Genomic DNA, 288,358 nt, shown 5'->3' on the forward strand with positions numbered 1-288,358 from the left:
TTAATCAATACAATTTTAGAGGAATTAGCAGGAGCTGCCTTATCAGACGCTAACTACTAGTCCTATGCCACCTGGCTAATATCCCCCTATGTGTGTATGGCTGCATGTGTGCTGGAGATGTAATGTGTTCTGTTTGAATGCTACAGCACAGATACCGCAACATCTACCCAAGACCAATTTAAACTCCACCTGGGTTGTTGGAGTTGTGTGAGCAGGAGAAAAACACTTTCTCTGAATATCCATGCGTACCACGACTTCGGAGATCGAACCCCGGCCGCCTGCATGGAAGGCTGGAGTGTGTTAACCACTCAACCAATCCGTCCATAGTAGTGCATGTTTCATTCTAAGACTGATCAGAAGAACAAAATGGCTGCAAGGCAGTAATGTTTGATTTTGAAGGGTTATCTTTATCATTTTATGTCATGGCACGGCGTGTGTCATTCGTCCGTCTGTCGTCGTCCATCAACTTTTCCTTTAAACAACCTCTTCTGAAGGAATTGACAGGCCTAGAGTCTTGATATTTGGCTGAAAGCTTTGTTGGCAAGAGCCCGACACAATTGGAAAACGACCTTGGCCAACTTTCAAGGTCACAGGGGTCAAATGTGTCAAACACTTTTAACAACTTCTTCTGAACTGAAAGGTATAGCATTTCATATTTTTACTTTCTTGGGATGGGGCCCGACAAAGTTTGAGAATAAATATGACCTTGACTTACTTTCAAGGTCTCTGGGGTCAAATATGTGAGACACTTTAAACATTTTCTGAAGAATAACTGAAATGTATAGAATTATAATATTTGGCTGGTAGCTTCCTGGGATGAAGCCTGACAAATTTTGCGAACGAAAATAACCTCAACCTACTTTAAAGGTCGCTGAGGACAACTACACTTCAAACGACCAGATAATCTCCAGCCCCTGAGATAAACACTTTAATCCATTCCCTTGTCATTTGCGCAATCCAATTCAACCAGATACACTGTTGAAGTATAAGAACATGTTTTATTAGCTCACCTACCCGAAGGGCTCAGATGAAGGGCTACCAAGTTTGACCTTGGTTGACCTTCATCCATTTTCAAGGTCACAGGGGTCAAATATGTTTAAAAAAAAACTTTAAACAACTTCTTCTCAATAACCAAGAGGCCAAGGATGATATTTGGCCAGTAGCATGCTGAGGTAAAGTGCAACCAAGTTTGTTCTAACGAATGACCTTGACATATATTCATTGTCGCAGGGGTCAAATATGTTTAAAACCTTTAAACGACTTACCAAGAGGCCTAGGGTTATGCTATTTTGCCAGTTAGATGCTGGGAAGAAGGGCTACCAAGTTTGTTCACATAAATGTTCTTCACCCATTTTCAAGGTCACAGGGATCGAATATGTTTAAATCTTTAAATGACTTGTTCTGAATAATCAAAAGGTCCAGGGTAATGATATTTGGCCAGAAGCATGCTGGGACGGAAGGTCACAGGCATCTTATGTTTAAATCATTTAATAGATTCTAATGAATCGAATACAGATATTTTGCCTGTAGCTTAGTCCACTTTTAAGATTACAAGTGTGAGATTAATACCAGGTGAGTGATTCAGGCCCATTGGGCCTCTTGTTGGTAGGAAACTGGTTTTGATATACGCGTACAGGGTTTGCGATGTGAGAGGAATTATTTAGTGATTAATCCAAACAGCATCAATCTTCAACTTTTCATTTTATTCCAGGATACAGGAAGTAAAACAACAAAACATAGAAACAAGACACGAGACGGAATACCATTATTCTCTTGATGGTTAATATAATATATATCATGTTAGTTGTATAACAAACGTATTGATAAACGAAGTATACTACTCACTTTTTGCTAAGGATCACTTTTATTTTTGGGCATATGTGAAAATAAATATTTTATTTGGTTTATACTGAGATTATTTTTGAAAAATTGATTGTTCTTTAAAATAAGAAGCATGCAAAAACTGCAGAGTGAGCCACAGGAAAGAGTTACCCTTAAAGTTGGTAACAACGAGGTATTCACTAAAAAACTGAAATTGAACAAAAGTCATCCTAAATAAACAGAAACCGTTTTAGTATAGAACGTTGTGAAGCCCATGAGCTTCACAACGTCTGCGCATGCTCCGAATGAGATCGCGTATCCGGTTTTGTGGGATAGCGTTCCACTCATGCAGCTACCAAAGCTGTTCCCAGTTCCTGGAGCGTTCTTGGCTGAACAATTCTGGCAGAGAGAGCTGTCTGCAGCATGTCCCACACATGCTCGATTGGGATTTAGATCCGGCGAGCGGGCTGGCCAATCCATTCGTTGAATAGTCTGTTGCTGTAGATACTGCTCAGTCACCCTTGCTCTATGTGGCCTAGCATTATCGTCCATAAGGATGAAGTTTTGAGGGCCGATAGCGCCAGCGTAGGGTCTGACATTGGCATCAAGGATTTCATCGCAGTAAATCCGGGCCTTAACGGTACCATTATGGAAGACATGGAGGTCAGTTTCCCCACGAAGGCTTATGCCTCCCCACACCATCACTGAACCTCCGCCATATCGGTCATGTTCCACAACGTTACCTGCATGGAACCTCTCCCCATGTTGTCTCTATACTCTAACGCGCCTGTCGGTGAAGTCGAATCAGAATCTGGACTCGTCAGTAAAAAGAACCGGTTCCCATTCCTGAAGAGTCCAAGTGCTGCGTGAGCTTGGGCCCAATCTAATCGGTCCCTAACATGGCAGGCAGTTAAGGGAAATCGTATTGCTGGTCTACGTGACCTTAAACCAGTAACATGAAGACGGTTCCTACCTGTCTGAGTGGCTACCCGGGTACGAGAAGGATTAAGGAGGTCATTTCGTAAAGCTGTGGCAGTCTGGAACCTGTGACGACGTGCCTTTATGAGCAAAAATCGGTCTTGGCGCTGCGTTGTACCTCTAGAACGACCACCAGCATGACATGTGGATGGGTTTCCGTTAGTTTGTAAACAATTCCACATTTTGCCACCACACTTTTAGACGCCCCAAGGTCTGCTGCAACCTGACGTTGAGACATGCTAACTTGCAGCATTCCGATTCATTTCACCGTCATTTAATCGTTGTCTGGTTTGTTAAAATAAAAACACACAAAGAATATTCATCAAATTGATTTCCTTAACAATTTGAACAACGCCTTACTTAGCTTTTGAAACGGGTGTACACGTGGAAAAGCGTGCAGTCGCTTTTATGGTTGACTGAACACACCCACACAGGACGATTTGGAAGGCTTACATATTCGCCCAAAACAGTACGGAAGGAAAATACAATATCCTTTCTAGCATTTTTATTTTTTATTTCAAATATAGGTCATCCTTAGCAAAATGTGAGTAGTATATATACTTATATTTACAGTCTTTCGACTACTCGGAGCGTGTTTCTACATTCGTATATGCAGTTATTTTCAGTAATAACTGAAAACTCAATATGACTCTAACATCCGTTTAATCAATTATTCATACAACACTTCAGATTTCAGATTTCAGATATCAGATTCTTGATTGGCCAAGAGCTAATACTGTTATGACACTATAATGCTTCAGGAACAGCCTATCAAATTACTGTACATCCTATAATATAAATTGTTAATACAGTATTACAATGGATATAGTTAAATTTCTCGTACGCTAAATTTAGCCTTGTGCCACATGTTGCACATTTCATGATTAAAACTTCTTTTTAAAATATTTCACGTATCCCTCTTAGTCTTTGACGATTTGGTGGTCACGTGTCCCTCTTAGTCTTTGACGATTTGGTGGTCACGTGTCCTTTTTGGTCGCACGTGCATGTCACGCCCATGATGATGCACGCGGACATGATCAGTGTTGAGATAGGAAGCATACTCATCGCAACAGCCATTGTAAACCAACCTAAAAAAATAGTTTCATTTAAATATTGATACTCATCGTTACAACAATTGTAAACCCACATACAGGACATATTAGTGTATGGTCCCTGTCCCACGACACTTAGGTTTACCGTATTTACCGTGATCTCCCATTAATTTCGTTTTGTATATAACTAGCAAAAGTTTGGCCAGGAGGCTTCAGCTTCCGTTGAACAGGTAGCCAAGTCGATTAGAACGTTAGTTTAACAATGGGGAATCCAGGGTTTGAATCCCAGTCTAGCCTCACTGATTTATTTTACACTCTGAACACTGGTGTTGATAATAATTTGCTTATTTCATCTGTGTTATTTTTCCATTAAATTCCAACATTGTATGGTTTCTCTTCGGAAATGATTTTATCAAAACTACAGTCTTGCTGAAAAAATAGTTTGTGTCAGCGGTGCGGGGATCCTTAAAATATTGGCACTGTAGTCATGGTAACAGTCAATAAAAGTCATTATTATATGACTGGTGCTAATTCCCCGCCCTGATTGGAGGAGCAACGTCATGTGACGAGTCTGTAAATATGTTACAAATCTCGTTCTATGAATAGAAAAGTGTTACAGACCTCGACCTATAAATAGAAAAGTGTTACAAACCACTACTAAAAATAGGCCTAGGTAATTTCCCAGCCAGTCTGTAATTCTGTTACCAGTCACACTTCTGAATTCAACTACAAATTAGTTATCTCATCAATGTGAATATTGATGATGTCGATTGTGCAAACAATATTTACTTGAAATTAAATATCACATGAATTGAATCTGAAATTCAATTTTCGTGTATGTTATTTTGTATTTGAAGTCCTTCACTCTTTGATTCCAAAATAGTCCATGCCATCCATAATCTCATTGTAAAATATCATGTAATAAAACAATTGTGGACTTCAGTTTCGGTCTATCCCTGATTTACGGACCTGCTCAGAACAATATTCACCTCGGCCTTCGGCTTCTGTGAATACTGTTTAGACCAGGTTCGTAAACCAGAGATAGACCTCACCTGAAGTCCATAATTTTATAATCCTCTGTTGTGTCTTTGTAATATTAGAACAGAACCGTACAATAGTCTAGTGTTTAAGTCAAACGACATAATTATACTATTTGTATCTTACTGACCAAACGAATTTTAGCGAACCAAATTATGTGTTGCAATATAGGTGCAACGTATAAAACATTTCATCATTTAACATATTTCATTATTTCACTTGTTCCTATGAGATAATACATTAATCAATTAATTATGCATTGCATAGAATATGTTCATTCAATTCGTCTTTCTTTCAAACATTTTTTATTTTGATACTCCTGTTCCAAATATTGGTTCACACCAAAATCGTCTTACGTACCTGGTGGCACATATGCCCTTTTCCTAGATGCTGCTTTGACCGCCACTTCCAGATAGTTTTGTGTGGCTATGAGTCCGTCAGAACAGCAGAGTGTCAGCTTGTAATGGTCGCTTATCAAACGATTGTCAAATCGGGATTCATTGGCAATCATCACACGAGGGTCTATAAGTATAATAAAACATTAATACATCTGTAACAAGTGACAACAGGCAAAAATACCACAGCGTCAACGCATAGGGACTAAAAAATGGGAACAAAAATTTAATACAAAAAAGCACAAGAAATTGTAGGGACATCGAAACAAAACGGAGTGCATCACGAACTCCATTTAACATGGAGGTGAAACGATTGGATCCAGTCGAAAGTCTAGTATATGAAAACTGAAGATATATTTCTTACGTTTATGCATTTATACTCAAAAGAGATTGAAGTCTAACTTTTTAACCTTTAATCCGCGCTCTAAAACCTAACTCTTAGCACTAACCCTAGAATGCCAGGCTTCACGTTGGTGACATATCAATTTCGAATCCATTTCAGATGCTTTGCAAATGTTAATCAATACTCAAATTGTCTGTATTATCGGGCAAAAATCCATCCTTACTTTTCAGATATTGCTGCTAAAATTGTCTTATTAGTTTGAACCACCGATGCTCTATGGAATCTTTCACAATTTTATCTGATTATATAACATATATTTATGTTTATATTCATTTTCAGTATTGTAAAATATTTATAAAAAATTAAAGTTTATATCTTCCGATATAACATTATAATGCAAACAATATATTTACTTACCGTTATTAGTCACATTGAGAAGGAAGTTGGAAGACGTAGGACTTACGCCGGAAATATGGCAGCAGACGGAATCGTTACTTTAATCCACAAGATTCAGATGGAAAATGGTTTCGCCAGCAGTTATATTATCAGTGATAAATATCACTGTTGGTAGATTCTCGAGGACGGGAGGCTAGGCGAGACAGGAATATGTAAGATAATCTTGAATATATCCAAAGAAATAGCAATGAGTTTAACTACCTTTTTGCATAAGTAACTCATTCACCCCTGAAGACACATTTGAATTCTTCCAATTCAATGGTTGGAATAGTTCATTATGAAATTTCAGGGGTGAATGAGTTAAACAAAGGCAGCATTTTGTCGTCTGACAAAGAGTTTTCTCACGAATAAGATTCGCTGAAACAATGCACGTGAGTTATCATACCGAGCAAAGAGAAAAAAGACTAATGCATTGATTTTGTTTATAAATGTGATTCTGTGACATTATTTTCACTTTGATGTCGTAAGATGAATATGTAAAACAGGAACTTGTATTATGTTATAACAAAAGTTGACATACTAATGCAAAAGCAAACAGTTTAACAAATATGTTACTGTGTTATTGTATCTAATATAAGTGATACATGTATATTGTTGTACATTTGTCTTGGTTGAAATTCCTTAGTAAATCATTTTGTGATAGCATGCATTTTTCAAACATTTTGTGTATTGTTGTGTTATGTAACATTTTCCTTATTATGAAATGACAACAGTAAATAGTGCCGACTAATTAGGAAATGATACACAACATGACAATGACTTTGTTCTCATAAACTGGTCAACGTGTAGAGAATTTACATAAAGACATTTCTAAATGCAACTGACATGTGTGTTACACTTACTGAATTGTAGGTAGTGATTACGACTGTTGTAGTTAATTGGTGCCGACACGAGTCTGTGGATAGAACGCTCATTGAGTACTTTGCATAGGAACGGGGTAGTACGGATTTTACTTTTATTTCACCTGAGAATAAAGACAAAACATAATAATTTCGGTAACAAATCGGTATACAAAACGTTTGTGATAGATGTATAGATGCATGCATGCATGGATGGATAGATTGATAGATCGGTGGGTGGGTGGATGGATGGATGGATGGATAGATCAATGGGTGGATGGATGGATGGATGGATTGATCAATGGGTGGATGGATGGATGGATAGATCAATGGGTGGATGGATGGATGGGTGGATGGAGAAACCCCATAGTGTTTATATATTTAACCTTGTTTTCCTATTATGCACGTGATTATTACATCTCTACTGCTATGCACTGTCCATACACAAACGTGTATTAAGAGAGCACTATTGGGAAGACCAAAAAAGAGATATCTTAGCACAAATGGTCTCTTTAAATATGTTCAGCTAACATAATGAAATAACTACAACGGGAAACATTGAACGTGGTCTCTTAAACAGGCACTCTCTTAATTGAAGTTGTCACATACGTAATTTTGACTGTATATCAAGTCAGACTACTGACCACTATGAACTGTCAGAAAGTACAACGTTGCAAGCATGCATTAAAAGGGATTGGTAAATAGGAACTGTCTGATCTGTATGACCCATTCATAAATATCGGAAAGGCCCGGATGGTATTCCTTTTAACAAATATGTACATGTATCGCTTATATTTGTTCAACAGTTTTATTCACGCAAAGAAGTAAGTTAAGTTTAACCTACCTGTAGAGGTATCAAAATAGAAGTACGTATGATTTAGGACATGCGTGAAGATCTCCGCTTTGTCTGGGTCTACTGGTGCATACGTCATCACAACGTCACCGACCGCGAGGTGGTCCGGGATCAGTGCTGTCGTCTGCTTCGTAGGTGATGGGGCAGTGTCTGCAAAATATATCTCAAGTTATTGAATATTTCGATCATTCACAAGAAAAAATATAATTCATATTTGTTATGATGTAGTCTAATACGGATTTGCACATTGTATTTACCGTTTATAATATACATATTGCTAAATATAAATCCAATCTTTCATTCTTGAACTGTTTATCATCATCTGATATTTTATGTTTTAAATACACACTGCTAACAGAAATTAAGTGGTGGGGGTTGGAAGCTGAAACCATGTAATGACAGTAGGATATAAAAAAAAAACTCATTGAAAAATCCATTAAAGATACACAAATTGATTATTTTAACTTGCGTAATTGTAAAATTAAACAGTTTCAGTGCGTAAACCACCACCTAAATCCACTACAATATCAATATCTTACATATTGCTACTCGATTCCGTGTTTTCGCGCACCGACATCACGAAAACACACTTATGATCAAAATTTATTTTTTAAATTTTTCGTAAAATAATACTAAAAGTGACCACGGGATATTGCAAAGACATTGTCTATATCCTACTGCTAGCTGATTCAAGTTATGAAGGTGAGTTTATAATTCTTTCTTTTTAGTAAGATGTATAAATAATGTTTTGTCCTGTCTTATTTAATTGTCTGATAATAATGGTCATCATCCAAACACATGCTATACAATTCGCATCGCATGATCGCTTAATCGTCCCTTTCCTTTTCCTTAGTAGTAAATAACACCACCTCATTTACATTTCGCAACCAACTGCCTATACTCTGCAGCAGTCTGTTAAGACATCAGAACTTCATTTAAGCAGGGTTTCTAGACCAGGGGAGACTACAATCTACGTTATTTTGATACTTCAGTGTCTATCATGAAAACCGATTTAAAATATATTTAATAAACATGTACTCTTTGTACATTCCCGGAGATGACGGAGACATCTTAGCGGGTTAGCCAAATGCAATACATTATTATTGCAAATGGTCTCTTCGTTTTCGTTTGATGTATTAAATGTAAGTTGATTTATTAACAGTCACCTCTATGAAATATTTTGAATAAGAACCCTTTTGGATTAATTTGTACAGGTCTTTTACACACGTGTGCTTACCGTTACCGATAAAATTACAAAAAAATACTCGTCACTGTTTATTAAAGGTAATATAAATGTACATCAGAACTTGCCTTCATATATAATAAGATTGCAAACTAAGCATGTTGTTTATGGATAAAGTTTTTTAAATCGTGATAAAACGAGAGTTGCGGAAACCATATCACCGCGAACACAACACATTACACGATAACACTTTAATTCCCAATATATGGCAGGCTATACATACTATTTGTTGCGTGTACTCGGAAATCATACACACGACCAGACACCGCCGATACACTGGAACCTCCCCAGTCTGACGTAATGCCGGGCTCAAGCAACGTCACAGTACTCCTTTGATATGACCCAGGACATGTGCTGGCATCCACACACAATGCGTAGGCCGGAATTACTGCACCGGTGCTGTACCTAATACAATTATATTATAATTTACCCTGGAATTTGTTTCTCTGCTAAATTCCTCTTGTTTTTTCCCCATATCAACAACGAGCTCCATTTTATTTTATTTTTCTTGAATAAACAATTCTTAGATATTTGATGACAAAACATTTGTGATGAACTTTTTTGAGATTATGTTGCTAATTTCTAAGATAGTGTTATGTCAAAATGTCGAGATACTAACTCAAATTTGACTTCAAAAGCTCGATTTATTAATTAACAATTTTGAGATTCTAACTTGGGATTTTGAGCAAGTTTCTCTAAATTTCGGATTAGTAATATGACGAAACGAAATTATTCTTTTTAATACTTTTCCGTATCCTTACTTGACTCTGATTAATATTATTTTATTTTATTTTCTTCTTTGAAATTGACATACCACCCAAACGTATCTCCATCTGTAATGATAATACGGCTTCCAACTGGAAAGGTGTAGTTGACAACGGTTCCAACTTGTGAATCTAAAACAGAAAACAAAAATACGAAAACAAGAGGCACATGGAAGCTGAATCGTTCACCTCTAATTCAAAGTGTTGACGAGTGACAATTTATAATGAAATTGACGAGTGACAATTTATAATGAAATGGTAGAGAGGCCTTTGAAGTTTTCAAGACATTAGCTAGTGAATATTAGACTAGTCATGTATATATGAATTAAATCAACAGTTCATCCCAGCCGTTGAGCTGTATGACAAATATAATGTCTTAGACGTTAAAGTTTATTATAAATAATGTATATCTTCATACATCTGATCCCTGACCTTGAATGAGTTGATAACCTACCTTAAATCAATCTGCATGATAATAAGTATACCTTTGGGCATACACATCCGGTACTTGATGTTGCTACCACTTGGGGTAACATGCAATATTTTGGGTTCACAAACATACATGTCTCCCCTAAATAAGGGCAATACATGCGTAGTAATCTTCCATGACTTTTAAAATTAGTTAGTGTACATTTATATGACTTATACCAAAGTATTGCGATTTGTAACATAACCCTTAACATTTGTGTTTCCATTCCAAAATAAGCTGGAAATTTCTAGTGACGAAGCCTATTCATTTTTCAAACCAGTCTTCTTTACTTTACTTTTATAATTAAAAATAACAAAAATGTGTGTATATAATTTCTTGTAAACTTCAAGTGAGGTCTACGAGTCGATCATGCAGACAAATATAATGACCGGCGATGTTACCTGTTATGATGACGTCACTTTTGCCTACAAGCCAGTACATGTGTCCGCCACTGCCATCACGTCTCCACACAATGAACTCCAGAGTACCTGATAGACTCGGCACAAACTCAACACCCGCCACAACCCCACAACAAGAAGGTATGTACATCTCGTCGGTCAGTAGGAAGGCCTGACCTGTAATTGATTGAATACTGCTGATCAAAGAATTACGCAGGTGTGTTTGTGGCTTAATCTCCTCCCAAAGCCAAGGTCATATAAAGACGGCTCCCTAGGGGGACACTGCCGAAACGAAATAGTAAGTAAACAAAAAAAGAGACAGATTCCAAATGTTGCAACCCAAATTGCAGCAACTGGTTGTTTTTGATTTATAAATGACAATAATAAATTAATTGATTAAAATAAATTTATGGTTTTAATATATAATTAAGATATACATTACCTGTAAATTTATCTGCATTGTTCACCGGATTTACTGGAGACTCATTGCCTATCACTTGCTCACCACAAACTATAGAATAACACATTATAAAGCAAGGTCAAGGTTGTTTAGAAAGTTGTCTTCAACATGATCACAAATACACGCCATAGGAAATCATCGCATTATTTATTATTTATTAAAAAAATAATTAATGTACTCATAATTTTACAGAAAGAATCAAGTCAAATGTGTCGGAAAAGTAGGCATATCCTACGTCATGGACGACACTCGCCGCCAGGGCATGTAACGTTCCCAAAGTGCGAACAGGGGTACTGACAAGGAAATAACAAGGTACATTATAATAAAAATCATCTATATTCAGATCACAAAAGGAGTTATAATATTTCCGAATGAGATCGAGATACCAAACTGAAAAATGTTGTCATTCTTTTTAAACATATATCCTATATGATTTGTTTGTCCATCAGCCTTCGACACACCTCAAATGGATCAACACAACAAATTAGCATTGATATAAAGGCAATTGGAACAAGAGAAACAATGGATACGAAACATATTTATTTAGTTTTCAGATACAAACAAGTTTTACCATTGAAAAATTAAAAAAAAGCGAATACAATGATAAGGAAAAATTACATTTTTATTATTTTGATATATATTTACTTACAGTAGTCACATGGAAAGGCATTGATAAGTTGGTCTACGATTCCATCTAGAGAATCATAATCGGGTGCTGTGAATACTTTGTTTGCGTCACCAGTTGCAGCGATAAGGTCACCGGGGTCATACCCGTCCACGCCAACAGCAAACAAAGTGAACCCTGCGTTTCTCGCAGCAATACCTGACGTCACAGTATCTGCAGAGTAGCCATCTGTTATCACGATGATGTAATCGTCGACCTCGGTGCGGTCACCATTGGCAACAGTGAACACTTGCTGCCGGGCGAAATCTATCCCCGCACCTATGGCAGTTCCTCCAGGAACGTATGACACGGACCCGATTGCCGTTAACAGAGACTCCTTGGTCTTGTGCTGATCTAACGTGAAGGCCAGTCTAGCTTTTGTATTAAAAGCAACAGCCCCGAACAACGTTCCCTGTTCTCCGATGGAAAATGCAGAGGCCACTTTCTGGAGAAATGCCAATTGCTTAATATAGTTTACATTCATGACGCTTCCTGACTCGTCTATGACGATGGCGATGTCTCTTTTTCCCGTCAAACATGCTGTAAGATATGAATATTAAATATTACAATAATAATTAATATCACATTGTGAAAATCATGATACCGTAAAGCTTCAAATATTTACATTTTTATCTAAATATCTTCACAAAAAAATGTGTGATTGTTTTTAACGGTGTGGGTCACGGAGATGATGAACCTGTACACTAATTCTCAGAAATTACATTTTACATGAAAGTTATATCAATACAGTATATGTCTTAAGTATCCCCGTAACACTGCCAAAACCTGTAACGGCATGACTATTATTTTGATATATCATTGCGGAAAGAAACCCATACCCGGTGGGACTTTTTTGACAAATAACATAGATGAAATAAACAAAATATAATCAACAACAGTGTTTTGATCGTGAAATAAAAGATCTGGACTAGACCAGGATTCGATACCTTGACCTCAGATTTATATACTACCACTCTAACCAATAGATCTAGACCTGGTCAATAGAAGGGTATTGGCATAACTGTGCTATAGTTATATCCAAACGGAAGTTAAGGGGATGTTACTGTATACATGCATATAGCAAACATCACAGTATAGTGGGACAGGGATCCTTAAAGAGTATTGATGGGTACATGCAATGTGTTGAATGAAGCCCATGGACCAGCATAGCTGGTACACAGATACGACAATAAGACAAGCTGTGTAAACGAGTACACAAGTATTCCTGTTTTTAGTGGCTCTCCGTTTAATACAACACATACACATTTCTCAATAGAGTGCGAATACTGTATATATTTCACTAATGATTTTTTTTATTGATTTTTATTCCTCTGCTGGATAACCGAACTACTCGGTAGTGAAGCGGACGTAAAATCTAATCAATCAATCAATCAATCAATCAATCAATCAATCAATCAATCAATCAATCATATATATCTTGCAGTCTGTCGCATGCGTGAAATATATAAACAAGTATATACTCTAAACGTTATGGGCTTCACGTAAATGTACTGAATGAATCACTTGAGATATACAACTTCAGTGTCTTAAACGTTGACATGGAAATCGTAAATTGGCAAATTGATCCATTAAAATAAAATAAAACCCAGCTACGTACGGAGGAGAAACGATAATTACATTTTATGTATTAACAACCCGAAAATATCACGATAACAGTACATTTTTGTACCATATACGTATGTTCTTGATATATACATTAAATGACCTATATAATGTGTGCATCATACCTCCCACGTTACGACATTAAGCAATCATATAGTTACTAAACTTAGGCTGTGCTTGTTTTGTACAATGATATTTATCACTGGAGTTGTTTTCACTTATGTGTAATCATATACGACAGGTATTTTGACAAAGGATAATGAGTGCTGTCAGCACACAATAGATGTAAAGTTCAGACTTGTTTATCTGTCACTACCAAAATATTAAAGTGCTATATATAACGTCTCGCGGTAACATTGTAATGTATGTGTTGCAAGCCAAAAGAAATAATTCATAATAGCAAAGGCATAAATATTGAAGTCTGGACATAAACCACGACCTTAAAGTTCACTCAGTATTGTACAAGGGATATTCATGACTTTTCGATGTCTATTATGTTGTTAAATATTTGTAATTATCAATACTTTAAGCGAACACAAATATGTAACATGATATATGATTAATTACGAACTTACCTCCGTCCAACATATTAAAAAATAGAAACAGTGCAAACACACATCTTTGTATTGCATTATTTCCCATACTGTTATCCCGAGTAAAGACAAAGTATTAAATGCCAGTTATACATATATGTCTACATATTACAACAAAAACGTATGAAACAGAATCAACGAGACCAAAAGGACTTTTGTTTATATCATTTGTACCTAATGCAATCTTCAGCTTCACTAAGCAATTATGGGTAAACAAGGAGAGCTTTCTTAATAAAAACATATCGACGGGTTTCACTTCCGTTCAAGTGCGTTAAGCCATTCAGGTAGCCTAATGTGAATGTTCCGCATCATGCATTTGTGTTTGTAATAGTACACGTATGTGTGTTTCTGTAATATACACATATCAACATACAGTTATTTAACTGTTTCCTTTGAATGGCTTTCTTGTGTTATATTTCTATATAAACAGAGTGCAGAGAAATCAGGGGCTTTTAACAACATTAGCAGTGAAAGAAAATTCTTAAAATAATTATCAAAATAATTAAAATAGTAAATAACTTTCGTTAAGCTAACATTTAGTTTTACACTTATCAAATGACACACTTTTTATGTAGATCGTTCGGATAACGTCAATATAATTTAGGGTTGCACAGTTATATGATGAATATACACGTTCAGGAAGGGTAAACACCGAGACAAATTATTTGAAAGTAGACCTGTCGACTACTACAGAAAGAGAATGAGTATCGCTGGTTAGCTTACAGTCCGTTAGGATGCTACTTCGAAGCGCGTACAAAAATGTAATAAGGTTGTTTCATATAGTACAGTAACTGTTCACATTCTTATAAGCTATTTTGGAGATATTCAGCAAGAAAAGCGTCATAATAAGGCTGAATTATTACGGATAATCTGCTGTATATATATATTCGCTAATCGGAAAAACCTTTTATTTGATAGAATATTTATTGTTATTTAACTGTGTTACCCGCTGCTCCATTTAAGACATTTTTCAGTTACAAAATATGATACAGTCTTTCAATAGGCAGATCAAACAGTAGAATATGTTTATTATCTGAATCGTAATGTTGGGGTTATTTACCTGGACATGATTTGCTATACGTCAGCTAATTTATAATGTAACAAGAGGGATAACTACTCTGGTTTTAAACGCTACATCGCGCTAGGTTTGGTTTGGATTTGACAACTAATTTCAAGAACCAACGGGATGATTTTAATCGATGCATTTTCAAAATTTTAACATCGTTATCACAAATGGTGATGAGCTAGTATCGAAAACTGCATGTATATGAAAAATGTGGAGTGTCTTACAGGGTCATTTGCACATATATATCTATATAAATTATAAGGCGGAAGGCAGATCACATGTTGATGTTCTTAAGCGTACCTGGTTTTGCTTAGAATGGTTTAGTCAGAACTACATGTATATACATAGATACAATGTATATATATACGTGCAGTCACACAGGTAAAAACGTAATTTGTTCTGAATAAAATTTTCTCTCTTGTGCTTTGCACGGTGGTGCACGGGATCGGCCCTCAACACCGTAGACTATATTTACATATGTAATATTCCATGTGTTCAGACAATTAATATTTGAACGCATTTTTTTTAGATACTGCAATTTATATGAAAACAACCAGAGAATTAAGAAATTTAGAGAAGGCAAGAAGGACAGATAAGGAGAAGAAAAAGACGAAAAGACACGAGAGAAAAGAAAAAAACCCAAGAAAAAATAGGAAAAGATGGAATTTCAGAAAATGAATGAAAACATAAAACATAAACGATATAAATTAGAAATCAAAATAATATCTAAAACGAAAGGAAATGTTAAAATATAGGTGATATATTTAAAATTGCACTCAACTGGGACGTTTTCAAAAGACCAAGATGAATTACATATGAAATACTATTTATAGACAGCGAATTACGTGATAAACAGTAGCTGCCATTTGCGCAACACTTAAGGAGGGGTTGGCATACTCTTTTGATTGTCACAATTAAAAAATGCAAATGTACCCCCTGAATACAGTATATAACGAAACTGAGAGAAACATGTAATCATACATATGTGTCTAATTCCGCAATAATTTTGTACTTTTGTGTTTTTTCTCTGGGTGTTGTCTTTATGTTTTATGTTTTATTTTTTGTTTGATAAATAATAGTTTATGCTGGTTCATAATGCACAATCAGTATGTCTGTTCTTTCGATGACTAGTACGACATGTACTCTGTCGTTCGGTTTTGGTTTGATTTTGTTTAAATTCCTATCAACAGATAACGTCATTTAAGGACGTACCTCCATGTGTGTAGTGTACATATGCATGCGTGCCTGATACAGTGTAGTTGGTGTTCTTGCCTCCTAAGCTTGTGATAGTGCGAATCTGACGCCGACTTTATAGTGCTATCTCACTGAAATACCAAGCTTTAGGCACCCAGAACAGCATATTATACTGATAACGGGTGAACCAGTTGTTGTCATTCCCCTAGATTTAATCTTGTTTTCATCAGACGAATGACCAATTAACATATGCATACTTAGATGTGAGATATATTCGACTTCACAATCGGTTCTCCACATTTTAACACCTAAGTGTACAAATGCTTCACTCGTTATTTTGTTATGACCCTGTCAAAGTATATACATATTTTTACCGTTTGTTTTACATAAACGTGTGGACAATACGTCACTGTTGGTTGTTTCTATTCAGTCAATGAATACATAGACTTGCGTATGCAATGATATTTCATAATGATCCTTTGATAGTGTATAAAAAGCAGCCTAAGTCATGTATGTGCATGCTAATGTCGCTTTGATTAAATAACATATTATATATTCCCTTTTTTTGAAGAGAATTATGAAATATCAGTTAACAACATTAATTCGTGAAATATTTATTTTATAGTTTGGACCACCCTGTCTCAACTTACGATCCCTAAACGATAAACTGTCACTTTATACATTTATCTTTCCGTAGTCTGTGTCCGTCATTCATATTTGCATGAAATTATATCATACTCATATTATCACTATGTTTGCCTGACGAAGGAAACAATATATTAATATATACGTCAACAGTTGACCTCTTGAATACACTTATATAAATATACATATATCTAAATTATGATATTTTTGTGCTTTATCATTCTCTATGTGCATTGTTAATTCACTAAATTTGATAAGTCTCATAAAGGATACTCAAGTTTGATGACTTTTATTTCATTTATGACTTATATTATCATTGGTATCGTTCAATATAATCCTATCTATCTAATGCATATGATTGTAAGTAAATAGAATAAATTATGCTGCTCAACGTAGTTCCTTTTATAACGTGTTTTTGACATTAATGTATGTTACCTAAGTGTCCTCTGTTTCAGTTGATGTCATTAACATAATTTTGTCCATACCAGAACGATCAGTGTGCAGATAATATTTAAGGACGTCGTTGGTCAGATCCAGATTCCTGTAAGTGTGGACATGGTTTATGCATTTTCCTATTGACAAAGGTAAGATTTATTTCAATGATTTATTAATGCTCTGAATTAACATTGGCTGGTTATCGACTTTTGTGAAAGATGAAACGTCATAGTGATTAGAAAATTTAATCACTTGCAACTCCCTATACTTAATCAAAAGAAAAGGCTAACCACTATGGAAAGTTTGTGAGCGACGATCCTACTCAATAGAAATCAGACAAGGCAGGGATAGCTTTGGCACCACGTGGCGTGATTGTCTGATGTAGGTGTTATAATACAAGTCTTGCTGTCAATGACGTACATAAAAAATAGCAGGTGCATTTGCTTTAAGTATGTGTTTTTGAAGCGTAGATTCACTTAATTAAACACATATGGTGAGGGTTTAACCATATTTTACTGAAGTAGACTTTGTTGTTTCAAGAATGCTCACTCTTGCAGAAGATAACAGTTAGTGGTCTATTTCTTTTAAATCAACGGGACATTAATTGTGTTATGATTTACTGTGAAATCATAGTAAAACTAGAAAATATACGAATTGCATGAGTGACAAAATACCCTTTTGTTCCTTGTATATTGAAAATTTTCTGATTTCCTCAAACCAATAAATTGAAGTATGCAGGTATAACATACTTGTATTCATAGTAAGATATTAGGTTTAAGTAGCGTTAAACTAATTTCTTGAAAAATAGTTTTATTTTCGAGCCTTTTTTCTTTTAATATGCAAAAAAATATATATGCAATTCAATATCATGTATTTTTTAAACTAAAGTTTCTGAGTGATATTAATCTGTAATTTAGATATACACATTTCTTTTTACCTAATTATAATCAATGAGGTAATTTGTGCCTAAAGATAGTTATAATTATTACTTATCCATTTATGCAGTTATTGTTCATATGCAAGTATTTACTTATAGTGAAAATGCAAACTGATTTTTGACAGTATGTTCATGATACTGTAGTTGTGAAGATCAATATGATTTGATTATAATCAGACAATTGAAACAATTCATTGCACTAATAAAATGAGAGTATAACTTAACACTTTAAGTATTGAACATAAAAAATATGTACATGAATTAAATTTCGTCCCATGATAAATGAAATTGCTATTGCTCAATTTATATGATATTGGAATAAATAACATAAAGTAGTGAAAAATACAATTGTCTGTGTAAGGACCGGTTTCCAAAACGGCCCCTTCTCAGATTCAAATTTCCTGTTGGTGGTGCATTGCCCATGCCGTTGTGGTCACAAATCTATAAAGTATAAAGATTTAGGTCACTTGGTTTGTTTTTTATGGCTCCTCAAAGTTGTACCTTTCAGAAGCTGTCTAAGTGTTGATAAAATGTGCATGTTATGTAAAATATTAATGAAAATCTAATCAAATGATGGTCACCGTAAAGAATACATTCATGGCATGATTGTGACAAAAAATCATGTTTCCATCGCGCCATTTGGCTGTTTTATGGAAGAAACAATCTCAAAAATGCCATTTTCGTTGATAACATTTTAGACACAAAAACTGTGTTTTTTTTAGAGAATACACCCTTTTATGGGCGTTGTATGCAAACCAATTTTTATCCTATTATACAGTACGTAATATGCTATTGATGAGAGGAAAAATCATCAAGATGTAAGTGGTGGAACATTTTCAAATGTTGGGTTGAATTAGCCTATGGTTGAATTGCCGATTTTCGACTTTCTTTAGATAATTAACAAAAAAACGAGAGTATTTGCTCGGTATGTTGAGAATATGTACACAGATATGAAAAAAAGTGAGAGAAACACTTTTTCATAAAAAAAATCCAAGATGGCTACTTCACAAGTCCCCGTGGTTGAAGACATTGGCTGACAAATAGACAGAACAACAAACAAAACGTGTTCCTTATGATTTTGGTTGGTTTTCGCATTTACGGGAGTGTTCATAGCTACGGGCGATTGTATAATACCTATATTTATAAGTTTGGTTAGTCACATGGTAACGGGGATCTTTCATATCGAGCCCCAAACATACTTTCGACATATGCACTCCGTTGCCGCATGGAAAACTATTTCAAGTTTTGTCGGAATTTCTTTACCTGTGGTTGTAATGGTCGAGGGTTTTCCAGCGTCCTGTAATACCCAAGGTAGTACAAGATACTGGAGATGTGCGCACACATTCCCATCGTTCTCTCTCCAACTGGGCACTGGCAGTAGTAGTCCTTTATTGGGGCCTCAACATCGGGTGAAACGGTGAACCGTATCCAAACGTTATATTTCGTTTGGCTTTTGTGTCGAGAATGTATTTGACATCGGAGAAGGTCTGGGGAGTGCTGGTAAAGCCACACCTCATAGTCTCCGTCATCACTTAAATGTTCGGCGATGTAACCAGGAGCCAGAGATATCTGATACGTTCCACACGTAATGGTTCTCAAGTAATCAAGATCGAGACGGGGAAACAGTACGGAAGATGCATCCATCTTGACAAACTCGGACCTTGCCCGTCTAGATAGATCCGGATCTGTCTTGACTCTCTGAGCTAAACCATTCGGTGTTGTCAAACGGTCCTTCATACGTTCAGCCATTAGCCTATCTTTGGCATCTCTCTCTGGAGATCTCTGGTAGATCGGTCCTCTAATACCATTCAGACAGGCTGTGACGGTTCGAAGCAAAGCCTCGATGACATTGATAAAGCTGTTAGACACCAATTGCGTTCGGAAGAACGTCCAGTGTTTCAGACGACCATGATAGGATTCCACAATCCACCTCGATTTGGTGATAGTTCTGTCAAGATTTGCTTGGACGTCAGAATGTTGACTTTGACCGGGTTTCAGGTATGACGGCATGCTAGCATTGAGGCCAGAGGCTTCGAGAACTGGTAGGACATCTCTAAAACCTCGGTCAACGACAACGTTGTCGTCTGGTTGTAGCCAAGTAACTAGCTTGTCCATGACTTTTTTTGTAATTGTAGCATCATTTTCGCTGCCAGTGAATGGTCCTACTGTGTCCAGAATGTAGCCATCTGGTAAGGCGATGCTCATGAATTTGAGATAGTTTCTCTTCTTCTGGCCACAGTAGGACATTCTCTGGAGCTTGTGGTCGGAGCTTTTCTGGATATAAATATAGGTGCCATCTAATATGGCAGTGGCTTTATCTCCAAAAAATGCTTCTGAAAAGACAGTATTGTGCCCGAGCAACTGTTCTCTTGTCAAGTGATCCGGACCTAGAAATTGTGGGACTATCGATGTGTCTAATGCCTGTACTATGGAGTGGAAAGTTTTGGACACACTTGACTTGGAAATTCCAAAAAGAGAAGAACACTGACTCCAGGAAATGTCGGTTTTCAGTTTTACCCAGAACAGTAATAGAGCATCGTGTGTAGTCTTGGTATATATACCAGATGAAAGATATGGGGAACAGTGCGAGTGGATTTCGAGGAACTGATCTTTGGACCAACCTGTCCAGGCCATGCATGCCGAGTCATCAAGAGAAGAAAAGCTTATTGTAAACGCAGACTGGTTCTGTGAAAGGACGTGCGACACCTCTAGGAGGTCATTAATGATTTCGGACGATTTTGATGGTAACTGAGATTCCAAGGAACCTCTACCATCAAGGACAACCTCTGTAGACGGATCTAAGTCGTTACCAATAAGGTGAATGGAGCAGACGCGGGATGAGGTGGGACACCACAGTTTGTGTGAATAGATCAGGTGATGTCTTGCACGTTTTGGTAAGACTGATGATTTTGTTCCATTTCTTGCAAAGGTAACAAGACAGAGACAGCATTTTTTGTGTGAAGATGATCCATTCAAAAGATCATGAAGGGTCAGCAACGGCAGGATATGGGACGGGGAGTCGTCTTCTTCCTCTATTTCCTGGTTCTGCTCGGGTTCAGGTTCAGGCTGATTTTTGTTCCGAAGATACTTCATGTAGCACTTCTGGCAAATAAGTGCTTGTTCCTTTGCTGACATCAATCCTTGTTGCACCAGCGTATCTAGGAGCCATTTATATTGTGGACTATTTACATTGCGTGCACTTCTGTTCTTATTGCCACTACGTTTCTTGAAGTATACTTGACACCCTTCTCCAACACATTTACCCTCCATCTTGAAACAATAACGATTGGTTTATGAAGCGTCGATAAAGTAACAAAATAGCAAGCCACCGATGATTGCTGTAAACAGCTAATACTTAGTAGTTTGGTACAATTATGCGAAAATGTGTGATAAATAACGAACAACTAATTACACAAAATAACAAGACAATATAATAAATCACATTCAATACCTCCAAGAAGCGCAGAATTGATTGATTACTTAGAACAAAATAAAGTATTTCATATGGATAATCTATCTATTCGATGTGGCGTGGTCGGCAGGCACAAAGAAAGTGAGACAAGTCAGGGTCCCAACCCTGACAGAGCCACAACGCTTTGGAGATGGGACAATAAAACAAGGAAAGTGAGACAAGAATAGCTAGCGTCGAGTCAATGATTCCGTAAACGTATAGACAAAGACAAGAAGATACGGATAAATGTACAAGGCCACACGATCAGAAAATTCAGAAGAGGACAACTTGAGATAGAACAGTATTCATGTATCAGGGTGTCCTCAGTGTAAATCTTTATATCGATACTGTTTATTTAGTCGTTACACATCATAAAACTGTCATGAAAATATCCGCTCTGATATTCAATATAAAAGTTTGTATATAATAAGCTATATAATAGGGTTTCAGACAAGGTTGTTACTCATTTCCCCTTTTCTTTCAATTTACAACCACATTCAGGCGGCGATATGAGAACGTTCCACCACATGGAATTAGCTGATTTTTGGTACACATATGAAACAAGTAAAGCTCTATCCGATTTTCTGATGGAAATTTGCATCCAAAACTATATAACGGGAGAAAATTGCAATTTTATGGCATTTTTCTTCATAATTGTGTCTCTGCAAGTGCATTTTCATCCGAGAATTTTTTTTTTTATGTTTTATGAATAAACACGATGTTTTGGAAATATTTATCAAAAGAAATTTATACTATGTTGCGAATTACAATTTCGAGATAACCTTCTTTTATTTACGAACTTATGTCTTTGATGCTGAAATTGACAACTTTATAAAAATACATTTTCACTGAAATTATGAAATCTGGGTGTCGGAAAGGTGTAAAATTATTCTTCGGAAAAGAAAAAAACAGTAGTTGAGCTAGATAAGAAATTATACGGGCGCAGGCTCCTATGGAGATTTAACATTACTGGAAAGAGGCCCTTTGTCGGAAACAACCAATTTACGATTCGTCTTAATGTAAAAATGTGAAACACTTTCATATTGCGTAATCACAGCAAACGTGATGTGAATTTAAAACAAAAAATCATTTTTTTTTTAATATTCAAAGTATGAAACCTTATTTATTGATACATTGGCAATTCATTTACACTAGAAATAAGAAAGTGAAAAGTAGGTAATCACCTATTAAGATGTTAGTTATTCCCCGTAAAAAACACTCAATATGAATGAAACTGTATATAGATAAACTATGTGATCTCAACATCAACTCAACTTTGTCCTGACGAGAAACATTAAAACATTACATTCTTTAACATTATACAAAAGAGTAAGTTTATAAAAAACCCTGAAACGATGTAATAATTAGTTCGCAGTATGCATTATTGGTTTAATAATCTCAAGTTTATGAACCATTTCATAACATGAGAACACATATATGATACCTGTACAGGGATTTAGACAATTCATGATCGTAGCAATAAAACATAAAAATACAAAATTTTCTGAACCAGCATTGAATGGTCAGGTCAAAGAAATTTTTCGGAGATGTTTTGACGTCAAAATGTTTCATAAAAGTCACATCTTAAGTATATGCTATTAACTGATGGTAAACATTTTTCTGAATCAAATGTTGCTATTTGGAAGCTGTCTACGCGTCATTTGGAGTGTATTGAGTAAAGAAAACACTAAAATAGTTATTAAAACAAACTTTGGTATTTGCCAAAGCATGATGGTAAGGACTCAATGTGTTAAAATAAATGCTCACAATTTTATGACAATAGATATGTAAAACGCTCTTATTTTTCTTTAAAAAATAATAAAAAAAATTGAATTGAAATATCAGAACATGCTCTATATATAGACTTGCATGTAATCTTCATATCCGGTAAATTTTATATCGGAGAGGCTCCACAATCAGAACGGAATCGGAGGGGTCGTCATTAGGGAAACTTTTAAACTATGGAGGCATATATATATATATGTTGCAAGATATCATCGTTGACATGTATGCTTTTTCTGATATGATAGCCAATATTATGGCAGGTGCCACATCTGGTGCAAAGAGGAAATTATTCTGGCATGGGTTTATTTTGTTTTTCCTAATGTTTTGATGTCTATTCAGTCCCTGTTAGTGTTGTTTTGCATCGCGTTGAACTTATGTTTTTTTTCCTTTCGTGTTGGCGCTGCGGTACATTGTGTGTATATTAGTTTTTCTAATCAATTAAATCAATAATGAATTTCATAGATCAAGCAAAGGTGACGTTGTTACGTTTTGTGAGCAAATATTTTTACACATATTTAAAATCTGAATATTTCAAATAATCCTAGTATATCTTTCGTCTGTATTTAGAAAAAAAGAATCTCTTAGTTTTAAAGCTCACTACTTTTTACACTAAACGACATGTGCATTCTGTGTTAAACTATCGTTAAACCTACCATGATCCGAGCCAGTTAGCCCTGTTATCAATGAACAGATTGTATTGTGAGTGATTCAGAAGCCGAATGACAAACGGAAAAAAAATACCAAGTACGATATTTGGTAAATTAAACGAAGTTTATTGACATTGGTTTTTAGCTTATTTATTTTTGAAGACCGCGGATCATTGTACATCGCCGTAATAAGGTGTTTCGATTATTGGGAATGTCATTTTATGCACTGTCAAACGTAGTAATGTAATTTACAGTAAAGTTATCAGAAGTTATCATATATAAGGGTTTCCGGCTCGTGTCAACCAATCATTTCACATACACTGTATAACATCACACAGGTTTTTCATATTTCTGACGTTAAAATGTTATTTCAGCACTTGTGGTGTTCGGTAACGTTGTTTGTATGGCATGCATAGCTAAATGAATATTCAAAAAAGAAATTGTTTCATTAAAGTATGACACGAGCATTTATTTAATCATATGTTATGTGCTGTCAAATTAATGTCATTTAGTAAGGGCATATTTTAGGAACATGTCCACAGCTCTCTGTTGCTCATCTGTGACGCAAAGCATTTCAGTTTGTTTGAATTTTCCCCTTTTTTGAGTTGCTTGTCCATTTACTATAGCAAGGACTTATTTTCGAAAGAAATATGTTTTTTTTAAATTTCCTATTTAACACACAACTCACCGTTGCAAGGAACATTCGATCCCCAGAACTTTCAAATGTTAAGGAGGGGCTTTAAGCGTCTCTACTATTCTACCGGTCATCCATAGTAGCATTTTTTGTTATTGTACTTTTCTGCAACATTAAGTATAATGTTAAAAAGTCTTTTTTTAAAAAATCCGAAGCTGTCCTTTTTTAAAGAGCAAAGGAAAATATCATAAATTTGACAAAAAAATTACCTTTCATCGCCCCTGTTATGTTGAAAAATGGCTGGACTCTCTACTTTAGAACATACAGTGCGACAGTGTATACGTTGAGTCCTTTACCAGATATGACTGGTAGAGCGACAGGCATAATAATATATAAATGAATTTAACATTAAAACCTCGTTAGACATTGACATCAACTGTCTAGCATTGCATGCCTTATTTAAAACAGATATCCATGTACATTTTGTAAATTATATTAATAAACATATGTAATATTATACTGTTCACGAAATCAGTTCATTATCTTTTAAACACCAATGAAAATCGAGTGCATTTATGTATCGTTTCCCTTGTTCAAAACCTACGTTTGTAAAAACCAGGAACTTGAATATATCCTATGTTGTATTAAATACGAACTGTGAATCTTTAAAATAAAACCGTCAATTATTACAAATTAAATGATAATATGTCTGGTTAAATTTCCGTAAATGTTCGTACAATGTCAAATTAACTAGAGAACAAGTCTATATTACTAACTCTAAATGCAATTGTACATGCTCATGTATTATATAATCTTGTCTTCTGACAGATTCCAAATACCGTAGATGCTTATTATTCGTGTACACTGAATTTCGCGAACTAATTGATCTGGACTTATTCATGAGTATGTTGATTACCGTTTCATTTCATGAGATTATTTCAAGTTATGCACATATTTTGTGTCGTGAAATATTAGTGCGTAAAGCGGTCAATAACTTGAAAATAATCAAGAACATATCACGCGAAATATATGTTATCCACAGCAGATATTTGTACATGGACGGTTAATTTAATGATATAATATTTGTAACATCTTTTAAAAGATCATTTTCACTTAATGTTAACAAAGTATGATCAATAAAGGTATTCAAATATATTTAGATACATTTTTATTAAAAGAAACAAGGTTATAAAGATACGTCAGGGATTTATATCAATGCACTATTGGTTTCGTTTTATGATTTTGAAATAAATAAATAAGTAAGCATTTTATTTGTCCATGTATTTGCATTGTGATTGAATCAATTATTGATAGTAATGTAACAAATCTATTGTAAAAGAAAAAGATTCACAAGAAACAAAGCTTAAAATATAAATTTCTTTTTTCAAAATTTTCTATATATTAACAGAAACACGATATAAAAATGCAAAAAGCATATATATATATGTTTTTCTAATCCTTACTTTTTTTTTTATTTCTGTAGCCCAGTGGATTATGTCCTAGTTTGTGTGTTATTTTATGTACTAATGGGATATATTTCATAAAATGCTTATATACAAATAAGTTATACATGAAAATCATTTCAGTCTGACAACTGTCTTGCCGCTTGATAATGTTATCAACTGCCTGTTTTGAAATATAACATGACACTACTTTCGTCTGTTTGCATATTAATATAATTTATTACTTGTTGCTGGTTGGTACAATATTTTCAGACAATGTCCCGTAAAAAATCACAGGGAGTCGGAGACAGGATTGTGATATCACAGCATACGATTAGTTTTATTATATCTTTGAAAAGTAGTCCCATTAATTATCGACATAATTTTAATTACCTTTTCTTAAGCCTCTACATTCCATAGTCTTTGTACACAAAGACCAATATCCGTGTGAATAAAATAGTACTAATGAAAACGAACAACAAATTCAATTTTTAATTTCATATGTACTGATGGGTTATCGGCAGGGTATGTTTGTATATATGGCTTCTTGTGATAGCGCGAATCTGACGCCGACTTTATAGTGGTATCTCACTGAAATACCATGCCTTAGGCACCCAGCACAGTATTCTACCCGGTCACATTATACTGAAAACGGGTAAACCGACGATAAGTAGAAGAAAACAACTACCTTTTTTAATGACTTTAGTATGTCCCGGTCTGGGAACAGAACTAATTGCCGTTCTTACCTGAGCGAACGTTCATCGTTTACGACAAAAGTGAGGTATTGCCAAGCAAGGCGCTAGGCAATAAAACGTAGTAGAGAGAAATACAAAACCCCCAAATATTACAATGGGTGTAGCAGATTTATTTTGGTTGCTTTTGTCTCTCTAAGAAGAGTGCACGAATGCGAATTCTGCAGGCGGTCACGCATTAGTCGCCTCTTACGAAGCAGCAGGTGTGTTTGTTTCTTATAAAGATAAAAAAAATCACAGGCCAACTGCCCAACAACTGCTTTCAATCAGCCATGCCAATGAATATAGCGCAACGGGACGGACATGGATAATACTATATGCTCCCTCCCCTCCTTTTGTAATGGAAAAAGTTAATCGATGTATTGTTCTGCTGAAATCTGAAATTAATGCTATGACAGTCAATTGAATCAGGATTCATTTTCTTTACAGAGAACCATGAACGAGGTCATTTTATTAATACTACTTGTAGCAGTATGTATGGTGAAGTCTCAAACAGAAACACCAGCAGAAAATAAACCGATATCTACACAGCCCCCGGGAGGAGTCAGGCCCTGGGGATTTTCCCGAAGAGCACAGCCCATGAGACAATATGATAGTAATAGTAATGTCATAAGTTTTATAAATATATACTTATTTTCCAAGATAGATATTTTCTATTGTAATGTATTTAGAAAATGACCAATAGACTATAAGGTTAAATGTTGTAGGACTATACAAAATAAGCTGAAAAAATTATCTGATTTGAGACATGGTTTGACAGATAAATAGAATTGTAAAGCTGTATCTGTGCTGTAGCATTCAAACTACAAACAGAACACACTACACATCTAGTACATACGCAGGCATACACACATATGGAGATATTAGCCAGGTGGCATAGGACTAGTAGATAGTGCCTGATAAGGAAGCTCCTGCACATTCCTCAAAAAATGTATTGATTAATGTATATGCTAATTGTATTGATTATCTATGTACTGTTAACGCTTTAGAGTGGCTTATTCCAGCTAATTAGGGTGATATAGTAATATTATGTTGTGTTCATGTTAGATGTGTTTACAAAATAGTTTAACACTACAAAAACTGTAAAGTATATGTTGTTCAAGGTTATTTCAAAGGGTACAGCACACATATTTGTGGATAGATAACACGGCGTTGAGATAGCGCATATTCAACTTATCAACGTTAGGTCAAACACAGATGAGATTTACGATAAGTCGGGATGGCTATGTAATACCACACATGTCTCCGACCTCGTTCGACTTTGGCAATCTTGCCATCGGCACGTCATACATATACCACTTAGGAACGTAAGAGTAAATGCACAAGCTTGTTAAGGTCTTGCACGGATCTTTTCAGTCACCAGATGATAACGGCAACGACATACGTCTGTAAAGGTGTATGTGTGATTTTACATTTGTTATTAATATATATTGTTCTTTAGGTATACAAAACATTTAACGTTTGTTTCCTGTTTCAATATTCCTAAAGTGTCAAAAAGAAACTAAGAAAAACCCTTCACTATCATATAAAAAGCAACTACAAATGCAAAACAAGAGTAGTGTAAATGCTGTATGTAATTAAAGAGACCAATTCTCGAAATGCCTTTGTGATAAAAACGTATATAGCGTTTCCACTACTTTTGTACGATAGTCAGAAATATACACTCCATAGTGTTGTATCTACCGTTTTCACCCTACATAAGCCAATTCGTGGTGATCATCATGTCATCTAAGTGTCGCTTTCAATGATTCCACAGGTTATTACTACGACTATTATGGTATGAATAGAGGGTGCACTTGTACGCCGTTCCCATGCCGTCGCAGATTTGGATTGAGAGGGCGCTGTAGAACCTCTAGATTTCAACGGCCAGGTTTCCGTTGCTGCTATTTTGGATTCCGAAATGGATATGGAGATTATGATTTTGATCTATATGACTAAATTCGTGATATGCATACAAACGCCAGCCTGTTGTGGAAGATGAACTACATAATTTGTAAAACAAACCTCACATTACGGAAAAAATATTACATAGCACGTATGAAAAATATTGAATAATGTCATTATGTGGGATAGTTATATACTAAGAGATAATGTATTGGACAATCAGTCGGGGATTCAAATTTATTGCAAATTAGTTTTTTAAATGAGTTTCATTGTTACATAGTAGACTGTTGCACTCTCGCGAAAATTATCCTTTCTTGAAACGAAACTCGCAAAAAACAAAAATTAAGCGACTAACATTATACTCACTTGCCTGTAAATCGAATAAATAGTTTAATCTATAAATTTACTATGCAAACCACAGTGCAAATTGTTTATAATAAGTGTTGTCTGTTATTTGTATGCTGACATGTTAAAAACAAATGTATACAACAGAAAATAAAAAATATCAAACTATTTACCTTGCTTGATTTATTCTGACAATAACGGTCTTTATAAATATTACATATAATTGTTTTTTTAAAGATATGTAACAACCGTTTTCTATAAACCTTCCCCTCGTCAATTATTCTCTTATCACCGGTAAAGTAGTTGTTCGGCTAGCGTATATTTTGCTCGTTACATGTAATTCATATAGAGGGTATATTTTGTCCTAAAATTCGCTGTCGTGATAAATTCGCCTTAGTTGCGGTGACCGAAATAGGCGAAAAAGTCCAGGCACACAGGAATTGTACCGATCAATGGTAATACTCGCTTATGCATTACAAATGCATATTTGAATGCTGATACTTATATTCAAGTTCATGTTTCACTGTAAAATGAAATGCTGACAATACACATGGATGGATTACAGGCTATAGCTTCTTACTAGGACAGTGATAGCACAAGACTTACAAAAGTATAATACATGAACAAGTTGATGATTACTGTTATAGAAATAGAAAAGGTCCATGCCCCCCCCCCCCCCCCCCCCCCCCCCGCTATAAATATAAGTACTTACATACTGTATGTTTGGGTATTACAACTTGAGTGCCATATTATGAAATCTTTGATTAGCCAACACGATATTTGGAGTTATATTTCTCGGCTAATTACTTTGATAGTCCACAGAAAAAGTATACGTCCGAAAATAAAGGCACATATCTGAGATTAAGTTTTACACCTGCTCTCAATTTCCACTTTAGATTAACACAAATATCTGTGTATTTGTAAGTTAAAAAAGAAAATATAACAGGTAAGAAACTTTCTCGTTCGTTTGTTTGTTGTATTGTATTATTATTTATTATAATTTTGGAATTTTGTGACACAGCTGAGAGCAAAACATTAATACGAAAATGTTCAAGGAGCCAATTCCTGAAGACGCTTGTAGATAAAAATAGAGATAGAATTTCACCGATAAAGGTTTTATTGGAGTATTACGATATCAAATTTACTATTCATGATACAAGTGTCATCAAATAGCGTATGATGAATAAAATATGCATGGGAATATTATATTACGAGGAGATATATACATACCACCCTATTTTTTTTCAATTTGATTTTTATATGAAGGATATATTTCTCATTTAAAAAACGCCGCTATCACAATTGTACCACAAAATCAAAATGTGCTACAGCAATATGCATGTTCAACATGAATCATATAGATATATATGACCATGTATCAGGTATGTACGCAAAGCAATATTGCAGGCGTTTGCTTTCTGTATTATACAGACAAGACAGTTATATCAATAACTCCGTAGCAGAATCAGATATGTAAGATATAATTATAAACTTTATTTGTTTTACAACAATTATGAAACAAGGAGATATTTAAGATATATAAGATTTTTCGCTATAATACATATACATAAACCATCCTCTGGCTTGCGGTTTTTACATTCTTGGAATACTGATTGTGAACCAATGTTGCGTTATTATTCTATTTCCACTTTAAGGTTGTCAAATAATTGATATTAGACTTAGATTTACCTGAAGCAGAAGACGTGAACCTTTATAACCTTTGTTATGTTTCAAAGATTTGAAGTTGTAAGTATTCATGTTAATAACATTGACTTTTCTTCAAGAGTATAGTTCTGTTTTAACAGGCGGTCCCAAAGGTAAAATTGGGAGCGTCATCAAAATATGAAAATGTAAAGAACAAAATACATGGCGTTATCAATAGAGAGCCTAAGCAAATAGTACTATGAACAGTACACGACAGTGAGTAGTGTGTGATAATGTAACGTCCTATATTTAGGCCTGATATTATCAGCTTCATAACACACGTGTGATACGCTATAAACTTCCAGATGTTCACCATTTAACTACTATTGTATACAATGTAAATAAATCAATATATATATATAAATACATTTTCGCTTTCATATGCTTGTATTATGTGTTTAAATTTATTCTAAGCTGTAATATACGTCCTTTTGTCTATAGATGTAACAACAATGCAAGAGGACAATTTATCATACCATCTCCTGGTTGAAACATGTGTATACATATTTAATCACATACAATCTCGTTTACCGAGCGGCCTTTAGCTATAGTTTCATAACCAATAACTCGACAAGATGGCCGGTACAGCGACACCCAACCGAACACCCGAAATCAAGTACACACAGGTAAATATTGATGTTTATAAGATATTTAAGCTTTTCTGCAAAATAAATATAACTCATTCGAGCTTCTAATAGTCTATGACTTACTAGCATTATCGTCTGGCTGTGATGGGGAGTAAGATATTTTCTCTTGTGTGATGTAATCATATATGATACCTAACCCATTTCAGCGGCATTCAATCTCAAACCATATTACATTGCAACGTACAACAAAACTATTTATATTTAAATGCAAATATTAAACTGAAAAAACCCTGAAAGTTTGAGGTTTAACATTCGTTTTAATTATCAGATGAACAATTTATTAATATTAATGATAATAATATACAACATTTATATAGCGCCCTATATAATTGGTAAAATTACTTTAAGGCGCTTTACAATATATGGATAATAGTAATATTTAAAATTGTGAAAACAAACAACAAAGGCTTGCAATCATATATTTAACAAGCAAAGTGCACATAATTGAACAAATAAAAGGGTGGTATTTACATGACGTCTTTGCAAAGATTTTAAAATGCAGACGTGAAGAGGTGAGTTTTTATGTCCCTCTTGAACTTGGCCAGGGTATTTGACTTCCTAATAGCAGATGGTAAGCTATTCCACAACGTAGCTGTTACAATATAATATTTATGTCAATAGTAACGCAAATAACCAGAGCTGCATAACACTAAGTGGATTTAAAATATCCTAGCGTTTGTGTAAATATTTTTTCTAATCATATTTCAATGGAGCTGTGGGAACAGCTCTTATTTAAAAGGATACCAAAGATGCCTTATTGGGTTTTACCTTCATTTTCCTCTCTTTAACGATGAGGGTCACAGAATGTAATAATTTTATATGTTGTTCTCCCAGATTTTTATAAACAATGAGTTTGTTAACTCCGTAAGCGGAAAGACGTTTCCAACATTGGACCCCTGTACTGAAGAGAAGATTGCAGACATACAGGAAGGAGATAAGGTAACAATTACCCTTTTTATCCTAATCTTCTTTTCAATAATTATGAAAATACCTTAATAAATAAGTTTTTTCAAATTATATGAACCGCTCTATTGCTGGTCAGCATAGGTTCACACCGGGACTTTTTGTGGGTGGAATCAAGAGTAACCTCATTTGATTTGATTATACTGGGTTTAGTGTCCTTCTTTCATTTGAAGTGAGTTACGTCGGTTTTCATTCACATTGGGTTTAGCGTCCTATTAACAACTAATTCATTCACTGTGGCCTTAGTGTCCTATACACGGCTAAAGAAATTCACATTTGGTTTAGCGTCCTATACACAGCTAAAGTCACTCACATCGGTTTTATCTTCCTATAAACAACTTAAGTCACTCAAAAAGGTTTAAGCGTCCAATAAACAACTTAAGGCACTTACATTGGTGTTAGCGTCCAATAAACAACTTAAGTCACTCTCATTGGGTTTAGTGTCCTATAGACAACTTAGGTCACTCACATTATGTTTATGGTTTTATAAACAACTTAAGTCACTCACATTGAGTTTAGTGTCCTAAACACAGATTTAGTCACTCAAAAAAGTTTAAGCGTCCAATAAACAACTTAAGTCACTTACATTGGGTTAAGTGTCCTATACACAACTTAAGTCACTCACATCGGATTTAGCGTCCTATAAACAACTTAAGTCACTCACATTGGGTTTAGTGTCTTATAAACAACTTAAGTCACTCTTATTGGGTAAAATGTCCTATACGCAACTGAAGTCACCCACATTGGGTTTAGCATCATATTAATAACTCACATTGGGTTTAGCGTTCTATATACAACTTAAGTCACTCACATTGGGTTAAGTGTCCTATACACAACTTAAGTCACTTACATCGGTTTTAGCGTCCTATAAACAACTAAAGTCACTAACATTGGGTTTAGTGTCCTATAAACAACTTAAGTCACTCTTATTGGGTTAAATGTCCTATACACAACTTAGGTCACTCACATTGGGTTTAGTGTCCTATAAACAACTTAAGTCACTCTCATTGTGTTTAGTGTCCTATAAACATCTTAAGTCACTTACATCGGGTGTAGTGTCCTATAAATAACATAAGTCAATTTCATTGAGTTTAGTGTCCTAAAAACAACTTCAGTCACACACATCGGTTTTAGTGTCCTATAAACAACTTAAGTCAATCTCATTGAGTTTAGTGTCCTATAAACAACTTAAGTCACCCACATCGGTTTTAGTGTCCTATAAACAACTTTAGTCACTCACATTGGTTTTAGCGTCCTATAGACAACCTGAGTCACTCATATTAGGTTTTTGGTCATATAAACAATTAAGTCACTTATTTTTGGTTTAGTGTCCTATAGACAACTTAATTCACTTATATAGGGTTTAGTGTCCTATAAACGTTAGTCACTCACTTTGGCTTAATAGTCTTATAAACAACTTAAGTCACTTACATTGGGTGGAGCGTCCTATAGACAACTTAAGTCACTCTCATTATGTTTATGGTTTTATAAAAAAACTTAAGTTATTGATATTGGGTTTAGCATCATATTAACAACACAAAGTTAGTCACATTGGGTTTAGCATCATTTTAACAACTTAAGTCACTCACATCGTTTTTAGCGTCCTATTAACAACTTAAGTCACTCACATCGGTTTTAGCGTCCTATTAACTACCTAAGTCACTCGAATTGGGTTTAGTGTCATATAAACAACTTAAGTCACTATAATTGGGTTTAGCGTCCTATAAACAACTTAAGTCACCCTCATCGGTTTTAGTCTCCTATAAACAACTTAAGTCACTGACATTGGGTTTAGTGTCCTATAAACGTAAGTCACTCACATTGGGTTTAGCGTCCTATAGACAACAGGAGTCACTCATATTATGTTTATGGTCATATAAATAACTTACTTACATTGGGTTTAGTGTCCTATATACAACTTAAGTCACCCACATTGGGTTAAGTGTCCTATAGACAACAACTCACATTGGGTTTAGTGTCCTATAGACAACTTAATTCACTAACTTTGGGTTTAGTGTCCTATAAACAACTTAAGTCACTCACATTGGGTTTAGTGTCATATAAACAACTTAAGTCACTCACTTTGGGTTTAGTGTCCTATAAGCAACTTAAGTCACTCACATTGGGTTTAGTGTCCTATTACCAGCAAGGTCGTCTACGGACGTGTCGTCACATGTGTAAAGTATGAGTGTATCTGTGCATGTTTTTTGGAGGCGGTATGGTTGTTGCATATGTGATTGTAACTTAGAATATCAAAAGTGTCGTATAGTGGTACCTTAATTTAAATACATTGTGCCACGTCAAAGGCAAGTATCTGATAAAACAGTTGTTACAACTTCCATTTTAAAGACTTTGGTATGTCTCCGCCTGGCTACCGAACTATGTTTCATGAAATTATACAGCTGTAAGGTCCAGTGTCATTTGCTTTCTTGCATCCAATATCACACATTGTTAAAAGTGCCATCAACTTCGCGTGCCTTACATCAGTTATTCACGGTCACGGTAAAATGTGGTTTATGTTCTACTTATTTGATTCTTACAGTTAGTTGATTCTTACAGTTAGTTGATTCTTACAGTTAGTTGATTCTTACAGTTAGTTGATTCTTACAGTTAGTTGATTCGTTCTGAAAAGATTTCAGTTTAATTGATTCTTAGGCGGATATTGAGAAGGCAGTTGAAGCAGCAAAAGAGGCGTTCAAAATTGGGTCACCATGGAGACGACTTGACGCTAGCAAACGTGGAGCATTGTTGGACAAACTAACCGGACTGATTTTGCGAGATGCGGATTATCTTGCGGTAGGTTTGTCATACGCTGACCTAGATTTTGTATATTTGCGATTCATAGGACTTTGCGGTTGTTTTTGATATTTTGTTCAAGGCTGAATTGATAAAATAATGTTTAAACAACACAACTCGTAAGTGAATATACAAACTAATAAATAAATTAATAAAATAATCATAGCCGTTGTATAGGCTCCTTCCCAGTAGCCTTCTCTATTTTGTAATGTACATCAATGATCATACCGGGATAAGCACAAAACGATCTCAAGGACTGTTGGTTTGGTTAGTTTGGTTTAGTTTAGTATTGTTTTACGTCCTATCAACAGCTATGGTCATTTACTAACGGCCTCCTCTGTGTGCAAGATGCATGCATGTAGTGTATGTGTGAGTGTTTTGGGAGGCTGCAATATGTTCGTGTTTGTCTCCTTGTGATAGCGCGGAACTGATGCCGATTTTATAGTGCTTCCTCACTGAAACATACTGCCGAAGACACCCAGCAGTACAGCCCACCCGGTCACATTATACTGACAACGGGCGAACCAGTCGTCCAAGTCCTTAATTGCTGAGCGTTAAGCAGGGGTAGAATTACCATTTTTACAGACTCTGGTATATCTCGGCCAGTAGACAGAGCCCAAAGCATTCCTCAAAGGGGCGAACGCTCAACTAAAGGCCAAAAGTGAGTAATTGTCAAGAGTGACATTAGTAAGAAAACATTTTTTTAGAAAGAAAAGAAAAGATAAGATCCTTTTAGTCGCCTCTTACGATCATGCCACGGGGGCAACAGGTACAATTATTACGCCCTACCTGCATGGACCTGAAGTACTGTTAATATACCAAGTAAGTAAAATGAAAGTGAAAGCACCGTATGGAACATGTTTTATGTTTGGTTACAGAGCCTGGAGACCATCGACGGTGGGAAGCCATACAAGGACTCATACGCTTGCGTTGTTGGTTCTGCTAATAGCATCAAGTATTTTGCTGGTTGGGCGGATAAGGTCCAAGGCAGAACTATTCCTATTGGTGAGAGTTGGTTCTAGAATGCAAATGTGATGTGAATAATAAGGGCGAGATATATGATGAAAGTCACAATTTTCAAGATAAACACCTTATAACGTAAATATCCTTAACTTCAAACAATAAAAGATAGATAAAATCTTCATTTTAAGTTTCATTATGACAAAGTCTAAAAACTTTCTTTTTGTTTTCAGATGGAGATTACTTCTGTTACACCAAACACGAGCCTGTTGGAATATGCGGTCAAATAATACCGGTCAGCTTTTAAACTATTTGTCACTGAATCGATTCAATAATGCACCGTCCTCATTTTATAGCTTTACACAGGTTTGAAATAGTTTTTAGAGGATGACAGAATTAGTTTTTGTTGATCTTCTCTATTTCACTCTTTTACATGTATACATTTGTTTGTTCGTTCAGTGGAACTTTCCCATAATCATGGCTGCTTGGAAGTTGGCCCCAGCTCTAGCCACTGGCAATGTTGTGGTGCTCAAACCTGCGGAACAAACACCTCTGACAGCTCTGTACCTTGCTGCGTTAGTCAAGGAGGTACGTTACATATAGCTAAAATGTAGGTACAATGTTCTACGGTATATTGATAAAAATAGTTGGTTAAAACGTGCGGTTCTACACCGTAATAATATAGTTACACAATAAATGCGTGGTTAGACCGAGTGCAATGTAGCAGGCAGTACTATGAATGCTGCTTATCTGTGTTATACAATTATCTTAACACTTACAATGTTTGTTATTGTCTATGTGTATTACATCGTAGGCAGGATTCCCCCCCGGGGTGGTGAATGTGGTCCCGGGTTACGGGGAAACTGCGGGAGCTGCCCTATCCAGTAGCATGGACGTCGACAAGGTCTCTTTCACAGGCTCCACCGAGGTATGTTCCAGATAGCCGTTGAGGTTGCGGTAGTTTTGTATATGTGATTGGAAATGGTAGTTGGGGGAAGGTGCAGGTTGCCGATTGAATAATTAAAGTACATACCAGATGGATTAGTATGCAAATTCCGGAGTCTACATCTACTTTTTATAAATATGATAATTGCATGTTCTCTAATGGATGATTGTCCCAACTCAACATTAAACTTATCTAGAATATATGAGTGACAACAAGAAGATAAACGTTCCTGGCATATAGACCTAATTCACATACGTGTCGTTTTCATCGCATATATGTTTTCCTGTTGAAGATATTATCAATCTAAACATTAGTTTGTTTCGATTCACAGGTAGGACAGCTGATAATGAAGGCCGCGGCCGAATCTAACTTGAAGCGTCCAACACTCGAACTAGGAGGGAAAAGTCCAAACGTAGTCTTTGCTGATGCTGACAGTGAGTTTTTGGTCCCAGTGTCGTTAAATATGCTGCGTCCAAGTGACAGATACGGCACGTTGTACAGGAAATGCTTACAATTCCAGTAAATGTGGTTTCTGGGTTGATTGTATTTTTTTTATCCCTTCACAATGAATTTTTGTTAATTCCTATTGTGGTCTAATTGTATCTGATAATCTTATCACCTTACATTTTGCAATATAGAACTATGACAATTGTACACAATTAAAAAATAATTATGATCAATATACAAAAGATAATCCGCAAACCCCAATGTCACGGATGATACCATAGTTAATTCCTCATGCCTTTTATTCAAGAACACGTTTAACAGGACAACAGTACCATTTTGATTCCAATATTTTATTATTGTTGTATATCATACAATATCATGTATCATAATTCTAAAAGACGAAAATCATGGAAGCGCATTAACGCAGATGGATAAAATAGCATTATGGAAACCATACTAAAATGTTTTAGTCAGTTGCTCTTCGCACAACAGAGCTATATATATTCTCTCAATCGATTATTTTGATATATTTCTATCGTAAGCGTCCTCATAAAGTAAATTGTATCTATCAAATATATTAGATTACTTAGATCCTACCACAGTAAGGAAAACAGTGCAAATGACATCGTAAAGCGCTTAAGAGTGGCTTATGCTGGCTAGATAGGGCGCTTTATCAAATGTTGTATATTCTTATTATTATTTTCGTTTTGTAAAGTGGCGAGTGCCGTGGTGTGGGCACATGAGGCAGTGATGTACAATTCCGGTCAGATATGCACGGCCGGAAGTCGTACCTTCGTCCAGGAGGATATCTACGATGCCTTCATTCAGAAGAGTGTTGAAATGGCCAAGGCCAGAGCTGTAGGGGATCCGTTCGATCCGGCAACTAGAAACGGTCCGCAGGTACTGTGAATTTATGTTGTTTTTTTTATCAGGATATCATTCAACTAATTTTATTGAAAATCTTAGTTATTTGTGAATGATTTATAAAAGTAAAAAGGATGCGCAATAGTTCTATAATTTCATTCTTTCAATTCAAATTCTATTTATTTAATAAATATGGATCAAAAGGAAATGCATTTCCAGTCATTGTGCTGTACAGGTACTATATGCCATGCTTTTATCAAGAATTATAATTGTGTACTTGAAGTTTTGACATAATCAGACACTTACACATATATTAAATAAAATAAAAGAATAATCAACATGTGTGCGTAAAGAATAGTGGAATGCATAACGAGTGAGAAAAAAATAATGTTTGAAACTCGACTTATAGTATTAGTTGTCTTTGGGCAAGGAGGGGTCTACGGGCTTATGGACCTCCGAGCCGAAGGCGAGGGGTCTATAAAGCCCACCGGGTCTATTAGCCAGTAGGCCCCTCCTAACCAAGAGATAACTACTTTGTCACCCTGACAAACTTTCATTACTTTTCTGCAAAATTATAAGTCCCTTTGTGAGTTTGAGTTGTACTTGACTGCGACCAAAATAGCCCCTAGCGGACACCTTTTCGACAATATTTCGGACAATACATAACCATCTATGTAATTACCACTCTAGCGGCCCCCTCATTGCCTGTTTTGTTGAATTTGCCGCGCTTTAAATTGTTTGTAGGCTATTTCAACATGTGAAGGATTGGCAGAGCGGGGTCTATATAAATATAGACCCCAGCAGGATATCCAATCAGAGAGAGTGTTACAAATTAGAAGGGTGATACATTTATGTATTCCAACAAATTTTACATAGGACGATTGTGAAGTAAAATGTTATAAAAGTGACCTTTCTCGTCTATGTCAGTGCGCATTCGCCTATATTATGCAAAGTGTTCTAGAGAATCCAATTATCTAATTTAGGTTGTACATTTGCGCATGCAAATAATTATCATGTGATACCTCATATAACAAGCTGCGTTTCTGTATCATTTTCGATGTTTAGGGCAGTTGTCCTGTTTTGCATGTTTAATATAGTTACATTGGTCTGGGTACTATATGACTAATATATTATTGATTGCGTTGTCGTAAATATAAGAGAAAAATAAGAAAGAAAAAAGATGCATCGGACAGGTGGTTTGAAATGAAATAAACACATGTAAAATTGTCATATCTTTTTAAATCAAATGTACAATTCTGTGAAATTGAAAATCAGTGAGATAAACACACACGTTAGTAAGTGTTCAAGTACTACAGGATTAATTTGCACAGAAATGATACATTTTTTAATGTAAACACATGAATTGTACAGGTTTCAGAATTATACGTGTTGATATTACAATATATAATAGATAAATAAAAGCACGATTAACAGTACATAACTGATTAATGGATTAATGTAAGCTCTGGGCCCGTATTCATGAAACCGTTCCAATGCGAAAGCATTAATTTTGTGCTCAAACAAACTTTCTTTAAACTCTTTTTATTCATGTCAAATGATCAAAACAGTATTTTGCCTTACTTTTGAAACGTAAATTCCTGGCTTGAACACAAAATCCATACTTAAGCATGAGAAAGGTTTCATTAATACGGGTCCAGATTACAATGTTTAGCAGATGTTCCAACTTAAACCTCTTTAAACAAAACAGTAGATGTAAATAAAGCGGAAAAGAGGCAGGAGGGTTGATTACCGGTAAAATATCCTTTACATTATAGATAGACGACGTCCAGCTGCGGCGAGTCATGGAACTGATTGACTCTGGGAAGAAGGAGGGAGCCACATTGGAGTGTGGAGGGGGGAGACATGGAGAAAAGGGTTACTTCGTCAAACCAACCGTGTTCTCAGGGGTCCAAGACGACATGCGCATAGCTAAAGAAGAGGTACTACACATTATTGTGTTCTTGCAAAAAACTTATTTTTGCAATTACTAACAAGGGGTTAATTATTAGCCTAAGAAATATACAGAACATTTTATACATTCGAAATTGTATATGATAAATTGGTTTAGAGTTTGCGAAGTGCTAATTTTGAGTTAAATTTTTATAAAATAAACATAAAAATACAAGATAAAATAAAATACAAATTGATGAGAGATTTCCTGAGCATAAAAAGGAATTATATGAATTATCTCTTACGACATCAACAAATGCACAAAATGCAATATCAAAATTGCACAGTCGTATTTTGTCACAAAAATGCAAAAATAACAACTGCATCCTGTAAGATTTACATTATGATGCCTGTTTAAAATTTGTTTTTGCAGCAATCATTGTTTTTTTCTTTCCCTAGATTTTCGGTCCTGTCCAGCAAATCATCAAATTTAAAACAATGGATGAGGTGATCGAACGGGCGAACAAGACCCATTATGGCCTGGGTGCTGCTATCTTCACAAAGGACATTGACAAAGCAATGACATTCTCACAGGCGGTCAAGGCCGGAACAGTCTGGTGATTATAGAGAGAACAACTTATAACATTTACTATTTGATATTTAAATAAGTTTTGATAATAAATCTTTCTATAATCAAGCAAAAATCTTACGTGAGTACGTCTTTAAATGATAAAATTTGCTGAATTCTCGTTTTTATGTTATAGAAATATAGAAGTTTTCGTTAATATCAACTTTCAACTTTGTGTTCAAATAGAGTATTTTTTTCTCCATTTAAATCCATCGATTTAAGTCATTCAACATATACATTACGTTGTTAAAGAACACATGTATAAACAGTAGCTTGATACATGCATTTGTGACAGACCTTCCCAAGGTTTATAGTTTGGATATGTTGAATGGTTTATGAGGTAAAGCCCCACTTTCCAGAACTACAACATACGTACATTATATATTATAGAAATGTACCAGAGGTAAAAATGGATTATATTTTTGTAAGACGGTCATTATTTAAGTATGCAAACAAATTTGACTAAATATTGAACATGTTGACCCCATTGTTGTGCAAACTGTCATAAGTTCTGACGGAAATTATCACAAATCCTTCATTTAAGATATTATCTATGATTTCATCTGACATAATTGTTGCTGTTTGGCTCATATCTTTGTCACTGATATTTCATTTACCGACACGTTCATTCAACGTGCATACAGATTGATATTAAATTTGGTTTAAGTTCATTTTTGTTGAATTCAGTAACAAATACTATACACAAAAAAAGTCCAATGTATATGTCTCATGTAGACTTTAGGTTCATAGAGATGCTAGCAGATACATTACTCATAGTTATGTAAAGAGTGATCTCCCTTTGAGGCGTTTTTCTCATTTTAGACAGGAGAAGTCATAATGAAGAAGTAAATATCCTTAAACGGAAATAACATTGTTTATGAAGCATATTTTTGTAACAATATTTCCTATTGTGCTCCCGTTGCCAGGGTCAACTGTTACAACATCATTAGTCCCATGGCGCCATTTGGTGGATTTAAGATGTCCGGACTTGGGCGTGAACTGTAAGTCATCGATCATTTGATTACTTTTCAAGTGATTTGGCCTGTTCACAATTGAACTAACACATCCTTGCATATTATCGTTGCATGGTTGTGTTTTGAAAAAAACCCGATTGAAAACGTTTCAGCATTCAGATCATTGAACAGGTTCAATTTATTACTTAAAGCCTATTCTGAGGACTTTACTATAGGAAACGACAATATTCATTAAAACTCAGAGTTACAAAACCCGTTCACCATAGCATATCATAACACTTAGATAAGAGTCGAGACACCGGGTATTTACAATCTTTTCTTACCAAGAAAACATACGTCTTCAAAATACATTCAATTACTGTTTGTATTCATAACACATTTAACTTAAAAGATGTTTTAAAATAAAAACAAAACTCCGTATTCAACAAATAAGAAATTCTAATCTTTTTCAAATTGTTCATGAAGAGACACAGACCTGTGTTTCAAAACTGAAAAAAAGAAAGTTTGTATAAGAAATTTTTAGACTACAACTGGAGCTTAATGCTTTTATTAGAAAATTCTCCAACTAAAAGTTATATTTCATTCATTCATGATTTGATTATAATTGTTTGATGAATATATTGTTATATTCGTTTTACAGAGGGGAGTATGGACTTCAACAATATACAGAGGTGAAAAACGTGAGTAGATAATTTACTGTTCTGTATTTCTGGGAAATATGGTATGTTTAGTGGTCGCTGTTTTGTGATCAGAATGGTATTTTATGCTCACAATTCTCAAAACATATCAGCTGTCGAAACGATTCAACAGTTGTGCTCCATTAGCATCCCAAAGTGAAGTGTCAAGGGGTCTAGCAACATCACCTACTAAATTGGAAATTTACTTAACTGTGTCATTGAGCTTAAAATCACTGATACTACTAATGGCAGTGCAAGTGTTTTGTAAAATCTACGTCACCACAAAATGCTTGTACAATTAGTTGAATAATACCAGATTAATTTTATATAATATGCATATACCATATACACCCAGTGCAATTCTCAACTAATCAATGAACCCGATATATTTATACTATTTGTATAATAACAAACGTAATCTCTTAGTATACTTACGTAAATACATATAAGAGGTCAACCAGTGTATATGTAAAATGTTACCAATTCTGTGTGAATACAAATACTATCTTGTTTTTACGTAGGTCGTTGTGAAGATTCCGCAGAAGAACTCGTAACGGCATTGCTTGTTAAAGTTACAGGAGATGATATGTCCCGGAAATCTACTGAAATACGAACATTTATGAAATATTGATGTGTGTCAAAAGCTTAACGAACGTGTGTTATAACCAGTATAGATAAGTGTTATAACTTATTAGTGTGTATTACACTTTAACCTTATACGTTTTACTTTCCGACAGAAAAAAACATGTAACAGTGATAATTTCAATCCAAGAAAAGTATTATCAACATGTTGTATTTGTCCATTCAAGTGTTTTTCTTTTCTTTTTAAAATAAAAAAATAATGATTTAAAAATACCTTGTACATGTTGTTTTTTTACATCTAAATTAACAATCATAATATCAACTATATCCGTTTTGTTTATTCGGTGTACCTTTTACTATTGTACGTTGGCATCTTTCGTTGTGTTTAGACTAATTATTAAGCGTTAAATACATTTCTATGTGGAGGTGCAATATTTTGGAATCGATTTCCGATGTTACACAGTACAAATGTATATTTGTTCGGGATTATTGATAAACTTAAGGATCCCTGTCTCGCTGTAGGCACTTCCACTGTCGTATTCCAAAGAGTGGGACGACTGGTTCGCCCGTTGTCAGTATAATGTGACCGGGGGGGGCGTCCTGCTGGGTGTCTTCGGCAGTATGTTTCAGTGAGGTAGCACTATAAAGTCGGCATCAGTTCTGCGCTATTACAAGGAGACAAACACGAACATATCGCAGCCTCCCAAAAAACACACACATACACCACACGCATAATTCTTGCACAAAGGGGAGGCCGTCCTTAAATGACCTTAGCTGTTAATAGGACGTTAAACAACATTAAACAAACAAACAAAGAGCTACCTCCCCATAACTTCGTTTTGGAAATAATTGAAGAGAAACTGAGCTACGTGATTATCGGTCTATATGAACATTCAGCTGGTTAAAGCGACCGCATTGTAATGGATGTCCAGGTTTTGAATCCCGGTCTTGCTTTGTTGTATAACTTTTCTTAGAACACTGTTTTATTTCGTATATTTTCAATATGGGATTCTTTTAAGAAACTATATTTTAAAGTTATTTTCGAAAAGAAAGGTTCAAATTCATAGTTTCAGATTACGGGGATCTGTAGCTGAAAGGAAAACGCTTACATCTGTAGAGCTTTCCGTATACTTTTGGTCACAATTGTAACACATGCGATTTGAACGCCCTAACGACGTTATTAACGAAAACAAAATGGAAGTAATTAAAGAAGCATGTCTTGAAGGGGACGCATTACATGCCACCACTTCATTTTCTGTTTCATACAAACACACTATGAAGTCATAACATTCGGTAGACATTGGACTCATAGAGCTGTACATCAGTTCAATATAACGACACTTAGGTTTATTAAAATATGTAAAGCTTTAGGTTGACAGGACGCGTGCACATTGGGTAACGATACCGGTATTATGTAAGTATTGAGCTTATAAAATACCGATGCATATTTTGCAATATAAATGTATTAAAACATAAAAAAAAAAATGCAATAGATAATATTCAAGAAATAATCATGTACCCTATGAATATTAATTAATATTCAACAAATAATTACTCAATAAATATTCAAAAGATACTTAGATGTACCCTATGAATATTAACCATAATTTTACAAGTCATACCTCATTTTGCTATTTCAGTAATTGAGAATTAAGACCCCATTATGTTTCGTTATTTACTATGTACCCTAAACAAAGTCGGCAAAACATACGATTTCGTATACGTCATCTTTGTAGACATAGTAAACAAAAGTTCTGTTAAATGAGTGGTTTGTTTCAAAGTATTCCGTTATCTGGTTTGTATGTGTTTCCTTGAGCAAACGGAGAAATAAGAGAAGGCAAGAATTTTGCCGGAAATAGAAAAACCTATATTGTCATATTTGTGTACGTTTTGCGTACTACCACTTCCAACTCCCCAATATTTGTAACAAGATAATTCTGAAAGGTTTTTATGTTATCTTCTTTCTCATTTCATATACATTTGTTGAAGACTATTCACACACCGAATTGTCCATCGAAATACATTAAACCATTTCGACTGATAATCCAATTTGTGTACAGTAATTCACCACAGCACATTTCAACCCTTATTGCTGTATATACATTACACCGCTCTTGATGAAAGATGTCTATATCTTATCTAGTACCCTCTGTTTGCCGGGGGTTAGACTATGTGGGGGCTACAAGTTGAGCAGGTGAACGGCATACCACAGAGAGAAATCAATCGGATTCGGTACCACCAGCTGTCCAAGTAATGCAAATACAGTATTTAGATAAATAACTTCCCCGTGTGTAGATTTCAAAAATAAATACAATTTAGGAATATTTTCATGTTAAGAATGATAAGAAGTATATCAGCTTCTGTGTTTCTATCTATCGCATTCATTCAGTTGTTTTGCTCGTAATATAGTAAGCCAATTACTGACAGTTTTGCTATGAGTAAGCCATACTTAAAATATGACGTCATTATGACAAATCTTCACAATCAAATAGTTTGTTCAAGCATCAGACTGGAGAATCATCTACTTAACAGTATAGTGGTGTTTTATCTTAGTTTCAACTCTAATACATAGGTTTTTCCCCCCATATCATTTATGACGTCATAATAGCTAAAACATAAATATGTTGGTTTTATTTTAGCATTTCTATTTGGCCTGCGCCAAAAAAATTGATCTTAATTACAATTTAATGTCAAGAGATATTAACAAAATTCGTTATAACGTTTTATGATAGCTGTTCGTTCATCCTACATATTCAAGTGCACAACATGAAGCCCTATTCAGCACAATGATTCATTCAGAAACTATGCATAGTTATCATTTGAACGTAAATCGAAATATTAATGGGAAACGTTTCATGTATTTGAAAGACATTAACCAGTATACACTCGACAATAACACACAATTGAAATTCTGAATTTTACGCATTATTTCTGTCACTTGCCAAGTTGAGCGCTCGATTGTGATGATCGTTTAATTCGGTTCATGTGTTTATACACTTATAGACATATGTGAGTAATTCTTACTTAAATAAATTGTACCTTTAACGTCTGGTCGGGGAATCGAACCCGGCCGTTTTAGTGAAGGGCAAGTGCGTTGCCACCTCGCCACCCGACTTGGTCATACATACAAAAAAAGTTTTAATATAATTATACATATATAATAAAGAAAGAAAACACAAAATCATAGCGTGCCATCATTGAATATTCCACGATAGATTTAAATGTTTTTATGATTATCATCTATAATTTAGTACATGATAACTCGTACATGTAATATTGCAAAATTATACTTTTTTTGTAATAGCATGCAGGGTTGTTTCTTAATCCTTCATGAAGTAAAAATGTATATATTGAATAGTACTTTAACATCAAAATCGTCTTTCAACAGCATCTCAAACATCGATTCAAATTAATGATCTATTTTACATTTAATCCTATTGATATCGTACTTTCTTCGGTTTAAAATTCTCACTGCGGCACCGTTACCCTCTCAGTGCGTGCATGTTCAAATCTAAATGTGAACAGAAATATCTGATTAGAGGTATATATTATGATACTTATGACTCTTACTTGCGATGGATTGTGTAAATTCAAAAATGCGTTGTGAACTCCTAAAAAATAAAAATGACCACACTGGATGTTGGCTTCAGGTCGTGTCATTATCAACTACTTAAACTTTCGTTAGGAGATATATATTTTCAGTATCGACTCGATTTTCAGGTTGTCATTGGATTAAATAGCCCCCTTTAAATAGAATGACAATGTAACTAAATTATGTCGAACGTTCATTTTGTTTTGGTTCGGAGTTTCCCCTGCTGTTGCAAGCATGAAAAAGGTGATGTCAACATTTTACATATTATATTTCATCGATTTTATCGTCTCCCTAGTGTCCGGTGGTTGATCCAAATTGATGTTTCGTTTGATGATTGCCTGCAGAGGCCAAGATATATCTTGTAATATTTTTTGTTTAATTCTAAACAATTATTATAAATTATTCTATGGTTCAATAGCGATGAAGGTTAAGCTCTCAAAAATCGTTACTAAAATCTAAACTGTCAAATGATCGGCACAAGCTTAGCTGAGATAAGACAATCATTCGAAAAATTGCTTTGGTTTCATATTGTTCAACGTGCTACATGTGTCAGTAGCTAAGGTTACTTAAGGCCCAACCTCCATGTGCGTTTTGTATGCGTTCCTGCGTGTGTGTGTGAGGGTATGTTGGTGTAGATGCCTTCTTGTGATAGCACGGATCTGATGCCGTCTTTATATATCTTATTCAATACCATGCCGATGGCACCAAGAACAGCATTATGCCGGGTCAAACTATACTAACAACGGGTCGAAAAATATTTCGATTATCTCGCATTATCGGGAGATTTGTTTTTATTTTGTTTAACGTCCTATAAACAGCTGATGTCATTTAATGACGTGCCCCCATGTGTGGTGTGTATGCGTGTATGTGTGTATGTGTGCCGCAGACAGGGTATGTTGATGTAATTGCCTCCTTGTGATAGCTCGTATCTGATGACCACTTATAGTGCTATCTCACCGAACTACCATGCCGAACTCACCCAACATAACATTCTGCCCGGTCACATTATACTGACAACGGGTGAACAAGCTCTTGTCATTATCCCATATGCTGAACGTTAATCAGGGAATAACTACCATTTTTGTTAAGACTTTGTTATGTCCCGGCCTGCAAATAGAACCCGTTTCCTTCCTAACCTGGGCAAATTTTCAAAATTGAAGTCAAAAGTGAGGTGTTGCCTAGCAAGGCGCTAGAAAATAACAGATAATTAGACTTAGAAAGAAAGAGAGAACCCAAATATTGCAATGTGTGCAACAGATGTACTCTGTGTCCCCTATAGAGGGAAAGCAATTCCCCGATTCGGTAGGTATTCGAACATTAGTATTTACGATACACATGCAGCGGGATACAGCAGGTCTGTTCTTGATTTCGTCAGTGTCCCATCAATAGAGGACAAGGATGAAACCAACCCCGATTCTACAGGGGATTATTGGGAGATCTTATTGTTGGTAAATCAAAAGTAAGCTTCCCTAAAATAACCGTAAACCCTAAAATAAAGGCACCTCTAAAACAAGTTTAGCTATGACATTACACAGCTTCTTTTTTATTACCATCGATCAAACTGGAGTACCTACGCAACCCGTTTCTGGGAGTAATGCCGATTTTATGGAAACTTGATAAATCGACAAATACTATAATAATCAAATTATTAATGTTTCCTGAAGTCGGTTTTAAAACTTCTAAAGCATTTTGTGGAATTATACACATTATACCTATCAATAATGACGAAAACTCGAGCACTATTCACACCACTCTACTTACCTTCATTTCAAGTACGGTACATGGTACGTTAGATAAACAATCATATGTTATAACCAGCGTCCTACATTTGTGATAAAAACAGAAAAATATAAAAAAGATAAGTTAGAACTCAATGAAGCAATGAATATGAAAAGAGTAGGAATATTGTTGATATAGCGGGGCAATTATTGGCAGATAGCAGGAGAATGTAAAAGACATAAATATTTTGGTGATAAAAATAACAGGGAGGTTTTTCCACGCCAGAGCGATAAAACCAGCACTGCAATCAAAAGTCTGCAGGATAAGTTTAGATATGCCACATGATAAACACGAACGTTGGGAGTTATCCCAGTGGAAGTACAGTTCCAGCCAATTGTTTTTAGAAGTTTCGTGAAACAGATACATAGGTGCACGACGCTAAGAAGTAAAGTGGTACCATTTGCAAATTTATTTCAAAGAATTGTAGTAAGGAAGTACACTTAATCTATTTTCATGATTGAATTACTACGCTTCGTGTATTTTTGAGTTAATTATAGATTATAAGCACAGGCGGTAATTGGAGCGATATCGCGGTTATACCTGTTTACAATGGGGAGTTTATAACCTGAAGCTGTATATAAACGATCCGGACCGTATTATATTAACGTTTGTGATAGTTTACGCTCAAACACATTAATGCTGTGGAATAGCACAAAACGATGTCAAATGGAAGTATGGCCCTACACTGAAGATTCACAACGATAACTGTTGTGATGGTAGGGCATCGTTTTTATGGGACGAGTGCAGGCATTGTTTAAAATTTATAAAGACATCACGATGGCTTCAAAACAACAAGTCAAGGGTTTTACCGTTATCAAAGTACCAATTCAAAGTAAGTACTATTTCATATGGAAACATATATATACGATTCCGCGACATGCACGTATTATTTGTAAACTAATAGCAGCCAAGTGAGTTTCGGAATGTATGAAGCACTTGCCGGCGCATTCGTCTGAAGTGGTGAAATGGATGGCTCGTTGAGATGTCTATTTGATATTTTTATATTTATATATTGACTCTTATTGTTTTCCCAATTATGTTTTCGTGCGTAATACTGATGAGGTTTATGTGTAAATGAAATGTTGATTCCAATACAGAAATGTTCACATGCTAGTTTTAGACTGTTACGACTCATGCAAGGTTACATATGGAGGTATTACTGCACATGTACAAAAAGTTATACATGTTATGTATCTGGACATCATATACCCCATAAATAAATTGCATTAACTCAATCAACATAAAACTCGGTATATCCTTCCAACATTTTGATGTTAAATAAGATCGTGATGTACACAAAGAAATCGTCAACATAATATGACATAGCAATAAAACGTTAGAAATCGTGGCATTTCGTAGACGTTTTGCACTTATACAGCATTAAAGTAAATGCACTGTATAACAAATTATATGTATGCGAGTATTGGCATTCACAAACGAAGATGTTACTGGAACTGTTTGTGAATTTTTGTTTTCAATATAAGATATCCCCCGTCAATCTTGGTTCATGAAAGGTCGGGACTATTCAGGAGTTATATATCTATTTGCGAATTAATCGAACGTAAAAAGTAGCAATCGTACACAAGTAAACCCTTAAATTAGTATTACCCTCAGAAGTATCTCATATATGACTTTAGTATACCCTCAGTGTTTTTATTAAATTTGAGTAAATACTAAAGAGATATAATATACAGTATTTCAGTATACTTACGGTAGTAGTATTATACAATCATTCATTATTTGTATCATATTACATATAAGTAATCACTAAGTAGTGATATTTTAAAACCTTTGAGTATAACCCGAGTGTGAATATTACACAACCTTTAAGTAAACACCGTGTAGTTTTCTAAAACAATATATGAGAATACACTAAGTAGTTATGTTTACAATACTTGAGTGTAACATACTAAATAGTTATACTTTACGACATCACGTAGTTATGTTATACAATATTTTTTGTGATATATTATTACACATATATGATATGTAATTTTTTATATGATATATCTTTATTAGGGGACAATGCACCGATTGGTACAGTCCTTCCAAACAATATCCCAAGTCAGTCGCTCCTGACACAATGGATGAACCGTCCAAAGCCAATAGTCGGCTGTCCACCGGGACTCGAATACCTCACAAATATGGATCAACTCATCATTAAACAGCAACTGGAAACACTCGAAGGTAAATGCTGCGTAACTCTTCATCGGCGTGGAAAGAGATACTCCAATGTTTGAGCAGAGTACTCTTCATCGTTTTTGATAATGATTTACATCGTCAGCTGGAATTAACTATTGCATGTCTGTACAACTCATTGCTATATTTAATAATAATAACAAAACTTAGTATTTTGATAAGTGTATGAACATTTTAATAAAGTCGGATTCTGAAAAGTGTCATTCACATCCCTTAAAATTATCGTGCTAAGGCACACAAGTCTTCAAAAATACACGACACTGATTTGGGGATTAATTATTTCCAGCATTTCGTCATATTTCTTGACTACAACAAACGTAACCTTTTTGAGTAAAATAAATGAAATATGTATGAACGATTTTAAAAGCGTTATGGTGACAATAACAACTAACTGAAATCGTAGAGAAATGTCTAGGTTTTCTGTATTTCAAAAGGATTTATAACTCGATTGATGACACCACTGTCTTACTATGTCCTGATTTTTGCAGTATTCACTGGTTGGGAGACTGCCAACAAATACAAACTTCTCAATAGCCAAGGTCAGCAGGTCTATTTTGCAGCGGAAGGTGAGTCAGGCATGTTTCTTAAATCACTCCAATGATTGATTGTATTTCTCGCACACACACACATATATATAAATACATATTCAGAATTTACAAAGTACAGAAAACAAGTTTTCACATAATAAAATATGGTTCCTAGGCAACATCGGCATCCATCTTTAAAGCGATGGTGATGTCATCCTTATAATTGGCGTGACACAAAAGTACTGTGTCAGATGATTTTCTCTCGATTGAAAAAAAATTGAATTGTTACAAAACATTGAAGGTGAAGAAACACATATGATAAACTCTGCAACATATACAGCTGTATCGTTCTTCAAGGTCTCATCGGTGACACTAGGGCCAAAAAGCTTGGAATCAAAATTGGCAAGATCTACTGTTAAAACAAAAAGGACGTGTGTAAAACCCCTGTTAGATTAAAACAAAAGAAGTATTATTACATTTTAAATCAATAAGTGAAGTGTGTATATTATGACGCGTGCCTCAACTTAAAAGAGTTACTTTGGCTACCAAGGTTACGTTAAACCACGGGGACTCAGAAACCAACCCGTAGAGTCAACGACCGTGTATCATGAAAGATGCGCGTCATACACCCACGTGTAAATGCACCTATAATTTCTTGATATAACGTATATGCCAAAATGAATAGCGCTACACCATACAGCTTAATGAAGATGTTTTGAACGAACTGTATGTGCATTAATATCGAAGAAGGTAAATGTCAATTTCTAGTGAAGAAGTCGTAATGGTGACGTGACTGTGAGAGCAATTTAAAGACGTCGTATTTTATGTGTACATGAAGCTTGTAATCTATGACTTTCTGTATCAATTAAAACATATATTATTTATATATCCTCCGCTTTCAGGACTTATTGTGGGTACACATTATTGAGGTTAAGTTTAAACATGTGAGTATCGTGCTGTTGAGACATAATGTATAGCTTGAAACTCGAAGAAAAAAAGCCTTATCTAATATTTGCTAGAGTTATTAAACGGAAACTGCAGATAATGACTCTGTCAAATGGAGTCCGATTAAAGTGGTTGTTAAACTTGGCCAAGCCCTTAGTGCGTTGAACCCTGTTGCTAAGTTTGATGAAAATCGGATACTATTTGCGAGAGTAAATGAACAGAAACGGAAGATAATGACATTTTTCATTGGTCAAGGGGCCATTACTTCGCCAAATGGGGTCCGCTGATATTGGTCATCGAACTTGGCTGAGCCCTTCAGGTATTGAACCTTGTGACCAAGTTTGAAGAAAACGGTAAACATTTGTTGTAGTTATTGCACGGAAACGAAGCGTGACAAACAGACAGACAGACAAACCGAAATTAATATCCCCCGTTTTAGTGAAAGCTGGGGATAATAACTAATAACGACAACGTGAACTCTACTTAAGCAATATAGGAATATTGACAAAAAATGCAAAACAAATAATCACTATATTCATACCTGCAACAAAAGATAACGGCACTCGTCAATTACAAAGCCAATCAATTATCAATCAACATTCAGCATGGTTTTAATACGTCAAATACGCATTAAAAATGTATTCTATTGGAGACATACATAAAATATTTGTTAGTGTTAGGTTTAACAGCTTAAGTCATATGAAGACTGGTGTCTAGGGAGACGCCGCCAAAAAGGAGTAGAAAGGGGGGGGGGGGGGGGGGGGGGCGGCGGCTGATCGATTTTGGACTCTTGAGTTTCCTCCATGTAAAAACACCGAAGAAGAAGAAAAATACGATCTTACAAAGGCGCTATATTAGTTACTTCTTACGACATACAATGCAATACCACCTGCTTATTCCTGTCCCGATTTTGCACAGTGTACATATAGATGTAAAATAGTTCTATATACACAAATTGCATTCGAAATGAAACATTTGCACTCTCTGAAGTGATATCTTATAGCACTAATCTCGCTGAAGGCCTCGAACTGTCATTGGTTGTATCTAATTGGCATTGTATGTAAAGGATCGCCAAGTAAATGGAATTTAATCTGAGATCCTATCAAAACACCTTTTTTTCAATGATCATTGGCAATACAATAAACTACTTTCAAAAACGTACTGTACATGAGTTATGTGTTAACTCTCTGAATGGTCGCTGATATGGTAACATGTTAAGCAACAAACGATCACTCAACTTGATATATAAATGTGCTATCCTAACGATTCCTGGTAATCACATACATTTCAAAGATAAAAGCTGTGCCATTGCACTAAGAATGATATTTATGTATAATGTTGGCAAATGTAGTTTCTGAATGGTTTGTTAGGTTTAGTTTTTTGACGTCCTCAGAGTCCTTGCCCTTTTGTTATCAAACATAAACAGTTCCACTATATTTTTTATATCTACATTAACCTACTTTGCTGTACATCTTATTGTAGCTAGACTAGACCAGTGGACTACCGTTAACAAGTTTGTTAAAAGAGACGGTATTTTAATCACAAGTCTAGAGTTTAAATCCATCATCGATGGGTGGTCGGTTGGCACTGTGGATATTACACTTGCCTTCCGCATAGGAGGCCAGGTTAAGATTCCCAGATTGGACGTGAACAGTTATTGGTTCACCTACTTTATCACATGGGTTTTCTTCGGGTACTCCGGTTTCATCCCACATTAAAACCCCATCGCTCTAATATCCGGGCCAACAAGAGTGGTTCATATAAGTTGAAATAACTTGTCAGAATTGTTGAAAAATAAAGTTTACTTTAGTTTAATACCATCGTTTCACATATGTACAAATGGTATTTTTTAAAATGAATTGTAAACAAGTGAAGTATATATACACGCAAGACGCTTTCCCTTCCAGAGCACCTGATAATCTCGTTTTGTTCAAATGTCTACATGTTTATCTTTCTTTTTAGAATGATTTGCTTCAGGCATAATTCATTTTTAGTGCGATTCAAGGTTTGTTGGACACTTAGCGTATAGCTTAGTGTTATGATGTTATGACTTTCTGATGTGCACGAACATCACTGAAGAATGAACATACTGAAATGAGTTTATGATATTTTAACTTTGGTTTGGTTTAGTATTGTTTAACGTCCTATCAACAGCTATGGTCATTTACGGACGGCCTTCCCTGTGTGCAAGATGCATGCGTGTGTTTTGGGAGGCTGCGATATGTTCGTGTTTGTCTCCATGTAATAGTGCGGAACTGATGCCGACTTTATATTGCTACCTCACTGAAACATACTGCCGGAGACACCCAGCAGGACCCCCCACCCGGTCACATTATACTGACAACGGGCGAACCAGTTGTCCCACTCCTAAATTCCTGAGTGTTAAGCAGGAGTAGAAACTACCATTTTTACAGACAGACTCTGGTATGTCTCGGCAAGGGAACAAACCCAAAGCCCTCCTCACAGGCTACACTAACATTCATTGCAGTAGTGGCACTGCAACATCCACAGATATGTCATGGCAATATAATCTTTCTAATACTGAATTGAATGACGTATATCCTTTAAAATGTTTTTTTTTTTATTTCTGATAGAGCAAAATATGTACAGTAACAATTTTGTTACGGCGAAAGTGTAGCAAATATTTCACTGCTTACGTTGACAATTTGTTTACAAAAATGTATTGTTTTTGTTTGATTGACAGAATCTGGCATGTGTGAACGTCAATGCTGTGGGTCCAGTCGTGGTTTCAGTCTCCATATCACAGACAACGCTGGACAGGTAGGTTATACGCTTACAGAGATAGATAACAATGTCGAGTTAACCCATGTAGATTACATAAACAAACAGGTAGATAGCACACGTGTTGATAATATGTGCAGAATGGTGGGTAGCACAACTGCATCGTTGTAACAGGGGAAGTGGATCACACTATGGTCGATTTATTCTTTCAACAGTGTTGTGCAATGCCCACTGTCAATACCTCTTAACATTAGAGTCAACAGCAGTAAATTCATTCACACAATCTTTCCCAAAGCCAATAAACAATCTTTCGAACATATTATAGTGTTTAATATTACGTAAGAAGAGGGACATAGGTTTTATAATTATTCATATTTCATACATAAGCATGTATTTTTTAAACAAAATGTAACCTTTCTGAATCAGCAATGTTGATGATTAATCCAAGGAGTGTTCTGCAATGAACGATTGCCTAATATCTTCCTTCTGGTTTGCATCAGTGTTACAGGTTTTTTTAATTCCTATTTTCGTTTTTGTCCGAACATCAAATACGTTAAGACTCTTCTGTCAGTAAAGTATTTTGCTTTAGCAACACCATTTGGTATTTATTGTTAGGAAATCATCAAGTGTACTCGGGATTTCAAGTGCTGCGCCGGATTCTGCTGGCTCGCTAACTTTGACGTTTTCGCCCATGAGATAGCTGTGGAGGCGCCCGTGGGGACAGTTGTCGGATATGTCCGCCAAGAGTAAGTTGCACACCGACGCAGAGAACTAGTGAATGATTTTAATTAACTGCCTCAATTTGATTCAGAATCGTCAAGATGTCAATGCGACATTTTGATTATATGCAATATGCATAGCAGAAATCTGATGTATTGTGTGCAACAATTTATCGAAAAAAAATGCCCAATTTATTTTAAAATATACTAAATTGTATTAGTTTTCACTTTCTGTTCGACATCTGGTACTTGTATATCATATTTCTTGTGTTACATGGATTAAATCACTTTGATCTATATTCTAGGCGAAGTTGCTGGACCCCCCACTACAGCATCAGGGATGCCAATCGCGAAATCGTATTCCATATTAAGGGACCATGTTGTGTGATGAATGGGTGTTGTTGGGACCAGGAATTCATTGTAAGTTATACTTCAAAATTAATGGCAAACGATCTAACAGTTGCGACTATACTATAAGGTGATACAAATCTACTCCTCTAAGTAATGTTTTATTGTAAGGTTAAGGGTATAACTGCATGAAAATTAATAAATAGAATGGGCACATGTTTTTCCTTGACATTTTATTTCTTAAAATAAAACATCGGGAATATTCATAATGAAGAATTCGAATAATTCATGTTATACTCGCCTAGAACAAAACTCATAACGTGACGTGGTCAATTTATTTTGTTGCTGAAGTTATTTTTTAATTCTATTAGGTCATTAAACAGTGTTTCTTTTTCAGTAAGTCACATTTGCATTATGATTTTGTTTCATATGATTTGTGTAAACTCATAAACAAATTTACTGCAAAACGCAAGAACTGTATAATGTTTTATCCTGAAATATACTTTATCATGTGTTTAAAACTGCAGGTGTGGTCTAAAGATTGGACGGAAGAAGTTGGAAAGATCAGTAAAAAGTGGACTGGATTTACTAAGGAATTATTTACAGATGCTGATAACTTTGGAATGAATTGTAAGTTTTCATTGAAAATACCATCGCATTATTTAATTTTTCTGTTTCATAAAGCTAGAAATCATCTTGTTAAAATAGAATTTCTGTAATCATGCAATTTTGTTTTCCCAATTTAGTTCCAATGGATTTAGATGTGAAGTTGAAAGCGGTCATGCTGGGAGCAGTGTTCCTAATTGTAAGTTTGTTTACTTTTTTTTTTTATCTGGCGAACCACGAGTTCAGGATATATATATTTCGTTACCATGGTACACTATGTATAAAATCTCCCTTATAATGGTTTGTTTGGACCATAAGAATTAATGGTTATCTATATTTCACGTTTGTTAGATATAAAGGAAATATACAAGTGATAAAAGTTAGGATATAATTAATTGGCGATTTATTAGCTTTTTTTCTTGTTTCCAATTTGCGTCAACAAACGATAGCTATGTAGAGGTAAACATGCCGTTTTAGAAATACTCTTCATTAAGCGATTAAAAATGCCGGTTACGTGATAAATAAATGCGTCCATACAGTTCATATTCCCCTGTGCGTTAAAACATATTTGGGTCTCAATGTAAGTACGACTACGTTCTTATCAAAACAATACTTACATTGTGACGGGCATTTCAGTTATTTGACGCATAAACTTGGTGAATCATGATTAACAATTATCCTGCATATATGGATTTTCTAATTTGGTCAATTTATGATGTGAACTCAAGGAGAGCATGTTCAAAAACTATGATAAGTAATAAATAATATATAATATTCAATAAAATCATAGTACTTTTCCATAAAAAAAATATTTCACTTAACATGTCTTCATTAAGTACAACATTCAGTGTGATCTTTTTCGATTACTTCCAGACATTTATGCTATGTTAAGCCTTAATAAGTATTTATGGTAGCATGGGCTGTGTTCAATAAGTTATCTACATGTAGAGTAAAAACAGAGAAATAAACAAAAATGAAATAATTGTGAAAGTATTTAAAACATACATAAGACTAAGGAATCATTCTTTTCGACGTCTACAATGTCTTTAATATAAGAATAAACAGATTTCAAATTGAATATTGTTCGGAGAATATCGATAAATACGAAATACGGTAGTCTTTTCTCTGTTCATGTGTATCGGAGAAAAACACAAAAGTTTACCCTCTGGTCCATAACTCTGCTTTTCCTTTCAGATAGATAAACCAACTAATGCTGCATAGTTCCTTTGTAAAGTTTCAGTTTGAGTTAATAAAAGTAAAAATAACATAATAAAATCCATGAAGTCAGTTCGGCTAAACGTTCAAAGGGAAGTAACAAAATTCTGTACTGGGAACACATTCTTCTAAGCTAACGTGGAATAGCAATACATATCGCATTAACACTTTCATTATTCCTAATTTGAGAACACCTTACAAAAATTGACCTGTAATTACTATGATTCGAAAACAATTTTTTTTCTCTTTTTTCAGGATTTTATATTTTTTGAACAGAAACAGAACTTTCACCATTAAAGCCGCCATATTCCTAAATGACGTCATGCAAGAGAGAAGAATATCAATCACTGATTAGTTTACAGAGAAAACGGTCCAATTTTCATTGAAAATCATTTGGAATTTCAGTAAAAAAAAATTAAGTTGATTGGAAGATAAGACATCATATTACTGTAAGCGTACATAATTCAGCGTTATTCTAACTTCTAAATAATGCGCTTAATTATGCGATAATTCGCGTTTCTGTGTCTAACTTCATATTGCATACATTATGAATGCACTAATTCACTAATGCGCTAACCAATTGATATGCAATAAGATGCTAAACTTTGAGTCCGCTAAAATACATGCACTTACTTTTACAGTATATATATTTTTACAACAAACCTGTTTTGCTCCACTTTTAAAAGAGACAATATTCACGGACAAGTATTGTTGCTTAGATATTTAAGGTTTAAGTAATTTTAGTTTTTTTTTTTCATTTAAAGCATCTGATTTGTTTTAACCTAAATAAATGAATCGGGATCATTTGATGAAAGGTCAAATGAAGATATAGGAATAGAAGCTACCTTGACGGATAACTGTCCAAATTTAACAAAAATCCTTTAAGATGCAAATATTCGTTTCAAACAAATCGCTTGGAGTTAGGAACAATCGTGGTAGAACACAGTACAATTAAATTTGTATATAGAAAAATATATATTATATCGATGCTTTATTTATGTCGAGTAACATGCCACATTTTGAAAAGTATTAGCATCACTATACTCGCTACGTTAGTAACTGGCTGATATACACAGTTTAACTCACACAACATAATATGATTATAATAACCAGCCGTCTTAATCACAAATAAATAGCAATTAATTGGCTCAATTGCGTTTGTTGTTTTTTTCCCCATAAAAACCGTTGATTGGTTAGCTAAATCATTTAATCAAAACAACAGCAAATTTTTATAACCAGACTTTTTGTTGTTTACAAGCGTGCCTCTGTGTGTATAATGAATGCATGCATGTATGTATGTGTGCTGGAGACACAGTTGTGTTAATGTAATTAACACACAGTTGTGTTAATGTAATTGCCACCTTGTGTTAGGGGGATCTGATGCCGACTCTACCGTGCTATTTTCACTGAAATACCATGACGAAGGCACGCAGCACAGCATGCCGCCCGGTCACATCATACTGAAAACGGGTGAACCAGTTGTTCCCATTTCCAAAAAATGCTTAACGATAAGCAGGGATTAACAAGTACTATTTTAAAGGAATTTAGTACTGTTTGCGCTGGTCTGGGGACAGAACACATTGACTTCCTCACCTGGGCAAACACACGCCCAACACCAAATCCAAAAGTGAGGTATTGCCAAGCAAGGCGCTAGGAATTAAAAGGTAGTTAGAGGTAAAGAGAAATACAAAGATTACAGCTATTGCAATTTATGCAGCAGATTTATTTTGGTCGCTTTAGTAGAGGGCGCACAATCGAGCCCCCAATTCTGCAGAGGGTTCCCACATTTGTCGTCTCTCACGATAAATGCAGTGGGTAACAGCAAGTGTATTCTTTTCCGTTCCCCGACCTGCAGGGGGTGAGATTAATTTTGTAAGATCTATTTATGTAAAATGTTGTTTTCTTATTTTAGTGTCTATCGCTTCATTTTGGTATATACATGTCGTATAATACGCCATGTTTTTCAATTTGTATTTATATTTAAGTAGAATAGTAGTGTAGGCTCGTTTTATGCTCTTTTCAAATCCTTATTTAGTAAATTTACTAAAAATATACTTTTCATCGTGTAGTCCGTGTTTAAATACAAAATACAAGTCCATGAACAATTTCCCACAGGAAAGTGGCATAACATGATCTGGGATGCCAACACAGAACTTACAACAGGTTGGTATTATTTATCAATAATTATTTGTTTCATAAATTGAGACTTAACTGTTTCTAATACATTTTGACAATTTAATATAAAGTGCATAATAAGATATATATATATATATATATATTCTGAGTAAGTTAGGATAGCAAATTGGTCTAGGGGAGGGCTATTCTGGGTTGGCATTATGTTTAGTAATTTATGAATAGTTTGAGATTAACAAATGTGACAACAACTTTAACCATTGTAATATAATGCCACCGTATTCAATAGATTATATATCTTGCCTGCTACATAATTTAATAGTTCATTATAGTTAATTATGGTCAGTACAAATGGTTATTACCACTTCACCTCTAGTGAATACAGGTTTAGGGACAGACAGATCAATTGAGTTCTGACAGCACTTAATATTCCACTTCAATCCAAACATTACTGCAAGCTCGACAGAAGGAGACAGTGTCTGCTATTGAAAATAAAGGGAGCTTACTCTCCTAAAACAAATTCAACACAAAAGTACTACTTGCCTTTGTTTAAAAAACATAATATGTATGCAGCAGATTATGTCTTTACAAAACTTATCATCCTGAGAATTGTTTAAAACAGCAACTGCGTGAAAATAGAATTATCCATGCATTGAAATTTGAAACGTTTACTAAAACTTTGACACTTACTATACACATGGGGCAGCATTCATATACTGTCCAAAGGTTTACAATCCTTTCTTAACATAAAGATTATTTAACTTACGTTTTATTGAATTATAAAGCATTGCTTGAGTTACTGGGAAATCTTATCTCTAGGAAATTTACTTCGGCAATGCATGACTATAGAAAACATCAATGTGGGGATATATCTTAATTAAAGAATGTGCTTTGGTTTTATTTTGCCTAACGTCCTATCAACAGTTATGGCCATTTAAGGTCAAGGATCCATGTGTGTAATATATGCGTTTTTGTGTGTATGTGTACTGGAAGAAAGGTATAAATTCAGGAACGTACGTGAAATTGAGGTCGGTTTATTTTCTGTTTATAATAGGTAAAAGATAATGCCTGATATTTATAGAGAAATGTTCCTAATGCCTCTGGTATTGCATTAACACTAGGAATTTACAAATAATATATAATATTTCGTAAATACAAGTAACCAATGAATGTTTTGTTACTACATATTCAATACTCTAAATGCTCAATGCGCAAATGTTAAAACAAAACAAAAATGCTAGAAGCAAAGTTGCTATTTCATCTTTTACATATTTTGAAAGAAAACTAGAAATTGGAAATCTCTAATCGTCACTTGGTAACAACGGTTGTCATTCATTGCAGGGAAGACTTTTACTGTACAAAATAGTTGTATTTTTCTTATTTTTGACTTGAGCAAGTCTGTTATGAAGTGGGCCTGCATTTGATAAGCGCCGGTCGACTCCCTAGGCAGGTGCATTGTTCAATTTAATTAAATGTTACGCAAACTGGCTACACGACGAACGCCAAGGCAGTCAATATTTATTGATGTCAGCTAAAGATAGTGACTCATGTTAAAATTATGTTGGTACACTAAATTCGAATATATGACGGTCACATGACCAGCGTACAACGATCCACTGGGCAACCGACTTTTCGAACAGGCCTGTGGATTATATGGTAAAGCTTCCTTTTCGAGTCAGTATCTAGAATGAAAGATAGATGATAACAGGAGAGACAGAAAGCCAGTTGTCTTGTTAGAGTTGAGAAAAGCTTACTTGTTTATTGAGGTCAAACGTACGAGGAGAATGTGGGCGACACATGTGTGACAAAGTACAACTGTAAAAGTAGATATCGTCACATCTAGGTCGAAGTTCATAGAGTATTTTGTCAGTACTGTTTACACGCGCGCCCCCTGGTGAGTAGTGTCGCGGCGGAACCCAATGGGAAGGCAATACTTGTCGACATACTAGCACATTTTGAGAGGACAAGTTAAATATTTGCCTTATCTACTCGTTGGCTGACTCTGCATATTAGAACCTGACTGTGTACACATAATTCGCATGTCATAGCACGCGTTTTTCAACTTTGAGTCCATGTTGATAAGATATCCGCGAAGAGCTAGATTACATCAGCTCAAAAGAACAATGTCAGAGACAGCAAACGCGATGTTTAAGATCGTCAAAGAAGGTTTTACAGATGTAAGTACCCAAAAACTGATAAATCATACATTAAAAGTTTGGTTAGCTTGTCGAAATCTACTTATTGCTTTACGTGATGTTCATAATGCCAATGCTTTCCAATAAGAGTTCCGTGTGGGTTTTTTTGTATACAAAATAATATGCTTTTACTACTGCTTTCATGTGTGGGAGGGTAGGTTGTTTACTTCTCACATTTGTATTACTTTGTTAAGTATAATTGTTGTTTATGATTTAGAGACATGGCTCTGTTACTTTCTGTGTTATTCACCCTTATGTAGGGTAGGGCTTTTCGTTCAGTGTAGGATTCCTGGCGATCAGCTGCTACGATACCGGTGCTGAAATCTGTGTGTTTACACTTTTGAGACGGCCGGAAGTGGGTGATAGTAATAACAGGAATAGGTTCCCGCTCCTTGCTCACATGCTTTTAGATGATGAGGCTGGGTTCGAGATTAACAGTTGATCACTCATCTTCGAGGCTATTTGGTGGGGGGAGCAGGGGGTATAAAACAGCCGGTCCGGGCGGGGATCAGTGTCTTGACAGGGTCGGTGAACCGACCCACAGCTTCAGGTGAGGTAAACCTTACCGCTTCATGCGCTGTTAACAGTGCAACCTAGGCCAAGGCGCTGCTAACAGTACCAATACCTAACTACTATGTGGAGTTATCTTTCCTTGGATTTAACAGTATAGAGTGCTATAGGGACCACCGTATATGTATGACTGAATAGTCAGGGGCTTCGGGCTTAGACATCGATACATAGTGGTTCGCTGTAGATCTATAGGTATCTAGGGGTACTTGGTTGTAGTTTACTGATATTGGTAGTACTGTTAGGCAGGATAGGCCATTGTTTTACATAGGAATTGAGTTACTTAACATTAGCTGTCACTGTTCGACGCTAGTGTTATGATCTTCCGTTGTTAAACTTGTTATATATATTCATTCCGTCTTGTTAATAAACAGTTACTTGTATTTTATACCCATTGTTACGTTATTGAATCAATTGCTGGTATTACCACTACATCCAGCGATCGAACCTGTAGTGAAAACAGGTCTGTAACCTGACGAAATAGGCGAGGTCTAGAGAGGACTGCAGGGGAAGTTGTCGACTCGTTACCATTGCTAAAAACTATACGATCACGAAACGGATTTAACCGAGTGACAACGGATGCAAAACCCTCTCTGGACCTCCCCCTATTACACATGTTATCGCGGTTATTTATCTATTTTTTATTTTCTTGATAGAATATTGGATACATTTTTATTTTACCGTAAGCTAACCAGTAACCAGGCTTTTAATGAGTAGGCCCTGCTTCTTCCAGACGCCGTCATAACATGAGAAACCTAACTATTTTTAAGTACCACATCATTCTGTCCTCATTTTGCGACAATGTAATGTTTTATTTGAACATGTGTGTTGGGTGGAGGTCGGATGGGAGATGGGTGTGTGCGTGGGAGTTGCGGGGAAGGGGAACGATTGGAAAGGGGAGGGAAAGGTATAGATAAGCGTGTAGTTTTGAGTGGTTAATTCATATCCAAAGATGAAATAATTTGAAAAATTACTGGACCGTGTGCTGTAGAGTTCTTCCTTTTTACGCTTGGTCCTAATTTTCGCGTTAATTCACACTGCTCATCGATCTCATAAATTAAAAGTATCAAAAATATTCTAAAACACAGATATTTCAAGACAATTACTTACGTAATGCAGTATATCAAACGTTTTCCCCTAAGGCAATATATGTTGTTGTTTTTTAATGATAGGCATCATAGGTTTTATTTTTTTTAAGAAATTTATGCGTCGATTTCTCCTACATAAAATATCAAATATGCTATTAAGAATAATGAAATCAGATAAGTTCGATAGTTTGGTGAATTTTCGATATATCAACAGATGTTTTATTTTTATTTTTACAGAGCCAGGTGTATATTGAAGAACTGAAATGAAAATTCTTATGGCATTTATACACATTTTTACATTCTTTAGGGTTCTCATTACGACAAATACAGACCCGACTACACACCGGAAACGACGTCAGCAATCTTACGTATGCTCACTGCTGAGCATGGTGTCAGTGCAGGTGACAATAAACTATACATCTGTATATATGTAATAAATGCATTGTGAACTATGTTGTAAAGCATAGTACCTTTAACAAAACACGTAGTTTTAAAAAGCTCACCTAGGATAGATCAAAGTCAATAATACAGAATTAAAGGATTCCATATGGGAAGCTTACTTTTTCTTTCATTAAAATACTTTAAACTTTAAAGCAGTAGTAAATAGACTTATTTGTGGTAGGCAAACGAGTGGTAAAATTAATAAATAGAACCAAAGTCCATTCTGTTCTACCTCCGTGTCATCATGAGCATTGGAAACATTTAGTCCAGAAGAAAATATTTTAACTTTAGCACTATAAGAAATACAGTAGTACACATAAATGAACTAATATTATTTTGAAAATTATCCATTTATCATTTGTTACAGGGCAACGTTTTAAAAGCATTTTATGCGTTTCAAGTCTACAGTACAGGGGTTATAAAATACTGTAAAAATGTATTTGCGTATATTTTGGAGCTTACTCATTTCAACACCGTGAAGAATTTTTACTTTCTTACAGTATGAAAAACATTGCTGTTGTTCCTTTCAGGTGAAAACTGTGACATTCTTGAACTTGGAGCGGGAACTGGAAAGCTCACAAAGCATTTGTACAAAGCACTCCCACCCGTAAGATTTACATAATTCAACAATGTTTATTTAGAAGTGACATAATACTATTTTGTATCGCTTACTATCAAGTCTCGAATCTTCTTTAGACGCATGGTTACTTTTATATAAATATCACATTCATGAGAGGGCGATATTGCATATTTTCACCCCAAGGAAGCATTGTTGACCGAGGCGAAGCCGAGGTTAACAATGCTTTCCGAGGGGTGAAACAATGCAATATCGCCCTCTCATGAATGTGATTTTTATTTTATTATACCGAGTGTCATGTTTAGGTGTTTCACCACTTCGCCATTTTTAAAGGTCGACAAACGTTTCAGAAAAGTTTTCACTGGGATGAACCAGGGGCGCATACATTCGGCGCATGTAACAATTTTTGGAATAACACCCTGGCACTGGGACGAACCGTGCACGCATACGTTTGGCGCATGTGATATTTTTTGGAATGTCACCCTGTCTTCTTTATCTTTGTAAAACGAGCAAGTAACATTGAAAATGTTCACATCTTTCTCAACCAATCAGATTACGAGATTTTAACAGAAGGTATAATAAAGTTAGTTAGTTAGGAATATTAACGGCCCATTAATTTCAAGATACGGTTGTTATGGCAATTATATTTTAAAATAACTACTGATGAAGTAAATATAGATTTTGTCATTTGATCACTGATGTTCATTAAACAAAGAATATGACAAGCAAAGTCGATGCCAGTCGTCTTCAAATAGGAAGTGAATAGCTTCTCGCAGTAGTATCGCCGACACTTTACCACTCGATTTACTTCAGTCTTAAATTACCAATAACAACAATACAATTTGTATTAAAGATTCTGTACAAGCCTGGTGTCGTCCGTCGATGTTATTTTTTGTGATGTATAATCACGTGTGTTTTAGTAGTCATATATACGTGAACATAATATCACAAGCCAACGGGAATGTTTTTATAAGATTTCATGGTGCTGTATATATATCCTCTTTATTATTAGGACCTGAAATTTGTTGCTACTGAACCAATGTCCGAGTTCCTGACAACGCTGCGAGAACGATGCCCAGGTGTGACCACTGTCAAGTGCACGGCCGACGTTATACCTTTCCCAGACAACTCTATCCAGGTCGGTTCATAATTTTCGTTTTTTCGCCATTATTAATGAATGAGTCACAAGAACGCGTATATATGTAGTAACAAACGTAGGGGTACGAATACATGACAAAAGTACACAACATCGGCTTCTGTAAATATGTAACATGTGGCACTACATAAGTTCAAAGCAAGTCACAGCACACATAAACATACATGACTTGATAAGGGAAGAAGCTTCGTCAGAGCACTACCGTTACCGCCAAATTTCAAATGAAGATTTTCAACACTTTTGTTATGTTTTCCAGGGACCTTCGGTGATAGCTTCGTTTTGAATTGTAATTAAATGTAAGTCATCTATGACGATTAATTGTGTAATCAGTCGTGTAAAACATCTATTTGAGCACTTTTTAATGCTTATTATATAGTAAATCATGGCGGTAAAACTGCAAATTCTCCGAAAAAGTGTTTGATTAGCATCAGATCCGCGCTAATGTTAGCAGGAAAATACCCCAAACATACCCTGCCTCCAGCACATGAAGTGGACGTAGTAATATTTGAGTCGGGACATACCAAAGTCTCTCAAAATGGTAGTTGTTATTCCCTGCTTAACGTTCAGCATTGAGGGTAATGGCAACAACCGGTTCATCCGTTGTCAGTATAATGTGACCGGCCGGAATGCTGTGCTTTGTGCCTTTAGCATGGTGTTTTTTAGTGAGTTAGCACTATCAAGTCGGCATCATATCCGCGCTATTACAAAGAGGCAAGTACACAAATATCCCTGTCTCTAGCACAAAAAAACACATACACAACACACATGCAAGCACGTTCTTTAATGACCTTAGATATTAACATGACGTTGACAACATAAAACCAAATCCACATGATAACCTCACCTACTGATCATGAGTTAGCTCTCGAACAGAGGTAATTAGGACCAATTAAAAATTGAAAAAAGATGTGAAAGGAAATGAAACCAAACGGACGAAAAGGTAAAAGACAATTGTCATTTTTTGGCTAAGGTTAGTTATATCAGACCAATTGTTTTAAGAAGGTTATAATTGTAGACATTAACTGTTTCGAAAAGGAGATTTGAAATATATTATTACAGTTTCATGTTCTTAATTTAAAAATTAATAAATTATATCAATAATTTCAAGTTACATGTATATAATATACGCAAACTAAAACAATAGTGGTCTATATCCCCTCAAATTGATGCCATCTGTCATTGTATTATTTATATTTTAGGGCATTGTTGCGGCGCAGTGTTTCCACTGGTTCGCTAACGAGTCTGCTTTGACCGAAATAACTAGGGTTCTTAAACCCAAGGGGAACTTAAGTAAGTCATAACCATTCTTTATGATATGGTAACAAAATTGAATATTTGATACAAGTTGTTCATATCCCAAACTTAATGTCATTGGCTTTCACAAGCTATCATTTTACACATTGTGATAAAAAAGCTTTGAGATAAAAATAACCATGACTCCCCCGCAATAATATAAAGAACACATAGATCATTTAGTTTATCTTCAACCGTATGTAAAACTTGCAATTATCAACGTGTCTTACATCAAATTCAGAAAAAAACCATATGACGCCAATATCATGATTTCATGCTTAATATAAAACTAGAAATACCCCCTAGTATAAAGTTTGACGATAATCTGTGAAAGAATGAAGTTATTAAGTGTTAACATTGAATCGGGACGTGGCGGACATTATATTCCCCCCCCCCCCCCCACCACCTTGTAAGCTATTCAGAGAACGTTATTTGTCATGATTTTATTGTGGTTTTACGTCCTCACAACAGCTAAGACGGTAGGTGACTATAGGGCCACTCAACAGAAAGTGTACAAATGAAAAACTAATTCAACAATGAACGAATTGGTTGTAAACTGTATAGGATTTTATTATCAAAATCTATTGAGTGTAAATAATCACATATGCGAGAAACAGTAGGCCTACTCCTCTCCCGAACCTGAAGGGAAACAAGAGGCTCACCTAGATATTTAAGCAATCATGGCAAAATATTCTCCAAGTGAGATCCAAGAGAATATGCCAGATCCCAAGGCCAATCCTTGTAGCATATCTGTATAAGATTGTTCATGCCCAGCAAGTTTGTGTATGGTTATGGGGTGGGGATCTCAACTGTTTTCAAGCTGTGACTCAGAAAATAGGTCCATAGGTTGTGGCCAGACCCCATGACCAATTCTAATATCACGACTGCATTCGTCTCTTTTTTTCCCAGCGTTTGTATTTATAGTTTTGGGGTGGGGATCTCAACCGTTTCAAAGTTATGACCCAAGGGTTAAATCTGCAAAGGTGGGGCAGACCATGGGCTCAATTATAATATCATGACTGCATTCGTCTCTTTAGGCCAAACAATTGTACATATAGTTTTAGGGTGGGGGTCTTAACCATGTCGAAGTTATGACCCAGGGGTTAAGTCTCCAAGGGTGGGGCAGACCCCAGGACCATCCTGTGCATTTATTTATTTATTTATACTCAGCTATTGTATATATGGTTATAGAGTGGGGATCTCAGCTGTTTCCAAGCTGTGACTAAGAAACTAGGTCCCTAGGGGGTCGGTCAGACCCCAGGGTCTATTCTTATAACATGACTGCATTCGTCTCCTTTTGCCCAGCATTTGTATATATAGTTTTGGAGAGGGGATCTCAACCGTTTCAAAGTTATGACCCAGGGACTGTGTCTCCAAGGGTGGGGCCATACCCTAGGGCCATCCTGGAAGCAACTGTGCCTTCTTCTCTTAATACTCAGCAATTGATTTATGGTTATACGGTAGGGATCTCAACCATTTTTACAGACGAAGTCGTTTATAGCAATATAGCCAAATTGCCCCACCCCTTACCCCCCTGGGGGTTCAGCTCCATCATTTGTACAATGTTGAATCCCCACCATCTAGGGATGCTCCCAGTCAAATATGATTGATATCCATCTCTTAGTTCCAGGGAAGAAGTCGCTTAAAGCAATATAGCCAAATTACCTGCTTTTAGCCCCGCCCCACAGTCTCATGGGGGTCAGCCCCACCATTTGTGCAATTTTGAATCCCCACCACGTAGGGATGATTCCAGTCAAATATGGTTGATATCCATATCTTAGTTCCAGAGAAGAAGTCTCTTAAAGCAATATAGCCGAATTGCCCCCTTTTGGCCCCGCCCCTCAGCCCAACCATTTGTACAATTTTGAATCCCCACCACCTAGGGATGCTTCCAGTCAAATTTAGTTAAATTCCAATCAGTGGTTAAGAAGAAAAATTCGTTCAAAGAAATTGTTGACGTACAGACGACGGACGTCACGGTATGGCATAAGCTCACTTTGGTCCTTCGGACCAGGTGAGCTAATACTACTTTGTGCATGACAATAGGCGACGTCATATACGATGCCGTATCTTTACTCACTACTTAGCCTAACCAATATGTAATGTGATAATCAAGTTCGACTTTTTCGCCCGTTTTCAGTATAATGTGACCGGGCGGGAGTGTCCTGCTAGGTGTTTTCGGCAGTACGTTTCAGTGAAGTAGCACTAAAAAGTCGGCATCAGTTCCGCGCTATCACAAGGAGACAAACACGAACATATCGCAGCCACCCAAAACACAAACGCCGCATGCATCTTGCACACAGGGGAGGCCATAGCTGTTGATAGGACGTTAAACAATACTAAACATAACTAAACCAAACCTTTCCTTCCTACAGTTCTCGTTTGGAATGTGCCGAACACCGAGGTTGACTGGGTTGACGTTCTCACTAAAAAGGCTTTGACCTTTTACAACGATGACGATCCGCAGTATGTTAGGTTTTGGTGGAAAGACGCTATAGATGCATTTCCTGGACTAGGACTTAAAACCAGGAAACTACTTGACTACACCACTTCTGAGGTAAGAATACCACAAAATGAATTACCGTTGATGTAGCACGTGTTAAATATGTATCTATTAATAGTATACAAGAATCACGTAGTGTCAACTAAACTATAATTCAAATTAATGGACTCAACACCAAGTCTTGACCGAGCTAACATGTATTTAAACCCTGTTAAATGAATATGATATATGGCGAAATTTCCCATAAAACAATATGTATATTGTACGTGTCTTTGTAATATCAGATATAATGGATTACGCACTAGATATTCATTTATATCCACAGTATACAATAGATGACATGAAGACCTTTTATTCCACCACATCGACATTCGCCAGCATGTCGGCGGACGATAAGGAACACGCTCTGGGAGAATTAGAGAAGGTCGTGAGATCTCATCCATCCACAGCCGACAAGACAATTCTACAGTATCCCAGAGTTACTGATTTATTGCAATATATAAAGCAGTGAAATTAAAAACCTACCTACGTTAGTTATTATTATTTCAATTTCTATTCAAAATGCCTCAATAAACCATATTTTTTTCTGATGCCAAATATTTGCTTGTTTCTTTTAATAATTGAAATAATCATTTACCGTTGCCATTATGATTTATTTCTTACATGGTCTATTCAAACGATTTGTTTGGAATTTAAGGTCTCGAAACAGCTAGGGTCATATGAGGACGGTTGCCTGGGGAGACACCGGCTGAAACAATGAGAAGATACAAACTAAGGAAGACAGGAATAATTGGAAACGGAAAAGATCCCAAGTGCTGCTATGGGGGCTGCAGATCAATGGCGGTATATTTTAAGTCCACTAGAAGAAGAAAAAAAAACACCAGAATCTGCAGTGAGACACATTGGTCGCCTTTTACGATATACATGCATTGGGATACAGCAGGTGTATTTTGAAAAAAAGAAAGAAACTACCCCCGATTCAACAAAGACCTCCTCTCTAGTCCCCTCTAACGATCATTTGTGACGTCCTCTTAAGAGCTCAGGCCCCGCTTGTATGGAACTTCTTAACTCCGTTCTCAATGCTTAACTTTCATTATATGCTTAACATTCGTCTTTTTACCAAATTCTTAATTCTCATTCCTTAAATTTGAAGTTGAGAACGGGCAAATATTTGAAAACGGATCTTATCATGCTTTAGTTTCATTCTTAATCATGGCAGACACTCACAGAGTTCCACATCGCAAATAGAATCGGTGCCGGCATATTTGACCCCTGTGATCCTGAATAAGGATGAAGGCCATTTATTTGTACAAACTTAGTAGCCTTTCATTCTAACATGCTCCTGGCCAAATATCAATATCCTGGGCATTTTGGTTATTCAGAAGAAGTTGTTTAAAGTTTTTTTTTAGACAATTGACCCCTGTGACCTTGAGTATAAGTGAAGGTCATTCATTTGAACAAACTTGGTAGCCCTTCATCCCAGCATACTACTCGCTAAATATCATCACCCTGGGCATTTTGGTTATTCAGAAGAAGTTGTTTAAAGTTTTTAACATATTTGACCCCTGTGATCTTGAATATGGGCGCAGGTCATTTATTTGAACAAACTTGGTAGTGCTTCATACCAGTTTGCGCTTGGCCAAATATCATCACCCTAGGCCTTTTGGTTATTAAGAAGAAGTTGTTTAAAGTAACATATTGACGCCGGACACGGAATGGACGGCGGACAATGGCATAAGCTCACTTGGACCTTCGGACCAGGTGAGCTAATAAAACCAAACACACATACATGTGTAATATATAACAGGGTGTAATATATAACAGGTACCTGCGTATTCAGGTTTAATATAAGCCAGAACTCTTTCATGATATAACTAGTTAGTACATGGATGTATCTACTACAGGGACGTATGGAGGATTCCTCCTGGGTGACAGCGCTTATCCCACCAGGGTCGTATAACACCATCCAGCAATGCATACTCACAACAACACAAACAACAGAATGTCAACAATGCAATGTGTCGGACAAGAGCTACGATTGAATAAACGTATGGATTCTTATTGAAGATTATCTGGTTTCCACACAATTTGTTTAACGTCCTAATAACAGCTAAGGTCATTTAAGGACGGCCTCCCCTGTGTGCAAAATGCAGGTGTGTAGTGATTGTGTGTGTATTTTGGGAGGCTGCGATATGTTCGGGTTTGTCTCTTTGTGATAGCGCGGAACTGATGCCGACTTTATAGTGCTACCTCACTGACACATCCTGCCAAAAACACCCAGCAGGACGTCCCACCCGGTCTCATTATACTGACAACGGGCGAACCAGTCGTCCCACTCCTAATTTGCAGAGCGTTAAGCAGGAGTAGAAACTACCAGTTTTAAAGACTTTGGTATGTCTCGGTCAGGGGACAGAACCCAAAGCCTTCCTCACAGATCAGCCCAAATATAGAGCAGCAATGATCATCATTGCATGTGTGGCTTTATACAAAATTGGCATTGATAAGGGTGAAATCATGGACCATGACAACCAGGATTTAGGTGATGAGATCACTAAAAAGAGAGACACTTTTAACAAATTTATTTCAGTCAGCGTGTCGTCACTGCTTTGTTTTGAAATTTATACAGTGAAACTTTTTTTGTCTCTAAAAGAAAAATACATTTTATGTTAACGTAAAATAAAAACTACTATATATTTATAATAATAAACTGTGCATCTTAAGTCATTCTTATATTCAACTTTATCAGTTTCGCGTCACAAAATCATATATAAAACATTCAAATGAGATACATGAAAAATAGACAAAAATAATTCTTATACCTAAAACATTTTAAAATACATTCTTCTTGGCGATAATAAATTTTAAAATATTGTACAAGAGGCCCAATGAGCCTGCATCGCTCACATGGTATAAATCTTACACTTGTAATCTTAAAAGTGGACTAAAATACAGCTACAGGCAGAATATCAGTGTTTGATTCATTAGAACCTATTAAATGATTAAACATATGACGCCTGTGACAATGAATGTCAAACAAGGACATTAGGTTAAAACTGGGTCAAGAACATTCATTTGAACAAACGTGGTAGTCCTTTATCCCAGCATGTTACAGGTTCAATATCAGTATCCTGGACCTTATGGTTATTGAGAAAAATTTATTTGAAGATTTGAAGACATTTGACCCCTGTGACCTTGAAAGGGTGTCAAGGTCATTCATTTGAACAAACTTGGCAGCCCTTCATCCCAGCATGCTACTGGCCCAACATCAGTATCCTTGACCTTTCGGTTATTGAGAAAAATTTGTTTGAAGATTTTAAGACATTTGACCCCTGTGACCTTGAAAGGGTGTCAAGGTCATTCTTTTGAACAAACTTGGTAGCCCTTCATCCCAGCATGCTACAGACCCAACATCAGTACCCTGGGTCTTTTGGTTATTGAGAAGAAGTTGTTAAAATTAAAATATTGACGCCGGACGTCGGACGACAGACGGACGACGCACCCTTCGGCCCAGGTGAGCTAAAAAAATCAACTGAAATATTGAATATGTAGAGTAGCCAAAATATTATTCACCTTTTATTGACAACCTGTTAGAAGTTTGCAGGATCATAACAACTGTCTTATTTCATATTCTTGCATAAAATAAGGATAAATATTACTTGACACAGACACTTATAAAAAATATAAATCCACATCACTGTTACAATTGTAAAAAAAAATAATTTAAGTGTTGTGTTATAGTGAAGACTTTATTTGACGCTTACCTTAACCAACCCCACTGATTAACTATAAATTGCTGTTTTATTATGATCTGTCAAATTGATAAAAAGCCCTTTCTTTACATTCAACTTAGTCAGAGATCACAATGAATCGACTTTTCAAAACAACGCATATTCTAAAGAAATGTTCAAAACTTGACACATGTACATGTATCAATCTGTTATCCGTATTTAACATGTAACTGGAACTCATGTTGTGAACACAATGTCCAATTTTACTTACAGATTCACTGACAGGAGAATGGCTGACCACAACTCGTCTTTGACGTGACAGTGAATGTCTGCAATGCGCCTGTAAAATATTGACACTTGTCAACAAAATCAAACATATTAATATAACAGGGTGTAATCGATGCACTAGGTCAGCATTTTTACTTGTATGTGTTGTATATATATCATAAGAAATACGTGTAAGGTCGAGCGAATGCGATTGCACGAGTATTTCCATACTCAGATCACCCTGGGTGTCGTATACACACGCACCCGTAACCTTTCCAACTCACTCTGCACTGTGTTACCGACAGAGCAAGACGGATATTTCCAGGCCTCTGGTAAGTCATTATCATTTTAACAGTAACTTGCAAATGTACATTAGGATAGTGCAATATAATAATATAATATTATATCTGTATAATTAATATTAATTGTAATGTCGAAGCATGTAAAGTGAAAGTATGACTTAATACAGTAGGTAGACATAGTTTCGTAATATATTGTATACCTATGCTGTAAGTTTCGTACATTGTTTCGACTTACATATTTCAATACTGATATATTGCATTTTAGGTTTTCAACTGGATTACCAACAAACTTAATGTCTCCCTTGACAATGCCCCACTTTTGGCCTTTAGTTGAGCGTTCGCCCCTGTGAGGAAGGCTTTGGGTTCTATCCCCTGGCCGAGACATACCAGAGTCTGTAAAAATGGTAGTTTCTACTCCTGCTTAACGCTCAGCAGAAATGACCAAGTTTCACGGATAAAATATAATATGTATGACGTCACAGTAAATATATGACGTCACACGATTGTCTCTGTTGAGAAAAACATACCGCCCGTGTCAAAATTCGTTTGTTCTATATTGAAATTAATTCCAGTTTTCACTTTTATTTTCATACATATGAGTTATGTGATAAACAGAATCTTACACTCGTGACTATGTAGTATGGAATTAATTAAACGTATTTGGTTTCTTTTCTTTCCCTATTCGTAAGGGTCCAGGTTTGTTAAACGTGTATGGCTCTGCTACAGGTCGTTTCCTTGAACAATTACTCTTTTTTGAAATCATTGTCTGACCAAGTATGATGCTGTTATTTGTGTTTTGGATAATTAGGATCGGTAGTATTACCATTATGCAGCCGCGTTGTTGACAGAAGTGGTTTTCAACTGGATCACTGTTGAATCTAGAGGGATTTATGGAAGACCCAGGGTTCTGCATTAAGTGTTCCACGACAAAAAACCTCAAAAACTATCAATACATGATTGTAGGTCATCCCGGCATTGATATGACATCAGTTTCTTCTTCTTCTCCACTGACGACCCTGTTGTGTTTGACTCCCAGTCTTGGAACCACTTAAGCACTTTATTGTAATACAGTAATGAGGTGGTCATTTGTTTGTGTAAGGGGTCGACTGTCTCTGAAATTTGCTATCAACTTTCTTGTTTGACCGAGGAATTCTATGACACCTCCTAGCTTACTTCCATCTGACCCCAATCTTGACTGGTATTCTAACATAAGATTCAGCATCTCTCCATCCATCCTTCTGCAAGATGGTTTCGCATTGGGTTGGGAATATATGGTCCCTTGTTAACTTTCGGTGAATTTGTAATAGGTTTTTCAGGTCCCATCTGTATGCATCTTCCCAAAATTTCCACAAAATGAGATATTTATTTGGAAGGGTCAGGATACGATTTTTGCTGTTTATGCAACTTTTAATTATATTGTTTTTAATTTTTTCACACAGTGAGAGAAATCCATTATGAAATCTTGCTGTCAGGATTGACTTCATGGATTGCTGCCAAGTGTTCATGTTCAGAAAGGCCCGATTAACTCCAGCTCCATCCATGCTTACATGTTTCACACTAAAACCCCACTGAGCTAGATGTGAGACACCTTCATAGAACATGCAGTTAATTTCTGAAGAATTTGCTTCACGGACAGGGAAATGGTCAAATGGAAAGCGAAATCCTCCAATACCAAGAAAAAAGGGTCTGTAATACACGAGTTGCCAGCCTCTGTTTTGCTGTGCCATCTTGATTTTTTCTTGTGTTGTAACTCAGGCACACATTCAGTAAAACCTACAAACTCAATACTTGAACCATAGGGAGAAATATGTATGTCAGACTGAATGGCCATTTCGTCAATTATAATTCCTCCGATTCTACCATGTACAGAAATACTCAACCTTTCAGCCTCATTATGCATCCATTCAACGACTTCTTGCGAGAAACCAGAGGTCTGTTCAATGCAGTTTTGTACAGGACCAAAATTGACTCTGATGGCAGAATTAACATCCCACTATTCCTTAAATCAGTGTAGGCCTTAGGGCTTCTCGTCCATATTGAAATGCATGTCTGCAGAACTGTTTTGGGCCATCGGTTACTCCTTGCTTCTGCTTTGCTCATACTTTGGAACTGACTGTATATCAAGTCTACCATAAAATCACACGCATGTGGTATTAGAGTTTTTACTTGCTCTTTACTAATTTTTGGAGGCACACTGGCATCATTTATCGCTGATTTTGGTTGGATATTGTCATTTCTGAAAATAATTAAACGGCAAACTCGGCAACACTGAATTTAAATTACAAATGACACAACTTTTTTGCACCCAGAAGATTTTATGTATTTTTGATGGAAATTTGCATCTCCCGCCTTTGTTATCAGCTCTGTTATCTGGTTCCCCTTCGCTTTTGTTTTTTGATATTTTGTCACATACTGTATGCACATCTTCCTTGTTACATTAATATGTATTGCTTAAGACCCAGATATACATAAGCTCCATTCTCTCTCTTTAAATAGTAATTCCTTTTGTATAGTGTTTCCTTTTGTTAAGCCACTGTTTATGTACACAAGTATGCTGTGAGGTTCCTGTTTGACTGGTTTTGCATAAGGAGGTAAGTTTGTTAAGATGGTAGCAACTATGAAGCTTGGGATTGTGGTTTCATTAAGGCGTTTTAACTCAATACCCTGATAGGTCCTGATCTGAGATCCATCTAAACCATTTCTTGGCCTTCCAATACCTATATTTAGATAAAGTGATTTCACAAGGCGGCCAAATTTGTTTTGGAGACATGCCTCATACCTCCAACCTTCTGTTCACTCATATTGATACTGTGCATACATTCTTTCCTCAGAAATACTGCATTGTTCACTGAATTTGAGCCTCTCCAGCAACCTGCAAGAAATGAATTACTCAGTATTAATATATTATAATAAATTACAATTGGAAGTTCTCGAGACCAGTCGAATTTCAAGGTCATGAAGGTCACTGTTACTATTTTAAGAACTGATATATAGAATAAGCTTGTTCGCAGCTTTCTGAGAAAAGTAATGAATGGATTTTTAAACTAAATTACAAGGTCATGGAAGTCACCGTTCCTATTTTTAGAAATTTTATAAAATTTATTTGAATATTGAAATTTGAAATTTGTTTATGAAAATGAAGAGAAGGTAAACGATCCATTGAACACTAGTGCCATAGATTGCTTCCTTTGTGAAAGGACTCAATTCCCTCTGAAGCTAGGTTATGCTTAGACTGTGCAAAAATCTCAGGGAATGACCATTGAAAGGTACCTTTAAAACTAATCTATGAACTTGGTTAGACTACTGGTACATGTACAATTGCTGCAAAGAAATCTATAATTTAACTTTATTGAATAAAGTCAGATATATTTAAATGTCAATATACAGTATGTATGAAGACTTTGCACTTCGGTGTGCTTGTGATTATCGAAGTAGGTACAGTCAATGATATGCATTAAAAAATATCTCTTAAAACAAAAATGTTTTGGAGATTGATCAATATTAGAAATAATACAAACATGGTGTTTTGACAAAATTTGAGCTATTGTGGTTATAGATCTTATATCATTTGGAATGCATATATTCTTGTTTTATATTAGAAGTGGATTGTGAGGGTATATTCAAAGCTGGACAACTTGGTGTTGCAATTGGTCGTGTGAAGTCAGTTGATGGCGCCAGGGTTGTGCATGTTCATACTAGAGCTGTAATGCGGCAAGACGACATCAATTTTGAATTTTACGAGAAACCTTCATTACATGTGGAAAATAATCTTCAGTGTTGTCGTCATACCACGTATATGTACATATATCCAAGTCATACTTACATCTCATGATATCTTTTTGAACTGAATGTAAGGGTTCATTATAAGTTATAACCCCGTAACCAAGTAGAGCGGGGTATATATACTGATTGTATTCAAAGGCACTAGTCCAGTTGCCCATTGAGAGCTCAGAAATTCAGAATATGAGAAGAATATATTTTAAAAGTTCCCGATTAATGGTTGTCCGTCAGATGAACAGACCTTTCGTTTGATTGTCAGATTGAAAGAAAGTAGATATGTTCTCAATAAAACTGGAAAAATGAAAAGTTTAAAAATGAAGTTGGTACTATTATTTTTAGAAATATTTGTGAATTATTTCTAATAATGCTTTGCCATGCATGTGATGCAATACAATAAGCTGTAGTCTTCGTACACAAACCTGGCACTCTTTAATCCATTATAGATAGTATGACACTGTGATTAGTCGATTCAACTATCTCTGCCTGCTGTACAAATAACTAATACTTTTTCCAGTGTCTGGTGGATACAAATTTTAGAAAAGTTGTGCATGGATATACTTTTTATATATCAACCCACATTCCATGGACAATGTAACATACCTGTGATGAGCTATACATGTTTGAAGATGATGATGTTGATTTGTTTAGGGCATATGATGAAGTGATGGACAGCACACATACAAATGAAGAAAGTGATGACTCAGGTGATGACTAAGAAGAAATTGTTGCTAATGTCGGTCTGGATCAGACTCTGAATCTTTTATGCTCAAGTCGATGTAAAGCAGAAGAGACGAGTTTCAACAAGAAAATTGATCAGCTTAGTGCAACACCACACACCACTGTCAGATTGTGCTGTCACTTCTACAATGTTTTACTTAATTTTTATTCACATACTATTCATGTGGACACCACGAATCAAAGTGTTACAGAATTTTACAAGCAGTGTCACAAATATCTTGTATCTAAAAAGGACAAGTTGAAAGTTCAGAGGCTTTTTGAGACCACTGGAGAAGCTAGGTATCAGATAGCTTTTAACTTATTCATTAAAATAAGGGAACAGCTTCTTAAAGAGAAAAGTGATGATCCAATTAAACCCAAATCTTCTAACTTTTCTGACTTCAGCAAAAGAGTATATTATCAAGACATAGCTCTTCCTGATGGGGCACGTGCAACGATAAGGTATGTTGTCGGGTTCTGCTTCGACAAACTCCATAAACGGTCTCAAACAAAACTGTAAGTAAATATTTTCAAGCTAACGAAACAGGCCTTGGACATTTAAGAAACAGAACCTAGGAAACTGAAAATACGACAGGCAGCTTTAAAACCCCAAAATGAAATTATTTCAGAAACAGAAGACATGCTTAAAGGATGTAATGAGGAACCAGAATGTCAGAGAAGGACTTACTCATATTTCCTATCAAGCGTACACATTTTGTGTGAAATTTTTTAGAAAGTGTCTCATGTTACAAACAGAGAAACATGTACATAAATGTGGCCGTTACATCCATGAATATGTGTCTTCAACTCTCAAAGATGACATATCACTTTTTGAGGAGTGGTTAGCAATTTTTACCCAAACAACTTATCTGGCAACTGACACAGAAACCAGACTGTGATGCAGCTCTTGACTGCCTGCAAAGAGTTGTCAATTTTTCTGCAGATATTTCTTGTGTGTATGAAAGTTTTGTTTTACAAGAGTTATGTCTAAACAGTTTAGTAAGGATATTGTACAGTTTTGGAATGTGGAAAAAAAAGAAGCTCATAGAAAGGAAGTCATGCGAAAGAAAGAAAAGATCAATGTATTAACTCAGGAGGCAATTCAGGAGGACAGAAGCACAGACAAGAAGTACTCCAAATACACACCTAAGGCAATGGTGCTGCGAAATAAAGATCTGCTGGAAGAATATACACTGGTACAACTGATGACAATAGGGAAATTGTATGGTGTATATAGCACTAAAATTGAAGTGTGATGTCATGGATCAGGTAGAAACTGTGATAAAAAACTATGAGGAAACTAGTACATCACTAAGCACTAGTGGAGAGCTACCAAGTACATCATCCCAAACAGATGCAATGAAGTCTACGAGTGAGAAGAGGGCCAAAATCAATACAAGATCTCGTTCAACATCAAGAGGGAAAGGGAAAAAGACAAAGTTGAAGAATCCATGCGGATTGTATGGGAAAGACTGTATTGTAAAATGTGTGGCATGTGATGGGTGTAACATGTGGTATCATGCTACCTGTGTAAATGTATTGGACTTGGTAAATCTTCCTGATCAGTGGTTTTGTCAGCAGTGTGAAGAGGCTTTGGAGGTCAGCGATAAAGTGATACAACAATTAATGAATGGATGGATAAATTTATATATTCAAAATTATTATACATGTGCCTTACTTATTGAAACCATTTCCTATTTTATGATATGGAGCAGAGATCACTGTGTCAAGGATTTCAGGTCAAGATGTCAAAGGTCACAAGCACTTAGGGAAAAAAATCATACAAACATATTTTGGAAGTTGCTTGGGATTATAAGAAGATTATTGTGGCAAAGTTTAAATGTCATGGAGCCAAAGGAACTCTGAAAAACATGCAAATGAATTGTTCAATACCTATTTTCTCAGGCGACCAGTTCAGGCTCCTTGGGCCTCTTGTTATTGATATTGGTTATTATGACAATCTAGAATGATCCATACTTGAAATATTCAGAATAAATTATAAATTGTATTGTTTATTGTTTGTATTCATACTGTACAGCCTAATGCATGAATGCACTGGCCCAATTTCCTGCAGGTAGGGCGTAAGAATTGTACCTGCTACCCCCAATTGCATGATCGTAAAAAGCGACTAAATTTGGGACCTTATCTCTTCTCTCCTTTCTAAATAACTTTCTTCTTCCTAATGTCTCCCTTGCCAATGCCTCTTCGGCAGTATGTTTCAGTGAGGTAGCACTATAAAGTCGGCATCAGTTCCGCGCTATCACAAGGAGACAAACACGAATATATGGCAGCCTCCCAAAATACACACACATACACTAAACGCATGCATCTTGCACACAGGGGAGGCCGTCCTTAAATGACCTTAGTTGTTAATAGGACATTAAACAAAATAAAACCAAACCAAACCAACCCAACCCCTTCAACACTTAGCATACATGTGATTGAGAGAAGGTAGGCGCAGATGCAGGATGTTGTCAAGCAGGGTTACACTTTTACTTTGTACTGATTCCAACTTAAAAACTGCAGCGTGTTGTTACTTCATCGAAATTCATAAGCTTTCAAGTAACACATGTTAAACATAGGATTAATCCTATTTCAAAATTAGAAACAAACTACATGACAACATTGGTGATGCTGACTAAAGGCCAAACATTGAAAAACATATCCGGAATAGAGTACATTTAAGGTTGAAAGGAGATCTGCCATGGGGAGGGGAGGTTGTGTTGTTTTAAAAAATAACAGTATGGTAGAAAATAAGGTGTTTAATATATCTCTATATAATTTATTCTTTCTTGTGACAAGCATTGTTCTTGGCTTAAACATGTATGTTATAATCCCGTAACGTAAAAAAATGACGTCGCCATTTGTAACGTCACTTTTGATTGACTGATACAGCAGCGTAATAATTTCTAAGAGAAAAAAAGTAGATTCCACAAGGATTGTGTATAGTAGATTAATTATAAGGATTAACTTGAATATTGTAGCGGATTTAATTTTGTTGTTTTGTGTCCCCATATACAGGACACTCAAGCAAATCCCCTATTCTGCAGAGGGGCAGAGCTTAAAAAATTTCAACCAATGAAAACATTGGTAGGCGGGGCCTTCTCCGTGACGCTCGTGACGTCACATTTTCATAACCAAATGACAACATTGAAAATGGCCACCGATGAAGGCCGTTTTGTTGTTGTTAAGAGGAGTTACAGCAGATTTTGGACGCTAAACGAACCTTAAATACAAAAGCTGTTATAAAGACTGCAGTGAATTCACTTTATTCATTTAACAGAACGGAGTGCCGAAAGCGTCGACAATTAGGGTCAAGCAAGTTCAGATTGAGGAGATGAACGTGTGTCCACGCAAGTTTTATGCAGAACTTAAAAAAGTGGATGGGACTAGATATGGTAGGAAAATAATGGTGATTATGATATACAATCTATAAAAACACTTCTTGAATGCTAAAAATGAAGATAACATTAAGGACGATGCATACAGTACTTCCAATTGTATTTTTTTCTTCTTGAAATTGTAAAAGGAAATGAATAAATGAAATATTTGTTAAATTGCCTTTAATAATTTGTTTCGTTATAATAAAATAGTTATAGAATGGGTATTTCGGGAAATAGCACATCTATGGTCACCCTTGGTGAAAAACTATTCTCCTCGACGGCTTCGCCGCCTCGGCAAATAGTTTTTCATACCCATTCTATAACTGTATATTACTGTGGGCCATTGTATAATATGGAGTTACCTTTTTTCTCCTGCGAAGAAGAAATGAAAAACCAAACTTGAGAGCTATATGCTTTTAATTTCACTTCCATGTTATGCGAGGACATTGAACCCGATACACCATCAAACAACTAGAGGCACGTCCTTAAATAATCTTGGATGTTGATTGGACGCTGAACAAAATAAAAGGCGACTGATGAGGGGCCTCTGCGGAATGGGGGGGGGGGGGGGGGGGGGGGGATTCCGGGGTTTTCCTTTCGTGTCTTCAACAGAGGGGTTCAAAAATTGATATCCTCCCCCATTGCAAAACTTGGTTTCTTTTCCGTTTCCCGTCTTTTGTCTTTTTTATCTACTTTCTGTTTCAGGCGGTGTGTCTAGATACCAGTCCTTATGACTCGGACTATTGCGAGGACGTTAAACATCGAACAAAATGTTCCTAGGGGAAACAAATCAAAACTCATACGTTGCCTCCACAGCAGTTTTACGGATCTTTATCCTTTCTCTGTATCTTATAACCTACTCTTTTTGGCTGTGGCCTTTGCAGTATGCTAAGTGACCCACTGCATGGATCTTAGGAGGCGACTAATGCGCAAACATCTGCAGAATTGGGGATTTGCTTTGGTGTCCTCCATTTGGAGAAACAAAAGCGACCATAATAAATCTGCTGCGCCCAATGCAATATTAGGGATCTTTATCTTTCTACTTCTTACTACCTTTCATTTCCTAACGCCTTGTAGGCAACAACTCACTTTTGGCTTGAATGTTGAGCGTTCGCCCAGGTGACGAAGGCAATGGGATCTGTCCCCAGACTTGGTTTGGTTTGGTTTAGTATGGTTTAACGTCCTATCAACAGCTATGGCCATTTAAGGACGGCGTCCCCTGTGTACAGATACATGCGTGTAGTGTATGCGTGAGTGTTTTGGGAGGCTGCGATATGTTCGTGTTTGTCTCCATGTGATAGCGCGGAACTGATGCCGACTTTATAGTGCTAACTCTCTGAACCATACTACCGAAGACACCACGCAGAACACCCCACTCGGCCACATTATACCGACAACGGACGAACCACTACTTAATTGCGGAGCGTTAAGCGTTAAGTAGACACTACCATTTTTACAGACTCTGGTTATGTCTCGGCCAGGGGACATAACCCAAAGCCTTCCTCACAGGGGCGAACGTTCAACTAAAAGCCCAAAGTCCTTAAAGTCGGTAGTTGTTATTCCTTGCTTAACGTTCAGCTTTTAGGGGAATGGCAACAACTGGTTCACCCGTTGTCAATATAATGTGACCGGGCGGAATGCAGTGCTAGGTACCTTCGGAATGTTATTTCAGCGAGATAGCACTATCAAGTCGGCATACGATCCGCGTTAGCACAAGGAGGCAAGCACACCAACATACCCTGTCTCATGCATACAAGTACGCATACACATCACACATTGAGGAACGTCCTTAAATGACCTTAGCTGTAAATGGACGTTAAAAAATCAAACCAAACCAATTCTTATACTAATTATGTTAATACCTTACACATGTATGTGTATTTCGAAGTGTAAGAGCACGCACTTACACATGCATGCATGAATCACTCTATACAACTGAGATGCTAAATCACTCACTTTCTGGTTCGTTCATCAATGAAACAGTTTATTTACTCGTTGAGTATACAAGTATGACATATTAATACACAAGATATGATAATAAATGTACTCCCTTGATATATTTGCTTTCACATTTCAGTACACAACATCCACTCGACCTTCCATCAGCGTAACTCACTAGCTAGGGCTTTACTAAAGCTTATATATATTTATCATTGTTATGTAAACGAGTGGACGGGATGTCCGTGTCTTGTCTCGCACGTGCAGCTACTAGTGCACGTGGGACAGGTATGCTTGGGACAGTAGCGACACGTACAGGTGTCTGTGTTCGCCTAGCTGTCGATCAGTCCGGACGTACTTGTTATCGCTGATATGACCGAGTTAAATACCGAGGGGGATAGTATTGGTCCTACGGATAGTGTTCCGGCCCCAAAACCAGTTAGTTCTAATAACGACGCCTTCCAGGCTTTGGACTTATTTACTACCTACCTTGACGCAAAATTGAAAGGTCTACGGGACGATATAAGGGAGGAACATGACTTGTCCGCTAACTCCTTCAAACGTTTGAAAAAAGAAAGAGAAGTGAAATTTAAATTCAATGGAAATAAAAAACAGTTTGATTTCAATTCCGAAGTCCTTGAAGAAGTAGAATTGGCTGAGAAAGCTGTGGTGAAGGGTGATTCCTCCTCAACTAGGGACAGTTTACGTAACATCCGTACTCTGCTTGAGAAACGTAATAAGCTGATACGTATTGCAGACAAGTCAGTGTGTGGCTGGGATACCGTGAATGAGTACCAAAGTGATGAGCTCGCCAGTGACTCAGAGGATGAAAAGAAAATTCGTCAGGCTGAATTCAGGGCTCAGCGGAAGAAACGTTCCACGAAAAAATCGACCCCAGCGGCTGCAGGGGGACCCCCCGGGAGACAGCACGGGCCCCAGTACATGCCTGGTGCTGGCAACACTCATGATTCTTTTCGTGGATTTTATCACCAGTGGCAGCAGCAGCGCCCGGCCTCAGGTCGTTTTCAACGAGGAGGATTCTGGCCTCAATTCGGCGGGAGGGGCCGTGGGACTCCCGGCCCCAATGATTTGTGCCACGCCTGCGGAGGAGTCGGTCACTGGAGAACGAACTGCCCAAAACTGTCGGATTCAGCCGGAAAATGAAGTTAAGTACTCTGATGATACTTTTGAAATTGGTGTCTTTGAGGAAAATTATGAAATATCTGAAAAACATTTTAACGATACTGGGGTCAAAGGCCGATTGAAAAGGTGTGTTGATTTTTGGAGAAATACTATAGAAGCCAACGATTATATTTTGAATGTTCTGTCGGAGGGTTATTTGATTCCATTTATATCTACTCCGCCTAACAAATTTAATTTTAATAATAAATCTGCATTTAAACATTCAGAATTCGTATCTAAAGCTATTCTAGAGCTTTTAGAAGTAGGAAGCGTTGTTGAAATGAATACCATTCCCTTTGTAGTGAATCCATTATCAGTTTCGGTTGGTTCTACTGGCAAAAAACGTCTAATTTTAGATTTACGAGAAGTTAATTTACATGTGTGGAAGGAAAAAGTTAAATTTGAAGATTGGAAAACGGCTACTTCCTACATCGTATCAAATGGTTACATGTTTAAGTTTGACCTAAAATCAGGGTATCATCATATTGACATTCATCCTTCTCACCACAAATTCTTAGGATTTTCTTGGTGTTTGAACGGTAGAGTTAGATACTTCTGTTTTACGGTGCTACCTTTTGGACTTTCATCAGCCCCTTATATTTTCACGAAGGTTATTAGGCCCCTTGTCAAGTTTTGGAGGAGGAATGGGATTTGTATAGTGGTGTATCTAGATGATGGCTGGGCTATTCAGCAGGACTTTGACACCTGTCTAAAGCATTCGGATTTTGTCAGAGAACGTTTGGTTTCAGCAGGGCTTGTAGCTAACAATGAGAAGTCTGTTTGGTACCCCACGAAATGTCTGGAGTGGTTAGGTATTGTTTGTGACCTAGTTGAGAACGCCACGTTTATTCCCGATAGGAGAATAGAGAGTCTTTCTAAGGTCTTGACTAAATTAGCTATTCCGGGTAGTTTCGTTACCGCACGCCAGGTTGCTAGTGCTACCGGTAAAATCATTTCCATGTCCCAAGTTCTGGGTAATGTCACTCGGTTAATGTCACGTAACCTCTATAAGATGGTGGAATCTAGATCAGGCTGGGATTCTCCTTTTATTCTTGACAGAGACGCTGGATGTTTAATTGAAGTCGACTTCTGGCTTAAAAATATGAGGAAACTCAATTTGAAACATTTTATAAGTCCGTCGCCTGTAACTAAGCGCGTTGTTTATTCGGACGCCAGTAGTCATTCTTGTGGAGCTTATGTAGTGGAAGTTGACAATGCTGTCTTTCACCAAGCTTGGACCTCAGTTGAGGCGTCTAAAAGCTCTACCTGGAGAGAAGCCAATGCCATTCGTCTAGCTATGTCGGCATTCTCTGGTATTTTGAAGGGACATTCTATCACTTGGTATACTGATAACCAAAACTGTGTCTATATTATTCAGACTGGTAGTTCCGTGGATGAATTACAAGAGTTAGCTTTGCAAATATTTCAACTTAGTGTTTCATTGAATATTTCCCTTAATATTGAGTGGATTCCTAGGTCTGATAACGAGAAAGCAGATTATATCAGTAAGATTGTCGATTATGACGATTGGGGAACTTCGTCAGATTTCTATGAATTTCTGAATAACATGTGGGGTCCTCATACAGTTGATCGATTCGCTAACCCCTCCAATACTAAACTCACCAGGTTTAATTCCCGTTTTTGGTATGCTAGTTCAGAAGCAGTTGACGCATTTTCTCAGGACTGGTCTCGTGACAATAATTGGCTTGTTCCACCAGTATATCTAGCCCCTCGGGTGATTAAGTATATGATTGAGTCTCGCGCTTCTGGTACTCTGATTTTGCCTAAGTGGATCTCGGCCCCGTTCTGGCCCTTACTTTTTGGAAATAACTTAGCGACAGCAACTTGTGTTAGTGATATCTTAGTTTTCACTGAGGCAGACCGTATTTTTGTGCAAGGGCAGCACAAATCCTTATTCGGGTCACCAGAATTTCGAGGACAAGTGTTAGTTGTGCGTTTCGAATGTTTACAATGAGCGCCACGTGGTTTTATTTACATGTTATGCGAGTGCGCATTCAGCTTACGGACTTCGATTGGCTGATGTAATACACGCCCACTTACTCACACATGCGTGAGACTGAGTTGTAAATATGTTAAGTCATGCGTACATTTCAATGTCACGTGTGTTTTAGTGCAATTCATTGTTATTACTTGACTGAGACCGACTTGAGGTTTTCGTAGCATTACATTTGTATATAAGGCCACTTGGCCTAATTGTATATCGCCACTTGGCTAAAAGAGATGTTTTGACATCATGTAAGTTTTCGCAACATTATATAAGGCCACTTGACCTAATTGTATATTGCCACTTGGCAAAACAGATGTTTTTGGTATCATTTACATGTATAATAGAGACCACGTGGTCTATACGTAAGCTACATCATGTACCGAATGTCATTGTAAAGGTCACTTGGCCTATGGTGTACAGATGTTTATATAGCGACATTGTACGTATTCCGGCATCAGTATTATTGAAAACATTTCATCTAGATATATATATGTCTATTGTTGTACCTGTTAATATAGTCATTTTTCTCTTTCTGTTTGAACATTCAAATGATATTTTAAATGCATTTTCTCTATCGAGTTTTTGTTTGTACTGTTTACAGGTACAGATATGTTCTCTGTTGGTATTTGGAAAGAACGTCTTTCTATACAAGATGTTAGTCTGCGCCACTTGGCTTCTGATCTTCACGATTTTGTGCTTAAATCAAGAGCAGCTTCTACTAGTTCTCTTTATCTCAGACGGTACAGGAAATGGCAGGCTGCTAACGCGGGAGTACCCGATCGATTATTTTAAGCTCATGGTCGCTGGAGATCAGAAACCGCTAAAGATGGTTACGTTAAGGACAAGCTTGAGTCTAAGCTATCAGTATCAAAAAATCTAGGGTTGTAATGTTATTTTGTAATGATGTTGCATCATTGTTGTCTCGAAACGATTTGTTAAATTAATTAAATTTATTAATCTGATTTTGCCCGTTCTTTGTTTTCTGTACGTCCTCGTTGCTAGGCGGACGAACTCCCGGTAAAGAGTTGGAGTTTTATATGATAAATAATTTATGTTCGTTTGAGGGAAGCGAATTAGAATATAAATATATTTATCATTGTTATGTAAACGAGTGGACGGGATGTCCGTGTCTTGTCTCGCACGTGCAGCTACTAGTGCACGTGGGACAGGTATGCTTGGGACAGTAGCGACACGTACAGGTGTCTGTGTTCGCCTAGCTGTTGATCAGTCCGGACTTCTCGCCCACCCGCCCATTCTTGTTCGTACTTGTTCAGTTTTTGGTTGGCTGTTACATTATATTTCCAGCAATCCTTTCACATGGGGAATGAAACAACCTGATTTGTGTACAGCTATTTTGGAGCATGAAGGACAAGACGAAGTGGCCAGCAATTCCCGCACAGCACTGGGATTACGGATCCATTTTCCGATTTCCATGTAATTTTACCTGAATAAATATGTACGTCCTCGTTGCTAGGCGGACGAACTCCCGGTAAAGAGTTGGAGTTTTATATGATAAATAATTTATGTTCGTTTGAGGGAAGCGAATTAGAATATAACTATAGAACATATCAGTGTTACCTGGTATAAAACGTGACCCGTAAAAGATAGAGTTTGATATCTAGTTCTTGTGACAGATGTGCCAGCGTTAGAATGTAGGACACGTGAACGTTAAATAGCAGGCTTACTACGAAACAGGCTGGTTAAAAGGATACAGGACACGTGAACCTAAAAATAACTGAGTTCAATCGTCAACGACTTACTACTGTAGGGCTCTTACATCCTATGGGCCTACAAAGGTTAATAAACAACAGCCAATCAATGCATTCCTTTCAAATATTAACGCACGCACAGACTTCAACTAGTTGCTATGGTCCCACTAAAGGAAATTCGAAGGTCGTACTCTAGTCGTTCAGACATGCGCACCTTTACTTATTGTTTCTTTACACCTGCGATATACAGTACATATAACTATAGTGAGTTGAATTGTACTCTAGCTGGACCATATTCACCATAGTTGAGGATCGGACTCGGCCAATATCATTCATACTACGAAACATGTCTGTTAACGTCAACCTACATTCTCTGGTGAAGGATGGATTCACAGATGTAAGTATTTTGCAAACTGATTTGGTTTAAAGCATTACCGACTTAAAACCTTAACCATTAAGTTCCGTTTTCAGATTAAAAACGTGCGTTAAAACAAATCGTTATTAATATTCATGCAGCAGTACAATATCGTTTTATTCTAACATTAGCTACCATAGTGAGTTGGCAATACGATTAGATATAGATAATTATATCGTGTAATGTAAACATTGAGGCAGAGGTAAGCCGTTTGCGCTGCCTTAAAGAACTGTCGTTGCCCTGTAACAAGCAAGTTAAATCTGATTAAGATCGGGAATATGAAAAAGAAATGACCTACATATCCTTTATTGTATGTGATTTGACATTCTATTAACGTTTAAATTATTATGACATCAAAACTATTTTCTGAAATTTTGTTTCATTTGATTCCTATAGGGAGCCAAGTATGATCAGCATAGACCGGAATACGCCGAGGAGTGTGTCACCTGCATCGCTCGTATGCTATCTACAAATTTCGAAACCACGAAAGGTTAGAATGTTATGTCTTCAAGCATATCTAGTACATATTATTTTACTGTCAACGTCTAGCTGTGCTTGTATCTACTTCTAAATGCAATCGTTAACTTCATATAAATACCATATGGCGTTGTTAAGTCTTTACTTTGTTTGTCGTTCTGTTTCCTGATATTGAACTTTTTCATAGATGTTTCCTGATTTCGTATTTCTAGTGATTTTTTTTAATAAATCTTTACCCTCTTAATGAATTATGTGTGTGTCATAGTCATGCATGCATATGCATTTTGTCGCTCTTATTAAACTTATAAAATGAAACCATGCCAAGGAAATATCTTAGAATATGCATGATCATGACTCTTGCTTCATCTATGAATCGGTATTATGTATTTATGCTTGATGTAAGACCTGTGTTGTGTTTGCTGACACATATAACAATTAACCATGTTCCATAACATGCATTCTTTGTTATCACAATATTGTAAAGAAAACAAAAATTTGAACGCATCAGTATTACAGATTGCTGAAGCTTCATCCACGAATATTCAAGGATGTGATTGTCAACATTATTATACCTGATTTACAATTATTATGTTTAACAAACGGAACTCGCAGTTGTTATGACAAATGACTAGAAATAGTTGTTTCATTTCTATCAGCTTACGTTCTCTTAATATAAGTATTGGTTTAAATTATTTTTGTTTTCATGGATAGATTAACATTGTACAGATTGTTATTGTTATTGTAGTAACGATAAATTGACATCAACTGGATACGGTTTTAAAAGAGGCAGATAGCAATATAGGATATTTGTGAAACCCTTGTTTCAATCACTTGTGTCCATTTACTAAAAATGCATTTTTTTTCCAAATATCTCTTAGAAGAAGAAAGTTATTCGGACCGAGCTTGTGATATATTGGAACTAGGAGCTGGTACAGGAATGCTCACTAAACGGTTGTCAACATTGTTACCCAAGGTTTGCATTGGCGTGACAAATCAAAAATGGATACCTATACTAAATGAACACATTACAACACGTTTTTCAGATGTTGTTTACTTCTTTATTGAAATGAATATTTGATGAAATATACAAACAAATATCACAATTGTTTTGCGAGCATCAATAAGGCAATATGTCGCCGGTATCATAAGGACGTAAAATAACACTTACATCTTGCATATGAATAAAGCACATGTATCGCTTACTACGATATGCATCTGCATTCCATAGCATATTATAAAATAGAGAGTTTGCCTTTTACATTAATAAAAAATACAATTCGCAATGGAAAGTTGGATTATTTTTTACTGATATCTATAAGACCACCATATGATTGATTTGTTTTGGTTTTTGTATTTTTTTATGAACCATCGACAATGTGAGTCATTAGGGCAAACAATATATCAAAAATATACAAGAAATGAAAACTTCAAACAAGAAATAAAAGAAAATTGAAAGTGTGCAAATATGAAAAGTACATCAACAGTGAAGAAAGTGCTTGTAAAATATATCAGATTTTCCTATTTATATCAATTGAGTGTAAATAATGATATATTGATTACACAGAAACTGTATCAAATAAACTTTTCATAGACGATACATTATACCTTTAACATATTGAACAAAATCACCATAATGGCATATAAGGTTAACAGTAAAAGTAATCCACACGCTATGTTATTTATCCATTGTTATTATCCAAAAGATAATTATAGTTTCAATTTCCACTTAGATGAAAATTAATATATCGGTAACGCTACAAACTTTCGTTTTTATTTCATTTATATACTTTGTTTTAATAATGCATCGGTCTTGGTCATCTTAATTTGATATCCAATAAATCATTTCATTTCCTTTGAAATTATTTTCTTTGTAAGGAGAAAAGACTTATAGCTTCAGAGCCGATGCCAGATTTCTTCAACACTCTCCAAAGGAATTGTCCAACTGTCAATGCGAAACAACATTCAGCCGAATCCATTCCTCTCCCGGATAATTCTGTAGAGGTACGGACATCTTTAAAATGTTTAAATTTCATTACTTTTAACTTTACTAAGAAACAACAAGAGGTAACTTGTCTCATTTGATCATGAAATTGAAAAGGTTAAATTTGAGAACTGGCTCAAATGGCCCGAATAGAAAAAATTCATTGAGATCATAAAAAAACAAAGTTTGAAAAATAATAACTTTGCATTTTCTGTTGAAGGGGATTGTGGCTGCCCAGTCTTTCCATTGGTTTGCAAATGAAAAAGCATTATCTGAAATGTTGCGGGTTCTAAAACCAAAAGGAAATATAGGTAAAATTGTGTTTTGTTAAAATGTCTGACTATACTAACTCTATTTAATCTGCTGTTGGACCCATTTTTTTCTCGCAGAATGGGTAATTTGAATTGAAAATTTTAACAGACAGTTAAGAACATTTTCAACTCGAATTTATTCAAAAAAGTCTTTCCAGTTATTGCCAATACTCCAAATGTCAGCAGGGAATATTGTGCTTAATGTTAAAAATCCTTTTCCTTCATTGATTTTAAACAAATTTTGTGTAGAGTATCTTTGGATAAATGAGACTCAATTTTGTATAAACGAAGAGTTTGGTCCCCCTGTGGGCAGAGCCCAAAAGGGGAAGTGAAGGGATAGTTTAATCTTCAAATCCCTTCTGATTCCGTACAAACAGATCAATTAAAACCAAATTTGGTGTGTAGTATCCTTATGAAAAGTTAAATCAATTTTGAATGAATGGAAGATGTGTTTCAATAAGAGCAGTGACGGAACCTAATGGGTGTTGCCTAGAGACAGAGCCGATATTTATAAATAGTTTCAGTATTACAATCGATAAGAATATGTTCCAATGGTGGCCCTTGTTTCTGAGTTAAATAAATAATATACTTCCTTCAAAAAAAGGTCAAAACAGCTTATTTTCATTAAATCAAACAAGAGTATGTCTATGTATTTTCTACTCCTGGTTAACGCTCAGCAATTCAGGAGTGGGACGACTGGTTCGCCAGTGTCAGTATAATGTGACCGGGTGGGGTGTCCTGCTGGGTGGCTTCGGCAGTATATTTCAGTGGGGTAGCACTATAAAGTCGGCATCAGTTCCGCGCGATCACAAGGAGACAAACACGAACATATCGCAGCCTCCCAAAACACACGCATACACTACACGTATGCATCTTGCTATGACGTTAAACAATACTAAACCAAACCAAACCAAACGTATTTTCCGTAAATCGAATCATTAATTCCGTGTGATAAATTAATCCTTTGCTTGCTAGGTTTAATACAATGATGCCACAATAACATTGAAGCTCAGGTATTTTTGAAAATAGGGTTTTAGACTCTGCCTTTTGTATCGGATAAAAAAACCCGTAACATTTTTTAGAAAAATTACATTCGAAATTGATAGTCAGATAAGTTCAGTAAATCACAAGCGATATTTTGTTTTCTTCATATTTCGTCCATTGATTGAATTTCTAACATTACTATTCCAAACGCTCGACTGTCGGGTACATATGTTCTTTCTCCCCGGATACCTTAATTGCAATGACGTCAATGCCTTTATTGTAAGAGACTGTACAAGATAACATTGCGTCCATAGGTTGATGATCGGTGATTTGTTTTCGGACAAAAATATCTGACTGTCATACTAATGAATTACATGCTTTCATTATGTTTGTTAAATGGACTTATTTTGACTAGTACTGGTATGGAATATCCAAGACAGACAGACGGACTGGGTGCGAATAATACGTGATACGTACCTTCAGAAGGAGTTCATACCAGACGAAATCAGTTACGACAGCTTCAAGTGGAAGGATGTTCTGAACAATTGTAACGCCATTGGTCTTCAAGAAAGCAAAATACTCGACTACCCCTCAATACAGGTAAAAATATAAGTGCATGGAACGTTTTACTTTCGATTGATGTTGTATTATTCAGAGCAATACTGTTAATGTAGAAACATACCGGTTTTAAGTTAACCATCATCAGGCTTCTTAAATTGCATTCTTAAACAATTCTTGTTATTGATATTGTTCAGGAAGGATATTTTTTGCAAATTTGCTATATAAGTTTTTCTTGGTCCCTTGTTGTGTATGTTAACTTTTGAGTATGATTGGATGAACAAAATTGTCGACAGGTGGCCATCTTTGATTTTGACTGAATGTTTGTTATCGCTATTTCTCAGGAAGTATGAAGTTTCCCCTTGATTTCTCATTGTGCATGTTCACTTTTAAGACTGATCAGATAAACAAAATGGCGGACATCTTCGAGTTCGTCAGTTCAGGTTTGTTATCGCTATTCCTTTCATATGAAGGTTTCCCTTAGTTCCCAGCTGTGCATGTTTCAAATTAAGACTCATCTTAAAAACAACGTGGCCACCAGGCAGCCATCTTGGATATTGATTGTTTTTTATCGCTAAAAGCGATGGACAGATATTTCTCAAATTTTATTGAAAGGTTCCCCTTGGTTCATGTATTAATTTGAGACTGATTAAAAAAAGTTGTTGTAGGCGGTCATCTTCGTCTTTGACATTTCAAGAATATCATCACTTTTTCCCAGGAAGTACTTTACAGATCTTTCTGATATTGGAATGATTGGTTCTATTGCTTCCACATTAAATACTTGACAAGTAAATATATTTGAAACGACAAACTCACTTTGAAGGTTGTCTTTTATACACAGCGGTATGCAATTTAGATAGAAAATTACCTCAAGGTACATTTACTGTTAACATGACTCGATCAAACAGATAAGAAAAAGAGAAAAGGTCGTACTGACATAGAAGTAATGAAGATGGTACGAGGGTGCGCGTCACGATCCCTCCAAGACTTTTATTACTGATTGTCGAAACAAAAGCAAATGTAAGAGAAAATACTTTCGTCCTGACTACACCGAGCAATGATCAATTCTGAAGTGAAACGTTTCACTATTGATCATATGATTTGATTTGTGTATGTTTGGGCTTTAACTTCTTCGCAACATGTGTAGAAGAGTTCTAGGAAAACACATTCAAAGAATAAACCTGCTGTTACCGACTGCATGATCGTAAGACGCGATTAATGTGAGCTATTCCTGCAGGATTGTGGATTTGCGTTTGTGCCTTCTACTAGAGGACACAAAGAGGACTAAAATATATTTTTAACTCATTGCAACTGTCAGGATTTCTCTCTGGTTAGCTTGCTTGGCATGCCTCACTTTTAGCTGCAATGCTTAACGTTTGCCTAGGTTAATAAGGCAATGGTCCTGTTCTTATTCCAGGACATACCAAAATCCTAAAAAAATGGCAGTTGTTAATGCCTGTGAAACGCTCAGCATTAAGGTAATTTAATCTTTATTTCTTTAATGTCCCCGAAATAGATTACTAGGAGGAAACCATCCCTGATTCTCTAGGGGCCACATTGGTCGCCTCTTACCATCATGCACTTGGATACATATTTAAGAGAGATTTAGCAACAATACTTGTACGTGTACGTGTAGAGGACGAAGGTCATTGGTTAGTTTAATCCAATCAAAAAGCTGGTTTCAATAGTACTCCCCCCCCCCCCCCCGGAAGAAAGATGTCGACATGATGCTGAACTTCTCAGGGAGAGTAATCTGGATGGACGAATGCGGAAGCCAGCAAATTCTACCTATGGTGACCCCCGTATACCCCCTCACGCCCTTTACCATAACGCCATACAGAGGAGAACTTACAACTTACCATGTCCGTCGTTCGCATTTGTGTCGAGTAGAGTTTCTGGAAAATTTTGGCGATGTTTGCGTTTATTGATTATATGAAAAACCCCAAACTATATTTGTTACCTGTAGGAAAGTACTACTTTAAAGTAACACTCTTGGCTAATTGTCACACTTGCCATACATGTATGTATTGGAGCGAGACCAGTTTGTTCTTTGGAATTGAACCGCCAACACTTCTAGATTAACATTATCAATGTCCCCCTTTCCTGGAGAAATATTGTACATTTCACAATGACATATATAGAGAAATTTGAAAAAATTGGATACATTAATCAATTTTAAAATACAAAAGATATCAATAACGGTTAACAGTGTATTAGTTGGTAATCTCAATAAAACTTTGTTTTAAATACGTGCTTTTTTTCAGAGACCGAGGGAGCCTCAGCGACTTCTCATTTCTAGAAGATTTTTTTTCTGATATATTTCATTCATTTCAAATGCCTATACTTATTAACATTAATCGGCAAATTCAAAATTAGTTTGATCAGTGTTTTTCTCAGACAAAACAGCATTGATTTCATCAAAATGTCTACACGTTGGTACTTATGTGAAGCGCCTGCTTTCCAAGTTCGGCGTACGTGTAGTAGATACCCGAACGCGTAAACTGATGACGTCATGCACAGAAAAAATAGGGGATTCCCCCGCTACACATACAACGTACACGTATTGTTCTTTACTTGTCTATTCTATCCCAAAACCACCACTGGTTTATTTTATATTAATTTATGCCTTGTTGATACTTTTTGCATACATGTATTATGTTTTAAATACTGATTTGAGATACCATTGTAATATGTTCCAGTACTCTGTTGATGGCCTCATCGAGCTTTACTCGACTATGTCTGTGATATCACAAAAGTCCCCGGATGATAAACAGCGCGTACTGGCGGATTTGAGGCACGTGCTAAGCACTCACCCCGATACTGTTGGAAAAGACATACTTTATCTTCCTCATTACATTGACCTTCAGCACTATATCAAACGCTGACGTGGTAGTTAATTTCACTTGATATGTATTCAGTTGTGCGAGTGATTAGATCATTTGAAGTATTTTGATTAATTTCATTTTCGCATTTGTTATATGATTATTGTTTAGCCCACCATCATTGGATGGTGGGCTATTCAAATCTCCTGTTGTCCATGGTCCTTTAACCATTCTTGTTATCGCTATTTCTCAGGAAAGTACCAGAGGGATCTTTCTCTTATATTCCATATGTGTATTTTTCTTGTCCCTAGCTGTGCATATTTACTTTGGAGACTGATTTAATAAACAAAAATGGCAGACAAGCTGCTATCTTTAATTTTTACAGCGAATATTTGTTATCGCTTTTTCTCGGGAAGTACTTGAGGGATCTTTCTCAAATTTGATCTGTAAACTTCCCTTGGTCCGTAGTTGTGCATATTGAGTGATCTTTCTTAAATTTAATGTGTAAGTTTTCCTTTGTCTGTAATTGATCAAATTTAATTTTGATGCTGATCGGATAAACACAATAGTCGATAGGAGGCCATCTTGGATTTCTACCGTGAATGTTTGTTATCGCTATTTCGCAGGAAGTACTTGGAGTATCTTTCTCAAACTTCATATATTGGTTTCTCTTAATCTCTTATTAAGCATGTTAAGTTTTGGGATGGTTTAAATAAACAAAATGGCTGACAAGGGGCTTTCTTGGATATTCGTCATTGAATGCTTGTTTAAACTATTTCTCAGGATTTGTTCGGTAGGTTTTCCTTGGTCCTTAATTGTGCATGTTTCCTTTTAAGATTTGATGAAATATACAAATGGTTATCTCAAGGTACATTTACTGTTTACATTACTCAATAAAATAAATCAGAGTAAAGATCGAACTGATATAGAACTAATGAAGATGGTATAATGGTGGGCGCCAAGATCCCTCTGGGATATCTTGTTAAGATATATCATGGGCATAAGATCTAATGCTACATATGTCTGATAGACTCAAATGTATGCATCTGTGTACATATCAAATGATATTGGCGTTTATGATCAATGGATGGAAAACAGAATTTTGTATCATTGTTCCATACTTAAAAGTGACCATGAATCACTTTTGTCCGATTTCTAATTTCTACGTTTTAGATTGCAGGGTATTTTCCAATGGTAGATACTGGAATTAACGGCTTGTATTAATACGCCTATAGTATGAGGCGCGTTCATGAACGCCTGCATGAAACATTTTAAGCATATATCTTAAGTATGAAATGAGGTTTCGTATCGACTGTATGTTCTTAATTTATTTTTGCACTTAAGCTTGTCTACCACTCTTTCGCTGACTAAAACCATGTTTCTGTCTAAATCCACAATTCATCTGTCAAACAATTCTTATGAACAAACTCTCAAACACTACATGTATAACAGTGCACTGTATCAGAATTTGTTCAGGGCTTAAACGGAGGAAATGATATATGGATTGACAGGGACATTTATTTCAAGGATAGGAAACGGGGTGGGGAGAGAGAGAACTCAGCCGAAAAAAAAAGTTATTTTTTAAATATCAGTATCATTTCAATGAAATGTATTTTTTCTGTGTTGTCTATTATGAGTTTTAGTAAAATAGCGAACATCAATTTGTGACCACCTTGTATTCACACTATTGATATTTTTTCTTTGCGTAATATACCCGAAGAAAATGTTCTATCAAAACTTTCATATATATGTTTTGACTGATATATGAATAAGGTTTCCTATTTTGATCCATTTATGATCAGGATTAATTGGAAACAAATCCATTTCTGTCAGGGATCGAACATAGACAGTATGCGTGTCACCTGATGTATCGTTTGGTAGTATCTGATTGAAGTTAAGGGGAAGCAACTCCCCCAATATATTTGTCTTCGGATTTGAAAACGTTTTTGCATTTTGTATTATTGATTAAGAACACATTTTTTTTTTAACTTTTTGTCTGATCAACCTGAAAGATTCATTGTGTGAACGGATTGCATACCATCCCTCGGAGATGAAGGACTCGTCATACTAAAAATATACTTGTTTTTCATGAGAGGAATGGTAATGTTAAGGTTATGGATTTGTTAAATATATCAGTAATACGAAGGTTTTGCGATATATTGAATTATTATTACAATAGTGTCAGCTTGGTAAACTTTCATCTCTTAGAATTGTATATTATCACACTGTGTTTTAGGGATTATCATGAAAACAATGTTTTTGCAACAAACCCTGAAAATTCTGTGGGATGAACTGTTTATAATCTATATAATACTATATGTACTTCATGCATTTCTCCATTAATAAATAGTCAAATCAATACCAAATGATCATCGACACCCTCAGTGACAAACGGGCACAAATACATATTTTGTGCAGAGGAATTCCTTGAACCTAGGTATGGTGTAGAAAGATATTTTCAAAACAGTTTTATTCTAGACAACGGTTTCTCCATTCGTACTTTTACCTGTCACCTGTCATACCCAATGAAAAAATACATCTAAAGTTATTCCTAAGTCGTTCCCAACGTTTTCTCAAGTATTCCCACGCTGCCAAACGGCGACAACCAATTTATCATTCATTGTGTAGGTGGTATGAAGTAGTATATATATATAATATTCGAAATACTTCCAACCCCTCATCATAATATACATTATATATTTATATCAGGTGAAAACATAAAAAAGAATTTATGCTTTTTTAACTAAAACCTTTGGATTTGTTTATAGACATAATACCTGGTACTCGTGGAAATTATCAGTAATACCCGACACTCGATATCAGTATTTCGCCTTACTCGTGAAATACATATTGTATTCAACGTAACAATTCCAGATCTCTAATATATATACCTAAAGAAGCCCTAACAGAAAGAAAGGCCAAGCGCTAGATCTTACATATTTATTATGCTATTCTATAAATAATGTTATGGGCGATATTATGTTTGTATATTGTTAATGCAACACATATTTTATATTTTACGAGTAAGTGTTTTCTTGTTTAGCAAACGCTTTCCAGGAATCTGATTGATGACACACGCAACCGTCTTCAAAAAGGAAATTTCTTTTATGACTACGTTAAAAACCTTTAAAGACAATTTTATTATAAATATAATTTATTTTTATTTTGCAACAATTATGAAACAAGTTATTTCAACTTACATAATGTATATTATTCGCTCTTGTTGGCACGGATGTTAGCGCATGGGGGGTTTTATAAGGGAGGAAACCGGAGTACCCGGAGAAGACCCATGCGGTCGGGCAGGGCAGGTGACCCCAACCTTTTCACGTCCGATCGGGAAATCGAACCCCGGCCACGTTGGTGAAAGACAAGTTCGCTATCCACTGCACCACCCGGAGACTCTTATTCAATTAAACTCATTTGAACACAAACAATTCGTATGTTATATTATCATGTGAGATCTGTACTGTTGTACTGCACATTATAACATATCTTTTCTTTATCGAGCTAATTTTTTTCTGTATTGTATTTTATAAGGCCAATGTTCCTAACACATGTAATATGACCAAAATACCTTGACATACCCTACTAACTACCAGTCATTTTAAATTGGTCACGTGATTATATAACATATACTTTGCCATTACGTCGCGCGTAGAATCTTCAGGTAGATCATCATCATTGAGATTACTTGCCCTAGGTATGCTCCTAAAAAAGTAAGTACCTACCTGTTCACATACTCAAATACGATTTATTATCTGTGGGTGACGTTTTTACCCCTTCGGTTCGAAGTATAAACAGGTCAGGCAATATCAGGATATTTTGTTTGCTATTTCATTTAAAAATTACTCTGATAGGTTTGGTTTTACTTTGTTAAACGTGTTATTGTCATTTAGTCGTGTCGCCATGTATGTAATGTATGCAAACATGTGTTTATGTCTTTTGGTTTTATTGCCTCCTGACCATAGCGTAGATCCTCACACATGGAGGCACGTCCTTAAATGACCTTAGCGGTTGATAGGACATTAAACAATGGATGCAGCAGATATATTATGGTCGCTTTTCTGTCCCCAAATTGAGGGCAAAAAAGCAAATCCCCAATTCTGCAGTGGGTTCCCATATAAGTCGCCTAGTCTGAAACATGCAGTAGGCAACATTTTGGATCTTTATATTTCTTTCTACTTCTTACTACCTTTTATTTTCTAGAGCCTTCCTTGGCAACACCTCACTTTTCACTTTTTATGTTATACGTTCGCCAAAGAAGTCAATGAGTTCTGTCTCCAGGCCAAGACATACCAGTCCTTAATTATAGTTGTTGTTATCTCCTGCTTAGCCACCCCTGCAGGTCAGGGATCGTGAAAAGAATACACCTGCTGTTACCCATTGCATGCATCTTAAGAGGCCACTAATGAGGGAACCTTTGCAGAATGGGGGATTTCCTTTTGTGTCTTCTATTTGGGGACTCGTAAGCCACCAAAATGAATCTGCTTTACCAATTGAAATAGTTGGGATCTTTATAATTCTCTCTATTTCTGAATGCTTTATACCTCCTTTTGGGCTTGAATGTTGAACGTTCGCCCAGGTGAGGAAGGCAATGGGTTCTGTTCCCAGGCCGGGGCATACCAAAGTTTTTAAAAATGGTAGTTGTTATTCCCTGCATAACGTTTAGCATTAGGGGTTATGGCAAAAACTGGTTCAAACGTTGTCAGTATAATGTAAACGGGCGAAATGCTTTGCATGGTCTTTCGGTGTGGTATGTCAGTGACGTAGCCCTATAAAGTCAGCATTATATCCGCGCTATCAAAAGGAGGCAAATACACAAACATACCCTGCCTCCAGCACACATACACACATGTATGCATACACAACACTCATGGAGGCACGTCCTTAAATTTTCGTAGCTGTTGATAGGACGTTTTACTCTATTAGGCCAAACCAAACCTTGAGTATTGGTTAGGGCATTTGAATCTAATTTATAATCTGCTGCATTCTTGGGTTAAGGGAACCCAACGTTGACCAAGGGTGTGGATCTCCTTAGGACTGAGCAAAGTACATAAAATGAAGTCAAATATTTTAAAGTCCTACTCCTTGAGAACAAATTAATGGATTTGAACCTGATACATACATGCTACAACCATTTGCACTGAAGACTGGTTTCATCCCTTGCGACTCAGTCCATGACTGTTTTCTTGGGAACAGTTGAGATTCCAACCCTGAAACCGCATACCCATTTGCTTGGCATGGTGTGACGAACACATCCATGCTACTTGGATTGCCTCGGGGTCTGTTATTATTCCTGGGGACTTGGTCTCCGGGTCATAAAATGGGACAAATCGAGATCCCCATCCCACATAATCATATGTACAAAGCATAGAGAAACCAATAGTCAGGTTATCAGGATAAACCCATCAACCAGTTGTCTGGCCGTGCACCTGGAAACTCAATTCAATCTTGTCATGGTTGCATTAAATATCAAGGTGAGCGATACAGGCCCCTCTGGTGCTGTTCTTTGCTATAAACATCTCTGGTCCTCTTATAATCCTATAAACATTACCTTTTCTATTTGTTTATGCTACTATAACTTACATGCAATTATGAAGTTAGTTATTCGTTATTCGTTATTCCATCAACCAAAATAAAAAGGTCATTAGGGCCATTAAAAAGTAAACTGGACATGTTAACCAAAATGACATTAAACAAACATGAATTTAAAAGACAAGGGTCAACATTAAACACATGTTGTTATCGTGTGTAATATTAATTGCTGAAACCTGTTTTGCTGTACTGTATAATATATATCTCTATATCTATCGATTTTTATCTTCCTTCTGTTTGTACTTTGTACGGTTTATGTGTATACATAACACAGGTGTTTAAATAGCAAACCTACCGTGATATAGTCGACTGACAACCAGGTATTTATACATTTGTCCCGTGATTATTTAATCTAATACGCATGTAGATTGATATAGGAAGTATTCATTTTAAGTCGTTTTTACACACAGCAGGTACAGTGTTGTTTTGTATAGATGATAATTATTATGAATGGGTTCGGTAAGATGATTCCCGTCCAAAAGGTAGGTACTTAACTGTAGACACACTTAACTACGATTGAATATTTGTGTGTAATATTTGTCTCCTCTGATTAAAAGTATTGACAAGTTGGGCCATACCAATATATTTTGTTGATATTACCTTTTAATACATCTGATGAGAAAGAAGAAATAGTTAGGATTGTTGTGCGTGGAGGGTGGTGTAGGCTAGAAGAAATCCCCGACAGTTTTGAATAACGATAAATGTCGTTTTATGATTTTTTCTTAACATAAACACGAATATATAACACAATGAGTCGTGAGAGGGTACCATATATGGGTCAATATCATTTTATTTCATACGTATGAAACGGGAAGCATTTAACATGTATGTTGACGCGTTTCTGTTCCGATCAAGGCAAGATATTCCTACTTTTGACTTCTGTACACTTGTTATAATGTTATCTCTTTACAATTTGTATTCAAGTGACACTGTAAGATATGATACCGTGTATTAACCTGTAAATATGTAGACTCATTCAAACGAACCTGAAAAATTTACTTTTACCTTCACATTGAGCCCATTCTTGTCACACCCAGAATAATGATACATTTGTCGTAACGACATACACATTTTTTGTACAAGCAGACATACACATGATGTTATTGCTAACAGTTATTTGTAACGTTCAAGAAATATTTATAAAACATTCTACATGTACAAGACATTGTGTGTCTGGTACATTTAACAAAATGAGTTTTTGCATAATGTACAAGTACTGACATGCATGAGAATGTATTTTGTTAATACATGTTAAATGGACAGTAAACGCCAGGCAACCGGTGCAATATATTTTGCAATCTTGATCTTCAGCGACGCAAATATGTATCATCATTGTGTTGTTTATGCCATGAGCGGTATCAGAGTCAGCACATATCTGTATATAGAAAAGAAGAACCGTAACACAGGATACCACTTATTTATATTTGTATCACAATGAAGGTAGTTTGGCTAAGGAGGAGTGGCGTTAAGAAAAAGCTGGAAGGGTACTGAACCTCTTTCTTTACCCTTACTCAACGATACAAAATCTTACCTCTAATTAGTGTTGAAACACAAATTAATCGTGTCACTGTGTGTCAATAAATTTAAGTATTAAAATGTCAGTAACGTTTTGCCATTTACAACGTTTTAACAATGTATGGGCTTCTTACAATTAACAAAATGTAAATATACATTTGCGAGGTACAGACATCTTTTAACGCCACGGCAGTTTCAATATGCTAACATTTAAGCTGACACATCTTTAATTGTGCTTTCCTGATTATGACGCTGTAAAGGGAGTGAAGCACTCCACCTTTTCGAATGTACTTTCGCCAAGTTTCTATAATTCTATATCTCAGCGTACCACTGGTTGTATTTACGAGTGATTATCTTTAAATATATGTTCCCGATACACCTGTAGATCGTCTGATATGTTTATATAATTTTACAGCTCATAAAAACTATCCATACCATTTACATTTCGCTGTCCCTGTAGGTAGGGCATGATAATTATACCAGCTGCCCCCATTGCATGATCGTAAGAGGCGACTTAATTTGGGATCTTATTTTTCTCCTATTTCTAGACAACTTTCTTCTTTTAATGTCTCCCTTGACAATGCCTCACTTTTGGCCTTCAGTTGAACGTTCGCCCCTGTAAGGAAGGCTTTGGGTTCTGTCCCCTGGCCGAGACATACCAGAGTCTGTGAAAATGGAAGTTTCTACTCCTGCTTAACGCTCAGCAATTTAGAAGTGGGACGACTGGTTCGCCCGTTGTCAGTATAATGTGACCGGTGGAGTGTCCTGATGAGTGTCTTCGGCAGCATTTTTCAGTGAGGTAGCACTATGAAGTCGGCATCAGTTCGGCGCTATCACAACGAGACAAACACGAACATATCGCAGACTCACAAAATACACACGCATACACTACACGCATCCATCTTGCACACGGAAGGTTGTCCTTTAATGACCATAGCTGTTAATAGAACGTTAAACAATACTAAACCAAACCAAACCAAATAACATTTCGCTTTGTACATAATTAAGTTTTTTATTGTACAACCTTTTGACGATTTAGCTTTATAAAGGATATGTTTAAGGATCCCTGTGTCACTGAAAACCTGTAACTAGGTAAGAGTGGGCTTTGTCCCCATGCCGGGACATCCCAGAATCCTTAGCAAAAGTAGTTCCTATTCCTTGCTTGACGTTCAGCATAAAGGATAAAGGCAACAACTGGTTCACCCGTTGTCAGTATAATGTGACAGGGCGAAATGCTATGCTGGGTACCTTTGGTGTGGTATGTCAATGACTTAGCCCTATAAAGTTGCCATCATATCCGCGCTATCAAAAGGAGGCAAATACACAAACATACCCTGCCTCCAGCACACATACACACATGTATGCATACACAACACTCATGGAGGCACGTCCTTAAATGACCTTAGCTGTTGATAGGACGTTTTACTATATTTAGCCAAACCAAACCTTGAGTATTGGTTAGGGCATTTGAATCAAATTTATAGTATATTGCATCCATGGGTTAAGGAAACCCCACGTTGATTAAGGGTGTGGATCACCTTAAGACTGAGCAAAGTACATGAAATGAAGTCAAATATGTTTAAGTCCTACTCCTTGAGAACAGATTAAAGGAGTTTAACCTGATTTGTTCTCATGGATCCTTAAAACTATATACATGCTACTTCCATTTGCACTGGAGACTGGGAACAGTTGAGATCCCAACCCTGAAACCACATACTGATTTGCTGGGCATGGTGTGACGAACACATCCATGCTACTTGGATTGCCTCGGGGTCTGTTATCATTCCTGGGGACTTGGTCTCCGGTTCATCAAATGGAAACAGTTGAGATCCCCATCCCATATAACCATATGTACAAAGCATAGAGAAACCAATAGTCAGGTTATCAGGATAAGCCCATTGACCAGTTGTCTGGCCCTGCAATGGAAACTTATATTGTTCTTATAGAGACTATCTTGTCATGTTGTCTACCCTTCCTCCGACATCTATACAATTGTTTACAGCTCATAAAAAACTACGTATATCATTTACGTTCTGCTTTGTGCAAAGTTACGTCAAGTTTAAGAACTTACAACCTTTGACGATTTTGAGTTTTAAAGGATATGTTTAATGATCCCAGTACCACTGCAAAACCTGTAACTAGGGTACAGTGTGCTCTGTACTCCGTCTCAGCACACATATATACCACCAACCAATTTCTTCAAAGAAAAACTACTTTGCAGATTTTTTTGAACATATATTTCAAAAGGATGGAAAAACAAACAATATTAGACGAATTAAACAAAATCTAATCAACAAGACTATTTTGAGTGTAAAAAATAACCCAGCAGAGTTTGGCCAGGATTCCAACCCTAGATTTCAGGTTATACTATCAACTTACCCGATTGAGATATCTGGTGAACGCACATTTCCTGGTATAACTGACCTACAGTAATATCCAAGCGGAAGCTAAAGGAAGGTAACTGTAGATAGGGAAAAACACAGTGTATTAGGACAGGGAACAATGCACATTTACATTTAACGAAAGGGATTGAATTATGAGTGGCTGAAATTGGTATTACATTATTTACTGTCATGGTTATCTACAAATTTCATGAAGCAGTATAATAGTTCAAATCATGATCAAGAATAATCTTAAAGAATTAGTTATAAGCGTGACCCTACACAACTTGGTGCACTGTAAGAAAATGGTGTATGCTCTTCTTAGGGAATAACAACCTACGTGTTGAAACAGAAAGGGTAATAGGATACAAACATTTGCAAATAGAGTACAGTGTCTATGTAATAACACAGGAACTAAATCCCTAGGGCTGAAACATACTCCTGGGCCAATTATAATTTCATGGTTGTACTATGCCATTTGAAGAAATGGATTTAGAGTGGGAATCTCAACGGTTTCAATATTAACAACCAGAAACTAAGTACACAGGAGTGTTACAAAACCCCTGGTCGAGGATCATGGTTGCGTTTGTTTCTATATACGCAGCAATTGTTGATAAGGTCAAACGGTGGGGATCTCGACAGTTTCAAAGTTATGAACCAGGGACTAAGTAGTCAAGGGTAGAGCAAACCCCGTTGCCATCCTGGTAGCATACGTGTATTTGTCTTTTATACTCAGCATTTGCGCATGAGTATGGTTAAAGGTTGGGATTGCAACTTCTTCCAAGTTGTGACCAAGAAACTAAGTACCTGCTGTTACCCACGGCATGTATCGTAAAAGGCGACTAATGCAGAAACCCACAGCGATGTCGTATTGCTTACTTTTGTCATTATCTGCTGAGATTTAGTTTTAGCTCTGGTAAATCGTTATAACCTTTATTATTTTTTTCATGTATGAAAGGAAGACGATTGAATGTAGAGTTTTAATTGAACAAATCCTTAAATTATATGATTTGTAAGAAAATCCAGACAAAGCAAATTATACATCCACCTAAACTTGCGTAATTTTAGCAAATGACTAAAGAAATTATGTTTTTGTTGCAGATGCATTACACGACATAATTATGCCGTTGCCTTTCCAATGTGTTGAACAACTCTTAATCTGATCGTTCTATGGAGTTTACTTGGCTGACGAAATGCCACTACAGATTCGATGATCGATCGATTCGTAAAACATGTTTTATAATAGCAAGATATGATTTGGATTTGCATCGCAAGAATTACCTGTTGTCTTTTAAATAAGGCATTGGTAATAGTCATGGACACGATTTCTGTTAAGTCTGTATGTGCAAATTAGTAAGGTTAGAATGCGTTCCATTTACACAACATGATAATAATATTACGAAGTTGCAAGTATTTAAGGCTATATCGATAATGATCAATACAGGATTATTTACATATTCAAAGTCATGCCCTAGGAACCAAATCTCCATTGGTGGGGCTAGACTGGCGGCATATTTGCAATTAGTGCTTTTTAACTTTTATGTGTAGCTGTCAATCTGTCGATTGATGTCGGAAATTAAGCTCATAATTTGTCATTCTGAACAACTTGATGCTTCACATATGGTACATGTTACGATCGAAGCGAGTTTGAATCTGTTGAGATTTAGCTACAGCTTTGTTAAACAGTTATACTCTTTATTATTAATATTTCATTGATAAAAGGATGACGATTTAACGATTTAAGTTTCAATTTACTATGTCCTTAGATTAAATGGTTTGTGAGGAGAAAATTTGAACAAAGCATATGAGCCATCCACTTGGTGTTGTGTAAGTGTGATGTCATGTCAAGAAAGAATCTGCGTTTGTCGTCCCAATGGGTTGAGTCTATGGAGTTACTTTGATTACGAAAAACCTGTACGATCATCCTACACGATATGACTTGACCTCTGCACTTCAAGACTGCCCTGTTGCCTTTGAAAAAAGGCATTGGTTATATATTTGAAAAAGATTTCTGCTTTGTCTGCATGATCTTATTATAAGGTAAGAGTTCTTTTGTTATGTATATAACGCAATTGCACGTCGTTAAGGCGATATGAAAAATCATCATTTCATTAATATTAACATATTAACAATTGTAACTACCGCAGCCTTAAAGGAATTACCGCATAGAAGCATTATACCAAGATACCGTTCTTCATAAACTGGGTTAAAACATTACATAATAATGCTAGTGCTGTAATTAATCAGGGAGGGAATCTGTCTTCATTTTTTTCAAATTAAAAGGGGCTGTCGTCAAGGGGACCCGATTGCTCCATATATATTTATTCTGTGTGCTGAAATTTTAGCTATGAAACTAAGAAACAATACGAAAATTAAGGGTATTAATGTTGATAACTGTCCTATACTTCTATCACAATATGCAGATGACACTGCGCTTGCACTTGATGGTACAGAAAGATCACTGCAGGAAGCTATTACTGAACTTAATTTCTATGAAAGTATATCAGGATTAAAAATAAATATTTCAAAAACTCAAGTGGTTTGGATTTGCAATAAGAAATTTAGCTCAGATAAATTCCTTCCAGAACTTGACTTACAATGGGGTAGGGAAAACTTCACACTTCTTGGCATTGAATTTCACGTTAATTTACATGAGGTACCTAAACTGAACTTTGATACATATTTTAAATCACTTATCAGATCATGGAAAAGGAGAATATTAACACCAATTGGTAAAATAAATATATTAAAATCAATTTTGGTTTCACAATTTAATCATTTATTTATCTCACTGCCAAACCCAGAGGTGGGTTAAACATGATCAACATCAAAACTTTTATAGACTCACTCAAATTAGGTTGGATTAGATTTTTTTTTAATGTACATCTAAATGGCGAGCAAATTGTGGATCAGATTATTAAAAGCTACGTGAAAATAAATGACCTGATAAAAGACTATAATTCTGGTTCCTTTTATACAGTTCAAGAATTAACTCAAATTTATCAAAAACCGACTCATTTTCTCAAATATCAGAGTGTTCTTTCTGCAGTTAAACATTTCAACTCTAATCCAGATTTTCCTAAATATAAATTGTTATGTTCCTTTATTCCTGTACACTTAGAACCATTCTTTAAAAAGTCTAAAAGTTCCAAACATTTTTTAGTATCCGAGTAAAAAATACCATTGTTCCATCAGGACAAAAGAAATGGAATAGAGTCTTTGATTTTAGTCACTTTTCTTGTCATCAGATTTAAGCTACTCTTTGCTATAACTACTAATACAAAATTTCAGTGGTTTCAGTATAGAATAAATCACCATATTCTGACAACAAATTCTTTCCTATTTAAAACTCGAATAATTGTATCTCCTATGTGTACACTTTGCAATTCCGAGATTGAAACTATTACCCATATGTTATGGAAATGTCAAGAGACTCAGAAACTTCTTAATTTTGAAACTCTTTTAGATGCACTCATTACTCCTTTTGAGTTCAATAAAGAATCTTATTTATTTGGATTTCTTGCACAAAATGTGAATGGTAGAATTGATAATGATATACTCATTATAATTAAACAACATATATATAAAATGCGTTGTCTTCATAGCTCCTTAAATATAAATGCATTGGTTAACGCAATAAAAGATTACCATTATATACAAAAATTTATAGCAAATAGCAAAGGAGAAACTTATAAAGAGAAGTTTGAAATGGAATGGAAAAAAATGGGAAAAACTTCTTGTTTTGCAAAAAAATTATTCTGATAGCTATCTCCTGGGCTTTGAAATAAATTACAGAATCAATAAAGTTCCTCTATTTCATTTTTTCATAAGTTTGAGCTCCAAAAATAATAGTCCAGTCCATCCCTTCCTCCCCCCCCCTCTCTCTCTCTCTCTCTCTCTTAGAAATTTAATATTCCTTCCCTCACTCTCTCTGTCTTACCCTCCTCAGAAAACAATCAAAGGGTGGGATCCAATAGATGAGAGCCCCCTGTGTCAGAGAAGTCAAAGATCTGATTGAATGACCATCTTTAAAGGTCAGCTTATTACAGTAACTTTAATAAAATAAAATAATATTTATTAATAATAAAGTACCATGTAGAATATTAGACAAAAAAATATTCTATCAAAGAAACATCAAAGATACATGTTTAATCAACAATACTTTGGCATATTTAAATAAATTTGACCTGGACCTTCTTTCAAAATTGGATCCAAGATAAGTAACAGGTGAGCAATACAGGCCCATTGGACCTCTATTTCACGTAAAATTTTATTTGTTTTATTTTTTCTCGCTAACACTTTCAAATTCTGATACTACTAGTTTCAAATTAGTTATATATGCTGTTAGTTTAAGTACATTTAAGTTTAAAACTTAAATGTATGTTTGTTTTTGTAGTGTTCTGATTGGTGTTTATTTTGTGTCTTTCAGATTATTAAGGTTCAACCAATATGGCGGAAGATATTTCTGAGGATGCTATCGATTTTCATAATGAAATGGTGTTCGATTTGGGTGAAGGTATAACTCAGGAACAGTTATTCAAGTTAAAATGCCTATTTGATGGTAATCCTCTTTCGCAAAATGATATCAATCAAATCAAAACAATACAGGAACTATTTATCCGCCTCAGGATCGAAAAAATTATTTCTGTTGGAGACTATAAAAAATTCGTACCAAAGCTGAAATTAGTAAATCGGGACCTGTGCTCAATTGTTGACACCTGCACCAACAAAATCAAAAGTTTACGCCGAGAGGAAGATATAGGTATGTCGTTTTAAATTATCAATATTTTACACAATGTATATGTCCGACACAACGAGTTCGCAACATGGTTGGAAGAAATTATAAGCTATAACCTACATTGCATATAATTATGTTTTACACAAGGAAGACCAACCCTATTGTCGCGAATGCGGCTAACCATCTACAGCCAAACATATTAGGATTTAATGCGCTGATTTAAAACAAAGTCATAACAGATTCTATAATGTACCCTCTATTTGCAAGCAATCGATCTTTCCAATAAGAATTCGTTCGCTATGGATGTCTTTTTATACTCCCCGTAACAAAGTTTTGGTATACTGGAACCATTGTCAGTTTGTCCGTCTGTCTGTCTAGACAAAATAGTATACCTCCTATTCCTCCTAGGTTTTTTATGGACTTTTTAAGGAAACTTTGCATACATGTAATTCCTCAAATGAATCAGTGTCTTCACGAACGCCATTATGTTCCTACAATATTTTCAAGAGTAATGGCCCTTGACTTTTGTAGATGGTACATTACGTTACTGAAATGGCCAATTATCTCAGAAACGGTATATACTTTGGAATGATGTAGGCATTAATGCAAGCTACTCTACTGATAACTTTCGAGGTCAAAGTTCACGAATTAATTACCATACTGAAATGGCTAATTATCTCGGAAACGGTAGATATTTAGTATACACATAAACATTAGAGTATTTTAGCCAATTATGCAGGCTATATTGTCACAAACTTCCAAGGGCATGACGTCAAATGTCACAGATGCATAATGTGGCTGAAAAGGTAAAATATCGCAGACATGGTTGGTATTTTGTATGCACATACCTTGGAGTATATGTAGCATTGATGCAACCTTCATTGTAACAACAATTCGAGTTCATGGGTTCAAAGGTCATAGTAGCAATGTTTGTTTTGTCCATCGGTCTGCTGGTACGACGACTGAGGTTAAACTTTTTCATGACACTTGATTTCTTCATATTTTTCACATGTTTAAAGGGACATCACGTGAAGAGCCATATATAACCTTATGTTACCTTGCTATCCCCATATTCATAGTCCGTCCCAAATGTCCAGTTTGACCACTTGTTCAGGAAAGCCCTGTTAAAAATAGCGCCAATAACGTCATGTGACGGTTTTGAAACGAGGCAGTAACACAAGTGGTCTGACCGAGATACAAAGATTCCAAAAGGGCCCCTAGAGAGGGGCTGTAAGGCATGCAGCTCACATGAAACTTATTAACCGCACTATGAAACCAAGAAATAGGATTTCTAAGTCCGTGTTGAAACTTATTGAATTTCTTGGCAGTAATTATTCATCATCAGAAGTTAATTGCACACATGCCAATATTCAAAATGTAAATGAAGAAAATTGTGTTGGCATCTCGGCATTATTTATAGAAACCAGGACATTTCTAATACCGGAATGTGACTGGTACAAATGGTTACGGGGCTAAACACCTTTCCCCAACCATGGGACAAACCTTTCTTTAAAAAGGAATATTTACGAGACGAATATCCTTTTTTAAATGTTTTCATAAAGTATTTACAGTGTATATATGCATTGACAAGTGTAAAAAACAAAGGGAAATGTTTGTGATTATTTTTATTACAACTCAATGTCTTTGGCCACTTTATTCAAGACCATACATAAATATATATTCATGTATACTCTCTTTTCGACTTTCACTGTTTTTTCATACGTTAACACTTAGCAAGTTATTTTAGCCACCACACAAAATATACGTTTCTGGCAAAACTACTACGTGTACATGTAGAATATGTGTCAGACATGGAACGTGTTAAGATACTTGCTAATTATATGTTTTTAATACTCTACAGAGATTAAAGCATACGCGTAAATGAAAATTAATGATTTAGAGAACAAAGTTGTTGCATGATCATACATTCTAAGTCAACATCATGTGAAAACATAAACTTTTGAAACATAACGATCAACAAATGTATTACTATGTATAAGCACAGACTTAGATAGCAATCTATTTCTGTGATATAAGTAGGTTTCCTTCCTCAGTTATTCATCTTGAACCGTCATTTTTATATATTTAAATGTTGCATTTGAATAAAAAAATCATTTACTTCAACAATATAATTAAATCATACCATTTTACTAAAATATTTTAAATTAATTAAATATAATAGCGCACGTATCTAATGTGACCCCGAGTACCGAGAGAGGTACTATACAACATCACAACAGTTATCACTTGGAGGGCCCCATAGCAAAATCGCATAAACTACTGTATATAGAAACACGAAGTAAACTCTCTCCGATACATGCCCATTAACATTACAAACTAAGTTAATCTGTGTTCCAACTTAGACAAAGATACTATTTAATTTAATTTAGATATTTAGATATTCAATTATTACATAAACAGCATATCTGTCGATTCCATTTCAGCTTTATATTTGCTACCCGTAAGAATACATGAACCGTACTAACTGCTAGGGCAGTTATTTTCTCCTTAGAATACTTCCCACCTGCAATTATTCCTCCGGAACCTAATCCTTGCGCTATCTTTTGGCCGTTTGGCCACTTTTCCCTTCGTAGCTGAGGCGGTAACGCTGTTTACTCGCTGACACGTCCCACGGCAAGTCATGTTGTTTAAAATGAAATGGCGTGTTGTGCGCATGCGTTATTAGAAGTGTCGCGAACAACTGCAGAACGAACTGTCCGACCAGACAGGATAAGGAATCTCCTCTTCTATTAGTAATTACATATTTTTAGGAATATGTATCGGCAAAATCCGACCGTTATTTTCCAATAGATGACTCACTAGATATATACATGCAATATTTTTTAAAAAGAAAAGAAATATATATATACTTCATCGTGATGTCTCTTTTATAAGCTCCCTCATGGTCAACAAGCAGCCGGAATGTGGGGCGTATTAAGTTACTTAGCCCATTTGCGACAGTTCTAGTTTAAATCTGTTACACTCATTAACTTAATTTTAGTTTGATGATGTTTTTGTGAATATCCATTTTTTTAAGTGTTGGTTGGCCCTAGTTGACATGGTTGATGGCCATTATAACAATACAAAACATAATCATATTCGAACACAAAGAAAAGTTATTCAGTAGTTTTAGGCCCATTTAAACCGAGCAAGTAGTACAATAAATCAATGCTAACCACCTCAACACATTTGACGACAAAAGAAATAAAAGCTTTAATTTGTATTTTCATGGTTTGGATTTCCTTTTCATCCTAGAGTTAGTATGATACCATGATATTAGTAACTGGTAATTAAGACTTTTAAGTTACTGAAAACATTGTCCCCATATATTTTAATTTAGGGAGTAACGTTACACAATCATGGACATGGACATAGGACTGACTCTGTCGTCAACGGCTAAACATGTTGAGATACAGGTCATATTAGCCGCGTGTCTCACTGTCAGTAATAATGTTCAGATGGAAATCGTTGATTGGTATTTAGTTGTGTCATCTTTAGTCGAAGCAAAAACTGATAAAACACGGTCCACCGATACGACAGTTAATATCAATGTAAATAGTTTGCGCAAAATTGTTTTCACTTTGGTAAAGAAACATATATTTGATTTTCTTGGTTGTGTACAAATAAACTCCCTCTCCAAACATTTATTTTTGTAATATACATGTGGCAGCAATTTTGAACATAATATTTCGATAAATTGTCCTTATTTATGATATAAACGTTATCCTCAATAAGTTTTGATATCAATTGAAATATGCAAAATAGCCTATAATATTAGCAATACATCAACTAATTGAATTATTGATATAATCTTTTAACACCATTACGCGTCTACAGAGGGAATGGTTATATCAATGGATAAGAAAAAATACCATGCGATCAAAGGATCAACAGCATACATAGATTGTACGGTGGATCCTTCACCAGACAGCATTACATGGAAAAAGAGAAACGAACGCCCACCACTAAGCACAAGAATTCCTATTGACAATCGTAAATACTATTCTGGCTTTCCAAAAGCTCCTACCTTTGTGATAAAAGAATCAAGCAAATCAAAAGATGAAGCTCACTACCAATGTAGTGCGAAAGCCAAATCAAAAGCAGTTGACGGTGAAATAGTACACTTGGAAGTATGTCAGTATAGAGCATTCGTATTATAAATTTAGTTTAAATGTATTCAACTTAAGAAAATAATATTGAAAGCAGAGTACATTGAACAAAAGTAGCAAGATTTCCTACTCTGAAATAAAACTTTAGGAATTAGTACAAATTAGGATATAACCTCATTTGAATCATTGATTTTAATTCTAATACAATTACCATACTACTCTGTTATGATTGTTATAGTACCCCAATGCTGCTTGGGTTGTGATTGTTATAGTACCCCAATGCTGCTTGGGTTGGGTTGTCAGTCGAAATGTTAAATTTTCATCGAATATTTTGTATGTGAACAATTTTTCAGAGGCCGTGAAAACGATCTAACAAACAATGGAATTAGATTTGACTCCACAAATAATGTGTTTCACGAGACCTGATGGACGTAAAAAATAATTATCTGGCTGTCATTTAAATGTTATTGGCAAGGTAAGAACAAAAATTAAGGGGTCATTCTGATTAACATACGTTTCTTTTGCTAACATATCGGCGTTAATGCTATCCCCCGATTTGAATGTGGTGATATTAAAGTGACAGGACGTGCATTTGATTTGTGTCTGAACAGGAAACAATACATAAATGTCACCAAATCTTTTCAGCAATGGTCGATTTGCGGTCGATTATTTCAATGTATAATGGAAAAGCATTATTTCGGAGAAATACCACCTTAAATCACGTCATCGAAATGTTGTCTGAAACGAATGATGTTGACACATTTAGTGTATGCACTAATCTATCGGGTGCGTCAGGTCGAAATCGGGTAGCGGTGCTAATATAACTTTGGAACTTTTCAATGTCTACTCGGTTTGCCAAGTATCATAGAACAATAAAGAAATGGAAGCTATCGACCGTGATTTTGTTTATTTCGTTGCAAATAGTTTTAGACACATGTAATATATGCTATTGAATATCTGCCTATCCCTGTACCATATTTACCATCGAACCAATTGTTAATGTACTGATGTGATTGAAAGATGAAGTCATATGAAAAACCACATTTGCTTTAGGCTTTGCTAGATACTGTTTTTATTATTACATCAAATTCAACATTGCAAAATGAACTCACGCATACAAAAATACAAAATACAGCCAAAATATCGGTCGCTGCAGGTAACCCTTGGACGACGTCAACATCGTGACGTTATCTTATTGTATGCATTGCAACTGTTTTATGAAAACACTAATGAGCACCGGGCTGGGGCACAAGTGTTAGCTCCCATACGTAGGTGTCAGCTCCAATACGTAGTAACAATTCGTAAATTGATTAATGATCAGGTAACTAACCTGAACGAAAAGCAATGATTAAAATTTCAGCCCTTTCTTTTTGTCTTGCAGCGGACGAGGGTAAATCGAAGGGGACTTCAACCGGAAGAGCGAAATCAAACAATGGTCCTTTGAAAAGGTATACATTTCCTGGATGTAAGGGCAACGCCTGGGGTGGATGTCTGTAGCTAAACATATTTCTGTAAAATGATATTAAAAGACGGGCATGTGAACATATTTCTACAGTAAAAATTGCAAGAAATAAGGGGAATACGGGTCGATGAAACCGAAAAATGTATTTCATATGCGGCAACGCTTCACGAATAGAGGCTGTATAAACATATAGCTATGCTGGCGATTACAGCTGAATAATAGTGTATTCAAAGTATCCATTACAGAAAAAGTATTGCTAGTCAACTAGTGTACCTATTATTTATTAAATTATTCTTTAGATTTGGATGCATATAATTCGTTACTGATATAACTTGTTGTGTGTTTTCAAAGTTCACCTTTCATTGCCTTCAATTCATATAATGCATTTAGCAATATTGCTGTTACATCTTAATTACCTTTTGAAATATTGTAACAACCACTACGACATCTTAATAATTTATATTTGTTCTATCAATATGTGTTTTAGTGGTTTGTCGACTGCAGTTGGATACGAAGAGAGCCAGCAGGAAAACGGTACTAATGTTAATAGTATGTATGTCCAATTTAAAAAAAAGTTCTCTTTGTGAGGTTTTCAAAACTAATTTGTAAAAAATATTTTTTGGTGATTGAAGACAAATTCAAAGATTACAAAATTCCGATTTCATAATCTCAATAAATTCCTGCAATTTTCAGCTAATACGAAGATTTTAATGTTATTTTAAATGAAATTGATAAGAATTTTAAGGCCAAATTATGTAAGGATGTACTCTCCTGAGGTTTCAGTCACGTTCAAGTCTCGTTTTGATCTAGTGTAACGGGTTTTTGTAATATTTAACAAATTATGATCACGTTTAATAGCAAACACGCATCTGAAAAATATGTCAAAAAAGTAAATGCCTGTTGTTTGTAGATTTTTGTTTACAAGACCAATTCAGCGACCATTTTGAAAATGTGCATTAATGTGTATTTCTTGCGCTTCACAAAAAGCCAAAATTTCACATTTTTGACACTAGATTGATCACTTAAATTGTCATTGTGTCGCCATTTTTAATTGAAGCAGGATCAATTTTGCTGTACAACTTTATAATGTAATATGTAATAAATATTCATGTATACTCTCTGTTCGACTGTCACTGTTCTTTCATACATTAACACTTAGTAAGTCATATTAGCCATCACACAAAATAAATGTTTCTGGCAAAAAAAACCTACGTGTACATGTAGAATATGTGTCAGATATGGAACGTGTTAAGATACATGTACTTACTAATTGTATGTTTTTAATACTCTACAGAGATTAAAGCATACTTGTGAATTGACCCTTTTTATGTCGAGATAACTTTTCTTTAATCAGTTCCTTTGTCCGAAACAGAAGTCGTAGTTATCGGTAGCACGCGCCATTACGATTAAAACATGCATTACGAAAAGCACAGACTTCGATAGCAATCTATTTCTATGCTATAACTAGGTTCTCCTTTCTTAGTTATTCATTTTGAACCGTAATTTTGATATATTTTAATCTTGCATGTGAATAAAAAAAACGTTTACTTCAACAACATAATTAAATCATACCATTTTACTGAAAGCGGGAATATTATAAATGATTTAAATCTAATAGCGCACGTATCTCATGTGACCCCGATCACAAACAGATAGAGGTACTATACAACATCACAGCAGTCATCCCTTGGAGAGCCCCATAGCAAAATCAAACTTACCAGTCACTTATCCCTTCGTTTCGCATAAACTACTGCATATAGAAACACGAAGTAAACTCTCTCCGATACGTGCCCATTAACATAACAAAACAAGTTCATCTGTGTTCCAACCTCGACAAAGATACTAGCGAGCTTTATAATTTTAGATATTTATTTATTACATAAACAGCATTTCTGTCGATTCCATTTCAGCTTTATATTGGCTATCCGTAGGAATTAACTGCTCGGGCAGTTATTTTCTACTTTAAATACTTCCCACCTGAAATTATGCTTCCGTAACTTAATCCTTGCGCTATCTTTTGACCGTTTGGCCACTTTTCGCTTCGTAGCTGACGCGGTAACGCTTTTTACTCGCTGACACATCCCACGGCAAGTCATGTTGTTTACAATGAAATGGCGTGTTGTGCGCATGTGTTATCAGAAGTGACGCAAACAACTGCAGAACAGACTGTCCGACCAGACAGGATAACGTATTAGGAATATGCATCAGCAAAATCCGACCGTTATTTTCCATTAGATGACTCACAAGATATATTCATGCATTATTTTTAAATAAGTAATATATATATATAATATATATATATAAATATGGGGCAAAGAAGTAATTCCAACGGTGTGGACAAGTTTAGGTCTATATTACTTCTTTGACCCATATATATATATATACTTCATCGTTATGGCCCTTTAATAAGCCCATTCAGGGTCAACAAGCAACCGGAATGCGGGGGTTTTACTGAGCCCATAGGCGACAGTTCTAGTTTACATCTTTTACACTTAATAACTTATTTTTAGTTTGATGATGTTTTGGTGTATATCCATTTTTTTAAAGTGTTGGTTGCCCCTAGCTGACATTGTCGATGGCTTTTATAACAATACAAAACAGAATCATATTCGAACACGAAGAACATTATTCAGTAGTTTTAGGCCCAATTAAACCGAGCAAGTAGTACAATGAACCAATGTTAACCACCTCAACATTTCTTACGACAAAAAAAAAAGAAATTAATTTGTCTTTTCATGATCTGGATTTCCTTTTCATCCTTGAGTTCAAATGACACCATGGTATTAGTAACTGGTAATTAAGGCTTTTTAGTTACTTAAAAATTGTCCCCTCGTAATTTAACTCGGGGAGTTACGTTACACAATCATGAACATGTCCATAGGACTGACTCTGTCGTTAACGGCTAAACATGTTGAGATACACTGAGACACTTGCTATTAGTCGCGTGTCTCACTCTCAGTCATAATGTTAAGATGGACATCGTTGATTGGTATTTATTTGTAGTGTCATCTTTAGTCGAAGCAAAAACTGATAAATCTCGCTCCACCGATACGACAGTTAAGATCAATATACATAGTTTGCACAAAATAGTTTTCACTTTAGTAAAGAAACACATATTTGATTAGCTTCATGCAAGTCACAGTAATCTGAAATAGCGGACAATATGATAAATATTGGTTGTGTACAACTAAACTCCCTGTCCAAAAATTGCTTTTCGTAATATACATAATATTTCGATAAATTGTCCTTATTTATAATAAATACGTTATCCTCAATAAGTTTTGATATCAATTGAAATATGCAAAATAGCCTATATAACTAGCAATACCTCAACTAATTGAACTATTGATATTATCTTTTAACATCATTACTCGTCGACAGAGATAATGGTTATGTCAATGGATAAGGCTGAATACCGTGCAAGTGAAGGATCAACAGCATACATACTTTGTACAGTGGATCCTAAAGCCGACATCATTACATGGAACATGGGACACGAAGGCCTACCGAGCACAAGAATTCCTATTGACAATCGCAAATACTTTTCTGGATGCCGCGATGCTCCTACCCTTGTTATAAACGAGGCAACCAAAGCAAAAGATGAAGCGCACTACCAATGCAGTGCGCAAGCCAATTCAACAAGAGTGGTTGGCAAAATCGTACACTTGGAAGTGTGTAAGTATGGTAAATTCGTATCATAAATTCAATTTCAATCAATTCAACTTGCATAAAGAAGAAAAATGAAAGCAGAGTACATTTAATAAGTATTGCCAAATTTCATTCTCTAAAATGTTATGAGAGCTGCTATTTGATGAACAAATTCACCTGATTACATTTACTCATTTGATACATTGCGTTTTGCGTAACAACTCCATATATACTACAAATATAATTGTTATACCAGAGAATTGCTTTTATAACCTTTAGTCATATTTGAGATCTTTTTCTTTCCCTCTACTTATAACTGCCTTTTATTTTCTATTGGTTTCGGTTGGCAATGCCCCCACGTTTGGTATTTGGTGTTGAACATTCGCCCAAGTGGGGAAGGCAATAAGTTCTTTTTTTTAGGACGAGACAGAAGGCGTACTTATTAATGGTAGTTGTTATTCCTTGCTTTGCGCTCAGCATTTTCAGTAATAGTAAAACTTATTCGACCATTGTAATTTTAATGGCGACTGCGCATATCACACATGGTAACGTTTTTCGTAATAATGCCTTAATGTTATACCTGTACAATGTAGTCAAATCCGTGGCAAATTATATAATGTACTAGCTGCTAAAAGTTCATTTGATACAATTTTTGTGCGATTGATATTTAATTATTTGCAATCAATTGATCTTACCAATAGGATTTAACATATATTACAACAAATTCGTTTGCTATTGGTGTATTTTTACATCCTTTAAATATTTTAACATATTCAGTCTTATTATGACACATTCGTGTTTTTTAAAGATAGAAAATAGCATCAGCAGTATTTTGTCATCGAAATGTACTGATCGATATGCCTGTAATCCATTGAGCTACGGCAGGCCAAACCACTAGCACACCTTTTCCAGCATATTGGCGTACATTACGAACATCAAGTTACGTCCGTAATATGTTCGTACATGTAGGAGTAAATGGAATGCTAAACCCAGTAATACCAAACCAAATAAAAGGCGATTGACACATTGCAGCGAAGATACATCGCTTTTAAGTGTTGAAGCTTAAAATAATTGTTTTTGTATACTCAGCGTATACATCAATCGCGACAAATATATAGCAAACTGTATACCACATTTGAATATTTCACTGTAGATTCGGGTGATGACTATGGACAACCATCAAGCTCCAGATCATCGTCAAGCGCCAGAGGATCACCACCTTTAAAGAACACGTCAGTATCTTCGACAATGAGACAATGATATCGAATGTACAATTATGCTTGTCTTACACTTTAAAAGTGGCAAAGGAACTCGACTTCTGATGAAAGCTCAGATGTCATTTCTTAACACCGAATAGCGGTTTTAGCTCATCTGGCCCAGCGGCCAAAATACAAACTGATAAAAATTGAGGAATTTTAACAAATTTTGGTAAAATGAACCCGCAGGTAATAACCATTTACATGACATTGCCAGACATGAAGAATGCACGCAGGTTCTTAATATCTTACCTCCTCAAATAGGTTTACATGTAGTCCTTCTCGCAACTTGTATTTCTTGTACTCCTTGGATAAACTGGTATGGTACATCCAGGTTTTAAAATGAATGTTTTATATTGTTATATTTTGTTATCATGGAAACAATTTGTGCTAGACAAAAGAAAACAAGAGGCCCATGGGCCTTAACGGTCACCTGAGTTATGTAAAAACTGATGTCATCGATGTTGCCAAATGAAAAAGAAATCATTTTGTAACAAAGGTACTTTGAACTACATGTAATGCAAAAGTAGTGTGAAAGATCTGTGTAGTATATGTACTATGTACAAATAGTGGTTCTGTCAGTCAACTGACAGGACATGTCCCTTTAGCTCAGTGGTAGAGCGTTGGCCTCCGGAACCTAGGGTCGTGGGTTCGATCCCAGCTGGGGCACCTCATCTTTACACTTTTTTCTTTGCTATAACAGTAGAACAAGTTTTTGAAGTTTTGGGAGGTTTATTTGAGTAAGGTCACTGGCTAAAAAGAAAACATCTGTCCTATCAAATATCTAATATATTGATTCAACAGTGAAGAGTTTTTGTGTATTGTAATTTGCCATTTGGAAGCTTTGCATCTTTTTATACTGAACATAAATTACATAGAACTAAATGGGTAAAAAGCAACAAAAGTGTGAGTTGACAACATCATCTAAGTTTAACAACAGTTGATATGAGAAAAATATTTGTTTTGAGCTTTTTGTGATATGTTTTGTTTATAATGTTAAAATTAACATGATAAACGACAAACATACATAGTGTTGTTTAAGAGAACAATCAGGCATTTGGCAAAGTTATTTATAATATAACACTATGGATGTTTACGCAATTATTATTAATCTTTTCTAGTTTATTCTTCTTGAAGTAATAATTTTACTTCTGTGCAATTGTCAGACATTGCTTGTTCAGGGATATTACTTAGGTCAATACAGCCATATCCGAGTCTGGAGAAGAATTCCAAGATGGCCAAAGCCCAAACTGTCATAGAATCAAACTGTCATTTTGAAGATATAAATTGTCTATCAAGTTTCAATGATTTCCAATTGGAAAGGAAACAAATATACCCAAAAGTATCTGTTTTCTGTATAACTTTAGTAAACTTTACCCCATCCCAAGGGGATTAAGTGCTTTAAGACCCTTCTTTCTATGTTGATTATTTGTTTCCAGCATCTCTTAGTCTGGATACGATATTTAGGACACCTGAGACAAAGTCTCGGGTGACCTAAAAATCGTATCCAGACTAAGAGATGCAGGTGCAAAGTCTCAGGTGACCTATTGCGATCGCCTTTTGTCCCGCGTCGTCCGTCGTCCATCGTGCGTCCGTAAACAATTTACATTTTCGACTTCTTCTCCAAAACCCCTGAACCAATTTGAATGAAATTTTCCGTGGCAAAAGGTCAACAAAAGTGGCTGATTTGGTCCAGAGGCCTGAGGGGTGGGGCCAAAAAGGGTCAAATTGTCTAAAATTTCAAAAATCTTCTTCTCAAGACCCAGATATGGTAGAATCAAATACTCTTCATAGATGGAAGGGTCTTAAGGTGCTTTACCAATGTGGTAAGTTTCATTACCCTGGGGTCTCTCATTTCCCCTAGGGAGGGGATACACTTTACTATAGTTTATATAGGGAAATGACATTTTGGACCAACATTTGTTTATTTTCCATCGGAAGTAATTTAATTTCGGTTAGCATTATCAGTATTAGGTAGCAGTTTGATGGTATGCACATATAAGCCCTGACTGACCCCCAGGGGCTGATGGGTGGGGCCAAAAAGGGTCGAATTGACTGAAATTTCAAAAATCTTCTACTCAAGACCCAGATATGATAGAATCAAATACTCTTCATAGATGGAAGGGTCTTAAGGTGCTTTACCAAAATTGTGAATTTCATGACCCTGGGATCTCACGTTTCCCCCTTGGGAGGGGGTACACTTTACTATAGTTGTGTAGGGAAATCACATTTTGGACCAACATTTGTTTAATTTCCATTGGAAGTAATTCAATTTAGGTTAGCATTATCAGTATTAGGTAGCAGTTTGATAGTATGCACATATGAGCCCTGACTGACCCCCAGGGGCTGATGGGTGGGGTTAAAAAGGGTCTAATTGACTGAAACATCAAAAATCTTCTTCTCAAAGACCCAGATATGGTAGAATCAAACACTCTTCATAGATGTAAGGGTGTTAAGGGTTATGACCCTAGGGTCTCACGTTTACTTCCTGGGGAGAGGGTGCCAAATTTTTTATGATTTATAATGGCAAATTATACTTTAAATAATACATGTTAATAATTTGATTCGAATTATAACCCGAGTTTGATACTTTGAAAAGTATGAGCCAGCCCTACCCCGAAGGGCTGAAGGGTGGGGCCCAAAGGAATTTGTGTGCTAAAATTTCTTCATTTTCCTTGTTAAGAATCAGAGTTGCTAGTCTCAAATACTTTTCAGTCTTAAATCTGTATGCTAGATATGTAATAAGGTGGTTTTATTGTTTTTTGTCACTTTGAATAATATTTCTGTTCATGTTAAGAACAAAATTAACTCTCTGTATAAATATATCAGGTGACCGTTAAGGCCCATGGGCCTCTTGTTTAATTTAAGCTAATTTGACCCATTTAAGCCCCCACCCCCCTCAGCCATTGGGGGCGGTTTGGTTTGGTTTGGTTTTGATTAAAGTCCTATTAACGGCTAAGGTCATTTAAGGACGGTCTCCCCTGTGTGCACGATGCATGTGTGTAGTGTATGTGTGTGTATTTTGGGAGGCTTCGATATGTTCGTGTTTGTCTCCTTGTGATAGCGTGGAACTGATGCTGACTTTATAGTGCTAATGATTTCCAGAAGAAAATGAACAAAATATACCCAAAAATTGGATTTTCCTACATAAACTATAGTAAATTTCACACCTTTCCCAGGGGCAAACGTGAAGTTCAAGGGTCATGAAATTCACAATTTACCTCGAGACCCTTTCAGCTATGAAGGGTATTGGTTTCCAACATATCTGGGTCTGAAGGAGAAGATTCTTAAAATTTAAGCCAATTTGACCCCTTTTGTCCCTGCCCCTGAGAGCCCCTGGGTGTGGGAACCATGTAATTCACAATTTTGAAGATATTTGACCAAGGAGGTTCCTGCAAAATTTTATTGAAATCGGATCAGCGGTTTCTGAGAAGTAGTCGAAAATGTAAATTGTTTACGGACGGCACGACGACGGACAAAAGGCGATTAAAATAGGTCACTTGAGACTTTGTCTCTGGTGACCTAGAAACTATAAACTTGAATGATTTTGACCAAAACATCAATGTAACGCAGATCAATCAACAGTAAACTACAGTAAACATTTCTCCCCAACGCCAAATGTGTTATCCTCAATAATGAAGCACCCTGCAGGTAGGGCGTAAGAATTGTACCTGCTGCCCCCAATTGCATGATCGTAAGAGGCGACTAAATTTGGGACCTTATCTCTGCTCTCCTTTCTAAATAACTTTCTTCTTCCTAATGTCTCCCTTGACAATGCCTCACTTTTGGCCATTTGTTGAGCGTTCGCCCCTGTGAGGAAGGCTTTGGGTTTTGTCCCCTGGCCGAGACATACCAAAGTCTTTAAAAATGGTAGTTTATACTCCTGCTTAACGCTCAGCAAATTAGGAGTGGGACGACTGGTTCGCCCGTTGTCAGTATAATGTGACCGGGTGGGGCGTCCTGCTGGGTGTCTTCGGCAGTATGTTTCAGTGAGGTAGCACTATAAAGTCGGCATCAGTTNATCAAACAAACAAACAAACAAACAAACAAACAATAATGAAGAATATTTGATTCCAATGTCTGAACCCAAAGAAAAAATGTTGTTAAATGTAAGAAAATGTACACCTACAAGGTATATAATCCACGCCCTAATTAGCCCCTGTAGGAGCACCAGGGTAAAATAGCATCAAACTCTCATCTCATGGATGTTTAATTCCAATCAACTCCTCCCTGGGGGGAAGGTAGAGCTCAAAATCGGCCCATTGGATAATAAATTTCACAAGATTGATAAAGCACCTTTTAAGATACTTTCCTCTAAGAATAGATTTTTTTTCTTAGCATATCCGAGTCTGATACGAAGACTGTAGAAATTTCAGCCTATATGATTTATTTTATCCCTGTTGACCCTGCTCCTCATCCCCTGGGGAAGGCTAGGGTCTAAATATAAGTGCCAAACTGTCAATAGTGTTATAATTGCAGTTGAAAATCAACAAAATGAACCCAAAGGTATTGTTTTCCTATATAAACTAGTAATTAATTTCACCCCCTCCCATGGAGGAACAGGAAGCCATGGGATAACGTAATTCATACTTTTGATAAACCACCTAAAGACCCTTTTATCTATGAAGAGTATGTATTTCTAACCTATCTAGGAACTGAGAAGGAGACTTTTTGAAATTTAAGTCAATTTGACAAAAAATGATGGCAATTAAACAAATGACACTCAAAATGTGATTTCCCTATAAAAACTATAGTAAAGTTTACCCCCTCCCCAGAAGCAAACATGCACCGTATACCCTTCCATCTATGAAGAGTATTTGATTCTACCTTATCTGGGTCTTGAGAAGAAGATTTTTGAAATTTCAGTCAATTCGACCCTTTTTGGCCCCACCCATCAGCCCCTAGGGGTTAGTCAGGGTTGATTTGTGCATAGTATCAAGCTGCTATCAAATACAGATAATGCTTACCAAGTTTGAATTACATGTAATTCCAAATGAAATTAAACAAACGCTTGTCCAACATGTGATTTACCTATATAAACTATAGAAAAGTTTACCCTATCCCCAGGGTCATGAAATTCACAAATTTAGTAAAGCACAATAAGATCCTTCCATCTATAAAGAGTATTAGATTCTACCAAATCTTGGTCTTGAGGAAAAGATTTTTGAAATTTTAGTCAATTTAACCCTTTTTTGGCTCCACTCCTCAGGCCCTTTGGGGCTGGGGACCATACAATTCACAATTTTGGTTGACCTTGAAATTGGTTCAGGGTTTTAGAGAAGAAGTTGAAAATGTAAATTGTTTACGGACGCACAACGCACGACGACGGACACAAGGCGATCGCAATCTAAAAAATATGTTTTGATGCACACATGCCAACATGGTGTGTAAAGAGCTCAGGTAGAGTTTTAACTGATCAGTTTTGATTTTGATTTTAAGCCCACTATCATAATCATCATCAGGGGTGGGCTATTCAAATCACTTTCCGGCCGTAGTTCGTCCGTCCGTTCTTAAACAACTATTTCTCCTGTTATGCATATCGAATTTTTAGACTGATCAGAAAAACAGAGATGGCAGACAGCCGGCCATTTTAGATTTTTAGAGTTATGGTTTATTTTTATTTTTATTGTCGTCCTATCAACACCAAAGGTCATTTAAGGAGGTACTTTTATGTGTGATCTGTTTTGATTGGCAATACCTCACTTATGACTTTAATATTAAACGTTCTCCAGGCGAGGAAGGTCCTATCCCAAGGCCGGGACATATAAAAAATAAAAGTCGTTATTTGCCTGCTTAACGTTCAGCACTAAGGGTAATGGCAACAACTGGATCACCCGTTGTCGGTTTAATGTGGTTGAAAAAAGTGCCTTTGCATGGTGATATCGATAGCACTATAAAGTCGGCAACCGATCTGCGCTATCACAAGGATGTATATACACACAAAACACAAACATACCCGGTCTCCAGCACACATACTCACACGCACGCATTCACAACAGTTACACACATGGAGACACCTCCTTAAAAGACTTAATAGTTGAGAGGACGTTAAACCGTATACAATCAATCAATATCTTTGTATTAAAACAAAATATCAAATATTTAACTTGCGTCAGATTTACCTTATGTTTTATTTTTTGGCAGTGACCCGACCACAGAGATACATTCGCTATGCATCGGAACAAAAGGTAAACGTGTTTACTAAATCATCAAACAGACATATTGTATTGCTTAAAGAACCATGATACTAATATAGCAAGGCCATGGAAAATACATTTGTCTATCTCCGTGTAGTTTCGAGGAGGACGTTCCCCCCCCCCTTTTTTTATGTCTTCTGTTAAGGTGACTCGGAAGAAATAAAAAAAAGCTCTGCTGCCCAAATTGCAACACTCTGGATCTTTACATTCTTCTTAGTTCCCTACTTTTTATGTCCGTCTTCATTTCACCAGATTTGCTTATAACCAGGGTGCGGCTGTCCTCCTGATGTTATCCTTAAAACCAGAACATATATATCTCTACAAGCCTGTCAGAAGTATTTATTGAAATGAAGAAGGGAATAAGTTCCAAAGGACACAGCTACAGACCCGTGCACGTTCGCTGTTCCACCTTGGACGCAAACGGTACGGAAGAGCTACGCAAACGGTACGGAAATGCTACGCAAATGGTACGGAAATGGTACGCAAGTGCTACGCAAACTGTACGGAAATGGTACGCAAGTGCTACGCAAACGGTACGGAAGTGTTACGCAAACGGTACGGAAGTGCTACGGATGACGCTTACAAACGGTGATTCGTTTGTGGTGACAAGAACGGGTTTACATAAAAAACGGAGCATATAAAATATCTAAAACGAAACGAACATACCCACAATGCATAGGAAGAAACGTCAGTACACTGTAGGCTACGAGGATAAAGGTCGATCGATGTAATATATCCATCACAAAGACCTGACGTACGCTAACAGATCAACGCGACACACAGATAATAATAAGTTATGGTCAGAAGTATTTCCACCTGCTTACCGAATAAAATACTAATAAACGAGAAACGTAGCAATTAATAAGCCTAATAATAATTAAAAATTATATAATTTCAGACTCCTGTGTTAAGGATCCAGTACCTCTATTTCTATTTTTTATATCGTCTTTAATACTTCCATACACTTTTAGATTTTCCGTAGGATTTGGAGACCGATAATGTGCTTACTTATTAGTACATGCAAATACATGCATCGGAGATTTGAAATGTATACATGTTATACCATGTGTATTAATTAAATTTCATTCACAGGTAAACAGGTTTTTTTTGTTATACATCTTTTATTTTATTATGAAAATGTAGTTGATTCTTGTTTAAGTATACATTGTACGTGTATATTGTTACGGGAGTTATTATATATATTTTTTCAGTTTGAAAGGCAAGCTCGTGCATGTAGGAAACTATTATGAATAAGAACAATAATATGTACTAAATATGTGTAATTTTTACATTCAAGATATGTACCTCTAGTACTAATACGAATATAGGTCTTCTTTATCGATCATAAAAATGTAGGTATCTATACTGACTTTTCTACAGGTAAATCGTACCTGTCTGAATCCTGGTACAGGAGAAACCATGACTGTCTGGCACCCCCTGAGGGGTGTGTACTACAGAGGGTATAGGGGTCTGATGACAGATAACTTAGGGACTGAGACCAGGTCAAACTTCAATGTATCTACAATATGTATTTCTCCGTTTGTACATGTATACGTTTGTACCTAGACAGGCGTGGATCAAGGAGGGTGTGGGCTTAGGGCGATAGCTTCCTGATCAGGGTCCAGGGTCAATTAGTCATGGTAGAGTACAGCAAAGTAAAAGAGTGTGGGTAGGGGGGTATTTAATAGATACATTTATCACTCATTTATAACATTTTTCGCTTGGGGGGGAGGTATACATGCATATTCATATCTATGTGAGGATGCTCACAATCTCTTGTCTCTAGTTCCACATGAAAACGTTATGGCGTTGAGGGAAGATGATGACATTTTCCTGTAATTTCAAGTTAACTTGTCTCCATAATTAAGTATTTTTTCGTGAAACTGGTGATGGGGAATAATACCGCACACAAAATCAAGTGAAAATGTTTGCTTTAAAGTATACGTCGCTGATCGTTGTCAGACTTTCTATAGACAACATCACAATAGATGAGTGGCAAAACTACATAACATTTTGTTTGTCTGTGCTCAATACATGTAAGTGTAAGTGCTACAATATTTCATATTTTGTCATACATGTACGTATCCTCATCGCCTGGTTCAAGTTCAAGTTCTTTATTACTTTGAGTCGTTCGACTCACCAGTTACAAAGTAACAAAATTTGTGATATTAACTGTGCAAAATACAAAATAGCATTACACAACATTACACACACTCACAATACAATTACAAGTGCAACTACATGTATACCTATTTATAATAATTAGGTTCCTCTCGAATTTGCAAAAAAAAAAAATCCCCTAAGTTCGTTATTTCTTTTGAATTTTTCACACTCAATAATCCTTTCAATTTAAATATGCTTGGCTTTTTAATATAATAAGTTTTCAAAACAATTGCTCGCAAATCAGAATGACATGATCTTCAACATCATCTAAATTACCAACATTACACACTCGACGATTCAATGTTTTGATATCGCCCTTTTTCTAATTTTAAGTTATGAGGAGATATTTTTTTTAATTTCTTTCAGATATTCTTTTTGTATGGGTTTACGCAGGTAGTTTTGTAGATCAAAATGATCGTAAATATATCTATAAAAAATTGCTTTTCATAATATTCTTATTTTTTTTTGCACATTCTTCTCTAAAAATATCAATAGACCTTTCTTTAATTAATTAATAAATCTTGTTGTCGTTAATATAATATTTCCAAATATGCCCTAGGCCAGGTTAATCCCAGCCTCTGATATATACTGTCTACTGTGGAACTTGCTAAAGGCGCTAAGTGGTACTAATTGGTCAGCTGTAAAAGGTCAATTATCCTTTTCATTGTTCATAGGTACACTAGCCCGTAACCGCTTGACTGATTTTTGACATCTTTATAATTACCACACACAGAGGGCACTCCGTTAACAAACTTACTATAGACAGAGATGTATTGTAATATATACGTCTCTGCTATAGACAACAAGGAATTACACTCTATTTTCTCAGGAACTCAGTCACATGATGACAATAAAGTTATCTTCATAATGATTTTTTTTAATGATTACTGAAAAAAATAGATTAGTTTTAAAACAAATTATCTACGTGAGAAGTTAAATATCCTAATAAGGGATTATTTTTTTTTATTAAATTAGGAATTCCAAGTTCCAAATATTAGTTTACCTTGGTTAAGGCACTGTTGTGAAATGAAATTGTGCCTGGGGCTGTCATTTCCTGATCGAGGGACAGCCAAAGTATCTTACCTGTAGGTTTTTACCTTGAACTGATTTACCTGTATACAGCTGTACGTGGTGGATAGACAATGAAATGAATTAATTGACATGGACTTAATTGACTTGAAATTACCTTGATCAGGTACAGCACATCAGAATCCAATGAGACCACAGGTGAATGGTCAATGCATTATCAATGCCTAGATTCTCAGGTATATAGATATCATATTGAAAGAAATGTATATGTCAGCGGGTGGTCATGTTGCCTAACAACCTTTATAACGGACACTAAAATTGTTTATACCTTAAACAAGGGACAGGTCATTACCACATGGCCAGCTGTATGCCTGTTATTTAAATTACCCCTAAGGCCAAGATGCTGGTGTGGGGAACACACAGTAGGCCCATGGGAGGAGGGCTGTTACGTCCATGTATGTGTAAACCGTCATTTCTGTGGGTTTTTTTCCTTCAGACTTTAACGATGGTTGGAATAATTTTCACGTAATGCGGTTTATAATGTTTTTTTTTTTTTACAATTCGTTTCGACAAATATGCATTCCGTAAAATGTTAGACCGAACGTTTCACAAACGCTTTTTAAATGGAAAGATGTAGACGCAAGTGCTACGGAAACGATACGGAAGTGCTACGCAAACGCTACGCAAGTCTTACGGAAATGCTACGGTAATGGTACGGAAGTACTACGGAAATGCTCCGCAAGTGATACGCAAGTGCTACGCAAACGGTACGGAAATGCTACGCAAACGGTACGCTGAAAGTGGAACAGCGAACGTGTACGAGTCTGTGTACCCGTGTCCAGGCCAAGTTGCATGGGTATCTTGTCCTTTCATCCTTGTAACTGAACATATGGTTATAGTGTGGGAATAACAGCTGTTTCCAAGCTATGACCCAAAGAGTAAATATCATGGGGTGAGATTATACCAAAGGGCCAACCCTAAAATTATGAATGCAGTCGTCTCTATATGCCTAACAGTGGTATATTCGATTATAGGGTTAGAATATTAACTGTTTCCGAGCTATGTTCCAGGGCATAAGTCCAAAGGAGTGGAACGAGGCCCCCAAAGAGAGTGTCTTTATCTGGTTATAAGGTAGAGCTCTCAACCTGTTATTTTCTACAATTTCCCAAACATGGGCAAAATTATATTCAGTCGTTCTGGACAGGTAGTGTTTTAAATGAAAGTTGACGGAAGTTCACCGCGCCATGGTATAAACTATCCAGCTGAGCTAATCAGATATACTGTGTATTTATTTTTACAGTTGTGACGCATGAAATACCTATAGCTCTTGGAAAACAACGGCACATCAAGATTGAGCGTTCGCCATCTGATATAACTGGTAATTATGCAAGTACACCTTTGTGAAGTCAGCGCCTTATTTGTGTTGAAGGAGTCGTAAGTCTATATACATATGATTTGAATTGCATTGCATTGGGCCCCTGGAAACTTTCGCAAAGAATATGCCTGCTGTAACTCACTGCATGTTGTGAAAGGCGACTGATTTCGGGCTCCCAACAGAATATCGGGGTTGTTCGTCTGTGTATTTTATTAAGAGGACATGGATATAACTAAAATCGATCTACATCCCCCATTGCAACATTTGGGACTTTCAACTTGTTTATCTTCTTCTTAAAACCTCTTACTTCTTCTAATGCATTGTTTAATAAAACCTCAATTTTTGCCTTAATGTTGCACGTTCGCCCAAGTAAGGAATGACAGATACACCTCAGTAACCATGACATAAAAAAGTGACTTACATGGTATGCATAACTAAATTTACCATATTTTCTGATTGTCGTTATCAAAAAGCATTTCAAACGATCTTAAAGATGACAGTTATTCATCGAATACAAACCATACAGACCATTTCTAAATATTCACGCTTACATCGGCGTCGCTCACATGTATACTTGATATGACACACCCTCATACACCAAAACATTACAGCGAGAATCATAGCTTGATCACAACGGCAGATATATTATTTGACGTTAGTTCTTAGATTGACGTTATTTAGGTATCGGCCATTCATCAACTATTTTATCAATTGCTGATCCCTCTTCTTATTTTAGAGAACTTAACTGTCGAATGTGGTGAAGAAACTGTGTCCAAGAGTCCCGGTGACGCCGCAGGTAATACAAACAGACAGATCTATGTTTTTATTTTAATAATTTGCCAGTGAGATATCCAGTCTCCCTAACTTGATATATCTTATATAATATTCTTATACAGGTGAAAAGTTTAATTGTTTTCCCACTGAATACCGTATATATATATATCACTCGTATCGAGTAATTTACCAATAATGTCACCCCTGCTTCACACTCGTGCATTATCCTTAATGGTATGTCATCTGTATACACTGTTATAATTCTAATTCTAAACGAGATTTTTAGAGGAAAATTGAACTATCCATACAGAAATTATTGATGCTGTTAGTACTTTTATTTCTAACCACAGCGAAGTTTAAGTCAAATGGTACACGATTTGTTGAGAGTTGTAAAATATTTCTGATTCTGCCGAAGCATATTAACCAGAAATTATCAATTCTTTGAGTTTTCCGTTTAATGTAGATAGTAACAAAATCAATTTCCCTTTTACAAAGAAAGATATAAAAGGCGCTGTTTTACGCGCTTAACTTAATAAGGCAGTAGGTAAAGACGAAATTGAGAGTTTTGTGTAACCGAATCCAGCTTGTGTAGATCTTCTAATCGAAGACAAAAAATGGTACATTTCGGAAACCCGGCAGTGCCTTAAACAAATACTAACATCATTTGTAGTATATTTCCTCTAAATATTAACCAAAATTATAATTATCTTGAGCTGATTTTCGTGCGGAAAGATCAATTGAGGAGAACAACTTGAAGGGAATATTAAATGTTTGTCGTTTATAAAAAAGAATTAAAAGAGATCTTGAAGATGACAGTTATTCTTTGAATACAAACCATAAAGGCAATTTCTAAATATACAATTTGACGTATGTTTTTTGTTCATTCATTCAAAAAGTTTCAGTGACGTCGAATGCAATGACGACGGCGATATATAGATATATTTTACATTTTTGCCAGTGAGATATCGAATTTTATCAGCTTAATAAATCTGATATCTTTAACTCTTTGAAAAATATCGATAATGTTCTGATACAGATGAAGCGATGATAGCAACAGTGATTGCATTTGGACATATTTCCTACACGTTTATGAAAGCAAATTTTGGCAAAACTGTAAGAATAAAACATTGTGTTAAGTTACCCATTCGACATTGCGCGCAACCTTGTTGTCAAGGAAGTCATTATTGGAATAAAGCGCCAAACGTTACACTATTGTAACTGTCAACTGTTTTGTGTGGTACACTTTTCGTTGTTGTAACTTTCAAAATAAATAGATAGAAAAATGTGAAAGTTTCCCGTTGAATACCATATACATATATTCCACTTGTATAGCTCCTTAAGTGCGTCATTGGTCACGTTTATGTGATAGTACGTAATATTACCACACGTGTCCTATATTCATAAAAAAAATCATCAAGTATTTTTTGCATTTACTGATGTAATAGTCACAATAAAATGTGTTGTTGTCTGTTAATCTTGATGAAAACATGTTATTCCAGCCAAAACTAAGTGGAGGAGTCATCGGTGATCCTACAGGTATGCTCCTGATTATATCTAGCATGGTTAATAAACCCGTGCAGGTTTGTTGATGGTATAGACATGCTGTGTCCTAATGCATGATCGGTAGATGATTGGTTTTCCTATCTATCTTGTCTTTTTTCTTTTTATCTACTTTCTTTGCCCGGCAGTGTCTCCCTAGACACCCGTCATCATATCACCCTGGCTGTTACGAGGACGTTAAACTCCAAACAAACAAACAAACAGAATGGTTATTAGGAAATAATTTTAAACAGATTATTGGAAAATACATCATTCTTAGGTGTCGAGACAAGCATGTAACGAACATATATATAATCAATCATTCAGTTAGAATTTAGGTTGTGATATATTTATATTTGCGCCGCAACCGACTATAAGAACATTACCAGCAGAAATGCATTTCATTTAAGAATGAAAGCAAAAACTCTCGTGACGTAACACGTGGTTTACTAAAGACGTCATAGATTAACCTTGTTCAATGTGAGTCTTGTCGCTTTATTTCGGATAACATGGAGAATACCCCTGCGTTAAACGCTCAAATGACTACGGTTAATTATTGGCGCAAATTTTACTAAATAGGGATGTTCCACCAATGTCGTTTAAATGACGACGCTTAAACAAAACGCAGTTATAAATAAACAAATCATTTCAGAACAAATCAATAAAATTAAACAATTGCTCTGTAGTAAAAAAAAGTAAAAACGTGAATTGAACGGTGTTTGTTTTTAATTTCATGCCGGTATGAACGCAGGCTTCATGCAATATGGATGTAATCGATTTGCGTTCATACTGCCATGAAAGTTAAAAAACAAAAACGCCGTTCAATCTCTGTATGAAACACGATGACTTATATCAAAGCTGCTTATGATATCGCGCTTTTTGCAATGACTTCGTGTCGTACTATCAACATATCCTGAACCACCAACACTGTACAGTAACTATGTCCTGTTTTGCAGCAGTGCCAATGGGTTCTGTCCCCAGGCCGGGATATACAAAAGTCCTTAAATATGGTAGTTGTTATTCCCTGCTTAACGTTCAGCATTAATGGGTATGGTTACAACTGGTTCACTCGTTGTCAGTATAATGTGACTGGGCGGAATGCTTTCGGCATTCGGCATGGCATTTTAGTGATATAACACTATAAAGTCGGCATCAGATCTGCGCTATCACAAGGAGGCAAGCAACACACCCTGTCTCTTGCACGCACACATTTAGCTGTAAATAGGAGGTTTAACAAAATTAAACCAAACCAAACCAGTGGTAATTATGATGATCATACATGAGTTTTTATTGTGATAATCAGGATATTTTAATGGGTTTCCTGTTGAATATCATATATGTGTTACAGATAGCAGAATACTAATATCTTTGTGTATACTGGGTATATGAGAAATACTCAACAGGGGGAACACATTCAATTTTTCATTTCTTCCTTTTAAACCTCCTACAACGACGAAATCTTTACTGCATCAAAATTGTGTGGTAGTAGCGAACGTGCCGTGCCACTCAAAACGATTTTACCTTTTGATGATATTATCTGGTCGAATTTGCCTTAACATGATGTCAATTGTTTTGCAGAGTAAAAACATGTTTAGTAGGTAACGAAGATTGATCAAAACAAACACTTATTCATCGGTGCTTTGTTTTCATCTAAACACAATGTCTGAGGCATTGGATGTATTGAATAGGAAGAAATGTTTTTATTGGTAAATACACAACATGATATTTTCATACTGTGACAGATATCACTCTTTATATTTGTCACAATATGAAAGGTATACGTTTTATCGGGTTAATAGAAAATGCAATGTATAATTTGCGAGAAAGGATAAAATCTTGTATAAGGTATATATGTACCATGTACTTTAATCATAACATGTATAATAATTGATTTGGTTCTATTAGGTCATCTGACAATGGGTCATGGTGACCTACATGTATTGTAATCCGTCTTCGTTCGTCGTCGTGCGTCGTCTGTCGTACATTTTACTTTCTCAAAAACTGCTTTGTCAAATTTAGTGTAACTTGCCACAAGTGATCAGCATGTTTTTAAACAAATAGTTTTTTCAAGAAGTGCCACAAGGGTTTGTTATTTTGCATGCATGATGCCTTGGTGATGTAGATTCACTAAAGTATTGTATTGCGTAAAGAACCTTGATAATAATATAACATCATCAAGGCCAAGCAAGATACATTTGTTGTTCTATGTATTGGTTCGAAAAGCACTTCGTGCCAGCTCCACTCCCCCTGCAGAATCGGGATTTACTCTTTTTGTCTTCTGTTTAAGAGACACTGACGAAATCAAACAGACCTTGTTACCTTAATTGCAACATTTTGGATCTTTACATTCTTCTTAGTTCCCTACTTTTTCTGTCCGCCTTCATTTCACCAGTTTGATGCGAAAATATTAAACTTTGACCAACCAATTAAAAAACATTTTTGGGATAATCACGGAAAGAACAATCTGACGATGAATAACTGTTATATCAATATTGAACAAATATTCATTTGTGGATTGACAGAATCATTCAGAAATTATTGTTGTTGAAAAATATTAAATTTGTGACGGATCCATTACAAAATAATCTCACATTTCTATTTACAGAGTCTCGTATTAATGATGACCAGGGAAGCCAGTTAGCATTTGTCATTAAAAACGAAACAGACCCAAATCGACCGGAATTAGGATCCGACATTTCAAATACATTTGCAGTAGCAACTAATGCAAACGAGCGAGTGAAAGGCATCACATTTAAACCACGTAAGCGAACATTCACAAATATAAAATGTAAATCTTGAAAACACGTTTTGAACGGACACATTATTCAAAGGATGTTTTAAATGCATTTATGTACTTGCCATGTTATCATGCTACCATGCTACCGCATAACGACTATACATGCTCACGAAAATAGTATAAAAAAAATCATAACTTATATATTATTTTCAGAATGCATACTTGTCTGCATAGATATCACGCCCGCTAGAATTCCAGAAAAACCGTCATCTGTACATCTGGCTAAACAATTTACGCATTATATAATGGATGGTGGACGCATAAAATTATCAGACGAATCCCGAACGATTTTAGACATAGACGAAGTAACTTTCGAGATAACACCTCATAATGCATGTCAAGGTGGTAAGTTGTCGTATCTTAAACAAAAAGATCAGATCCACTTTGTTTCTTGTATTTCAAGAGTTATCATTCATCATAAAGAGAAATATTGAATACTAAGAAGTACGGTTTCACTGATAATATATTTTGTTTTTATTACATGGGGCAGCTTATCTTACAAACACAGATTTGATATAATACTATTTCTATTTTAGTTCTTGATATATATTTAATTTAAATGTTTGTTGATCAGGTCTTCCGTACGTGAATATAAGTCATGGCATGTTCACTGTTCCCGTCGGCGGGTCGGCCATCTTGCAAACTTACCTCATCGCACCGCAAGTAGCTACGTCGATTGAGTGGTTTAAAAAAGAAAATAGTCAACAGATTGCTATAGAAATCGACAACGAAAAATACTTTGGTGGTTCTGATCTTTCACCCACACTTATCATCCGCAATGCAACAATTGATGACCAAGGACAATATTTGTGCTGGGCTACAAACAAATTTGGAACTGGCCCGAGCAGCACTTCATTCATTTCAATTCAAAGTGGTAAGTTTGGTTTGGTTTTATTTTGTTTAACGTCCTATTAACAGCCTAGGTAATTTACTGACGTTCAAAATGGCAACGTCCGGTTTCTACGCCCTATATATTATTCAAATATGCTTTCCATTCTTATTAAACATATAGGATTTTATAAAAGTAAATTAGTTTAAAATGTAGTTATACCAGTCCTATGAATAACAAACATAATGCTACATTAAGAAATAATTTTAGTTGTTAAATAAAGTCAATGCAAGTCTGGTACTTACTGTTTTACCCTGTTTCTTGTTATTCAGTTCCCGAAAGGAACTGGGGGAGTGTTAATTGGTTTTCGTGATTCTAAAGCCATATTTTATGACGCGTTGAATACTACTGGACTCAGGGTCATGCTATTTAGCAAGTATGCACCTGGCATTGGGTGCTACAAATTGTCTTCAAATAAATGGTATTGACCTACTTCCACCGCCACAGTGATCAAATATATATTGTAAATCATTTTTCTCAATAACCAGAAGGCCAAGAGTGATACATTTTCCAGTAGCTACCAGGGGTGTAGTTCTATAAAATTACCTCAAATAAATGACATTGACTTACTATCAAAGTCACAGGGGCAAATGTGTAAAAAAAATAAAAAATCTTACTGAATAAGCATGAGCAACGGGAAATGCTAGTAGGCTAGTAAATACCTGGTACATGTTTGGAGTGATATAAATTCTCCCCAAATAACTTAAATTAACCTAAATTAAAGGTAACGGGAATCAAATCTGTAAAAGGCTTAAACAACCCTTCTGAATAGCTAGGATGTTCTGTGTGATGATATTTGACCAGAAACATGCAGGAATAGTGTTGTGAAGTGTAATTTTTTCTCCAGTTAATGATCGTGACCTATTTTAAAGGTCACAGGGGTCAAATAAGTAAATAGCTTTTAAGGTGGGTCCATCCTTTTGGAAAAACCCATGTTATTTGTTTCTAATTAGGCTTATTTTCTTGCATATGTTACGTAGATTCCATATATGCAAAGAAAAAGGGGGGGTTCTCGGCTTACTTTTTTTCAGCTGTAAGGTAGCCACTTTTTCTGCAAATTTCCCCCAAAATATGAAAATTAAGTAAAAATTTGTTTTCTACAATATTTACAAAATTTGAGTAACCACCAAGTTGAGTATTTATTAAACATTACGTGATGTACTATCAAAATCAGAAATAAAAAAACAACAACAATTATATTTGCTATATTTATGCATATTTCGTGGCTATCCATTCACTTCAAAATGCAATTTTAACAAATTTACATCAAACGAATGTATTAAAACCAAGCAAAAATGCGACTAAAACCCATGTCCATTTTGTAAAACTTTTACAGAAGACAGTATATATGATTTTCGGTAAACATACACAATGTTGGGGTTCTCGGTGAAAATTTGGCAATTTTGCTCAATTGAAGTTAGAACTCCGTTCCCCCACCCCATTTTGCCTATTCCTATTTTAATGTGTAAAAGGCAAAATTATGTCATATTATTATCCATACCGTCAAAAATACAACTCTTTATCGTGTCCCCACACTTGTATTTGATATACATTAAAATCAAGTAGCGTTCAAGCTCGGAATTTACATAAAAATAAAAATGTTTCGAAGTTCCGATCCGTATTCCAGATCGATATATCTTCAGATCGCCGCCGGGTCCGGTATTATACACGAAATTGTATTTCCGTTCACAATGCTAGCGCACCATTCCAAACGAGTGGTGCTTGATTTCACTGTTTGTTGTGTAGATTATGTATATCCAGGTCGGTATATACAATTCATATTGAACAAATATTTGCTACCATTACCTAGTCTAAATCTAATCATTGCTGTATATTTATCGTAACATAGACAATACAAAACAGTGTTACAGAGGTACAGACTACGAGCGGAATATGTCGTTTCCGCGATACAAGTTTCCGGAACTAAAAAAAAGTTTCGCAAATTATTTTGGTCATATGTCTTACACTTTATGTCTTTACTGAGCATTACATACTTCTGACATTCAAAATTTGTAAAAAGCTGATTTTAATATATGACAATTCAATGCATAGATGTAAACAATTACACATGTTAGACATATTACTGTTAGTGTTACACTGTAACTCTGTATTTTCATACATTCGAGCACTTGTCTACCTTGTTATAACTCTTTTGGTCACACAGCATTAACTGTCAATATCTTATTTGACCATCATCTAAACATACAGGCTGTTAAAGCAGTTCCAATAGTATAGCTCACAACAGGTGACTGCACAACTTGAGGTCAGCACATGCTAATATAAGATCTACATAGGACAGAGTAACAAACTAGAAGAATGTCTTGCACCAGAATCAGTAGTGGAGGCATCAACATTGGAAGGCTTCAAGGCCAGGTTGAATACCATCTCCAGTTACATATATCTAAGACAGCTCCCCCAGTTTACATTAATGTACAAAGTTTTTACTTTTTAGATTGATTTTTTCTTTTACTTTTTGAGATGCACAGAGTCAGGGGCATGTATGCAGATTTTGGAATCTAATATGATGTAGTTCTGTGGACTCTCAATCATAACACAAGAAAACATATCTTGAATTTGAGAATAAACTACAAGTGTAGTATCAGATTCTGAATGATGAATCTGAACCAGATTTCCTGAGAGAAAATAAATTCTTGGCAAAATATTAATATTTACTAAGTTAACAACTTACTATGTATTTTAGTCATTTTATAACTTATTAATATCTTGATAAATATATCACCAGAAATCAATCTTGGTGAATGCTTGGTTCAGCACAGAGACTAAATATACTAAAAGTGACATTTGCAGCAGCTATTACACATTCATGTTCACATGATAGATTTCAGTATAATAGGTTTTGTCACATTTGATCTGACATTTATCAAATTAAATTTTGTTACTTTGCTATTGCCTTGTTATCTATTCATTTTCCATCCTTGTTACTATTTCATTTCAACAAATTTTATTGCAAAAAATATGCAAAGGGATAGAGCATCAGGCAAAGCCTATATAAACCTTCTCCTTACAACTTCGGTATGTTATATGTACAGTCATTGAAATCATCAAACAAACATATGAACAATTTATATAGTGTGTCTCCATGTCCCCACCGTACAAGGTAAAGTTATGATTAAACAAATATTTTAGTGTTGATAATGTACTCTGATATACATTGTAGTACAAATGCATTGGTTTCTTCATCACATTCATGACATCCATGAAGTAATGTGCTTATATTCAAATGGTCATGGGTTATATTTTGGTTAATCAGCTGATTTCTAAGTGTCAATCGAGAATGGTTGAATAGAGGACAGATAAAAAAATAATGATCCGCAGTTTTCTCACCAAGGTTGAATGTGAATATTGGAGAGTTTTTTAAATGGTCAAGAAAAAGGTCAGAGTTCAAATTGCTGGCTTCATTTCTATGTTGACATATAATTATATTTATATTTCGATTGCCATTATTTTTAAAGAGTAGAGCTTTAAATTATGATAGAGAGTTTACATTGGATAAATCAAAATTAAGTGCGAATGAGTTGAATTCCCTTAATGTACTTGGAAAATAGCTACTATAATAGCTTACTGTTCTACATATTGGAGTGTTGAAATATCTAGTCGTTATTAATGGATATCTTTCATTTTCATTGTGATATATAAATGGTTGCACTATATCTTTCAGATATTGCGGGGGCATGCCATGAAGTATCTTAAACATTAATATTAATTTATGTTTTTGTCGTCTATCTGAGAGAGATTCCCAGACAAGTTCTTTATATAATCTATGATGAGAGGTACCTCTACGCAATCCTGTTATGACTCTAGCAGCTTCTAAATGAACAGACTCAAGCAGTTGTTTAGATTGTTCCGTGCAATCGTCCCACAAGACGTCTGTATAATCCAATAAAGGCAAAATATATGTTTTGTATATCTTTAAAAGAGTTTTCATTGAGACGCTTTTTTAAAGTGATTTTAATATATTTACCCTTTTAAACGCTTTTTCATATATATAATTGACATGGTGAATCCATTTACCATCTTCAGACAAAAGAACTCCTAGATGTTTGTGAGTAGCAAGGGATTGAACTGGGCTATTGTTAAAAAATATATCTGGATGTAGCGAGTCTCTTTTCCTAGTAAATATCATTGATACAGTTTTTGAAGGGTTGAAATTAATATCCCACTTTTTACCCCAAGTACTAATATTTGAAAGATTTTCTGAAATTTTATTAGCTATTTCAATATTATTTTCAAATATTTCACTTAAGGATGTTTCATCAGCAAACAATTTTATGTCACTAGTTACAATATCGGCTATATTATTAATATATAAAAGAAATAAAAAGGTACCTAAAACAGATCTCTGAGAAAATGCCCTCGGTTAAAACACGTTGTTTTCTATCTGACAAGTATTTTTTAAACCAACTTAGCAAGTTTCCTTTAATACCATAGTATTCTAGTTTGTATAATAACCCTTCATGCCACACTCTATCGAATGCTTTACTTATGTCACAGAATACAGAGCGGATTTCTCGTCCTTTATCAAGGGAATCCATAATCATATGATATAACGAAAGAAGTTGATTCACAGTTGAATCTCCTGGAATAAAACCTGACTGGTTCTTAGTAATGATTTTATATTCTCGCAAATAGTTGTATAGATATTTAAAAATTACTTTTTCTATTATTTTGCTAAAGCAAGAGGTAACTGGAAAAGGACGATAATTAGAAACATCATTTTTCTCACCCTTGCCTTTATAAATAGCATTAATGTTTGCAGCTTTCCAGGACAATGGGATTGAGGGGGTTTCCTTGGTTTTATTACAAAGGAGGGTAAGAGGAAGAGCGATAGAAGGTGTTAGTAGTTTTATAAGTTTTGGGACCACTCCATCAGGACCAGCGGGCTTCTTCCCATTTAAAGTAGAAAGTTGATTTTTTATATCCTGTTGGGTGAACTCAATGCTATCAATTACGAAAGGAAAATCAGACATTCTGCTTATCAAAGGGATTTTAAAGGAAAGAGCCATTGCCGTTTAAAGGAGGGACACTGGCTTGCTTATTGTCGGCTTTAAACAGAGATTTCGCTACTTTCCACCACTTGTCAGGTGGTAAGCTATTGCTATTAAGGGAGAATTCGAGTTTCAAGAGGAATTGTTTTTTTTGTAAGTCTAATTAAATCAATTGTTTCATTTCGAACTAATCTATACCTTTCCCAATGAAAAGGGGAATTCGTGTTAACAGCTTTATTATGGATACGATTTCTTTGCCTTATTTTAAGTCTAATAATCCTTCTTGTCTATCCTTTCGATAAAAATCACATGAAAAACTATCTAAACCAAGGTCACTATCACGTATTAATGGGGTAAGATGTGTTTCTGTAAGACATATTATATCATTTTCAGAAAGTTCATTATCCAATTTGTTTCTAATGGATCTTACATTAAGATGAAAAATTTGAAGATTGCGCAGAGGCCCATGATTTAATTCAATATCATTACACAACAGTAATAGGATTACCAATATAGGATTTAAATGTGCATTTTTCTCAATAAAAGTTTTGAGTGCATTAGATTTGTTACTTCCATGTACGTCATGTACCCATAGTCTAATTACGTGTTGCACACACATTAACCGTTGTCTAAGTGGTATAACACTATTTGGTACAAGATACACATGGAAGATAAGATATGAGAAAAGAAACTTTACTTGGGGTGGAGACACACTATACTAAACATTACACAAATAATTATATACAAGACTAAAAGTAACATAAACAAAATCTTATTTTTTGAAAAATCTGCGTGGGACAAACTGATGATATTGTTAATTTCTATTTTTACCTCAGGAATGAAATTTTAACTACAACTGATATATACATGCAAACCGATGTCGGTCGTCACTGGTAGTCCGGTACATGTTTAATTAGACTTAAACAAATATTATAAGCTCAGATTACCTATCTATAGTGTACGTGAAATCGTTGTATACATGTGACGACACGTGCCTATTTCTTAAAGATACCATCTTGTGATATCACAGTGAAGTCATGTAGACATGTTTCATAATGTATGTATATTCTATGTTTTCACATTCTAAATGCATGTTTGAGTAAAAACCGAGCTGTAGGCATTATCAGAATATGGAAATATTTATCGAACCGAGATATAGTACGTGCATACAGTCGCACGAGACACATGATCCGTGAAGACCGACCTCAATAACCGCGACACATATGAAGGGCCGAGGGTGGGTCAGGTTATCCATAGTGGACTCGTTGTTATGATGACCTATGGCCTTATAAATTATTCTATATGATTTGATATATCCAGATTTGGCTTATTGCATTTTACTTTCTGTCCTTACTTCCTGTAATAATAAAAAACAAATTATGCATCTTTTAAAAATTCACTTTTGATGTTTCGAGTAAAAATGCAACCTGATAAAATATATTCGTAACAAAATTTCAAACCCCTAAAACAGAGATTACATGAAGAGAGGAAAAGAGTATAATGCACTGAAAGCTGAATTAACCTACAACACATGAAACAAATTTAAATGAAGGAAAATTACCTGTAATGTATTAATGTATTTCCTACCACTGCTTTTCCTAAATCTAGAAAGCTGAGCATGGCTATTGTTACTACCTAATCAGAGCATTTGTAACTCAGACATTAATTTTCAGTTTTCAGTTGCAGTTTTCAGACGTTCTTTCGTATCACTCGAAGCTGTTTACACGGTCATTTATTAATTATTTCTGAACGGAATCTCTGTCAACAGTCAAGACGGAATTGCTGTAATGCTTCGAATGAAATTTGCAACGTCAATACCTTCATTACAGTAGTCAGTAGAGAAGTGTCGCCGTCAGTGTGTTGGGTAACTTTTAGTTATTTTTGACGTTCTTAATTGTTGTTAGTAATTGTTGATTACACCGTCGCCGTCATTGTGATGGGTTACGGTCATATTTATTCCATCGTACGAAATGACCTATTCCGTTCAAGTGATGATACACTCTGAGTATCGTTTGTTCTATTCAAGATGTAGATAAGTGAGCCGTAACAACGGAAAGTACATATTCTTTCACTTTTATGCTTCATCCTCAGCAGCTGTCATAGAGCCATCATCTGTGATGGTAAACTTCCGGGATAAACGACTTTCGGTCTTATTTACGGGAGTTCAATATCACATTAAATACGATTATTTAAATATAAAAGATAGTCGCACTGGATACTTTTAGGAATTTTTGACGTTCTTAATCGTTATTAGTAATTGTTGATTACACTTCCTGCGCAGTGGCGCTAAATTTGAGAAGGATGGACCCACCTTAAACAACTTCTGCAAACGAAAAGTGACAGGGTGATGATAATTAGCCAAGAGTATTTGGGGATAGAGTAGTAAAAAGATTCAATTTTTGTTTCTGAATAACCTGAAAGGGTATTGATATTTAGCCAGAATAAACGATGGGTCTGGCTCCCCAGAATGTAGCAGGACAGGCCTCAGTAGAGGTAACCAGAAGAAAAACTTTCTTAACTATTTAGCCTGAACATTCGTAAGCCAAGGAGACTCAATATGTTGAAATATTTGCAATTTGTTTTTTCTTGCTGTGATATCCAGGCTAGCAATACGTCCTCTGGGTAAGTTTTAGTTTTATATTGTTAAACGTCCTATTAACCTAAAAAGTCATTTAAGGACGTGCCTCCCTGTGTGTTGTGTATGTGTACTGGCGACAGGGTAGGTGTCGTAGTTTCCTCTGTGCTATCTCACTGAAAAACCATGCCGAAGGCACCCAGCACAGCATTCCGTCCGGTTACATTATACTGACAACGGGCGAACCAGTTGTTGCCATTCCTCTAAATGCTGAACGTTAAACAGGGAATAACAACTACCATTTTTAAGAAATTTGGTATATTCCGGTATGGGGTCAGACCCATTGCCTCCTTCACCTGGGCGAACGTTCGACACTTGAGCCAAAAGTGAGGTGTTGCTAAAGCATGGCGCTAGGAAATGAAAGGTAGTTAGAAGTAGAGAGAAATACAAAGATCTCAATTATTGCAATGAGTGCTCTCTTTTTGATGGTGACGTTTGGGAAGATATGCAATTTAAAGTATTTCGTGCTTATTACCAAGGTGGGGCTGTACTCCTGAGCTAATCCTTGTAACATATTCATCTCTTCAAGCCTGCCAGTTGTATTTTTTGAAATGAAGAAGGGATCTCGACTGTTATCATGGAATTATGTTCCAAAGGATACAGCTTTACCCGTGTCCAGTCTAAGTAGCATGATTATTTTGTCTCTTCATCCCTTGTAACTGAACATATTATAAATATAGTGTGGGAACACCAACGGTTTCCTAGCAATGACCCAAAAGAATAAATAGCAAGGGGTGAGATTAGACTAAAGGGCCAATCCTAAAATTATGAATGAAGTCGTCTCTTTATGCCTAACAATTGTATATTGGATTATAAGGTTAGGAACTTAACTGTTTTTAAGTAATAACTCGGGGAGTAAGTCCAAAGGTGTGGAAAGGGACCCACAGAACATTCCTGTTAGTACAAGTGTCTTTATCTCTTCACGCGTAGCAATTGTATATTTTGTTATAGGATGTAGATATCAACCTATTATGATTACAATTTCCAAAACATGGTCAAAAATTGTGACCAGTCGTTCTGGACTAGTAGCGTTTTAAAGGAAAAGTTGACGCTGGTACACCGTGCCATGGCATAAACTCTCCAGATGAGCTAATTAAATATACTGTGTATTAATTTTTACAGCTGTGACGCTGGAAACACCAAAGATGATTCGTTTGGAAAGTAAAACCGGAGAGGAGCCCCGTTCGAAGGATTCTATTTTCAAGACACTCCCTAAGCAGGACTTTGATCCAAAAACTCTAGCTAAAAAAGGCCGCACTAAGACGAAGGATTCGCCATCAGATATAACTGGTAAGTCTGCTGATACGCCTTTGTGAAGTCCGCGCCTTATTTATGCTGAATGAGACTTAGGTCTTTATCTACATTGTAGCATATACATATACTTTTCAGTACATTACAATGGGCCCCTGCAGGTTCGGGGTAATAATATGCCTGGTGTATTCCACTGCGTGCCGTAAAAGGCGACTGATTTTGGGTTCTCAACAGAATCGGGATTTTCTTCTGTGTAATTTTCTAAGAGGACATGAGTGTAACCAAAATTTATCTACATCCCCTATTGCAACATTTGGGACAAATAACTTTTCTATCAACTTCATAAAAACTGATATAGCCCTTAATGCCTTGCTAAGCAATACCTTACTTTTTGCCTTAGTGTTGAACGTTCGCTCAAGTGAGGAATGCTGAATAAACATGACTGAAATGTTCGAGTCAAATCCTCTTTGACATGATGTATTGATCATTTATATTCATTCATTGTTTTATCAATTGCTGATCCCTGTTCTTATTCCAGAAAACTTACCTGCCGAACATAATTTAGAAGAGGCGTCAAAGTGTCTCAGTGACGTCGAAGGTAATAACAATAGACAGATATATCGATATATTTAAAATAAATCCAATGAAATATCCAATCTCCTCAACTTAATAAATCTGATATATTTTACTCTGTGATACATCGATACATTCCTCTTACAGATGAAGCGACGGTTGTAACAGTGTTTGTATTGGTACATATTTCCAACATACACTACCGTCTTTGTACCCAAATCGGGGCATTACCCAAAACGGGACACTTATGGGAAAACGGCACCAGAAACTCATTCAATGCAAATAAATACTTTTATGTATACAGTGTTCATTTGATAATACTTATATGACAATTTAATTATATATCAGCTTTATTATGACAATTAAACTGTATTAAGCTTTAATGGCTGCTGATTATCGTTACATGGACAATTTAAAGGTAAGAATAATGACCGAAACAAAACTCCCGATTTACGTGCCTTGCGACGCTATTTATTTGGATAGCATTTTCAATAATCTATTTTATCATAACTAATAATGGTTTGGAGGAGAAATTTATCAGAACCCCGTTTGATTTTAAAATATTTGAAATATGTCTACTATTCTGCTGATATTGAACTTGTATCCCCTAATATAAGCCAAAATACCGAACTGACCCTTTCAGGGTACACTTACGGTTCGAGGGCCTACGCTACCCTGAAAGTATTTCGCATTCTATTTATAGAACCACGAACCCAAAATATCAATTTGTAATAGCAATGAAAAGTGGATAGTATCGTTTGATGAAAAATGAACAAACATTTTTGTACTGATATTATGGTGTAAAGAACATTGTTATTTATCCAAAAAAAATCTCGATTTGGGTACGTAGCTTTAGACTCGAGCATTATTTTCAACGGGAAACCATTGAATATCCTCTTTATATTGAGCATTGATACATATTCGAATTTTAGTCCCTAAATATGACTTCTTCAGCGTTTATGTGATACTACGTAATATTACCAAACACGCGCTATTTTCTTAAATAGAATCATCACGTATGCTTTGCATTTACTGATGTAATATTGACAAAAAAAATGTTGTCTTATGAGTTACACATGTGTTATTACCTGCAGGGACTCCTCATCTGGGCAAACTTTCAACATTAAAGCCAAGTGAGATGATGCCAAGCAAGGGTAAGGAATTGCAAAATAAATAATTTAATTGTGAAGATCAATTGAGTGTCAATAACAGGGCACAAAAGCAAATCTCCTTTTCTGCAGGGGGTTCCCCATATAAGAAGCCTCTTATATTAAAATGCAGAGGGTAACAGCAGGTGTATTCATTTATTGATCCACGATATGCAGGGTCGACACGCCAACAAACCTACATACATCATTTCCAATTGTTGTTATTGAAAGCTCCACAAAACACCGATAAAAATTGAAAACAGTTACATTTATTAAAGAACTAAAGTCAAAAATTATGCTTTAGCGTCATTAGGATTGTACATTTAAATAAGACGCGTTAACACAGCCATATATCCTGTTTAAGATTCCAGTATATTTGTCACAATGTAATATGTTATTCAATCTTCAGTGTTTTGTGAAATGTGTATACTTTCCTCGTGTTTCGCTTGGTGTAATGTGTATATCCTATCCATCCACTGTTTATATAATTCTTCCTCGTGTGTTCTTTTAGAAATTGACGCACTGAACATACCGCCAAAACTTCCTCTAAGAGCTCCAGCGACATTGAAGGTAATTTAAACATATTGTTCAGCGTATGGTTTTTATAGATTGATATGAATCATCCGTTCATTTTAATAATTTTAATGCACATCGTTTGATAATTTTTCAATATGTTAAGTGGTATTGTGTAGATGTATTTGTATGAGAAGACATATATAACTTTTATTGTGTATATATGTCATAATTTTTCAGCTTTATTTTTTATTTATTTTTTATGAGAACTCTTAAATTAGCTGTATTTCGATATTTTATTGCCTCTTTTGTTTTGTTTTTAAATGAGTAATATTTCACATTATCTTATTTGTATATGTTTCAAGTCAGACGATTTTAAGTTCTTTTTAAAATACTTGTATCATCGTAAATATTTAAGAAAGAATTATCTATTGATACAATATTATAATGATGCTTCTTGCACCTTGATGAAGATTTGGACATTGCACTTGCTATATAATGATGGTTTGAACAACTGTGTAAATTATGAACTTACTTTTTTTTTTTACAGATTTAAACCTTAACAGACAAAAATTGATAGGTGAGTTGTGCATGTAAAGTCTGTTACATAACATTTAAAAAACAAATACCGTCTGATTTTACTTTTACAATACTTAAATTTCTTGTGCATTTAAGTACTTTTTTTCTTTTGTTTTAAAAGACTTGATAGTGTAATTAAATGTAACTTTAAAAAGCTCAGAATATATTATCTTCAACACTGTTTTGCTTATTTAAAATTTTGTGAAATGTCGTTTTGATGTTTTATTGGAATATGTTAAAGATGTGCACACTGAATTTGCAAATATGATAGTTGAGTTAAATTTTTATCGCTAATGACGTTACTGTTTAAAAGAATCTGCTTTTCTTAACTAAATACAATATATTAATCTGGAGTGATACCACATGTTTAATTATTGTATTATCATAAGTTTAACGATAAATATATTCTCATACACAATTCCTATGATTATATTCCTATACAATGAGTCAGCATACCAAAATGTTTTACATCCATGTATGTCTCAGATTATTTTTATGAAAGAATTCTAGCAAACGCTTATTTTGGTATACGATACCCTGGTTATCTGCAGTTATTTGATTCCCTAATTGTGTGTATAATTTTCAACAAATTCTTGTTCAAATCTATATGATATTGTTATGAAAAATTAATTGTCTTTGAAGAATCTACCACACTGATGCTGTAAGAAGAAGAAAACGATAAACTGTGGGTTGACACCAAAGGTTTCGTCGATGCAAAGGAAACGTTGTTGAAAAACTAGCTCAATGTAGTAATGATCAAGGGAAACTCCGGAAAACAGCGATTGCATATCAGCTATTCCTTAAGCTGTGTACCACTGAGGAGGATGGGAAACATCGAAGAGGTAGGCAACCACTACAACTTAACTACATCAAAGACTTGGATAAGTTGGCCAACAAAGCACATTTAGCTATATTTTTGGATGATTTGTTTGGAACTAATGTTGTGTGTAAAGAGGATTTGAAAGAATTGAAGAAAATAGAAACGCATCTTCTTTCGAAGCTTCGCGGGGATGAAAATTCAGAAGTACATTTTCTTATCGTTACTATTCAATACCAAGAAGTTGCTTAATGTGACATTTGGTATATGTACCATTGTATTACTTTGATGGATGTATGGGCCGATATCAATTTCCTGAAAGGGTTTCTTAGAAGGCTTGATGATGAAAAACGTGAAGAAAAATTGAGCAAATGGATCAGACTTACCCTGCTTAATAAATCTTGCTCTAATGGTTCACATGAGTGTGCATTATATCTTCTTCAGAAGGGTGCAACACCTGATGAAAGCACGCACAGTTTTGTGATTGAGGGAGACTGTGTTGATGTACTGTTAATTGACCAAATAAGTATGTGTGTTATGAGTTACCATGGAAGGATAATATGAAGAAAAACAATTTATTCATCTGATGTAGTAAGGTTATTACGATAAAAAGTTTTGACGAATATATATGTTTGTCTATGGGATTCATCAGATCACGAGTACAATTCCTTGAAATGTGTATAAGGTATAATGAGACATATTGACATTGTCTAATATTGTTATATGGCGTGGTTTCCCTGCAATTTGGATACATATCTGTAAAAAGTGAAATCAGCTTAAACACATTTGTTACATACGAGCTAAATGCATCCTAGTAAAAGGTACAGTTAATAGAAGAATGATTATAGTGTAGAGTCTAGTTCGTGCAATAGGATAAGCGGTGTCAACTAATTATGTATTATCTTGTTAATTGAACTTATTAATTTTTGTATTTCATATTATGCATTCTTGCAAGACAAACAGTAACATTGGCTTGCTATTTAACTAATTTGAGATGTGTTATCTGGGCTTTGACGGTATGGACGGAGAGGATGGAATGTCTACAAATAATAGGTTGATTTGTAAGAGTGTGACAGTATTGACAGCGCTATAATCTACTGTTTTGAACTTTTATGATTGTGAATATGACGTTATATAAACCTGGAAAAAAGAGATTTTGTCATTTTTGCATGTTCATATCTGATATGATTTACTATCGAAAAGGTCCATGACTGTTTTATTATTTTTGTTATCTTATACATAAAAAAAACATGTATATGTAAACAAACTGTATGTATCAAAGTATCCATGTATGATAAGTTGTTCAGAACTGATCACGTATATACGATCCCGCCATAGGGAATACGTGAATTGTCCATGTATATAATAATATAGTTGTATGTCTAGATATGAAGGATTTGTAAGCTGGGCTATGACTGAAAAACGAACATGCTTGTTAGCAGGGAGGTCTGACGAAAACAGTACTTATGAAAAGTATACGTTTATGTCTGTGTTAGAGTGGGATGGCAGAATGTCTGCAAAGAGAAGGCTTTAGATTGATAGAAGTAGGTCTGTCTAAATGAGAAGTTTGCTAGTTGGGCTTTGACGGTATGGATCAGGATAGTCATATGTCTTGGAATTACCAGGTGATCATGACGCGTTACTGTTAAACATTGTTTTAGCTAACATCAAAATGGCAAAATATTCATGCCAACTTCGTTAAGCAATATTGTATACATGTATACCATTTCTTATCAATCTATAACTTTTAAGTTTAGATTTTCAAATATTTTACAATCAATTGTTACCTGGTTTTGATACTGACATATATACATATATATATATATATATATATATATATATATACATATATTATGATTGACTATTTATAGTTTTTGTCTGATCGGTAAATATCATTTATGTTCAGAAAGAACTACAAATTATTCTTGTATATATATTCATTTTATAATCTTGTAACAATCAGTTCTTTTTTTATTTTTGTTTTGTATTTTGTATATGACATTTGACGAGCTTGCAAATGTTCAATTTAATGTTGTATTTTAGATTCAAATGTTTTATATGTATAATAGTAATTGTCCTTTTTTGTAGAATTGAAATGTTAATGATTCATGCAATTATTAGATAGTGGTGTGATTTTAGGGGAAAGGAAAAACAGATTGTTACCGGTAAATTTCCGCAATAATTTGTAGTGATATTGACGTGACCCACGTAAAAAGATATAAAATTGCATTACGACAAAAGGTAAACTTCATACAAAAAGATAATTTTAAAATGTATTATGACTATTATGACTTAAGGAAAGAAAATACTGCAGAGGTGCCAGGGGTGAACACTGTGAAGTATGGACATAAATCGTTTGCTTTTGAGGCCGCCCGGGTGTGGAACAATCTCCCAAATGACTTCCGAAAAGTTGAAAACTTCAAAGAATTCAGGAGGCTGGTCCATTCCTGGGATGGCCCCATCTGCCTTTGCAATATCTGCAAAGAGTGATACTTCATACTGTGCCCTGGTTTTTTTTTTACTATTATACTTTTTAGATACAGCTGTGATTTGTTTTATTTTCGCTATATTAGCGTGTATTCTGTCAAATTTTAGCTTTTGCTACATTAGCATATATGTAAATTAGACAATTTGTCTGTTAATGAAAACCATAATGGGTTAAGCACGGAATATATTTCGTGCTTCTGTGATAATGTTATTGTAATTTTATTGAACGACCGTTTAAATTATGAAATAACTGTGATATGAATTGCTGTTTTAGTAGACCAACACTTATTTTATGTTCATTTATTTGCTGTGATACTACTTTGTCTTTTAACTAACCAATTTTACTAACAGACGACCCTGTGGAAGATTAGCTTTGCTAAACAGGTTTTGTATCCTCAATAAATAAAGTTTATTATTATTATTATTATTACTTTTACCTCTGCCACCTGACATTTTGGATTTTGTGATACTTTTATTGTCTTATTTCATTCCTTATATGTTTTAATTATATGCTATATTTTTGAAGCATCTTATTTGTATTTTCACTCCATATATTCTAAAAAATATTCTTTTGCAAAACTTGAAAAAATTTGTTAATTGATTTCGGTATCATTTTTAATTCACACTATAATAATGTATATTCTGCCAATTATTGTTCTTTGCTATATTAGAATTGTATGTAAATTCCACTTCATAGTGTTTTAATCTTAAGTCTTAAGTAATTCTTGTGTGATATACAAGTATTCATTCACTATTAACTGTCTTTGATTTACTTATTCTGAATACTATTTATCTGTGATCACATTTAATGCTTTTCATATATTAACACTTTTTTATATATTTATTGTTCCAAAATGGTAATATCCCGGGGGCCTTTGTAGGTAGGGGACTCTCAATCACTTAGAAACCTGGGATATGGATACTTTCTTTTTCTGTGATAATCTCCCTTTACTTGTAATATAATATGTTTTTGTTATTTTACATATTTTGTCTCAATAATAGCTCTCAAGAGCTAACGTTCATTGGTTACCTGTATGCGACGTTAAATAAAGTTTCTTCTATCTTGTATCTTGTATATAATATCCAATACGCCCCATTTCGATCTAATTCTTATTTTTGAATTTTTACCCCAATTCAGATATAGTGATTACAGTAACACTTTTCATATTTATACTTATTGTATTAAGTAACCAATATTAATCTATATATATATACCTGTCAGGCTCACCTGTCCACAGGTACTTCATACAACCATAGACATATTGGGCTTCCCTCAATGTCGATGTCTACTATGAAAGATCTTACTTGGAGTTTATCTAACTCTTTTTATTGGTCCATAGAAAAGATTTAATGCCAGATCAGTTTTGAGGTTTAATGTGTGTTTTTACTTTTGAAACTTAATATGCTCTGCAGGACACCATGCCTAGGACCACTAATAAGGGTAGCGGAAACAGATCAGCCACCACATCTTCCTCTTCCACCTCAGCTCCCTCTTCACAAAACTGTCAGAATAGCAAATCCTAGTAATCTTTATGGGCGAAGCCCTACTACACCTGTCAATTACAAAAAGCTCCAGGTTTATTATTTTTTGCAGGTTATGAAAACGATTTGAAATATAGAATATCTGGTTGAAGATTTCAGGAATGGATTCATCCCTCCCATTCCCCAGAAAAGTACTACTGTTCAGTATGCAACTATCGATAAAGATATCGCTAAGCAGAAAAATCACTGCTAAGATAAAGTCTTGTGGTCGAGGGGCATTCATGCCTAAAACCGATATTGAGTCAGCTTATAGAATTATTCCAATGCATTCATGTGATTTTGAACTTCTTGGATTTATGTGGCAGGATAGATACTATTTCGTACGTGTTTACCTATGGGATATTCCCCATCTTGTTAAAACTTTGATAAATTCAGTACAGCATTGGAATGGGCTGCAGTCAACAAACTTAGTTGTCCACATGTAGTTCACAATTTAGATGATTTACTATTTTTAGACATATCTCACACAGGCGCTCATAAAGCCCAGTCAAACTTTCTGGCTATATCTTTGAAATAACCAACTTTGAGATGTGTCCAGAAGCCATAACTCACTATAAAACAAAAGGAAAGTATGTAGTAAATATGCAATTTATGTAAGTCTACTTAAATGAGTAAAGTTGTAAATTTCGAGTCAAAATATTAATTAGAAAAGAAAATAATTGAGAAAACAAATTACTTTTCAATTGAAAATGACCAAAAATACCCCCTGACTTAATCCTTGGTGTTATATAAGCAATCTTTAAGTGACGATTTAATATCTGTCATTTTTTCATTCTGTTACATATGCTTGTCTAATTTATACATGTTTTCAAAAACAGAAATGATATTATTTTGGTTTCAAAGCACATTTTGAAAACAGCAAACTTTATTTGTGATTTACCCTTCTCCTTTTGGTACTCCAAGAAACCAACTTTGGTCAATTTTTTACCTTAGTTTTTTCGCATGTTATACAATAGGGCATCTTTGAACAAAATAAGGAGGTAAAAATCCGAATATACCGGGGCCCAAAAAAGGGCCTTATAGACACTCATCTATATCCTACCCCTCAAAATTAACAGCAGGGGACAGGCTAGGGGAATGAATCAGCCAGCTGATAGTTTTGCCCTTAACCCCCCCCCCCCACACACACACAACCAACAGGTGAAGAATCAGCGAGCCAATACTTCCCCCTCCTTTGTAAAATAATTCAGAGGGGTAAGGAATCTGTCTGTAAATACCCCTCCTTCACCATCCACCCACAAAGCAATGTCAAGTGGGTAAATATGCCAGCTAATAGTTATTACCCTAAATAACAAAACCTAATTGAAAAATAACCAAGCAGCCAACAGTTTCCCCCTCCCTAAAAATCAATACCAACGTTTTTAAAGAGAGCTAAAACATCAGGTAGATGGTTTTTCCCCCCAATGGAAAAACGATCTTGTGGAGGAAAGAATTAGCTAGCTGATTTTTCACCGAGGGATAAATCAGCTAGCTGATTCTGTCACCGAGGAAGCTTTCAGCCTGGGGGAAAGAATTGGCTGTTACATCGGTATTTGATTTTTGAAAGATTATTTTTGATGTTGGATACATTTTCCTAACATTCCGGCTTGGAAAATTCTTGCATTGGAAAAAAGTGTTTTAGATAGTGTATTATTAAAAAGTTGTTTTGATGTTAGTTTGAGTGACATTATAAAATATTAGGTATATTTTGTATACTAAATTTCGGAGCTTTCTTGTATTCAGAGAAATTGTTAAAGGCAGTAAAGATAGTACTTAGGTTGGTCATTATTATTTTGATTTAAGTATCATATTACTAGAGTTTCGAGCACTCTAGTATTAGAGAAATAAGCATATGTACATTTTATTTCTTTCTGTTAATTAATTGTTCAATAATTGTTTGACAACATATTAAGTTCCGTATACAAGAGCTGAGCTGGCAGCACTCTCGTATAAGAGAAATGCTCTACTTTCTGTCTTTTAATTGTTATTCCAGATAACATTCCAAATACTAGAGCTTGGAGCACTCTTGTATTAGAGAAGTTATCATATGTACTCCCTTTTGTTATTTCATTGTTGAAAATTTCTTGATATCGGATGAATTTCCTAATGCTAGAGCTTGGGGCACTCTCGTTTTAAAACAATTGTAACAATAACTATTCTCTTTTCTTAAATCGTTGAATGTTCGTTTGACATTAGCTGGATTTCCAAAAACTAGAGTTTGAAGCACTCTCGTATTAGAAAAAATATTATATTTACTATTTTGTTTTATTTATTTATTGAATAATTATGTGATGTCAAATTAGTTTCTTAATACTTGAGCTCAGAGCACTCTCGTATAAGAGCAATTATCATATTATTTTTGATTGTTGAATGTTTTTTAGATATCAAATAAATTTCCTGATACTACAATTTTTAGCACTCTCGTATTTGATAAACAATCATATGAACTACTTTGTTTTAAATATCGAATATTTGTTTGGTATCAGGTATTTCATCATTCTAATGTTTGGAGCACTATCGTATTTGATAAATAATAGAATGTTCTAGATGTACTTTCTTCTGTTTTTTTTATTTGTAAGATTATTGCTAGATATCAGAAAAACTACCAGAGCTTGGAGCACTCTCGTTTTAGACAGATTTGCATATGTACTGCTTTCATTTATTTGATAGTTGAATAGTTTTTGACATACGATACATTTTCTGATACTAGAGCTTTGGAGCACTCTCGTATTAGAGATATCAATATATATGTACTCCTTTTTGCTTTTTTATTGTTAAAAAGTAGTTTGATATAAGATAGTATGACTTAATACTAGAGCTTGGAGCACTCTCGGACTAGAGAAACTGCCATATGAATTACTTTCTATTATTTATTTTTTGAATACTTTTTAGCTCACCTGGCCCAACGGGCCAAGTGAGCTTATGGCATGGTGCGTCGTCCGTTCGGCGTCAACTTTTTACTTTAAGCAACTTCTTCCGAATAACCAAGAGGCACAGACTGATTATATTTGGCCAATTACATTCTGGGATGAAGCACTACCAAGTTTGTTCAAATGAATGACCTTCGCCCATATTCAAGGTCACAGGGGTGTCAAATATGTTTAAACTTTTAAACAATTTCTTCTAAATAACCAAGAAGTTTAAGGTGTTGATGTTTGGACAGTAGCATGCTTGGATAAAGGACTTTCAAGTTTGTTCAAATGAGTGACCTTCGCCAATATTCAAGGTCACAGGGGTCAAATATGTTGAAATCTTTAAACAACTTCTTCTGAATAACCAAAAGCTTCTGGGTGATCAAATTTGGCCAGTAGCATGCAGGGATAAAGGGCTAACAGGTTTGTTCAAACGAATGACCTTCGCCAATATTCAAGATCACATGGTTCAATTGTCTTAAAAACCTTTAAACAACTCCTTCTGTAAAACTGAAAGGCCCGGGTGATGATATTTGGCCAGTATCATGCTTGGATGAAGGGCTACCAAGTTTGTTCTAATGAATGACCTTTGCCCATTGTCAAGGTCACAGGGGTTAATTATGTTGATATCTTTAAATAACTTCTTCTGAATAACCAAAAAGTTTCAGGGTAATATTATTTGGTCAGTAGCATGCGGGGATGACGGGCTACCAACTTTGTTCAAATAAATGACCTTATAGTCAAGGTCACAGGGGTCAATTGTTTCAAAAACCTTTAAACAACTTCTTCTGAATAACCAAGAGGCCCAGGCTGATGATATTTGGCCAGAAGGATGTTGGCATGAATGGTTACGTAATTAGCTCATTGCCCATATGCAAGGTCACACTATTTCATGGTCACATCTGGTCCATAGTGCATATATCTTGAAAAGTCATCTTCCCAATAAACAAAATGTATAAGGTGGTGATATTTCGCAAGTTGCATTCTGGGAGAAAGGGCTTTGAAGTTTGTTCAATTTAATGTCCATGTTTGACTTTCATGGTCACAGAGGTCAAATGTGTTTTAATCGTTAGTCAAGACACTGTTTTTTTTTGCCTGTAGCTTTATTCTAGTCCACTTTTAAGGTTACAATTGTGAGATTAATACCAGGTGAGCTATGCAGGCCCAATGGGCCTCTCCTTGTTTTTCTGGTCAGTCCACAAATCAAGATGACCGCTATAACCGCCATCTTGAAAAACACATTTTAAACTTCTTCTCCAACTTTACTGGTGCCATTGAGCTGAAAGTTGGTGGGGATGTTAAGAAAAGGTAGCCAACAAAGTGTTGTTATTTTTCGGCCTCGTAAAAGCTTCGACATGGCGGCCATTTTGTAACATGCCATACGCATGCAAGTGATGAGGCAATAACTATTACGTAATCTAACCTTACTCATGCAAGTAAAAAAAAAATGCTGTACAGAAAGGACAATGGCCAAAACTTTCAATGACATGGATTTAAACACCTTTCAAAATAATGGAAGATATATCTGGGTTTTAATTGGACAGGTTTAAACGTGAGCGTAGGGTATGGGTCTAAGATGTAAGATTTTGATTAGTTGTACGTGATGTTACGCTGTACGTGTGTTTTTGCTTAGAATATTATTCAATATTTTCATCTTTTCCTGTGAGCGATTTTAAAGTATTGTGCTGTATATCATTTGTTTTTGTTTTTTTTTATTTATCGGAGTCATTGTGTATATAATGAACATTGTTTAAACATGTTTTTTTCTTAAGTGTTTTACTTATTTGTTTCATTCTGTATCTCTTAAAAATGTACATTTATGTAAATAACGAAATCGCCAAATGAGTATGTGTGTTATGAGTTACCATGGAAACATAATATGAAAAACAAATTATATTTAGCTGATGTAGTAAGGTTATCACGATCACAAAAAGTGTTGACGAATATATATGTTTGTCTATGAGATTCAGCAGATCACGAGTACGTAATTAACAGTGTTTAACCAAAGCAAACTTACCTTCCAATTTCTTGAAATGTTGATAAGGTATAATGAGACATATAGACATTGTCTAATATTGTTATATGGTGTGGGTTTCCAGCTTAAAAATATTTTGTTACAAACAATGTACGAGCCAAATGCATCCTAGTAAAAGGTACAGTTAATAGAAGAATGATTATAGTGTAGAGTCTTGTTCTCGCAATAGGATAAGCGGTGTAAACTAATTATGTATTATCTTGTTAATTGAAATTATATTTCAGATTTTTGTGTTTCAAATTATGCATTCTTCCGAGAATTGTCCATGTATATAATGATATAGTTGTATGTCTAGATATGAAGGACTTGGTAGCTGGGCTATGAATGAACAAAGGACATGCTTGTTAATAGGGAGGTCTGACGAAAACAGCACTTATGAAAAATATACGTTAATGTATGTGTTAGAGTGTGATGGCAGAATGTCTACAAAGTGAAGGCTTTAGATTGATAGAAGTAGGTCTGTCTAAATAAGAAGCTTGCTAGTTAGGCTTTGACGGTATGGATCGGGATAGTCATATGTCAACATATGAGGTCTTGGAATTGCCAGGCGATCATGACGCGTTACTGATTAACATTGTTTTAGCTATCATCAAAATGGCAAAATATTTATGCCAACTACGTTAAGCGGTATTTTATACATATATACAATTTCTTATTAATCTAAAACTTATAAGTTTAGATTTTCAAATATTTTGCAATCAATTGTTACCTATTTTTGATACTGACATGTATATATTTTTATTTGATGATTGACTATTTATAGTTTTTGTCTGATCGGTAAATATCATTCATGTTCAGAAAGAACTACAAATTATTCTTGTATATATATTCATTTTAAAATCTTGTAACAATCAATTCTTTTTTTGTTTTTGTTTTGTATTTTGTATATTCAATTTGACGAGCTTGCAAATGTTCAATTTAATGTTGTATTTTAAATTCATTTGTTTTGATATGTATTGTAGTAATTGTCCTTTATTGGAGAATTGACATATTAATTATTCATACAATTATTAGATAGTGGTTTGTTTTTAGGGGAAAATAAAACAGATTGTTACCGGTAAATTCCAGCAATAATTATTTTGTAGTGATATTGGCGTGACCCACGTGACAAAAATTAGAAAATGCATCACGACGAAAGGTTTAACTACATACTAACTAGATAATTATAAAATATATAGAATATCCAATACGCCCCATTTCGATCTAATTTTTATTAGTCTCAAATAGCTCTCATCATAAATGTTTTTAAAGCTCATTTGCGATTCATTCTGGTTTCAAGTTTATGAAATCAATACGTTACAAACAATTTGGTTATCTATTTTAAAATCTATTCCCAGTATCAAGATAGTGACGAATAAAAACTATCCCCTATACACAGACTAATAATGTGTACAGTAGAAACAAAACCTGATTAGTAGCCTATCCGTGCGATATCTAACTCTCACAAGTTAAGATTCAGATTGTAAAAGACACAAAGTAAACCTCATGTCTTTATAGCATTTCAAAATTAATTAATTTGAGATAGATAAACATGACATATATCTATCCTGATGAGATGACCCTTAAAATGTAGTTTGTGATTGGGGGAAGATCAATCCATCCTTCCAAACTTAGATTTCACATGATCAATTGCTTAAATATTGCTCGATTTTGATAAAAATAGTAACTATGAATGATATAAAAAGACGTATTTAGTGTCTTGTGCTCTGATTGGTCTTCGGTTTCCACAAAATAACCGGCTTAAATATTGTAAGATTTTAATAAAACGTGGCAACCATGTGGCATAAAAACTAGTTTGAACTAGCGCGAAATTCGCGCATAAAGAATTGAAGTACGTTTTGATTGGTCGATTTCCTCACTTGTGTTTCCGCAAGATAGCATGCCTCAATATTGTTCAAGTTTTATGAAACTTCGTTATTTTGTACAATACACAAAAGCTGAGGCGTAGTTTGAAGTTAAGTTAATTCTACGTATATCTAATTAGCATACTGGGCTATGATTGAAATATTGTTCTGCATAATAACTTTGTCAAATATGACTAAAATGTAATGAAATGTTCTCATGTTATACAAATAAAAAAAAAAAGATTTATAAAGGAAGATACATGCCGGAGTAAGAAAGCGTATACAATCGAATCTGTATAAACTGGACACTGTCCAATCCGAATAGTTGTCTAAACAGGCCACATGCTTTGGTCCATGGAAAAATCTTCTTTAAATATAACAATTAAATTCTTGCTAATTTGGACTCTTTCTGTTCTGTAAACGGGCCTTGTATATCGGTATTTACACTAGTAAATCTACTCCGTGTTTCCCTTCCTCGGGTGCCATTCTGGTCTAGTACAAGTGTTTATACAATGTGTATAATGATTTAGCTTTTAATGAATCAGATATAAAATGATGTAGTTATTGTTATATAGTGTAATCTTTGCTGATTTAAGATGTGTTTTGAATGATTGGCTTGGCAAGCACTTAATTTGTGAAAACAGTTCGGGTTATATTTTTTAGCTATTGGTTAATTTATTGATTTTGAATGACAAGATCAAACAGTTCGGGATTCATTTGTTGTCTTTAATCAAATATTTGTGCTGTTAAACATAAGATCTCAGATTATTATAGTATGCTTATTACAGAAGTCACTGATATGAAAGTACTAAAAGTTATTTTTGTTAATAGGACAAGAAACTACAACAAATGTCTTGCATTACTTTCAAAATACACCATAACTTTGTGGGTGAAAACTGATAATAAATAATCAATTTAGAAATTTGAAAATGTCGATTCTGTACTTTACAATTTATTATTTCCGTTGTTTGAATAGAAAAAAAGAGAGAGAAAAATAAACTTCGCTGGGTAGATTCGAACAAAACTTTATGCATAGTGACACTAAAAGGCAAACACTTTTAATTATAACGCAGCTACAAAATGTGTATTTCTGAACAAAACTGTCATGTTACATATACGACATTATAAAAACAACAATCATTTGAATTGCTTTAATTTGGTATAAGTTATACAAATCTTAGTGCTACCAACCAAGGCATCATGCGTAAGGGACATTTTAATAACCTAATGTTCTTTAACGTCTCTAATCAAATGTTTGTGTAATGCCCCCATTTCACTTGCGTTGCGTCAGTGTCAATCAGGGTCGGTCAGTAAAGTTTGGGCTGTCGCAAAACTGTTCGAACATTTTCGAACATTTTCGAACACAAATGGCACATCTACGATTCATATCGGTCAGAGTTACGTCAGTATTCGGTCAAAATGGGCTGGTGTCGGTCGGTGTGCGGCAATAGCTGCGTTGATGGTGCGATGATGAGTGTCAGAGTTGCGATGCACTTGGATGCACATAGGACAGACATACGTCGATGTGGGTTAGTGTGTCGTAGCCTAGTGAAATGGGGGCATAAGCAAGCATTAACCGTGACATGTTGAAAATAGCGAAGTCTATCGCTATTTAAATAAATGTTTTGTAGACAAATATCTATCATGATATCATAAAATATCACAGGCCCTTTTGCTGTTGCAAGGCAGGTCTTAATATTTTAACGATATTTTCATGTCATGTCTTAATATTTTCATAATATTTTACATTGCGTGTCAAAAGATTTTGTGATAATTATATTTTATTTTAATAAATGTTAATATTTTAAAACACAGATGTTTATTATTATTTCAGTAGTCATGTCTACTAGAAAGCATATAACACTATAACGTATGCAACGACCGTAAACGAACCTGATTCAGTCCATACGAGATAACCAACGAAACCAATTGGGACCTTCATCATATCGCATGCACATACATTATAGAATAATTTTACAAGTAATACAGATATTTATTTCATCAACTTTTAGGACATTGTTTATTCTTTGTAAGCCCTTAATTTAACAATACTACTCCTCTATAATTTACGTAAATTTCTCCTCTTTGCCCTCTTTGAGGTTCTTCTATCACCTTCTAGGAAGAGAAAGATATCACCTGGAAGATAGAACTTGGAAGTCAAGTATACAATGACATCACGTGAGCAATACATTGATACCTCACAATCAGCTTTTAACTGGATAATTCATTTGTAAATCTGGACAAAACAGATGAAATATGCTGAAAACCAATTTTGTTAAACATGATGAATTTAAATGATGAATCATTCAATACAGTAAGGTATTTCGGGAAATCTCAATTCGGTGGTAATGTGATATCCTGGCATGTCTAACCCGCAGGTTTAAACACGCATTATCGGGTTAGACAATCAAGAATACCTCCTTCCCTTGTTGAGGTTTTTCTTTCATATTCTCAACATTAAGGGACATATTTAATTAGCCATTCTACTAACCTAGTGTAAACAAAACAAAATGGCTTCTTTAATCACAATATCCTTGAATATCTTTTCTGAAGTAGCGGTTGACATGAACTAGCGGACGAGACGTAGCACCAAAGCCGATAGAATCAGTACACTTACAGTATAACAGTTTGTCTTCCCTACACAGCAACATGTCACAACAACAAAAATAGTTGACTTCCTTACAAAAGCATACATCATAAACTGTTGAACAGAAGCATACATGTATAATGGCTGGTTACAGATTATTCAGTGTCTGAGCAGTTATATTCTAACAAAGCCGTATTACGTAAAACGATGTTGGAACTACGGTGACTTGCACCGTAAACAGCCACACTACACTTCTAACGTAAAAATAGTTACGCATATAGGTGGAGGAATCGGTCAAGTGGCATAGGACTGAAGGGAATTCATCCTAATTTGATATGTAGCAACCTTAGGCAACGATGCCTCATTTTTGTTTATAAACTGGGGGTATGACCCCGATGGGGACAGAGGAGCGGGGGAAATAAGAGGTAAAACTTGAAATTCTTCTTGTAGCGTAGGGATTAAAGGATTTTATCCTAATTAGTCTGGAGTATCCTTGGGCCAAGGGAACTCAATTTTGTATAAACGGTGGGTGACACCGGTCTTCTACCATAGGGAGGGATTACGGGATTTTATCCCAATTTTTTTCCATCAAGTTGTCTAGAAGTGCCTGTTACTATAAGAATGTATTCATTAAAACGAGATGGCCACCAGGCCGTCATCTTTGATTTTGACAATTGAAGTTCGTTCTCGCTATATCTCCAAAAATACTGGATGGGTCTTTCTGAAAGGTGGGTCCATTTTTGGCTCACGCAGCGATTTTTCCGTATTTTGCAACAACGTTTCTAGACTGCATACAGGATTACAAAATGAAGGGCTGAGGTCCCTAGGGTCTGATTTAGCCCAATTGGAGCTCCTTGAAGTACTCCTGCTCAGAACATGAAGTTATACTTACTCAAGAGCCTGAACAATCACCATTTATATCTAGCTAATTTGTTCCATTATAATACTGCTTCGTAGGTGTGGTTGTACTTATTTACTAGAATTTTTGATAACAGTATTGGGTTCTTTCTCAAAACTGGAGTCCAAACTGAGCTTTTAAAAAAGATCACTTGACATTCCTCGTGTTATACTTTATAGTATCAGTCCACCAAATATTATTGCTTATAAATTATGCTACATATTTATTCTATGTATGGTAATAATATTTGTAAATTCTGAAACCGGTAAAGTTTTCATTTCCATAACTTTAAATTAAGTGACCCATTGTTCTGACTTTCTACTAAAAGAGTAAAATAGCATTTGTAGATATAAGTATAGCCTGTGCATAGAAATAACCTATTCAAAGTGAAAGTATCCACTTTAAAGCTCACCTGGTACGAAGGATCGGTGAGCTTATGTCATGGCGCGGCGTCCGTCCATCCGTCCGTCAACTTTTCCTTTAAAACGCTATTAGTTCTGAACGGACCAGTAGATTTTGATTACATTTGGTATGAAGCACCTTTAGGCAAAAGGCACTCACAATTGTGTAAACGGTAGGTGTGGCCCCCCTGGGGGCAGAGGAGTGGGGCCCAATAGAGGAATGTAAGGTTTAAATTTTGAAAATCTTTCTTCTGTAACATTAGAGGGATTCTAACCAAATTTGGTGCAGAGCATCCTTTGGTAAAGGGAAGTCAATTTTGTATAACAAAGGGTGTGGCTGTGGCTGGGAGGGAGGGGGAAGTTGGGTGGGGCTCATTAGGGTAAATTGAGTTTAATCTTAAAAATCCTTCTCCTTCCGTGTGATCGGAGTTATTAACCAAATTTGGTCCAGAACATCACTTTGCAAGGGGGACATGTTTGAACAGAGAGTGTGGTCCCCCTTGGAGCAAACGGGAATGGTCAAGTAGGGGGAACATAGTAATGCATGTTTAAAGTCCTTCTCCTTCAGTTTATTCGGAGAGATTTTAACCAAATTTTGTGTAGAACATCCTTGGTCAAGGGGATTCAATTTCGTTATAAATAGAGGGTTGCTTTTACGGGGCAGAAGGATTTGGCCCAATAGGGGAACTTGAGGTTAATGTTTTAAATCCACCCCTATTCATGGGAGCAAAAAGAAGAGACCTAATGAGGGGCGGTTGTTGCTGAGATCAAGGTCAGCGATACAGGGCCTCTGGGACTCTTGTTTTTAAATCGACGTTTGAATGGGAAAGGTTGTTACGCAATCAAGGAAATACTTTACAATATTAATGTTATTTTTTTTTTCAAGTGTTCATCTTGATTTGGCTTGAATAATCGGCTTTATACCCTTATTAAGTTATATATTAAAACTTTTATCTGCTATATTATCAAGCAACGCTTTTTAATAAAAATAATAATTGATATTGCATAATCAATATGCTACATCCATACACGATAAGAAAGGGATAAACAATAGGTGTGTAATAGAGAGGTGTGTTAGAGATAATATCAAGAGGCGCAACTTTGGATAGCAGGGGTAGGCCTCGCTAAAAAAATGTAATTAAGTGAGATAGATTCAATCTAAAACAGTTTAAAAACAGTTTAAAAAATGTAGTGTGCATAAGGAAACCTCATACCGCCATTAAAGAGGCGCTCATCCGTTAACAACGCTCTAAGTCTTTTGTTTTCAATTATAAAAAAAATGTTCTAATACAGACACCATATTTTCAGACAAACAATACCCTGCACAAGTACATTTATAAGATATTCACATACCACACAAATACACACGCACACGTATGTTGTGTATACTTATACTGAAGTGTAAACAGGGTAACATTTGTTTATGTACATGTACCTGCACACTAACATTAAACTCAAGCAAGCTTAGGTACAATAACATAGACATTGTCCTCTTTGTGATTTAGTTTGGTCTAAAAAGGCAATATTGCACATAGAGAGAACCAGTAGGTATTTTATAAAACCATTATTTTATGAAACCATTATTTTATAAAACCATTATTATTATATCCATATCCCACTCCTCTGGAAATGAAAGAGACATTTAGTCTACGACTTGCTAGACAGATATCACTGGCATAATTCGCAGACGGTTCTTAGTACAAAGTCAGTAAATATAAACCTGATTAAAATGACATGCAGCTATAAGACACGAACCATGATAGTAAATGATAATATAAAGTACCATGTGATAGGCACGGATTACTCCCCTTTCTCCTTTGACATTCCAAGCTGTTGTCAGTGCAAACATCACAACTTGATGCGCATACCATCCCAGTGAGTATGAATAATACACAATTATAGAGAATAAAATTGCATCTTATATCATAAACAAATGACACATTATATTTATGTAGAAGGGAAGTCATTATTTAAAGATGATGACATGTGGTATAAATTGCTAGTTACGTATGCCATTTTTTATGTAAAAGGGAAGGCATTATTAAAAAATGATGACATATGGTATAAATTGCTAGTTACGTATGCCAAACGAGGCTGTTGAATAAAGTGACGTATTATTGTTACAGAAAGACATTGTTTATCCTATAATGTTAACGTTCTTCTTGAGGTACCCATGCTTAGTCACAATTACTAGTGAAGATATCAAATGTTGAAGATAAGCAGTAATTCGTAATAAAACATATTTATGTAAGTCACTTTATTTCTTATATGATGCATTATACTATAGCCAAATATTGGAACATATTAGTGTCAATGCAAACGTCAAATTCTAAGGAAGGTGTTAACGTCTCTAGAGTATTGCGATGCCGGTGTAAATCTCTCCGAGTATTTCAATGCCAGTGTAAGTCTCTCCGAGTATTTCAATGCTAGTGTAAGTCTCCGAAAAGAGTCACAATACAAGTTGGAACCTCTGAAGTGTAAATCAATACTAATGTGAGCTACTCGAGTGTATGTTTTTGATAGTGTAAAACTCGTGAGAGTATGTCAATGCTGGCGTACGCTCCTGCTAGTGTAAATCTCTCAAGCAAAGGTCAGTAATAAGTATAGATTATCACACTGTGTTTTCAGGGTTTGTCACGAGAACAAGTTCCTTATTGCGAGCCCATTGATAAAATTAAGAGGCCAGCGTAAATGGGCTCAGAGTATTATCCACAGTTTATTAACTGTTAATCATCGATATACTACTACCATATATATTTCTCAGTTTAAAAATCCACATTTCATTTCTTTTATCCGACTTCTACGCCTAATGACTATCGAGGTTGGTGTTTTACGCGGAGGAATACCATGCACCTTAAAGTTACGTAGAAAGATATTCCATTACAATATTCTTGTCATAACATACTATTTTCTTAAGTGGTAAACAGTTGTGTGAATACTGCCTCAGGTTCATGACGTCTACTAGCGCGAGCAAACATCCTCTTATGATAAAATCTTATAAACTCATATTAGCCCGGGATAGCTACTGGTACAATGTAGGTGGTATAAAGTAGTAAAACAGCCAACGTCAAAGAAGACTATCAGAAGTACGTTTTTCGTCGCTGGAGTTATCTTGAATTACTATCAGAATATAACGATTTTAAGAAAAATACAATCGTTTCATTACTTCGTAATTATTTTGTTTTATTCAGTATAGCAATATTTGTATATGCTAATGGATTGTACACCAGTAGAGATCTTATCAACGTTTGTACGAATAAAATGTCAACGGTTTCAGAGTGGGTTGTCAGCTGTTTACAATTCTCGGTTTCAGCAGACGCAGTGGACCAGAGATGCCGTGCACATCTTTAACTTTTACCTAAAAACAAAATGTAAATACATTTAATATATGTAGTTAATCGACAACAAGTACAGCATGCAAAGAGACATTATATCGAACACGTGATGTTCTAAACAGTAGAGTAAAAAACCCGTTATACCGACATCATTTGTCCAGAGAATATTTGGCGTTTAAAGGGGTTTGGCAATAACTTGAGGGGACTGTATAAAGGTATTCTGAAGAAAGAAAACAAAAAGAGGGACATTGAAATACGCTGGCGGTAAAAAAAGGGATGGCAAATGAAACGAGGGGCATTATATCGATACTTTGATGTATAGATAAAATTTTATACAATAGAAATATTTATCGACTATTGATGACACCTTAAAACCCAATATTATTCGATTTTAGATTATTTTCGACATATTACAAAAAAGTATATCTGGTATCAGGAACATTTATATAAAACAGCTATATCAAGTATCGGGACATATATTGAGACGTAAGTACATTTTACAAATGTGTTTTAATTTAACTGATATTGTCAGTCTAACCTAATCACGTTTTACTCACATCTTCAACAATACAATGTACTATTACACAACCCAGCGGTGGTGTTTAAAAGATAAAATGTATTGGAACAACAGATAATATCAATTATCTGGAACACCTTTCAAATAGCATTCAAATTATTTGATCGTTACGATAAAAGTATAAGGTATAAGACGACCTACCAGAGTGAATGTCCCTGCTGCATATGACGGTAACAACCAATGAATGGCAGAGCAGACTGTAAATGATGGAAGATCCTCCTTCTCTTTTATTGTCTGATCATCTGTTGTAGATGACAATCTACAATCAAGTACGAGTAGGTATGTAAATCATATACAATATTTAGAAACCAATAACATGTATGTTGTTATGAGAGTTTGTGCATCCAGTTCAATACACATGTGATGTTTTTATTTATGTTATAAGATAAAACTCAACAACCATTTTACTCACGACCAAATGTGGGAATGCTCTAACATGTAATCTATCTATTTCTAGTGTCTAGTGGTAGGTTGCTGAACTCGTGACCGAAGGGTTGTGTGTTCGAGTCACGTCACGGCACTGTGGTTATATCATTGAACAAAACACTTTACACCGCTTGTTCCATTCTACTCAGCTGTAAATGAGTACGTTGTTGGGCAGTGCTTGAATTGTTTCATGATAGCTATGAGCGATTCAATGGCAACGTCAGCTGTATGCTCCCCATGGAGTTGAGAAGGCGATTGGCAAAGACCCTATAACCACATAATTTGTGAACCGCTTTGAGACGACCTACGAACTAGGTTGTGATAAAACGGTATATAAGAATCTCAAATTATTATTATTATTATTTCAAGACCTAACTACTTTTGTGTATTTTTGAAGGTCACGTTAATGACAAGTCTTGACAATCATTTTAGTTGTACTATACTCAAAGTGTTTTCCGTCATAATAAATTTGATTCAATATATCAGTAACAGATACTATATATGAAACATGATAACTGATATCATCAGAGTATTAATAATAATTTGTGACGAGATTGCTACTCCATTGGAACTATGATGGTCTATCCAGCATTTTTTCGTCATCATAACATATAAGGTCGTAGAAAGAAGGTACACACAAATGATTGGGCTTCACAAGGGTTTTGTATTTATATTATAATGTTATAATTCGGACATGGTAACAACCCATCTCGTCACATTTTTCTGACCATTAACTAACCAGTCATGCAGCAGGTACAAAAATGAGAATATCCTGATTGAATAAACTTGATTTATTTATATAAGAAGAATTCTTTAAAAGTTTCCTTGTCATGATATTTTAGTGATGATTTGTGTAAAACCGCCGTTGATGAAATTTCTTGGACCATTGGTTAATCATCTTAAATTCACGTTAAACTTTTCCCAGCGTGAAAAGACCTCGGGAAACAGGGTTGTGTACTTTTGTAACTGGATATCATAAACTTGTGATTACCTTCTTCCTCTGTATGTGCCGTCTGTCAAAACCAGCTGCTTGATTGTTGCCAGTAGGGAAAAACTTCAGTTCAATTAAAATAAGGAACCTATAGGTCTACTAGAAAAAACTGCGTGGAAATACATGTATCATGTCTAATATTGAAATGAACAATAATGTTTAAAAATAAAAAAAGCAAAAACTGCGATAAGTTCTGAAATCATAGCTTATTTTACTGACACGAAATATTGGTTTTCCATTATATTTAAGACATTGTGTTTCGCTATTTTATCATTTGTACCACTTAGGAAACCTGCAATCAAATAAAGCAGTTAAAATGCATTTTAATTTTGATAATATATTTACCAATTATGGTAAAATATTTAAACATGTAAAATCATAATCCATAACATTTTACTGTAATACAGTTTGTACAAGATAACTGTTAATAGACTGAAAATAAAAAGGCAGTTATTATTCATTCTAATTTTGATAATATATTTATCAATTATGATATAATAATTAAACATTTAAAATCATAACACATTATATTTTATTGCAATACAATACAGTACAAGATAACTGTAGATAGACAGAAAATCAAATAAAGAAGTTATTATGCATTCTAATTTTGATAATTTATAGACAAACTATCATATAATATTCAAACATGTAAAATCATAACACATTACAATATTGTAATACAAACTGTATAAGATGACTGTTGATCGACTGAACAATATGTATGATTAGAACACAATATCATCAAAATTGACAAATGACATCAGCATGTAGATAACAATTTATAGACTTTGGAATACATTATCATATACTTATAATAAATCATCAGCAAGATGTAAAACACGAATGCACTGGAAACGGACACGACAACGGCACATATACAGTCATTATTCGCTTAAAAAGTACAACAGGTGATTTAAAATTAGCTGTAATTTTATACTTAATGTGAGAAGGAAAAAAATACTTGAATCATTCCTATTGAATATCTTCAGGAATATTAATGTTAACATTATAATGAATAAAAAAATGTTGATGAAATGTAACGAAAATTAATGTAAAAAAGATATAATGGTAAGACAGCTTGACTTTAAATGCTAGAACATGTATATATTAATTAAATATTGAAGAGTTTTTGAATTTTAACATGGCTTGACACGAGTAAATGAAAATGAGAAAAATGAAACTACAAATCTGGATCGAGTATGTAAACATTTATGAGAATTAATTAATCACTTACCTTTTAGCTGTTCGTTTGGTGTGATACAATACCTAATCATCACTGTATGGTACTTAGATAGTCATATACATGCATACACAATAATATGATGTAAATATTCTTTACGAATTTATGCCCTTATATAAAATTGCAGTTAGTAAATGAAGTTAATAAGCGTTGATGGTAGACTTTGGCATAGATAGAACAATATGCATCAAAAACATGTACATGTGAAACTATTTTCATTTTCAATATTCAATTTGTTTGTATTGATAATAATAAAATTAATGGTATACAATTATGGACTTCAAGTTGGGAGTGACATCAAGTGTTGTCTACCCGAATCAGGTCATATCATCGTCCCGTCAGTGGTTCACAATGCTTTTGTCACACTAACATGAGGTCAATAATTTGTTTATTAAATACCGAATAAACGCATGTTGTATATTTGTTTAATAGTACAACCACAAAGTATATTATTCAACTTATTCCAAACACAATTAAAACTATCACTGAATACGTCCTTATCTTTTAATTGACTCGTTTAAAAGCTACGATGACGATGCAGAAATAACCATTGCATAATATATTTAGTATATTTTACCGGTCGAGCCAGCCGGTTGTATTGTGTCCCCGTCGACGCGGAAGATAAATTTGCCAGGTACGCCCGTGTTTGACTTGTGTTCAAGATTGATGACGTCAGTGTAGTCAGAGCTGTTCACAGTGTAGCTATTGACACCGTCCCCAGCATTAAACCCAACCTAATGAGTGATATAAACCTTACATCATTACTGGCATCGACACATTATTTCTGAATGTCAATAAAAAGATATATATCGATGTCTGCTTATCTTATCATAGTGTTAATTAAATTACATGAATGATAAATAGAATAACTTGAAAGATAGATCATTTATTGAAAAGAACAAAAGAATTACGGAATAATAACGTGACTGTAGTTCTTAATCATACAATAAGGTTAAAACTCAAACAAAATTTGCATGCATCACGTGCAGGGTAGTATAGCCCTTAAACATTAGCAGACTATAGATATGTATGAAGTTGCGATACCATCAGTACAAGTATTTATACTGTCTGCCAATGTGAGCCTACAGTTTTGAGAGAAAAAATGAAATTTAAAAATAAAAAATTAATATTAATATGCTTAACACACACGCATACACTACACGCATGCATCTTGCACACAGGGAAGGCCGTTGATAAATGCTTAATACTAAACCAAACCATATAAAATTACATTTCGCTTTGTGCATAATTAAGTTCGTGAATGTACAACCTTTGCCGATTTAGCTTTATAAAGGATATGTTTAAGGATCCAAGTGTCACTGAAAACCTGTAACTAGGTAAGCGTGGGTTCTGTCGGGACATCACAGATTCCTTAAAAAAGTAGTCCCTATTCCCTGCTTGGCATTCAGCATAAAGGATAAAGGCTTTGGGCTCTGTCCCCTGGCCGAGACATACAAGAGTCTGTAAAAATGGTAGTTTCTACTCCTACTTAACGCTTAGCAATTTAGAAGTAGGAAGACTGGTTAACCCGTTGTCGGTATAATGTGACCGGACGAAATGCTATGCTGGGTTCCTTCGGTGTGGCATTTCAGTGACGTAGCCCTATAAAGTCGGCATCATATCTGCGCTATCAAAAGGACGGAAAATACACAAACATACCCTGCATCCAGATGCATACACACAACCCTCATGGAGGCATGTCCTTAAAAGACCTTAGCTGTTGATAGGACGTTTAGCTTTAATAAGCCAAACCAAACCTTGAGTATTGGTTAGGGCATTTGAATCTAATGTATAGTCTGTTGCATCCTTGGGTTTAGGGATCCTAACGTTGATCAAGGGTGTGGATAACCTGAGGACTGTACAGATCAAAGTACATGAAATGAAGTCAAATATATTAGAGTCCTACTCCTTGAGAACAGATTAAGGATTTTAACATGATTTGTTCTCAGGGATCCTTTAAAATACATACATGCTACCTCCATTTGCACTGGCGACCGGCCTAATCCCTGGCGACTCAGTCCATGACTATTTTCTTGGGAACAGTTGAGATCCCAACCCTGAAAGCACATACTGATTTGCTGGGCATGGTGTGACGAACACATCCATGCTACTTAGATTGCCTCGGGGTCTGTTGTCATTCCTGGGGACTTGGTCTCCGGGTCATCAAATGGAAACAGTTGAGATCCCTATCCCATATAACCATATGTACAAAGCATAGTGAAACCAATAGTCAGGTTATCAGGATAATCCAACCAACCAGTTGTCTGGCCCTGCAATGGAAACTCATACTGTTCTTAAAGAGATTATCTTGTCATGATATCCATATTCTGCCCTTTGGTCTGACAGATAGATAACGGCGACGAACATGTCAATATCTTTAGACTTTATTCTTCAAAACCGTAAGAAAATACAACAAAAACATATAACAAAATGTAACAACTGTAAAAAACTACAATAATACTTGTAGGGTACTTTACGGTATAATATTGATACATCGCAACTTGGAATTTAATTCACAAATCATACAAGGCTGCATGATGAACACATGTGGGGATTATAGGTGGACATGTACGGTAATATTGCAGAAGTTGTCAAAGGGAAGTAACTCCAGAACAAGGAACAATCAATTACAAATATCAATTTATTCCTAACATTGATAATTTCTAAGGAACAAAATGACTAGTAGTGTATACATACTAATGTATGCTATTGTAATAGAGTTATGCGACAATAGGCGACCAGTGGATAACTAGTGACAAAATTGTGCAAAATTACTATGAAATGTTGCCGCTTGGCATAGTTTGCGACATCACACATGTATGCATTCATTTTCTAAAGTTTTAGCAACAATGATTACACTTTGTTACTGGCCTGTCAAATCAGTGCCACACTATCGGTCTCTCGTCACTTAGGTAAACAACTTGTTTATCGATACCGAAAAACCGGTCTGTGAGATATATAGCACGCAAGCACAATACAGGTAAATTGGCTCCAGTGAGAGGTCACAGGCCGTCGCTGTTCGGTGCACAAATACAAGAGGTGGACAATACATATGGTGAAATGAAAGAGGTGTTGCCAATCCCTGCTATCTACGTTCGTGGTACTATGTACCGTTTATGTGCATATTTAACACAGTTTTAGTGTATTTGAATGCCCAAACTACCGTGATATAGTCGATTTACAACCAGGTATTTATATATTTGTCAAGTTATTATGTAACCTAATACACACATGTAGATTGATAGAGGTGGTAGCCATTTTAAGTCGTTTTATACACAGCAGGTTACATGTTGTTTCGTATAGATGATAATTATTTTGATTGGGTACAGTAAAATTTCACCCCAAAAAAGTAGGAACTTAGCATACTTATATACGATTAATATATTTGTGTGTAATATTTGTCTCCTCTGATTCAAAGTAGTGACATGTCGGGCCATGTCAACATATAGTTTCTTTTAATATCAGATCTGGTGCAAAGGAAGACGCAGTTAGGATTGTATGTGAAGGGTGGTGTAGACGGGAACTGGAAACCTCAAAACGTTAGATTAATGATAAATGTCGTAAACACGACTACAAAATACAATGAATCGTTAGAGTGTACATCATGTACCATATGTAGGTCATAATAACATATTTTTGATATTATTTCATGTCTATGAAACGGGAAGCATTTCACATGTACAAATACTCGTACGTATGAGGAATTACTTGTAAATTACTTAATGAACATTGACAGTAAAATCAAGTAACCGGTGGAGTAAACTTGTAATCTTAATCTCAACCACTACGAAATGATTAATGCATATTATATAAGTGATGTTTTGACATGAACAAGACAATAGGGTTGGGATCTATCTGTATGTTGAAAAGTAGAAGACATGCAATCACTCGTTTGTTTTTACATCTTTAATGTTAAATAATTACTGACACTGCATTTATCAGGTTACGATCATAAGTTCCTGCATGTCTCGATGAATTGAGTCCGATATCTTAGCGGTGAGGATACTGCAAACATGTTGCAATGTTATTACTGGTATTAAAAGAACAAAAAAGGATGTTTTACAAATGAATCTTCAGGAAAGACTCGTAATGAATAAATAATTACACTATTTCTTCAGTAATCACAAGTTATACAATGTAACGCCATGCACCCAAATTCCCCACCCTGTGACGAAAATGCCATATGACGTCATAATACATAAGATGTGACGTAAATAACGTCACCATAGTCTTCTACACAGTTAAAGCCTTCAAATCTTTTGACAAGACGAGGTATAAGAAGGGAAAAGTTATACTGTTATGAAATATCTTGTAACACAACGAATCTTAAAAATTTGGTCTGTGCGACGGACATCTCGTCAACTAAACTCATTAACCTGAGGCAAGTTGGTTGTTATTTAGTGTACATTTATTACAGACAAATGAAAATACCCATATCTTAACGCTAATTGCAGTTAATTCAAGTAAATTGTTTTTCTACAAGTGTACTTTGGTACATGTACAATGTACTGACGATCCAATGCGTGTTTACGGAAATGACGATCGGAAATATCCGCGATTTGATCATTCGTCAGGTTCCATTTTCATGCAAAGTGTATTAAGAACACAATCAAACAGTATCTTTTTAAAAGTATTGTTTGCGTCATACGTTCAACAATCTTACAACACTTAAATTCAAATACCATCTAGAAATTTTATAGATTTATATCTGAAAGGAATTTGTTGTCGGCCTGAAAGTACATTGTACTGCTGTACAATCGCATGCTGATTGTACGTAGAGACCGACAGTTATCAAAAACTTACATTTACAACACCTGGCCGGGAAGTCTTTGTTGAATAAGTTTTCAAGCCCACGAAAATCGTTTTAATTTGTCAAGATGTTTCCCTTTGGCGTGCAAGACAATTGGGGACGTACATGCGACAAATTATCCAAAAGTCGGGGGGGGGGGGGGGGGGGGGGGGGGTCGATCGTTGAAAGCCCTGGACCCTCTAATCCGGACTCGATAAAAAAATAAAAATGGGCAGCGATTTGGAAGTTTATATTTGTAAAGGACTGAGTCTTTATTGCGTATCATGTCAATTGACATCATCTCAGCCGATTCCAGCCATCTTTCTCAAACAACATTAATCAGTTTCTTCAAGTTACCGAAAACTAACTAAGAAAAACCATGTATTTCAATGTTAATCATTGTTACACACACACATTTGGAGCTGTTCGTATCAGTACGGCTTGTTTAACATAAGCATACAACATTTTACATTTAAGCACTTAGATTACTTGTAAATTAATTAAAATATTTGAAAGTGGCGAAACTGCCTGTACCTTTGAACAAGACCACGGAAGGCCTGATGACGTCACAAATGTTGATGCGTGACGTCATTCAGGCGTGTTTACAACAATGTTTATTTATAGGCTTTTCAGTCAAATCTTCTTCTGTACTGGTGCTCGTCTGTATTTTGATACATGCGTTTTGAGACGAATAATTAACCGAAACCCTCTCTAATGTGACGAATTTGCCTGCACTAACGTTATTTATTCAAGAATACAAAACGGACAATTTGATAACATATCTGTCATTTACGACATTGCTGGCTGAATTAAAAACCCTGTCAAATCAATGGTATTCTTAAACAGTGTCATTAAAGAGCAAACATTGTAAGACCAAAACATATCTTAATGTGATTTAAAACAACAATATGATAATCAAGTAACACGAACTAACACAACGATAAAACTAGGGCAAGAAATATTAACGAAGGAAATGTTGACTAGGATACCCTTGTATAAATATCCAAAGATGGTGTATTACATGCATCTACAATTATCTACTAACTACAGAGATATCTTTCTGTTTCTTTGTATGTAGTTTAGCGTCCCTATAAAAACCAGAGCTATGTGGAAAATGATGCCTAGGGAGACACAACCGAAGGAAAAAAGTTGGAAAGTGAAAAAAGAAAAGATAATATATAGCAAAGGTAATTTAAGGACGTGCCTCCATATGTGTAATATAAGCCCAACATAGGTTGGTTTGATTTTGTTAAACGACGTCCTATTAACAGCTAAAGTCATGCCTCCATGTTGTGTATGTGTGTATGTGTGACGGAAACAGGGTGTTAGGCAAACTGTAGATATAATCTTATTCTTATTTCACTGAGTGGTTGTTCATTTGCTTCAACGAACAATAATTTTAACGTTACACGCTATTTTGAATGGAGCATTCACACACTACTCGTATGTATATTGTATTATGACACCTACACTGCTGTACTGTACATTTTAGAATCTATTGTCTTGATCGATTTGTATCTTCATTCTTTTAAGTATTTCATTAAGTTCATGAGCCTAAATAGCCCCGGTATTTAAAATGACCAACAACCGTTACATACCCAATTGACTACAGTAGTTGTATATTTTTCACGCGAGTATGCAACCTAATACATATACTTAACCATACGTAGGCGGCTGTCGGGAGTATGCGTAGAGGTAAAATGTTACGACTCGAGTAGATGGTCATCCTAGTGATTAGGCACTTAGGTGTCCTCCTAATATGGAAGTACTTAACATATTACATACTTAAATAAGTTCAAATATTTGTGTGTGATCGTTTCCTCTTTTGGTATGAAGTGTTGACAGGTCGAGCAATTTCAGGAGAATCTGTTTGATATTTCTTTTAAAAACGCATCTGATGGGTTTGGTTTGGTTTTATATTGTTTAACGTCCTATTTACAGTTTAGGTAGTTTAAGGACGTATCTCCGTGTATGTTTTGATATGTGTATGTTTGCTGGAGACGGTTTGTTGGTGTACTTTCCTCCTTGTGATAACACGGATCTGATGCCGACTTCATATTGCTATCATTTGGGTATCGACCAAGATTTTGCTCACCGTTTTTAAAACAGTCATATTAACAAAAAGATCATTGGAAGACTGAGACATAAAACGTTATGTGATGTGGTGTGATGTGACGTAATGTGGTGTAATTGCCATTACCAACCACCTCGGGATCTGTTATCTTTCCTGGGGAATTGGTCTCCGGGTCATAAAATGGAAACAGTCGAGATCCCCATCCGATATAACATGTGTACGAAGCAAGGACAAACCAATAGTCATGTTATTAGGATTAGCCTATCAACCCAATCAGTTGTCTGGCCCTGCATATGGAAACTCATATTGTTCTTAAAGAGAATATTTTCTCATGATTACATTAAATATCCAGGTGAGCGATAAGGCCCTCTGGTCCTCTTTTAATGCTATAAACATTACGCCTTCTATCTGTGTATGCTACTATAACTAACATTGTCACCCACAATTATGAAGTGAGTTAATGGATTCGTAACTGCCCATCAACATAAAAAGGTCATTAGGGCCAATTTAAAGTAAACTGGACATATTAAACGAAATTACATCAAACGAACATAAATGTAAAAGACAAGGGTCAACATTAAACACAGGTTAATCGTGTGTAATACTGATTTCTTAAACCTGTGACGTTTTGATCTTCCTTCTTTTTGTACAATGTACGGTTTATGTGCATACATAACACAGGTATTTAAATGTCAAACCTACTTAATCGACCGACAACCAGGTATTATGCATTTGTCACGTGACTATGTAACCTAATACGCATGTAGATTGATAAAGGGGATTGCCATTTAAAGTTGTTTTTACACACAGCAGGTACAGTGTTGTTTCGTATAGATGATAATTATTATGAATGGGTTCGGTAGGATGATTCCCGTCCAAAAGGTAGGTACTTAACTGTAGACACACTTAACTACGATTGAATATTTGTGTGTAATATTTGTCTCCTCTGATTCAAAGTATTGACAAGTTGGGCCATGTCAACATATTTTGTTGATATAACCTTTAATACAGCTGATGAGAAGGAAGGACAGTTAGGATTGTTGTGCGTAGAGGGTGGTGTAGGCTGGGAAAGAAAACTCTGACAGTTTGGAATAACGATAAATGTCGATTTATGATTTTTCTATTACATTAACACGAATATATAACACAATGGGTCGTGAGAAGGTACCATATGTAGGTCAACATAATGTTATTGCATACGTATGAAACGGGAAGCATTTAACATGTATGTTGACACGTTTCTGTGCCGATCAAGCAACGATATTCCTACTGTTGATTCCTGTACACTTGTTTTAATGTTATCTCTTTACAACTTGTATTCTAGTAACACTGTGAGATATGATACCGTGAAAGGACCTGTAAAAAATGAAGACCCATTCAAACTAACCTGAGGAATTTACATTTACACTCTGTATTACTAACAGTTATTTGTAACATTAAAAACATACAGATAACATTCTACATGTACAATACATTGCTTGTCAGGCAGTCGTTGGTACATTTAACAAAATGAGTTTTGGCATAATGTACAAGTATTGATATGTTTGAGATAGTAGTTGTAAATTTCATTTGTGAATACCTGTTAAATGGATGCGAGGCAACTGGTGCAATACATTTTGTAATCTTGATCTTAACCGCAACGCAAAGATTTATAATCCTCGTATCAGAGTCAGCACATATCTGTATATTGTAAAGAAGAACAGTAAAACGGGGTACCAATTATTTCTATTTGCATAACAATGAAGGTAGTAACTGTTACAACACGTTCAGACCATGATTAACTAAGGGCAAAATATTATCTGATTATTGGCAGGCTGATCCATTTTCCCCGAAGTTGGCTAAGAAGGAGTGGCGTCGAGTAGCGAGAAACTGTTTAAGAAAAAACTGGAAGGGCATTTAACCTCTTTCCTAACCGTACTCGACGATACAAAATCGTACATCGGTACAATGTTTAAAAACAAATAAATCGTATCATAGTGTGTCAATAAGTTTTAAGTATTAAAATGTCAGGTAAGTTTTGCCATTCATAACGTTGAAACAAGGTATGGGCTTCTTAAAATACACAAAAAGTTAATATAACTAGCAGCAAGTTATTGAACAAAAAGAACTGCTGGTACCCATTCATGATAAAACATAATCAAAAGACATATATAGCGAGTTGTGCAGCAGAGACATCGGGTAACGCCATAGCACAGTTTTGATATGCTAACGTTCAAGCTGACAGTGCTTTGTGTTTTCCCGCTGTATAGCGAGTGAAGCACTCTACCGTTTCGAATGTATTTACGTGTAATTATTTGTTAAGTCTACCCTTCCTCAGGCATCTATACAATTGTTTACAGCTCATAAACACTACGTATATCATTTACGTCCTGTTCTGTGAAAGGTTACGTCAAGTTTAAGAACTTACAACCTTTGACGATTTTGATTTTTAAAGGATATGTTACATGATCCCAGTACCACTGCAAAACCTGTAACTAGGGTACAGTGTGCTCTGTACTCTGTCTCAGCACACATATATACAACCAACTAGTTTCTTCAAAGAAAAGCTACCTCGCAGGACTTTTTACCATTAATTTCAAACGGATGAAAAAACAAACAATATTAGAAGAATTAAACAAAATCTAAATAAACAAGACTATTTTGAGTGTGAAAATAAACCCAGCAGAGTTTGGCCAGGATTCCAACCCTAGATTTCAGGTTAGCATACTATCAACCTACCCGATTGAGCTATCTGGTGAACGCAACACTCTTAACCTAACTGACCTACATTACGATCCAAGCGGAAGCTAAAGGAAGGTAACTGTATATAGGGAAAAACAAGGTGTATTAGGACAGGGATCAGTGTGCTGATGCACATTGAAATGATAGGGGTTAAATCATGAGTGGCTGAAATTGGTATTAAATTATTTACTGTCATGGTTATCTACAAATTCCATGAAGCAGTATAATAGTTTAAATCATGTTCATGAATAATCGAAAAGAATTAGTTATAAGCGTGACCCTACACAACTTGGTGCACTGTAAGAAAGAAAATGGTGTATGTTCCTCTTAGGGAATAACAGCCTATGTGTCGTATAAACCTGTGCGATCATCCTACATGATAGGACTTGAACTTTGCACTTCAATACTGACCTCTTGCCTTTGAAATAAGGCATTGGTTACATAGTTGAAAATGATTCCTGCTTTGTCTACATGATCTTATTATAAGGTAAGAGTTCTTTTGTTATGTATATAACGAAATTGCACGTCATTAAGGCGATTTGGGAAATCATCATTACAGTAATATTAACATACTAACAATTGTAACCACCGCTGCCTAAAGGAATTAAAGTTTTTACAATGTATTGCCCTGTGTAAACGTTCCATTTCAGATAAACACAAAAAACTTGTTAACAAAGTTACCATGGCGAAACAATACGGCATGTTTATTTCAATCGAACAGTGGTTCAGGTCGGCATTATATCTGCGTTATCGCATAGAAGCATTATACCAAGATACCGTTCTTCAATGACCTTAGTACTTAACAAAATAAACTGTATAATCAAAATGTTATTTTTAAGTATCAGTATCATTTCAATGAAATGCATTTTTTTATGTGTTGTCTATTATGAGTTTTAGTAAAATAGCGAACATCAATTTGTGACCACCTTGTATTCACACTGTTGATATTTTTTCTTTGCGTAATATACCCGAAGAAAATGTTCTATCACAACTTTCATATATATGTATTGACTGATATATGAATAAGGTTTCCTATTTTGATCCATTTATGATCAGGATTAATTGGAAACAAATCCATTTCTGTCAGGGATCGAACATAGACAGTATGCGTGTCACCTGATGTATCGTGTGGTAGTTATCTGATTGAAGTTCAGGGGAAGCAACTCCCCCAATATATTTGTCTTCGGATTTAAAAATGCTAAAATGACATACAACTGTATTTACATTTTGCATTTTGTATTATTGATTTAGAACACACAATTTTTAACTTTTTTGTCTAATCAACCCGAAAGATTCATTGTGTGAACGGATTGCATACCATCCCTCGAAGATGAAGGACTTGTCGTACTAAAAAAAAAATGTTTTTCATGAGTTGAATGGTAAAATGTAACTTGGAGGTTATGGATTTGTTAGATATATCAGTTATACGAAGGTTTTGCGATATATTGAATTATTATTACATTAGTGTCAGCTTGGTAAACTTTCATCTGTTAGAATTATATATTATCACACTGTGTTTTATGGTTTATCTTGAGAAAATTGTTTTTGCAGCAAACCCTGAAAATACTGTGTGATGAACTGGTTACAATCTATATAATACTATATGTACCTGATGCATTTCTCCATTAATCAAAAGTCAAATCAATTCCAAATGATCATCGACACCCTCAGTGACAAACGGGCACATTTTTTTTTTGTGCAGAGGAATTCCTTGAACCAAGGAAAGGTGTAGAAAGATATATTCAAAACAGTTCTATTCTAGACAGCGGTTTCTCCATTCGTACTTTTACCTGTCACCTGTCATAAGCCCAATGGAAAAATACATCTAAAGTTATTCCTAAGTCGTTCCCAACTTTTCCCAAGTATTCCCACGCTGCCAAACGGCGACAACCAATTTATCATTCATTGTGTAGGTGGTATGAAGTTGTATATATATATAATATTCGAAATATTTCCAACTCCTCATCATAATATACATTGTATTTTTATATCAGGTGAAAACGTAAAAAGAATTTATGCTTTTTTTAACTGAAACCTTTGGATTTGTTTATAGACATAATACCTGGCACTCGTGGAAATTATCAGTAATACCCGACTCTCGTAGAAATTATCAGTATTTTGTCATACTCGTGAAATATATAATGTATTCAAAGTAACAATTCCAGATCTCTTATATATATACCTAAAGAAGCCCTAACAGAAAGAAAGGCCAAGCGCTAGATCTTACATATTTATTATGTTATTCTATAAATAGTTGTATGGGCGATACTACCGGGTTATCTACTATAAGTTACAGCTTTGAAAAAATCTATACTGATTTACTGGGCATGGTGTGACGAACACATCCATGCTATATTCCTGGGGACTTGGTCTCCGGGTCATAAAATGGAAACAGTTGAGATCACCATCCCATATACCCATATGTACAAAGCATAGAGAAAACAATTGTCAGGTTATCAGGATAAGCCAAACAACCAGTTGTATGACCATATACTGATTTGCTGGGCATGGTGTGACGAACGCATTCATGCTACTTTGATTTCCTCGGTATTTGTTAGCATCCCTGGGGACTTGGTCTCCGGGTCATAAAATGGAAACAGTTGAGATCCCTATCCCATATAACCATATGTACAAAGCATAGAGAAACCAATTGTCAGGTTATCAGGATAAGCCAAACAACCAGTTGTCTGGCCCGGCAATGGTAACTCATACTGTTCTTAAAGAGATTATCTTGTCATGATTACATTAAATATCCATATGCTTCCCTTTGGTCTGACAGATAGATAACGTCGACAAACATGTCAATTTCTTTAGACTTTATTCTTCAAAACCGTAAGAAACTACAACAACAACATATAACAAAATGTAACAACTGTAAAAAACTACAATAAGACTTGTAAGGTACTTTACGGTATAGTATTGATACATCGCAATTTCGAATTTAATTCACAAATTATACAAGGTTGCATGATGAACACAAGTGGGGATTATAGGTGGACATTTACGGTATTATTGCAGAAGTTCTCAAAGGGAAGTAACTCCAGAACAAGGAACAATCAATTACAAACATCAATTTATTCCTAACATTGATAATTTCCAAGGAACAAAATGACTAGTAGTTTATGCATACTAATGTATGCTATTGTAATAGAGTTTTGCGACAATAGGCGACCAGTGGATAACTAGTGACAAAATTGTGCAAAATTACTATGAAATGTTGCTGCTTGGCATAGTTTGCGACATCATCACATGTATGCATTCATTTTCTAAAGTTTTAGCCACGATGATTACACTGTGTTACTGGCCTGTCAAATCAGTGCCACACTATCGGTCTCTCGTCACTTAGGTAAACAACTTGTTTATCGATACCGGAAACCGGTTTGTGAGATAGCACGCAAGCACACTACAGGTAAATTGGCTTCAGTGAGAGGTCACAGGCCGTCGCGGTTCGGTGCACAAATACAAGAGGTGGACAATACATACGCAAAATGAAAGAGGTGATGCCAATCCCTGATATCTACGTCCGTGGTACTATGTACCGTTTATTTGCATATTTAACACAGTTTTAGTGTATTTGAATGCCCAAACTACCGTGATATAGCCGATTTACAACCAGGTATTTATACATTTGTCAAGTTATTATGTAACCTAATACACATGTAGATTGATAGAGGTGGTAGCCATTTTAAGTCGTTTTATACACAGCAGGTTACATGTTGTTTCGTATAAATGATAATTATTTTGATTTGGTACAGTAAAATTTCACCCATAAAAAGTAGGAACTTAGCATACTTATATACGATTGAAATATTTGTGTGTAATATTTGTCTCCTCTGATTCAAAGTAGTGACATGTCGGGCCATGTCAACATAATTATATTGTTGATATTTCTTTTTAATATCAGATCTGGTGCAAAGGAAGACGCAGTTAGGATTGTATGTGAAGGGTGGTGTAGACGGGAACTGGAAACCTAAATACGTTAGATTAATGATAAATGTCGTTAACACGACTACAAAATACAATAAATCGTTAGAGTGTACATTATGTACCATACGTAGGTCATAGTAATATATTTATGATATTATTTCATACCTATGAAACGGGAAGCATACACATGTACCAATACTCGTTCGTATGAGCAATTACTTGTAAATTTCTTAATGAACATGGACAGTAAAATCAAGTAACCGGTGGAGTAAATTTGTAATCTTAATCTCAACCACTACGAAATGATTGTAAAGTGTATATCATATAAGTGATGTTTTGACATGAACAAGACAATACGGCAGGGATCTATTTGTATATTGAAATATAGAAGATACGCAATCACTCGTTTGTTTTTACATCTTTAATGTTAAATAATTATTTACACTGCATTAATCAGGTTATGATCATAAGTTCCTGCATGTCTCGATGAATTGAGTCCGATATCCTAATGGTGAGGATAATGCAAACATGTTGCAATGATATTACTCCCAACGATTAAAAGAACAAAAAAGGGATAATCTTCAGGAAAGACTCGTAATGAATAAATAATTCCACTATTTCTTCAGTAATCACAAGTTATACAATGTATTTTTTTAAGAATACAACACGGACAATTTGATAACATAATCTGTCATTTACGATCTTGCTCGCTGAATTAAAAACCCTGTCACATCAATGGTTTTCAGCGCCAATTAAGAGCGAACATTGTAAGACCGAAACATGTTTTAATGCGATTTAAAACAACGATATATTAATTAAGTAACACCAAAACATAATACGAACTAAAACAACGATAAAACTAGGGTAAGAAATATTAACGAAGGAAATATTTACTAGGATACCCTTGTATAAATATCCAAATATGGTGTATTACATGCATCTAAAATTATCTACTAACTACAGAAATATCTTTCTATTTATTTGTATGAAGTTTAGCGTCCTTATAAAAACCAGAGCTATGTGAAAAATGATGCCTAGGGAGACACAACCGAAGAAACAAAGTTGGAAAGTGAAAAAAGAAAAGATAATTGATAGCAAAGGTAATTTAAGGATGTGCCTCCATATGTGTAATATAAGCCGAACATAGGTTTGGTTTGATTGTGTTAAACGACGTCCTATTAACAGCTAACGTCACGCCTCTATGTGTGTTGTGTACGTGTATGTATGACGGAAACAGGGTGACGGTAGAGCCATAGTTATGACGAAAATCTGCCTTCGACTTTAACTGGTAGGCAAACTGTAGGCATAATCTTATTCTTATTTCACTGAGTGGTTGTTCATTTGCTTCAACGAACAATAATTTTAACGTTACACGCTATTTTGAATGGAGCATTCACACACTACTCGTATGTATATTGTATTAGGACACCTACACTGCTGTACTGTACATTTTAGAATCCATTGTCTTGATCGATTTGTATCTTCATTCTTTTAAGTATTTCATTAAGTTCATGAGCCTAAATAGCCCCGGTATTTAAAATGACCAATAACCGTTACATACCCAATTGACTACAGTAGTTGTATATTTTTCACGCGAATATGCAACCAAATACATATACTTAACCATACGTAGGCGGCTGTCGGGGGTATGCGTAGAGGTAAAATGTTACGACTCGAATAGATGGTCATCCTAGTGATTAGGCACTTATGTGTCCTCCTAATATGGTAAGTATTTAACATATTACATACTTAAATAAGTCCAAATATTTGTGTGTGATCGTTTCCTCTTTTGGTATTAAGAATTGACAGGTCGTGCAATTTCAGGACATTCTGTTTGATATTTCTTTTAAAAACGCATCTGATGGGTTTGGTTTGGTTTGGTTTTATATTGTTTAACGTCCTATTTACAGCTTAGGTAGTTTAAGGGCGTATCTCCGTGTATGTTTTGATATGTGTATGTTTGCTGGAGACGGTTTGTTGGTGTACTTGTCTCCTTGTGATACCGCGGATCTGATGCCGACTTCATAGTGCTATCATTTGGGTTATTTTGCCCCTCGTTTTTAAAACAGTCATATTAAAAAAATCATTGTAAGACTGAAACATAAAACAGTTATGTGATGTTGTGTGATGTGACGTAATGTGGTATAATTTCCATTACCAACCACCTCGGGTTCTGTTATCATTCCTAGGGAATTGGTCTCCGGGTCATAAAATGGAAACAGTCGAGATCACCACCCGATATAACATATGTATGAAGCAAGGAGAAACCAATAAAAATGTTATTAGGATTAGCCTATCAACCCAATCAGTTGCTGGCCCTACACATGGAAACTCATATTGTTCTTTTTTTGTCATAATTACATTAAATATCCAGGTGAGCGATACAGGCTCCTCTTGTCCTCTTTGCTATAAACATCTCTGGTCCTTTTTAATGCTATAAACATTACGTTTTTTTATCTGTTTATGCTACTATAGCTAGCATTGTCACCCACAATTAGGAAGTGAGTTAATGGATTCGTAACTTCCCATCAACATAAAAAGGTCATTAGGGCCAATTAAAAGTAAACTGGACATATTAAACGAAATTACATTAAACGGATGTAAATATTAAAGACAAGGGTAAACATAGGCTAATCGTGTGTAATATTGATTTCTCAAACATGTGTTGCTGTACTGTATACATTTTGTCCCCCCCTTTTCTTTTGGAAAAGTTTTTTTATTTGCATTTTCCTCTTATATATACAATATACAATACACATTACAAGGACACAAACTTTCACTCAAACTACCTTACTTCTTGGAATGAATTGATTTTTTATATAAATAAACACGTGGTTCTCAGTTATGTAATACAAGATAATATAGTATTCAGCTGCACCTCACCATCTCAAAATCGGACGATTCACTCGCAGAAAAGATTTCATGCCTGAACATTTAGAATAGTTAGACAACAAAAAGAGCCTAAACTCTTAGTTTAGAATTTTATTTTAAGTCCTCCGAGTTCATAATTTTGAGGTCTGACTTACATTTATGCGGGAATTTAGACAACGTTAGCATGAACTGATTATGTATACAGGTTACTAGATTTCTATCACTAAATTACTGTACTGTGATTAATCCCTACATCTATCCATTTTTATCTTCCTTCTGTTTTTACTATGTACGGTTTATGTGCAGTCATAACACAGGTGTTTAAATATCAAACCTTGCGTGATATAGCCGACTGACAACCAGGTATTTATACATTTGTCACGTGATTATGTAACCTAATACGCATGTAGATTGATATAGGAAGTAGCCATTTTAAGTAGATTTTACAGACAGCAGGTACAATATTGTTTCTTATAGATGATAATTATTGTGAATGGGTACGGTAGGAGGATTCCCGTCAAAAAGGTAGGTACTTAACTGCAGACACACCTATCTACGATTGAATATTTGTGTGTAATATTTGTCTCTTCTGGTTCAAAGTATTGACAAGTTGGGTCATGTCAACATATTTTGTTGATATTATCAGACATACATTTGGTGAGAAAGAAGAAACAGTTAGGATTGTTTTGCGTGGAGGGTGGTGTAGGATAGAAGAAAACCCCGACAGTTTTGAATAATGATAAATGTCGTTTTATGATTTTTCTTAACATAAACACGAATATATAACACAATAATTCGTGAGAGGGTACTATATATAGGTCAATTTCATTTTATTTCATACCTATGAAACGGGAAGCATTTAACATGTATGTTGTCGCGTTTTTGTTCCGATCAAGGCAAGATATTCCTACTGTTGAGTATTGTACTCTTGCTATAATGTTATTTGTATTCTAGTGACACTGTAAGATATGTTACCGTGTATTGACCTGTAAATATGTAGACTCATTCAAACAAACCTAAAGGATTTACATTTACCTTCACATGAAGCCCATCCTTGTCACACCCAGAATAATGATACATTTGTCGTAACGACATACACACTTTTTTGTACAAGCAGACATTAACATGATACTATTACTAACAGTTATTTGTAACGTTCAAGAAATATATATATAACATTGTACATGTACAAGACATTGCTTGTCAGGTACATTCAACAAAATGAGTTTTTGCATAATGTACAAGTACTGACATGCATGAGAAAGTATTTGTAAATTTCATTTGTGAATACCTGTTAAATGGACAGTTAACGCAAGGCAGCCGGTACAATACATTTTGCAATCTTGATCTTCAGCGACTCAAAGACTAATCATCATTGTGTTGTTTATGCCATGAACGGTATCAGAGTCGGGGTCTATCTGTATATTTAAAAGAAAAACAATAACACGGGGTACCACTTATTTATATCTGTATCACAATGAAGGTAGTTTGGCTAAGGAGGAGTGGCGTTAAGAAAAAGCTGGAAGGGTATTTAACCTGTTTCCTTACCCTTACTCAACGATACAAAATCTTACCTTTTCAGTGTTTAAACACAAATTAATCGTGTAACTGTGTGTCAATTAATTTGAAGTATTATTAAAATGTCAGTAAAGTTTTGCCATTTACAACGTTTTAACAATGTATGGACAAAAATGTAAATATAACTAGCAGGAACCTATGAAGTTGGTAAATTGATTTTTTACTGCCCATGAACACAAAAATGTCATTAGAGCCAATAAACTGTAGACTTGACATGCTAAACGAAATTACATCAAAATAACATAAATGTAAAAGACAAGGTTCAGCATAAAACACATGTTAATCGTGTGTAATATTGATTTGTGAAACCCGTACTGCTGTACTGTATATAATAAATCGATTTTATCTTCCTTCTTTTTGTACTATGTATGGTTTATGTGCAGTCATAACACAGGTATTTAAATGTCAAACCTACAGTACTTAATCGACCGACAACCAGGTATTGTGAATTTGTCACGTGATTATGTAACCTAATACGCATGTAGATTGATATAGGCGACTGCCATTTGAAGTAGTGTTTTACACACAGCAGGTACAATGCTGTTTTGTATAGATGATAATTATTATGAATGGGTTCGGTAGGATGATTCCCGTCCAAAAGGTAGGTACTTAACTGTAGACACACTTAACTACGATTGAATATTTGTGTGTAATATTTGTCTCCTCTGATTCAAAGTATTGACAAGTTGGGCCATGTCAACATATTTTGTTGATATAACCTTTAATACAGCTGATGAGAAGGAAGGACAGTTAGGATTGTTGTGCGTAGAGGGTGGTGTAGGCTGGGAAAGAAAACTCTGACAGTTTGGAATAACGATAAATGTCGATTTATGATTTTTCTATTACATTAACACGAATATATAACACAATGGGTCGTGAGAAGGTACCATATGTAGGTCAACATAATGTTATTTCATACGTATGAAACGGGAAGCATTTAACATGTATGTTGACGCGTTTCTGTGCTTATCAAGCAACGATATTCCTACTGTTGATTCCTGTACACTTGTTTTAATGTTATCTCTTTACAACTTGTATTCTAGTAACACTGTAAGATATGATACCGTGTATTGACCTGTAAAAAATGAAGACCCATTCAAACTTACCTGAAGAATTTACATTTACACTCTGTATTACTAACAGTTATTTGTAACATTAAAAACATACAGATATCATTCTACATGTACAATACATTGCTTGTCAGGCAGTCGTTGGTACATTTAACAAAATGAGGTTTAGCATAATGTACAAGTACTGATATGTTTGAGAAAGTAGTTGTAGATTTCATTTGTGATTACCTGTTAAATGGACGCGAGGCAACTGGTACATACAAAGAAGAACAGTAACACGGGGTATCAATTATTTCTATTTGCATAACAATGAATGTAGTAACTGTTACAACACGTTCAGACCATGATTAACTAAGGGCAAAATATTATCTGATTATCGGCAGGCTGATCCATTTCCCCCGAGGTTGGCTAAGAAGGAGTGGCGTCGAGTAGCGAGAAACTGTTTAAGAAAAAACTGGAAGGGCATTTTACCCCTTTCCTAGCCGTGCTCGACGATACAAAATCGTACCTCGGTGCAATGTTTAAAAACAAATACATCGTATCATAGTGTGTCAATAAATTTTAAGTATTAAAATGTCAGTCAAGTTTTGCCATTCATAACGTTGAAACAAGGTATGGGCTTCTTAAAATACACAAAAAGTTAATATAACTAGCAGCAAGTTATTGAACAAAAAGAACTGCTGGTACCCATTCATGATAAAACATAATCAAAAGACATATAGCGAGTTGTGCAGCACAGACATCGGGTAACGCCATAGCACAGTTTTGATATGCTAACGTTCAAGCTGACAGTGCTTTGTGTTTTCCCGCTGTATAGTGAAGCACTCTACCGTTTCGAATGTATTTACGTGTAATTATTTGTTAAGTCTACCCTTCCTCCGGCATCTATACAATTGTTTACAGCTCATAAACACTACGTATATCATTTACGTTCTGTTTTGTGCAAGGTTACGTCAAGTTAAAGAACATACCACATTTGACGATTTTGAGTTTTAAAGGATATGTTTAATGATCCCAGTACCAATGCAAAACCTGCAACTAGGATACAGTGTGCTCTGTACTCCGTCTCAGCAAACATATATACAACCAACTAATTCGCAGGTCTTTTTACAATTAATTTCAAAAGGATGAAAAAACAACCAATATTAGAAGAATTAAACAAAAAATAATTCAACAGGACTATTTTGAGTGTGAAAAAAAACCCAAGCAGGGTTTGGCCAGGATTCCAACCCTAGATTTCAGGTTAGCTTACTATCAACCTACCCGATTGAGCTATCTGGTGAACGCAACTCTCCTTACCCAACTGACCTACAGTAATATCCAAACGGAAGCTAAAGGAAGGTACATGTAACTGTATATAGTAAAAAAACACAGTGTATTAAGACAGGGATCAATGTGCTGATACACATTGAACGAAAGGGATTAATTATGAGTGGCTGAAATTGGTATTAAATTATTTACTCATTATTGTACTGTGAGATTTGAAGAAATGGTTATAGAGTTATATGAGTGGGAATCTCAACGGTTTCAATATTAACAACCAGAAATTAAGTACCTAGGAGTGTTTCAAAACCCCTGGTCGAGGATAATGGTTGCGTTTGTCTCTATATAACTATAACTTAATCAGGAAAAGACGGAACTAATCGTGGCTCTCCAGCTCAAGGTCGGTGCCAGAACTATTGCGACTGTTCCAGCTGTTAAAAACCTAGGGGTATACTTTGATAGTTCACTGAACATGGATAAACAAGTGAACGCTATTGCCAAATCCTGTTACTACCAGATCAGGAACATCGGCTGTATTTGGCAGTTTTTAACTGCAGATGCATGCAAGATTTTGGTGAATTCCCTTGTAACCTCTCGGTTGGATTATGGTAACGCCCTGCTCTGTGGTATATCTGACAAACTAGCTAGTCGTCTGCAGAGGGTCCAGAACACTGCAGCACGGCTAGTTTCTCGTACTCGAAAGAGAGAGAGCACATCACACCTGTGCTTTATTCGTTGCACTGGTTACCTGTACGATACAGGTCGCAGTACAAAATTCTGGTGTACACATACAAGGCACTGAATGGAACAGCTCCTCAGTACCTATAGGAGCTTGTTACCCTGTATCAGCCGTCACGATCACTGCGGTGGGGGGCAGAGTCTTTGTTGTGTGTCCCAAAATCTCGTACTGTGACCTACGGAAACAGATGCTTTGGGAGGGTTTCGGCTACGTTGTGGAATAGCTTACCATCTGCTATTAGAAAGTCAAATACCCTGGCCAAGTTCAAGAGGGACATTAAAACTCACCTCTTCACGTCTGCATTTTAGAATCTTTGCAAAGACGTCATGTAAATACCACCCTTTTATTTGTTCAATTATGTGCACATTGCTTGCTTAAATGTATAAAAGTGATTATAAGCCTTTGTTTTTTGTTTTCACAATTATAAACATTACTGTTATCCATATGTTGTAAAGCGCTTTAGAGTAATTTTACAAATTATATAGGGCGCTATATAAATGTTGAATATTATTATTATTATTATTATTATATACGCAGCAATTGGTGATAAGGTCAAACGGTAGGGATCTCAACAGTTTTAAACCTATGAACCAGGGACTAAGTATTCAAGGGTAGCTCAGACCCCGTTGCCATTCTGGTAGCATACGTGTATTTGTCTTTAATACTCAGCATTTGCGCATGAGTATGGTTAAAGGTTGGGATTGCAACTTCGTCCAAGTTGTGACCAAGAAACTAAGTACCTGCTGTTACCCACGGCATGTATCGTAAGAGGCGACTAATGCAGAAACTCACAGCGATGTCGTACTGCTTACTTTTGTCATTATCTGCTGTGATTTAGTTTTAGCTCTGTTAAATCGTTTTAACCTTTATATTTTTTCATGTATGAAAAGACGAAGATTGAATGTTGAGTTTCAATTCAACAATTCCTTAAATTATATGATTTGTAAGAAAATCCAAACAAAGCAAATTATACATCCACCTAAGTTTATCAAATGACTAAAGACATTATGTTTTTGTTGCAGATGCATTACACGACAGAATTATGCCGTTGTCTTTCCAATGTGTTGAACAACTCTTAATCTTATCGTTCTATGGAGTTTACTTTGCTGACTGGCAGTATATTTGTAATTGGGAGTCAAGTGCTTTTTAACTTGTATGCGTAGCTGTCAATCTGTCGATTGATGTCGGAAATTAAGCTCATAATTTGTCATTCTGAATAACTTGATGCTTCACATATGGTACATGTTACGATCGAAGCGTTTTTGAATCTGTTGAGATTTAGTTACAGCTTTGTTAAACAGTTATACTCTTTATTATTAATATTTCATTGATAAAAGGATGACGATTTAACGATTTAAGTTTCAATTTACTATGTCCTTAGATTAAATTATTTGTGAGGAGAAAATTTGAAAAAAGCATATGAGCCATCCACTTGATGTTGTGTAAGTGTATCAAATGACTGAATACTGATTTCGTTGCAGAGTCATGTCAAGAAAGAATCTGCGTTTGTCGTCCCAATGGGTTGAGTCTATGGAGTTACTTTGATTACGAAAAACCTGTACGATCATTCTACACGATATGACCTGACCTCTGCACTTCAAGACTGACCTGTTGCCTTTGAAATAAGGCATTGGTTATATATTTGAAAATGATTCCTGCTTTGTCTGCATGATCTTATTATAAGGTAAGAGTTCTTTTGTTATGTTTATAACGCAATTGCACGTCGTTAAGGCGATATGAAAACTCATCATTTCATTAATATTAACATATTAACAATTGTAATTACCGCAGCCTTAAAGGAATTATAGTGTTTACAATGTATTGCCCTGTGTAAACATTCCGTTTCAGATAAACACAAAAGCCTTGTAAACAAAGCAACCATGACGAAATATTATCGCATGTTATTTCAATCGGACAGTATTTCAGGTCGGCATTATATCTGCGTTACCGCATAGAAGCATTATACCAAGATACCGTTCTTCATAAACTGGGTTAAAACATTACATAATAATGCTAGTGCTGTAATTAATCAGGGAGGGAATCTGTCTTCATTTTTTCAAATTAAAAGGGGCTGTCGTCAGGGGGACCCGGTTGCTCCATATATATTTATTCTGTGTGCTGAAATTTTAGCTATGAAACTAAGAAACAATAAGAAAATTAAGGGTATTAATGTTGATAACTGTCCTATACTTCTATCACAATATGCAGATGACACTGCGCTTGCACTTGATGGTACAGAAAGATCACTGCAGGAATCTATTACTGAACTTAATTTCTATGAAAGTATATCAGGATTAAAAATAAATATTTCAAAAACTCAAGTGGTTTGGATTTGCAATAAGAAATTTAGCTCAGATAAATTCCTTCCAGAGCTTGACTTACAATGGTGTAGGGAAAACTTTACACTTCTTGGCATTGAACTTCACGTTAATTTACATGAGGTACCTAAACTGAACTTTGATACAAATTTTAAATCACTTTTCAGATCATGGAAAAGGAGAATATTAACACCAATTGGTAAAATAAACATAATAAAATCAAGTTGGGTTTCACAATTTAATCATTTATTTATCTCACTGTCCAAACCCAGAGGTGGGTTAAACATGATCAAAACTTTTATAGACTCACTCAAATTAGGTTGGATTAGAAAAATATTTTGATGTACATCTAAATGGCAAGCAATTTTAAAAACATATGTTAACATAGACATGTTGGCAAATTGTGGTTCAGATTATATAAAACTACGTGAAAATAAATGACCTGATAAAAGACTATAATTCTGGTTCCTTTTATACAGTTCAACAATTAACTCAAATTTATCAAAAACAGACTCATTTTCTCAAATATCACAGTGTTCTTTCTGCAGTAAAACATTTCAACTCTAATCCAGATTTTCCTAAATATAAATTGTTATGTTCCTTTATTCCTGTACACTTAGAAAAAAGATTCTTTAAAAAGTCTAAAGGTTCCAAACATTTTTATAGTATCCGGGTAAAAAATAACATTGTTCCATCAGGACAGAAGAAAAGGAATAGAGTCTTTGATTTTAGTCACTTTTCTTGTCATCAGATTTAAGCTACTCTTTGCTATAACTACTAATACAAAATTTCAGTGGTTTCAGTATAGAATAAATCACCATATTCTGACAAAAAATTCTTTCCTTTTTAAAACTCGAATAAGTGTATCTCCTATGTGTACACTTTGCAATTCCGAGGTTGAAACTATTACCCATATGTTATGGAAATGTCAAGAGACTCAGAAACTTCTTCTTTGTTTTGAAACTCTTTTAGATGCACTCATTATTCCTTTTGAGTTCAAAAAAGAATCTTATTTATTTGGATTTCTTGCACAAAATGTGAATGGTAGAATTGATAATGAGATACTCATTATAATTAAACAACATATATATAAAATGCGTTTTCTTCATAGCTCCTTAAATATAAATGCATTGGTTAACGCAATAAAAGACTACCATTATATACAAAAAATTATAGCAAATAGCAAAGGAGAAACTTATAAAGAGAAGTTTGAAATGGAATGGAAAAAAATGGGAAAAACTTCTTGTTTTGCAAAAATATTATTCTGATAGCTATCTCCTGGGCTTTGAAATAAATTACAGAATCAATAAAGTTCTTCTATTTCATTTTTTCATAAGCTTGAGCTCAAAAATATAACAGTCCAGTCCCTCCCTCCCTCCCCCCCNCTCTCTCTCTCTCTCTCTCTCTCTCTCTCTCTTAGAAATTTAATATTCCATCCCTCCCTCTCCCTGTCTCACTCTCCTCAGAAAACAATCAAAGGGTTTGATCCAATAGATGAGCCCCCTGTGTCAGAGAAGTCAAAGATCTGATTGAATGATCATCTTTAAAGGTCAGCTTATTGCAGTAACTTTAATAAAATAAAATCAACAATACTTTGGCATATTTAAATAAATTTGACCTGGACCCTCTTTTAAAATTGGATCCAAGATAAGTAACAGGTGAGCGATACAGGCCCATTGGACCTCTATTTCACGTAAACTTTTTTATTTTTTTATTTTTTTCTCGCTAACACTTTCATATTCTGATACTACTAGTTTCAAATTAGTTATATATGCTGTTAGTTTAAGTACATTTAAGTTTAAAACTTAAATGTTTGTTTTTGTAGTGTTCTGATTGGTGTTTATTTTGTGTCTTTCAGATTATTAAGGTTCAACCAATATGGCGGAAGATATTTCTGAGGATGCTATCGATTTTCATAATGAAATGGTGTTCGATTTGGGTGAAGGTATAACTCAGAAACAGTTATTCAAGTTAAAATGCCTATTTGATGGTAATCCTCTTTCTCAAAACGATATCAATCAAATCAAAACAATACAGGAACTATTTATCCGCCTGAAGATCGAAAAAATTATTTCTGTTGGAGACTATAAAAAATTCGTACCAAAGCTGAAATTAGTAAATCGGGACCTGTGCTCAATTGTTGACACCTGCACCAACAAAATCAAAAGTTTACGCCGAGAGGAAGATATAGGTATGTCGTTTTAAATTATCAATATTTTACACAATGTATATGTCCGACACAACGAGTTCGCAACATGGTTGGAAGAAATTATAAGCTATAACCTACATTGCACATAATTATGTTTTACACAAGGAAGACCAACCCTATTGTCGCGAATGCGGCTAACCATCTACGGCCAAACATATTAGGAGTTAATGCGCCGATTTAAAACAAAGCCATAACAAATTCTATAATGTACCGTCTATTTGCAAGCAATCGATCTTTCCAATAAGATTTGATATAATTAACAACGAATTCGTTCGCTATTGATGTCTTTTTATACTCCCCGTAACAAAGTTATGGTATACTGGAATCATTGTCAGTCTGTCCGTCTGTCTGTCTGTAGACAAAATAGTATACCTCCTATTCCTCCTAGGTTTCTTATGGACTTTTTAAGGAAACTTATATGTAATTCCTCAAATGAATCAGTGTCTTCACGAACGCCATTATGTTCCTACAATATTTTCAAGAGTAATGGCCCTTGACTTTTGTAGATGGTACATTACGTTACCGAAATGGCCAATTATCTCAGAAACGGTAGATGTTTTGTAAACACATACTTTGGAATGATGTAAGCATTAATGCAAGCTACTCTACTGATAACTTTCGAGGTCAAAGGTCACGAATTAATTACCATACTGAAATGGCTAATTATCTCGGAAACGGTAGATATTTAGTATACACATAAACATTAGAGTATTTTAGCCAATTATGCAGGCTACATTGTCACAAACTTCCAAGGGCATGACGTCAAATGTCACAGATGCATAATGTGACTGAAGAGGTAAAATATCGAAGAAATGGTTGGTATTTTGTATGCACATACCTTGGAATATATGTAGCATTGATGCAACCTTCATTGTGACAACATTTCGAGTTCATGGGTTCAAAGGTCATAGTAGCAATGTTTGTTTTTTCCATCGGTCTGCTGGTACGACGACTGAGGTTAAACTTTTTCATGACACTTGATTTCTTCATATTTTTCACATGTTTTAAGGGACATCACGTGAAGAGCCATATATTACCTTATGTTACCTTGCTATCCCCATATTCATAGTCCGTCCCAAATGTCCAGTTTGACCACTTGTTCGGGAAAGCCCTGTTAAAAATAGCGCCAATAACGTCACGTGACGGTTTTGAAACGAGGCAGTAACACAGGTGGTCTGACCGAGATACAAAGATTCCAAAAGGGCCCCTAGAGAGGGGCTGTAAGGCATGCAGCTCACATGAAACTTATTAAACGCACAATGAAACCAAGAAATAGGATTTCTAAGTCCGTGTTGCAACTTATTGAATTTCTTGGCAGTAATTATTCAACATCAGAAGTTAATTGCACACATGACAATATTCAAAATGTAAATGAAGAAAATTGTGTTGGCATCTCGGCATTATTTATAGAAACCAGGACATTTCTAATACCGGAATGTGACTGGTACAAATGGTTACGGGGCTAAACACCTTCCCTCAACCATGGGACAAACCTTTCTTTAAAAAGGAATATTTACGAGACGAATATCCTTTTTTAAATGTTTTCATAAAGTATATACAGTGTATATATGCATTGACAAGTGTTAAGATACTTGCTAATTATATGTTTTTAATACTCTACAGAGATTAAAGCATACGCGTAAATGAAAATTAATGATTTATAGAACAAAGTTGTTGCATGATCATACATTCTAAGTCAACGTCATGTGAAAACATAAACTTTTGAAACATAACGATTAACAAATGTATTACTATAAGCACAGACTTAGATAGTAATCTATTTCTGTGATATAAGTAGGTTTCCTTCCTCAGTTATTCATCTTGAACCGTCATTTTTATATATTTAAATGTTGCATTTGAATAAAAAAATCATTTACTTCAACAATATAATTAAATCATACCATTTTACTAAAATATTTTAAATTAATTAAATATAATAGCGCACGTATCTAATGTGACCCCGAGTACCGAGAGAGATACTATACAGCATCACAACAGTTATCCCTTGGAGGGCCCCATAGCAAAATCGCATAAACTACTGTATATAGAAACACGAAGTAAACTCTCTCCGATAAATGCCCATTAACATTACAAACTAAGTTAATCTGTGTTCCAACTTAGACAAAGATACTATTTAATTTAATTTAGATATTTAGATATTCAATTATTACATAAACAGCATATCTGTCGATTCCATTTCAGCTTTATATTTGCTACCCGTAAGAATACATGAACCGTACTAACTGCTAGGGCAGTTATTTTCTCCTTAGAATACTTCCCGACTGCAATTATTCCTCCGGAACCTAATCCTTGCGCTATCTTTTGGCCGTTTGGCCACTTTTCCCTTCGTAGCTGTGGCGGTAATGCTGTTTACTCGCTGACACGTCCCACGGCAAGTCATGTTGATTACAATGAAATGGCGTGTTGTGCGCATGCGTTATTAGAAGTGTTACGAACAACTGCAGAACGAACTGTCCGACCAGACAGGATAAGGAATCTCCTCTTCTATTAGTAATTACATATTTTTAGGAATATGTATCGGCAAAATCCGACCGTTATTTTCCAATAGATGACTCACTAGATATATACATGCAATGTTTTTTAAAAAGTAAAGAAAATATATATATACTTCATCGTGATGTCTCTTTTATAAGCTCCCTCATGGTCAACAAGCAGCCGGAATGCGGGGCGTATTAAGTTACTTAGCCCATTTGCGACAGTTCTAGTTTAAATCTTAAACTTAATTTTAGTTTGATGATGTTTTCGTGAATATCCATTTTTTTAAGTGTTGGTTGGCCCTAGTTGACATGGTTGATGGCCATTATAACAATACAAAACATAATCATATTCGAACACAAAGAAAAGTTATTCAGTAGTTTTAGGCCCATTTAAACCGAGCAAGTAGTACAATAAATCAATGCTAACCACCTCAACACATTTGACGACAAAAGAAATAAAAGCTTTAATTTGTATTTTCATGGTTTGGATTTCCTTTTCATCCTAGAGTTAATATGATACCATGATACTAGTAACTGGTAATTAAGACTTTTAAGTTACTGAAAACATTGTCCCCATATATTTTAATTTAGGGAGTAACGTTACACAATCATGGACATGGACATAGGACTGACTCTGTCGTCAACGGCTAAACATGTTGAGATACAGGTCATATTAGCCGCGTGTCTAACTGTCAGTAATAATGTTAAGATGGACATCGAAGTCGAAGCAAAAACTGATAAAACACGGTCCACCGATACGACAGTTAATATCAATGTAAATATTTTGCGCAAAATTGTTTTCACTTTCGTAAAGAAACATATATTTGATTAGCTATATGCAAGTAATCTTAAATAGCGGACAATTTGATGAATATTGGTTGTGTACAAATAAACTCCCTCTCCAAACATTTATTTTTGTAATATACATATGGCAGCAATTTTGAACATAATATTTCGATAAATTGTTCTTATTTATGATATAAACGTTATCCTCAATAGGTTTTGATATCAATTGAAATATGCAAAATAGCCTATAATATTAGCAATACATCAACTAATTGAATTACGTGTATTGATATAATCTTTTAACATCATTACGCGTCTACAGAGGGAATGGTTATATCAATGGATGAGACAAAATACCATGCGAGCGAAGGATCAACAGCATACATAGATTGTACGGTGGATCCTAAAGCAGACAGCATTACATGGAAAAAGGGAAAAAAACGCCCACTACTAAGCACAAGAATTCCTATTGACAATCGTAAATATTTTTCTGGATATCCAAAAGCTCCTACCCTTGTGATAAAAAAATCAAGCAAATCAAAAGATGAAGCTCACTACCAATGCAGTGCGAAAGCCAAATCAAAAGCAGTTGACGGTGAAATCGTACACTTGGAAGTATGTAAGTATAGAGCATTCGTATCATAAATTTAGTTTCAATGTATTCAACATGTGAAAAGAATAATATTGAAAGCAGAAGAGTACATTGAACAAAAATAGCAAGATGTCCTTCTCTAAAATAAAACTTTAGGAATTAGTTCACATTACGATATATACTTATTTGAATCATTGCTTTTAATTATAATACAATTGTCATAATAATCTGTTATGATTTTTATAGTACCCCAATGCTGCTAAGTTTGAGTTGTCAGTCGAAATGTAAAATTTCATCGAATATTTTGTATGTGATTTTTTTTTATCAAAGGCCGTGAAAACGATCTAACAAACAATGCAATTATTTTGTCAAAGATTTGATGCCACAATACAGGTGATTCACGAGCACTGAATTAAGTAAAAATAATTTTTAGTTCGTATATAACTCACAATAACCAATGATTATCTGGCTGTCTTTAAGAAGTAATTATGAAGGTAAGGAAAATAATTTAAGGGGTCATTCTGATTTACATTTAATGCTATCCACCGATATGGATGTGGTGCTGCATTTGATTTGTGTGTAAAAAATCTCTATAACAATGGTCTATTTGAGGTCGATTATTTCAATGTATAATAGAAAAGCATTATTTCGGAGAAATACTACCTCAAATCACGTCATCGAAATGTTGTCTGAAACGAATGATGTTGACACATTTAGTGTATGCACTGATCTTTCGGGTGCACCAGGTCGAAATCGGGTAGCGGTGCTAATGCAACTCTGAATTTTAGAACTTTTCAATGTCTACTCGGTTTGCCAAGTATCATAGAACAATAAAGAAATGGAAGCTATCGACCGTGGGTTTTTTTGCAAATAGTTTTTGACACATTAAATTTGTTAGACTCAAGAAGTATGTCGTCTTCAATGATACCATTTTTACCATCGAACCAATTGCGGCAGTGATTGTTGATGTACTGATGTGATTGAAAGATGAAGTCATATGAAAACCGCATTTGCGTTCGGTTTTGCTAGATACTGTCTTTATTATCACATCAAATTCCTAATTGCAAAATGAACACACGCATAAACAAATACAAAATACAGCCAAAATATCGGCCGTTGCAGGTAAACCTTGGACGACGTCAACATTATCTGACGTTATCTGATTGTATACATTGCAACTGTTTTATGAAAACACTAATGAGCATCGAGCTGGGGCACAAGTATTAGCTCCCATGCGTAGTAACAATTCGTAAATTGATTAATGATCAGGTACCTAACATGAACGAAAAGCAATGATTAAAATTTCAACCTTGTTTTTTGTCTTGCAGCGGACGAGGGTAAATCGAATGCGACTACAACCGGAAGTACGAAATCCTACAATAGTCCTTCGAAAAGGTAAAGATTTCCTGGAAGTAAGGGCAACGCCTGGGGTAGAAGCCGTAGCTAAGTATATTTCTGTAAAATGCTCCACGTATAGAGGCTGTATAAACATATAGCTATGCTGGCGATTACAGCTGAATAATACTGTATTTAAAGTATTCATTACAGAAAAAAATATTGCTAGTCAACTAGTGTACCTATTATTTGATTAATTATAACCTAGATTTGGATGAATGTAATTCGTTACTGATATAACTTGTTATGTGTTTTCAAAATTCACTTTTTATTGCCTTCAGTTCGTATAATGCATTTAGCAATATTGCTGTTACATGATAATTACCTATTAAAATATTGTTACAACCACTACGACATCTTAATAATTTATATTTGTGTTTTAGTGGTCTGTCGACTGCAGTTGGGCACGAAGTAAGCCAGCAGGAAAACGGTACTGATGTTAACAGTTTTCTTTATGTCCCATTTAAAAATAGAAGTTCTCTTTGTTTAAATTTATAAGATTTTTGAGTACAAACAATTTAAGTTGCGTAAGTGTGAGATATAAGAACAGATTCCTATTTATTCACGATAAAACAAGATGTTTTATTTGCCAATCCAAATGATTCACGGTTAACTGTCCGCAAAATTCTCATTTTCATAGAAAACTCTGATGACAATTGTTCATGAGATCAATGATCCCTATTGACCTCGACACGACATAAACTTAATAGTGTGTTTACTCCGTTTCTTAATATTATTAAATCCCCCAAACGAAGTGGTTTTACTCCGTTTCTTTTTATTATTAGGGACATATTGTTTTTGTCCGTTTCTTATTATCATTATTATTATTCTTTCAATAGCTTCCGCCGCGAACTTTTCCGGACGTTTTCTCAGAGATGACTGGACAGAACTTAATGAAACAATTCAAACATATAAATGAGCATGAGGAAGGGTCTTATATTTTTGGGAATTAAAATTTCTAAAGGTGTTCGCTAAGAATAGCCATTGTCACCTATCCTACTTTACATGTGTTACAGATATTGCATTCCAAATTTGGTATGTAGGCGTATTATGGCACTGCGAACTCAACTGCGACATCTGTTTTCTGATTTCATAAAATGGCTGCCGAATACTTGGTTCTGATTGGTCAAAATTTAGATATTTTTTGATTATGATACATTTTGTATATAGGGATATTAGGGGACCGCAAATTTAACCGCATATGTTTCGTTGCCTAGCAACCACAGGAAGGCTTCTGATTGGTTGATATTTAGATATTGTTCGATTACGCTCAAATCTAGTATGTACATTGTATGTGTATTATGGCATTGCGATACTTTTCTGATGCATCTTTGGTACTATGGGGGGTAGTTTGAGGGACTTTTATAATGGTCCCCCATTACATTTACTACTTGTTATAAATGCTGTCGCGAACAAAAGCGTTACTCTGAAGGTCAATGTAAATATCCGTCCTCATATTACCCTGGCTGTTGTGAGGACATCAAACTGCAAACAAGCAATGCAACTCCGCATCATTTTGATTGTTACTAACGTCACCAACCTAAGACAGAGTGATTTTTTTTAATAACCAAAAACTTGAAGTCATCGTTTCTTTCATACACTGTAGGTTTAAACAGATCAGAATTGGAATGCGTGTACCACTACTGTATTTTGAGATGTTTCAAAAATAACGTAATACTGGCGAGGCGGAGCGGAAATATTTAAACGCAAACTGTGAAAGATTTGTTTTTCTAGCTGTTCCTATTTTCTTCTTGATATTCGCTAAAATGATCATTTTTAATTTCAAAGATAAAATCTAGCATCTCAATCATAAACAGTTTCTTGTCATCAAATTGTACTGGTCGAACGGCCAGTTTTCCCTTATCAAATACTCGCACTTTTACAGGTAGAATCCACATTAGCTTAGTATAAATGTTTACTTGTTATTACGCTGTTCTGTGTAACTCTTTATCAATATAATATGACCGGTTGGAAAACATGTCTCGGAATATATTCGGTATGGTACTTCAGTAAAGTAGCACTCTAAATTTCAGATCAGATCCGCGTTATCGCAAGGAGGAAAATACACCAATACACCACTTCTAACACGCACGGATACATTACGAACAAACAGGCACGTCCTTAAAATATAATTTGCTGTAAATAGGACGATAAACCAATTAATACCAAACCAAATGAAAAGAATAATACACTGCGAAGCAAAGTGTTTTCTTTGCATTGTTAAAGTACACTTTAAAATAACTGCTATGGTTCAACATATACGTCGATTCTGTTATCGTGACGAATATATATATATATATAGTAGATAAAAAATAAATAAGTCCTTGCGAAGGAAAATGTATAATATATAAACTGTGTAAGATTTGTTTTTCTAGTTGTTTTCTTTTGATCGTATGATGCAATTCCCTTCAGATTCGGGGAACTCGGCCTGCTGAATATAAATATATATATATAGGTAGGTACTAAAAACATCTGGTCTTTTGTTTTTATATATATATCAGATCTAACGACCGACTAAAATACAAGCTGCTTTCACCCTTCACATGGCTCTTCAGGTTTTATCATATATATATATATAAACATCATTTCATTTTTTCACTGTAGATTCCGATAACGACAACGAAAGTTATAGGCGGAAATCACATCCCAATTTATCGTCCAGCGCTGAGGGATCAAAAGCTGATTTAAATAACTCGTCAATATCTTCGACAGGGAGAAAACGGTCTCTTAGGTACAGTTACGCCTGTCTTACACTTAACAATCAAATAAGGTCTGTTTCTGATAACATCTCTGCTGTCATTCTTTCTTTATACCAAATAGTGTCAAGACATTGGAGTTGAATTTCTTTTTTTGTTTTCTTTTGATCGTATGATGCAATTCCCTTCAGATTCGGGGAACTCGGCCTGCTGTGTCACACTGCATAATCCGAAAGGAAGTTAATGTGGAGCCCGCTGCATTATCGGTGGTTTCCTTCTGTGCCTCGCAGCCTTCCAAAACACACACACATTCACTACACGCATGCATCTTGCATACATGGGAGGCCGTCCTTAAATGACCATAGCTGATGATATGACGTTAAACCAAAAATGGGCATTTTAGAATAACAAAATTGATTTGCTGCCCCTGTGCAACATTTGGGATACTTATGTTTTCTCTCTATTTTCTAAAAACTCTTTTTTCCTAGCGCCTTCGTTGGCAATACCTGATTTTAATGTTGAATGTTCACCCAAATGAGGAAGGCGTTTGGTTATGTCCGCAGGTCGAGAGATACATGTATCGTATATCAGGAAATTTCCGCCCATTCAAGCTTTCGCCCTTTGTTCATGAAATTAATTTTCTGTAAAGATAAATTTGCCCTTATTACATAAGGTGAAAAAGACGAAAGTTAAACTAAAGCGATGTCGGGGTATAGAAACAACTTGTTTATCTGTTGTACATATAATATGACCGGGTGGAGTATTGTGCTGAGCAATTTCGGCATGTTATTTTAGCGAGGTAGCACTGTAAAGTTGGCATCAGATCCCCGCTATCGCAAGGAGGCAAGCGTACTTGTTCGCAGACGACACACAAATATTCGAAGTGATTACTAAAGAAGAGGTAAATGTGTTCATATACACACCGCAAACGATTTTACATACTATCTCTCTGATACAGCGCAAATGTATATAGAAACAGACAAAAGCACAAAGGAATACTTGATAGCAATCTGTAATTCGAAAATAATTAGTTTTGATCAAATTAAAAGAGCAAGTGCAATTATGGCAATCATAAGGAAATCGTTCCAAACAACTTGTTAGAACTCATCATGATATAGCGAGCGCTATGTGGTTTCCGTACAAAACAAAATATATTGGGGTTTTAGTTTAAGAAATCGGTCGCGGAACTGAAAATCTGTAATACCCAGATAGACTAAATTGCCCTTTTGATGTTATGGAAAGATGTGTTAAACGATCCGGAAAAAGAAAATTCTTTGAAAATATACTCTCACAGTGTAAAATTATGAAGAGGAAATATATATTTGTTTTACTATGAACTAACTACTTAACGGAAAATGTAGTAGGTGCTAATACAGATTTATTATTTAACTTCAAAGCTATTTTGACACCTCAGTGTCATTACAATAGAATTTCATTTATTACACAATTATGATGCTTTGAGGCTGGTGTGGAGGATACAAAATCCAATAATTAAATATCATTAAATTGCACAACGTTGTGTAATCAATTGATTCTATTCTTAAACAAAGGTATAACATCAAATGTTACATTTCTTTTTTATTTATCTTTTTTTTTATTTAATTCTTTATTTATTTACTTTTGGCAGTTATTCCACAACAGAGATGCATACCCGAAACATTGGAGAACGAGGTAAGCATGCTTAACAGGTTATCAAACAGATGTGTTATGCATGCATTGTATTGTATTGCGTAAACAATCATGCTTTGTATATAACATAATCAAGTTCATGCAAATACAATTTAGTACCATATGAAACATTTGTGGTTCCCTGTGTAGACAGTCCCTGCAGGTAGGGCGTAAGAATTGTACCTGCTGCCGCCATTGTATGATCGTAAGAGGCGACTACATTTGGAATCTTATCTTTTCTCTCCTTTCTAAACAACTTTCTTCTTCCTAATGTCTCCCTTGACAATGCCTCACTTTTGGCCTTTAGTTGAGCGTTTGCCCCTGTGAGGAAAGCTTTGGGTTCTATCCCCTGGCCGAGGCATACCAGAGTCTGTAAAAATGGTAGTCTCTACTCCTGCGTAACGCTCAGCAGTTAAGGGGTGGGACGACTGGTTCGCCCGTTGTCAGTATAATGTGACCGGGTGAAGTGTCCTGCTGAGTGTCTTCGGCAGTATATTTCAGTGAGGTAGAATTATAAAGTCGGCATCAGTTCTGCGCTTTCACTAGGAGACAAACACGAACATATCGCAGCCTCCCAAAACACACACGCATTCACTACACGCTTGCATTTTGCACACAGGGAAGGCCGTCCTGAAGTGACAAAAGCTGTTGATAGGACGTTAAACAATACTAAATCAAACCAAACCAAACCCTGTGTAGACAAGGGCAAAGATGTAAAAATGAAATCGCCCGCCCAACCTCTTGCAGAATCGGGAATTCACTTTTGTGTCTTCTCTTTAGGGGACACTCAAAAAACCAAAATATATCTACTGCCCCATTTTCAATACTTTCTGTCCGTCTTCGTATATCCAATTTTTTGCGAGGACATTTAACACCAACAAACCATACAAAATACTTTGATGGGATATTCCTGGAAAGAATGTGATTTCTTGTTATATTAATATTGAACAATTATCTTTGTCGTTTGACATACACCCCTACAGGTGGGGTATCGCGAAAAGAATTCACATGTGGTTACCCACTGCATGTATCATATGAGGCGAACAATGAGGGAACCCCTTGCTAAATTGGGGGTTCTTCTATTTTGGGACACAAAAGCGACCAAAATTTTGGGATCTTTATCTTTCTTTCTACTTCTAACTACCTTTTATTTCATAGCGCCTTGCTTGGCAACACCTCGCTTTTGGCATTTATGTTGAGCGTTCGCCGAGGTGAGGAAGGCAATGGGTTGTCCCCAGGCTGGAACATACCAAAGTCCTTAAAAATGGTAGTTGTTATTCCCTGCTTAACGTTCAGCATTTAGGGGAATGGCAACAACTGGTTTAACCGTTGTCAGTATAATGTGACCGGGCGGAATGCTGTGCTGGTTGTCTTCGGCATAGTATTTCAGTGAGATAGCAATATAAAGTCGGCAATAGATCCGCGCTAACAAGAAGGCAAGCACACACGCAAGCACGCATACGCTACACGCGTGGAAGGACGTCATTAAATGACCTTTGCTGTTAATAGGACGTTAAACAAAATGAAACCAAACCAAACCAATCAATTGACATCATTAAGAAATCTTTGTAATATGTTCTATAATTGGGTAACACTAAATTGATGAGGGTTCCTATACAAAAGCACTTTCTTGCTTGTTTTCAGATAATCATGCTGATCAAGGATGTCAGGTATCGTTGGTCGTTCGAAATGAAATAGATATTAGTAGAGAAGCATCAGTAGACGACTTTTCAAAAGGATTTTCGACAATTACTGAAGAATACGGCCGTGTGAAAAAGGTCACATTTGAAAAAAGTAAGTGAACATTCATATAAAGATATATCTTGCTTATGAACGGAATGCGCTTTTTTAGGAATATGATTCTTTTTGATTTATACACAACAAGTCATTTAAAGATTTAAACATATTTGATCCCTGTGACCTTGAATATGAGCGAAGGCCATCATTTGAACAAACTTGGTAGCCCTTTATCCCAGCATCTAACTGACAAAATATCATAAACCTGGGCATCTTGGTAACTCAGAAGAAGTGGTTTTAAGGTTTTAAACATATTTGATCCAAGCGACCATGAATTTATGTCAAGGTCATTCGTTAGAACAAAATTGGTTGCCCTTTAACTCAGCATGCTACTGGCCAAACACCATCAACCTAGGCCTCTTGGTTATTGAGAAGTTGCTTAAATGTTTTAAACATACTTGACCCCTGTGACCTTGAAAATGGGCGAAGGTCATTTGTTTGAACAAACTTGGTAGCCCTTTATCTTAGCATGCTATTGGCCAAATATCATTATCCCAGCCCTTTTGGGCATGCAGAAGAAGTTGTTTAAAGGTTTTTAATGTTTGACCCTGTGACCTTGAAAATAAGCGAAGGCCATTTGTTTGAACAAACTTGGTAGCTCTTTATCCCAACACGCTACTGACAAAATATCATGATCCTAGGCCTTTGGGTTATTGAGAAAAACTTGTTTAAAGGTTTTTAATATGTTTGACCCTTGACCATGAAAATTGGTGAGGGTCATTCGTTTGACTAAACTTTTTAGCCCTTGATCTGAGCATTATACTGGTCAAATATATATCATATGCCTCTTGGGTATTCATGACAAGTTTTTTAACATATTTGACCCATGTGACCTTAAAAATGGTTGAAGGTCATTTGTTTGAACAAACTTGGTAGCCCTTCCCATCCCAGCATGTTACTGGCTAAAATCATCATCCAAGGCCTTTTGGTTATTGAGAAGAAGTTGTTTAAAGGATTTTACATATTTGACACCTGTGACCGGGAAAATAGATGAAGGTCACTCGTTTGAACAAAGTTGGTAGCCCTTTATTCCAGCATGCTCCTGGCCAAATATCATCATCAAAGGCCGTTTGGTTATTGAGAAAAAGTTGTTTCAAGGTTTTCAACATAATTGAGCCCTGTGACCTTGAAAATGGATGAAGGTCATTTGTTTGAATAATCATGGTAGCCCTTCATCCCAGCACGCTCCTGGCCAAATATTATCATCCAATGCTGTTTGGTTATTAAGAAGAAGTTGTTTAAATGTTTTAAACATACTTGACCCCTGTGACCTTGAAAATGGGCAAAGGTCATTTGTTTGAACAAACTTGGTAGCCCTTTATCTTAGCATGCTATTGGCCAAATATCATCATCAAATGCCGTTTGGTTATTGAGAAGAAGTTGTTTAAATGTTTTAAACATATTTGAGCACTGTGACTTCGAAAATGGGTGAAGGTCATGTGTTTGAACAAATTTGGTAGCCCTCCATCCCAGCACGCTTCTGTTCAAATATTATCACCCTGTGACCTAGAAAATGGGTAAAGGTCATTTGTTTGAAAAAACATATTAGCCCTTTATCCCAGCATGTTACTAGCCAAATATCATCACCTTAGGCCTTTTGTTTATTCAGAAGAAGGCGTTCAAAGATTTTTGTTTGTTTGTTTGTTTGATTTTGTTTAACGTCCTATTAACAGCTAAGGTCATTTAAGGACGGCCTCCCCTGTGTGCAAGATGCATGCGTGTAGTGTATGTGTGTGTATTTTGGGAGGCTGCGATATGTTCGTGTTTGTCTCCTTGTGATAGCGCGGAACTGATGCCGACTTTATAGTGCTACCTCACTGAAACATACTGCCGAAGACACCCAGCAGGACGCCCCACCCGGTCACATTATACTGACAACGGGCGAACCAGTCGTCCCACTCCTAATTTGCTGAGCGTTAAGCAGGAGTAGAAACTACCATTTTTAAAGACTTTGGTATGTCTCGGCCAGGGGACAGAACCCAAAGCCTTCCTCACAGGGGCGAACGCTCAACAAATGGCCAAAAGTGAGGCATTGTCAGGGGAGACATTAGGAAGAAGAAAGTTGTTTAGAAAGGAGAGAAGAGATAAGGTCCCAAATTTAGTCGCCTCTTACGATCATGCAATTGGGGGCAGCAGGTACAATTCTTACGCCCTACCTGCCGGGACCACAAAGATTTAAACATGTTCAAATATGTCAAAGATTTTAACATATTTGACCCCTGTGACCTTAACAATGGATGAAGGTCATTCATTTGAACAAACTTGGTAGCCCTAGATTCCAGCATGCAACTGGCCAAATATCATCTATGCCTTTTGGTTACTGAAAAGAAGTTGTTTCAAGTAAAAAGTTGGCGACGGACGCCGCACCATGGTATAAGTTCACTTGCCCATCGGACAGGTGAGCTAATAATGTAACAAGACGATAGTTATTGTCCGTGCAGGTTTCGGATAAGAACAGACTTTCTCAATCCAACTACGTGTTGTTAAAAGGGGCGACTATTTTCAATGATTTCTCAGAAAGTACAGGAGGGATATTTCTCAAACTTAATATGTAGGTTTCCCTTAATCTGTAGTTGTGCATGTTTACTTTTGGGACTGATCAGATGAACGAAATGGCCGACAGATGACCTTCTTGGTTTTGACAGTGAATGTTTGTTATCGCTATTTCCCAGGAAGTTCTGGAGGGATCTTTCTCAAATTTAATATGAAGGTTTCCCTTGGTCTGCAGTTGTGCATGTTTACTTTGGAGAGTGATCATTAAAACAAGATGGCCACAGGAAGTACTAATGACAACTTTCTGATATTGTAATGATTGGATCTATTTCTCTAACATTTGAAGAACTGTACTAGTAAATAAATGAAACAGTGCATTTACTGTTTACATGACTTGATCAAACATATAAGAGAAAAGAAGAGAAAAGTTCAAACTGGCATAAACTAATAAAGATGGTATAATGGTGGGCGCCAAGATTCCTCTCGGATCTCTTGTTATATTAACATAATAGTAAGTGAATCTATAAAATGTCATACACGAGTTCAAACAATACAATAGGGGGGGGGGGGGGGGGGGGGGGGGGGTATGGTGTGTAATTGATGTACTTTATTCTGTGTGCGTATTTAAAACACAGACGTTAATTTTGACAACGAAATATACTTAACAACGATATTTCATATTCTTTTATCAGTATGTGTTGCTTTTCAGAATGTATACTTGTACGAGTATTCATCACGGCCCCTAGAACTGTATCAGAACCGTCCTCTGTACATCTGGCTGAAAAATTTAGGCATTATATACTGGATGGTGGACACCTTCGACTATCGGACGAATCCCGCACGATTTTGGACATAGACAAAGATAGTTTTAAGATAACCCCTACAAATGCATGTCACAATGGTAAGTAAGCATGGATATTACGAAGATACTGTGTATACTTTATTTGAATTGTTACGAGTTACCTCTTTATCCCGAATGTAAATATTGGACACATTTTGTTTTTGAATATTTTTGTATCACTCGCTCTTTAGTCATGTTTAGATTATTTGTTTGTTATTCAGGTCTTCCGTATGTGAATGTAAGTCATGGCATGTTCACTGTTCCCGTTGGCGAGTCGGCCATCTTACAAACCTACATCATCGCTAAGGAAGAAGCTACGTCGATTCGATGGTTTAAACTAAAAAGTGATCAGCAGAGTGCTATAGAGATCGACAACAAAAAGTACTTTGGAGGCTCTGATCTTTCACCCACATTAATCATCCGCAATGCCAATATTGACGATCAAGGACAGTATTTATGTTGGGCAACAAATAAAAGGGGAACTGGCTCGAGCAACATTTCATTCGTTTCAATTCAAAATGGTAAGTATAGACCGGTTATTCAAATATTTGTTCCATTCCTATTAAACATACATGTACAGTGTTTTTTTATAAAAGTAAAATAATCTAAAATATAGGTATACCAGTCCTATGAATATAAAACATTAAACACATGGCACATTGAGAAATATTTTTATTTGTTAAATAAAGTAAATGGACTTAGTGTCATGACATTTAGCAAGAAGGTACCTGTTGGGTTCTACAACTTGTCTTCCAAGGCCATATTTATCAGATATATAAAATATGTTTTAAACAACTTCTGAATAACCAGAAGGACAGTGATATATTTTCCCAATAAGTGTGTACCTAGGATGTAGTTCTATGAAGTTTCCTCAAATAAATGACCTTGACTTACTATCAAGGTCACAGGGCAGATGTTAACAAAATGTTTTACACAACTCCTTCTGAATAACCATGAGCCAAGGGCAATGCTAGTTGGCCAGTAATTACCTGGCATGGAGCGATATACATTTTTAATATTAAATATCTTTTAAACAACTTCTTTATAATAACGGAAAATGTCAGGGTGATGAAAATTGGACAAAAGCATTTTGGGAAAGAGAAGTAAAAAGTTTCAAAATTCTTCTGAATAACCTGGAAGGGTATTGATATTAAGCCAGTATAAACGTAGGGTCTGTCTCCCCAGAGTGCAGCATGAAGGGCCTCCGTAAAGGTAACCAGAGAAAAATCTTCAAACTCCTCCTTCATTACCGATTAACTTTCCTTAATCATATTGTCTGAACATTCTCAAGCCAAGGAGACTCAATATGTTGAAATATTTGCAAAAATACTTTTATTGCTGTAATATCCAGGTGAGCAATAAAGACCATCTGGCTTAGTTTTAGTTTAATATTGTTAACGTCCTATTAACGTGCCTACATGTGTTGTGTATACGTGTGTTTGTGCCGGAGACGAGGTATGTTGGTGTAATTGCCTCTTTGTGATAGCGCGGATCTGATGTCGTCTTTATAGTGCTATATCACTGAAATACCATGCTGAAACACCTAGCAGAGCGTTCCGCCCAGTCACATTATACTGACAACAGCTGAACCAGTCGTTGCCATTACCCTTAATGCTGAATGTTAAGCAAAGAATAACAACTACCATTTTTAATGACTTTGTTATGTCCCGGCCTTTGGGACAAAACCCATTGCCTTTCATCACCTAGGCGAACATTCAACACTTAAGTCAAAAGTAAGGCAGTGCCAAGCAAGGCGCTAGGAGATAGGTATGGATTGGTTTGGTTTATTATTATTTAACGTCCTATAAACAGCTATGGTCATTTAAGGACGGCCTCATATGTGTGCAAGATGCATGGGTGTAGTGTATGCTTGTGTGTTTTGGGAGGCTACCATATGTTCGTGTTTGTCTCCTTGTGATAGCGCGGAACTGATGCCGTCGTTATAATGATACCTCACTGAAACATACTACCGAAGACACCAACCCGGTCACATTATACTGACAACGGGCGAACCAGTTGTCCCACTCTTAAATTGCTGAGCGTTAAGCAGGAGTAAAAACTACCATTTTTACAGACTCTGGTATGTCTTGGCCAGGGGACAGAACCCAAAGCCTTCTTCACAGGGGCGAACGCTACAGCTAGGCATAAAAGATAAGATCCCAAATTAAGTCGCCTCCTTCGATCAAGCAATGGGGGCAGCAGGTACAATTCTTACGCCTTACCTGCAGGGAACGCCAGGAAATAAAAGGTAATTAGAGGTAGAGAGCAATACAAAGATCCCAAATATTGCAATGGGTACTCTTTTTTACATGGTGACGTTTTGGAAAATATGCAATGCCTCGCTTTCCCAGTTGTCAACTTAGATGGCCTTATAAGGTAATTGGTCAAATGTTTAACATGTTGTTCAATTTTGCTCCAATTTGTATTGCACATTGTAGGTGCAATTAAAGACTGCAAATGCTACCTGACATCCATTTCTAGATCTGTCAATATGGTTGCTGTATACTGGTGTACTTTGTAACTGTTAAATCTACCGGTCAACAAAATTCATTTTCCAATTGGACAGAGTAGCTGCCTTATAATGGCTGCTGATTGGTGGAAATTTAGATATTGGCCGACTTTGCTCAAATATTAGTATAATGAAGTATTAGTTGTGAAGATGTGTTACGCCGTTTTGAAATAAACAACAGCATAGGGACTTCTTTGTGTATCATATACGACCGGGGACGGAGTCGAGGACATTTCAAAGGCGGCCGTTACAATCAGAACTTGTTCAACATTTATATCATACCTTATGAAAAAGGGGAGAATATGAAAACGATAAAAATACAGAAACATGATATGCCTACGTGCTCGTTTTCTCACTGTGACAAAGACACATTGCACGCATTTTGCATCATATGCGATTTCCGATGAGATTTATTACTTGGACTGACCATACAATATTTTCAAACAAATTAAAAGAACACTTTTTGGACCAATCGAATTATTCGACAAACCGGGGCTATCCGATTAATGCTAGTTATAGGAAATGGAGATTCTTTGTGCCTTATTCTGTGCGAAATATTTAAAATGTGGTCATATTAAAGTACCATTGCTGTGTTTACTTCTCGGAAGATTACTGGCATTATAATGACTAAAACATGCCTTTGTATGTACTTATATAGGGCGAATTAACGGCACAAAACGCAAAAGGACCCCCATGACAACCTGTCACAGTAACAAACCAGGTATGCATAACTGCATTTACAAAATATAATTAACCATTTCTCCATTTTGATATTTTATTCATCTTAATTGAATACACAAACATTTTTTGACTTACAATATATCGTGCTACGGACAGCATGGTAAACTTACTGTTTTGCTAGGCAGATTGTGTCCCTGACATCCTAGTACCAAGTTTTTAAAATACAAATTAGGTATGTGCAATGCAAAACCTTTTTTATTATTTGGCTGTTATGTTTCAGCATTATAATAAATACTTGAATATAACATAACGAGTAGTCTTCCAATATGTTTTTGTAATTAGTACCATTTATAACTATGAAAAATTGTATACGTCCAATTCTTTGGGCGAGGAAATCGTGTAGGCGCATACGCAAGTGGCGTACGTTTCTTTTATTCCGTACCAGACATTTATTTGTTCAGTTGTATATACGGGTGTTGGATGGGGATCTCAACCGTTCTCATGCTATGACCAAGGACACAAAACCCATGGGACGAAGACAGACGATTTAGCCAATCCTAGTACAAGTAATGTTTTCATCTTTTCATTCCTAGCAATCACTTTCAAAGTCATTGTGTGGACATTGAAAGTATTTCGTTCTTATTAACCAAGCACCAAGAAGCCAGGCTGGGGCTGTACTCCTGAGCCAATCCTTGTAGAATTGAAATTATCATCTCTGCATGCCTTTCAGTTGTATTTATTGAAATATAGAAGGGATCTCACCTATTTCCGTGTAATGACCAAGGGAATAAGTCCCTAGGGTTCAGCTACACCCGTGGCCAGTCCAAGTAGCATGAGTATTATGTCTCTTCCGGACAAGCAACTGAACAGAATACAAGCTGTTACCTTCTTATTGCCCCCATCTAATTAGTCGTTCCGGACAAGTAGCGAATTGAATAAGTAGTTTACGGAGGTATGCCGCGCCAAGGCATACACTCTCAAGGTGAGCATAATGCATAAAATACTGTTTTTTTTATTTTTACAGCTGTGATGCATGGAACAAAACCAAAGATGATTTGTTTGGAAAGTGAGGCAACATCCGGAGAGATGCCCCATTCGACGGATTTTACTTTCACAACACTCCCGGAGCAGAACTTTGAACCAATAACACTAGTCAAAAAACGACACATTGAGACTGTGCGTTCGCCATCTGATATAACTGGTAATTCTGCTAATACGCCTGGAGTTTCTTGTTTGTTCATGCCTAGCAACTGAAAATATGTTAAGTTGTGGGAATACCAACGGATGCCTTGATATGGCCCGGAGAGTAAATTTCAAGGGGTCGTGTGAGGTCAAGAGCCGATCCTTATATAATGAATGTATTCGTCTATTCGAGCCTAATTTCATTATCTAAACTGTTATTAGAGCTGCTATTTGATGAACAAATTCACCTGATTACATTTACTTATTTGATACATTGCTTTTTGCGTAACAACTACATAGATACTACAAATATAATTATTATACCAGAGAATTGCTATTATAACCTCATAGTCATATTTGAGATCTTTTTCTTTCCCTCTACCTATAACTGCCATTTATTTCCTATTGGTTTCGGTTGGCAATGCCCCACTTTTGATATTTGGTGATGAACATTCACCCAAGTGGGGAAGGCAATGGGTTCTGACTTTAGGACGAGACAAAAGGTGTACTTAAAAATGGTAGTAGTTATTCCTTGCTTCGCGCTCAGCATTTACAGTAATAGTAAAACTGGTTCGACCATTGTCATTGTAATGTGACCGGGAGGAATACTGAGCTAGGTGCGTTCGGCAGGGTAGTTCAGTGAGGTAGCATTACAAAATCGGACAATTTATAGCTAATTTGCAAAAGTAAAGCAGACCGCGTACATTACGAACATTAAATTATGTCCTTAATATGTTCTTACATGTAGCTGTAAATGGCACGCTTAACCCAATAATACCAAACCAAATGAAAGGCGGTTGATACACTACAGCGAATATACATCGCTTACAAGTGTTTAAGTTAAAATAATTGTTTTTGTATACGCTGAATCTAATATCGCGACAAATGTATAACAAACTGTATACCACATTTGAATATTTCACTGTAGATTCGGGTGATGACTATGGACAGCCATCAAGCTCCAAATCATCGTCAAGCGCCAGAGGATCACCACCTTTAAAGAACACGTTAGTATCTTCGACAATGAGAAAACGATATCGAATGTACAATTATGCATGTCTTACACTTTAAAAGTGGCAAATGAACTCGACTTCTGATGAAAGCTCAGATGTCATTTCTTAACACCGAATAGCGGTTTAAGCTCACCTGGCCCAAAGTGCCAAGTGAGCTTATGCTATGGCGCAGCGTCAGTCGTCCGTCAACTTTTTCCTTTAGCGCTACTAGTCCCGAACGATTGAGTGCTTTTGACCAAATTTGACCTGAAGTATCATTGGCCAAATGGTTCTCAATTTTGTATAAACGGAGGGTATTGCCTCCAAAGGGGCAGAGGGGCTGGGCCAAATAGGGAGGGGAGTTAAATCTTCAAAAATCTTCTTTTTCTCAACCAATAGCGGGATTTTGACCAAAAATGCTCTAGAGCATCTTTGGACAAAGGGCCCTCAATTTTGTATGGGTCTGGAGCAAGCGTTCAATTTCAAACAAACTGAGGGAATGCCTCTGCCTCCCAGGGGGCAGAGGGGCGGGACCCAACAGGGGAAATGAAGGGATTTAAACTAAATATGGTCTTGAGTAGGGTATGTACCCCCAGGGGCAGAGAGTAGGGGGAAAACAAGGTAAATCTTCAAACATCTTCTAAACCAAAAAAGGGATTTTGACCAAATTATTTCTAGAGCATCTTTGGACAAAAGGGCCCGAATTTTGTATAAATAGAAGGTGCCCCCCTTGAGGGTAGAGGGACTGCGCCTCCAATAGGGAAAATGAAGATATTTTTTTTCCTTCTGTACAAAAGAAGGGATTGAAACCAAATTTGGTCTAGATCATTCTTACGGTAAGATAACTCAATTTTGTGTAAACTTAGGCTGTGGCCCTGAGGGTTGAGGCCAAATAGGGGAAATAGAGGTAATTTTAAAAGCATTCTCCTGTGTGAAAGGAGAGATTTTGACCAATTCTGTTCTAGAGCATCTTTGGACAAACGGACCTCGATTTCGTATAAACGGAGGGTGTGGCCCCCCCCTTTGGGCAGAGGGGTGGGGTCCAATATTGTAAATTAAGGAAATATTTTTTTAAACTTTTCTCTGATACAAATTGAAAATTTTTAACAGATTTTGGTCAAGTGAACCCGCAGGTAATAACCATTTATATGACATTGCTAGACATGAAGAATGCACTCGGGATATTAATATCTCACCTACCCAAACAGGTTTACATGTAGTCCTTCTCGCAACTTGTATTTCTTGTACTCCTTTGATAAACTGGTATGGTACATCCTGAGCAGGTTTTAAAAAATCGAGTTCCAGGTGAGCCCCTGAGCTTCTTGTTTTATATTGTTATATTTTGGTATCATGTAAACAATTTGTGCTAAATTTTAAAAAATGGGGTTTTGATGCACACATGCCAACATGGTGTGTAAAGAGCTCAGGTAGTTTTAGCTGAACGATTTTGATGTTAAGCCCACCAACATAATCATCATCAGAAGTGGGCTATTCAAATCACTTTCCGTCCGTAGTTCGTCCGTCCGTTCTTAAACAATTATTGTTCCTGTTATGCATATTGAATTTAAAGACTGATCAGAAAAACAGAAATGGCAGACAGCCGGCCATCTTGGAGTTTTAGAGTTACGTTTGGTTTTAATTTTATTGTCTTCCTATCAACAGCTAATGTCATTTAAGGCGTACTTTTATGTGTGATATGTATTGTTTGGCAATACCTCACCTATGACTTTAATAGTGGACGTTCTCCAGATGAGGAAGGTAATGGGTCCTATCCCAAGGCCGGGACATATCAAAGTCGGCAAATATGAAAATCGTTATTTCCCTGCTAAACATTCAGCACTAAAGGTAATGGCAACAACTGGTTCACACGTTGTCGGTATAATGTGCCTTGGTTGAATGCTATGCCGAGGGTCTTTGCATGGTATTTCGGTGAGATTGCACTATAAAGTCGGCAACAGATCCGCGCTTTCACAAGGATGCAAATACACACAAAACACAAACATACCCTGTCTCCAGCACACATACTCACACGCACGCATACACAACAGTTACACACTTGGAGACACGTCCTTAAAATACTTATTGACTTTTTATTCACATATTAAACTTGCGTCAGATTTACCTTTTTTATTTTTTGGCAGTGACCCGACTGCAGAGATGCATTCCCAATACATCGGAACACAAGGTAAACGTGTTTACTACGTTATCAAACAGACGTATTGTATTGCGTAAAAACCATGATAATAATATAGCATAATCAAGGCCATGGAACATTAATTTGTCTATCTCCGTGTAGTTTCTAGAAGGACGTCCCCCCCCCCTGCAGAATCGGGGTTTTCCTTTTTTTGTCTTCTGTTAAGGGGACACTGAAGAAATCAAAAAAGCTCTGCTGCCCAAATTGCAACACTTTGGATCTTTACATTCTTCTTAGTTCCCTACTTTCTCTGTCCGTCTTCATTTCACCAGATTTGCTTATAACCAGGATGCGGTTGTACTCCTGATGTAATCCTTAAAACCAGAACATAATTATATCTACAAGCCTGTCAGTAGTATTTATTGAAATGAAGAAGGGATCCATGTAATGACCAAGGGAATAAGGGCACAGCTATACCCGTGTGCAGTCCAAGTTGCATGGGTATCTTGTCCTTTCATCATTGTAACTGAACATATGGTTATAGTGTTGGACTAACAGCTGTTTCCAAGCTATGACCCAAAGAGTAAATATCAAGAGGTGATATTATACCAAAGGGCAAACCCAAAAATTATGAATGTAGTCATCTCTATATGCCTAACAATGGTATATTGGATTATAGGGTTAGGATATTAACTGTTTCGAAGCTATGTTCCAGGGCATACGTCCAAATGGGTGGAACGAGACCCCCAAAGAGAGTGTCGTTATCTGGTTATAAGGTGGAGCTCTCAACCTGTTATGCCCTACAATTTCCCAAAAATGGTCAAACTTATATTCAGTCGTTCTGGACAGGTAGTGTTTTAAATGAAAGTTGACGGAAGTATACCGCGACATGGTATGAACGCTCCAGCTGAGCTAATCAGATATACTGTGTATTTATTTTTACAGCTGTAACGCTTGAAATGCCAATAGCTCTAGGAAAACAACGGCGCATCCAGACGGAGCATTCGCCATCTGATATAACTGGTAATTATGCAAGTACGCCTTGTGAAGTAAGCGCCCTATTTGTGTTGAAGGAGGCGTAGGTCTCTATACATATGATTTCAATTGCATTGCATTGGGCCCCTGCAAGATTATGCAAAGAATATGCCTGCTGTAACTCATTGCATGTTGTGAAAGGCGACTGATTTCGGGCTCCCAACAGAATCGGGGTTGTTCGTCTTTGTATTTTACTAAGAGGACATAGATGTAACAAAAGTTGATCTACATCCCCCATTTCAACATTTGGGACTTTCAACTTTTATATCAACTTTATAAATCTCTTTCTTCTTCTAATGCCTTGTTTAGCAAAACCTCACTTTTTACCACTTGTTGCACGTTCGCCCAAGTAAGGAATACCAAACACACCTCAGTAACCATGACATACAACAGTGACTTACATGGTATACATAACCTAATTTTAGCATATTTTCTGATTGTCATTATAAAAAAGCTTTAAAAAAGTGATCTTAAAGATGACAGTTATTCATCGAATATAAACCATAAAGGCCATTTCTAAATATTCACGCTTACATCGGCGTCGCTTACGTGTATACTTGATATGACACACCCTCATACACGTAAACATTACAGCGAGAATCATAACATGTTCACAATGGCAGATATATTATTTGACATTAGTTCTTAGATTGACGTTATTAAGGTATTGGCCATTCATCAGTTATTTTATCAATTGCTGATCCCTCTTCTTATTTTAGAGAACTCAACTGCCGAATGTGTTGAAGAAACTGCGTCCAAGAGTCCCGGTGATGCCGCAGGTAATAAAAACAGACAGATATATATTTTTATTATTTTAATGTTTTCCCAGTGAGATATCCAGTCTCCCTAACTTAATAAATCTGATATAATATTCTGATACAGCTGAAGCGAAAATTTTATTGTTTTCTCGCTGAATACCATGTATACATATATCACTCGTATCGAGGAATTTACCAATATTGTCACTCCTGCTTCACACTCGTGCATTATCCTCAATAGTAAACCATTGTATGTCATCTGTATAAACTGTTATAATTCTAACTCCAAATGAGATTTTAAGAGGAAAATTGAACAATTTAGTTTAATATCCATACATAAAATATTGATGCTGTTGGTACTATGATTTCTAACTACAGCGAAGTTTAAGCCAAATGGTACACGATCTGTTGAGAGTTGTAAAATATTTCTGATTCTGCCGAAGCATATTAACCAGAAATTATTAATTCTTTGAGTTTTCCGTTTAATGTAGATAGTAACAAAATCAATTTCCCTTTTACAAAGAAAGATATAGAAGACGCTGTTTTACGTGCTTCATTTAATAAAAGGCAGTAGGTAAAGACGAAATTCATTTTTGTGTAGCCTAATCCAGCTTGTGTAGATCTTTTTATCGAAGACAAAAAATGGTACATTTCAGAAACCCGGCAGTGCCTTACTACAAATGAAGTTACAAATACTAACTTCATTTGTAGTATATCTCCTATGGATATTAACCAAAAATTTAATTATCTTGAGCTGATTTTCGTGCTGAAAGATCAATTGAGGAGAACAACTTGAAGGGAATATTAAATGTTTGTCGTTTATAAAAAAGAATTAAAAGCTAGCTTGCAGATGGCAGTTATTCTTTGAATACAAACCATAAAAGCAATTTCTAAATATACAATTTGACGTATTTTTTTTGTTCATTCATTCATGTTTTTTTCAATTGCTGATCCCTCTCCTTTTTTAAGAGAACGTACCTCGTAAATTTGATTCAGAAACTGCATCAAAAAGTTTCAGTGACGTCGTAGGTAATGACGACGGCGATATATAGATATATTTTACATTTTTGCCAGTGAGATATCGAATTTTATCAGCTTAATAAATCTGATATCTTTTACTCTTTGAAAAATTTCGATATTGTTCTGATACAGATGAAGCGATGGTAGCAACAGTGATTGCATTTGGACATATTTCCTACATGTTTATGAAAGCAAATTTTGGCAAAACTGTAAAAATAAAACATTGTGTTAAGTTACATTGCACGTAACCTTGTTGTCAAGGGCGACATTATTGGAATAAGGCGCCAAACGTTACACTATTTTTACTGTCAACTGTTTTGTGTGGTACACTTCTTGTTGTTGTAACTTTCAAAATAAATAGATAGAAAAATGTGAAAGTTTCCCGTTGAATACCATATATATATATTCAACTTGTATTGCTCCTTAAGTGCGTCATTGTTCACGTTTATGTGATAGTACGTAATATTACCACACGTGTCCTATATTCATAAAAAGAATCATCAAGTATGTTTTGCATTTACTGATGTAATAGTCACAATAAAATGTGCTGTTGTCTGTTAATCTAGATGAAAACATGCTATTCCAGCCAAAACTAAGTGGAGGAGTCATCAGTGATCTTACAGGTATGCCCCTGATTATATCTAGCATGGTTTTTAAACCCGTTCAGGTTTGTGGAAGGTATAGACATGCTGTGTCCCAATGCATGATCGGTAGATAAATGGTTTTCCTATCTATCTTGTCTTTATTTTATCTACTTTCTTTGCTCGGCAGTGTCTCCCTAGACACCCGTCATCATATCACCCTGGCTGTTACGAGGACGTTAAACTCCAAACAAACAAGCAAACCGAATGGTTTTTAGGAAATAATTGAAACAGATTATTGCATAATACATTATTCTTAGGTGTCGAGACAAGCATGTAACGAACATATACCTGTATGTAATCAATCATTCAGTTGGAATTTAGATTGTGATATATTTACATATTTATATTTGCGCCGCAACCGACTATAAGAACATTACCAGCAGAAATGCATTTCATTTAAGTATGAAAGCAAAAACTCTCATGACGTAACATGTGGTTTACTAAAGACGTCATAGATTAACCTTGTTTACTGAGAGTCTTGTCGCTTTATTTCGGATAACATGGAAAATACCCCTGCATCAAACGCTCAAATGACTACGGTTAATTTAATGGAGCAAATTTTATGAAATAGGCTGTTCCATCAATGTCGTTTAAATGACGACGCTTATTCAAACGCAGTTTTATATAAACAAATCATTTCAGAACAAATCACTAAAATTAAACAATTGCTCTATAGTAAAAATGTAAATGCGTGGATTGAACGGTTTTTTAAATTTTCATGTCGGTATGAACGCAGGCTTCATGCAAAATGAATGCAACCGATTTGCGTTCATACTGCCATGAAAGTTAAAAAAAAAACGCCGTTCAATCTCTGTATGAAACACAATGACTTATATCAAAGCTGCTTATGATATCGCGCTTTTTGTCGTACTATCAACATATCCTGAACCACCAACACTGTACAGTAACTATGTCCTGTTTTGCAGCAGTGCCAATGGGTTCTGTCCCCAGGCCGGGACATACAAAAGTCCTTAAAAATGGTAGTTGTTATACCCTGCTTCAGCATTAACGGGTATGGCTACATGTACAACTAGTTCACTCGTTGTTAGTATAATATGACCGGGCGGAATGCTGTGCGGGGTGCCTTCGGCATGGCATTTTAGTGAGATAGCACTATAAAGTCGGCATCAGATCTGCGCTATCAGATGGAGACAAGCACACCAACATACATGCAAGCACGCATACACTACACACATGGAAGCACGTCCTTAAATGACCTAAGCTGTTAATAGGACGTTAAACAAAAACAAACTAAAACCAAACCAAACCAGTGGTAATTACGATGATCATACATGAGATTGTTGTAATACACTATGTATTGTGATAATCAGGATATGTTTAATGGTTAATGTAGAATATCATATATTTGTTACAGACAGCAGAATACTAATATCTTTGTGTACACTGGGTATATGAGAGGTACTCAACAGGGGGGAAACATTTTATTTTCCATTTCTTCCTTTTATACCCCCTACAGCGACGAAATATTTACTGCATCAAAATTGTGTGGTAGTAGCGAACGATTTTACCTTTTGCTTAATATATTATCTGTCGAATTTGTCTTAACATATTGTCAACTGTGTTGTAGAGTAAAAACATGTTTAGTATGTAACGAAGATTGATCATCTGAACACAATGTCTGAGGCATTGAATGTATTGAATAGGAAGAACTGTTTTTATTGGTAAATACAAAACATGATATTTTCATACTGTGACAGTTATCACTCTTTATATTTGTCACAATATGAAAGGTATACGTTTTATCGGGTTGATAGAAAATGCAATGGTTTTTTATTTGCGAGAAATAATAAAATCTTGTATAAGGTATATAATTTATGTACCATGTACTTTAATCATAACATGTATAATAATTGAGTTGGTTCTTTTAGGTCATTTGACCATGGGTCATGGTGACCTACATGTATTGTAATTCGTCTTCGTTCATCGTCGTGCGTCGTCTGTCGTACATTTTACTTTCTCAAAAACTGCTTGGTCAAATTTAATGTAACTAGGCACAAGTGATCAGCATGGCATGTAGTTTTAGTTGTGTTCAAATGGAGGGGCCAAGGGTATTAAGGTTCCCAAAGGGGCAAACCAAGAAAACAAATGTGAAATTTTAAACAAATATTTTTTTCAAGAAGTACCACAGGGGGTTGTTTTACATGCATGATGCCTTGGTGATGTAGATCCACTAACGTATTGTATTGCGTAAAGAACCGTGATGATATTAAAACATAAGCAAGGCCAAGCAAAATACATTTGTTGTTCTCTGTGTAGGTTCGAAAAGCACTTCGTCCCAGCCCCACTCCCCCTGCAGAATCGGGATTTACTTTTTTGTCTTCTGTTTAAGAGACACTGACGATATAATAAAACCTTGTTACCTTGTTACTTTAATTGCAACACTTTGGAACAAATTTGGGATAATCATGGAGAGAACAATCTGACGATAAATTACGGTTATACCAATATTGAACAAATATTAATTTGTGGATTGACAGTATCATTCAGAAATATTGTTGTTGAAAAATATTAAATTTGTGACGGATCCATTACAACATAATATCACTTTACTGTTTAGTTAAAGAGTTTGGTATGAGTAATGACCAGGGATGCCAGACATCATTTGTCATTAAAAACAAAACAGACCCAAAACGACCGGAATTAGTATCTGACATTTCAAATGAATTAGCAGTAGCAACTAATGCAAACGAGCGAGTGAAAGACATCACATTAAAACCAAGTAAGTGAACATTCACAAAAATAAAATGTAAATCTTGAAAACACGTTTATGAACGGACACATTGTTCAAAGGATGTTTTAAATGCATGTATGTACTTGCCATGTTATCATGCTACCATGCTACCGCATAACGACTATACATGATCACGAAAACAGTATAAAAGCAATCATAACTTATATATTATTTTCAGAATGCATACTTGTCTGCATAGATATCACGCCCGCTAGAAGTCGAGAAAACCGTCATCTGTACATACTTTAGCATGATCTGTATTGTGTCAACGTACATATGTACTACCATTGTTGTGTTTACTTCTAGTAATTTGATTGGCATTATAATGACTAAAACATGCCTTCTTATGAACTCATACAGGGGGAATTAGCGGCACAAAACGCAAAACACCCTGTCACAGTAACCAACCAGGTATGCATAACTGCATTTACAAAATATAATTAACCATTTCTCCATTTTGATATTTTATTCAGCTTAATTAAATACTCAAAACATTTTGCCTTACAGTATATCATGTTACGGATAGCATGGTAAAGTTACTGTTGTGCTAGGCAGCTTGTGTTCCTTACATATTCTAGTAAATGTTCGTCCTGATAGTAATAGTGTCTTTATCTTTTCACGCCTAGCAATTGTATATTTTGTTATAGGGTGGAGCTCTCATCCTGTTATGCCCTTCAATTTCCCAAACATGGTCAAACATTCTATTCAGTCGTTTTGGACAAGTAGTGTTTTAAATGGTTTACACTTTCCAGGTGAGCTATTGATTTATACTGTGCATTAATTTGAACAGCTGGGATGCTCGGAACAACACCAAAGATGATTCGTTTGGAAAGTGAGGCTGGAAAGGTTCCCCATTCACCGGATTCTACTTTCACGGCAGTTACGGAGCTGGACTCTGATCCAATAACTCTGGCAAAACCCCGACGCATTAAGACATCTGATATAACTGGTAATGTCTGCTGATACGACTTTGTGAAGTCAGTGCCTTATTTGTGCTGAAGGAGTCGTAGGTATATATACATATAATTTGTATTGCATTGCCTTGGGCCCCTACATGTTTTGGAATATGCCTGCTGTAACTCACTGTTTGGTGTAAAAGGCGAATAATGTCAGACTCCCAACAGCATCGGGGTTTTTCTTCTGTGTATTTTGCTAACAGGACATGAATGTAACTAAAACTGATCTACATCCCCTATTGCAACATTTGGGACTTCTTACTTTTCTACCAACGTCATAGTGCCTTGCTTAGCAATACCTCACTTTTTCCCTTTCTGTTGCACGTTCGCCCAAGTAAGGAATGACGAATACACCTCAGTAGCCATGACATAAAAAAGTGACTTACATGGTATGCATAACTAAATTTTAGCATTTTTTCTGATTGTCTTTTATAAAAAAGAATTAAAAGCGATCTTAAAGATGACAGTTATTTATTGAATACAAACCATAAAGGCAATTTTTAAATATTCACGCTTACATCGGCGTCGCTTACATGTATACTTGATATGACACACCCTCATACACCAAAACATTACAGCGAGGATGATAACATGTTATCAATGGCATATATATCATTTGACGCTAGTTCTTAGATTGACGTAATTTATGTATCGGCTATTTACCAATTCTTTTATCAATTGCTGATCACTCTTCTCATTTCAGATAACTTACCTGCCAAATATGGTGCATTTTTATTTTAATGTTTTGCCCGTGAGATATCCAGTCTCCTAAACTTAAAAAAAAAATGATATAATATTATGATACAGCTGAAGCGACGATTGTTACAGTGTTTGTATTGGTACACATATCCTACATACACTAATATATTGTTTTACCTGCAACATTGTACCTATTTCTAAAGCAAAACTTATCAAAGTAAGCAAATATTTTAGAATACGAATTGTGTTTAGTAACCCATCAGACATTGCGCCTACCCTTGTTGTCAAGAGCGACATTATTGGAATGAGGCGCCAAATATTACGTTTTAATATAAGTTGTCAACTGTTCATTTGGTTCGTTGTTGTACCTTTTAAAAGTAATGAATACACTTTTTATAGTTTTCCTGCTGAATACCATATCTTCATTGCAATCGTATGGAGGAATTTACCAATATTTGTTTTCACCCCTGCTTCACACTCGTGCATTATTCCCAACGGGAAACTAGTGAATATCCTCTATATAATAAGCATCGATAAATATTCGAATTGTAGTCCCATAAATACGACTTCTTGAGTGTTTATGTGATATAAGGTAATATTATCACCCAAGTGTTATTTTCATAAATAGAATCATAAGGTATGTTTTGCATTTACTGATGTTATATTCACAACAAAATGTGTTGTTGTCTATTAATTAGATGAAAACATGCCAGTCCAGCCGAACCCAAGTGGAAGAGACCTCTGTGCTTCTACAGGTAATAATGATCCTCATATATAGAATGGTTATTAAACCCGTGTATGATCGGGGAAAAAATAGACATGTCGTGTCCCAATGCATGATGATCGTAAGAGGCTACCGATGCGCCCTCCCTCTTCCTCTGCAAAATTTGGAAGGGTGGGGTTTTGCTTGTCTTCTGTTAGCGGCACATGGAAGTAACCAAAAAAGCGTGCATGTGTGTATGTGTGCCGGTATGTTGGTGTATTTGTTTCGTAGTGATAGCGCGGATCTGATGCCGACTTTATAGTGCTATCTCGCTGAAATACCATGCCAAAGGCACCCAGCACACCAGCCAGCTCGGTCACATTATACTGACAACGGGTGAACCAGTTATTGCCATTACTCTAAATGCTTAACGTTAATTGATAATAACAACTACCATTTTAAGGACTTTGATATGTCCCGGCCTGCGGACGGTGCTAATTGTCTTTCATCACCTGGGCAAACGTTCAACATTAACGCCAAGTGAGGTGATGCCAAGCAAGGCGCTAGGAAACTCAAATGTAGTCAGAAGTAGAAAGTTTTGTTTTATTTTTGTTTTGTTTAACATCACATGTTGTCCATCGACAATGCGAGTCATTCAGGGCCAAATAACACTGTTAAAAGAGTCATTCACGAAAATGAAAACATCAAATCGAAACTAAATAGTTAAAAATATCTAAAGTATTTAGAAATACATCAGCAGCAAACGAATTGCAAAATATATCATTCTATTGTGAAGATCAATTGAGTGTCAAAAAGAGGGCACAGAAGCAAATCACCAATTCCGCACATAAGTAGCCTATTATATTAAAATGCCGAGGGTAACAGCATGTGTACTCATTTATTAGTCCCTACCGCTGAAATGGGAGATGGGGGGCACTAGTGTTCCTCTCCGTCCGTCTGTGTACGTAACTACGTATGTATGTTCGTACGTACGTAAAACCAATGTTTGTCAGCGCCCTAGCAGCTTCATTCCTTGCGGGATTTTGATCAAACTTCACACAATTACAAAGGACCATAATATCTCGATTAGGTATGAGTTTCAGGATTGTTGGGTCAAAGTCACTGTTACTATTATAAGAAAATCGTTGTCAGTGCTCTAGCGGCTTCATTCCTTGAGGGATTTTGATCAATCTTCACAAAATTACAAACAATCATAATATATCGGATATGTTCAAGCACAGGGTTGTCAGGTCAATGTCACCGTTACTATTTAAGAAAAATACTTATCAGCGCTTTAGCGGCTTCATTGCTGGCCGAGACATACCAGAGTCTGTATAAGGGTAGTTTCTACCCCTGCTTAACGCTAAGCAATTAAGGAGTGGGACGACTGGTTCGCCCGTTGTCAGTATTATGTGACCTGGTGGGGTGACTTGCCGGGTGTCTTCGCTAGTATGTTTCAATGAGTTAGCACTAAAAGGTAGGCATCAGTTCGGCACTATCACAAGGAGACAAACACGGAATATATCGCAGACGTTAAACAATACTAAACCAAACCAAACATATGATGATATTGTGGGAATACGAACGGTTGCCTTGTTATGGCACAGATGGCAAGAAAACCAAGGATGATTCGGGTGGTAAGAAGCATTAAGACTGAGCGTTTGCCATTCTATAAAACTGGTATTTACTCCGATACGCCTTTATGAAGTCAGCGCCTTATTTGTGCAGAAGGAGACATTGGTCTAAATATATTGTAGCATAAACATATATAATTTTAATTATATTACCATGGGCACCTGCAGACTCGGGGATAGACTATGCCTGCTGTACCCCCTGTAGGTCTTAAAGGCGACTTATTCTGGGCTCCCAACAGAATCGGGGTTTACTTTTGTATCTTTTATCAAGAGGACATGTATGATACCATAATTATTCTCTTTCCATCATTGCAACGTTTGGGACTTCACATTTTCTATATTAAAATATCTTGTTATATTATTTGTGCTTAGCAATACATGCACCTCCCTTTTTTCTGAGTGTTGAACGTTCGCCCAAGTAAGGATTGCTGAATACTCCTCAGTAACCATGACATAAACAGTGACTTTCGTGGTAGGCATAACTAAATTTTAGCATATTTTCTGATCGTCGTTATAAAAGAAGATTAATAGTGGTCCTAATGATGATAGTTATTTATCGAATACATGTATACTTGATATGAAACACTCTCATACAACAAAACACTACTGCGAGGATGATAACATGTTATCAATGGCAGATATATAACTTGACGTAAGTTCTATGATTGACGTAATTTATGTATCGGCTATTTACTTAATTCTTTTATCATTTGCTTATCTCTCTCCTTATTTTAGAGAACTTACCTGCCATATGTGGTGACGAAATTGCGTCCAAGAGTCTCCATGACGCCGCAGGTAATAAAAACAGGCAGATATATAGATACATTTTATTTTTTTGCTTGTGAGATTTCCCGTCTCCACAACTTAATCCATCTGATATAATATCCTTATACAGCTAAAGCGCGGTTGTGACAGTGATTGTATTGGTACACATATCCTACATACACTAATACATTGGTTTACCTACAACATTATATTGTTTATGACAGCAAAACTTACCGAAATAGCAAACATGTTAGAATAAGAATTGTGTTTCATAATCATTTCGACATTGCGCCTACCCTTGTTGTGAAGAATGACATTATTGAAATAAGGCGCCCAATATCCAAATATCAACTGTTAATTTGGTAACAAGTTCGTTGTAGTAGCTTTCGGAAATAATAAATACATTTTTTAAAGTTTTCCTGCTGAATACCATACCTATATTTCAATCGTATGGAGGAATTTACTAAAAAAACAATCACCCCTGCTTCACACTCGTGCATTATATTCTCAACGGGAAACCATTGAATATCATCTATATAATAATCATCGATTAATGCTCGAATTGTAGTCCCTAAATACGACTTCTTGAGTGTTTATGTGATATAAGGTAATATTATCACCCAAGTGTTATTTTCATAAATAGAATAATCAGGTTTGTTTTGGATTTATTGATGAAATATTCACAACAAAAGGTGTTGTTGTCTATGAACTAGATGAAAACATGCCAGTCCAGCCGAACCAAAGTGGAAGAGACCTCTGTGATTCTACAGGTAAAAATGATTCTCATATATAGAATTATTATTAAATCCGTGCATGTTCGGGGAAAGAATAGACATGTCGTGTCCCAATGCTCTATTTTATACAATTACAAAGAACCATACTATCTCGGACAACTAATAGCTAGCGGGGGCCGGTGGGGGACATGTTTTGCTATAGCATTAATGTAAACAGGTATTAAAGAACTAAAGTCAAAAATTATGTTTTAGCGTCACTAGGATTGTATTTTTAAATAAGGCGTTTTAACACAGGCATATATTGTGTTCAAGATTCCAATATATTCGTCACAATAGTGATCCTTATGATGAAAGTTATTTATCGAATACATGTATACTTGATATGCAAAACTCTTATACAACAAAACATTACTGCGAGGATGATAACATGTTATCAATGGCAGATATATAACTTGACGTAAGTTCTATGATTGACGTATTTATGTATCGGTCATTCATCAATTGTTTTATCAACTGCGTATCCCTCTCCCTATTTTAGAGAACTTACCTGCTGAATGTGGTGACGAAACTGCGTCCATCGGTGACTCCGCAGGTAGGCATAACTAAATTTTAGCATATTTTCTGATTTTCGTTATAATAAAGAATTAATAGTGATCCTAATAATGATAGTTATTTATCGAATCATGTCAACTTGATATGAAAAACTCTCATACACCAAAACATTACTGCGAGGATGATAACATGTTATCAATGGCAGATATATAACTTGACGTACGTTCTATGATTGACGTAATGTATGTATCGCTCATTCATTAATTATTTTATCAATTGCTTATCCCTCTCCTTATTTTAGAGAACTTACCTGCCGTATGTGGGGACGAAACTGCGTCCAAGAGTTTCGATGACACCGCAGGTAATAAAAACAGGCAGATATATAGATACATTTTAATTTTTTGCTTGTGAGATTTCCCGTCTCCACAACTTAATAAATCTGATATAATATCCTTATACAGCTAAAGCGACTTTTGAAACAGTGATTGTATTGGTACACATATCCTACATACACTAATACATTGGTTTACCTACAACATTATATTGTTTATGAAAGCAAATCTGACCGAAATAGCAAACATGTTAGAATAAGAATTGTGTTTCATAATCCATTCGACATTGCGCCTACCCTTGTTGTGAAGAATGACATTATTGAAATAAGGCGCCCAATATTACACTTTTATATTAGCTGTCAACCAAATACCAACTGTTAATTTGGTACCAAGTTCGTTGTAGTAGCTTTCGGAAATAATAAATACATTTTTTTTTATAGTTTTCCTGCTGAATACCATATCTATATTTCAATCTTATGGAGGAATTTATTAATTTTTTTCACCCCTACTTCACACTCGTGCATTATTCTCAACGGGAAACCATTGAATATCATCTATATAATAAGCATCGATTAATGTTCGAATTGCAGTCCCTAAATACGAGTGTTTATGTGATATAAGGTAATATTATCACCCAAGTGTTATTTTCATAAATAGAATCATCAGGTATGTTTTGCATTTACTGATGTAATATTCACAACAAAATGTGTTGTTGTCTATGAACTAGATGAAAACATGCCAGTCCAGCCGAACCAAAGTGGAAGAGACCTCTGTGATTCTACAGGTAAAAATGATCCTCATATATAGAATGGTTATTAAACCCGTGTCCCCCCCCCTTTTCCCCTGCAAAAGTTGGAAGGGTGGGGTTTTGCTTGTATTCTGTTAGGGGGACATGGAAGTAACCAAACTTGCGTGCATGTGTGTATGTGTGTATGTGTGCCGGAGACATGGTGTGTTGGTGTAGTTGTCTCGTAGTGATAGCGCGGATATGATGCCGACTTTTTATAGTGCTTACTTACTGAATTACCATGCCGAAGGCACCCAGCACAGCGTTTAGCTTGGTCACATTTTACTGACAACGGGTGAACCAGTCATTGCTATTATTCTAAATGCTTGACGTTAAGCTGATAATATCAACATTGTTAAGGACTTTGATATGTCCCGGCCTACGGACGGATCTAATTGCCCTCCTTACCTGGGCAAACGTTTAACATTAACGCCAATGAAATAAAATGTAGTCAGAAAAGAAAGTTCTGTTTAATTTTTGTTTTGTTTAACATCACATGTTGTCCATCGACAATGTGAGTCATTCAGGGCCAAATAACACTGTAAAAAAAAGACATTCACAAAAATAAAAACATCAAACCGAAAATAAATAGTTTGAAATATCTAAAGGATTTAGAAATACATCAGCAGCAAACGAACTGCAAAATATATCATTCTATTGTGAAGGTCAATTGAGTGTCAATAAGAGGGCACAGAAGCAAATCCCCGATTCTACAGGGTGTTCCCCACATAAGTAGCCAATTATACTAAAAAGCCGAGGGTAACACCAATGTTTGTCAGCGCTCTAGCGGCTTCGAAATTCATTCCTTGAGGGATTTTGATCAAACTTCACACAAATACAAAAGACCATAATATCTCGGACAGGTTTGAGTTTCAGGGTTGTTGGGTCAAGGTCGAGGTCACCATTACTATTGTTAGAAAAATCGTTGTCAGCGCTCTAGCGGTTTCATTCCTTGAAGAAATTTGATGAAACTTCATACAATTACAAAGGACCATAATATCTCGGACACGTTCGAGTATCAGGGTTGTTAGATCAAGGCCACCGATACTAGTTTAGAGAATCCTTGTCAGCGCTCTAGCGGCTTCATTCCTTGAGGGATTTTGATCAAACTTCACAAAATTACAAAGGACCATAATATCTCGAATAGGTTTGAGTTTCAGGGTTGTTGGGTCAAATTCACCTTTACTATTTTAAGAAAATCATTGTCAGCGCTCTAGCGGCTTCATTCCTTGCCGAGACATACCAGAGTCTGTATAAGGGTAGTTTCTACTCCTGCTTAACGCTCAGCAATTTAGGAGAGGGACGACTGGTTCTCCCGTTGTCAGCATAATGTGACCGGGTGGGGTGTCCTTCTGGGTGTCTTCGGCAGTACAATAATGTATGTGTATGTGAGGAAGCACTAAAATGTCTGCATCAGTTTCGCGCTATCACAAGGAGACATTCACGAGCATATCGCAGCCTCCCATAACACACACATACACTACACGCATGCATCTTGCAAACAGGGGAGGTCGTCCTTAAATGACCATAGCTGTTGATAGGACGTTAAACAATACTAAACCAAACCAAACCAAAACCTTGCGGGATTTTGATCAAACTTTCCTTACAAAGGACTATACTATCTCGGACAAGTTCGAGTTGCAGGGTTGTCGGGACAAGATCAAGGTCACCGTAACTATTTTCAGAAAATCCATGTCAGCGCTCTATTTTATACAATTACAAAGAACCATACCATCTCGGACAAGTAATAGCTAGCGGTGGCCGGTGGGGGACATGTTTTGCTTTAGCTATACTCAGTTTACTTGTTGTTCCACGATCTGCAGGGGTGACATTCCATCAAACCTACATATACATCATTTCCAATTTTTGTTATTGAAAGCACCACAAAACACCGATAAAAATTGAAAAACAGTTGCATTTATGTAAACAGGTATTAACGAACTAAAGTCAAAAATTATACTTTAGCGTCATTAGGATTGTATTTTTAAACAAGGTGCGTTTACACAGCCATATATCATGCTCAAGATTCCAATATATTCATCACAATGTAATATGTTATTCAATCTTCAGTGTTTTGACTGGTGTAATGTGTATTTCCTATACATCCGTTTTTTTATATAATTCTTCCTCGTGTGTTCTTTTAGAAATTGTACGCTCTGAACATGCTGCCAAAACTGCCTCTAAGAGTTCCAGCGACATTGAAGGTAATGTAAACATTCAGCGTATGGTTTGATAGTAATTACCCGTTCATTATAATAATTTTAATGCACATCGTTTGATAAATTTTCAATATGTTAAGTGGTATAGTGTAGATTTATTTGTATGAGAAGACATATAACTTGTATTGTGTATATATGTCTTAATTTTTCACCTTAAAATTGTTGGTTTTTTATTAGACCTCTTAAATAAGCTGAACTTTGATATGTTATTACCTTTTTTGATTTTCTTTTAAATGAAAAATATTTCACATTATCTTATTTTTATATGTTTCAAGTCAGACGATTTTAAGCTCTTATTAAAATACTTGTATCATCGTAAATATTTAAGAAAGAATTATCTATTGATACAATCATATAATGATGGTTCTTGCACCTTGATGAAGATTTGGAAATTGCACTTGTTTAATGATGGCTTGAGCAACTGTGTAAATTATGAACCTACTTTTTTACAGATTCAAACCTTAACAGAAAAAATATGATAGGTGAGTAATGCATGCAAAGTCTGTTACATAATATTCATAAACCAATCCCGTCTGATTAAATTTATTGCAATAGTTAAATTTATTGTGCATTTAGCATTTCAGTACTTGGTTTTTCTTTTGTTTTAAAACACTTGATATTGTAATTAAATGTAACGTTATAAAGCTCAGAATATATTATCTTCAAAACATTTTTGCTTACTAAATTTGTTTTGAAACGTTATTTTGATGTTTTATTGTTATATGTTACAGATGTGCACCCTAAATTTGCAAATATGATAGGTGAGTTACATTTTTATGTCTGATGACGTTACTGTTTAAATGAATCTGCTTTACGTAACTGAATACAGTATATTAATTTGGAGAGTTACCACATGTTTAATTATTGTATTATAATGAGTTTAACGATAAATATATTCTTCGTACACAACACCTACGATTAAATTCCTATACAATGAGTCAGTTTATCAAAATGGTATACATCTACGTATGTATGTAATTTTATGAAAGATTTCTAGCAAAAGTTTATTTTGGTATTCGATGCCCTGGTTATCTTCAGTGATATAAGTACCTAATTGTATGTATATTTTTCCACAAATTCCTGTTAAAATCTATATGATATTTTAAAGAAATAATAATTGTCTTTGAAGAATCTACCAAATTGATGCTGAAAGAAGAAGGAAACAAAAAACTGTGGGTTGACACCAAAGGTTTCGTCGAAGCAAAGAAAACGCTGTTGGAGAACGAGCTGCATGTAGTCATAATCAAGGGAAACTCAGGAGATGGGAAAACTTCGATTGCATGTCAGCTACTCCGAGAGCTGTGTACATGTACGACTGAGGCGGATGGTAAACGACGAAGAGGTAGGCAACCACTAGAACTTAACTACATCAAAGACTTGGATAAGCTGGCTAACAAATCACATTTGGCTATATTTTTGGATGATTTGTTTGGAAAGAATGTTGTGTGTAAAGAGGATTTGAAAGAATTGAAGAAAATAGAAAGGCATCTTCTTTCGAAGCTTCGCGGGGTTGAACATTCAGAAGTAAATTTTCTTATCATTACTATTCAAAGTTTGATATTCAATTCTGTGCGAAAACACTTGACTGGAAAGTTGTTCTCTGAGTCAAGCATTATTGATTTGACATCCAGCAAATATATTGATTTTCAGGACAAAACGAAACTTTTACGCAGGTATGAACCGGAACACAAGGAATTTGAAGCATGGAAAGATGATGAGGTCGACAAAATTGTCAAATTAGCCCCCGACATTGGTTTCCCTCAGTGTTGTAGGCTATTCAGAGATTCGCCAACACTACAAAAAAAGAGAGTGGCTTTCTTTGAAACGCCGTTCCATTTTTTGAAATCCCTTATGACGCAATTAACGGGAGGTCATTTCTATGGTTTGGTGTACCTGTTTCTCAAAGAAGGGCAGGTAACTAAAACAGATCTAGATCCAGAAAATGAAAACCGTGACCAAACGTTATTAGACGCAGCATTTGCTGTTGATGTTATCAATGTTGACCCAACTCCAGAAGTTCTCTATAAAACGGGGACAACAGAATATGTTCAGAAATCGTTGGAACAACTGGTAGGCTTCCTGGTGAAAAATGTGGAGGTGGAAATCAGAAAACAAGACTACCAGGAATTCACAAGAGTCTGTGCGTTCAGGTTCAATCATGACTCTATAGAACAAACAGTGGCAATTTTGTATGGAGAAAAAACCCACGTCGGTTTCATAAAAAACTGCCCAAGAACATTTCTTAGTTACATAGCAACCAAAGCAACCAATAGGCACACTGAGCACAGCATAGTTTTGACCGAAGAAGAACACACAGCATTGTACTCACGTTTATTGAGAGAATTTGACGACATTCGTTTAAAATACCAAGAAGTTGCTTATAGTGACATATGGTATTTGTACCATTGCATTACTTTGATGGATGTATGGGCCGATATCAATTTCATGAAAGGGTTTCTTGGATGGCTTGATGATGAAAAACGTGACGAAAAATTGAGCAAGTGGATCAGACTTACCCTGCTGAATAAATCTTGTTCTAATGGTGCAAATGAGTGTGCATTATATCTTCTTCAGAAGGGTGCAACACCTGATGCACGCACGCACAGTTTTGTGATTGAAGGAGACTGTGTTGATGTCCTGAAGAAAATTGACAGGGATTTGATCAACGTTACAAAAACCGACTTGTTGAATGAAGCATGCTCAATGGGTTCGGAGAAATGTGCTTTGCATTTGTTATCAGAGAGTGAAATCAATAATGACACACCGTTTTGCGTGGTGGAGGGGGGGAGGTCGAGAGTTTTGAGACAAATGCTTCCTGATATCAAGGAGGAAATTAGAGCGAAGGAAACAAGGGCACCAAATCGTCTTGCACTTAATATAAATGTGCTACATGAGGCATGCCTGTTTCAAAGAGAAGATATGGTAGAAATGCTGTGTGATAGAATACCAAACATGATATTTGGTACTACTTCATGGGGTGAAAGTGTGTTCCATCTCGTTTCAAAAACAGGGAACTGCAACGTGTTTCAGGCTTTGGAGAAAAAAATGTTTAAGTACCTTCATTTTGTTAAAGATGAACACCAAATGTGTGATTCAGAAGGTAGTGATACGACACACAAGAAATGTGCGCATGAGCAGTACATGTGTGAGCTGGAGGATGTTGATGGTGTAACGGTGTTACATCAGAGTTGTATAAGTGGAGTCAAGGACCTGTGCATGTATCTTTGTAAATGCTATCCAGCACTTACTAACGTACGGGCCGCAGACGGTCGTCATTGTCTACATTATATAGCAGAGAATACATCAGATGTGGCCTTGTTCGAAGAATTTGAAACTTATGTGAAACAGAACATGGAATCAATAGGGCAGACGTATGACATCACAAGCATCAAAGACAATCAAGGGCAAACCATTTTCGACAAAACAAAATCAAATGCAAAGAGAAGGAAAAGGAATGAATTGAAAACCAATCCTTTAAATGATTATATTGCCGACATCTGGCCTTCAGCTGCGACATCCAATGACAAATGAATCTCAATGGAGTCGAATATAATCCCAGCCGAAATCTTTCTAGTCATTTTCTAGGCTGTAAAAGTAGAATGTGCTAGATTGTTACAAGTAGTTACCTTCAACAACCAAACTTTATTTCTTTTCTCTTCTAACAGAATATTTCCCGATACAAATCTAAAAAAGTTTTGTTTATGTTGAACTTTCACTTTAATGGGCTTCCGTAAATTACACTCCATGTGGTATAGCTAATTAAATATGAAATAGATAATGCATATGGAAACAGAATTTGCCTTAAGGAAATTCATCTTTCAGAATAGAATGGTGTCGTTTGATCATACAATTACTGTTTAGAGAACATATTTTAGGAAAAGGCAACGAAACGTTTATCGGACTGTCACAGTTAGTTATCTGCGAAAATGTCGCATATATTGAATTGCATTCTCGTCGGATTGACATAAGGTGGACATTATTGATATGATAAAGGTATTACTAATGTAACAAGAGAAGAAATATCACCGCCGGACTGCAATTTGAACCCGGGACCTACTGAAATTTAGGCGGTCACCGGTGATTGATTCAATCCATCTCCGCTACATTTTCCCCTCTGCATTTTCCCCACTTTCTAAGTCTTTGCCCCCGAAGACAACAATATTCACTACAACGGTTCCTGTATCCCCATGCCAGTCACTCATCCAGTATTTGAAACAAAGGTTGGTAACGGCACGATATAAACACAAATGCACCGCAAGAACGGTTCCGAACCAGAAACCTTCCGCAATTAAAATGGACGCTCTGATTGATTGAGCTGCGTGGTCGCCGGCGACCTATCTTGTTAAGCTCCGCTACATTCCTCTCTCTTCTCCCCTGAAGACAACAAGCCAGGTTTGGGTTTCCGATCGTTATTTAGGTTTAAGGTCCTCACGACAGCCATTGTCATAGGAGGACGGGTGCCTAGTGAGACACAGCCTGAATCTGAAATGCAGACAAAAAGAAGAAGATAGGAACCAAAACTTGTTGCAATTGAAGAGAATAATTGATTAATTACGGAGGACATATCAGTCGCCTTTTAACGATGATCATGCAGTGAGATACAGCAGGTATATTCTTGATTTCTTCAATGTCCCCAAATAGAAGACAGGGAAGAAAACACTGGCACAGTAATCGTATCTTACAATTATGCATTGGGATACAGCATGCCTATTCTTTCAACACACAAGAGGTTCGGGTATCGCCATGATAAACATTCATCCAGTACTTGACACAGGGGTTGGTCACAGCACCACTTTACCATAGTTCGAACCTGAAACCTTACGAAATCTAGACAGCGATCGACCTAATCCCTTTCCCCTACATTTGCATAGATTTTTGGAAAAAAGGTCTTCATAGAACCGACTCGGAGGAGTCTTGGCTGTATATCTCACATTTCATCAGTATCACCCTCGAGTTACATTTCATCAGTATCACCCTCGAGTTACATTTCATCAGTATCACCCTCGAGTTACATTTCATCAGTATCACCCTCGATAACTCTTAAGAAATGTAATTTGAAGACGATGTTCTGTCAGGTTTGTTTGATGGAATACATTAAGCCACTTACCCGTACGTGTCCCAAAATGTTACAGAGCTTGAACTCGATAGTCAAATCTGATAGATGAATAACATAGTGAATATCCGAGTAAACCACACTTGGTTGAATTATTAAGTGAAGACAACATGTGAATGTTACCGCTCATAAGGCCTAAAGTCTCCCACTCATTTAAAAAGTATTGCTTGTACAGAAAGGACGTTGGTCAAAACTTTCAATGACATGGATTTGAAGACTTCAAACAGAATTGCTGATAGTTTTAGTATTCACCTTTCAAAATAATGAAAGATATATCTGGGTTTTAATTGGACAGGTTTAAGCGAGAAACAGAAAAAACGTGAGCGTAGTGTATGGGTCTAAGATGTAAGATTTTGATGAGTTGTACGTGATGTCACGCTGTTCGTGTGTTTTTGCTTAGAATTGTATTCAATATTTTCATCTTTTCCTGTTAGCGAGTTTAAAGTATTGTGCTGTCTATGATTTGTTTTTTTGTTGTTTTTTTATTCATCGGAGTTAATGTGTATATAAGGAACATTGTTTAAAAAAAAATTCTTCAGTGTTTTACTTATTTGTTTCATTCTGTATCCCTAAAAAAATGTGCATTTATGTAAATAACGGAATCTCCAAATGAGTATGTATGTTATGAGTTACCATGGAAACATAATATGAAAAACAAATTATATTTAGCTGATGTAGCAAGGTTATCACGATCACAAAAAGTTTTGACGAATATATATGTTTGTCTATGAGATTCAGCAGATCACGAGTACGTGATTAACAGTGTTTAACCAAAGCAAACTTACCTTCCAATTTCTTGAAATGTTGATAAGGTATAATGAGACATATAGACATTGTCTAATATTGTTATATGGTGTGGGTTTCCTGCAATTTAGATACATATTTGTAAAAAGAGAAATCAGCTTAAAAATAATTTGTTACAAACAATGTACGAGCCAAATGCATCCTAGTAAAAGGTACAGTTAATAGAAGAATGATTATAGTGTAGAGTCTAGTTCGTGCAATAGGATAAGCGGTGTCAACTAATTATGTATTATCTTGTTAATTGAACTTATATTTCAGATTTTTGTGTTTCAAATTATGCATTCTTCCGAGAATTGTCCATGTATATAATGATATAGTTGTATGTCTAGATATGAAGGATTTGTAAGCTGGGCTATGACTGAAAAACGAGCATGCTTGTTAGCAGGGAGGTCTGACGAAAACAGTACTTATGAAAAATAAACGTTTATGTATGTGTTAGAGTGTGATGGCAGAATGTCTACAAAGAGAAGGCTTTAGATTGATAGAAGTAGATCTTTCTAAATGAGAAGTTTGCTAGTTGGGCTTTGACAGTATGGATTGGGATAGTCATCTGTGAGCATTGTATACATGTATACCATTTCTTATCAATCTAAAACTTTTAAGTTTAGATTTTCAAATATTTTACAATCCATTGTTACCTATTTTTGATAATGACATTTTTTTTTTTTTTTGATGATTAACTATTTATAGTTTTTGTCTGATCGGTAAATATTATACATGTTCAAAAAGAACAACAAATTATTCTTGTATATATATTCATTTTAAAATCTTGTAACAATCAGGTGGTTTTTTTTTTGTATTTTGTATATAAAATTTGACGAGCTTGCAAATGTTCAATTTAATGTTCTATTTTAAATTGAATTGTTTTTTATGTATAATAGTAATTGTCCTTTATTGGAGAATTGAAATGTTAATGGTTCATGCAATTATTAGATAGTGGTGTGCTTTTAGGGGAAAAGAAAAACAGGTTGTTACCGGTAAACAGTTAACTGTATCTATCCTGGTCAGATGTCCCTTAAAATGTAGTTTGTGATTGGGGGAAGATCAATCCATCCTTCCAAACTTAGTTTTCACATGATCAATTGCTTAAATATTGCTCGATTTTGATAAAAATAGTAACTATGAATGTTATAAAAAGACGTATTTAGTGTCCTGTGCTCTGATTGGTCTTCGGTTTCCACAAAATAACCGGCTTAAATATTGTAAGATTTTGTTAAAACGTGGCAACCATGTGGCATAAAAACTAGTTTGAACTAGCGAGAAATTCGCGCATAAAGAATTGAAGTACTGTGTTACATTTGTATGATGGGTCGATTTCCTCACTTTAGTTTCCGCAAGATAACTTGTTTCAATATTGTTCAAATTTTATGAAACCTCCTTATTTTGGACAATACACAACAACTGAGGCGTAGTTTGAAGTTAAGCAAAATCTACGTATAGCTTATTAGCATACTGGGTTATGATTGAATTATTGTTCTGCCAATAACTTTGTCAAGTATGACTAATATTTAACTAAATTTTGTCGTGTTATACAAAAAAAACCCACCCAGATATATAAAGGAAGATACATGCCGGAGTAAGAAAATATATACAACCGAATCTGTATAAACTGGACACTGTCCAATCCGGATAGTTGTCTTAACCGGCCACATGCTTGGTCCATGGAATTTTTTTCTTTCAATATAGCAATTAAATTCTTGCTAATCTGGACTCTTTCTGTTCTGTAAACGGGCCTTGTATACCGGTCTTTACACTTCTTTACACTAGTAAATCTACTCCGTGTTTCCCTTCCTTGGGTGTCATTCTGGTCTAGTACAAGTGTTTATACAGTATCAAGTACTATACAGGAAAGTAAACGGTGTTACACTCATTGTCACCTTAACAAACACATATTACTTATAATAATACACTATCTAACATAATTTACCATTGTCCTATTGACATAGTATGTGTTGGTCAAGTTAGTTGTTCTGCTCATACATGTATCCCTGACAATGGACGGAATGATAACTGAATGTATCTTAGGAATATTATTTCGCTTATCATTACTGCAATCACAAAAATTTAATTATTGCAGTATTATTGATGAATGAGCAGAAGTACACATACTTATGTCAGATGCACTAGATTTAGCATTATATATTACTATCTTTATCATGTATATTTGTAAAAGCATAACCCCAAAAGATTTTCGTAAAAAAGGCCTTTTTGGCACAGATCAATTTCAAGGTTATATTTTATGGAATAGGTGAATAGGTGTTTTGATAATGAACGCCCTCCTGAAATGTCATTATATTTATGTACCAATGTGTATAAGTATTCAGGTTTATATGAATCAGATATAAAATTATGTAGTAATCGGTATAAAGTGTTATATTTGCAGATTTAAGATGTGTTTTGAATGATTGACTTGGCAAGCACTTAATTTGTGAAAACAGTTCGGGTTATGTTATAGCTATTTGTTAATTTATTGATTTTGAATGACAAGATCAAACAGTTCGGAATTGATTTATCATTAATTAAATATGTGTGCTGTCAAACATAAGATAACAGATTATTATAGTATGCTTATTACAGAGGTCACTGATATGAAAGTACTAAAAAAAAATTGTTTATAGGACAAGAAAATACAACAAATGTCTTGCATTACTTTCAAAATACACAAAATGTGGGTGAAAACTGACAATAATCAGTTTAAAAAATTGAAAATGTCGATTCTGTTCTTTACAATTTATTATTTCCGTTTGAATAGAAAAAAAGAGAGAGAAATCAATAAACTTCGCTGGGTGGATTCGAACAGCAATGTTTCCATAGTGACACTAAAAGGCAAACACTTTGCATTATAACGCAGCCACAAAATGTGAATTTCTGAACAAAGCTGTAAGTCATGTTACATGTACGCCATTATAAAAACAACAATTATTTGAATGCATTGAATTTGATATTAGTTATACAAATCGTAATGCTGTCAAATAGCGAAGACAATCGGCTTTTTAATAAATGTTTTGTAGACAAATATTTATCATGACGTCATAAAATATTATAGGCCTTTTTGCTTTTTCACGGCAGGCCTTAATATTTTAACGATATTTTCATGTCATGTCTTAATATTTTCATAATATTTTTCATTTCTTGTCAAAAGATTTTGTGATAGTTTTATTTTAATAAATATAAATATTTTGAAACACAGAAATTTATTATTTTTTGTGTAGTCATGTCTACTAGAAAAGCATATAACACTATAATGTATGCAACGACCGTAGATTCAACCTTTTAGCATAGTTCAATACTAGCATTTATTCAGTCCATACAAGATAACCAATGAAACCAATTGGGACCTTCACCATATCGCATGCACATAATTTATAGAATAATTTTACACGTAATACAGATATTTATTTCATCAACTTTTAGGACATTGTTTATTCTTTGTAAGCCCTTAATTTAACGATACTACTCTTCTATAATTTACGTAAATTTCTCCTCTTTGCGCTTTTTAGGATTCCTCTATCACCTTCTAGGAAGAGAAATATAGCACTTGGAAGTCAAGTTTACAATGACATCACGTGAGCAATACATTGATACGTCACAATCAGCTTTCAACTGGATAATTCATTTGTAAATCTGGACAAAACAGATGAAATATGCTGAAAACCAATTTTTTTAAACATTTTAAATGATGAATCATTCAATACAGTAAGGTATTTCGGGAAATCTCAATTTGGTGGTAATGTGATATCCTGGCATGTCTAAACCGCAGGTTTAAAACACGCATTATCGGGTTAGACAATCAAGAATACCACCTTCTCTTGTTGATTTTTTTCTTTTATATTCTCCAGATTAAGGGGCGTATTTAATTAGCCATTCTACTACCCTAGTGTAAACAATAAAATGGGTTCTTTAATCACAATATCCTTGAATATCTTTTCCGAAATAGCGTTGGACATGAACTATCCGATGAGACGTACCACCAAAGCCGATAGAATCAGTACACCTACAGTATAACAGTTAGTCTTCCTTACAAAGCAACATGACACAACAACAAAAATAGTTGACTTCCTTACAAAAGCATACATCATAAACTGTTGAACAGAAGCATACATGTATAATGGCTGGTTACAGATTCTACAGTGTCTGAGCAGTTATATTCTAATAAAGCCGTATTACGTAAAACGATGTTGGAACTACGGTGGGTTGCACCGTAAACAGCCACACTACACTTCTAACGCACAAACAGTTACGCATATAGGTGGAGGTATCGGACAAGTGCCATAGGACTGAAGGGAATTCATCCTAATTTGATATATAGCAACCTTAGGCAACGATGCCTCATTTTTGTTTATAAACTGGGGGTATGACCCCGCTGGGGACAGAGGAGCGGGGAAAATAAGAGGTAAAACTTGAAATTCTTCTTCTAGCGTAGGGATTAAGTGATTTTATCCTAATTAGTCTGGAGTATCCTTGGGCCAAGGGAACTCAATTTTGTATAAACGGTGGGTGACACCGGTCTTCTACCATAGGGAGGGATTACGGGATTTTATCCCAATTTTTTTCCATCAAGTTGTCTAGAAGTGCCTGTTACTATAAGAATGTATTCATTAAAACGAGATGGCCACCAGGCCGTCATCTTTGATTTTGAAAATTGAAGTTCGTTCTCGCTATATCTCCAAAAATACTGGATGGGTCTTTCTGAAAGGTGGGTCCATTTTTGGCCCACGCAGCGATTTTTTTCCCGTATTTTGCAACAACGTTCCTAGACTGCATACAGGATTACAAAATGAAGGGCTGAGGTCCCTAGGGTCTGATTTGGCCAAATTGGAGCTCCTTGAAGTACTCCTACTCAGAACATGAAGTTATACTTACTCAAGAGCCTGAACAATCACCATTTATATCTAGCTAATTTGTTCCATTATAATACTGCTTCGTAGGTGTGCTTGATCATTTTGATACCAAAATGTACTTATTTACTAGAATTTTTGTTAACAGTATTGGGTTCTTTCTCAAAACTGGAGTCCAAACTGAGCTTTTAAAAAAGATTACTTGACATTCCTCGTGTTATACTTTATAGTATCAGTCCACCAAATATTATTGCTTATAAATTATGCTACATATTTATTCTATGTATGGTAATAATATTTGTAAGTTCTGAAACCGGTAAAGTTTTCATTTCCATAACTTTAAATTAAGTGACCCATATTTCTGACTTTCTACTAAAAGAGTAAAATAGCATTTGTAGATATAAGTATAGCCTGTGCATAGAAATAACCTATTCAAAGTGAAAGTATCCACTCTAAAGCTCACCTGGTACGAAGGATCGGTGAGCTTATGTCATGGCGCGGCGTCCGTCCATCCGTCCGTCAACTTTTCCTTTAAAACGCTACTAGTTCTGAACGGACCAGTATATTTTGATTACATTTGGTATGAAGCACCTTTAGGCAAAAGGCACTCACAATTGTGTAAACGGTAGGTGTGCCCCCCTTGGAGCAAACGGGAATGGTCAAATAGGGGGAACATAGTAATGCATGTTTAAAGTCCTTCTCCTTCAGTTTATTCGGAGGGATTTTAACCAAATTTTGTGTAGAACATCCTTGGCAAAAGGGATTTAATTTCTTTATAGATGGAGGGTTGCTTTTATATGGCAGAAGGATGTGGCCAAATAGGGAAACTTGAGTTTAATGTTTTAAATCCACCCCTATTCATGGGAGCAAAAAGAAGAGACCTAATGAGGGGCGGTTGTTGCTGAGATCAAGGTGAGCGATACAGGGCCTCTGGGACTCTTGTTTTTAAATCGACGTTTGAATGGGAAAGGTTGTTACGCAATCGAGGAAATACTTTACAATATTAATGTTATTTTTTTTTCAAGTGTTCATCTTGATAAGTTTGGCTTGAATAATCGGCTTTATACCCTTATTAAGTCACATATTAAAACTTTTATCTGCTATATTATCAAGCAACGCTTTTTAATAAAAATAATAATTAATATTGCATAATCAATATGCTACATCCATACACGATAAGAAAGGGATAAACAATAGGTGTGTAATAGAGAGGTGTGTTAGAGATAATACCAAGAGGCGCAACTTTGGATAGCAAGGGTAAGCCTCGCTAAAAAATGTAATTCAGTGAGATAGATTAAATCTAAAACAGTTTAAAAACAGTTTAAAAAATGTAGCGTGCATAAGGAAGCCTCATACCGCCATTAAAGAGGCGCTCATCCGTTAACAACGCTCTAAGTCTTTTGTTTTCAATTATAAAAAAAATGTTCCAATACAGACACCATAGTTTCAGACAAACAATACCCTGTACAAGTACATGTATAAGAATTTTAACATACCACACAAATACACACGCACACGTATGTTGTGTATACTTATACTGAAGTGTAAACAGGGTAACATTTGTTTATGTACATGTACCTGCACACTAACATTAAACTCAAGCAAACTTAGGTACAATAACATAGACATTGTCCTCTTTGTGATGTAGTTCGGTCTAAAAAGGCAATATTGCACATAGAGAGAACCAGTAGGTATTTTATAAAACCATTATTTTATGAAACCATTATTTAATAAAACCATTATTATTATATCCATATCCAACTCCTCTGGAAATGAAAGAGACATTTAGTCTACGACTTGCTAGACAGATATCACTGGCATAATTCGCAGACGGTTCTTAGTACAAAGTCAGTAAATATAAACCTGATTAAAATGACATGCAGCTATAAGACACGAACCATGATAGTAAATGATAATATAAAGTACCATGTGATAGGCACGGATTACTCCCCTTTCTCCTTTGACATTCCAAGCTGTTGTCAGTGCAAACATCACAACTTGATGCGCATACCATCCCAGTGAGTATGAATAATACACAATTATAGAGAATAAAATTGCATCTTATATCATAAACAAATGACACATTATATTTATGTAGAAGGGAAGTCATTATTTAAAGATGATGACATGTGGTATAAATTGCTAGTTACGTATGCCATTTTTTATGTAAAAGGGAAGGCATTATTAAAAAATGATGACATATGGTATAAATTGCTAGTTACGTATGCCAAACGAGGCTGTTGAATAAAGTGACGTATTATTGTTACAGAAAGACATTGTTTATCCTATAATGTTAACGTTCTTCTTGAGGTACCCATGCTTAGTCACAATTACTAGTGAAGATATCAAATGTTGAAGATAAGCAGTAATTCGTAATAAAACATATTTATGTAAGTCACTTTATTTCTTATATGATGCATTATACTATAGCCAAATATTGGAACATATTAGTGTCAATGCAAACGTCAAATTCTAAGGAAGGTGTTAACGTCTCTAGAGTATTGCGATGCCGGTGTAAATCTCTCCGAGTATTTCAATGCCAGTGTAAGTCTCTCCGAGTATTTCAATGCTAGTGTAAGTCTCCGAAAAGAGTCACAATACAAGTTGGAACCTCTGAAGTGTAAATCAATACTAATGTGAGCTACTCGAGTGTATGTTTTTGATAGTGTAAAACTCGTGAGAGTATGTCAATGCTGGCGTACGCTCCTGCTAGTGTAAATCTCTCAAGCAAAGGTCAGTAATAAGTATAGATTATCACACTGTGTTTTCAGGGTTTGTCACGAGAACAAGTTCCTTATTGCGAGCCCATTGATAAAATTAAGAGGCCAGCGTAAATGGGCTCAGAGTATTATCCACAGTTTATTAACTGTTAATCATCGATATACTACTACCATATATATTTCTCAGTTTAAAAATCCACATTTCATTTCTTTTATCCGACTTCTACGCCTAATGACTATCGAGGTTGGTGTTTTACGCGGAGGAATACCATGCACCTTAAAGTTACGTAGAAAGATATTCCATTACAATATTCTTGTCATAACATACTATTTTCTTAAGTGGTAAACAGTTGTGTGAATACTGCCTCAGGTTCATGACGTCTACTAGCGCGAGCAAACATCCTCTTATGATAAAATCTTATAAACTCATATTAGCCCGGGATAGCTACTGGTACAATGTAGGTGGTATAAAGTAGTAAAACAGCCAACGTCAAAGAAGACTATCAGAAGTACGTTTTTCGTCGCTGGAGTTATCTTGAATTACTATCAGAATATAACGATTTTAAGAAAAATACAATCGTTTCATTACTTCGTAATTATTTTGTTTTATTCAGTATAGCAATATTTGTATATGCTAATGGATTGTACACCAGTAGAGATCTTATCAACGTTTGTACGAATAAAATGTCAACGGTTTCAGAGTGGGTTGTCAGCTGTTTACAATTCTCGGTTTCAGCAGACGCAGTGGACCAGAGATGCCGTGCACATCTTTAACTTTTACCTAAAAACAAAATGTAAATACATTTAATATATGTAGTTAATCGACAACAAGTACAGCATGCAAAGAGACATTATATCGAACACGTGATGTTCTAAACAGTAGAGTAAAAAACCCGTTATACCGACATCATTTGTCCAGAGAATATTTGGCGTTTAAAGGGGTTTGGCAATAACTTGAGGGGACTGTATAAAGGTATTCTGAAGAAAGAAAACAAAAAGAGGGACATTGAAATACGCTGGCGGTAAAAAAAGGGATGGCAAATGAAACGAGGGGCATTATATCGATACTTTGATGTATAGATAAAATTTTATACAATAGAAATATTTATCGACTATTGATGACACCTTAAAACCCAATATTATTCGATTTTAGATTATTTTCGACATATTACAAAAAAGTATATCTGGTATCAGGAACATTTATATAAAACAGCTATATCAAGTATCGGGACATATATTGAGACGTAAGTACATTTTACAAATGTGTTTTAATTTAACTGATATTGTCAGTCTAACCTAATCACGTTTTACTCACATCTTCAACAATACAATGTACTATTACACAACCCAGCGGTGGTGTTTAAAAGATAAAATGTATTGGAACAACAGATAATATCAATTATCTGGAACACCTTTCAAATAGCATTCAAATTATTTGATCGTTACGATAAAAGTATAAGGTATAAGACGACCTACCAGAGTGAATGTCCCTGCTGCATATGACGGTAACAACCAATGAATGGCAGAGCAGACTGTAAATGATGGAAGATCCTCCTTCTCTTTTATTGTCTGATCATCTGTTGTAGATGACAATCTACAATCAAGTACGAGTAGGTATGTAAATCATATACAATATTTAGAAACCAATAACATGTATGTTGTTATGAGAGTTTGTGCATCCAGTTCAATACACATGTGATGTTTTTATTTATGTTATAAGATAAAACTCAACAACCATTTTACTCACGACCAAATGTGGGAATGCTCTAACATGTAATCTATCTATTTCTAGTGTCTAGTGGTAGGTTGCTGAACTCGTGACCGAAGGGTTGTGTGTTCGAGTCACGTCACGGCACTGTGGTTATATCATTGAACAAAACACTTTACACCGCTTGTTCCATTCTACTCAGCTGTAAATGAGTACGTTGTTGGGCAGTGCTTGAATTGTTTCATGATAGCTATGAGCGATTCAATGGCAACGTCAGCTGTATGCTCCCCATGGAGTTGAGAAGGCGATTGGCAAAGACCCTATAACCACATAATTTGTGAACCGCTTTGAGACGACCTACGAACTAGGTTGTGATAAAACGGTATATAAGAATCTCAAATTATTATTATTATTATTTCAAGACCTAACTACTTTTGTGTATTTTTGAAGGTCACGTTAATGACAAGTCTTGACAATCATTTTAGTTGTACTATACTCAAAGTGTTTTCCGTCATAATAAATTTGATTCAATATATCAGTAACAGATACTATATATGAAACATGATAACTGATATCATCAGAGTATTAATAATAATTTGTGACGAGATTGCTACTCCATTGGAACTATGATGGTCTATCCAGCATTTTTTCGTCATCATAACATATAAGGTCGTAGAAAGAAGGTACACACAAATGATTGGGCTTCACAAGGGTTTTGTATTTATATTATAATGTTATAATTCGGACATGGTAACAACCCATCTCGTCACATTTTTCTGACCATTAACTAACCAGTCATGCAGCAGGTACAAAAATGAGAATATCCTGATTGAATAAACTTGATTTATTTATATAAGAAGAATTCTTTAAAAGTTTCCTTGTCATGATATTTTAGTGATGATTTGTGTAAAACCGCCGTTGATGAAATTTCTTGGACCATTGGTTAATCATCTTAAATTCTCGTTAAACTTTTCCCAGCGTGAAAAGACCTCGGGAAACAGGGTTGTGTACTTTTGTAACTGGATATCATAAACTTGTGATTACCTTCTTCCTCTGTATGTGCCGTCTGTCAAAACCAGCTGCTTGATTGTTGCCAGTAGGGAAAAACTTCAGTTCAATTAAAATAAGAAACCTATAGATCTACTAGAAAAAACTGCGTGGAAATACATGTATCATGTCATATATTGAAATGAACAATAATGTTTAAAAATAAAAATAAAAAACAAAAACTGCGATAAGTTCTGAAATCATAGCTTACTTTACTGACACGAAATATTGGTTTTCCATTATATTTCAGACATTGTGTTTCGCTATTTTATCATTTGTACCACTTAGGAAACCTGCAATCAAATAAAGCAGTTAAAATGCATTTTAATTTTGATAATATATTTACCAATTATGGTAAAATATTTAAACATGTAAAATCATAATCCATAACATTTTATTGTAATACAGTGGGTACAAGATAACTGTTAATAGACTGAAAATAAAAAGGCAGTTATTATTCATTCTAATTTTGATAATATATTTATTAATTATGATAAATAATTAAACATTTAAAATCATAACACATTATATTTTATTGCAATACAATACAGTACAAGATAACTGAAGATAGACAGAAAATCAAATAAAGAAGTTATTATGCATTCTAATTTTGATAATTTATAGACAAACTATCATATAATATTCAAACATGTAAAATCATAACACATTACAATATTGTAATAAAAATTGTATAAGATGACTGTTGATCGACTGAACAATATGTATGATTAGAACACAATATCATCAAAATTAACAAACTACATCAACATATAGATAACAATTTATCGACTTTGGAATACATTATCATATACTTATAATAAATCATCAGCAAGATGTAAAACACGGATGCACTGGAAACGGACACGACAACGGCACATATACAGTCATTATTCGCTTAAAAAGTACAACAGGTGATTTAAAATTAGCTGTAATTTTATACTTAAATTGAGAAATAAAACACATTTCACTTTAATCATTCCTATTGAATATCTTCAGGAATATTTATGTTAACATTGTTGTAATGCATAAAAAATGTTGATGAAATGCAACGCTAGCTAATGTAAAAAAGATATAATGGTAAGACAGTCTGACTTTAAATGCTAGAACATGTATGTATTAATTAAACATTGAAGCATTTTCGAATTTTATCAAGGCTTGACACGAGTAAATGAGACTGACAAAAATGAAACTACAAATCTGGATCGGGCATGTAAACATTGATTATAATTAATTAACCACTTACCTTTTAGCTGTTCGTTTGATGTGATACAATACCTAATCATCACTGTATGGTTATACATGTATACAATGATATGATGTGAATATTCTTTACCAATTTATGCCCTTATATAAAATTGTAGTTAGGAATTGAAGTTAATAAGTATTGATGGTTAGACTTTGGCATACATGGAACGATATACATCAAAAACATGTACAGGTGACACTATTTTCATTTTCAATATTCAATTTGTTTGTATTGATAATAATAAAATGTATGGCATACAATTATGGACTTCAAGTTGGGACTGACATCAAGTGTTGTCTACCCGAATCAGGTTATATCATCGTCCCGTCAGTGGTTCACAATGCTTTTGTCACACTAACATGAAGTCAATAATTGTTTATTAAATACCGAATAAACGCATGTTGTATATTTGTTTAATAGTACAAATACATAGTATATAATTCATATTGTTCTAAACATAATTAAAATTATCACTGAATACGTCCTTATCTTTTAAAAGCTACGATGACGATGCAGAAATAACCATTGCATAATATATTAAGGTTTATCTAAATGATTCACCCTGTATATTTAGTATATTTACCGGTCGAGCCAGCCGGTTGTATTGTGTACCCGTCGACGCGGAAGATAAATTTGCCAGGTACGCCAGTGTTTGATTTTTGTTCAAGATTGATGACGTCAGTGTAGTCAGAGCTGTTCACAGTGTAGCTATTGACACCGTCCCCAGCATTAAACCCAACCTAATGAGAAAAAAGAAACCTTACATCAATGTTGGCATAGACATATTATTTCTGAATGGCAATAAAAAGATATACCTCGATGTCTGCTTATCTGTTCATAGTGTAAATTAAATTCCATGAATGATAATTAGAATAACTTGAAAGATAGATCATTTATTGAAAAGAACAAAAGAATTACGGAATAATAACGTGACTGTAGTTCTTAATCATACAATAAGGTTTAAAACTCAAACAAAATTTGCATCATCACGTGCAGGGTAGTATAGCCCTAAAACATTAGCAGACTACAGATATGTATAAAGTTGCGATACCATCAGTACAATAATTCCTACAGTCTGCCAGTATGAGCCTACAGTTTTGAGGAAAAAAAACATTTTGCTAATGAAATTTAAAAATAGAAAATTAATATTAATATGCTTTAAGTACAAAGTATATTTCCATTCAAATCAACACAAGACATCAATAACAGGTTTGAAATATTTAAAGGAAATCCTGAAACAACTAGCCAGTGATATAAACCAACAGAACGTTAGACCATGTCAAAAGCATTACTCTGGGATTAGTCATTTGCATACCACTCACCACACTCCCTCCTGTTTTGGTTATAATGCTGCTATGAAACATTTGCTATATTTCCTTCCTACATGGGTTTTACATAACATTATTTATTGTCATATTGTTGTGCATACAACAGTTTTGGTGGCGTGATGAGCATACCTGGCCTATTCTATTTTCTGGAAAAGAAGGTGACAAACTATAAATTGCATTACTCTGGGATAAGACACACCAAAAAGCACTCCTGTTTAAGAACACAATCTTGCTATGAAACATTTCCTTTGTTTCCTTAATACATAAATACATATGTTGTACAAATAATGGTTTATTGCCACAACAGTGTGCTTACTATAGCTTTGGTGGCGTTATCGGCATACCCGGCCCATTCTATTTTCTGGTAGTGAAACATAGCAAAAGATATCACTCCATCAGTTACTAGAACCACCTGGAACGTATTTCTCTATAAAAATAAAAATATGTTAATGTCATAAATACAACACATGATACATCTAAATAAACTCATTTTCAGATATGCATTAGATTAACTTTTGAATAATTCGATTCTTTATGCAAACGGTTTAAATGTTATTATAATGGCGTTGTTTGCAACAATATTGAAATCATATAGAAATTACGTAAGAATAATATCACGAGCTATCCGGGGTCAGAAATAGTGTCATAAAATTATATTTAACCGTTCATTTCATGTGCGTGACGTCACGATGGAACAACAACGATGTGACGTCACGATGGAACAACAATGATGTGACATCACGATGGAACAACAATGATGTGACGTCACGAAATCATCCTGATGAATCAATGACCGTTAACTTTTTGTACATACAGTATTAGTATTGCTATCCATACGGTAAATACAACGTGGTTGAATTGTTTTTCTTTATTTTAACCATATTCACTCTACCTTCGTGGCATCACTTCCAACTGCCTGCCAGTATGGGACGTCTAGCCAAGTTGCTGTAAACAGTTTGGTTGGTTGGAATGTTATTTGGTTGTCATATAATGTTACGATGTCGGTTTTCGCGCGATTAAGTAGAGCAGAATCGTTCGTAAGCTTGTACCAAACCTGTCCAGTTGTACGAGTGTCAGCATCCATCCAAAACAGTGATACCAATGGAATAGATATCGGAAACTCTAGTGGAATATACACAGAGTAGGAACCAGTGAAAGAAAGATGTCCGTTGTTATTGACCTGTAACAAAAAACCATCCAATGACTTTCTTCATATCAAAAACACATGTTAATGAAACGCTTAGTTCAATGTCTCGGACATGAAAACCCATTTCTCTTCCGTATATTTTGGGGCGTTATTCAGCGATATGAAAGGCAAAGGTCTATTATAAACTGTGATTCCATTTACCTACATCACTTGTGTGATGACATTTATATATATAACCCTTCCTTTTCAATCTTGACGATATTTTAACTAACTTTTCATATTTCACCTCACTGAAACATACTGCCGATGACACCCAGCAGGACACCCCACCCGATCACAGAGTCTTCTAGTGAACTCACAAAGAAAACGAAAAATAATGATGAAAACATTGTGCCGATGAAGTAGACAATTTTCCACCACACGTAACACTCGTCAAATGTAGTAAAACATGTAATACACAGAAAGCAAATATTTCATCATTGCAAACAGTTAAAAAACATAGCTAGGTTTTATTGTACTGAGAGAGAAAAAAAGATTCGCAAACAGCAGGTGTGCCGAGAGACAACACGGAATTCAAAAGTACAAAAGCTGTAGGAACCTGCTCATGAAACCAATTCCATTAAGAGATTACTTGAACATACATCAAGAGACATCTGCGTTTAGAGGCATTTCGAGATTCTCTTGATACAGTCTTACCTGTACTTGGTATTAAATGTCTTCTTAATAGAAGAGTTAAGAATTTGTACAAAAATATCGTCTAGTTGCTGAATTATGAATGCGCTTATCACTCAGCAAGCTGAATTTGAAATTTAATATTTGTTTTACGAGAGCATTCGACAACAATTTTTTTGCTTGTTTGTAAAACAAATTTGACTTCAGTCAAAACATTTGTATTAAAAAAATACATTTTTAATGACAAAAAAAGAAATATGTCATTGTTCCTTATTCACATCCATGAAATATAAAATGATAGTTTTAGTTTTATAATCGTTGGGAAATATAGTTTTTACTCATACCCAGAGCGTAATATTGACAGTACAATACTTTGAAACCTACCTTGACGACCACCTGGCAATATACTGCTTCAATTAAGATTACCCTAATAAAGGAAGTGTATTGACAGATTTGAGTACATTTGTGTGAAGTCTTTTCAAAAAGATGGCTAATCCGGGTGAATAATACCAAAAGCTAACGTCTTGAGGAACTATATGTGCTAAATGCAATTGAGTTTTCCTACAAATATGGCATCACTGTCGAATATCAACAGAACTACATTTTCCTTATTCATGTACTTACGTAAATTGTGTTATATACGTTGTCGTAGAAAGGAAAGGTGAAGCTGATAACAGGAGAACTTCCATCAAGTGTGCGAGACATGAGTTGATCATCAGGTCCTGTAATTCCATCGTGTGGATATGGGTACATGTTCCCCAACGAGAGGCCAGTCACTGCAGACATACATTGCAATGTCAATATAAGTATAACGATGGAATAAGCCATAATCCCGGTGTGTCTGCCTTGTTCCTCACATAGATTTATTGAACACACACAGAAAAATAAAAATCTGTGTAGACAAGCATATATAATCCGTTTAAGCAGTATAAACACTTCTGTTCACATACGTAGCTACTTTTCAACAGACAACAGGGCTGTTCGGATCACCTGTCGCTAATAGGTGGTTTGTGATAGAAATCAACTGACAACTCATGTCGCATGATCACGCGATATAATTATGACAAACTGCGTAAAAGGCTCTGATTGGCTGAACTTGTAAATCAGGTTTATCCAAAAGGAAGTAAAAATGTTCCCGTTTGATATATGTAATGGGCACCTGCATTTCTGAAGATTTCAAGGACGATATCAATTAATGCGGTAATATAGTTGTTGTTACTTTTTTATTATGTAAGAGGTCCTTCAGATTTTAAAGCTAACCGCATCATGCTCTCACTTGCAATATTTGCCTTTCATTAAATATAATACTGAACATATCACTAATCCATAACCGTGTTTAGTAAATCCTGATTTTACAGACACATACCCTGAAGGACATCCTGTAACATTAAGCATACCTAAAATTACATAAAGACGACACCGTCTATGTCTTTATTTTACCCGAATTCACCAACCAGTTTTATCTAGCAAATGAGTCGGTCCCTTATTCGAGTCTTACTATGATAGTTGTACATGTAGTAAACAATCCTGATGCATGTGTACATAAGTATACTGCAAAATTTCAGGATCATTGTGTAGTAATAAACAATTTTAATATATTCATTTCTTTCTTGAAATAGTTATTATCTAATATAACTGGTGATAAGATTTACACAACCATGTTCAGCCAACTTTGTACATTAAACATGCATATACAGCGATCCACTCGTTTATCTCACAATGGGCAAATAATTACTGCTTCTTTTTAAGTGTCCTGGTGTCAGTTTGTAAATCATCAAGGGTGTTCGTTGATAATTCAAGATACCGATTTGTGTTTTTAAAAAAAGTCACGAAATCCTTTCACAAAAATACCTTACAATCAAATTGCAGCCGTTTTTAAAAAGTCATCCCTCAAAAAATGCCAATTCGCGTAAAAATCCTTTTTAGTATGAAAGTTAAAACGGCATGTATTATGTGGTTTCCGATAACAAATACCTTACATATTGTTATTGTGTTATGTTATGGCGCGATTACTGATCGACACACTATATAAAAGATACGGGTTGTTTATTTCAGTAGCTTTGTGTTCATTTTGTTTGGTGTTAGTTTACAAGTTTTAACTAAATTACTGTGTGCTAATTCGGTCAACAACATAGTTTTATGAATCTTATGACGCCGCCCATTACTACATATAGGGCTGAAATTGTACAAAACTCATTGTATTGCAAAAAAAATCTTTCAATGTAGTTAAAAGTTTATTATCTTGGTTCGTGTATGGTTTGAAATCTACCCCCAGATCACGTAACGACTTAACCGACTAGTGATGGGGTCATGCGAGTGTCATTGTAAATAATCACCACACCGATATGTGTCGAAACGAGTTCATCTTATCCTCATCTTCGATCACATAAATCTTATATCTGCACAACATGCTTACCATAGGTGTTTAGGGAGATTATTCGCAAAGCAAAGGAATACGTATTGGGATAGTAATTCATTTTTGTATAAACGGTGGGTGTCCCAATTTGGTCTGGAGCATCCCTAATCCAATATGACTAAATTTTATATGAACGGTGGGTTTGCCCTCCCCCCCCCCCCCCCCCCCCCCCCCCNAGATGGGCCGAATAGGTGAAATAGAGGGCCACCATCTTGGATTTTGACATTTGAAGTTTGTTCTCGCCATATCTCCAGATCATATTCCTTGTGCGTGCCTCAGTAACTTATTTATGTTCCAAAGTTTTTGTTTTCTTACTCATCAAATATACGTATGTGCAGTTATCAAATATGGATTCATGCGTCCCCCCTTGATGCGTCAATGGACAATAATAAAGGAAAATGCCGTGTGTCAACTGGCTAATATTATTCAAGGAAGTGTTTTTCTTCGTGTTAACCGTATTTTGTGGAAAATAATGGCATGTTAACCCGGGCATATGATCGTTATGATGCTATTCGTTGTGACCTAATTTTTCAATAGTCCTCCGCTTGCTAGATCACAAATAAATTTCAGACATTTGCAGGTCCACCAATTTTTTTACCAGGAACTGTTAAATTTTAAAACACCAACCGGTTGAAACGGATACGCGAAAGAGGCCCTGGTATTGGTCACAAGAATCGTACGATAGCGTTACCGTAAAATTACCCGACTTTGAATTCGGGTGTTGCCCCTATTATTCTTCAAAGGCTTGGTAACAGCTTAGCGATTGATCAATTACTTTAACCAGAAACCAATCAAAGAGCCTTCGTGTACCTTCGATTTTGTCTTGACATATTCCAATGATGGAGAGAACTTAAGTAAGCTTGGCTCCTTGAATTTTCTTCACTTTCTCACTTTAGAATGAACAAATTATCCAACCCTTTATCGCAGTACCTATACCACTTTGCTGAATTCCTCGAGTCGCCCTCAGAAACACAAACTGTCATGATATAGTCGGATAAAAAAGATAAATATACGGAAAAAAGGCGAGGACAGTTATTTTGGCGATGTTTATCAGTTTTAAACAGATAAGTACTTTCCAATTCAGTTTAATTGTAATATTCAGTATTGCTTAAACAAATTGGCGAACAAGCGAACAGAGATAATCAGCCGAATATTTATTTCATTACTTCTCAGCATCAAGAATAAAATCTATACATTACAGCTATACGATCAGCTGTAGGTTATTCTTCTTGTTTAATATAATCAGTGTTCGGGTTTGCAATGTTCGTTTGACCTCGCAATGCTGTATCTGATGTACATGTAACTAGTTTCATATATCATTTCATTTCAACTCTCCGTGGCGATTGCATCATACAACTGTGTGATACACATGCAATCGTTTGTTTACAGTCACTACGCATTAGAAGGTTGTGTACGATTCCTACAGACTTCTGTGAAACCTTATAGTCGTTTTAATTGTCCCACTGCAGACAACGTTGTTTAAAATCACTACGCGTCAAAAGGTCGTGTGCAATTCCTGCAGACCTCGGTGAAACTTTATCAACATTCAAGCGATTCTGACAAGATGCGGGATTTAGTGACGTCATATTGTTATTGCATGAACCATTGGAAATAATAATGTTGAATTCGATGACGTTTATGCATTGTAGCATACTTTGATAGAGGTATTAAAACCGATGTGTGCTATTACTTCCAATGCTGAAATGCAAGCAAGAAATAACAACTACCATTGTAAAGCACTTTATTGCGTCCCGGCCTTGGTACAGAGTTCATCGCCTCCCCCACATGTTCGAACATTCAACTTAAAAGCTAAAAATGATATACATTGTCAAATAAGGCGTTCGAGAATAAAAAGGAATTAGGGAATTTCCAAATATGTACAGATTTGTCGTCGATGTTATGTCTCAAAGAACAGGGAGTAAATGCAAATCCCAATTCTGCAGCGGGGTCCCACATTAGTTAGCTCTCACAACACTTGGTTGTGTAAAGCATGTATATTACTGCATCGGCGAATATATTTACAAGTATATTTACATTTAAATATCCAGAGTATTGAAAGCATAAGCTGATTTAAGGAAATGAACCTTTGTTTTAATTCAATTGTTTAATTAAGTCAACCAGATGTAATGGGAATTGGACATAGATAGTTTTGACTGTTCCAGAGTATTCTAGTTCACTCCAACCAGGACAATGGTTTAAAGAATATTGTCCTGTCAGAAATAACTATTGCCCGCGCAGAGAAATATTTAAGGATGTTGACTTCTGCGTCATTGTTATCGTCATAGATCCATTGTTTTCAAGAGTTATTTGCAAAGGACAAAGCAGACCACATGCAGATACAAGTGTATCGTTGTATTCTGATCGACGTTGCAGATTATTCACTCATTACGTTGTGAAGATTACATAAATATAGATTCCAAAAAGGACGGACTGGATTCCGATATCTTCTTCAAATGATCAGAATTTTCAACACATGCATTACTTGAATTTTCAAGGATACGACCACAATTATTTGACATGAAATTGACAAACATCAGGTTAAATGATGAAATTATACAAACAATTGCCGAAACAAGCAAACTATTGTTACCTTTTTAGTTTTACATGTATTTATGTTTTCCAGGACTTGGCGATAGTTTTATGATATATATCATGTAAAATTAAAGCATAATTAGTATTGAGTAATTGCTAAAGACACACTTATACATACCAAAAAGACATAATAGGATATTACTGGGACCAATTCTCCTAATATGTGACTTTTGTATTGCAGTTTGACGCAGAAGCACTTTCCATAAAGAAAAAGATACAAAACAGTCAGAAAAGAATAAAATAATTCAAAAAGAAAGAATAGGAGAGATGGCTTGTCAATTTCATGTTTGCATTCATTTGACTTTTAGTACAAAATGGCGCACGCTCTCCTTTGGCAGTGTCCTGGCTAACGATGTTCCGAGACAGCGATGTTACATCGTATGGCCGTGTCCGGTCCGGCCGGGTTCCATTGTATGAAAGTATTCAGTCTGGCGAGGTTACACTCTATGATAATAGCCTCTGGAGTGATGATGTTCAATATATAATAGTGACCAAGATGGACAAGGCTTCAAAGTTAGACAGTGTCCGGATTAACATGTTTACAGAGTATGACAATGTGCCGTATTTTCGAAGTTGAACTGTACGAAAGTATCCACACTAGAGCGGTTGCACATAGTGACAGTGTTCGGACTAGCGTTGTCAATCGGGAAACGTCGGCTTTTCCCCTAAACGATAAAACTTCGTTTACGGAAAGTGATGACAATTTCCGATTGGTTACGTAGTGTGTAAACTAGCGAGGTAACATTGCATCAAAGTGACCAGATGTACGAAGCTATAGCAGTCATTATAATGTCACTCTATGACTATTCCCGAATTAGAATGCGCATGTATATCAGTACTTGGATCTTTTTTAAAGTTGGGAACCAAAGATGATAAAAACACACACAATAACAATACGACAAAAACTAATTTGATGGTGAAGTCATTGATCTTCCTTATGATCTCCATGTCTTGTTTTTCATGTCTTTCCATGAGAGCAATAATAGTGATGAGTCCTCCTGCAGCGGCTTGAAAGACCAATGCCAGAACTGTGATTACCAAAATGAGGTTGTAAAAAGGGGGCGGGGTAACGGTTGCTTGTAACATGCGCAGACTGGTCGTGGTATGCACGAGAAGCACAAGGATGAGTAATCCCTGTAAAATCGTCTTCTTTCTCATATTATCTGCCTCTACCTCCTGTCGCTGGGATTCCTGTAAATAAACAATGACAAACACTGTAATAATACCACATTCCTCGCAAAACATAACCGATCTGCAGTATGTTACAGTTCAAAGATATAAGGATCGTCGTCCACCCCACCACCAACCTCTTACCCCTTATTGTAGACTGCCATACATACATTTTCCTCCCTTAAGTTTCGTTTTGGATGTGACTGCTGTTAGGACTAGACGATCCAATTACATATATTCTCATAAATTCGTCTTTTTGACCCGAACAGACGAAAGAAAAAACAGGAATGGATAATTACGTTTTCAATTTCATGTTTTGGAGGATATAAGACGAAACTTTGAGAACTATCGATAATTAAAGGGGCTAATTGCGCGGGGTGGGGGTGGGGTTGCCTTTAGTTTGTACTTTGAAACAAAAGACGCTAAGGATGTAAGCAAAATATTTGATATCTCTTTGTGTCGTCATTTTGCCCCCAAAAGTACGACACAACTAGTAGTTATAGCATATCGCCTTGTCGAGGCGAAAACAACGTAAATGCACAATCAGACATCCTTGCAAGGACAATCGCCTCGGTCGATCATTCAGTGGTACATGAGAAGTTACTCTTACCTGAAGCCACAAAGGTACAAAAGTTATCTGTTACGCTCACTGTAACAGCTGGGATAATCTATTCCCCTTTTAAATAGTTTTTCTTCTCCAAAAAACGTATATACATGCTTAATTATCTTTGCCAATATACCATTTACCCTTTGTCGGCTATGTGACCTGGTATAACAATTGTCTGATAACCCACTAAGTCTATATCGTACATGCGAATTGTTTATGAGTGAATTTGGTATTACCACTTGTGTTGACTTGTCTACCATCATAGTCGATGTCCAATGTCGGTCAAGCGAGAAGTCACTTCCAGAGTTATCGACGGTCACGTGACGTCCCAATGCGCGCTTCCTGTGACTGCTGCCATGACGACGTGACAACGCGGCATTTGCCGCCATGTTCAAGGTTGCCTCTTCCTGTGAATCCATTTCACACTATTTATCAAGCGCAGTCAATCTGACCAAAATACGAATAAAACATCAATTAATAGCAATCCTATAATTTGTGATATATAGTAGAACCTGACAGTTCAGACATACTGTACGTGGAGGTTTAAAATCGGTCGAATTTCACAGGGTGTCGGATTTTTAGTGTCAATTAATGGTTTCCGTTTTCAAAATTTCTAAGAAACCAGTGTAGTCTGCCTTTACTGGAGTGTTATTTTACAATAGGTTACTAAGTCGTTTGTTTCGTCGTTTTAACCGTTGGCAGATATATCGTCATTATAGAGAGCAAAGGCTCTCGTCTGGTTAAGCATGCGTAAAATGTCAACTTGCGTAAGTTCACGTTATGTATGTGTGTCATTTATGTTCATAGTCTGTTTGCTGTGTTTTCGTTTCAACGTGTTTTTCCCTCTCAGTCACCTTCAATTTCAAGTTTTTATTCAGCGATCCATAAACATCATCAAATAAAAACACCAGTTCTTACATTCCGTCCACAACAACAAAGTCGCATTCAGAGGTTTCATTTTAAGACTAAAACCAACCAAATAGATAACCGCGTGCCTTCGATTTTGTCAAGACATATTCCAGGAGTGCAGAGACGTAAGGGAACGTAATGCTTTCATTTTGAGGCTGGCGTTACTCCTCCGAAACGAAAGTAGGCAGCACAATTTAAAGTCTCTGATAAAAAAATATATATAGAGAATGTCGATACATGCAATAGCATACCGGTGTTTACATCTCTCTTTTTAAACTGCATATCGTTCAATTTTAATTGATCATAGGGGTTTGTAAAGGTATCCACGATAGTATATAACGTGGCGCTTTATTGCGAATGTAGGTCCGTAGTGGGGAAGGGGGACCCGGAGTTAAAGGACGCTTACTGTAAATGTTGAAATTTCGCGTTAGCAATAATTCTGAAATCTTCATTTATTTATATATCCTATTTAACTATAATCTATATAACTTATTAATAAATATTCGCGTGTGGACACTTTCGCGCCCCAATATACACAAAGCGAAACACGCGAACATTTGCACACCGCAAAAAAATCCACTTTTATATTATCTTATACCACAAAGTTCCATACAATTCAAATGACGGAAGTCTCAAACAAACATTTGATCATCACTTATGTTTAAATCAACAAATCTTCCTTTTGATGGGTGGTTTCAGAGTGATAACCAGCTAGTGCCGATTTTAGTTGAAAGCCCTTTAATGTTGACAGACCACACGGCAGCAGGAAGTACATTTGAGTAGCGCGAAGCGCTCCCACAACTTCCTTCTTGAAGCACAGCCGCGGAGAGCACTACAGACTCGTCTTACTGAATGTATTTAACGTCACAGGAATCAGACGCATCGAAATAAGATACACGCACATACAGTTTAATCCATAATGTTCTACTGGCATTAGACGTATCTCCTACCGATATATCTTTTATTGTTTATATTTTGATTTCGTAGCCCGCCCGGCTGAAATTTAGTGCAAAATATCAAAACGATATGTGCATATATTTATGTATCACTACTAAAGAGTTGAATTATAAGTCATACCAGTAATCGGCAATTCTGCTCACTGAGTATTAAATATGTTTAAATATTTATCAGTTACGGACTTAATTATGTTGAGGTGAATTATTTGTTTATGTGATTATAACCACATATTCACCTATCTAAAAGTCCTCAAGTTTCTAGATGTTATATTAGATTGTAAATAATGTTTTAATGGTTCTGACGAGATGGAAAGTATGAAAGTTGTACGGTGGATTCGCCATTTGGTAGAAAGTAATGTGACCTCACAATTGAAATGACGTCATAAAAGAGAAGAAAAAATTCTAAAAATTGTTAGACCGAGTAAATATCACAACCACCAACCTCCATGTGATTATGTACAGTGTATATAAATCAGTACATCTAACAACAATGTATACGCATTAGGCTTTCAATGCAGTCAATTATGCAATATAAGTGTGTCTGGTTCCGGTGTATTGACAACGTTCTTAGTAAGTCCATGTCAACATATCCGGTTTTCGTGCATTTGTATATGTATTGATATTTACGATATACCTGTATCCGGTCCTGCTGTAAACTATCCCCAGCCATGCCCAATGCAAGTTTCAATAAATATATAAATACTGGTCTTACAACGGGCATTATAGACCTCCACTAATTTATTTGTCCTCGACATAATTGTGAATACATATGTAATACCAGCAATGCATCCTGCGTTCTTAAGAGATGTATATGTATTGTTACGATAAACCCCGTACAGTACACATATGTGCATGTGCAATAATGTCATTCTAAACCTATGGGAAAGCATAGTTATCTTAACAACATTACACATAAATTACTGTTTTTCTATGCAATTCAATCCATTTCATTTTTATATATTCTTCTGAGAAAATGTATTAATATATACACGAATTCGAATATTCTCAGCGGTAGTCTTCAAATGCAACGTGTCAATCGGTGTATGCGTAAAGTAAAACTTTCGTGAAACGAGAACGGGACGAGAACTAACATGCTACTATGACGACCCGGACCAGATGTATGGCTGTCTGTGTATATAAATGATGTAAACAACATGTTCTGTCGCGGCGTTGGCAGAAGTTATATCTACAACTTAAAGTGGGGTGCAGATATAGGTCTATTGTTGCAACATTGCTATTTTTGTAAGATGTTGGTTTTTTTCAAATGAGAAGAATTAAGACATTATTTGCATCGGAACATTAGAAATATTGAAGTTCGTTCATCTTTATTTTTCATAGACAGGAAGCTATAGATGTACCATGGTTCTTTGATCATGACTCAATTACCGAGTAAAATATTATTTTTAATAAATGTATTTAGATGTACTGGCCGGTGTCGGACCTCACCTCATTTTGATTTAAAATAAAAAACGTAAAAGGGAGATAAATTAAGGGGAATGGACGAAACGGCAAAGCTTGAAATGTCTAATTAATCATAATGAATATGCTAACTAATGTTTGATTACGTAAAAAATAAGTTAGTGACATTCAAGGTACAGTATAATATAATGAGTATACCAAACGACAGCATCAAAGTGAACGCACGTGTCGCGGTGATTGATGAACTCAATTACGTACCCTGGTGTATAATTTACTTAGGCCGTATTATGTTTACACTTACCGCGTCCCAGACCGCATGTATACAAGTGTACATTGACGTGTATATTGTATGTTGGGCAATACACGTGCATTGCATGGACGTGATATAACGCTCTGCAGACATACCGGGGAAAAAACACATATTTATAATCCGTTTCAATAACTCTAGTTTTAAGCCTATGACCTTACGTATACATTCCCATCCATGCTAGCCTATGTGTAGCACTCCCTTACACCCAGGCCTTCTACATTCGATTATATTTCTCCACATGCCGGGCCCCACCTTAATTTATCCTATATCCCCCGACTCCATCCTCACCCCCAGTTATGTTCCCTGACCTCCCCATCTATGATTCTGGACCTCATAAACACTCCTCCAACTACAGCTCTGATTTCTAGACATGTCTGTCTACCAGCCTCGATCCATTTGCCCTCTATCCTCTATCACTGTCCCAGACCCTCCCCAATAATTGACATCCAGCCACCACGCATGTGCACGCATGTCCCTTTAACCTAATCCCTAACTCCTCCCGTCGTCCCCATGCAGTAAAATCTTACCTTGGTACTATCCTCCATCTCTCTTACTCTCTTTCAGACGCTAAGCTAACGTGTCCACAAACGCGGCAGGCAAGCCACTGTGCATATTCTCTACTTCCTCCACCGAAGTACAAACTTCCTGTTACTTTATATATACTATGTCACTTCAGACTTTATATGTTTGTGTATTATATTTTTAATCAGTGTCCACAGACGGCGTTGATTACGTCCTGTATTGAAGTATACTTCAAACACGTTACTTTTCCATGACTTTTAATTTTCGCGATTAGTCTTTATCATGTAGGTATAGGGCGAATATTGAATGACGACACAGAAACATCAGTTGAAGATTTGTATTGCTCTCATGCATTTCCTGCTGTGTAAACCTACCCAAGTCAGCTGTGAGTTATTAGAACTATACGGCGTGGTGATTGTGACGTCGTTACAAGAGTGACGTCATCAGCATTGCTGGCCGATGTTCATTGATAGCTGTTCATTTTAGTGATAAGCAGGACGTTATCACCTCATAACCTGGTTTGCTTGTTTGTTTGTGTTTTACGTCCTATTAACAGCTATGGTCAGTTAAGGACGTGCCAGGTTTTGATGGTGGAGGAAAACCCTCCGACCTACGGCCAGTACCTGGCGACTGCCTCACGTAGGTCTCGAACCCGCGACCCAGTGGGTGGATCATAACCTGGTCAGAATTGAAAACTGTGCATGCTCTCTAAATAAACTGCATTTTAGAAAAAAAATCAAGGTTTTATGATTCTGAAAAGGATTGAAGATAAAGCGATTACCTCAGGATACACTATATGTGTTGTGCTTATTTGTGTTCAAATCCTGTTTAGAAGTATAGTACATATGTTAACAGAAGGTAGTTTGATACTTTTTTTTAGTTCTTTTTGATAATCAATAATCATTCAAAATTTTGCATGTGTTCTTAAGATTAGAGAGAACAAAAAACTCACCTATGGAACAGCAACAGTCAGTATCGGCCACCTATCTCCAAACATTAGGATAATGACGTCACTATTGTAGTGATAATTTTAGGTTATTGAGTTTGGTAGATTTATAAAACGGTAATGTAGACCGACCTAAATCGACTTTACATGGAAGACTGTGCCCATCAAACCTGTTTACCCATGGACTGATCATGATGGACAGCGAAACACTTGTTTTAGCGGACCATTTTCTAATCAGGCGCTAGTGCAATATGATCTGTTGCCTGGTTATCGTGGGCGATTAACCTTGCTCGTTGACACAAAATTAAACAACAGCAAAATGAAGGTAGATGGAAGAGGTGGAAATAGCATCGGGCAGCAGGTAGCAATTGACATCATTAATTGCTTTTGCAGCCGACCAGTATCTAGCTGGCATAATCGACCCAGTTGGCGTACCTCTTGAGGACTTTGTGGGTAAGCGCCTAAATATCTATTCAAACGGAACCAGTGGTTGTACCCACTCGGGACTGAACACTGATAATCTCATCCATTTGGTCACTACAAATGATCTGTCCGCCTCACACACTTTCTTGCATGGCCACACTGCACTAACAGAAATATCAGGCATTAACAATATTGTGCATTCTCGTTACGATACTTCCACACGGTTTCCGACATCATCAGTATCGTACGAGAATCTACATGTCATCAAGCCAACAACAGCTGATCACTGTAAGTCAGTTATTCCTATGAATTTAGTGTCCTTAAACTGTCGCTCGGTGAATAATAAGTCATTGTCCATCGAAGATTTTGTAACATCTCAGGACATTGACATTCTTACATTGACAGAAATTTGGTTAGGTTCAGATATCGATGACCAGGTACTAGCTGAGCTAATACCAACAGGTTATGGATTCCTCCACAATGCTAGACTCGGCAAACGTGGTGGTGGGGTAGCTTTTCTGTTTAAGAAAGGCCTAAGTGTGACATCTCTTTTCCGGCCATGATGATGCATACACACACTTTGAGCACATGACTTGTTCTGTTCTTGCCGATGATAAACAATTTAGATTGTGTATCATTTACAGGCCTCCTCCGTCTAAACAGAATGCTTTCCGAAATACAGTGTTTGTTATGAGTGGTCTACCTTTTTAGACCACCAAGTTGTTGTACCCCAAGATATTATTATCACGGATGATCTAAACTTCCACTTAGACGATCTATCTAATGTTGATGCTCGCAAGCTCTCTGGGCTACTTGATTCCAGGGTTCTGATTCAGCATGTGACAGAAGCTACGTACACAGACCCATGGCCACTCACTTGATGTGGTCATAACGAGGGAAGATAACTCGGTCAGTGATGAAGCAATTTCAGTGATTGATCCATGTCTAAGTGATGTAAAGGGGGACCAATCTGGTGATAATCTTTCTGTCCGCGCAACACTGAATTGTGGTTAGCCAGATAGTGCAAGGAAAGAAGTGAGCTTCCGGAAATTCCGCGAATTTTCAATACCAGATTTCAACAATGACATTCCGTCTTCTTCCGCCCTTCAATCTACTTAAGGCGGGGTTGATGATCTTATTGAAGCATACTGGTATAGAAGCCCTTATATAGAAACACGCACCTCTACAGACTAAGGTGCTAACTGTGAGACCGAATGCTCCGTGGCATAATGAAAATTTCCGCGTAGAAAAACAGAACCGTAGAAAAGCAGACAGACACTGGCGCAAGACCAAACTAACCGTTCACCAACAGATTTATAGGGGAAAATGTCGGCTAGTTGGTTCACTTCTCATTCAGTCAAAGAATGAATGCGGTAAGGATCATAGACAGCTTTTTAGACTTACCAACATCTAATAGGTCAGAAAGGTGAAATTATCCTACCAAGCTGTAATTCTTAAAAAAGACTTGTCAAACAAACTCAGTGATTACTTTCTGAATAAAATCAGCTCGGTCAGGATAAATATTGCCGAAGTGAACTCTACTGCTGATAATGATATCATTGTCATGACTGCTGACATTAAATTTGATGGGGAACCATTGACAAAGCGCTCACCAACAACCCAGGACTAGTTGCGCAATATCATCATGACCTCGCAATCAAAGTCCTGTGAGCTTGATCAACAACCTACAAACCTATTAAAGCAATGTCTTGAAGCATTGCTTCATTTGATTACCCCAATCATGAGCAAATAATCGAAAATAATAGTCAAAGGTGCCATTGTGTTTCAAGAAAGTACATGTTAGACCATTGTTGAAGAAGCCTGGAATGGACAAAGAGGAGTTGAAGAACTACCGCCCAGTTTCAAATCTGTCTTTTCTGTCTAAGATCTTGGAGAAGGTTGTGTCCCGGCGTTTAGAGGTTCATCTCCATGCAAACAGTTTTCATGACAACCTGCAATCGGCCTACCGTATGGGACACTCAAATAAGACGGCCCTCCTACGAGTACATAATGGCATAGCTTCTGCATTAGATAACAAGTGCAGAGCGGTACTTGCCATGCTGTACTTGTCAGCTACATTTGACGTCATCGACGATGGCATACTTTATAAACGCATTGGCTCTCTTATGAAAGCGGGGATGACAACACATCCTACCATTCCTTATCATGTAAACAACTCAGTCCCATCAAACATTCTAAGGGATTCATAAATGATATGATTATAGATGATCAGGAACAATACAGGGAGGAAGTCTAAATCTAGGAATCCACGCATGATGAAAATATCGACGATAGTCTTACTGAACTGAAGAGAATACAAACACAGGTATCAACACAGTCAACGCCTATTATTACAAATAAAGAGAGAAGCAGAGACAACATATAGAACGCCACAGATAAAAAACAATATACAACTAACAGCCAATCGTCTTCTGAAAATAAACTGACAGAATTGACTCCGCCAACAGAAAATTGTATCCCTACCAATACAACGTCTAACTTAAATCCTGGTGAAGAGCAGACTAATATAAAAAAAAACATCCAGACACCGACGACAAAAACATACTGCAGACTCACAAGAACTCCATAAACAACTGGACCTTGCAAATAGCGTCATATCAAGATTAGAACTACAGGTAAACGATCTTCAGCAGTCAAATCGCCTACTCAAACTTGGTCCAGCTGCACCAAACTTTTCAACAGCACAACCACAGCTCAATGGACCCCAGCTACAGCAGCAATGTGGTCTGAGAGAGACATCAGCCAAAGCACACCACCACATAATTGAGATGGAACAGCTAAAGCAACGTCTGTGTGACATGGAGATAGAACAGCTGAAAACTAGAATCAATGCACTGGAGCTCAACACTGCCAGACAAATTCCTACAGAAAGCCACAGGGGCATGGCTTGTGAAATGGAATACCATAACCATGGAAGTGGACAAAACCTGGCGTCGGTTTTTATGGGATACCCTCCACTTAACTACATTTTGCCCGGACCACAGTGTCATATGCCTACGTACTGGATACCTCCTCTGCACATACCACCACCAAAGATTCCGACTGTGGGCCACCACACAAACCAGGGTAATGCAAACCTTATCACCAATACCAACAGCCATTCTACGCAGAACAAAGATACAATGTCCCAGGGCCTTGTAAAAAAAGTCCAGAATAAAAAGTTTGGAACCCGGGAATCAATAGTGCTGACAACACTGAACACCAAGAACATCAAAGCAAACCAGGTTTATGTCTCGGAGCTATTGGCAAAACCTGATCTATAATGCCTTCAGGAACATTGACTCTTCATATTCCAGCTAGAAGCTCTTAATGATCTCACGGACAAGCACAAATCTCACAGTAAAGGTATAGATATTGCAGATCCAATCTCGTCATACCAGGTTCCAAGAGGATATTGAGGTACTGCTGTAATTTATAATATAGATCTGGAGGTAAAAATCACAAAAAAATCCTGATGGTGGCAATAGAATAGCTGTACTGGAACTACATACGTCACCGCCAATTTGTATCTTATCGATCTACATGCCATGCAGGGGGAAATCTTCAATTACAGAATATGAAGACACCCTAGAGGAAATTCAGGAAATTCTAAAGAAATTCGATCCAACATATGCAGTATTCCTATGCGGGGATTTTAATGCATCACTAAAGTACAGACAAGGCAATGACAGAGACAAGCTTCTTATAGACTTCTGCAAACCGAATAATCTCCATAATACCCAGACTGGGGAACCAACCTTCTTCCATGTAAACCTAAGAGACTCCGGAGAGATAGATTATATCCTATGTGATAACACTGCTGTGGGATTAGTGGACACTATTCGCCCATTGGGAAAAACGGACATAAATGTATCAAACCACATCCCAGTAACCACGTCAATCTCCATCCCAGTCAAGACAGGAAAACCACAATCTGTCAAAATTGCGCCTACACCAAAATGGGCAAAGTGCAATCAAACTGAGTACCTTAACTACGTTACAGAAAACATACGCCACTTACCGAGCACATTCGAAAATGAACTTCAGGTAGAACTAGCTATAAACCACCTAAATAGTACACTACAAAAAGCAACTGCAGAGAGTATACCAAACCACAAGCAACATGTGACCATAAAAGGAGGAAAAGGCGTCTCATTAATATAGAAGTCTCTAAGACAATAAAAGAGAAGAAACACTGTTACTGGCTGTGGAAGCAATGCAAGAAACCTAGGTCAGCTACCAATAAATCACACCTGAATATGATTAGCAGCAGGAAGAAGTTACGCAGGGTGCAACGAAAACATGAATATCAGCGGCATATCCAAGAACTCAACATAATCATGGAGTCAAAGGGTGATAGCGGCACATTTCATAAACTCGTAAATCAACAAAGGAAAACAAGCAACTCTGGTACAAATGTTCTAAGGATAGAGGGTAAGGCGTTAACAACAACGGATGAAATAATGGATGGATGGGTGCAACACTTCTCCACTCTAGCAACTCCATCTACCAACCCAAGATATGACACTGATCTTAAGGAAATGGCTGGTAATGATATCCTACTCATTGAGGAACTGGTTAAGGAGTCAATCATCAAACCACCTACTAAAGAGGAAATACAGTCTGCAATCAGAAGGTTAAATAACAACAAGGCTGCTGACAGCACTGGACTCACGGCAGAACATGTAAAGCTTGGTTGGGATCTGGTAGTAAAAAGCATTAAAGGAATCATCACAGGGATATTTGAACACAAAAAATACCTCAATCGTTAAAGGAGGGACTCTTCACTGCAGTCTACAAAAAGGGGGACACTCAGCTTCCATCCAACTACAGAGGGATTACAGTTACTACGATCCTACTGAAGATCATAGAGCACATTCTACTCGGACGTCACAACCCAATATTGGAACAAACACAATCACGGCTTCAAGTGGGATTTACAAAGAACCTTTCATCAATCAAGTCAGCCCTCGTTGTATCTGAATGCATAGACGAATCAGTCGGTAGCAATAAACCCTTATACTTTGTAACCCTAGATGCCCGGAAAGCATTCGACGTTGTGGACCATGACATCCTCCTACGACAACTATACATCGATGGAATACAAGGGCCAGAATGGGACATTGTAAAGGACATCTACCATGAGGCAACATCCAAGGTAAAATGGAAAGGGGAGGTCTCAGACAGCTTCTCGGTCTTACAAGGTGACCGCCAAGGGGGAGTACTCTCAACATCGCACTACAAACGCTACAACAACTCACTGCTATTAGTACTGGCAAAACTACAAGGAGCTACTATAGGATCTATACCGATACCTCACACGACCTGTGCTGATGATACTGCGCTACTAACGCATAATGAAGGAACCATGCAAAATATGCTACAACTAGTAGAAACCTTTACCAAGCGTTCCAGGTATAATATTAATCCAACTAAAAGCAAAGTATTACTGTTCAATGTGAGACGGGAACCAGAGCTGAGGATACATGATGAACTAATCGATATGGTAGAAGAAAATGAACATCTAGGAATATATAGAAACATCAAGAACAAACCTAACATGCAACACAAGATCCAGCTCGGAAGGAGAACAGCATACTCATTGATGGGGGCATGGTTTCATGGAAAAGGTAGAGTCACACAGGAAATAAAGGCAGCATATTGGAACACATAAGTAACCCCAAGAATCCTCTACGGGCTGGAAATCCACCAACTCACAAAAAAAAGACTTGGACTCACTGGACGTATTCGAACGCAAATTCTGCGGCAAATCCAGCACCTCCCTGACAGAACACCGAGGCTCTCCTAGGAATACCACCTGTTGAGATGACAATACATACAAATATCTTCAGCCTCTTCCACAATATTATCACACGAGAGGACGGCATTGAGAGAGAGGTAGCCATAAGACAACTGGCCACACAGGATATAAACTCCAAAAGTTTTTTTCTCAAACGTGAGAAGGATCTTGGACATATACAACCTTCCTAGTGCCTTTGACCTACTGGAAGATCCTCCATCTAAGATCCAATGGAAAAAGCTGATAAACAATGCCCTATATAGTAACGTAGAAAGGAAATGGCGTGAAGACATCGACAATAAACCATCCCTCAGGTTCATTAATTCCGGGGCTCTAAAAGTAGGAACAGTACATCATACCTACAAGAAGCTGTCATGCAGTGTACACGACGTGCAGAGAGCGGAGATCAAAGCAAAGCTACTGACAGGAACATATACTCTGCAGAGCAATAGAGCCAAATTTAACCAGTATGAGGTAGACCGAACATGCAAACTATGCGATGCAGCACCAGAAACCCGACACCATTTCCTGTCCGAATGTCTCTCACTGGAAGACAGTAGAGTATGGGTAAAAACTAGACTCCGAACCATCAAACCATTAGACGATAATCTACATGCCTGGCAGGACCCGGAGATGCTGACGCATCTTATAATCGACTGTACTCATCCCAAGATTACTGAAATGATAAACCTCACAGAGGTTATCTACAGGCGACCCTTATCTGCTTAGAACTCTAAATCAGATCAATCGAACTGCTGCTAGAAATAAACATTGAACTGTTGCTAGAAATAGTCAAACCATATAGAACTGTGGCCAAGTGTGGTAATCTGAACTGTGAAACCAACCGCCGGAGACTGCACTCATACTGTACAGTGTAAATATATGTGTACATTAACTTTAACGCATGCGTGGTGAAGGATTTTACCAATTTTAATCTGTATTCTTACTACACTACCAGATAGTGGTGCCTCGACAAGTCATCGGGGGAATCTCAAGATACAAGACAAGACATGCCTTATATCCCACTTCCATAAGTATGAACAATGTATATGATAGAAATCATCCGCATGGACCACGATTTCCGTGCCATTTTCAACATTAGGCAATGGATCCAAATTAAAAAGTTTGCAGTGGAATTTAAAAATTATAAGAATTTGAATTTCCCGCGAAGAAATATACGAAACTACACATATACGGTTGTGATAGCTTTACGTCTTTCATTCAAGATGGCGACGCCCATGCAATCATCCACGGTTGAAACATCAGAGGAGTTTTTACCTGGAATTAAAGATGTTACAGAATTTACACAGGTACTGTCAACCACCGTAATGTAGCGACTGCTTAATTATTCCGACACATGATATGAAGAGGTTGAATTGCTCTTTTATTTTGTCCTGTTTTCGTTATTTTGCCGTGCACGTGTTCAGTTTGATCGACTGATTGAGCATGGCGAATCTACGTTTCTAAGTTAACGGTAGAGTAGTGTTGCGATTTGTCCATAATAAGAACTGTGTATTAAAGCAATACATATTAGAAAATTCCCTCTTGCGCGAATCTAGAAAGCGACCGTACTTCTACATGTACAATTAGGCAAAATATAATTTAGAGCTGTACAGGTTAGGGAAAACCACCAACTTGCGTATATACGCAAACTAGCCTATAATATTCCAGCTGGAGTATGGATTTGTTACTAAAAATAACCCAAATCGCTTTACCAGTAACCTTTGCAAGATATTATTAAAAATCGCATTAATTTACGACAAGGTAAATAATATTTTGCTAAAAGATGTTTACTGAAAGCGTTGGCTACTTGATGTAACTTTACCGGAAGTATTGCATCTGTTTTTGGTACTTTCCCACATGCAAATAAAGTTTATTTTTGCATTTGTATTATGTTTCATGACTGAATAAATGCAACTTGTACAAACAATTTGAACAAGTTAAGATTAAAGTGAGTTTGGCTATTTTTAGTAACAAATCCATACCCCTATTGGCATATAATAGGCGAGTTTGCGTATGATACGCAAGTTAGTGGTTTTCCCCGACCTGCTGTAATCAGGTCGGGGAAAACCACTAACTTGTTAAGATTAAAGTGAGTTCGGCTATTTTTAGTAACAAATCCATACCCCTATTGGCGTATAATAGGCGAGTTTGCATATGATACGCAAGTTAGTGGTTTTCCCCGACCTGATAATTGTATATATATACTAAACGAAATACATAAAATCGAGTTACTATAGTTTTCATTCAGCTTTCATTTTATTGTTTGTATGCGATGTCGTTCGACTTCATCAATTAAAAAAATCTCTGTCCATTTAAAACTTTATTAGTGGGCGAATTTGTTCATTTTAGTGGCCATGACTTAAATGTTTCAGAAAACCTTGCGTGCTGTACTACAAGCTACCAAAGCTTCCAATGACATGCCAGCTGCTGGGGATGACTTTGATTACTACTCCAGTTTCCAAGGTTTCAGAGACATACTTGACATAGAAGGAAAAAGAATCCTGCACATGTAAATATAGTAACATGACCGATTTAATTATTTTAATGTTCAACCACAGGGGCATGGATCGCTTTGCTGGTAAATTTTAAAAAATAGGGGTCTCAACTAATAATAGGAGACCCTATTTTTTAATATTACAAGTAAAGTGATCCGTGCCCCTGTGGTTGAACTTGAATATCTGTATCTTCTGATTATTTTAAAACAGAAAGCATATATTGAGTTATCTTGACTAAAAAAAGCTCAAAATAAACATAACTAAAGTGCAAGAATTTTCACTTTCAGTACCAGTAAGTACAGCATTTATTATCAAGATATACCTTCTGTTAACTGAACATCTCCATACATGCCATATCTCACGATTTAGGCGTGAGACTCACGAAAAACAGCCTTCCAAAATGTCTCACGGCGTGGGAACCCATTTTCACGCTTTTTGTTGCAAATAATCTGATCTCACGAAAGAAACAAATTTGGTCAATCTTAGTGAATAAACAATTGCTTCATGGATTCACACTGACCTTGGTCACCGCGAGGTCTGAAGTCACACGCCAGCCACTTAAATCACAGGCCAATTAGCAGCATATAGGTGTGAAAGTTCTGAATGGCCCGGCCGGCTGATTTAGCGGGGCATGGCTAAATGACTTGCTCGTCGATGTGTGAACTGTTAAGCAATTAAATCAGTGATCCCACATCCAGTGGGGGCTAGTTGCTAATTAATATGTGATGACAGTTGATATTAACATTAAACAGCAACATAAGGAGATGTCGGAGCTGTTAATACCGAAACGGTAATGTTGGAGGTGACTATAAAATCGAAACCGGACACAGACGTTGAATCCGGAATTCATTCTCTTGCCGTCGGGATGGGATTGAGTGTTAATGAAAAAAACATAAACAGAAGAAAACAAGTTTCTTCAGAATTGGATATATAAAAATAGTATTTATTGGTTATTTTTTCCCCAACAAATTAGAATTAAATATTCCCAATGTTTTGAGATACATTTTTTCTAACCTGGGTTAATAAGGACATCCCTGTGGAATTTCTTCTTTTTTAATTACTATTATTTTTTGCCTTTCATGTGATTTATTTTCTTTTTAAATATTGATAGCTTTATCTGGACTGTTTGTCATGTGTAAACCTTCCTAAAATCCTTTAAAATATCAAAAAATCTCCAATTTTGGCTCTAACAAAGTAATTAGAGGCTTCAGAATAGCACAAATGATTCAGTACTATGATATATGCTATATGTTTTAAATGTCTCACGAATTCAGAGAAAAAATCTCACTATTTTTTACCAAATCTCACTAAAAATAATCACTGATCTCACTATTTTGCACCGGAAAGGTATGGCATGTATGCATCTCTATATTTCAGCAGTGTTCAGTTAAGTCAGGCAAATATGTCATAAGGGACAGGATAATTGTGTTTAGGCCAAAAATAATTACATGTTATTATATATATACAAGGTTGCCAGATAACTAGATGTTTTTCCCCAAAATACCAGCATCAATTTTTTTTAATTTAAATTTCCAGAAAAAATTGTCCCAGAAAACATTTTGTTTTGTTTTATGATCAATTGATACCTTTTCCATTTTTGATGCAAAATCTAGCATAAATGGATTGAAAAAGTTAAATGAGTAGTTAACTACATGTAGTAGATTAAAGCAAACGTTATTATAATTAACAAATACAGTGTTGGTAAAATGTTGAAAACTTTCTTTAAATATAAATAAAATACTATATAATTACACTTACAGCACTTACTGACTCTATATAGCTACCCAATTTTGAATTTGTAACCCTAACCAGACAAATTATTTGGTTGGCCTTGATGTTGTAGTGTACAGAATGTGATGCAGCATCAGAATGTCAGAGGAAGGCTGTCCCACGGTAGTTCAGATATCCTTGACCTGGAGGACAAATTTGATGTGTTGACCGACGCAAATGACCAGATACTTGAGAGAGTGGTCAGTATGTTATCCTCCTTCAAAAATAAGTATGATTTGAGAAGAAGCAAAGATACAGACTATTTTTTTTATAGAAAACAAGTATTCCCAATGTGCTGAAAACACCCCTAAATATCATTTAATAAATGCTTTAAGTAATTGCAAAATTTCTTAGAAAAAAAGATATTTTGGGTGATTATCTATTACCATTAGATACATGTTTAAAATGCTGAGGGCTGTAGGGCATTGGGACAACATCTTGGATGTAGCCCGAGTTTCCTCTGGCCCTAACACCAGACTTAGATATTTTTACATAAAGATGTCTGGTGTGGGGCCAGAGCGCATTCCTATATGAAAACGTGGAATTATCTGACACCGTTTGGTATCAGGGAGTGACTTATCAACAAAAAAGACTCAGTCCGGAAATCTTCTAAACAAGAATGATATACATGTATTTCGTTTTTGGTCTGGGTCAGTACGGTTTGTTGATTAGTCACTCCCATGAACTACAAAATGGTGTTCGCTTAGGTGGGAAATTTTCAACGATTGAAAACCGGGAAGTCTACTGACGAAATTTAGCAGCTGTTGGCGAAACAGCCTCTGGAAATCAACTGATCATAAAAGTGAAACATCATCAACATTTTATCCACCTATTTCACAAAGCAATTATTTTCTATCAAATTCTAAAAAGCAGAGTATAAGTGTCTTTTTATGTCTGTTAATCCATTTTTTGATAATTTACATGCAGTTCTTCAATTGTCACATTTTTTTGTATCGTCCAGTTTTTGTGATTAATTGTTACACAATAATTTTTTTAACCAGGGAAGCTGGTTGGATGAAGCTTCAGGTATCAAGAAGAAAGATAACACTCTTGTGCTAGCGACGGCAACACCAAAACAGCAGGCCTCGTCCAGCTGGAACAAAAAGGTCAGTCTTAGTCTTTGGCTGTCAGTACTCCATTATGTTTTTGACTCAGATTTTGAATCCTAACTCCTGCTCTTCCTGTGAGACTCATCAACCTTTTTTTGAGGACCCATAATATGTCTTAGCAATGGGACTCATTAAAGGTTTAATTGATAAAGATGTTTAAGACTCACCATAAAAAAATTGACAAAAAACACTGTAATATAGTTTGTTATGATGGAGGGCTGGCTATTAAGTTTATTAATTCACGTGATCTTGACCCAGGTCAATGGAGTAAATTAAAACTAGCTGTTAAGAATCCAGCTTATTATCACTTTAAAGATTAACATATTGCTATGTAACAAATTGTTCTTTAAAACTATGTTTGTGAAGCTATAACTTGTAGAGATCTATAACAAATTGTTCTGTGTTGTAGAAAAGTACATCTGCTACCAAAAGTGCCGCCAGCTACCATCTCCTGTCAGCCAAAAACATCTTACGTCCACAATTACGTTTCAAGGACAAAGTGGACAACAGAAACCAACCTTTTGTCCCGAGGATTAAGGAGAAACCAAATGCTATGAAGTCATTAGAAGGTATATTCTGATAAACTTCAGACTTTTTTTCTTAATTTGGAGCCTGTTTGGCACAAAGTACTTTTAAGCTTATGTCATGTTGCATAATGTTGGTATCGTCACTCTACTGTCTTGACTTTTCATTCCAGTGTGACAAGCATTCAGTATACAAAGACAATGAATAAGTTCATATTTTATTGTAACGGTTCAAAGGTCAAGGTCACTGCTACTGTAAATATTGAGATTTTGTCATTGCATTTTTGGCTTGTGTTCTCTATACAAGTATTCAGAACATAAAACACTCAAAACGAGATTACATTTCAGGGTCTCGGACCCAGGGATTACAGGGTGACAGATCACATTGTTTAATTTGTAAGAGTAAGAAAAACTCAGTCTCATTGAATTAAATATCTTTAATATTTTAAGATAATATTCTGTCAGAAACCCTACCAAGTATATCACTATTGTCAGAAACCCTACCAAGTACACCACTGTTGCTGGAGGTTATAAGGCTATATAACTGATCAGTGTTGTTTGTTTTTGTAGAAAGTTTACGTTTACCTGAGGATGTTACAATTGAGATGACAGAAAGTCCTTCATTTTTGTAAGTGTCTTTCATTTCAGAAATATTATAAAAGTAAAAGACAATTTCAATCAAGCACCGTTAACTCATTCTCCATGTATTCTGTTCCCTAACAGTCATCAGTTAAAGTAAATTTCATTCAATATCAAGTTTTACTTTTTACACAAACAATGTACATATTAAACGTGTCGCAACGTTCTCAAGACCGACTGGTTCCTGTGACTTAGTGAGCGATTTGTGTTGTTAATCTGTACAACAATGTGATCAGATCTAGCCCCTCATTTAGGTCAGTAGTGGACACACAGGGAAAAACCTGGAATTTGAGGGCAGTGGGCCATTTTCACCAATTTTTTATCAATATCAAAATTAAGAGGGGCCAATGTAAAATTAAAAGAAAATCGGAATATGGAGGGGTCAATGACCCCATGGCCCCTCCAGGATTATATATGTATGACCCACTACAGACCTAAACAGGAGAGGGGGGGTTCAGATCTACACCCTACCAGCAACCTATTCGATACAGTGTTTATACAATCTCTATTGATAGGCGAAGCATCCTATGTGGATTGACATGAAATTAACAATTTATATTGCAACATGTTTAATATGTACATTGTTTGTGTATAAATTAAAACTTTGATATTAACCTAGAAACTGTTACATTTAAGATAGATAAACTGACGATAACAAGAATAATGTTTGAGTGGAGTCAGACTCAGTGTTCAAGACAGAGAAAACATTTTGTAATCATACAATTATGCATCTTCAAAATCCATGGGTTCTACTTTTGGTAGACTTTTCTTCTCTGCACACATTGAATATGTCAAAGCAAAATTGAAGGTTTGCGATAAGCAATTTGATTGATTTCAGGTAAAGAACCTGGCCAATCATTAGACTTAATATAACTGTCCATTTATGATAACAGAAAAACTAACAGCCAACTTTAAAGCCCATTGATTTTCTTCATCAAAGCATCAAACTTGTCCACATATATCCTTTGCCAGATGTCACGAAAGTGCCTTTGATTTTTAATTTGTCATGAGATATTCCAAGGGTACAGAGAAGATATGTGTAGCAAGAAGAGAATCCCTGGATTTAAATTATTGAATTCAGATGCTGGGAAAAATCAGGTTTCCTTTTCACGTTTGTTATTAACAGATACCCACACCCATACCAGTATGAACTTGACCACTTGAAACAGGAGCCAGCGATGCTGTCTAAGGTGGAACCAATAGTGAGTGATTTCATTTGTAAAGTATGGTATTGTAACGTGCACTCAAGGACATGAATCACTCATGTGTGGAGAGAGAAATGGTATGTTGTTTGCTACACATAGAGAGTCCTTAGGCGTGTGCGTGAGTTACTAGTGTGAAGGGAGAAAAAATGGTACATTTATCTAGATTCCCAGTGTCGCTGATATGTTAATTAGACATATATTGCACTGATGTATATACCGCAGTAAGATATTTTATTTAGGTATTAAATGTTAAGTTGACTTGCCATGAATCCAGTTTTCTCCTCTAGTATAATGACCGGTGAACCTTTCAAGCTATGTGGCCATTGGCCTCTTTTTTATGTCCACAAATACCGTAAAAACCCATGTAATTTGCGCAGGTACTTTTTGAGGCTGAAAATCGGGGAAAAAAGCTTCTACTCGAAAAATTTGCCCACCCAAAGGCAAAAAATAGTTCAAGCAGACTATTTTTACGATGCTTCATTTAATAAATATTGAAATAATTCACGAGGTTATTATCAATCACGTGTTTACGTAATGTTAGACGCGAGATCAACATGAAAGTGAGCCGGAAAAAAAACCCATGCTATACGCATAGGCGATTTGAAAAAAAAAATAACAGAACTTACATGGAACGGAGCTTAAATTGAACAACTACATTTTCGTAATAGTATGGGGAAACGCACCGAGATGTCGAAATGTAATGTTGTAAGTTGATCGGCGATTCTCTGGCATAGGAATTTGGCTAAACTTTCTTTGTTAACGGTTACCTATTTAATGATACTTTTCACATAAACTCAGATTTCACATAAACAACACATTATGTATCAACTGTATCTTTTATTAATGTTTGACATAAATAAATTTGTTGACCGTCACTTGTCTTAGAGTTCCGTGTACCAAGGGAGATAATCCAAGATGGCGATCTCCCAGAATAGTCGATCTTTTCCTGAAAAAAACTTGAAATTTTCTATACCTGTGTATTTTACGCACCCCCCACTTTGGGTATTAAATTTCTGAAAAAAAAGTGCGCAAATTACATGTGTTTTTACGGTAAGGTTTAATCCTATATGGTATTATTATTGCATGTTTAGGGTTCAAAAATACTGAAACCATGTTGGTTCTTCCTGAAAACGATTTGCAGGCACCAATGTAATAAAACATGTGTAGATTGCCTTGAAATATTTTACATAAAGTTACAAAATGAGATTTGTTCAATCCCAGAATTTAATTGTGACTTTATGTTTTCAGGAACCACGTCCATTGGATGACACCCCTCTCTCCATGGTAACTAAGGTGTCAGAGTTAGTGGCACTGTGTGACAAACTTAAGACGTGTAAGACCGTGGCAGTGGACCTGGAGGTAGATACTTGACGACTCTCCTTATTTTGGAGGGAGATCTCCATTTTGGACCCTAAATTTGAACATTTATAACCTGTACCAATTTGCTGAACTATTCCTTTATTCTAAGATCTGTTTTCATCTCAAAAAACAACTTAAATACACCAATGGGTATCGGTATATGCACTTATTTTATTCATGATTTTAATTGAATAAATGGAGCATTCAGAATCTCCCCCATGACAATTTCAACTGGTTAGCAAGAATGGGTAGTGTTAGGACTGGGTTGTATGAAAACCAAGTGACAACTGCAAAACTTCTAATATTTCTCAAAATGGATAAATTTAGTTAGGAAAATACATGTGTCTGAAATGAGAATAAAACTATAAAAGACCTTAACGCAATGACCTCTTTTTGACTAAATGATCCTTCTGATATAGCTTCAGGGAGATTTTTCCAAGTGTAGGGATCGATCCCAGTCTAGCCATGCATTTCTCTTTCTCCTGTTACAAACATGGTGAGCTTGCCAACCCTTGTTTGAAGCACTGAGGAAATGCTTGGCAAGGGGACACCCAAACCTGGGTTGTAAATGGTGTGGAGACTAAGAAAAACGAGGGAGAAATGTAGCAGAACTGGACTGGGTCGATAGGAGGTGACCAGCTAGGTAGATTATTTACTAGAGCGTCTGTCTAAGAGTTTGGAGGGTCCCTGGTTCAAGTCCCCATCTGGCTATGCATTTCTCTTTCTCCTGTTACACCAGTATGAAACTTAACAGTTTATAATTATATATATTGATAAGATGTTTTTAATTGATATTACAATGAAAACTACCTAAATTTCATGATATAAGTCGCTTAATTAACGTTATGGTGTAAACTGATTGTCTATTATAAAAATGCTGTTTATTAAATTTGTAGCACCACTCATACCGGACGTTCCAGGGGATCACATGTCTCATGCAGATATCAACACGCGACCAGGACTTCATTATAGACACATTGGAACTTCGTAGTGACCTTCACATACTCAACAGTGTGTTCACAGACCCCAGCATAGTCAAGGTTTGTATGTTAGGCATTTTAAAAAAACTCAGGCTATAGGATTGATTCTGTATAGTGCTTTAATTTCAAAGAGTAGGTCATTCACAATAATTATCCTGAAACAAATCCCAGTGATTCCAATTTTTGTGCTCAGTATCAGGAGTTCAGATATGTGTTTTGTAGAGCTTCTATTTCACTTGCAACAAAATCATGAAAACAAAACCTCCATGGATGGAATTTGAATGATATAAAGATGTCTCTTTCCCTGTATTCTCCGAGAAATAATGTCTAGTTGATTTCTATATATCCCTACACCATAAGCTTAGACTTTCACAAAGAAAATATTCTTCTGTACACATTGCCACAACTTCCTTAATTTGCATATATTGTAGGCTATAGTGTAATGATTGCTGTGGCTATAGCTATAGACTTGGAGAAGATTCTAAAATTGAACATATCTGTATAAGTTCCTAATGTCTTAAATTGTACTGTAGGTGTTAAATGGTGCTACCGCTTAAAATGGAAAGAAGTCAGAACAATTTAATGTTTATCACTTTGTATTGTAAGCATTCAATTGTGCAACCTTTTGACACGGAAAGTCACCCGATACCTGACTTTGTATTTTAGGTATTCCATGGTGCAGACTCGGATGTGGATTGGCTTCAGAGGGATTTCGGTCTGTATGTTGTGAACATGTTTGATACAGGGCAGGCTGCCAGGGTGCTCAACTTGGCACGGTTTTCCCTGGCCCACATTCTCAAAGCGTACTGTGGGGTGGAAGCAGATAAACAGTACCAGTTAGCAGACTGGAGGATTCGGTAAGAACTGAAGGCCAGAGCCCGGACTCATGAAAACCGTTCTCAGGCTCAAGCATGGATAAGATCTGAGTTTGTCAATGATTTTGGAAAAAATTCTGAAGAGAATTAAAGCTAAATACAGTTTTCTGTGTTTACATTTGACCTTTTGATCATTTGACATGCTTTATGCGAGTTACAAGAAAGTTGGTTTGAGCACAGAATCCATGCTTCAGAATTTAAATGGTTTCATGAATACAGCTTTGAAGTAAACATTTTCTAAAGGGGTCTTGACATTTTGTTTAATTCTTTTGAAACTTCTTCCAAAGCCTCCTCTAACTCTGTGGTGAGTATCATAATCTGGGTTTTGTACAATTTTGAAAAGACGACTATGCTTTTCAAGATCCTGTATGACAAAGAACTACTTCTGGAGTGTTTCTAAAGTTTTGACTTGGAAAGCAGATGACATTTTTTTCCATTAGTTTTTTCAGACAAATAGAGTATTTCATTAATTATATTTGAGAATGAAAGAAATTTGTGTCACATTTACTTTAGTAAATACAGTAGGCGGAATCTTTGAATCTTATAGTCCTACCTGGGCGCTTTCCGAATTTTCGTTTATCGCAATCCAAACAGTTGGGCCACAGTTGTTTGTTTATGAAATATGAACCTAGTAAATAATTTGATGCTGCTTTCAGGCGAGCCTCGACAAAGCCTTGTAAGGCCTGCATAAACATTTGCAAGTCCGCCAGGATTTTTCCTGAAAGTGTTACATTTAAAAACAGATAAACTGGTTGTTCAACATAAACGAACCAGACTCCTACATAGAAATAGGAATGAAGGTAAATAATTGTGATGTGTGTATTTCAGACCTCTGCCAAAGGAGCTGGTAGCATATGCCCGTGAGGACACCCATCACTTACTGTACATCTACGATAGGTTGAAAAATGATCTTATTGAGCGGGGAAATGAGCAAAATAACCTGCTCATGTCTGTCCTGCACAGGAGCAAGGAAGTGTGTTCAAAGGTGAGAATGATCAAACTATTTAAGGTAACTCAATCTGCTCAAATCTGCCTTTGCTACATTTAGCTATAGAAGCAAGAAAATAAATGTGCAAATTGAACATTACTGCAGAATTAGTAAATGAAATGAATAAATTCCTTAAGTCTGTATTAATTTTATAGCTGTTAGCAAGGATACAATACTATATACATTATTTTTATAACATTATCAGTGAGAATATTTCCAAATATACTGAAACTAATAATGAAGCTTTATTTGATCAGATAAATCTCAGTATTAATCTACTTGAAATTTCAAAAATCTTCTTCTCAAGACCCACTCTTCATAGATGGAAGGCTCTTAAGGTGCTTTACCAAAATTCAGCTGACTGACAGAACCACTATTTGTACATAGTACATATACTACCCAGATCTTTCACACTACTTTTGCATTACATGTAGTTCAAGTTACCTTTGTTACAAAATGATTTCTTTTTCATTTGGCAACATCGATAACATCAGTTTTAACATAACTCAGGTGACCGTTAAGGCCCACGGGCCTCTTGTTTTATAAATGTTCTCCTTGTATTGCGTTTGTATTTCTAACAGCTAATTTATAGTTCCATACCAGCACAAAATGTATTTCTAACAGCTAATTTATAGTTCCATACCAGCGCAGAAATTATAATTCTCAACCCAGGCCATACAATATCCCACTTAATACAGGTGGAGGTGAACCACAAGAGGGTTATTTAAAGTATCTTGTTCAAGGACACAACTGCATGAAGACATGTTAAATTCATTAAACTGATTTTAAACTGTTTTACAATTCCAGGTATACAGGAAGAATATTTTCAGTGAGGATGACTATCTAGATCTGTACCATAAAAGTAAAAAGGTGTTCAACTCACAGCAGTTGGATGCACTCAAGAAGATATTCATGTGGCGGGACCGAACTGGAAGACAGGAGGACGAAAGTCTGGGGTCAGTCAATAACATTAACACGGTTTTTAATTTCCGTTTTTGGGAACAGTTGGTGTCGATAGATCTAGAGTGTTGGCAATAACCGTTAGTGGTTACTAAAGCAATCTTATGCTGGGTTATACTGTAATGCTTGTGATTAAATTTGTGGGGTATGCATTTGTAATTTTTGCCTCTGGACCAAAATTTGCAAATTTCAATTCGCACTGCATTCTAACTTTAGGGCTGGACTTGCAGAAGGAATTCTTCACTGATTTCTGGCAGTTTTTCACCAATAAGTACAGTGGGGAAAAAAGACTTTTAAGTTATTTAATTTTTTTTCTGCTGTATGATAAATAGAAATGCAAGGAAGTAATGCTACCAAGTACTAAAATTATTGGAAATTTATCTTGAGATCAGCAATTTTCAGTCGCCATAAAAACTTCTAAATTAAGAAATGTGTTAACTCATTCACCCCTGAAGACACATTTGAACTCTCCTGATTCAAAGCTTGGAATAGTTCATTATGAAAATTCAGGGGTGAATAGGTTAAGAAAGGTAAATTTACAGCATTTGTTTAATCATTGATATATGTTATACATTGATAGGTATGTGTTGCCAAACCACATGCTGCTCCAGATCGTGGAGATCCTCCCTCGAGAGAGACAGGGAGTACTGGCCTGTTGTAACCCAATCCCACCACTGGTGAGGCAGTACCTCCCAGAGGTCCATGGCATTATCTCAGAGGCAAGGGAGAAACCTCTCGTGAAGGTAAGCATCTAGTTGTTGTTATAATGTCTGAAAGTTTGACAGTAAATATTTACTACATAGCTTCATAAACATATTATTTCAATTTTGAAGAAGAAAAAATGACACTACGCAAAGATTAAGTTTAGCAATGAATTGCAATCTTATGATTTAGAGTTAATTGTAGTCTATCATTTTCAAATTACTAGAAAACTATAGAAGTAACCAACAGATCAGTAAATAAAGTCCCCATTTTCTCTTCAAGGTCTCATTCAGTTTTATGTGGTTCTTGCAAAATCAAGGGAAGTAACTTGCATTGTTTACATTTTAGCAACTGCATCAATCAGGTGATTGGTTATTTCAAAATATGGGACAACATATGTTTTACAACATTTAGAATTGTATTCAAATGACTGTTTGAAAATTAAGGATGCATTGCTGATAGTTACCGATTTTGGCAGGTGACAAAGAGAAAAGTGAACCGACCGTCTCATCAGCAGCACCCAAAGTACGATGGTGAAAGTCTGCTGTTGTGTCCTCATGATCTATCTCATCAGTTGTCACAGAAACCGGGGGAAAAGTCTGTGCTGTTACCAGGTAATGACAGTGAACAATAGTGCTGCAACGAGATATCGTGCGGCAATATATCTCGATATTTTGAATACGGTACGATACACATTATTTTTTGGGAGGTCATGGTACACCTATGATATTTTCCGGATTTTGTCCTTTCTGAACTTTATCTCATCATATCCGTTCCTACATGGCGAGTGACAGCTCGAGCTTAGCATGCATGTTGAAAGACGTGAATTGTATGAAACTTTTTATAGTGATAATAAAGTTCTTCATTCTGCCAAAGTTTATCTATTCTGTTCTTAAAAGTGTTGATATATATTAAATATTTAAAAT

The 288,358-nt window shown here is 35.8% G+C and overlaps 9 protein-coding genes and 3 long non-coding RNA genes across 28 annotated transcripts in view; 8 read left to right on the forward strand and 4 right to left on the reverse strand.

The window, feature by feature from the left end:
• Positions 1-1,535: 1,535 nt before the first annotated feature.
• Positions 1,536-25,218, reverse strand: LOC110458854. 2 transcript variants are annotated; one of them, XM_021510810.1, is made up of 11 exons: positions 25,053-25,218; positions 11,759-12,313; positions 11,092-11,160; positions 10,653-10,826; positions 9,833-9,914; positions 9,242-9,423; positions 7,767-7,925; positions 6,926-7,047; positions 6,045-6,216; positions 5,250-5,411; positions 1,536-3,887 (listed from the first exon to the last, which is right to left on the reverse strand). In XM_021510810.1, the coding sequence occupies exons 1-9, from the start codon at positions 25,057-25,059 to the stop codon at positions 6,124-6,126; spliced, it is 1,443 nt and encodes a 480-aa protein (XP_021366485.1). In that variant the 5' UTR covers positions 25,060-25,218; the 3' UTR covers positions 1,536-3,887; positions 5,250-5,411; positions 6,045-6,123. The 2 variants fall into 2 exon arrangements, with proteins under 2 accessions (XP_021366485.1, XP_021366484.1); XM_021510809.1 differs by lacking the exon at positions 25,053-25,218 and adding an exon at positions 13,972-14,113.
• Positions 10,729-29,374, forward strand: LOC110458856. Of its 3 annotated transcripts, XR_002463832.1 has the most exons (5): positions 10,729-10,790; positions 11,302-11,421; positions 17,350-17,478; positions 27,407-27,578; positions 28,734-29,374. It is a non-coding gene; the product is annotated as an uncharacterized LOC110458856 (long non-coding RNA). The 3 variants fall into 3 exon arrangements; XR_002463834.1 differs by lacking the exon at positions 11,302-11,421 and having other exon boundaries at positions 10,776-10,790; XR_002463833.1 differs by lacking the exons at positions 10,729-10,790; positions 11,302-11,421 and adding an exon at positions 17,240-17,254.
• Positions 29,375-31,424: 2,050 nt separating this feature from the next.
• On the forward strand, positions 31,425-43,537 carry LOC110458855 (retinal dehydrogenase 1-like). Its single transcript, XM_021510811.1, has 14 exons — positions 31,425-31,536; positions 32,392-32,496; positions 35,176-35,316; positions 36,195-36,321; positions 36,510-36,571; positions 36,736-36,864; positions 37,091-37,204; positions 37,554-37,656; positions 38,385-38,569; positions 40,309-40,473; positions 40,883-41,040; positions 41,978-42,052; positions 42,666-42,705; positions 43,224-43,537. Exons 1-14 carry the CDS (start codon positions 31,486-31,488, stop codon positions 43,254-43,256), a joined length of 1,488 nt encoding a protein of 495 aa, XP_021366486.1. The 5' UTR covers positions 31,425-31,485; the 3' UTR covers positions 43,257-43,537.
• Positions 43,538-48,961: 5,424 nt separating this feature from the next.
• LOC110458913 (phospholipid scramblase 1-like) lies at positions 48,962-59,098 on the forward strand. Its single transcript, XM_021510887.1, has 9 exons — positions 48,962-49,487; positions 50,675-50,842; positions 51,343-51,420; positions 55,031-55,107; positions 55,684-55,814; positions 56,093-56,207; positions 56,663-56,765; positions 56,882-56,940; positions 58,212-59,098. The coding sequence occupies exons 1-9, from the start codon at positions 49,388-49,390 to the stop codon at positions 58,251-58,253; spliced, it is 873 nt and encodes a 290-aa protein (XP_021366562.1). The 5' UTR covers positions 48,962-49,387; the 3' UTR covers positions 58,254-59,098.
• A 2,699-nt stretch (positions 59,099-61,797) lies between these two features.
• LOC110458886 (uncharacterized methyltransferase-like C25B8.10) lies at positions 61,798-70,500 on the forward strand. 2 transcript variants are annotated; one of them, XM_021510845.1, is made up of 7 exons: positions 61,798-62,266; positions 64,247-64,340; positions 64,911-64,987; positions 65,970-66,095; positions 67,313-67,403; positions 69,782-69,963; positions 70,235-70,500. In XM_021510845.1, exons 1-7 carry the CDS (start codon positions 62,162-62,164, stop codon positions 70,418-70,420), a joined length of 861 nt encoding a protein of 286 aa, XP_021366520.1. In that variant the 5' UTR covers positions 61,798-62,161; the 3' UTR covers positions 70,421-70,500. The 2 variants fall into 2 exon arrangements, with proteins under 2 accessions (XP_021366520.1, XP_021366521.1); XM_021510846.1 differs by lacking the exon at positions 61,798-62,266 and adding an exon at positions 62,517-62,834.
• An 18,674-nt stretch (positions 70,501-89,174) lies between these two features.
• LOC110458870 (uncharacterized methyltransferase-like C25B8.10) lies at positions 89,175-96,534 on the forward strand. The gene is made up of 7 exons (XM_021510827.1): positions 89,175-89,320; positions 89,735-89,828; positions 90,694-90,788; positions 91,691-91,816; positions 92,017-92,107; positions 93,507-93,691; positions 96,349-96,534. Exons 1-7 carry the CDS (start codon positions 89,270-89,272, stop codon positions 96,532-96,534), a joined length of 828 nt encoding a protein of 275 aa, XP_021366502.1. The 5' UTR covers positions 89,175-89,269.
• An 11,249-nt stretch (positions 96,535-107,783) lies between these two features.
• On the forward strand, positions 107,784-239,765 carry LOC110458824. 13 transcript variants are annotated; one of them, XM_021510760.1, is made up of 32 exons: positions 179,311-179,393; positions 194,231-194,433; positions 196,926-197,258; positions 200,883-201,179; positions 202,481-202,547; positions 202,931-202,977; positions 205,152-205,278; positions 206,871-206,914; positions 208,556-208,705; positions 211,911-212,102; positions 212,264-212,563; positions 215,210-215,272; positions 215,694-215,798; positions 216,257-216,433; positions 217,343-217,421; positions 219,548-219,591; positions 220,486-220,563; positions 221,295-221,354; positions 222,920-222,976; positions 225,582-225,737; positions 226,110-226,160; positions 226,540-226,698; positions 228,103-228,159; positions 230,477-230,536; positions 231,220-231,276; positions 231,779-231,832; positions 232,094-232,153; positions 232,852-232,908; positions 235,056-235,115; positions 235,583-235,612; positions 235,862-235,891; positions 236,260-239,765. In XM_021510760.1, the coding sequence occupies exons 3-32, from the start codon at positions 196,946-196,948 to the stop codon at positions 238,659-238,661; spliced, it is 5,433 nt and encodes a 1,810-aa protein (XP_021366435.1). In that variant the 5' UTR covers positions 179,311-179,393; positions 194,231-194,433; positions 196,926-196,945; the 3' UTR covers positions 238,662-239,765. The 13 variants fall into 13 exon arrangements, with proteins under 13 accessions (XP_021366438.1, XP_021366435.1, XP_021366434.1 ...); XM_021510759.1 differs by having other exon boundaries at positions 179,374-179,462; XM_021510762.1 differs by lacking the exon at positions 179,311-179,393 and adding an exon at positions 181,538-181,788.
• On the forward strand, positions 149,020-149,679 carry LOC110458827. Its single transcript, XR_002463830.1, has 2 exons — positions 149,020-149,121; positions 149,615-149,679. It is a non-coding gene; the product is annotated as an uncharacterized LOC110458827 (long non-coding RNA).
• On the reverse strand, positions 168,281-170,883 carry LOC110458826. Its single transcript, XR_002463829.1, has 3 exons — positions 170,475-170,883; positions 169,199-169,316; positions 168,281-168,503 (listed from the first exon to the last, which is right to left on the reverse strand). It is a non-coding gene; the product is annotated as an uncharacterized LOC110458826 (long non-coding RNA).
• Positions 239,766-251,555: 11,790 nt separating the features above from the next.
• On the reverse strand, positions 251,556-256,806 carry LOC110458850 (sushi, nidogen and EGF-like domain-containing protein 1). Its single transcript, XM_021510806.1, has 4 exons — positions 256,378-256,806; positions 254,827-255,114; positions 254,251-254,361; positions 251,556-253,346 (listed from the first exon to the last, which is right to left on the reverse strand). Exons 1-4 carry the CDS (start codon positions 256,579-256,581, stop codon positions 253,164-253,166), a joined length of 786 nt encoding a protein of 261 aa, XP_021366481.1. The 5' UTR covers positions 256,582-256,806; the 3' UTR covers positions 251,556-253,163.
• A 3,087-nt stretch (positions 256,807-259,893) lies between these two features.
• LOC110458891 lies at positions 259,894-266,781 on the reverse strand. Its single transcript, XM_021510855.1, has 3 exons — positions 266,660-266,781; positions 262,775-262,985; positions 259,894-261,952 (listed from the first exon to the last, which is right to left on the reverse strand). The coding sequence occupies exons 2-3, from the start codon at positions 262,955-262,957 to the stop codon at positions 261,554-261,556; spliced, it is 582 nt and encodes a 193-aa protein (XP_021366530.1). The 5' UTR covers positions 262,958-262,985; positions 266,660-266,781; the 3' UTR covers positions 259,894-261,553.
• Positions 266,782-275,057: 8,276 nt separating this feature from the next.
• Positions 275,058-288,358, forward strand: part of LOC110458873 (exosome component 10-like) — a 25,590-nt gene continuing 12,289 nt past the window's right edge. The window contains exons 1-14 of the mRNA XM_021510829.1: positions 275,058-275,133; positions 276,199-276,335; positions 278,165-278,291; positions 279,093-279,197; positions 279,610-279,769; positions 280,295-280,352; positions 281,490-281,565; positions 282,817-282,927; positions 283,824-283,967; positions 284,574-284,764; positions 285,611-285,767; positions 286,578-286,726; positions 287,311-287,473; positions 287,911-288,046. Coding sequence (XP_021366504.1) covers positions 275,062-275,133; positions 276,199-276,335; positions 278,165-278,291; positions 279,093-279,197; positions 279,610-279,769; positions 280,295-280,352; positions 281,490-281,565; positions 282,817-282,927; positions 283,824-283,967; positions 284,574-284,764; positions 285,611-285,767; positions 286,578-286,726; positions 287,311-287,473; positions 287,911-288,046 — 1,786 coding nt within the window. The 5' untranslated portion in view covers positions 275,058-275,061. The remainder of the gene's footprint in view (positions 275,134-276,198; positions 276,336-278,164; positions 278,292-279,092; positions 279,198-279,609; positions 279,770-280,294; positions 280,353-281,489; positions 281,566-282,816; positions 282,928-283,823; positions 283,968-284,573; positions 284,765-285,610; positions 285,768-286,577; positions 286,727-287,310; positions 287,474-287,910; positions 288,047-288,358) is intronic.

This window comes from Mizuhopecten yessoensis, unplaced genomic scaffold (genome assembly GCF_002113885.1).
Source record: "Mizuhopecten yessoensis strain PY_sf001 unplaced genomic scaffold, ASM211388v2 scaffold9847, whole genome shotgun sequence".
Taxonomy (NCBI): domain Eukaryota; kingdom Metazoa; phylum Mollusca; class Bivalvia; order Pectinida; family Pectinidae; genus Mizuhopecten; species Mizuhopecten yessoensis.

Excerpts from the sequence above, each read along its gene's own strand:
- LOC110458854 (XM_021510809.1), bottom strand. The coding sequence starts at position 14,038 with ATGGGAAATAATGCAATACAAAGATGTGTGTTTGCACTGTTTCTATTT. Across the intron at positions 9,915-10,652 it reads AAGTGACGTCATCATAACAG|ATTCACAAGTTGGAACCGTT; the intron begins GTAACATCGCCG and ends TTTCTGTTTTAG. Across the intron at positions 9,424-9,832 it reads GATGGAGATACGTTTGGGTG|GTACAGCACCGGTGCAGTAA; the intron begins GTATGTCAATTT and ends TAATTGTATTAG.
- LOC110458855 (XM_021510811.1), top strand. The coding sequence starts at position 31,486 with ATGGCCGGTACAGCGACACCCAACCGAACACCCGAAATCAAGTACACA. Across the intron at positions 31,537-32,391 it reads CCGAAATCAAGTACACACAG|ATTTTTATAAACAATGAGTT; the intron begins GTAAATATTGAT and ends TTGTTCTCCCAG. Across the intron at positions 36,865-37,090 it reads TTGCTGCGTTAGTCAAGGAG|GCAGGATTCCCCCCCGGGGT; the intron begins GTACGTTACATA and ends ATTACATCGTAG.
- LOC110458913 (XM_021510887.1), top strand. The coding sequence starts at position 49,388 with ATGGGACGAGTGCAGGCATTGTTTAAAATTTATAAAGACATCACGATG. Across the intron at positions 55,108-55,683 it reads TCACAGACAACGCTGGACAG|GAAATCATCAAGTGTACTCG; the intron begins GTAGGTTATACG and ends ATTTATTGTTAG. Across the intron at positions 56,766-56,881 it reads TGATAACTTTGGAATGAATT|TTCCAATGGATTTAGATGTG; the intron begins GTAAGTTTTCAT and ends TTCCCAATTTAG.
- LOC110458891 (XM_021510855.1), bottom strand. The coding sequence starts at position 262,957 with ATGGATTCACAGGAAGAGGCAACCTTGAACATGGCGGCAAATGCCGCG. Across the intron at positions 261,953-262,774 it reads TAGACAAGTCAACACAAGTG|GAATCCCAGCGACAGGAGGT; the intron begins GTAATACCAAAT and ends GTTTATTTACAG.
- LOC110458870 (XM_021510827.1), top strand. The coding sequence starts at position 89,270 with ATGTCTGTTAACGTCAACCTACATTCTCTGGTGAAGGATGGATTCACA. Across the intron at positions 90,789-91,690 it reads TGTCAACATTGTTACCCAAG|GAGAAAAGACTTATAGCTTC; the intron begins GTTTGCATTGGC and ends TTTCTTTGTAAG. Across the intron at positions 91,817-92,016 it reads TCCCGGATAATTCTGTAGAG|GGGATTGTGGCTGCCCAGTC; the intron begins GTACGGACATCT and ends TTTCTGTTGAAG.
- LOC110458824 (XM_021510763.1), top strand. The coding sequence starts at position 110,412 with ATGGCGGAAGATATTTCTGAGGATGCTATCGATTTTCATAATGAAATG. Across the intron at positions 215,273-215,693 it reads CTGTCACAGTAACAAACCAG|TTGTATATACGGGTGTTGGA; the intron begins GTATGCATAACT and ends TTATTTGTTCAG. Across the intron at positions 225,738-226,109 it reads AGACATCACATTAAAACCAA|GGGGAATTAGCGGCACAAAA; the intron begins GTAAGTGAACAT and ends GAACTCATACAG.
- LOC110458886 (XM_021510845.1), top strand. The coding sequence starts at position 62,162 with ATGTTGATAAGATATCCGCGAAGAGCTAGATTACATCAGCTCAAAAGA. Across the intron at positions 66,096-67,312 it reads TCCCAGACAACTCTATCCAG|GGCATTGTTGCGGCGCAGTG; the intron begins GTCGGTTCATAA and ends TTTATATTTTAG. Across the intron at positions 67,404-69,781 it reads TAAACCCAAGGGGAACTTAA|TTCTCGTTTGGAATGTGCCG; the intron begins GTAAGTCATAAC and ends TCCTTCCTACAG.
- LOC110458850 (XM_021510806.1), bottom strand. The coding sequence starts at position 256,581 with ATGGCTTATTCCATCGTTATACTTATATTGACATTGCAATGTATGTCT. Across the intron at positions 255,115-256,377 it reads ACGTATATAACACAATTTAC|GTCAATAACAACGGACATCT; the intron begins GTAAGTACATGA and ends TTTTTGTTACAG. Across the intron at positions 254,362-254,826 it reads TTGGAAGTGATGCCACGAAG|AGAAATACGTTCCAGGTGGT; the intron begins GTAGAGTGAATA and ends TTATTTTTATAG.